At 44.0% G+C, this 288,358-nt stretch overlaps 1 protein-coding gene across 4 annotated transcripts; it reads right to left on the reverse strand.

Annotated features, from left to right (window-relative positions):
• Positions 1–29,162: 29,162 nt before the first annotated feature.
• FAR2 (fatty acyl-CoA reductase 2) lies at positions 29,163–234,294 on the reverse strand. 4 transcript variants are annotated; one of them, XM_075003113.1, is made up of 12 exons: positions 233,984–234,294; positions 138,226–138,460; positions 86,711–86,886; positions 83,828–84,007; positions 78,175–78,352; positions 76,650–76,694; positions 64,928–65,046; positions 56,102–56,169; positions 43,840–44,011; positions 39,440–39,569; positions 38,233–38,360; positions 29,163–36,275 (listed from the first exon to the last, which is right to left on the reverse strand). In XM_075003113.1, exons 2-12 carry the CDS (start codon positions 138,412–138,414, stop codon positions 36,113–36,115), a joined length of 1,548 nt encoding a protein of 515 aa, XP_074859214.1. In that variant the 5' UTR covers positions 138,415–138,460; positions 233,984–234,294; the 3' UTR covers positions 29,163–36,112. The 4 variants fall into 4 exon arrangements, with proteins under 4 accessions (XP_074859214.1, XP_074859221.1, XP_074859231.1 ...); XM_075003120.1 differs by lacking the exon at positions 233,984–234,294 and adding an exon at positions 233,489–233,779; XM_075003130.1 differs by lacking the exon at positions 233,984–234,294 and adding an exon at positions 228,727–228,827.
• Positions 234,295–288,358: the final 54,064 nt, after the last annotated feature.

Raw genomic sequence — 288,358 nt, forward strand, 5'->3', positions numbered from 1 at the left:
CCACCCACTGCTCCCATAGTGGTGGGAGGCAGTGCCTGGGAACGGCAGAAGGCATGGAGCTCCATTTTCCCCCAGAAGGGGGCACTAGGTAAGCACCCCACCTCCACCCAAACCCCTCCTCCTTCCCCCTCCGGACAATTCCATAATACAACATACCTTTTTTCCCAGGGTTGCTGGATAAAGGTGGTTCAAGTGTATTCAAATTAGGTAATACCTATAAACCTCAAACAATGAGCAGGGCTCCCTTATGCTAAGTGCTGTACAGGAAGATACAGAACAAAAGAGCCTTGGCCCCAGAGAACTTACACAATGAGGCTCCGACAGCCAGGTCACATAAGTTAGCTAAACACTGCTGGGGAAAGCAGGAGGAGAACACAATAGAAAGTAAAATTTACCAGAGAAACTGAACTGTCTGCAGGCATCTAAGTTGGATCATCTCTTCCTGCCCACAGACATCTTGGTAAATCTTCTTGGTAAACTAGCCTCTGCTGCGGCCACAGTAAGACTATCAGCTCTTTGCACGTATGTAGGAAGGCTCCAAGCACACACTGCCCTAGTAAACACTCCCACCATCTCCCCAGACCCCTCCACTTTCACAGCAGTCTCTCTTCTGGCCTCCTGCAGTGGGAGGAGCCATCCCCACTCTAGCCCTGCCAGTCAATCACTGCCCTCAGCACCTCCTCCAATGAAAGCTCACAGGGGGCGATAGAAAGGAGCCCTGGGAGGAAGGAGGGGAAAGCTGGAGCAAGTGCTGTAGCTTAAGCACTGGCACCAAGAGTCCCTCAGCTGAATGAATCTGGCTTGAATGAAGGTTACTGAGACTGGCTGGGTGTCTAGGTGCACAGAGGGGTAATTAAGTACTGGAGGAACCTGAAGGGAGGAGCTGCTAGCAGTGGAGTGGGTAGAATTTGAGGGAGTGGGAAGGGCACTAAGGCCAGGGAGCGGGTTAATGTAATGTAGCACTAGGGAAGAAGCTGAGAGTGGGCTGTGGAGCGTTACTACCCCGACCTTCTCCACTAGGCTCCTGTTCTTAGCTGTAACATCACCCAGCTGGGGCTCATTTAGCAGACTCTGAGCTCCTTGGGTAATTTCTGATTGCTCACCAGTGTGGGATTGGCAAAGTCTCCCTTGTTGTCCTACCCTAAACCTGTTAACTCTCCTGAGGTACATTGCATCCCTTTTCTTTTCCACTTAAAAAGGTTTGAAACTCTGATCCACGCTCTTTTTCTAGATGGAGCTGGGGGAAGAGCCACTGGGCTCTGGGCTCCAGGGCTCCAGAAGAAGTATGAGAAATGGAAATCCCTACACAGGTGAGGAGTAACTTACAGCAATCAGATCACACACTGCAAGAAAGCTGGGCTATTGGCAAAGATGGTGTGAGTTCTTAGGTCTGTCTTCTCTCACCTGTTTTCTCTGCAGAGCCCATGTTATAGACTGAGGTGAAGTCATGTGCTCACTGTGACACTGCATGCTCCTTTTTGCTCTGGGGTACTTCTAATTTTTTAAAATAAGGAAAACAAAATTCACTTGAACTCAGAGAAAACAAAAGCCAGAACTTTTTCTCTCTTGGCTTTATCTTCCTCTTTTACTTCTGTGAGTGGGAGGACCCCAGAAGTTAAGGGATCTGAGTGGGGGAACTGGAGCTCTCCCATCTGAATTATCTTTTACCCCTCAAGGCATTTTTGGGTGTGGTGAATGTTACCTGGGTCTTGCTGCACTGCTAAAGAGATGAAGGCAGTTGGTCACTGGGGGTTACGTGCAGTCTCTGCAAATTGCTGTGGCTTTTGGGGGAAGATGCCCCACTCCTGTTACAATTTGTCAAATTGCTTCTTCCACCTGTTGGAGGGCAAGATGCCAAAGGGACATTATGGTGCTTTTAGACCCATATGCCTGCAATCCCAAGGTAGGGAATGAGCTAGCTCTTCACTAATGGCATTGAATCATTCAGTGTCAGTCAGAAAGATTTATCTTAAGCATACATGGCTGTAAATCAGATACTTACACCTGTGGTGTGAGGGACAGGAGACCTCAATTTTAAAGCAGGCTGTAATAAATGGGCAGGGGTGGAGGGTGTAAGGTCTTAAAGAAGTGGTTACAATAAGATTACTGGGAGGGGTTGCTCATTTGAGCCAGTTTTTTCCCTTCCTGTTTTGCAGGAGGATTTGTGTGATCTAAGTACTTGGCTTGGTCTGCTCTGAGGGATGGACATTCCTCAAGAAAAGGGAGAGATGCTCACATTTATCTCCCTTGCTCACCTCCCTCCCACTCTTCCATCAACTATTTATTTCTGTCCTTTCAGCTCTTCTTTTCTCCTATATTTCCCTTTGGGAAAAGGGTTTGGTGGGCTTTGACTTCTGGATTAAAGGCCTCACAAACAGTCACTTAATAGAAATGCTTTGCAAGTACTACTCCAAGGCTTGCTTTCTCACCCCAGTGCCAGGAATCTACAATGTCAGAACTCCTGGCTTGTTTTTTTGTTTATTCCAGCAAGTGATAATGCCATGAGTGAAAATGAGGAGGAAAAACCACATCAAGATCATGTGTTTTTGCAAGTAGCCGAAGCCCAGAGTCCTAGCTATGGAAAAACCAGGCCAGAAAGGCAGCAGCAGAGAAAGAGATGCACTAAATCTGCTCATCATGCAAGAGGGTCTAAGAAACTAAATGCCACCCTGAATCAAAAGAAAGCTCCCAGGGAAGAGAGGCCCTACACATGTACAGAATGTGGGAAAAGTTTGAAGGGGAGCACCACCTTCTTCAACCATCTGAAAATCCACACAGGAGAAAAGCCCTTTGAATGCACCAAGTGTGGGAAAAGCTTCAGTAGGAAGGCAAACCTTGTGGTACATGAAAGAATCCATACAGGAGAGAGACCCTATAAATGTAAAGAATGTGAGAAAAGCTTTGGCCGGAGCTCAAATCTCATCGCACACTATAAAACCCACATGAAAAAGAAATCCTATGCTTGTGCTGCATGTAACAAAAGCTTCACTTGTGGCTCTGCCCTGGTTCGGCATCAGAAAATCCACACAGAAGAGAAACCTTATAAATGTACTGAATGCAGGAAGAGTTTCCGTCTGAGTTCAAACTTCGTTAAACATCAGAAAGTCCATGTGAAGGACACATCCAATGAATATGCAGCAGGTAACTGAATTGATTAGGTTAAATAGAGGACACAATCTGTATTGGCTTTATTGCCAACTCTCATGGGAAGACTAGTACGTAGTCTCATGTCCTCCATCTGATGCTAAAAACTTGCTCGGGGTTCTCCATACTCATGGCTTTTGTGACTACCTGTGAAATATCAGCAAAGACCCACTTAAGTAAATGCATCCAAAAGGTCATACTGACACTTTTATATGATTCAGGAAATCTAGTAGAGACTGCACTATTGATTTCGCATGGAAAAATGCTCCGATACTGTGATGATGCATAGCAATATTAAAACTTGCATGCACTTAACCTGAAAAAAGAAGGCATTTTTTTTCTCTTCTTTCGAAAGCATTCATTGCTCATTAGGCAATGAAGCATCTACAATTAAACCTGTCTACATCATCACTGAAGAGACTGGCTATTTAACAGACGTATCTTCTAATATATGTAGTACAGAACTGTACTTGTAGGAGTATTGCATAATAAAGTTAAGAAGTTTCTTACGAGTTGTGAACAAATTTCATAATCTTGCATAGTCTCTTATTAAATGGACCTTGAAAATATGCAGTAAGAAATTGGATATGTTCCTTACTCCTTTCTTGTGTGTATCATATTAAAAATATAACGCAGTCATTTTGATATGAGAAATTCAGGAGTTGTCTACCAGGGAAGATGCTATGGATGACTGTAGTTTTATGACCTTAGTGAAGTGAAACCTGACTTAAGGCCCTGATTTTTGAAGAGCAGTTAATCACAGACTAATTGATAGGGGAATTGACATTTATTTCAGTAGTCACATCTAATAAAAACACTTGAAATGCCTTGTCTAAAGATTTAACTTCCCTTAAACGATATATGGTAAATGATTAATCCATAGATAATGGAATTTATTTAGCCAGCTTTCCCAATGTAAACACTGAAGATTAAAAAGTTCATGTGCCTGAAACAGTGATTAAAATATTCAAGGTTGGTTTGTGGCTTTTTTTTTTTTTTTTTTCCCCCCCCTCTCACTAAGCCCTCCTCTCCAAAGAGGCACAACCTCACTGCCTTTACTACTTGTCATTAAGAAGAAATACATCTGACTTTAGAACAGTACACTTAAAATGCTAACCTATTATTTTCATTTCCCTTTTATAGTATGTCAAGTGGAACCACAAAGCAGTGGTTCAGAGCAAGTAAATATGGACCAGTCAAGATTTGTACTTGAAGAGTGTGAGTATAAACAAGTCTTAGGGGTAGCTCTGTTAGTATGTAGCTTTGCAAAACAACAAGCAGTTCTGTAGCACTTAGATAAATGTGTGTAGTCCTTTTGTTGGGTTTACTCACTAAAGCTTATTACCTACCTTTTCATATTGTAATTAATATTCTTTTCTCTTCCCATAGTGAGGAAAATGAGGGAGAACATGGACATGCTTCTTCTGAATCAGCAAAGCCAGCTACAGGTCCTGCAAGAGATTCAGAAACAGTTGAATGTTCTCCTCCCAGGCAATGATCTCATTAATTCCAATGTGTACAGTTTGGGGCTTCTGCTGGGCCAGCAGGCTGCTGCCATGGCATCTTTGCCTTTTCCCCTTCTTAATCCCAGTAACCTTCTCCCAGAAATCGCCCAGCCTTTTCCCACTCAGATTTCATCTCAGTCATCTTCTGAAACCCTCGCTGCTACACAACCTCAGTTTCCAACTGCTCTGACAACTACCTGATCCAGCCCCCAGGTACTGTAAACATGGCAAACAAACTGCTTCTGTATGTCCCTGTCCTTCTGATGTACCCCTTCTGAGGCAAATGTGGATTTTTAGATTGTGTGTGTCTCTCTCATCAAAAGGCTCAGAGCAGAGGTGTCTCTACATGGTTGACTTAACTAAGGCTTCCTTAGTTCAGGTGGGTTTGAATAAAGTGATCCGAACTGACTGTCGCTTAACTAAAGAGCTCTGTTCACTGGCCTCTCTAATGTAGCTTTAAATTGGGTACTGTAGCATAGTCTTCAAGACTTTTCTATGAGCAAATGTTCATAAACCTGCATTAGTTTTGATTGTGCACTACAGTCTGTGCACAAAGTGTTACCTTGGTTACAGTTAATCTGTTGTTCAAATAGGCCACGTTCTCCTATATGAAAATGTCAGGGTATTTTTAAAGCTCTTTAATCTAGTTAATTAGGGCCTAGATGGTAGCATTTAATCAGTGTCTTCTGAGGCTCCCCAGAGGCTGAGGCACACTGTCCCTTGGGATTCACTGAGAAAGGAGGTTTTGAAGTCAGCAGGAGTTGCCTCAGACCTTAAGAAAATGGAACTTCACGTTTTGATTTTTTTTTTTGTTTTTTCTTAGGGCTAGATTTCACTCCCTTACTCACGTTAAGGAGCATCTCAGTCCAGGAATGGTCCCACTGGTGCTACTCACAGTGAATAAGGCTATCAGAAGCTAGTCCATAGATTGTGGACTAGATTAAACATTATTTTATTAAACGTGAACAATTTGGGTTGTGACTGCATATGGTTTGTATGGACACTCAAATCAATTTCTTGAAAATAAGTGCATTCCTTACTGACTTATGTCAAATGTAAGCTACTTCTACATGAGTGCTGAACACAGGGATTTGTATCAGCTTAATTAAACCTCAAAGTTTGTATTAAGATCTTGTTTACACATCAATGGGACATTGTCTAACAGTCCACCTTTCATGAGTTACGCATATCCTGTTCAAAATGCATGAAGCTGAATTGTATGGCTCTTTAGGTGTTCCTCTGGTTGCAGAGTGAGTCTGATACATGGGCTTGTTTATTTTTTTTAATATGTAGTCTTTTTAATAGTACTACTTTTAGTGGCTTTTATATTCCTTCAAAAGTAAGAAATTAAAATATTGCATTTTCTTAATACATAATTCTACACGTGTCTGTTCAGTGCTTCCTCTGTCTTCCTTCTGTCCCACAGGGAGAAAGTGCTTGTATACTCAAAACTGACCATTTTTATGTGGGTTTGGGTATGTTGTTTATAGGTCATGCTAGCCTTAGGCATGGCATTCTCAGACATCCCTCAGCATATCTCTTGCTCCATTCTTAAATACTCTTCCCTAAACCATATTTTACCCATCTTCTTCCCTAAAATCATGCTTCAGTGGGTACCCAACCACCCTGTATTGTTCCCCACCCTGAGATGTGCATCCGTGCTCACATCAGACCCCTCTTAGTTGTAGGTGGTTTCTAAAACAGAGGTATTTACCTTTCCATTTCCCCATCCTACAGCAATCTCATTCATGATGGAAAGTGGCAGCTGCTCTAATGGCAAAATAAATCGCCACAGCTTTGTTCAATCACTGCTTCTTTTTTTTTTTTTTTTTAAATTCTCTCACTGATAACTTATGCCATCTCAAACTTTCTTACAGGTGCTAGCTTTTCTTGGTATTACCCTTTCCTGGGCATCCTGACAGGGAAAAGCTGAGAGGTCACATCAGGCTTTGGCATCTCCAATGCCGTGCGGGATAAAACAGTCCAGGCAATACTGTGTACCCCTCCTCCATGAAAGAGCAGGTTGGGATTATGGAATCCCAATAGAGGAGATGATGGCCAGAGAACACTGTCCCCTTCTCCCACCTGGGGAGTGGTTGGTCATTTTTGGAGACTCAGATAATCACTCATGATGGACAGGCTAAGTCCATGAAGAGGGCAAATATTAAACCAGGGACCTCCAGATCTGGCAGTAGTCCCAGGGCAGGTGAACAGGAAAATTCTTTGATTGTACTCCACAGCTAAGCTACAAGGAGGGTGCTGAGATGTGACTACACTAAATGCTCCCTTAACTGTCATTCTATCAGCTGGCACTCTCAAATAACTGGCATTTAAACCATAAGTAAACTTTAGTCATGTTTTCCATAAGTAATGTATGGTAAAAGTAAATGCAAATACAGTATAAGTTTAGTGTACAATGCTACTGCTGCTAAATAAAGTAATATGCATACATTTAAGATCCAATCTTGGTTTTTCTTTCGTGTCATGCCTGGCTAGGTATACCTCTTTATTACTAAGAATAGTTGAATATCTGGCGCCCTCCTAGTCTTGGAGCTGCCAGACATGAGTTTACTGTACAAAGCTCCTTCTTGGATTCAAGGGGCAATTCAGAAGAAAAGTCGTTTTATGCCAGTGACTGCCTCTCATGAAGCTTCTGGCAAAGGCAAAGATCAAGTTTTTAGAAATCAAAGAGGAAAAACTCCAAGTCACAGCTTAACAAGGTCTTAGGAGACCACAAAGCTGAACTAATGAGGGGAAATTAATCCTTAACTAGACGGAATAGTCTTCACATTCTCCCACGTGATGCCCCCCTCTCTCCAGGAGGGGAGAACTGCAACTTTTCCTGACCTCACTTCTGCTCCTTCCTCTGTCCATGACAGCTTCTGCTGTGTCTTTCTCCTGCCTCTCCCTCCACACCCCTCACATTCTTTTACTTCCTCTCAGTCCTCTATCCTACAGTCTCCCGTGTTCCCTTTCCCTCTCCCCACCACCCCTGTGCTTCTCCTGTCCCCACCTTCACCTGTCCTCTAGCACTCCCTTGATTCCCCACAGCACTCGAATCTGACGGGCATGTTGTCTCTCTCTGTGTGGCATCCAGATGCTCACCTGATCATCAGTGAGTGCTTCTGCCACCCACTGTGCTGTCATCTTATGTAAGGGTAGCTTGCCACTGTAAAGCAGTGGCAATAAGTGTTCCCTCTAATTTCTTAGAATAATAAGTTGTGTTTATATGCAAAAAGGCATGGCTGGAAGTGCACTACCAAGAGAAACATACAGTGTGCCTGTGAGCACTCCACTAATCAATGGGGTGGCATTTAAATTTCTCTTGGTCAGCTGTCCAAGAGCTCATCTTGCAGTGAATATGGGTGGCTGGCTGCCCTAGAGAGAGCCTGGGGTATGCCCTGCTGAGATCAGCAGGAGATGGTGGCTATGCTAAAAAAGGGCACGACCTCATTCTTCGTTCTTGATAGGTAACGGGTTTTTGTTACAAAGCCAAACTCCACAATGTACAAGTCCTTCTCTTCCAGAGATCTTTCCCCTTCAAGCAAAGGGGCAGGTGCCCTCCCTGTTCCCACTCCCAAATTCTCTGGGCACTGCTACAGGAGACCTCAGCCAAAAGGGGAAGCAGCACGGTAAAGTACTTGCAAATCCACAGATAAGGTGGGAGCCAGGCAGAACTTCTCTGCTCATCTGCTCAAATCCTTGCACCCAGGCAGAAATCTCTCATCCGCCTTTTACTTCCTGGACCACCAACTTCAGGATCCCCATCCGGTTCAAAAAAGTCCCTGACGTACCTCCCCTGCTACCAGCTGGCTCCCAGCTGGATTGTTGTCTTGCCTCTGCCAGCAGTGGCTTAGCCCTGCAGCCCCTTTCTGCACTGGCTGGATCTGCAGGCAGGGATTTCTTACCTCCATGCTGTTCCTTCCTACAACTCTCAGCTGTCACCCTTAACTCTGCACATGGGGCCAGGGAAATTTTGTTGTCCTTGTTTGGGGCCAATGCTTCCTGGAAAATGGATCTATTCATGCAGCTGTAATGCGCTAGGGAGGCTGAGTTATAAATGGGAAAAGCAGGGGGCTGGGACAGGAAATTGCTTTTATATCAGTTCTTTCCCCACCACCGCACCCCACCCATTGGAGTTCTTCCTTGTCGTCTTGACTTAAGTGTATGAGCTCTGGGGTGAGCAAACTTTTTACTTCAGGGCCCCTTTTTTGTACCCCATCTCACTTGGGGGCAATTGGGCAATCACATTGCCCCCTTGTGAAATTTCATGCCCCTACTTTGCACACCCCTGTTCTAGGCAGAGCAGAGAAGGCCAGCAGTCCCCACGGCCTACCAGTCTGCCAGGGCCTCCTCTTCAAGCCTTGGTGCCCAACCATTGGAGGGTTGATGCCCTTTCAGGTAATGCAAGTCAGTTTCACACTTGCAGGTTGCAGCGGAAAGCTCGAGAAAGTGGCCATCGGCTGATGTCGCCTGCTGTGTTTGTCACAGAGCCTGCTGGGGAGCGCTGGCCGAGCAGCTTGGGGTATAAGGGGCCTGAAGTCAATACACCCAGCCAAGCCTGCAGTTCAGGGACTCCAGGCAGTTGGTGGCAGGGTGTAAGCTGCACAGACGGGGCCACAGACTCTCTGTGAGGCAGGGGCTGGCCAGGATAGGGCGGATGAAACACCCCCCCCATCAGCTTGACCACAACAGCTGAGAGGAGGGAGCAGGAAGAGGCAGCAGCGCTGACCCCTCCCACCTTAACAGCAGGGGAGACATTGAAAAGCTCCTGCTGCTGCTGCCCTTTAAAGCAAGCAGGCAACACATGCAATAGACATATGACATCTTCTGCCTCCATGATTGGTTAAGTGATGGTTCTGCACCCCCCTGCCCTTACAAAATTTCACTTTGCCCCCCACTTTGTGCACCCCTGGATTAACCCACGCAGCCATGAGCAGTAGAATTGCAGCAGCCACAGAGTTGCCAGCGCTAGCAATTTTCTCCTCAGTCTTGCAAAATAGGCTGGGGTTTTTTTGCCCCCCCCCGCCCCAAAGGCTGGGCTCCAAGAGCCCTAAAAATCTCAGCTTTCATTTTCTTCAACAAGTATATTTCTAGGCCCTCTGTTGCAAATGAAAAACGGAAAACCTGAACCCAAAAGGCTCAGCGGCAAATAGTAAAATAATGTAACGTTGAGTGTTTTAAATTGTCCTACTTTTCAGACCAGTCTCATGCTTTTTGAATTATGGTAATTGGTGATACTAAGATTATGTCCTGGTCTAGTGTTCTGTCCCCTAAATGCTGCCTTGTCTTTAACCCTGAATTTATGGTGTCTTACTACACCCCGTTCTGAGAATCTTGGTCAATTTTTCAACAATGACGACCCAGCCTTCTTAATGATTATTTTAAGTGAACGTCCACTTGCCCCAAACACTCCTGATCCTTTATCTTATGGTGCTTTTTAGATGCAAAAAAATCTTCTCAAACACTAACCATTTAAACTGACAATAGAACATGGAGGACAACAATTATTTACAAATACATGGATTTCAGGGCAAGGATATTGGGAGAGAAGCTACTTCAAAGGCAGGCAGATCAAGCATATAGAGAATTCTGAATACCCATGACTTGTCTGTTATGGAGGGCCTCTGGGAAGGAGTGTGAAGGCTGGACAGCAGGGGCCTAAATGCCTCTCCCCAGTACAAGCAGGCAGCACTTGTCTATATTTCTCCTCCAGTATTGCTATAGCACTAAGGCTATGATTACTTGGCACACCTTACATCATTATAGATGTGCTGCTTCAGTATGCAGGGTAGCCATTCTTTGTCAGCAGGGGAGAGCTCTCCTGCTGCCAAAAAACCCGCCCCCGAGCAGGCGCTGTCATTTTCTGGCAGAGTGTGTCTCCCACCCATGGAGCACTGTCCGCACCAGCGCTCTTCATTGGTAAAATTTTGTTGGTTGGAAGATGTTTTTTCACACCTCTGTGCGACAAAAGCCTTAGCGACCAAAGAGCCAGTGCAGGTATAGCCATAGTGAAGTTGCTACCTATGCCAACAGGACAGCTTCTGTTGGCATAGGTACTTTCATTTCCCAAGAGGCAGTAGTTTTCCAACACCAGGCCCCCGGTGGCTCCGCTTGCAGCTAGTGAGGCTGCCTGCCAAACCGGCTGATCCCCCAGCCTCTAGCAATCTCTGTGGCTGGGGCTCCCTGGTTCAGCAACATCCATGGTCCTACCAGACCATGGATTCTTCTGGACCAGAGAATCTGGGATAAGAGAAGTTCAACCTGCAGTAAGATCCCAGACATTTTTAAGATATTTAGAAAAACAGGCCAGATGGAGATTTAAAGACCAAACTATCTTAATCTATGTATTAATGAAGCTGTTGTAAATAGGACTAGTGGTGACTTTAAAAAGTGTCACCAGCTCTTGGACTGTACCTAGAGGTCAATAGGTCAAATTTTGGCATTTCGCCTTGGAAAAGTTGCTGACCCTGATATAGATCTTCATCACTTGGTACTCTGAAATCCCAAAGGAATCCAAAAAGGGTACAAATTGGTTGCAATAACTCATATAAAACCACATTGGGAACTACTGAGGTAAATGGTCAGAACTTCAGAGTCTTAATGAGATGATGGTGTAGGGAGGTGAGGGTTATATTTGTTAGGAACTGTGGCAACTTTTATGGACCCTACCTAAACCAAAATGGAACCAGACTGCTGGCACTTAACATTAAAAAAGGTCAGAGAACAGTTTTTAAACTAAGGACTGGGGGAAGGCCAACGGGGATGGAGGAACACAGCATGAGATAGCGACATTTCTGAGGGGAAGTCTATTCTCCATGCTCTATTAAGAACAATAGGATGGAAGGTGATAAAATATGGGTAAGATCAGATGAAATACAGTCAAATGAAAAAGAATTCCATTCAAACACATCAGGAAATGTCAGACATTTTAATAGTGACACATTTTTAAAGTGCTCATACTCAAATGATAGAAGTCTAAATCTAGGCTTAGTGAACTAGAATGCCTCGTACTAAAGAACAATACTGATATAAACTTAGTAGAATGAGGACCACAGTCATACCAGCATACAAAATATATTGGAAGGGCTGAGCAGATCCTGCTGGTGGGGGAGTGACACTATCCATGAAAGAAAATGTAGAATCAAATGAAGTAAAAGTCTCAAATGCACCCAACTGTTCCGTAGACTCTCTAGGGATAGTTATTCCATGCTCTAATAAGAAGAATATAGCAGTTGGACACCACATCAGGACAGGATGCAGAGATAAAATTTCTTGACACCTTAAATGATGCCTTCCTAGAGCAGGTGGATCTAAAACCCACAAGAGGAGAGGCAATTCTTGATTTAGTCCTAAGTGGAGCTCCGGATCTGGTCCAAGAGGTAAATATAACGAAACCACTTGGAAACACTGAGCATAATGTAATAAAATTTAACAACCCTGTGGTGGGCAACACTCAACTCAACACTGTGGCATTTAAGTTCAGAAAGGGGAACTACACAACAATGAGGTTAGTTAAATAGAACTTACAAGGTACAATGCCAAATTAAAAATCCCTGCAAGTTCCATTGAAACTTCTCAAAGACACCAAAATAGATGCCCAACTTAAATGTCTATCCCAAATTAAAAAACATGGTTAAAGGCCCAAACATTGCCACCGTGGCTTAACAACCAAGTAAAAAAAGTGGTGAGAGATGGGAAGACATTGTTTAAAAAGTGTAGGTTAACTCCTAGTGAGAAATATAGAAAGGAGCATGAACTCTGTCCAATTGTGTAAAAATACAAGCAAAGTCAAAAATGGCATTTGAAGAACAGCTAGCCAAACATTTAAAAAGTAATAGTAAAATGTGTTTTTTAAGTACATCAGAAGCAGAAAGCCTGCTAAACAATCAGCAGGGTGCTGGACTATCAAGATGGTAAAGGAGCATTAAAGACAACAAGCTCGTTGCAGAGAAGCTAAATAAATTCTTTGCTTCTGTCTTCTTGGAAGAGGATGTTAGGGAAATTCCCAAAACTGAGCCATTCTTTTAGGTGACATATCTGAGGAACTGTCCCAGAGTGAGGTGTCATTAGAAGAAGTTTTGGAACAAATTGATAAACTTAACAGTTACAAGTCACCAGGACCAGATGAGATTCACCCAAGAGTTTGGAAGGAACTCAAATGTGAGACTGTGGTAGTGTTAACTGTGGCTTGTAACCTGTCCTTCAAATCATCTTCTGTGACTAATGACTGAACGATAGCTAATGTGACACCAATATTTTAAAAGGGCCCTAGAGGTGATCCTGGCAATTATAGCGTGGCAAATCTATACTAAACAATAGAATTATCAGACACCTAGATGAATGTAATTTGTTGGGGAAAAGTCAACACAATTTCTGTAAAGGGAAATCATGTCTTACTAATCTGCTAGTCTTCTTTGGCGGGGGGGGCGGTCACTAAGCATATGGACAAGGGGGATCCAGTGGCTATCATATATTTAGATTTCCAGAAATCCTTTGACAAGGTCCCTCATCAAAGGCTCTTATGTAAAGTAAGTTAAGATGGAAGGTCCTGTCATAGATTGATAACTGGCTGAAAAGCAGGAAACAAAGGGTAGGAATAAATGGTCAGTTTTCAAAATGGGCAAGGGGAGGCACACTGCAGCAACTTCACTGATGGACACATTACAGCTTTGCCTGACCATCCCCCCGCCCCCCGCCCCCCCGCCGCCTTGCACACCCATCACCATTGCCAGCCATGGGACTCCCTCTCCACCACTTACTATTTGCGGATGGGTAGCTGATGAGCAAGGATCTGGCCAGCAGTATGACCCACCAGCACTGATGGGAGGGGAGAGACAGAAAATACTGGACAATTTCCCCATTTTTAAGAGAAAGTCAGGACACCTGCAGGTGGTCTTCAATGTGGACCTATCCCTTTAAAAATAAATCATATGGTAACCCTAATAAGGTGCATGGTAATAAATTATAAACGCCAATAAAACCAATGTAGATGCACAAAACAAAAAGTTTTCCATGAACATTCATCTCACTGAATTCTATTCGGCTACAATTGTGCCCTGTGTTTCCTGTCAGTAAACATTTCAGCAATAAAATGTTATGAGAACAGATGTTTACAGCAAGGGAATTTTAAAGTTGCATGGTCATGTATTGTCTGAAATAGAATTTTTTAATTACACCTAAAGGTAGTCCCTTTGAAAACGCTTATCCTCCATTTGCTGGATTAGTAAAAATAACAGACTGTGACTTACCTGACCCAGGGGAGCTAAAGGCTACAGATAACATTTTAATTACAGAATACAGTAAACCATTGAAATGTGTGATTTTGAGCTGTGCTTAACTCTCATTAATGCGAGCTAAGTGCCACTCAGAACCCCGCTCCACTGGCCCTGGCTCAACCTCTGCAGCCTGCACGGCCCCAGTTCAACCTCCCCCCTCACCCCCGGTCACCCCAGTTCAAACCCCCTGGCATCGCACAGCTCAGTTCAACCCCCACCACCCCAGCCCTGCTCACCACCTGTGCACAGCTCTGGCTCACCACCCCTCATGCACAGCTATGGCTCAACCCCACTGCCGGCCCCAGTTCAACCCTCCTGCCCCAGGTTCAATCCCCCATTCCGTGGCTCAACTCCCCTGGTTCAACCCCCCCGCCACAACCCTGGTTGAAACTCCACGTGTGGCCTCAGTTCAAACCCCCTGCGGCCTGGCTCACCATCCCAGCAGGGCTCTGTCTCACCACCCCCCATGTGTGGCTCTAGCTCAACCCCCACCCCTGGTTCAACCACCCCCCGCACATGTCTCTGGCTCAGCTCCACCCCACCGCCACACAGCCCTAACCCACCAGGCTTAACCCTCCCCAACTGCCCCCCCCCACAACCCCCGGACTCACCTTTCAAAAGGAGCTTGAGGTGCTCCTGCTGCTTCCCGGCTGCAGAAAGTGTGTTTCACCAGGGGGGAAAAACACCCCCCCGCAACTTACGTGAAATTCGAGCTCTCCGAGGGTGAGTGTGAATGCAGCCCTCATGTAAATCGAGGCCCTACTGTATCCAATACTCATGGGCACATCACTGAATGAGAAAACAACAGATAAAGTGACTGAGGAACAATTGAGGGAAACATCCAGGGTAAATTCTGGAGCCAATGTAAGCATGGGGGTCTGATGTTAGGATGACCATATCCTCCTAGCCCGAATACGGGATGGAGGGAGGAGGAGGGTGGCTCTGTGGCTCCAGCTGCCCAGGGCTGCCACCCCAGGGGACCACCCGCGCTGCCCCCACACCTCGGAGTGCCAGGAACGGCTGGTAGTCAAGCCTGTGCACTGCCAGCTTCCCTGTGTCTTGCGGGGGGGGGGGCGGGAACTGGATGGCAGGTGGGTGGGTGTGCTCCTAGCTCCCTGTGCCTGGGGGAGCCAGGAAGGCGGCGGCAACCACATCAGTGCTCCTCCTGGCTTCCCTGAGGTGTGTGGGGAGCCAGGAACTGGGGTGGCAGCCACACTGTTGAGCTCCCAGCTCCTCCTGGGGGAGCCAGGTAGCAGATGTGCTGGTCCAGCTCTTGGCTCCTCTGAGGTGAGGGCAGCCAGAAGCCAGGTGGCAGACAGTCTGTGAGGTTTCCAGCTCCCCTGAGCTGTGAGGAGTCGGGTGGCAGCCATGCGGGCGTGCTCCCAGCTTCCCCAAATATGGGGCAATTAGCCCCTTTTAAATTGGGATGCCTTCCTGGCACCTGAAATGCGGCTGTCCTGGTGGAAGCAGGACGGCTGGTCTCCCTCGCCAATGATGATACTGCTTTTAAAACAAATTTTTAAAAAACACCTTTCCCTGGTAGCAATTCACTGTAAAATACTTCCTGCCCACATCAGACTTTGAACAGCATTGATTTCAAGCACTTTACCCCCAAGGTGATATTGTGGTGGGCTAAACGTTGTACTGGGTCAGGCATGGTTGCTGCCTTCCAGTCAGAGTAAATAAAATCAGTACAATTGGTTGGCTGAAACAAGCACCTGGAAACACGGATACATCTCGGGAAAAGTACTTGCCTCCTCTGCTTTATGGATAAGAAAGTGCATAGAAAAGTAAGTGAGGGTGGTGCAAGAAGGGAAACTGTGAGGGGAGACCTAAAAACAGCTGGGGGCAGGTGAACATGTCTGAAGTGGAGAGTGAGATGGGGAAAAATCCACAAAAAGGTCAGAGGTGTCCACAGAGGGGTGAGCTGATGGTCAGAGAGAGATGAGGTTTCATAAATGTATGTATGTTATAAAAGTATAATTAACTTCAAATGCTATAATCTTTTTGACTGAAGAGGTTCATTCTGAAGTTGGACAAGTCATAAAATTTGCCTTCCTAGTGAAGGTTTGACTCCTAGTCAACAGGCTCTTTTCAAAACAATAATGTTTCTTACTCTACAATGTTCAGCACCCTTGGGACACGGACAAGGGAATTTGCTGGAGGAAGAAAGAACCCCTTCTCCTGTGGGTCCAGCACTAACCCAGCCATCTGGAGCAGCCAGCTGCCAGTCTAGAGGCTGGCTCTGTACCAGCCAGGTTGCCAGAACAGCCCCCAACTTACAGATGCTTGGTGTAGCCCCATCCAGGCTGCCAGTGTTGTACGGCCCTGTAGGTGCCTGGTACAGTCCCAGCTGGGCTGCTGGCATGGTCCCGGCCCCATGAGTGTCTGTGCAGCCCCAGCCAGGCTGCCCACATGGTCCCAGCCCCATAAGCACCAGCTGCATTCCCGGCCCTGCAGAGGTGGGCTCTTGCTAGGTATCACCTCTGCCCAGAGATGCAAGCCCTGCTGGGCTCCCCTGCCCAAGGTGACTGGGCTCCCCTCACTAACCTCCCAACGCAGGGTCTCTGGTTCAGTAACATCCATGGTCCTGCCGAATGATGGATGTTGCTGGATGACAGAAGTCTGGTTTTGGGGGTTTAACCTGTATCCAAGCAGACGTCTCCATCCAGCTACCAAGAAGAAAATTCAGAAAAGGTATATTATAATTTCCAGCTAACTATCTCTCTCTCTCTCTCTCTCTCACACACACACACTATTTTAAAATTTTACAAGTTTTATTTGTCAATAAATAAATTCAGAGGCTCCAGAATGACAGTAGGGATCACAGGCCACTGGCTGCACAAATCCCCCACCGTTGGGCCACTGACTTAGCAGAAAGGTGGCACCTGACTCTAACACAGCACAAGGTCTGGATGTGGGGGCTTAGAGTGGTGCCAGGTGGGTGGTTCCATCAGGGTGGGAGTCTGCATGCAGAGAGTTCAGTGGGAGGTAGTCTGGGTGCAGGAGGGCTCCAGATGCAAGGGCTGAGGTTCAGTGGGATGGGGTTCATATATGGAGTTCTAGAGAGGCTCTAGATGTAACCAGGAGAGGCTTGGTAGGGGTGTGTGGGTTGAGAGGTCCAGGTACACAGAGTCTGGGTGGATGAGGGAGCAGCTCCCCATACAATGACCCCTCCACCCACAGCTGGGGAGTGATGGTGGCAGGAAGCAATGAAGAATGCTGAGTTTCCTGTAGCTGGGGGATGGTCTGACAAAGCCCCAGGCTCTCCTGGTAGGGGAAGAGGAAGTCTTGTCCTCTCCTGTCTGCTGGCCAGCTGGGACTAGCAGAGGATTCCAACTCAGGATAAGAGTCATTAGCTGGGGTCTCCGCAGCCCCATGGTGATTTATCTTTCCGCTAGCTGCCTGAAATGATGTACCTACACTGAATGGTGCATGACTGTTTTGGAGCTTCTCTGTCAGAAAGTCATTTTTCTTCAGGAAAGCAAAGAAATCTGCAGGGGACATGAATTCTGCTTATGTGCAGTGATGCAGAATTCCCCTCAGGAGTAACTCATAAGACGGTCCATTGGCAGGAAGGTGGTTAAAGAAATTCAATCGGGAAATGAGATACATTTTATTAATGACTGAAGTTAGCCACTGGGACAGCTTACCTAGGGAACTGGTAAATTCATCACCATTTGCAGTTTTTAAATTGTGATCAGATGTTTCATTTAGTAAGTTGCTCTGATTCATCCACAGATCCTTGCTTTGTAGAGTTTTCACTTGCATAGGGAGGAAGAAAAATGCCCTTGATTTCAGGAGGTACTGGAGGAAATTTCATGGCTTGTTTTATGATGGAAGTTAGATAGATGATTATAGCAGTTTCTTTTATCCTTAATTAGTGGGACATATTCTCTGCCACTGTATCTCCAAATTCAGTGGAGTTACTCCAGCAAAGAATGAGACCCCATTTCTACATATTAATTTTAGTCTGTCACTCCAAACTTCTATAATGCCCAAAGCTACTCTTGAAGTTCTGTATAAATTATGTAATTTATTGTATTGGATGAATCAATGAGATTTACAAATAGATTGATGTAAGTACATATTATTTCATCAAATTCCAAGGCTGCACTGTAAGTCTGAAGCATCAAATTAAAAGTACATTGGGGGTCTGCAAAAAAATCAATCACTTATCACAAACTAGCACTGTCCCAAGCAAATTCACTGTTCCCATATTTTTGAAGCAAGACTTAATTCTTACACCAGGTCCAGTGTTATTAGGATGTGATGACATTAAGTATTGACTCTTTTCACCCTTGCTCCTGGAGTGATAGTTGTTTATAATTTGAAATCTTCCACCATTATCCCAGCCCGTAGGTGGTTTGTTAAATCGTGGGATGCGGTCTATGACGACACTCAACAGAATTTTAAAAGCTACAGACCACTTACTTGAACCAGGAGAAAAAATTGAACAGCTTCCATCTTCACTGCCTCTGCAGAATTATGAATATCAACTGGCAAGATGAAGTTTCCAGTGCAGATGTCCTGTCAAGATCTGGCATACTCAGCCTCATAGCGATCCTCAGCAGCAGAAGACTATGTTGGCTGGGTCAGCTGAGAAGAATGAGTGGCGAACATCTTACGAAAGAAATCCTCTTTGGTGAACTGTCATGTGGATTGAGAACAAGAGAAAGATCAAAGCTAAGATTCAAGGATACATGTAAAAAAGCCATGAAAAAACTCAGCATCGATCCAATATCCTGGGAATCTGCATTATCGGATTGAAATACCTGGCCACACTTACTACGACGGGGTGCATCATCCTTTGATAGTATACGTGCAAGTCATGCAAAAGAACTTCATCTTAGAAGGAAAAACTCCCAGACTCAAGAACTCGGAAACAGACCGACATGCGGTTATTGCAGTTGACCACTCAAATCCAATATTGGACACACAAGTGACAACAGAAGCTGCAGACTCAAACACTGCCCATAGATCCTCACTGGCACTGCTAACCACCGTCTCTCGAGACAAAAAGGGGCCACATATATATATATGGTAGTTGTATCGAGAGAAGGTAACCTTGATTTAAATAGGTGCCAAGTATTCCAAGGATATATTAATTGATAAATCTGTATACTGCCCTTATTAGAATCTTTTTTCTGCAGTTAAATATGGTATTGATTTTTAATTCATCTATTTTAAATTTACATTCTGGACACCATTGATGTGGTGGATTAGGCAGACAGGCTTCTTGCTGGAGACCTCAGGTTTCTGTCACACCCTTCCTAAGACAGACGTGGTGGAAAGGTCCTCCAAGCAGGCTAGAGTGTCTGCAGAGGAAGCAGCCAATCAGGGCCCAGGAGGAGAACAGGCTGGAGGAGAAAGGCTGGCTGCCTGGAAGAGGAGCAGGTTATGGATCACTGAGGCTGTGGCCCCACTTGGCCAAAACTTCAAAATGGCCATGCTAATGGCCAAATCAAAGAATACTAATGAGGTGCTGAACTGAATATTCAGTGCCTCATTAGCATGCTGCCAGGCGCAGTGCTTCAAAAGTGCCACTTTCAAACGCACGCAGCTGGGCGCGGCTACACGGGGGCCCTTTTCGAAAGCACCCCACACATTTCAAAATCCCTTTATTCCTCTTAGCTGAGAGGAACAAGGGGCTTTCGAAATGTGCGGGGCCCTTTCAAAAAGAGCCCCCATGTAGCCACGCCAAGCCACACGCATGCAAAAGTGGTGCTTTCAAAGCACCATGGCTGGCAGCATGCTAATGAGGTGCTGAATATTCAGTTTAGTGCCTCATTAGTATTCTTCAATTTGGCCATTAGCATGGCCATTTCAAAGCTTTGGCCAAGTGTGGCCACAGCCTGAGTGTTAGCAAGGAGCAGGGAAATGAGCTAAAGCCAGCCTTACCTTAAAGCACAACTGCAAGGTCAGTAAGGACCAATCGTTGGGGAATATGTAAGTGAGCTTTAGGTATCACATCCCTGTAGAGCACATTAGCCCACTGTGTGTAGCCTGGAGGAACAAGATGCTCCTGGCTGGGGAATAGGAGCAAGGACTCAGCCTAGGGCAGGCTGCAGGAAAATAGTATCTCAAGGAGAAAAGTCCCAAGGTTACAGATCCATACCAGAGCCCAGGGAAGGGTAGAGAGAGAGACCCCTAGTGAACTGTATTCCCAGAAGGGGTCTGGTCTGATTAACATGCAAACAGTGCTACTTGTCTGGCACGTTGAGTCACTAAAAACCTGCATGAGAACCCCCAAAAGGGTTCTGCAGAACTAAAGAATGCCAACACCCCAAGCAGAGGGAGGCACTTGCAAGAGGTGAGTACTAACCCTGTTGTAATACCCTATGGAGTTGTCTTTGCAGACCAAGCACTTATTTCAGTGGTGAGGTAATGGTCTGTAAGAGGGTGTGATTTCTAAAATGTGGTACCATGTTGTTAAGTGGTTCATGTATCCCTTCATGTTGCTCACTAGAGGTTCCTGAATGCTCTTTGATACTGTTTCAAGCAGCACTACATTAAAGCACACCTGCAGGGTCAATACAGACCAACCATTTTGGAACATGTAAGTACTGTACACTTTATCTATCGCACCCCTGTAGACCACATTACCCCACTGTGAAGCCATCACCATGATATATAATTCTACCATCACGTAACACACACACTATACACTTGGAACCGTAGAGGCACTGAGACCACTTAGCAGGGAGAGTGAAGTCTCTGCTCCACAGCCCGGGCTTAGAGCCAGCTGCCCTTTAGCTCATGTGGTGGCAGGTTCAATCCCTTCTGCTGACAACCTGGGTCTGCCTGTGTTATACACTCATTGGAAAAAAATAGTAAGTCTCTTAGAAAGCCTGTAAGATATTGAATAGTTGTACAGTAAGGTCTCAGAATACACAAACCCAGAGTACGTGACCCTGCTCTTAGGCAGCTGACCCTGATTCGTACAGTAAACCCTGGAAATGCGAATTCCAGTTGTGCTTAACTCGCTTTCCCTCCGAGCCTAGCTCAACCATTCCAGCTCACCACCCCTCAGGCATGACTCTGGGTAACCTCACTGGCCCTGGTTCAATCCCGCTTGCCTGGCTCTGGCTCACCACCCCTCATGTGCAGCTCCAGCTCACCCCACCCCACCCTTTGCCCAGCTCTGGCTCCAGCTAACCCCCTCCTTGCGTGCAGCCCCGGTTCAAACCCCGCCACGGCCTGGCTCACCACCCCTGTGTACAGCTCTGGCTCAACTCCACCCCTTGCCCCCCTACAGACCTAACCCACCGCAGGCTTAGCCCTTCCCACAGCCCCAACCCACTGCCAAGCTTAACACTCCCCAGCCCAGGACTTACCTTTCTGCTGCTTCCCCGGCTGTCAAAGGTGTGTTCTGCCAGGGAAAAAGCCAGCCCCTCACTTGTGCAAAATTCAGCTTGGGTGAAGCGTCTCCCATGGCTCGGGGTGGCCCCACCTTTTCCTCAGGTTGTAGAATGGGGGGGGGGAAGAATATGAAGCCTTTTGTTGCTGGGCTATCTCTAGGTGTGGTGTAAGGTCCAAGGTAAAGAATCTCCTGCTGCTGGACCTCTCCCCTAGCAAAGCAGCTGGATCCATTGTCTTACCACGGGAGCACTGTCTGGCCCAGCTGGAAAGGCAGAGCTGCAAAAAGGCAGCAGAGAAAGTAGCAATGAAGTACAGTGGGCAGAAATTTGTATGTGGACACCACTGTGGTTGAGCGCTAGGGTGACCAGCGTCCCATATTAGGCGGGACGGCTCTGTATTTGGGATGCCAAAAAGGCATCCCTACCTATTTTTTAAAAGCGCCTAATTCTCCTGTATTTGGGCCCTCCCCCAGCCACCACTGACCTTTTCCTCCAGCAGCTGGACAGGTGCAGTGGCTGGCGGTCATCACTTCTCTGAGCCTCAGGGGAGAGTGGGTGGCTGTCACATCCATGCTGCTTTCCCAGAGTTCTTAGAGAGTGCTGGGGACTGCCGCTTTCTGGGAGCTCTGGGAGCAGCTCCCTGGGGCTCCCAGGGAGGGCCGGCAGCTGTTGCCTCCTTCCTGGCCCCCGGGTTTGGTGGAGTTGCCCCTTCCCCGCATATCTCCCTGTCCTGTATTTGGGACAGGGTGATATGGTTGCCCTACTGAGCTAAGAATTTTAACCTGGCAGAGGCTGTATCTGAAATATAAAGTGTGAGTGACCTAAAACGAGGGTCATGAGAACTTAAAGATTGGAGGGACAAAATCTGCAGAAAGGCAGTTCCCTTGTTTGGCCACACAGGGGCTACATGAGCTGCAGTGAGCTCTCCAGCCACTGTTGTTCTACTTGCCTGAAAGATAACACAGAGATAGCTGTACTAGACTATATACACAAGGAAAAGTTGACATCAAGGCCCGTTGCCAACTTTGTCCACATATCTATTCTGGAGATACCATCACTGGACCTAACCAGGTTATTCACAGAGTCACGGGCACATTCTCATGTTTTTCAAGTAACATCATATATGCCATCATGTGCCAACAATGCCCACATGCTTTGTATATTGGACAGACTTCAAAGCCTCTTAGACAAAGAATTAGCAGGCATTAAACAGACATAAAAACACTCCAGCTTCACAAACCTGTCAGCCAGCATTTTAATGGAGTGGGCCATTCTGTTAATTACCTGAAAGTCTGTGTTTTACCGAAGAGGAATTTTTCACAACAGTGTGGAAAGAAAGACTGCTGAACTTGCTTTTATACTCAAATTTGACACATTAACATGTGGTTTGAACCAAGATGGGAATTTTCTAGATCATTATAGGGGCTCTTTTGCATACTTGGCTTTAATCTAATTCTTGACTCCCTCTGCTCTCTGATTTGCTCACCTTGATAATATTTATCTGATTTGTCAACCTTGATTACTGTTTTTGGTTCTCTGTGCCTTAACTATTGAGTCTTTTCTGGTATGGCTATGGGCTGAAGAAGCGGGTCTGTCCCACAAAAGCTTGTCACCTAATAAATTATTTTGTTAGTCTTTAAAGTGCTCCTGGACTGCTTTTTTGCCTGAAAGAGTAGGAGAAAGCCCTGGCTCTGGAGCAGCAGTAGTTGCACCTTTATCAAGACTGTGTTGTTGAGTTCATGTTCACTTTTTTTTTAAAGTAGTTTCAATTCTTTGTTTTATAAAGTAAGCCTTGCTGAAATGGCAAAAGCCAAAATAGAAACTTTGAGCACTGTGTATTTTGCATGCTGGATTGATTAAAATCAGATAGGTACAGTAATACTGCAAGATTAAAAATCATATGGTTTGGAAATATGTCCCTGGAGCATCTCACTTTTGTGCGTGTGCGTGTGTTGTAAGCAAGCTAAAAACCACTAGGCTCTGCCCTTTGGCAACACTGTTGCTCTGCAAGTGCTGATTCCTAGATTATCAGTTATAATTTGCTGATATTTGTCCATAGGGCAGTTTACAATTTTTTTTTTCAGCTTCAGCTGAAATTGTGGTAAACTGACCAGACAGCCACCATGCCAACAGTTACTAGCTTATAGAATACTGGGCATCAAACAATCAGTCACCTGGCGCTCTCTAATATAAAATGTGACCTCATCATTATTTCCAAATGCACAGAATGTGAGACAGTCTGATCTGCTGATGTAAGAAGACATGAGATAAGTTTTTTGCAGTGGCATGTGATTTGATGAACCTGAGGGTTCCCATTTCTTTTTTTCATCTGTTGGGCTACATGTACACTTAGGAAAAACTTCGAAATGGCCATGCTAATAGCCAACTCTAAGAATACTAATGAGGCACTGAAATGAATATTCAGCACCTCATTAGCATGCTGCTGGCCGCAGCACTTCAAAAGTGCCACGTTTCACTCGCATGCAGCTCGTCTACGTGCAGGTCCTTTTCGAAAGAACCCTGCAACATCGAAATCCCCTTATTCCTATCAACTGGCATGCTGGCAGCATGCTAATGAAGCATGGAATATTCATTAGTATTCTTCGATTTGGCCATTAGCATTGCCATTTCCAAGTGTTTCCTACGTGTAAACACAGCCCTGGTGTTGAAAGTGAAAGGCTTCTGGTACATAGGAGTATGTTATCAGCATCTTGTAGGCTGCAGCGTGGTGGAAAGGCATACATAGCTCTTTTATATAGCTTCTTTTTTTTCATTGGTTAGTTGGAGAGGGTGTGTCCTACTGCAAGCTTGTACACTGAACATAATTTGTTTGCCAAAATTTATTCATTTTGCTAGAGAAGCTGTGTGTGGGTGTGGAAAATGTGTGAGTCTTAGCAATGCTTTTTTTTCCCCCCCTTGGGTTAAAGATACAGCCAGGACTTGCTGACGTATCCACGAAACTGCAAATCTTAATAGAGTCAATATCACTCCTTTGCTATGGCCATTCTAAGGCTGAGTGAGCACTTACTTGTGAAAGGACAGTTAATAACTTGGCTGTGTGATACAATTTATTTAATATACTAACAGTTCAGTCTTTAGATGTGTCATCAATCAGACATGCAAAGGATGGTGGGATTTTGCCAGTCTGAGTGTTCAAATGAGGCAATCCTGCTATGTGACACAGGAATCTGACCATTTGTAACTGTGATCTGTGTCATGTGAGCTAGCAAATAGACAGTAGGGACAAAAAATACAAATTAGTGTCTTACCACCACACCTGTGTGTCCCATCTTTATTTTACTAACCTGTGCTCCTACTCTGTAATGCTACTGGAAAAAACCAACATGTCACTGGAGGGTCTTTCCCTTCAGCTTACTATGGTTGGGAGCTTTATACCAGCCAGGGAGGAACTGGCTATCTCAAAAGCTTCCTCAGCTTTGCCTTTAATTACCCCCAGCCAGTATATTTGTTATATTCCTAGAGCCTAATTAAATCACTCCCTGCTGCTTGTTAATCTGAAAAAGCAAAAACTAGATATTTAGGTAAGTTCCCTCTATAGTCTTGTTTAGTGAAGGCAATAGTTAAGGAAAACCTTCAGTTTAGCTAGGATTATAACGGGTGCCAGAAACTGGCATCCTGTTAGCTTGGTTTAATAAGAAAGTAAAATGTAAATCATAAATAATCCAGTTGTGGGTGGCCACATTATTCCCTAGGGAAAGAGGCGTGATTTGTGTCCCCTTGCCTTTTCTTTTACAGGGGGTGCTGCATGGCTATTCTGTTTAAGAGGTGTGTATGGAACATTGTGACCTGGAGAGAAATCAGCTCACCTTTCCTTGCTTGTTCACCTCATTAGCCTATTCACAGGTGAATTTGTCTTCCCTGCACTTGGTGCTGCGTTGCATTGCCACAGCTAATTCTGAGAGATTTAGCACAAAAGGGGGCAAACTTTCTAAAGAAGCTTGTGACTGATGGGTGATTTCTATGGACACATGAATGGTTCTCTTTTATTATAGAAAGCATTGGAGCATTTGTTGCACTATTTTTTTTTTTAGTTTGCTAACCTGACAGAGAAGAGGCAGAGAAGTGAAGGGCCTAAACAAGCATGAGCTGCTAATTAGTGCAGATTGGTAGCACTTATGACCAAGAATTATGAAACGAGCACCTCACCCCGCACTGCAGTCTGATTCACATGTCTCTTCTTCCACAGCTTTACTGGCTGTTAGTTGGGATTGGTCCTGCTTTGAGGAGGGGGTTGGACTTGAACTCCTGAGGTCTCTTACAACACTATGATCCTATGATTTGTTCAGCAGCCTGTTTAATATAATTACTTCCCCCATTCATAAAGCACCTGGTTATACTCTTCTTGTCCCTATGAAAAACTGCAAAGGAACAACAACAAAAAATAGGAGAAGGAAAGTAACAGTGTAGTAGGCCTTATGAAAAGTAAGATAATAGCTATTAGTGGTGGCTGAGCCCTAGCAATGTAGAAGCACATTTTCTAGTCTAGGTTTAAATTTTCCAAGCAGTGGGGCTCTCTAGGTGTCTTTCCTACAATCTAGTGCAGCCGATCTTCTGAGGTGAAATTCTTCCTTGTTCAGTGGGCCAAGTGCAGTCCTAAGCACTTTTTTCAGGGTATATGTGGGCCTTAAGTAGTGTACAAACTTTTGTGGTGACCCCCTCCTCACAAGAATGAATTTCACCCACTGATAGGAATTTTTTCCCAAGTTGGACTTATTTTTTGGAAAGTGGGGCAGCAGAAGGAAGAGGCTGGAGAGGGAAAAATAGCCCCACATAATAATTTCAGTGTTAGTCCTACAGTTGACTTCCGCACAGATAGACTCTACTGCAAACCCAGTGCCTATACCTTAAATTGTAGTAAGTAGGGGTATTGGTTCAATGAGGGATGGTGACAGTGATGGATGACCACACACGCCCTCTTAATGTGGCTTCTGGGTTTTAGAGGAAGACTCATCTGCTGCCATGTAACTATAATTACAGCCACTCTTATACCCTGTCCCATAGATAGGACATCATAGTGCTACAGGCCAGACAGTCATTGGGTTCATAGGGCCTCACACCTCCTGTCAGCATTTCCATCAGAGCAAAATGAGCGTAAAATGTTGCCAAAGCAAAACAACTCAGGCCACCTACTGACTCTGGTTTTACGCTGATTTACAGACAGCTTTAAACCCCATTTGCTCACCTACTCCATCGTGGCTGAGGTCGCTGGTGAGGCCCTCAACCTAATATAGACACCCCTGCGTGCTTAAGTTACAGCAGTCGCCCCAGGCTGCCCTGAATTTCTGCAAGGCTGTGAGTTGCACAGCCCAATCCCTGACACACCTCTCACCCCTGCATGATACCTCCTTCTATTACGGCTTGGGAAGGGTTCCTCAAACCCTGGCTTCTCTTGGTGATAGGACTGGGTCTGATGATGACGCCCTCCTTTGCCCCACCTACTGGCTACAGGGCTTTTACACTGCACTGGCCCATTAGTATAGTATGGGACTGAGGCTGTCACCATGAGTTGCTGCTGTTTATGTAACTGCGGGGAAGACGAGTACAGGTTAATCAACATAAAGGCTTAAGATATTGAAACCTACACGCTGACCTTTCAAAGGTGTTTGTGATGAGGAAGTTTGAACTTTTTTGCTGATGGCTTTAATTCACTGGGGATGCTGTAAATGGCAAAATTGACTTTTCCCTCCTAAACTCACATTTACATTAAAAATTGAATGTGTTGATATTTGGAGAGAAGCACTTTATTAAGGTGATTAAATATGGATTTTATTTTTCAGTCCATGCACTGTTTCAGACTACTGGAATAGTTAGTTTATTGATGTGCCAGACACAGCATTAATATTGTGCTTTGAAGAATCATAGTTCATGTAGCTTTCATTTAACACACGTGTACTACAGATGTAGTAGGTGGCAATGGAAGATTCCTGCTGGACCAGTTTCCTGTTTTATACAAATCCAGCATTATGAAGAAGAGTATTTTGGTCTTAGGGACTGTTTTCAACATTCATGCAGGTTAAGCACCTTGCTGCCAGCTGTGCTTTTGAGAACCTCCTCCCTTATCATTACAGTCAGACATTATATCACTTGCAAATGCAGAACAAGCTTTAAAATGCAGCCGCTTTGACATAATACAAGTATAGGCACATATTAATATTTTTAAATAGTCTGGGGTACATGTGTCAGGGTCTGTTCACTTTCCAACAGCCACCTGAGGTGGCAGGAATGGCCAGATGGTGTAGGAAAATACATCTTTGCCCCTCCACATATTCTGATGTTTCCAGTGCAAGCTGAATTAGTTTCATGCAGTTGTTGTAATCTACATGTAGTGAGCATCTAGGGGATACCCTGGGGACTACAGCTACCAAAAAACAGCACGCACCATCATTGTTCTCCTTTCTAGGGCATGCCCTCTATGAGACAGTTTGCTAAGAGTCATTCCAACAGCTCTTCCATGCTGGGGACATTGGAGATACCTTACATTGGAGGAACTTGTTCTGTTATATGGTCTATTTCCACTGTTACAGCAATAGAGGGTGGTGAGGTCAGGGGGAGGTTCTCCCATGTTTGAAGATCATGGACTGAGAAGGGGCCAGGGAGTCCTCTGAGATCAATCACATCTTGAGTGCGCAGATGAATTAGTGGAGAGAGAATTCTCACAGTCAAGTTGAATGTCTTTGCAAAAACTGCCATTGAAAATTTAACGTGGGGATCTGGAATCAAACTGTGAAATGAGGCAGGTTCCCATGAAAGTGAACATTAATGCACAGTTGAGGGACACCACACAATACAGTTTCTAGCATATGGTACAGCGAGAAAGGTTGGGGAAGAGGGAAGCATTTGTAATAGCCATTTAGACTCTACCTTCTCTGTCATCTGAGAGACCCGCTTTAGAGACAATGCCTGAAAGAACTTAACCAAGTAATGGTGGTAAGGTAATGGAGAACTTGCATGATAGTTTGTTTACCTAATGCAAAGAAACCCTTCTGCCCCACAACTACTATGGTATGGGTCAGCCATCACCTGGACAGCTGAGTTTGTAGGCTATATTCAAAGCTGGCTAACATTTTTTCATTGAAGAATATTTTTAATGAATGAAATGACTTTTTAAATAAAATTTTCCACAGAAAAGTTTCATTTTTGTGCACGACTTTTGCAGTTTTCAAATAGAAAAAACAAATATCAAGTCACAGGCTATGGTAAAAGTTTCAGGTTTTTGGTAAAATATATATAAAAATTTCAGAAGAATCAAAATTTTACCAAAACGGAAATATTTTACATGAAAACAGTTATGGGGAAAATTGGATTTTTGGCTTTCTGGGGAAAATTTGAATTGTTGAGGGGAAAAAAGTGGGTTTTGTGTGTGTGCGCGCGCGCGCGTGCACGCGCTTTCATTTTTAGGTGGTCCTTGACCCTGCAGCTGGCTTCATATGGGCAGACCTCTGTAGGAAAATAAAGACCCGACAGGCACAGTAGGAGAGAAGGCTGTGAGGAATAAGATCACTATAAGTAATGGCACACCAGAATATAACAGTTGCGTCCCACCGTCCAACTAGCAAGAAAAAGAGATGATCCCTTCAAAGACCATATGCAATAGACCCCCAATGTACCCAGAGGTTGCGTTCTTGTGCAATCCCGCATAAGTCAAATTTCAGGTTACTTGGGGGAGCCAGGAAACTGACCAGCACCAGTCAGTTTCCCCATTCCCCTGAGTGGCGGGCAGCTCAGATCCAGGCGCCAGCTCCCCACCGAGATACACACAACTTGAGTGCGCTTATATTGGGGTTCTACTGCATAGTGGTCTGAAAGAATCCAAAAGACAGATTAAGATCACAAGACACAATGCAGGTTGGAAATCCATTTTTATTTTATCATTAAAATATTTTTCTGGTACAGTTTCCAGTCACTAACCACAGCTTTGTTAAAAAAAAAAAAAAACTGTAAAAATTTTGATAATTTTGTACTTAAAGATGCACTTGCTACATTTTCTCTGTGAGATTACTTTTAATTAATATGTCACCTCCCCCTCTGCATATTTCTTGTGTGCTGACAACGCATCGCCCTGCATATAGCCCCCTTGAAATTCATGGAAGCTTACAAAAAGTACAGCTTGCACTGTATTGAGAACTGCTCTACTACATTTGGTCAAACCCTCCCTCTTTGCCCACATCAGCAAATAGAACCAGGTAGTGGTATTTGTTTACACAGAAATCCCTGCACATTCCTCTCAGAATCCAGACTGTTTCAAGGTAGATGTCCAGAATTCACTAAAGTTAATTTTCAACCATTTAAATGACATAAGGAATGTCTCCATAGCCCAGATCCTCAAAGGTATTTATGCCTCTAACGCCCATTGAAATCTGTGTAAGTGAGGAGCTTAAACACCTTGAAGGCTCTGGGCCTTTGCTCACATCTTGGACACTGCAGACCTGTCTGGAAGTCAGCCTTTTCTTTAAATACAGCTGCCCTAAGAAATTGTTGATGAACGCAGGCCTTGCATTTAGGCACCTGGAGACCTAGAACACCCAAGTTCTAGGCCAAGCTGATTTTTCAGAATGAGGCTTTCAGTTCAGGACCCTCTGAAATCCATTTTGCATGTAAAATGGCCCTTGCCTGCTTGCACTTCTGTTACCCTAGTAGGGCACATTTCATAGTCCATCTCGTTACGTCACTATTTCTCACTGGCTACAATGGAGTCAGAATGTAAGCATGTACTCACTTTAAATTTTGTTCAAGCATTGCACTTGTCCTAGGTACTCTTTGGACTCCTTTTGGGAGCAGGCCATGCTCGTTGCTGAATTAAGAGTGATGCTTTTCTTAGTGCTCAGTGGGGAGAAGGCTGCCTGGCCTTTTGGACATATGTTTAGAGTCTTGAAAGCTTATAGCCTAATAAATTTGTTAGTCTTTAAGGTGCCATCCATCTCCTTGTTTTTATTTATAGTCTGATTCTCATTTTCATGAGGACCTCCTCCCCTTTAAGTAGGAGTATATTTATATTAATTTTAAGCTTCGGGAGTAATTTGAATAGGCTCTAGAGTAATTGAGACTCAAATCCTTAATTTCTAAAACTCACTCTGGGCAGCTCCTCAGCTGGTGGAAATTGTCTTAACTCCATTGAAGTCAGTGGCGTCAAGGCCATTTACCATTTGCTGAAGCTCTATCCTATGGCACCCATTTAGAAAAAATACCAGTAAGGATGTGTCCATGTCCAAGACCATGCTCTTTTCCAAGATTATTGATCATTTTCCCCCTTAAGCAAACCAGTACTGTTTAGCTGCCTTTTGTCTCCTGAATCTGAGAGAGAGAAAACTTGAGCTAACTTCCTGTAAAACCTAGCCTTTGCCATCCCAAGTTTTGGAATGGTGAAGAGGCTTACGGAAAAACACCACTGCTCCTAAGTAACTCTTCCTTAGCAACATCTGTATATTAATACATAGTGACAACTGTTTTAAAGTATTTTGTTTATTAAATGTTTAACATAAAATTAATATTAGCAATTTTATGGTTAAGAGTCTTCATAGGTAACATAACAGTAAATTGTCTCATAGGTAAAAGTGTACAGAAATACCAGTTATAACCATATAAACTTTGGAAAGTGGGACAAATATTGTTATAATTTGGGTTCATTTTATTGTCAAGATTATGTATAGCCATCAAGAAACACGACAGAAACAGTTTCATTTTCTATGGTACTCTGAAAAAACTATCACAATTTATTTCGTTATTAATGGAGAAACTTGGAATAGTACCTTTTAAAACCTACTAAATTATTCCTAGTATGCACGTTTTTATTTGTCCTTAAGTAACTTTTTGACCATGTTCTTAACAAGATTTAGCACCATTTAGCAAGATCATTACTGGTAAGTTTGCTGGGAATGTACAATACATTATCTCTTCCGTGCTGGACTACAAGGCTCAATTAAACAAAAAGGTCATCTTTGTTGTCTGGAGCACAACTTCAGTCCAAGAGCAGCAACAACTCACTTCAATCATGAAGCCACAGGTTATTACAAACTTAAAGTCCTTCCCCCACACTTTTCAAGTTTTGTTAGGATTCATGAATGATGATTGATTATGTTACAGTAATGACGATGGGTTTTTTAATGTGAAAAATTAAGGTGGGGTTTTGACATCATCTTAAATGGTTACAGCCTGGTATTTCAAAAATTCAGATGGCTGGAACGTTTCTGGATGTCATGTGAGATGACTGGTGCTGAAAATGTATAAATGTACATACAGCTATTTATACCCACCCACTCACCCCGGGTCTTTTAGAGACCAGCAAAAGGACTTGAAAACATTGTGAGGGCTGCCTAATGCAGCAGTGAAAGTGCCCCCAAGAAAATATCATCTGCTTGTCAAGTTTTCCTGCAAATGTACTGAAAAAACCTCATTTTGCAGCAAATACTTGGAAAATAAATGGACTTGTCAGTCAAATGACACGTTCAGATTAATTTGGGGGATTTTTAGAATGGGTATTTAAATGCATAGGGTTTATTTGCAAGCGAAGAGCTTACGTCAGGCTTCACATATATGGAAATCATTTGCCAAAGAGAAGATATTCACTGTTCCATAGCTTTCACCTATTACTCAGTTCACAGCTGTAGTCTCTGTGTACAATATCGACTAAAACAAAAGTCCACCAGGCATGGTGTGCCACAGGCTGGTTCCCCAAGTAACTATGACAACTCTGTGATATTCTGTCACAGTATGATGTGGTAATTGCAGGGTAAGTCCACTGGATACAAACAGTAATGCCTGTATCTAGTGGGGCAATGTGCCAAATAAACTCTCATGACTGTACAGTAGGCTGCCTGTTCACAAAGGGCAGGTGGGGAGCAGGGAAAAACTTAGCCTTGTTCTGGGATGTTGCTGAGTTCCACCCATGATGAGAATTTCCACCAGCTGGATGTAGCTCCCTGACTGGTTAACAGCATTTAGTCTGTCAACAAGATGATGACATAGGAAAGTGATGTAACTTGCTTTCTCACTTCTTCTTCCCCCAGGATTAAGAATGCTACTTCTGCAAAAATCTCTAGACCAGGTGGCCTCATATCACAAAGACACTATGGGTCCATTTCTGCAACCTTCACTTACGGCTGGTAACATGCTCATGACTCAGCACTGAATGGAACTGTTTTAAGTTTATTCCACCAAAAATGCAGCTTCAATCAACCCAAAACTATTCACAAATGTGACACACGTAATTTTGGCCATAAGAGGAAGTGGTGGAGTGGGTGGTGCTGTTATTTGCCATGCTCACCCTTATTCTCTTTAAGCCAGTGGCTGGGGGTCATACACAGGAGGTGGGAGACTATGGTTTAAATCCCTGCTCTGGAAGGGGCACACAGTGGACTTTTCTTTTCCATTTATCAAAAATTCCAAACAATTTCACTCCCCAGTGTTTTGCCACTAAATCAAAGTACTATTTTCCAAAAGGATCTTGCTAAAACTTCAGTTTTTGAAACTAAATAAAAAATAAACTGGATTTGGCTTCACTTTGTCAAAAGTAGGGGGTGGAAGGGAGATGATTTTTGTTTCTTGTTTTTTTTTAAAGCAGGCACTTCTCCAAGGCTTTCAATTCACTGAGCGAGAGAGTGGCTATGTGATGGCAACCAGTTTTTGGAAACCAGTGCAAAAATCCCAAAGACCACTGGTGCAAGCTTGTAAGAGCCCAAGGAGATGTCTCTAAGCCTGAGCTCAGTGAGAATTTCTAACATATCATCAAGGTAAGCAGCCAAACACCACGGCCAGAGTTGTCCTTGCTGAGCTTCTCTGAGGACTTTCTGTTCACCAGACAATCAGAAAACATCATGAACCATGTGAAGGAGTGGATTAAAAGTCAAAGTTTGTATCATACTTATGCTTGGGTTTAGGGGAATTAGTAACCTGGTTTTCTATACTAGAAAGGCAACATAGGTCAGAAGCTATTTGCTGGCAATGCTGGAGTTCCTCAGAGATGAGGATGAACATAGGAGGATGGCACAAATGGCAGTGAAAGCTCTCGAGAATAGTCTGCCACTTGCAAAGACAGGAAGTGGTCACTGTGATGCACATGCTGTATACCCAGCTAACTCTGCAGCTATTTAAGGGTGAAGGAAAAGGGACCTTTTGTGCTGTTAATTTTTGCTATTTGGCATAATACTGTGCTGCCTGGAAAAACTTCAAATTGGTATCACCAGCCTCCTGAATGACATATACTGCATCCTGCTTCTCAGGCAGGGACAAGCTCCTGACTTGAGCAAAGCCTATGTGACATAGATGGATTGACTGGGGTGGACCCAGCAGATGTGAATGACCAGTCACAGGTAGGTTGGGCCAAGGGACAGGATGGAAATGATTCAGACAACTTAGAATCTGTAAAAATAATGTGCTTGGCATCCATCTTTCACATCTGATATGCTCAGAGCCCAACAGCTTGCAATGGAGCTCCATGCGGGTGGAAAGTTTTGCTCTTGTGCATCTAACTGTGGGGCAGGGTTCTTTGTTAATGTGGCCAGTAGAAGGTTTGATTCCCACAGTTATTTGTTTTATTCTTTTTAAGTGTTTGGATTATGTAAATAATGAGCTAAATCATTTCACTGATGCTTATTTAACATCCTTAACTGGCCCCTTTGTCTAGCGAACTTGTGTGTTCAGAATGGCTCAGGTTTATTTTTAACCTTTTGTTTTGTTTTATATGCAGTTATATTAAAACAGTGTTTTAAATCAGCAGGATGAATGGATTGCATGATAAAATAAAGGACAGCCTGGTCTCATTCCATATGGACCTGACAATTTAGGAGCATTCACTCAGTAGCTATGTTAGTCATGCATACAAGTACAGCCCACCTGACCTTCATTCCCAACACAGCTAAAGAAAGAGTCATAGCACACGGCTTGCCAGATCTGAGGCTAGAAAAATTACACCTCAGGATTGCACAAACAGCTAATCCAGTAAGAGGCAGTGCCTGCCAGATACCTCACTGAACATCTGCATTTTATTTATCCCCCATGAGGAAAACCTGGTTAACAAAAAAGCTTTGCATTTACATCGCACTCTCTCACCAGGACCTCAACACACCTTACAAAGGTGGTTAAGCATTACTCTTGATTTAAGTACAGAAACTGGAAGCAATTTGTATGAGGCATTCTGTGGTCTAGTGGGAAAAGAACAGGCTTTACCATTCAAAGAGCTAGCAGGGGCGGGGGGTGTGTGTGTGTGTCTGTTCTGGGATGCCATCACAAGCTTCCTTTGGCAACTTGCTGAAACGCTGTTACTCTTATTTGGAAAATAGACCTGTCGAGTATGCAGAAGGGGAATAATTTTACTAGTTCTCTTCATGTTCGTGAAAGGAAAATATTGCCTGAGTCCATGATACAGTCCTACATTGCCTTCACGGACATAAAAGCAGACAGAATTTTGAAACAACAGCCACTTCATAGATACCTGACTATTCTCTGGCCTTGAAAACTCACTCTGGAATCAGACGCTATGATTAAATGCTACTTGCTCAGGCAGGCAGAAGGACACAAATTTAGACAGATTAGAATCTTGTGAACATTTTAAGATTAAAATTTTAAAATTACTCTTATTTAACAAGTGCTCATTCAAGTCATGCAAAATATAAAGAAAATGCTCATTGTCAATTTGACTTAATTAAAAATTGGAAGCTTAGGCTGATTTTTGTACCAAAAATAAGTTTTCATTGGGACCCTAGTTGTGGCTTCTATTATCTAGTATCTATTATCATCCATGAAAATAGGATTGGGCCCATAATTAACACTGACAGCAATGGGAGCAGGAGCAGGCTGCATGATTCACTACAAACACTTAACCACTTTGCTTAATTACACTTTCTTCATCAGAGCAGGTACATGAGTTTTCAAGGGAATTTAATCACATGGAAAGTTTGAAAGGACAGTAACAAGCTGCTTTGCCGCTAGACAAAGAAACTGTAGCCAAAATCAAAATTTCAAAGCATGGTGATTCTTTTAAATGACTCTGATTCAAAAATCACCTTTATTAATTTTCTCCAAGCTATGCACAAGCATTCTCTTTTGTGTTTTGATTAAATACAGCAACTCTCAGGCCACACAAATTTTCCAAGCAAGAGCTATAGAGGTGATAAAAGAGGGCTTTTTAAATGGAAGCCAAATTATAGAGAGACTAGTGCCTCTCCACAACAAAGTCACTTGTGTGTGTGTGTTCATGCTGACAAAAAAACCTACATGGCTTCTGTATATTACTTCAATCAGGGCTTGAAAGTATCAGGCCTTAGCAACATGAAAGAAATCTGAACCATGTTCATCAGTCTTCCAGAGTTTATTTTTCCTTATTTAGCTTTGAGTGACATAAAAAACATGGTTTCACTGAGCTAGAATTTGAAAATTGCATTTAACAAAACTCATTGATTTATTTCTTTGACATACTCTTTTTCTATCATTTCTTTCCTAATATCTGTGTCTTTAAAGTCTGGAAGTATTAAGGAGGGAGGTGGGGATGTCTAGGTCTTACACTTTGGATGGAAACATGGCAGCTTTGGTTAATCCATCCTCCTGCACACACGATCTAGACAAAAGACCCAGAATGACCAGTGACTAAAGCTTCAGTTATGGCTTTAAAATTAGCCTGGTCCTATGAAGGAAAGACCATCACACATTAAAGCATTAGTAAAAAGGTAATTTGATCATATTAACAAGGACACATGGACTGCAGGTTGCTCTTGGTGGTGGTGCATTCCCTGCTACTTTCAAGCCCAGATGCCCACAAATGCTGTTTAGAGGAGAGGAAGGTCCTTTTGGAAGAGGTTGAGTGCTGACTATTTCAATGTCTGAGGGTGCTTGATGCCCTGAAATAGGAAAGGAACTTATAGCAGAGGCTCACAACGAAGTACCAGATGTTGCGAGCCATCTGTGATCTTGCAATGAAAATGCGCCAGATGATCACAAGGAGGGTGGTGTTGAACGCATACTGGATGTTCCTTAGCCTGGCAAACAAAAGAGAAGTACATTAAGAAAAATTACTTAAAACAATACCTGAGCTGCGGGATCAAACAGAGGAATTTCTGCACTGTGGAACATGTTTCAAGTGATCTTATTTATAAAATGGAACAATATGACCCTCTTGCCTTTTCTGTTCATTAAGGATATTGGTAGCTAAACAGGTGCTGCCTTTGTGTCTCAAACCCACCTCCTACTATGTGACCTTGCACCGAAATTGTAATGTAATCCATGCAGTGACCTGAGAGATTCAGCTTCACCACATGCCCCAGATTTCTTTGATTCCATGCATTTGGATTTCAGAGCAGCACTGAGAGTGAATTAAGACTGACAGCTGATTTCCTAAGGACGGACTAAGAGATGTCTTATTGTCCATGTTTTAATCAGTTGCGACAGCAACTTCTAATAACGTTGATAATGAGGTTTTGGTGACTGGCTTGTGGGATATTTGCAGGGACTGACAAAGTAACTGGTTCGTGGGTTTGTTCCCATTCCCCATTGACACTTCTCAGATTGGTAACGTCAGGCAATTGTTCATCTGCCCCAGTGGTCCACTTTCAGTGTGTACACAGGTTCTGGTTTTTCTCCCCCCCTTACTCCCGTTCATTGCACACGTAAAGCCATTTGCAGGGATTGTGAGATGATTTAGGCTAAAATGTCATTACTACGCCGGTCATATTAATCTCTGTTTACACCTTTGTCAAACATACATTTTACAATTCTACACATTTCTGACTTTCCCAGGGTCTGACCAAGAGTAGGATCAGGACAAAAAGCAAACTAGATGTGATGCTTTCTGGTCAAGACTGCGTAGTCATGTGTGTGTGTGTGTGTGTGTGTGTGTGTGTGTGTGTGTGTGTGTGTGTGTGTGTGTGTGTGTGTGTGTGTGTGTGTGTGTGTGTGTGTGTGTGTGTGTGTGTGTGTGTGTGTGTGTGTGTGTGTGTGTGTGTGTGCGCGCACACACACTTCATTCTGCTACTTTGGCTTGCACTGGCGGTGAGGGAGTTTATACTAGCTCGTGGGAGTACTATGTTGTTTATATGTTCTTAATTTATTATAGAAGCACTTAACAACTAGGATTATAAATCTTTATTCAACAAACTAATGATTCCTTTGTGACTGCCCAGCAATGGCAACAGCCTGTCTTATCCTTGTAACTTCATAACAGCCAGCACTTTCCAGAGTGCAAAGTGCTGTTCCTTGAACAACACAGCATTGGTCCTCCAGCAGAAATTCTCTGTCCCCTTTTCCATGCTCTTTGGCACTTCTGAGTATTTGGCTTAGAGGAGACAAGCAGGGCTTATGTTCTTCTTAGCTGGAGAAAAGAAACTCAGGATCTTTAGTTTAGAACATTTTAGAACTTTAAAGGGTCTACTGCAAAAGTACCGAATCCAACTGCAAATGAGAAGCAGGGTGTGAGGGTAAAATAACCCCAATCTGCAGTTCAAGTGGATTTCTAAATTCTATTTCTTAGGGTTATGTAAAACTTGAAAATTGTCATAAACCTTTAGGAGTTTACAGAATTCCATGCTACCCTTACCTCTTGATTTTCTCTTGTACTCAGTGAACTTTGGAACTTCAGCAGCAACAGAATAGTAACTCCTTTCTACCACTTCAGGGTGGGTAACTAATAACTCACTTGCGAGCAAGATTAGTTACCTCTATGAGAATATAATAAGGTGCTGCTGGACCACGTGGCTTTCCCAAACCCATTTTTCGTCATAAGATGGACAAGGGAACTATTAAGACAGATCCTCAGCTGATGTAAATAGTGAGCTAAGCCATTTTTACCCCATGAGATCGCTCTCAATTTGACATAGATACGATTCACCTGTCCTTGTCCCAGGAATCGTATCTTTCAATTAAATATGTAAATCCTGGCTTTAAAAACCCTTCTATACAGCTGCCTAAGACAGACAGGGGCCATTGCCACATTTGGCTTACTTTCGTAAGTGCTGCTTTGCTGCAGGAATCCCAGACATGTCCTCATTCAGCAGATATTTCTTTGCACCAATGCAATAATTTTCAATATATTCCGACCAATGCAGCTGGCGCACATCAAAGTTGAATAACTGGAATTAAAGGAAAGGAAAGTTAAATTAAATACCAAAGTCCAATTTTCAGTAAAGCATAAAACTGCACAACTTTATCCTGTGATCCTGAACTGAGCTCCACTCAGAACAAAGCCTGTGCCCAAAGATTCATGAACCATGAAATTCAAATGAAGAAACGTGCAGTGAAAAAATGTTACTCCAACTCCATCATACTACTACTCTTCCTTACAATCCCCTGGCTCTGCTTTCAACTCTCAGTCCTCTGACCTGAAACTATAGGGATTTTCTGCCACTGGGCATGCATGTGGTTAGCTAGGTAAGTAGAGGCACTAAAGCAAATATAATCTTGCTGTAAAAGAGACTGAATATTGAGAATACATCAAAAATGTCCCTCTTCTCTGGCATCATACTGGGATTAGACTTTTAATGAAAATAAATGGACCAGACACTGAATCAATAGGTCACTCTGTGTCAGTAATTCAGCTGGGCAGAGCCACGTTCTTTCTCAGAATCAGTTGCTCCAGAAATCCAAGAAATTTAGTCAGTTTTTGACATCAACGTGTCTGATGACATTGCTAAGGAAGTTAGTTTTATCCATTGAGAATTTAAAGGGAAAGGGTGTCAGCAATGTTCTCAGGGAAACGTAGGTCTAAGAAACAGCTCAGTCAATAAAGAAGAAGAGCTCTCTTCGCAGACAGAACTGCTCATTATGAAGCAGCATTTTATGCATGCATAACAGAACATCTAACGTGACTCCACAGAAGATACTGAGAAGACTTTTCATGAAGTGAACAGTGGTGGGTGAGCGAACACTAAGCTGCCATTGTCAGTGATTGGTCCATCTTTTTTTGCAATGCAGCATGGAAGGGAACATCCTCCTAAACAAAACTGAAGGCTCATAGGAGACTAATTAACAAAATGAAGGGGGAGGATAAATTCTTTTTTTCCTTTCTTTCTTGGAAGGACTTTTAATGCTGACCATCCCTGGAATATGCCGTTTACAGGCTCACTCATAAATCAGATATGATAGGCTGGAAGACTGAAGGTAAACAGAGCTGTGGTTGAGAATACAAGCACTTAGCAATAGGTGTACTTACTCTCCTGTCCTCTGGATTTAGCTGGGCCATTAACATGTTCATATTTTCTGAAGACCACTCCCAGGACTGACAGGTGAAATATTCCAGAAGCAGCATAGACTTGTGCAGCCGATTGAAAATCTTCATCATCCTGAAACAGTGCGGAAGTGTCTGAACCACGCAGAGCCAAACAGCACGTATAATAAAACTCAGAGAATTTGCTCTTATCCAAACTGGCATTTCAGTCCCGGCTCTCCTTGTCTACAGACTATGTTGCTCCATGGAGCTTCATGCCTTGGTTGCTTTTTTCTAGCCATCATGCTTCTGAGCTTGGGACTCAGCCATCCAGCAGCTTCACATTCTGTTCAGCACACTGAGAACGGACTCAAGCTGTGTTTACACTAGCCCCTTCTTTTTGGAAGGGGCATGGTAATGAGCGAGGTCGGAAGATGCTAATGAGGCGCTGCCATGAATATGCAGCATCTCATTAGCATAATGGCTGCTGCAGAGATTCAAAAGTGCCGCTTTTGAATCACTTGCTGCTCGTGTGGACAGGGGCCTTTCGAAATGACCCCCCCAGTCTTTGAAAGCCCCTTCTTCCTTGCTGGTGTTAGGAAAAAGGGGCTTTTGAAGACTGGGGGGGTCCTTTCGAAAGGCCCCCATCTACACAGGTGGTGCATGATTCAAAAGTGGCACTTTCAAATCGCTGTGGTTGCCATTATGCTAATGAGGCACTGCATAGTCATAGCAGCGCCTCATTAGCATCTTCCGACCTCGCTCATTACCATGCCCCTTCTGAAAGGAAGGGGCTAGTGTAGACACAGCTTCAGTGAGTATCTCATAATTCCAACTGAGGCCCTGATCCTGCAGCTGTCTTCCTAGGGACAGACCCTGGCACCTCAGAAGATCACTACTGACTTCAGTGAGACTCAGCATGAGCATGAGGGTGTACCTACCCAGTGGCAGTTGTAGGACTGTGACCTAATTTACTAGCTTGAACCAAATCACAGGAACAAACTAATTCCTGGGCAGGTCTGCAGACCGCGAAGTCCATGACACAGTTTCAGATATCAGTCCTGGGTGAATTCTGCAATGTTTCTATGGGTCCAAAGGCAATAGATGCAGAATTACCCCCCCGGCCCTGACCACAATATGCACATTTCTTTAGTTTCTCAGTGCTTCCTCACAGTGGATAGAAGACCACATATAACCCGTGTTCCCTCTAACTTTTTATGTCCATGTACGATCATCTCCGTACTTGCATACGTAACAAAATTCATCCTGCACATGGACAAGCTGTGATGGGAGTGTAGCTGAAGGGCATGGGGTGTGGAAGCGGGGCTCAGGCTGGGACAGAGATTGAGGAGTGGAGGTGATGGCTACGGCTGGGGGTACAGTATGAGGAGTTCTGGGCACAAGCTCCCTTGGGAGAGAGTTGCCTCTCCCTTGCTGTAGCAGCTCTGTGAATGGCAGCCTGCAGTCAGCTGTGCAGCCATGCAGCTTAGAGGGAACTTGACACGTAACATAGGTCCTGGCTATCTTATAGACCCACATTTTTCTTGTGTGCAACTGTGGCTGTTTTGAACAGCTCAGGTGCTCTAAACATTGTCCCTTTCTTAAATGGAAAGGGCCTGGTGGCAGAGCACTGAGTGAAGGATCTTTGATATCAGTGAAAATCATATAACCATAGCTACTGACAGCCTGGTAGCTATTTCTCTGAGAGCCTTTTCTGCGGCAAGGACTCTCAGAATCTTAGGCTAGAAGGGACCACTGTATTCCTCTAGTCTGACTTCCTCCCTAAGAAACAGGCACTAGCACATCTCCAGCATAATTCCTATCGCATATCTTTCAGAAAAAACATCCAAACTTGATTTAAAGATGGTCAACAAGTGAGAACCTATCAGAGTCCTTGAAGTTGTTCCAATGGTTACATACTCTCACTGTTAAAAACGTACATGTTATTTCCAATGTAACCTTGCCTGGATTCAGCTTCCAACCACTCGATTGCGTTATACCTTCTCTGCTAGACTGAACTGGGAGCTCATGTTCCACTGACTACTCATCACTACCCTCAAATCTTTTTCAGAGTCCCTTTTTCCCAGGACAGAGTGCCCACCTTGTAAACATGGCCTACAGTATTTGTTCTTCCCTCTCTTGAAGGTGCTAACAAGGGTTCTTATTTTGAGGCTGGGCTTTGGAGACACCTGTCCACAGGGAGCTGAACAGAGACCTCAACGTCATTTCCCCCCCTAAGATCTGACAAAAGGCAATAATTCAACATAGGTTAATTCTGGCTGGCACCTGTAAACAATGCATTTTGATAACTGAGAAAGTAGGACTGTTTGTGGGTGAAGGCCACAGGTGTCAGAGCTTGTATGGGGAAGTCTGAATCAGCTGGGCACTTGTTGGGGAGCAGGAGAACAGTAGATGAGGTAGTATCAGGGATGGAGGAGAAGGCAACATGATTTTGTGTGCAAGAAAGGAACTCCTTGAAGGAGTGAATGCTGGAAAAGGCATTGATGTGATGGAGGAAGATTTGGATTTAAGCAATTCAGTGGGTGGGGGAAAGAAGTCAGGGCTATGCACTTATCTGAGGCGGAGAAGAAGAGTCAGGCAGCTGGGACAGGCTCAGTGGAATACTCAATTCTTTAATGCAAGGCTGTGCCTGTTTTGCTGAGAGTTCAGAAGGTAAGAGACATTGTTCAGCATCTATTCCAAACTGCATTTGAAACTGAAAGTTAGGATTATAGCTGGCATCTCTGTGACTATTCCAGGAATTATTTCTAGGATGCCATAGGGCCTGTGTTAAGGATGGTGTCAAACTAGATTACTACAGTGGTCCCTTCTAGCCTTATAATTATTGAACTTAGGTGGCAACAATCATCTAGAAAGGGGCCATCCTTTGTAACATCAGCAATAACTTATATTTAGCACCTATTTCTGTCATTTATTTAGGTTACAATAGTGCCTAGAGGCTCTCGGTTGGCTCTAATTTATGTCCAGTTTACTGTGATTCCTGAAGTTGGAGATAACTGGCGCTCTATGCATATGCTCCATGTTCTTCAACCATGTCATTTGGGGGTGGGGGCAGTTAAAATCATAGCAGCGCCATGCCATCCAGAGATTTCTCTACGGTTAGCAGATTAAACCAAGTATGGGCTGCCTGAGTGGGCCGAAGAGTCTGGCCTGACCTACTGTTCAAGCTTTCTTTTGTGATTATTAAACAAGTAATAAAACAGGAAAGAAACCAAATTATGTTATTTACACAAAGGTCCGAGGCAAAAAGAGTGTTTTCATTTGCTTAGCTACATTATTGCCACAGCTAAGAAATCAACGAAGTGTAAATGTTCCTTTTAAATGCAGTTCAAAGCTTATGAACACTGAGAAACACTCATCACACCTTTCCAACTGTCAGACCATTGTACGCAGTTTGTCCCCTGCTGCATGTGCACAGACCAAAATAACTGTGAACAATGCCAAGCCTGAGTCTTTGTGCAGTGATATAGTTTCATGGTAGACTGAAGCAAAACGAGGATAGGGCAGTGATCAAAAGCTTGCAGTGTGAATGGCTACAGGACAAGGTTTAAGCACAGACAAGAAAAGTAAAGACCTGAGGCACCACCCTTTTGTCTACCCACACTTGCTGATCAGTGCTTGCCCTCATTGCTCTTTGTGGGCTCTGGTAGTGGGACCAGAGAGGGGCAACTCCTGACTTTCAGGCGGCTTGGGAAACCACATAGGCCGTGTCTACACTAGCCCAAAACTTTGAAATGGCCATGCAAATGGCCATGTCAAAGTTTACTAATGAAGCGCTGAAATACATATTCAGCGCCTCATTAGAATGCCGGCAGCTGCGGGACTTTGAAATTGATGCAGCTCGCAGCCGCACGGCTCGTCCCGACGGGGCTCCTTTTTGAAAGGACCCTGGCAACTTCGAAATCCCCTTATTCCTATCTGCTGTTAGGAGTAAGGGGATTTCGAAGTTGCTGAGGTCTTTTCGAAAAGGAGCCCCATCTGGACGAACCGTGGCAATTTCGAAGTGCTGCGGCTGCCGGCATTCTAATGAGGTGCTGAATATGTATTTCAGTGCTTCATTAGTAAACTTCGAAATGGCCATTTTGAAGTTTTGGGCTAGTGTAGACATAGCCATAGTGTGAGACCAACTCCATGGAGCTGAATCTGACTGAAAATCTAAGGCTCTCCCATGAAAGCTGGGAACCATCTGATGAGATGAGCAAATGGGGTTTAGTTCATTCTTCCTGAGAAAATGGCTCAAGATGAATACCGGAGACAGGAAAGTGACCGAGAACGTTGAGTGAGTGCAGATACTGCAGGGCTGGTTTTTGCAGGACATAGTAGCACCCTTCTCCCTCACTGAAATTTTTAGGTATGACGATATGTGGAGTAATGCAACTTCTCACCTGGGTTTTCTTCCTGTTAACCGCAAGTATAAGTCGTAGAGCATGGCTGGTGCCTTATGACTGACAGCTATCCAGTACTGGTTTATCAGGTAGTTTGAGGTTGTCTGGGCCCTGGGTATTCTGAAAGCCTGCTCAAGGGGGTTCCTCTTGAATGTGGATATGACATGGTACCCTGTAAGGTAACAGATGTTTTGAATTAGACATGCCTCACTTTTAGAACAGGTTGTCATGGGCATATCAACATGCTCAAATCTATGTAACGCTGCCAGGTAACAAGAGCGTAGGAAAATAGCAGGATTAAATGATTTATATTTTGTCGGAGGAGAAAGATGGCTGTTTCATGCCGATTAACTCGTACTGTATACATATGTAAAAAGAAGTGTTGTTGTTACAGATATAAAAATCAATAATGACAGCTCTCTGATCAGTATTTTATATATTTGCCAATTAATGCATGGCCTTTTTCATATTTGTCACAAATGTGGATTGCCTATAGCCTGTCTCTGCCTTTTTCACTGGCCTTCTTGAAGCTGAGAAGCTGAGCGTGGCCCAAAATTTTATCAGCTTTATATTTATAATTGTCCAACAATAAATCTCTTTGCAATAATTCCTATCTTTCTTTATGGTTTGCAGGAGAAGACCTACTCCTTGGCAGTCATGTCATTAAAGTAAAAGGATACAGGCCTATATGCAGTCTTCTGGGATACATGCTTTAGTCAATTACAACTTATTATTTCCAAGCAGTCCAGTTGTATTTACTTCTTGGACCAGATCCTGAGCACCGCTTAGGAATAAACTTAGACTGAAAATTAAGAATATAAACTAATCGAGACCAGAAGGATTTCACAGAAGTATTTGGATGTCACAATGCACATACACTGAAGACAGTCTTCATAATGTTGGTACTCAGCAAATAATCATAAGAGATGCCTAGACCCATGAAAGAATCTGTGTACCAGGTGAGAAATCCCAAGAATGCTATTCCTTTTCCTCTAGTGCGAGTTTTTTTTGTTTTTTTTTTAAACAAGGGCCTTTAAGTCCTCAGTAGTGTTTAAATTCTAGAGGTTATTTAGTTTCTCCTTTTCCTAATGGAAACCCACAAATTTTATTTGCTGCTGCCAGTGAAACTCTGGAGCTGTAATAGTGTTTTGGTACAATCAGCACGAAGTGTTTAGATCTGATTTTATTCAAACCCAAACAGTTGCAAATCCATTTTTCAATTATAAACCAATTGAGGAGATTGTGGTTTCTGTTTGCTTTTTATTTAAAAAAAAAAAAATCACTACCTAATCTCCCTCTTCCCCCATACTACTGTTGCTATCTTTGGCTGTGACAAAACCCACAAATCATTACAAATCACATACCATACACTGAATTTGGGCAAATCAGCAATGCTTTCCCTGTGCTAGCTAATTAAAGCTTCTAGCAAAACAGCTGCAGCACAGTACAGTGTTTTCTTCTTTATGCGGAAATCATGTTTAACAAGTGGCAGAGGAGAGACAAGGGGAAATGCTGAAAAACAGGAGGTAAACCTCATCCTTGTGTTGTTTTAACATCTCAGATGGCTGTGAAACTTACTGGAAAATCTCAGTGAAGGGAATTCTGGTGCCTGATGGAAAATTCAAAACCATTCTGCACAACTGGCATTAACTGCTGCTGTGGTCAATTTCTGATTAAAAACACCTAATTCTATCTAGTAGCTAAATTCCTGACTTTAAACTTCTTTCGCTCGAGACTTACACTGAGACACCACAGGCCTTATTTCACTGAATTGCCTGCCTGTGGTGTGTGTACTAGCCTCTGTGTGCCTGTGCATATTGGACCAGACTTTCAGAAGTATTTTGAACTCAACTGGGGTCAAATTCAGTGGCTAGATTTTCAAACCAGGTCTGCATAGTGACCACTTCTGAGAATCTGACCCTTATTTACACGCATATATGGGAGGGAGTTGAGCTGTGTTGAAAATGTGGCCCCAGTTGAATGTGACCATCTGATCATGAACTCTTCTGAAAATCAGCCTCAACAGATCAGCATGAAAGTACCACAGCTCTCAGTGCAAGGCCAGTATGTACACAAGTACATGTCATGGATGTAAGATGAGGAACACATGAGGACAATGGAATAGGAAGCATCAAAAGACAGAGTTTTTAGACTCTCTTCTCTAACCTTGTGTACCAATTCTATTATAAACAATGTCTAACAATGGCTGTGTCTACACGTGCCCCCAAACTTCGAAATGGCCATGCAAATGGCCATTTTGAAGTTTACTAATGAAGCGCTGAAATGCATATTCAGCGCTTCATTAGCATGCGGGCGGCAGCCGCGCTTCGAAATTGACGCTCCTTGCCGCCGCGTGGCGCGTCCAGACGGGGCTCCTTTTCGAAAGGACGCTGCCTACTTCGAAGTCCCCTTAGTCCCATGAGCTCATGGGAATAAGGGGACTTCGAAGTAGGCGGCATCCTTTCGAAAAGGAGCCCCGTCTGGACGCGCCGCACGGCGGCAAGGAGCGTCAATTTCGAAGCGCGGCTGCCGCCCGCATGCTAATGAAACGCTGAATATGCATTTCAGCGCTTCATTAGTAAACTTCGACGAAGTTTGGGGCACGTGTAGACACAGCCAATATGTGTCAAAGCACTAGATTTGGGGAGGAAAGAGGTAAATCTGGGCCAAATGTGAAATACTCATATTCAAGTAAATTTCAAAATGAAAAGCTGGTTTAAACTAAATGGCCAAAATATTAAAATTTGAAAATATAAAATTGAAATATTTAGACTTTAGATTGTTTTTGAGTCTTCTCAATTGAAATAATTCAATGTAGATTCATAAAAGTTTCAGATGACCCAAATCTGTAGTTTTCAGCAAAACAAACAAACCAACCAAAAATAAAACCCACCACATGCATGCTTCAGTCATAAAATTTCATCCGGCGTTAATCATAATGCATGTGTACAAGAGGGCTATATTAAAAGTTGCTCATGACAGGTAAAGAACCTTAGCACAAAAAACCCCAACAGATTTGCTGAAATAGTACCAGGACAGACTTCCCCATCCTCCCTTGCCTTAAAAAATAAGAAAAAGAGCAAGTTCTAGAAGTCCATTTTGGAATTAATATTCCCACAGTGAAACCCATACTGCAGCCTGTTTTGAATACCTGCTTTTGATTAGACATTTCAGAACATACCCAGTATGCTGCATACAGCAAGATTAACCCACTTGGATTTTATTGGCTGGACCTAAATTGCAGTAAAGCAGAACAAATTGCTTTGAGATTACTTCAGGTTAATGTTTAGCTGTCAGGCACAGACTTCGTAACAATAATAATAAACAATAATAGAAAAGAGATACAAACGTACTTTTCCAGGCATGTTGTTTTTTAGAAAAGGAATAAAATAATTTAAATAATTGGCTCACCTGACATTTAGGGTTGGAAATTCAGTAAAATAGCTATTCCACAATAAATATGACCATATTTCAGTATAAGTCCCCACTTATGAACACTAAGATTTCAGAAAAATATGTCCACATGGGGGCTCATACTGAGATAACTACTCTGAAACGGCTATTTCATTACATTTCTCAAGTGTAGACAAGTCTTTAGAATCATCCAGGGACTCCTGGTTCCCTATAAGTTCTGTTCCCTGTAATCTGAACACTTGGGTAGCCACCGAGGAGACAGCCAGGTGCCACCGAGTTGATTAGTAGTGTGCCCACAGGTGGCAGCAGGTATTCCTACTTATGGTGTACATCTGCACATGCCTTGGTGCACGTAACAGAATTTTTTCTGCCCACGGATGGAAACAATTAGAGGGAACCCTGGGGACTATGGGAAGTAGCAGAGAACTGAAGAAAGATTAACATTTTAGAGAAAGCACATTTTAGCTTACATTCTTCCACCTGCAACTCCACTGAAAACCCAGTGTAACTCCATTAATTTCGGTATAGTTGCATTTGTGTAGAATAGAATTTGCAGAGGGAAAACCTTTAGAAATAATTTCTTGGTGTAAATCAGCACAGATCCAATGGAGTCACCAGAGTTATGTCAGTTTGTATGTCATGAGGGGCTGGCCATTTTTTTTTCCAGAGTCCTGCCGAAGGGGACAAATCAGCCTTGATTTCAGAGTTCTTCCAAGAATGAATGGGCCCTGGAGGCTTTTTTTTTGCAGTTTGTGCAGCTCATGAATTCTTATGGTTACATGAGCTATTTCAACTGCTCGGTGAAAAGAAAATATAACTCATAAAAGAAATATGCAACAGGTCTCAGGAAAGAAATCCCAACGGAGTCACATACTTTATAGTCATTCCCATTTAAAACTTAAATGAGAGACTCCCTATTTTCACAGCAAAATGACTGCCACATCAGAGACAGTGAAATTAATTATGGCACTATTCCTATTATAGGCTAATCTCTTAACAGGGTCTGGCTCCTTGCAAAGAGCCAAATTTTGCTTCTATGCGACTCCACTGACTTTATACTGACACTTTATATCAAGGAAGGTTTTATGTCAGGGGAAGTGCTAAATTAAAGATGAAACGGCGAAATTGAAAGATAAAAGACTACACTAGGTAAGGATGTTACACTAAAACCTACTGGAATCAGCCACTCAGAATATTGCTTGACTGGTTCAAATTTTTCTGACTGAGTTGATCAAAATTATACTGGATATCAACAGAGCATATTTAAAAAAAATCCTTCAAAAAGGGGATGTTAATGACAGCTGTCCCTGGGCACAAATTTCACTTTGAATTTAATAATTCACAGTCTAATTTTATGAGTAATTTGTTTCCCTAGCATAGGATGCAATATGTAGAATGTATGTTTTAGGTGCTGGGATATATGAAAAGGTGCCTGCTTGTCTGGCACAGAAAAGGACCACCCAGGTAAAAAGCTGAGCAGGTAAACAACTGGTTAGCAGTCCAGTCTGCTGAACAACTGAATTAGCAAACTAATCTTAGTGCTCAGCAGAAAAAAGCTCTGTACAATACATAAAAAATAGCTTTGTAACAATGTATTTAAGCATACCTGGATATAGATGTGCACTTGCATTTAACCGTGTCCTGTTTCAGTGGACTGAGCACGCACTGAAATAGCAAATAAATGACACACTTTTTCAATTCAGGAGTCTGGCTGTGAACCCAAGTGTTATGGGCAGTGCAAAAAAGAACTAGTCAACAGTTTTGTGCTGTGCCTGGGCGTGGAGCCTGCTATGTTCGGCGAGGATATAATCCTGTGGGGAATTCCAAAGGACGATAGTGGAGACTGTTGGTTTAAAGTAAGGGTCATAACCTAATCTAGTCTGAGAGGAAGCATTTTGTGTAACCCTGAGCTTTCCTATGCTGAGTTGGTTACCTTTGTGGAAGTTTGGGCCATCGATATTAATCCCCAAAAAACAGGGATCTGGAAGGAGGGTCAGGAGTCCCTTAAGGTAATCATGCTAGATCAGCAAGTGAAGGACAGAAGAAAGCCTGTATGATATAGAGACTGATGAAAGGAATCAATATGCTATGGGACCTGTATATACTAAGGAGACCAAATATAGGGTACTGCCCTTTGAGCTCCAGGGGGATGGAGATAAAAGAGAAGCTTTTACAATACATGCAGTAATGACTAAAGAGAAGTTACTCACCTGTAGTAATGATGGTTCTTCGAGATGTGTCCCCGTGGGTGCTCCACAATAGGTGTCGGGCTCGCCCAGCACCGCAGATCGGAATTCTTCTAGCAGTTTCTATTGGATCGCGCATGCACCGATGCGCGCTGCTCCCTTGCGCGATCCTGTCCCCGCCAGTTCCTTGACCAACTGCCTCGGATGCTCCTGAAAAACACCAGACAGAGATCCGAAGCGGGGAGGATGGGCGGGTGGTGGCGCACCCACGGGAACACATCTCGAAGAACCATCGTTACTACAGGTGAGTAACTTCTCTTTCTTCTTTGAGTGATCCCAGTGGGTGCTCCACAATAGGTGGCTACCCAGCAGTAACCCAAGTAAGGAGGTGGGTAATCGATTCATGTGCAGCTTGCCCCCGAGAGGACTGCTGTCGACAGACGGGTATCGTCATCGAACACATGATGCAGGGCGTAATGTTTGGCGAAGGTGTCGTAGGATGACCAGGTCGCCGCTCTACAGATGTCTTTTAACGGGATTCCCTTGAAGAAGGCTGTTGATGCCGCCACCGCCCTGGTGGAGTGAGCCCTAGGCAGGGCCAGCAAAGGGGTCTTTCGAAGCTTGTAGCACATTTTTATACAGGACACAATGTGCTTTGAAATTCTCTGGGAAGAGAGGCCTTCCCCTTTTCACCTGGGAGCGAGACACACCAGAAGCCTGTCTGTTTTCCGGAAGGACTTAGTTCTGCCTATGTAAAAGGCCAACGCCCTTTTCACATCTAGGAGATGTAGGCGCACCTCCTTGCTGGAGCTGTGAGGCTTCGGGTAAAACGAGGGTAAAACTACTGGTTCGTTAAGATGGAACCCCGAGGAAACTTCTGGAACGAAGGCTGGGTGCAACCGTAAGATTACTGCCTCCTTTGAGAATACTGTGCAGGCTGGCGTTGCCATCACTGCTGCGAGCTTGCCGTGCAGGTATTCCCGAAAATGTCTGCACGCGTTGAACTGCTCTGAGCTCCAGTATGTTTATGTGCAGTGTCTGTTCCACAGGGGACCATAGCCCTTGCATCACCTTGCTGCCAATGTGCGCTCCTCATCCTATGTGGGAGGTGTCGGTTGTAAGAAAAATAGAAATTTGTGGTTGGTGGAAGGGCACCCCCACTAGCAGGTTCTTGGGATTTTCCCACCACGCTAGCGATCTGTGCACCTCTGTCGTGGGCGACACTACCCTGTGGACAGTGTGGGATGCCGGGTTGTAAACACTCGCCAGCCAATGCTACAGGCTTTGCATGTGTAACCTGGCATTCTGTACCACAAACGTTGCTGCCGCCATGTGCCCCAACAGTTGCAGGCACGTTAGGACCAGCACCGTGGGGCTGTACATCTTGAGTTGCACCAGGGAGTTGATGGCGTGGAAGCGGGCGTTGGGCAGGTATACTCTTGATGTGATAGAGTTTATGCGTGCCCCTATGAACTCTACATCTTGCGTGGGTTCGGTCTTTGACTTTGCGAGGTTGATAACTAGGCCCAGCGAAGTAAACGTGTTCGCGGTGATGCGTATCATGCGTAGGACCTCTGCCTTTGAGGCCCCTTTCAGTAGGCAGTCGTCCAGATATGGAAAAATAAACACCCCCTGTCTGTGCAGGTAGGCTGATACCACTGCCAGGGTTTAGGCCGAGGATAGGCCGAACGGAAGAACCCTGTACTGGAAATGTTCCTTGCCGACCATGAAGCGGAGGAAGCATCTGTGTGCCAGGTGGATTGTTATGTGAAAGTAAGCGTCTTGTAAGTCGAGGGCTGCAAACCAGTCTCCATCGTCCAGTGCCGTAAATATGGAGGCAACTGTAATCATACGAAAGCGCTGCTTGCGCAAGTAACGGCTGAGGCCCCGTAGATCCAAAATCGGCCTCCAGCCTCCTGTTTTTTTCTCTGTTAGGAAGTAGCGTGAGTAAAAACCTTTCCCTTGGAATTGTGTCGGCACTCTTTCCACCGCCCCTACAAACATGAGGTGATCTACCTCCTGCTTCAGCCTCGCCTCGTGGACAGCGTCCCTGAGATGAGGCCGGGTGGGAGGTTTCGTCGGTGGAAGTGACTGGAAGGGGATCGTGTAACTCGTGGCTATAATTTCTAGCACCCATTTGTCTGTTGTGATCTTTTGCCATTGGGAGAGGAACGGTTTGAGGCGGTGATGGACCATGAGATGAGAATGGCATTGAGCAATGTTGATAGTGCAGTCCTTGACATACCCATCAAACTTGCTGTTTCTGGGCTTGCCCCGAGGGTGTACGGCTTTGTTGAGAACGTCGCCTGGGGGGCCCTGTACTGCTGCTGCTGTTGATGGCGTCCTTGGTCATAGCCTCGCTGATATCGTGCGTGCTGTGGTTGGTAAGTGTAGCACTTTGCTGAGGATAGAATTTCTTTTTCTTGTATGGGGGAGTATAAATACCCAAGGTCTTAAGTGTGGCCCTTGAGTCTTTGCTGGAGTGCAGGACAGAGTCGGTTGAGTCCGCAAACAGCTTTTGCTTGTCAAAAGGAAGATTCACGATCTTCACCTGTAGGTCTCTGGGGATACCGGACGTCTGGAGCCAGGATTCCCTACGCATTACCACTGCTGCGGCTGTTGAACGTGCCGCTGTGTCTGCCACGTTCAGGGCAATCTGGACTCCCGTCTGCGATGCCGCGTAGCCCTCTTGGACAATTGCCTTTAACACCGGCTTCTTGTTTTCTGGGAGTGAATCCATGAGGGGAGTAAGTCTAGAGTAATTGTCAAAAGTTATGGTTTGATAGATGTGCCGTGTAATTTGCCATTCCCAATAATAGGGTAGAGGAGGAGTAGACCTTCCTGCCGAACAGCTCTAATTTCTTAGCATCTTTATCCGACCCCCCTGATTTGTACTGAGACGTCTTCGACCTCTGCTGGGATGATTTGACCACCAAAGAATTGGGTTGTGGGTGGCTAAAGAGGAACTCCATGCCCTTGGCTGGGACGAAGTACTTCTTATCTGCTCTCTTGTTCGTAGGCGGAATAGAGGCCAGAGTCTGCCATATGTTAGTGGCTGACTCCATAATGGCTTTGTCCAGCGGGATAGCGATTTTAGATGAAGCTGGGGGTCTCAAATTTTTCAGGAGTTTATGGTGGTTCTCCTGCACTTCTGCTATTTGAATGTCCTGCGTGAATGATACTCTTTTGAACAGCTCCTGGAATTGTTTAAGGTCATCCGGAGGGGAGACATCCCCAGGGGCAATGGCCTCATCTGGGGAGGATGAGGAGGAACCGCTGGGTTAAGCCTCCCCCAAATCCTCTGGCTCCCGAGTTCGGTGGTATACTTGCTCCCTGGTGGGCTGTGAAGGGAAGTCTCGGGACTCTGGACCTAATTCCCCCTGGGATAACTGCGTTCCCGTCCCAGAGCGAGAGTGTACACGGGAGTATTGACGAGTAGTAGGAGAGGACCTGCCCCTGGATCGAGACCTGCGGTATCTGTGTTCAGCATGATGAGGATGACCATAGCAACATGGGCAAGGGCCCGGTGATGGAGATCCGGACCACGATCGGGGAGTGTACCCATGATGTCTGGGAGAACAGGATCTCCGCGACGACACTGACAGTGGTGAAGCTGGTTTGTGATAGTACTCAAGGGGATCCATGCCCAAAAATGGTGAAGGTGGCCTGAGCAATGGCGAAATTGGTTGGAGGAACGGAGACGAAGGCCCAAAATAAGCCAGTGGAGTTGCCGCCCAGCAGTGCGGCGTATATATCTCAGGAGGGGGGTTGGGTGATAAGGGCATCGCAGTCCTGCCTGGAGATGGACTAAGGTGCCGGGTTTTAGCTCTAGCCTTGCCCCTCCCGTGCCGGGGATCTCGGCCCCGTTGTCGGCACCGCACTCGGCACCGTCAACAGTGGTGCCGCACAGGTAGCTTCCTCCGGCGCCGGTAGGCCCTGTGCTGGGTGCCCCTGCGCCGTCAGCGCCGTGGAAGCTGGTGCTGCTTGCGGTGGCACTGCCGATTCCGGCGCTTGCCGCGCTGGCGCTCGCGGCACCTTCCATGCCACCTTCTGTATAGTCAGAGGCCCGGCCTCGGCCACGTGCGCTGCTGCTTTCATCAGGTCGCGGCTGGGGGCTCTGCGTTCCACCCGTCCTGCTCGCTGGAACCGCCGGCAATGATTGAGCTGGGGAGAGTTTCCTCCTCTTCTGCACAGAGGGGGTCAAAGAGGCTGCCTTCCTTTTATGCGACCCAGAGGGCCCTTCTGTATGAGGCTTCTCCGGCGGCTCAGGCTGGAGGGCCTTATCAAACAAGATCATTTTGAGCCTCATTTCTCTGTCCTTCCTGGCCCTGGCTGTAAGCTTAGCGCAGTGGGAACACTTCTGGGTAACATGAGACTCCCCCAGGCAACGAATGCACTCACTATGCCCATCTGAGGCCAGCACAGCCTCGCGGCATGACTCACACTTCTTAAACCCCGAGGAAGCCATGGCGGTGAGTCTTTACTGTTAATAGGGTACTTAGCCACTAATCAGTGCTTTCTAACCGAAAATAACATTCACGGCCTTCAGGGCAGCGGACGGCTTAACAGCCTATTGTCCGCCCCTCTCTCCTTCGTTCCTCTTCTCTCTGCTATTTAAAATGCTCTTCTCTTTTTTTTGTATAATAGTGACAAACAACGAACTAACACATAAAAACAACTATCTTATCTGTCTCAGGCTTTAGCTGGAGCAGATTCCGTCTGAAGCCGATGGCAGTTGAGAAGGAACTGGCGGGGACAGGATCGCGCACGTGACTGAGGGAGCGCAAGGGAGCGGTGCGCATCTGCGCATGCGCGATCCAATAGAAACTGCTAGAAGAATTCTGATCTGCGGTGCCGGGTGAGCCTGACACCTATTGTGGAGCACCCACGAGGATCACTTGAAGAAGAAGTGAGGCTTCCTCCAACCATCTGATGATTGTGACAGAATACAACAGGCCAGCCTTTATGCACCTTTCAGGCCAGTAAAGAAGTCTAGTGGCCAATGGAGGCCAGCTGTAGATTATAGAACCTGGAATGACTGTGCAATAGGGGGAGCAGGGGCACTGGGTACCACAAGCAAGGGAAGGCATTGCTTTCTCAAAACTGTCTACCTTACCTGCCGCGTCGATAAAAACCTGCCTTCTCTTCCCCGGGGTACAGTATAAGTGTACGGTTTTATCACAGGTACATAATGATTCACCAGCCATCTTTTCACTTTTAATTTTAATTTCACAGCAGGCAGGGCTGGAGGTAGGATCCAGAGACCACTTTGCTATAGCACGAGGCTCTCTATTGTGAAGAGTCTTATAACTAGGCTCTACTGTATATAAATGAATAGCTTTGTAACAAAGTATTTAAGGTGAGCAACTGAATGTGGTTGTGTGCTTGCATTTAACACTGGGCTGTGCCCTGTCGTAGTGGACTGATTGCTCCCTGTTGCAGTGTATAAATAACTTACTTCAGCTCGAGAATCTGCTGTGTAGACATAGCCTCACTGACTTCAATGGGAGCTCTGGGCAGAATATGGAATACAGCTATGCAGTTTAGATCAGAGAAAATTTTGCCCTCAGTCCATTAAACAAAGCTGAACTGCTTGTGCACAAGCTTGCCTCAGGCTGTGAGTGGATGAGCCAGACCATCAGAAATGCAAGCTTCTGTTACACAGGTTGATAAATTCAAGTCCCTAACTAGGGTAATGAGCACTGGAACTGGGAAAATTAGAGGTACAATCCGTTATCAGCATTTTCACCAATGAAATAACATGCTGAAAATAAAACAGAAAAAGCAACACATGGGCGAGTTATGAAGGCTTTGACTAGCTGTGTGAAGACAGTTTGTGCAAGGCAGTGGAGACGTATGCCCAGTGCGTCTGCTACAGAATACTGACTGATTTGTAATACTGTAGCTGAAGATACCTCTGCAGCGTGGGCCAAATTCTGCTGTTGATTTCTGCGGCACTTTTTTCCGAGTAATGACCTCAGGACTTATCCTTTCCATCACCGCTGCCTCAGCATTATGCCACAGTTAAAAGATTTCACTCAGTATTTCCAACGACCACATTTTTGTCATGAAAGGCAAACTCTGCTAAATTATGTTTGTTATATCCAGCGTAATCTTTTCAAATAAATCAAAGATATGTACCCTGAAGGTGTGCTGGAGGAATGTGAGGAAACAGCTATTTTATTTCTCTTTATATACTGTTTCTACTCTGGTAATCAGTGTGGCCTTTGGGAATAGTATCATTCATTTCAAGGGTTCTTTAATTGGATTTAAACACAAAGCAAGGAAGAGGACAGTTGAGTGTGGATACTTAGAGTCTTCATGGCTACTTTCTTTGTGACACTAAAAACTCAACAAAGCACTTAAGCATGTGTTTTGATGAATGTGGGCAGGATTGGTCAAACACTTAAAATTCAGCAGGCATTTAAATGCTTTCATGAATTGGAATAAGATTATTCAGCTGTTTAAAGAGAAACTGATGCTGAAGTACTTTTCTGAAACTGGACTCAGGTCTGATCTCAGGAAGTTTGGTATGTTGAGCACTTGCAAGATCAGACTCTTGCTGCTGAGGCTGGCAGCTAAAACCAGGGCCATTGTTTTCCTGTGGGGAACTCAGGAACCTAACTGATGGTTTATGTTGTTGTGCTTTAGTTAGAACTTACCTATCTCTCCCCAGCAGAAAGGATTGATTCCCCCTGTTGTACAGTTGTATATCATCATTGTTTTTGGTCTGGAAAACAGATGAAAAATGTAGCAAATTTAAATATGTGGAAAGAAAATAGAAAACAGTTATCCTGTTGTCTTGAGGTAGAAGTTAAAGTCGTGGGCAAGGGAATGGGAACAAGTATTTTAACTAAACTATGCCAACTACATCTCACTGTACTACTTTAGTCTATGGGACAGGTGTAACTTCACTAACTTCAGTGAAGATAATTAGGCACAAATGAGAGCAGACTTTATGTAATTTAATCCAGGCTAACGAGACAACAACACATGCGCTCTAAAAATAAAACTATCTTACTTTTTTACATAGGGTCTTTCATCCCCAAATACTTTAAGCATATATTCAACATGCAGTGCTAATGAAATGAACCTACACTGATACTTGAGCATGACAAACAGCACAGTAGTGAACTGAGGGCAAACGTTAGCTGTGGACACTAGGGCCTCTTATTGATTTCCGTCGTGCTTTTGAAAATCCCAAGAGATGCCTACCTGCATCTTTACATACCTAAATACTTTTGAAACTTTTATGCTTGGACTAGCAAGCCTTCCCACCAGCCTTAATGAGAAATTATAATGAAATAGATCCTATTCTATGATTCTCATATGAAACTTCACCCTTTATTTTAAAATAGAGTCTATAACGAGCCCCATACATAAACACAGCAAGTGCACGTATAACAATTAAACAACAGACCTTAATTTAACATACACATGAAAGCCATGATGTAAGAATATGCAAAGCCACACAAAGCGTTAGTAATGGTGCATGAAAGTCAACAGCTCATGAAACAATGCACTAAGTTCATCGTGTATATAAATGAGAAACACTAGTAAAAATGAAGATTAACCCAATCCATCCAGTGCATCTAGGTAGTGTTTGCAGTCAATCAATAAATAAATAACAGATGTGGATTGAGATAGATAACTGATATATAGGTTATCAAGCTATGAAAACAAAGGAAACTATTAATAAAAGCAGTTTGATTTATTGAAGAGTTTCTCTTGATGTACTGTAGATCTTTTGTCCATGCCAAAAATCAGGAAGAAACTATGCGTTTTATGAATTATTTACTTCAATGATGCCACTTAGAACAGATCCAGAAATTAGTGGTAACTTGGGGTAATTTTTGCATCTTGCCCAGATTCCCCAAAATAACATGTACCTGTGGATTTTTCATGTCTCATTTACCCAGATAGGAAAGAAAATCATATCCTGGAATGAGTTAAGTGCTGCGTTAAAGGCAAGGTTTCTCTGATGCAATTACTGAGGGCAGATATAAGGCTCTCTCTTCAGCAGTCTTTTCTCCAGCTACCTACAGTCCTAAACTTTGCAAATTCTACCACTTTTTCACCTTTCCTGCCATGTATGGTCGCTGCCATTAAATAATATTGAGTTCTTCTAAAAGGTAGTCCTTGTCAGAGAAGCAGTCAAGTAGCACTTTAAAGACTAGCAAAATAGTTTATTAGGTGAGCTTTTGTGGGACGGATCCACTTCTTCCGACCAATGGTCTGAAGAAGTGGGTCTGTCCCACGAAAGCTCACCTAATAAACTATTTTGCTAGTCTTTAAAGTGCTACTTGACTGCTTTTTGTTTTGATAGTGTATAGACTAGCACGGCTTCCTCTCTGTTACTTGTCAGAGAAATGGAAGTTTAAAGACTCCACAAGTGTAATCGTATGGTAGTACTTCTATTAAGGTGTCAAATTAAATTTAATTGGCCTCTTTCCCAAGTAGGGCACTGAATCAACTATTCAAATGGGTATTTTCAAAACAGGTCCTGCTGTTTCATTGATGGAGAATACCAGAATATATTGTGTAGAAAAAACAGCATGATAAGTAAGTATGTTATGGGTCCACGTGATGGAGGAAGACAATATTAAAACCACCATTCTTTGCTTGGTAAAGGCACATGTATAAGCTACATTACTGATTTAATATTTCCTGCTCTGACAATATTTATGTAGTGGGAACAATGGCGCAAACTTCATGGATTATTATAGAGGCCCATGTAAATGTCTGAAATCAATACCCGCCCCAACACACAGAGAAAACACAAAAGCCAGTCTTATCCTTAGCCCCCTGAGCCCAGAGTGAAGCAAACCCACAAACAGAAGCCAGAATTTGTGGGTGGGGGGGGGTGAGAAGAAGTGAGCCTTCAAGGCAGCTCAGACTTTGCAGTTTCTTCTTTCCCCTTCTCCATTCCACCCAACAGCAAGTGGCCAACGAGAGGCATGACCAGCACAAGTAACTGAACACAATTTTGCCAATGTCAAAAAACAAAGGTCCCTCCCTTCCTTCCACCAGGGAGAAGTACATGGGCAGGCGATATAAGAAGCAAGGGGAGCGTCTTAGTGCTCAACCTCTCCCCTCTTCCTATTCCTGTTTTGACCATTCCTGCAGGCTCCCACAGCAAGCTACTGCAGACTGATGACGCTTCCCCCTAAAAGGATCTGTTAACCTCCAGCTTGCCAGGTCTATTAGCATAACATTGGACCTAGCAAAAACACCTGCACATTATTATGTGTCCAGGACCAAAGTTTAAAGTATGCTTTAAATACTTTATTAGATTCTTGCCAAAGATTATCAAATAACATCTCCAAACCAGTCCTTGCATAGATATTTAGATGCACAATCTGAGTATTCAGTTTTAGCTTTAAACGCTTGGCTCTTCAGACACATAGGTTTTTAATATTTTTTTCAAAAGACCACCCTTATCTAAAGCACACATTTAATAACTGTAGTACAAAAGCTTGCTTCCAAAGTCGTCTTGTCCTTTCCATCCATCCCTACTCTCCTTTAGCCTCGCTCCCCCACTGATGAGAGCACTTAAAGAGACAACATTCCTTGTCTTCCAGAGAGCGGGGAAAAAGGAGTTTCCCTTTTTCTTCTAAACTATTTGATGGACTAAGTTTAAGAGAACCCTCAACCAAAGGCGGTACCTTACTAAGATGTCGAATACTTTGGTATGCCTAAAATCTTTGGAAACATATTTTAACACACACAATAGTGAAATTTCATAAACCTGGCTCATCATGAAAATCCCATGAAATAAATTAGTGCTCCCATTTTCTAAAAGTTACAAACTTTGTTCTTAACACACTAAAATGCTCTGACTTTTAAAAATGTTTTTATTTCAGTTAGTTTAAATATGTACTAAACTGGAATGATTACTTTATAGAGGCTTAAGAGTATATTTGAAATATAAAATCAGCTTAGAAATATTGATGAAGAATATATAAAACAGAGAAGGGCTGCAACATGTATTCAGCAGGACAGGTGACTCGCGATTACTATAAAGTTTTTTCAAATCTCTGATGAACTTTTTTTTATAGTTCAGGATATATAAACCGACTTTCTAATGTCCAAATTTACTGCTTTTAATTTGGTACTCTCTTCACATCCAGTCTTCACAATCTGGCATGAACTGGAAAACATTCTCTATTGTCTTTAGAAATAAATTTTAGAAGAGTATTTTTTTCCAGATGACATTTGCTATAATCAGGATCAGGGATTTGGCTGGAATGGATGAGCACAGAGAAGAGGAAGACAGTGGGAAGGGGTCAGGGTCTGGACAAAGCAGAGGTGGAATACGGGCAGGGACATAGGCTGGATAGCTTGCCTCTCGAAGCAGCAGCTTCCCCTACTGCCCATGGAGAAGTGCCCACCTTAGGTTGAGGAATGCTGCCTGACCAGCTAAGCAGGAAGCAGACACAGGGCAGGAATCAGCCCCAAAGCTGAACTTTCTGGGTTTGGAAACTTTCAAGCCACAACTCAGGAAATGCTATCTCCCCTCCTCCTCCAAGAGAAAGAAGGGCCTGTCCTATCACAGGGACCAGGAAAATCACAAGTCTTAGGCTCACATTTTCCATAACTCCCGAAGAGGTAGAAATGGCTTTTACTTGCAAATCCCTCCCCCACCCCCTTCTGCTACTTTGGGGTGAAGTTTGAATGCATTAGTTCGTCTCACAGCAACAGCTCAACACCCAAGTTACTGAGAACCTTTCACAATTAGTTCACTCCCAGGTCTGGGCCCAAACCAGCCACAACTAATACCCCATATACCAGGCCTAGATCTGTAGAAAGCAAAGGTGTAGGGGTACCAGACATCCTATTTCAAATTTAAGAGAACCACCATGCAAAACGGAAGATCCTTTCCGCAAATCTAGAGACAAGTTATACACGTGCAGTACGCTAATCTATAGATTGCAAAGAGCAAAGACTTCCTATCTAGAGGGACTGAGTTGCTGTCTTATGTTAATGAAATCTCCAAGACTCATTGTTTTGAGACATTTCATATCCATGTTGACAACAAGTCACATACAATAGCCTCAAAGTTTTTCTGTACATTTTCCACCCTCTGTTTTTGGCAGGCCATCTTGGGATCTGCTGCCAGTCATACCTAAGCGTGATTTTAGCATGGCTGCAGGGGACACAAGAAACTGCCCTTATGCTGGATCGATCACATCTTCCTCTGGGCTGAGATAAAAAGTGACCTAGTGTCCAGGAAAGGAGAAACAGTAACAACTGGCCTCAGGCTCAAGGACTGAATCAATTTCCACAACACGATTGCAGATTAATGCCTCACCACCAAAAAGATCAGGGAATAGAAAATCTAACCAGTCACTACGACAACTCATTAGCCACCTCTGTCGCTGAAGTGCCCTTCCCTGGTACAGATCTGCTTTCTCAGTATCCACGAGGGTGGATTCTCACAGAATATCTACAGACCCCAGCAATGGTCTAGACTTTGGTTCTGTCTTTGACCAATAGGTGGAAGGACTAGTCAAACCAGAGGTACGGCTGTATGGCCAAAAGTATGAATGGACACAGAGCAGAGATTAGGAATCCGAATACACATTAGCCTATCAGTAAGCATTTCAATGGAGCAGGCCATAGCATTCAAAACCTGAAAAGCTGCATCCTAAAACAAAGAGACTTTAACACTAGATAACAAAGGGAGATATCTGAACTGGAGTTCATTCTCAAGTCAATACTTTACACCTTGGGCTCAAAGATAGTAATTGCCTTACACATTACTAGAACAGCTTCCCCATTTTGATATTCGTAGTGATCTCCAGTAACTCACTTAATAGATCACTGCAGAAAGTGATTTTTCGCCCCCCACCTGTTCACCCCTCTCCTTCTTTCCTATGTAGCTGATTCGTCGGTTTTAATTTCATTTTTTTCAGTCTTTCAGTTAAATTCTCGTTGTGTCAGTGTACTTTTATCAGAATTTCCAGAGCTGAAGAAGTGGGTCTGTCCCATGAAAGCTCATCTCCCAAAAAATGATTTTGTTGGTCTTTGAAGTGCTACAGGACTGCCTTTTTATGATCTTACTTGATGTGCTTTTTATTTTACAGAATAAGGAACATACTTCAAATAATCAATGTAAGTACAGAATGTACTTTAACAGTGGCTGATGCTAGTTGGGCAGCTTTGAAAATCATTCACTAAATTCTCTTTTTATATGCATGGAGATAGAGGTAAAACCTCACCCTAACTACTCAAAAATTGGTAAGTTTTTAAAAGAACCTAAGTAAGGTAGGAAATGGGTTGAAATGGGTAACCCTAGGCATGGGGCAAGGTGGTGTAAGAAGTATAGAAGCAGATCATATCTTCAAGGCAGCAGGAAGGTGCAAAGATGCACTGCCCACAGAGAGCATTTAGTATGATGCCATCTACCTTATAGATGAGAAAACTGACGCACATAAAAGTTAAGTGATATATCCACAGCTACACAATCGTCTGATTCTTGGTGACAGCAGGGCCCCTTTGCCTTAATTGGACAGTGTAAGTTGCCCCAAAGCAAGCATAAATTGTACTTACACCCATTTTAAGGCCTTTTTACATTGCCAATATGGTTACAAAAGAGCCTGAATGTAACAGAATCAGGCCCAGAGAGTGTGTGGCAGAGCTCAGGTCAGTTCCCTTGCTTACCTTGCTCACTGCTCACAAGGAGAGTGCTTATCTAGATGTCCTTTTGTTTGCTACACATTACAAAGGAGTTGAAGGGAGGACGCACTGCACCTTTTTCATCTTTTGTGGACCTATGCATACCTAATCACAATAGGCTCATGGCAAATATAATATGGAATAGCATAGACCTCACTAGTGTAATTTCTCCTCAATAATGTTGCTACATGCAATAATCTACAGCAGACAATGTGTGGTAGGATGCAATTTATTAAACTATTCCCTAGCCTGGGATTTAACTATGTTTTTTTCTGTGGTTCTGTATTTAATACCTGTGGGACTCAAAAGCAAATATGGATTTTCATTATACACTTCTTTGGCTGGTAAAATAAACTCTGTGTTGAAACGAGGTATTTTATGGTATGTAAATCTAAAGGGATAGTTGAGCTTTCTTAAATTACATCATTATCTACCTAATAGACTTTGCATATGACTTTTACAACTATATGGCTTAATTAAAAAAAAATCAGAGATCAAGACATTCGTTGTCTGTTCTGGTCAGGTGGCATTCTGCAGGAACAGCTTGTAGAGGAATAGCCCTTCACCATGGCTTGGCAGTAAGGATCCTATCTGAACAATGACTATGGGGCCCGTTCTCTACCTGCAGAGATGAAGTGAGAGAAAGTAAATCCTTAGCCCGTCCATCCAGAAGTCATACTGAGGATAAAATGTTGCTGGTATTCTTCCACTCCCTGCCCACAGAAAAGGCTGTGCCATGTGAATTACCAAAACAAGACACCACTAGCAGTAGATATTCAAAATCTGGGCTACTTCAGCTTGGTCTCTTCCTCTTGAATATGCAGGTGGATTTGCAGTCAGTCATCCTTACGCCTGGCTCCTTCTTGTTTAGGAAGTGGAGAGAAGTTGTGCTAGGTCCCAAATGCCACCCACTTATGGCACTATGAGGAGATGCCCTTATAGGACATCATGGAAATCTGTAAATTCTCTTTACTTTTTAAATTAAGCTTTGATGTTTGAATTATCGTCACAAGAACATAACAATGGCCATACTGGGTCAGACCAAAGGTCCATCCAGCCCAGTATCCTGTCTGCCGACAGTGGTCAATACCAAGTGCCCCAGAGGGAGTGAACCAAACAGATAACACTCTCTCTCCTGCCATCCATCTCCAGCTTCTGACATAGAGACACAGGTCGACGTAACTATGGAAAAATCTCAAGTCCTGTGTGTAGTTAAGCTGACTTCAGTCCTCATGTAGACAGCACTAGATCAAAGGAAGAATTCTTCATTTGAACTAGCCACTGCTTATCAGGGAGGTGAATTATTATGCTTATGGGAGAATCCCTCCTGTTATTATACATAGCCTCTACATTGAAACAACTCAAAATGCAGATGTTCCGTTGTAGCATTTTATGTTAAGATCAGAGAATTATACAGGCATAAATATAACACTTCAAAGTCTCTCCCTACCTTAACTTTCTCATGTAGACAATTACAGTCACTTCAAAATTTTAGGTTTTCTCTGCAACCATGACAGATCAGTGCTTTTTTGAAGATGAGATCTCTTATTCTGCAGTGCAACATAGCTGATTCAGAGAAGTGATGATGTAGCTTATTGGTATGTATTGTTATTTTAAAAAGTTGCTCATATCCAGAGGTCTGCAACCTGAGGCTCTGGAGCCACCTGCGGCTCTTTAAGGACTTCTCTGTGGCCCCCGATGCTGTAATTGCCAAGTAAAAACACAACCACAAAACCCTTCCTGATTACTTCTGATATTTCAGTGAACATCTAAAAGCACAAAAGTGAACAACACATATTTGTTATTTTGATATGAGTTGTTCACTTTTGTGCTTTTAGATGTTCACTGAAATATCATATCTAAATAGCAAATGATATGTGATCTTGAAACGTTGGATAACTTCCTCTTTAATATGTGCAGTGCATTGTGGGACATGTGTATGTGCTGTTCTTAAAATGGGGGTTACAGAATGTATGATTTGACTTTATTAAGGACCATCTCGTATTCACATGCATTGTGGCTTTTGAATTACTGGAGTTTTCTATAGAATTTGAAAAAAAAATGGCTCCCCCTGCTCTTTTGGTTGCCGACCCCTGCTCACGTCATATTCATTACTGTCCTGGCTGGAGGAAATTGTGCACAGTTGTAAACTGGCTAATAAAGATAGTTTGATTAATGAGTGTAACTGGAGGTGAGCTCTGACTTATGAGCCTAGAATACTAGGCAGGAAAGAACTAGTTAAACATTCAGGACACATTCTGAATACTCATGTGTTTACTTTGGCAAAAGTCCCAATAAAATCCATGAAGATTTTCATGACTAAGGATATAGCCCATACAGAATTCAGAGGACACTGCTCACCAGGTTTGAACATTTTTCCCAGTTTGCCACCCTTGACCCTCCTGTACATATTTCTTTGAAGTCCTGTTTACACACAGTCACCTCTGAAACTGGCGTTCCCTCAAATTTTCCTCTGAGGGTCTATCAGGCTGTACAGGCTTCTCAACTCCTGAACACCATTCCCACAATGATTAGCAAATATTTTTATGGTTCTGTGTACTTGATAAATGCTGTATAATCAACTTACTGATCAAAGGGATTTCTGCAGAATCACACCACCAGGATCTGTCTTTGTGGTTTCTGTAGAACTTTTAGCCCCTGCCGCACCCAGGGAACAATATACTGAACCTGGGAATCAAGTGCTGCTTTTTCATAAAGTTTAAGTTGGATGACATTTGGTATCCCTTTAAAATCCACATGGTATCATAATGCCTTAGCAATCCATCTGACAAACAAGTGCTCGCCCCTACCTGTGAACTGCAGTGTACCACCCGGCTGCTAGGGTGAGGTTGATGACAACATCTACTGGAATCAGATCAGCTACAGCATCGTGACTGACTTTGACCGTTTGCAGAATCCCTTTACCAGCCTGTGGGACAGAGGAAAACAGTTAATGACAATATGTAGTAACAGGACTTCCTTGGATGATGAAAGATGCAGCACCACTTAGTCAATTTCATGTTCAGTTTGTGACACAGAAGATTGGAGTGCCTCTATGGAGAGCCAGGGCTTCACATACTTATGTGGATCCAACTGGTTAGCATTCTCAGGAAGTTGGAAACACGACAAGAGAATGTCAGTAGAAGTGCTCAAAAAAACCAGTGGTCGCCTTTAACCAGTGATGGTAACAGCAAGAAAGAAATATTTTTATGTTTTTGGGTGAAATTTTACAAAGTGTCTAAGTGACTTGGGACTGTACCTGCCATTTTCAAAAGTCACATGGGACCTTTAGTCCTATTGACTTTCAGTGAGATTTAGGCTCCCAAGTGTAACACTTTCAAAAGTGCTCAAATGACAGGAGACTAAGTTCCACTCTCAAAACCCACATAGGGCACTTAGAAGTGTACATCTTTTGAAAGTCAATGAGCTCTCTAGAAATGTGACTGGCTTTCAAGGCACTTGAAATTTTACTCTGATTTTTTGACTTTGTCTGTACATTTGTCCTACGGTTCATCTTCCATGTTATGAGTTGTTATTAAAGCATCATCAGTGTGTGTGGTACTTAACAAACAAGACATGGTCCTTTCCTTGAAGGTTTTCAGCTATTGCCTATGTCCATACTGCAGTGATGGAGTGTAACTGCAGCTCAGAGCTGAGCTCTCTTTGATCTCACTAGCTTGAGTCCTCAAACAGTAAAAGCACAGCAGTGTGAGCTTCAGCACTGGCTAGTAGTAGTAGTAGTAGTAGTAGTAGTAATAGCAGCATCCTTCAGTCTACGTAGACTATGGATTGTGCCCTTCGTAGTTCCATTTGGAATCATCATTTGCAGCGTCGACTGACTGTGAAGGCCCACACGAGAGTGACAGTCCTTGCTGCATCTGTTGCATGTGTAGAGCACTGGCTATCCTCATGGATAAGTACCCAGGGATCTAAGTGGCTTTGAACAGTCTGCACCAAAGGGTGGAGTGCCATGGTATCCCTGTTTTGGAATCCATGATAGCTAGATAAAGTTAGATTGTATGCATCTAAGCAAGGTGCAATCACACAGTGTGATTGAAGTCTAGCATGGTCTAAATTAAGATGTAACGTTGAATGCCAATTAGAAATGCTGTGAAGAAGAGAGGAGGAAGACAGAAATAAAATAATGGGTTTTCTTTAGTTGGTAATGTGCTTATTGGAGGGTGGGTGGAGGTTCCATAATGATTTCTTTTTAACTGAACGTTTGTGATGATGTTTCTGTGCCAGGGAGGTTAGGGTTTGGAGGCTTTATGGAAGAAGTCTTTTGGAAGAGGGTCTAACAGAGCAAGAGTTGTAGCATGGCAGACTGGATCAGTCAGGGTGTCTCAGGAAAGGGACACAGACCTGAAGGAGAAAGTGGGGGAAAGAAACTGGGGGACCACGTTTACATGAGGCTTAAGGAAAACAGCTGAGTGAAAAATCATGAGGGGAAAAGAGAAAGGCAGGAACTAAGCTGTGCAATGCCTGGATAGCAAGAAAAAGGAGCCTGAAAGCAACATAGAAGGCAACAGACGAATGAAGGGACTTGGGGAGCACAAGACGCAATAACATCAGCAGAAAGAACCAGAGTTTCTGCACCTACATTTTGGGCAGATGGAAGGGACTAGGAAGGATCAGGACAAACTGAAGACAGCATATGTAAGACAGTTAAGTTCAAAGTGGCCTGTGAAAAGTTACAGAGGTATCTGACAGGATGGGACGACTGGGATACAAAAATGGCAGATGCAATTCTACACTGAAAAGTACAAAGTAATTCACACTGAAAAAAAATAATCCCCAACACACACACACACACACGAGTTCTAGCTCAGTGGTTTGAGCATTGGCCTGCTAAATCCAGGGTTGTGAGCTCATTGGCCTGCTAAATCCAGGGTTGTGAGCTCAGTCCTTGAGGCGACCATCTAGGGATCTGGGCCAAATGGGGGTGGGAGACAGGATAGCGCATGGTCCTGCAAAGAAGGCAGGGAACTGGACCTGATGGCCTTCTGAGGTCCCTTCCAATTCTATGAGATGTGTAAGGTAGATCTTGGTGCCACCGAAAAATTTCAGCTCAATGCGCAGCAGTGGTTAGAAATGCTAACTGAATACTAGGAATGATTGGAAAAGAGACAGAAAGTAAGACAGAAAATATATTGCCACCATGTGTGTATCCAGGATGCATCTACACCTTGAATATGGCATCCAGTTCTGGACTCAGCATATAGGGGTATTGGAACAGGTTCAGAGAACAACGAAGATGATCAGAGATATGGAATGGCTTATATATGATACAACACTAAAATGACTAGGGCTTTCCAGCTTTGAAAAAAAGAGATGCACAAGGCGGATATGATAATGGTTTTCCAGTGATGAATTGTGTGGGAAAAGGGACTACGTAAGTGTTGTTTGCCTTTCTTACAATACAGAAGCCAGGGGCCGTTCCATGACATTACTAGACAGCAGGATTAACACAAAGAAGAGGAAATACATTTTTATACAAATGTCCGTAAATTGTTGCATTTGTTGCCATGGCACATAGTGATGGCCAAAATAGATTTGCATTAAAAAAGAATTACATAAATTCATGAAGGGTAAGTCCATCAGTGCCTATTAGCCAAGAGGGTCACGCATACAATCCCATCCTTCGGGCCACCCTAAACCCTTGCCTGTCATAAGCTAGGAAGGGAAGATAGGGCTACATTATTCCAGCTGCCTTGTTCTGTACATTGCTCCAGAAGCTCTGGTACTGGCCATTTTCAGACACAGGATACTGGGTTATAGGGAACAGGGGTCTGGCCCAGTGTGGCCGCTCTTCTCTTCACCTGCCACTTCTGATCCACAAATGGCTATCGGTGACCATGTGTGGTGAAGTGCATACACTGCCAGGATCCAAAGGGGAGAGCTGAGTGTTGGTGAACAGTGAGCTGTGGTGGAAGGGAGAGCGATGAGCAAAAGGACACTATGACAAGCCTTTCTCCAACCTCTCCTTCATCCTATGGCAGGAGTAGAGCTTGCACAGGAAGTGGGGGAGAATGCAGCAGCCACAAGAGAAGGAGAGATGACGAGGATTCTGCCACATCACCTATTCATAAACAACGTTCCAATGTGCTCACCACATCAGACTACCATAATACTCTTCTTTTTTGGTCATTCTGTACCTCCCTGGGATAATGAAGTATCTTACTAGCTGTGAATGATTGGGGACACTGCTGCAAACGAATGGGAAATGTCTTGCCCTGCATAACCACCTCTCTGAAAACTGGGCCGAAAACTCCTGTCTAGAAAATACAGGTTTTAAAGTATGTTTTTAGCACATAAACAATGCACAGGTTTTACTAATTTTATTTTATGTCATTGTGATACTTATCAGACTCACAAGAAAGTTGCAGATGAGGAATAATCACGTAAGCTCTGACAATCTCAATCATATCCTGCAGCAACCTTCTGTTGTTCTGGCCTTGGGCTACAAAACAGCTGTGCCAAAATATTTCAGTTGTGACTTACTACAATAACCTTCTGCTCTCCTAGGCTACAGGGCTCTGGCAGCTGCATGGCAAGCATGCACGTCTACACACTCACGTGAAAAGCCCACCATGTCCACAGTGCGGTGTGTAGTTACACGTGTCAGTGAAAGGTTCTGGAGGAGGGAAGGCAGTGGGGAAAGGCTTCAGCCTTTCCCTGCTACCAGAGCCTTTCACTGCAGCAAGGAAAGGCTCAGCACTTCTCCACTGCCTCCCATATGCTAGAACCTTCCACCATTGCCAGAGTATTTCACTGCGGTCAAGAGACGGAAGAGGTGGTCAAGGAGACTGAAGAGATGCTCCATGCCTGGGGGTCTTTTTCTGCAGCAGAGAGGCAGCAAGGCATGAAACTACTAAAAAGAGGAGACAGAGACATATGGCTTGGGTGAGTAGCAAGCCATGTAGGGTATGCATTCAGCTACTTACCCACACCCTTCAGGCATGCCCTTACTTTACTTCCCTAAGCCTGGCTTCTCCAGCTACCCTGCTACCAATACCTGTTCTGGGGTGCTACCCAGGTATGTACACTACAGTCCTCCCAAAGAAGCATGCAGAATAGATACAACCACACCGCTCTCTTCAGAAGAAACATGCCACAGTGTTGTATTCTGAACTCTGTGATGTGATGTGAGCAACTATTGATCATAAACTCACAACTGTGTCCCAATTTACTACAGGCTGAACATCTCTAATCTGGAGCTCTCTCATCTGGCAAACTCTGTAATCCAGCATGATTTTAGTTAGCTGGATAACCAATTATCATAGATGTGTCCAAGCTGCCCATAGTCCCATAAAGTTTGTTTACAAACACCAGGTCTGGTTCTCAGTGCTCTGTTATTTAGCTGTAAATTTACCCCTAAATGTCTTCTAAGAACCCAGCAAGCCATGAAAGTGTGGTAATCCAGCTAGAAAATATTGACTTTCTGTGGTCTGGCAAATTCTCTCGTCCAGCACCAGTCAGGTCCTGAGGGTGCTGGAAGAGAGACAGATTGAGGTTCAACCTGTACTTGAACTCACTAGAAGAAAAGGGCTGATGATGACTACATGTTCTGTACTGTATTCATATTGATTGTCATATACATTTGAAGTACATCCTTAATATATAAATATTAAGACATAAAGAATTCAAACCAATCGAATACAGCATACTATTTGGTTCATTATATAAGTCACTCTATTTCCGTATGAGGCATGGCCTATTTTTTGTTTCAGATTTTTGACATTTTCCCTTTGGGATAATAAAAGCCACTTCAGCTGAGGTCTCTGAGATCATTTGCCTGTTTGAGTCTGACATTTTTAGGCAGTATCCCAGCTGAAGAGCTTGGGGGCCAATCGCTATTCAGGGCACATACCAAAAGCAGTTATTCCCCCCAGCAGCTAATCATAGCTTTTCAAGGGAGGCAGCATTAAAACTAAGCCAGAATTCTCCAGTTAGAATCTAGCAGAAATAGGATTCACTTCACAGAACTTGTAAAATCAACAGTTAAACAAAACTGCTATTCACAACAGAAGCAATTCTAGGCAAAGGAAAATTAATCATGCTATACAGGGAAACAGAGATCTGCATTCCCCATGTTTATGAACATTTAAGAGAAACATACCTATTTGTGCAGAAGGGAATTATTAGACTGATATCTCTCTCTATATATTTTAACAACGGGAAAAATTTCAAAAGATGTGCAGTTCAGGTTCAGTTTGGATAAAGCTGCCAAAAGATCTGAACTATCTTGGGTCTGCAACATTGATCTTGAGAAAAACAATATCATCTATTTTTAGGATGCAAATAACTGCAAAATCTAAGAACAAAATTCGCTTTGCCTGATGAGTGCAGAAAATCACCCAAATGGAAATTTGTTTCTGTCATCATAGGTTTCAACCACTCAACTTCACTAATTCTTCCATCCTTCACCACAGCAAATAGGATCAACTGAGTGGAAAAACAGGTGGACTGAGATCCATGCCTCAGCTAGGGCAGTCTAGCACCCAATATTGAGGACATCCTGCTACCCTCTCCTGAAAGTTTCATCCTGAACACTCCTAATTTCTATGTCCCAGATTAATTCAGTTGTTTTGAGTCATCACTGATGGAGATTCAGTCTCTGATGCAGCTGTCCCAAGACCACTGAAGGATTTCAAGATAAATAAGGACCAGGACTTTGAATTAGGCAGAGAAGGAATTGGTTAAGCAGAGAAGGCATGATTTTTTTTTTCTCCACTCACTGCCTGGTCCTGCATGCAGCAGACTCAAAGGGAAAATTTCAATGGTGCAGGCACAGAGAACAGATAGATACTTTCCCTGGAGGGCCTGGAAAGATGCTAGTCCCTTGAAGTGTTTTGCTCTCCCTACCAGCAAATCTTCTGTTTGCCCTGGATTGAAAACTCCTGAAAATCAGTTTTATCACAACATTTTTGTACTTGTTGCTTGCAGTTCATCCAGACAGTTTGAGAACAATCCTTTTCTTACAGCATTTCAGCCACAATCCGGAAAGTCAAATACAGGCTAACTCTCATTCTTCTCCAAACCTGGTTTTGTTCTCAGGTGGGGGTAAATTTTTGCATGTGCGTGTGTGGTGGGGGAGGGTTTTATTTTTGTCAAACCAGTGGACCATCTAAATTAAGAACAAAAAAAGTGATTGGTGGAAAAATACATGTTTTTAAATTAAAACTAGCCCAAAACAGAGAGGGTTGCCCCAGTCAAAAATGGTTCAGCTACATGTAACTTACACCATTCAGGAATCAGTTTTGAAAGACTCCTCTAGGGATTATCACTCCATGATTTCCACTGATATTAGTCCAATTAAAACCAGTTTTCCTCCATTGTAGGAATGGGTGGCTCAAGAGGTTATTAAGTTGGAAAAGTCTCTTATTTCTATAACATCAGGATAAATCCAATAAAGATTAGCAGCTAGTGAAAGTTGTTGCCAGACAAAAGCAGTTTGGTAAGGTAGCAAAGAGGTCTGCCTATTCAAGGGCCTGCAGAGCCACTGAGCAGCAAGTCCTGGCCTCAGGAGAAGCCCAACTGGCAGGTGTTGGGAACCAGTGGATCCAGCCAAGCAGCAGTTAAAGAGTGACTCTGGTTCCCAGCTAGAAGACATGAAAGTGGAGGCCCAGCTCTGCAAGTGGGGCGGGGTTACGAAAGAGCCAAACAGCTCCTTGAGCAGCAGCAGGCTCCAACTGGGCAAGTATGCCCAGTGGCCCCCCATGGTGAAGGAAGGGTTTTGACCCTTGAGCTACTTGGGAGTACAGGATTTGCAGTCTCAGTTCAGACTAGGACTATCACTCCGCATGTATTACACTGCTATGCCAGAAAAATAATTGTCTGTATGTGTAGTGGGGTGATCACCATCCTCCAAGTGGAACAACGGCTAAACCCAGCTCTGGCAGAAATTGAGGTTGTGGAGCCAGCAGCTGAAGCAATCAGTTGCCATTTGGGGCTCAGCTGGGATTGTATAATAAAGCACATGGGAGGAGCAGACAAGAGGTCTCTTGCTCCAGCTGTGGAGCAGGAGGGACCAGGCTACCAGGGAAGCTACAGAAGCTTCCTGGAACAGAGTACTGCTGGAGAAAGGCAGGCAGAGCCGTGGAGCTCTGGCCTGATACCACTTCCAGGCTTCAGAGCCTGAGATAAAGCCTGAGGGGACTTTGGTCGCTAGGAGACAGCCAGGGTAGGAGAAAGGCAGCAAGTCCACAACCCCTTGCTAATGATCATTTCAGACTGCAGTTTGCCCCGAGGTAGGGGCTAGATGACCACTGGCAGGGGGGTACTGAAGCAAGGCGTTATAAGGCTTGGGGTTTCCTAGGAGGGGAGGACCCCAGAGTGTGGGGCACTGTCACGGGACAGTACCCTGAGAGAAGGGCTCCATGGTCAGGGAGGGACATGGCTCCTGTTATAAGGTGGCAGAGAACCAAAGACAGATAAGAGTGGGTGAGATGCCGGCCAACAGAGGGCAATCCCGAGGCTGGATTGAGCTAACTCCTGAGTGAGCAGCTGGAGGCATCATGGCGGTGAATCAACAGCAGGTTACAGTGTGGAAGGCAACATCACAGTTGGACATGGTTGACTGCTTTTCTGCAAGCTGGTGGACAGACCGACCAGGGGACAAACCGTCCACAGCACAGAATCTGGATCCATGCTGACGAAAAGTGACACTCTTTTGTAGTGTTAGCTGAGGTGGAGGCAATATCAGCATTCGGGCACTCTAGCAGGGCGGAGCGGGGAAACGTGCATTGCTGCTGCCTCTGCTTGTACTGCACTCTAGATAAGCTTCAGTCTCCAGGGCTGATGATCTAGCCCTTTCCATGAACACTAATGTCATGAGACATTTTAAGAATGCCAGTACTTTTCTCTACTCAGTTATGGCAGGGCTCTAGATCAGGGCAAGGGGCAACCTACGGCCCATGGTCTGCATCTGCCCTGCCAGTGATTTAATCCAACCCTTAAGCTCCTGCTGGGGAGTGAGGTTTGCCCTACTCCACACAGCTCCTATGGGCCAGGGTATTTCCCTCTCCCTCAGAATTTCCCCACACTGCTGGGCTTTCTGTTCACGTCTTGCCTGAGCAGGGTGCCTCCTAGCTTCCTTAACAGAGGAGGTGAAAGAGGAGCCCCTTAATCTCTGGTAGTGCCTCCATCCATGGTGGCAACAGATCAGCCACCCAGTCCTTCCTGTCTGACACAGTCTCTTCCCTCAGACCTCCCAGGCCTGGAAGGGCCAGACATCCCTTCCCTCAGACATCTCCCAGGCAGACTTCCTCCTGCCCTTTACCTGCGGTTTCCTCTTCTGTTGCTTGTCAGTAGCTTGCCTTCCTCCCACAGCTCCTCTTCCGTAAGCCTATCTCACTGGCAAGGAAACTCTTAACAGGTTTTGGCAGGCCCTTGATTGGCCTCAGGTGTCCTAATTAACCTAGAGTTACCCCTGTTCACTTACCATGGGTAAAGAGACCTGCTTATCCTGAGACTAACACACTCACTGCCTTCTACCACTCTCCCGTAACCAGAAAGAGAATGTTGGCTGAGAGGGTCTCCTGTGACTGTGGAGCTTATTTCCAGTCCTCACTTCACTCACACATCAGAGCGAGCTCCTCTGGGCGACATCCGCTTGCTCCCTTGAGATATTCAAGCAGCAGTAGGAAATGCTCAGGGTTCCTTTCAGGTTCCCTTCTTTTGACCTTCACACTTGTTCCTGTTATATTTTTGGTTGTCTCCCCATACTTATTTGAGTTCCTGAGCCTGGTGGATCACACCCCCTTCCCACTGCCCCCTGCACCCCTTCCACCAAAAAAAAAAAAAAACCTGGGAAGGGTCCTTTGGGAGTGAGCATTCTTGAGCCTGCCTGCTTCCCAGACCTCAACAGGACCACTCTCCTGCAGCCATTTGTCCTGATCCTGTCACATTAGTCAAACTACCAGTCACCGGGGTGCTTTCAAACTGAAACAAGCTGACAAGTTCAACAGATTCTACCCCTGTTCCAGCTCACCCTTCAATCAGAAAGGCTGTCTCAGGTGCCCAATCTGCATTTGTGTGTGTTTCTGTTCTTTTGAATTTGATGTCTTACATGTATCCAGCTAAGAGGAGAGCCAGCACTGCACATGGGCTGCATTTGTTTCAGAAACCCCCTTCCTGAGATGAAGGATTGCTCCTGGGGGCTGGTGGTCTGTGACGAGGCTGAACTGTCTCCCATATAAGTACTGGTTTAATTTCTTCACACTCACACCATACTAATAACAAGGCTCCTTGCCTATTGTGCAGAGTTACCTTCTGCCACGGCAAGTTATCTGGAGGCAAAATGGTACAGGTCTGTCACTGCCACTCAGGATGGTTTGGGAAATATATGCCCCAATTCCATCTGAGAATGAGTTCCATTAACTTGTTAGGAAAGGGTGGGTTGAAGTGAGTAAATATGCTATCTGATGTGACCAATCGTTTTGCTTCTAGAAAAGCTTTTGGACACTCATGTGATCATACCCACTTTTGTCTAGCCTGCAGTAAACAGTTCAATAGATTAAATACTGTTTCTGTGGTTGGTACAAATTGGCTGCAGCATCATTTGTTGCAGTTTCCATCGCTATTCCAATTTCTACTGCGCATTTAAAGATAAGTTTTCCTCAGTTAAGAGCCTCTTCTGTATGCTTTCATTAAGTAGTCCATGCACAAATGTGTCTTTCAGGCCCTTGTTAACACCATCCTTTTTCGGACAATCTGACAATCCTTTTAACTCCATCACAAAGGAGGAAATACATTCATCTTCAGATGGATTCTGCTTATGAAACCCAAAAGCTTCCTGCTGTAATCAGGGGCTTGGTCACCACATGCTTTAGAACAATATAAAAGTTTTGCTTGCTGGTTTTTGTGGGGTGATCAGACTGCATACCATGCTGAATGTTTTCTTTTCCTTGCACTCAGTCATGACACGTTTTTCTGAGGGAATCTTATTTACTTCAACATGCTGCTCCAGCCAGTCTACAGATGTAGATCAGACCTCCCTTGGAGGTCCAGTGTGTCCTGGAACCACTTGGGGAAGGCAGCTCTGGATTTACTTCTGAATAAGTCGAGAACAGCTGGTCCAAGAGGTGAGCATAGCTGAACAGGTCAGTAATAGCAACCACAGTGTAATTATGTCATCATTGGTGAGACTGAAGAATTAAAATTTGGTAGTTCTTTTGCACACTATTAGCATGCACTTGGCACATGTAAAAATTACTTGACAAGGAACAAAACAGTGGAGAATCAGACTCAATATTTTAGTGTGTAAATCAAGCACATCTTATCATGATGTGACATAACGAGAAATGACAGTACACTTGAATCTCTTGAATTTGGCAACCATGGGAAATAGGGTGTGCTGGATAAAGGAATGTTTTGAACCATGAAGGGCACTAGGGTGGGATCATGGCATGAAAGGGGTGGGGTATTTGCCAGGTGCCTCGCTTCTGAGGGCACGTGTGGCTCTGCGCTTACTGACTGCTCCCAGGCATACACCTCTCCACTACTGCTATAGGAGCACCTGGGAAAAGTATCTGAAGAAGTGCTTTGCTGAGCTGCCATCCCCCTCAGCTTCGGGGCAGAGGGTGGGGAACATCAGTATGCAGAATTGTTTCCTCCTTCTCCTGCCAGGGTCCGAACCAGGCATACATGGGTTATGGCAGTTCGGGTGTAGAAGAACCACCACACTGCACTTGTTTCTTGGGAATAAGTGAACGTAAGTCTTGGTGCAGATCTTACCTAGAACTGAGCACTACCAACTGAAGCACATACGGGTGGTCCTGGAAATGATCGGTGCTACTAAGGTTTATATTTTACAACACAGTTTTCAGTAACAGACTGACATTTTCCAAGCCAGGTATCTATCCCAGACTGCACTTTCTTGGAAACTTTCTGCAGAAATGATTTGGTTACTTCCAAGTACAAGAATAGGGAAAAATACATTGTTTTGCCTCCATTAAAAAATTGTAACTACCATTTCATTGAAAAGCTCTAGCACCCATGTGCTTTGGAACAGGGACTTGCACAGGAGGTAGCTTAACTATCCGGAATGCGCCCCATGAAAATTTGCCTGAATTTTGACCAGTTCATAAGCCTCTGAAAATCACAGTTCACACATGCTCAGTACAGGTTTGGTAGAAGCTGGAAACTAGATTCTCCCAATATTCATCCACAGTGAATACATTCCAGACCTGTACCAGGATGAGCATTTGATACTCCCCACCCCGCATCTCTCTCTCTCACACACACTGTGAAAAACTAGTATGTGATTATGTAATTAAAGACATGATACATGACACATATGCATGAGAAGGGGACAAAATAAGCTTGCACAGGTAGCCTTAATTCTTTTATTTCTTAACTTTTCAGCATGTGACTATGCAGCCTTAATGTTTTCTTGGCTGCAGTATTGCTGTAAACATCTGGCCCATAAAGCCATATGGTATCTATTACAATTTAGGAAATTTTGTGGCATTTTCTGTACAAACCATTTTTGAACAAAGGACTTTTATTGGCAGTAGTAATGATACGTACCGCAATAATCATTCCGCTGGCTCCATTGAAGTTGTCAATCCAACCCTACAAAAAAGAAACACCTCTTTTTTAATATTTCTTTCAACAATATTTTGTTCATACAGGCCTCAAAAAGGGTTACTGTGCTATGGTATAGATGAAGTGATCAGAGCATTGTTAAAAAAGATGCCAATTTAACTGGGGCAACTGCCAGGGAGCAACAGCGTAAAGTACTGATTTTAAATAAAGGAAATTTTTAAATGAAAAAATATGTCAAATAGCTGGATCTGTCAGCAGCATACGATACAGACAAATTTTGTTTTAAATTTTGTTCTAATTTTGTTTTCGAGTAATATTTTGACTGTGTCACCCAGATCTGACTTTCTAAATGCCATGCAACCTTAGCGTTTATGCAATCACATCTTACTTATAATTAGAGACCAGTGCAGGTGCAAAGTTGGTATTCACATCCACATATGCAAAAACCATCCATGGATAGCCACAGCCACATCCATGGGGACAGATATCCATAGATTTGTATAGCTCTGCTTATAATGATCAGTGTGGCGTGCCTGTGTGAGGGTCAGACTGGTGGCAATTTATCTGATTTTTTTTCCTGAGGTTTTCAAATCCAAGTAAGAACATCAGTACTCTTCAACAGCGCAGTACTGCAGTAAGGAAAGTCACATGTTAGAACTTATAACATTCTGGCATTATTATGCCCCACTCTGTTCTTCCAAGATGGATATTTTGGCCCTGATACAAGGTGTTGTCTGAACTTTACCTGATGCCATTCAGGTAGCAGAAGACTAAATCATCTTTATGACTCGAGTGCAAGCCTAGAATATGTTGCACTCACTAATGTTAATGCCAGATTTGGCCTAGAATACTTATTCCAGTCTATAAATGTAGCTGCATTCAAGTTCCATGTGTGATATGCCTGATATTTGCAACAGTCCCTGTAAATGTGCATCTGGAGCATCTCATCTTGGTGATTTGTTGAATGTCATGTCAAAGGTAGCCAAAGCCTATTGCAAAACACCCTCACAACTGGCCCCACCTGGCACGTCTAGCAGACTGCCTCAGCATAAAGGACAGGGTTTGAATGTGCAGGAAGCCTAATTTATCCTGTGAGCCTGAGAAGTGGTCCCCTGCCTCCTTTCTGGGGTACATTGGCATGGCATTGTGGAGAAGCCCTCTCGTCACGGGACTTCACTCTCCAGTATTGCAAGTCCAGCATTTCCCACCAATATTAAACTCAATTCATTATTTTTTTAATCTTTAAGCATTTTTTTAATTTTTTTTTTCAGATTGCAAGTATGTCCCCTTCCGGGAGACGCTGAGCAAATCTTGCAGTTCTGCACCAGATGCTGCCTGCTCCCATCTCCCATTGCCCTGCCTGAAGACTTTGAAGATGACTAGCAGGCATCTTTGTAACAAGGGTTGTCCCCAGGCAGTAAGGCTGGATGTAGAGCAGGAACCTCAGCTGAATCTGGAGAGAACTCAGTGGGGAAACCGTTAAAAGAAGGAAGGTAATCAGGCTTACTGGAAAAGGCTCATGCCAGCTGGCTCCCACAATGGATGGCCTGATGATGGCAATGTTGAAGTGCTCTCTCTCTTGCTGGACCAAGTGCTCGGCCAAGGCTTTGGTGTAGGTATATGTATTGGGCCAGTCCCCAATCAGCTTGGGTGTAATCTCCTGAATGATCGATTCATCCATCCACCTTGAAGGAGAAAGAAAAGAATTATATTGACAAACTACACAAAACAGATTGATTGAAAAGCAGAAGATGATAAACTGATTTGCCAATATAGCCTGCCTCTTGTAGTTCTAAGACTCTTACCTGCATTAAGAAAGTCAGCAACTAAAATACTTTTAGACTAAAGAAGGAATAACTGGTAAGCACCATAGAAGAAACATCCAGAGAGACCCTTGGGATCTGGCACATAGAGAATTAATATCCCTTGTAATAATAGATTTTTAAAGCCAAAAGAGGCCATCAGGTCAGTTAAATTGACCTGTATTTCACAGGTGGAGCCAGGTACACATTTTCAACTAGATGTTTTTTCTCCTCCATGAAATGAAGAAGTTCTGCCCAGCCAAATATAACCAAAGACGCAAGATTCTCAGCCTGTTTTATGAAGGGTTTCATATTCTAAAAGTCTGAAACTATCACCTTGGGCACAGCAAAATCCAGGATATTACACGGAGGACAGAGTTAACCAGCTTGCATACATTTCCCCAAAGGAATGAGAAAACTGAAACCCTGGTGAGATTTTTCTCACTGGTAAAGCCACACTGATTTGGCTACACCAGTGCAAGCCGCTAGGGTAAAATCCTGGCTCCACTGATACAGGATTTCAGCCATAGATATAGATATGCTGCACCAGCATTGTTTACTGATGCAAATTTTCCTGCTCTAGACATGCTATTAGGGATTTTCATAACCTGGCCCTGTAGTTTCCTCTTCATGTGCTTGGTCTGCTCCAGTCAAAGCACAAAGGTTTGGCCCCTTTTAAGTGAGGGGTAGAGCGGTTCAGTAAATAAGCTGAGGCTACTATTTGAGAGACGTGAATGTTAGCCCTGACTGTACCAGAGGTGGCTTTGTAGAACTTTTCTTTAGTCTCAGTTTCCCTATCTGTTAAAGGAGGTGAATGATATTTGCTTTCCCCTCTGCCAAAAGGTATTTCTATGGAGATGAATGAATGCCAGTGGCTGGCTCAATAAGTGTTGTGCATTTCCACCTAATCTAATAATTTTGAAATCGCGGTTGCCTTATTTCAAAATAGATAAACCTCATTCTAAAAAGAATAGCACGTATTTCAAAACAGCCATTTCAAAATATTGCGAAATAAACCACGGTGTGTCCAATGGCTCTATTTTGAAATAAGCTCTAGGGTCACATCTAGACTGCCCATTAGCACTGTGCTGCTGATGTCAGCGCTGTACTAATTACAGGTCGCGAAACTGCACATGGAGGACCTTTCAGGCATAAGGAATTGGTGACAGAGGGGGGGCTTTGCCGGCAGAGGCATGTCCACATAGCCTCCGTACTGCCACGCCCTCCCCCGCTCCCCGCATCACACAGCTATGCTAATTACCGCATGAGTTTGCAAATGGTCCTCCATTTGCAATTTTGTGACCTGTCATTAACATAGGGCTGCCAGCAGCAGTGCTGTGCTAACGGGCCATCTAGATGTTACCTTGAATTTTCTGACAAAACATTTTTTTCCCCAATTGAAAACAACAGATGGACCAAAGCAAATGAGTGTTTGCAGGAAAGGATAGGTTTTATGAATCCTGATTGTGGAAAGAGTTTTCAGCATTTTTGAAACAAAAAGTTTCCTTTTCTGATACAAAACAACTTTTCAGTCTATAAAAGGTCAAAATTAAAACAACATTTCTACCATCCCCCCAACAATTTCAGATCAGATTATAGGTTCATGAAAAATTTCAAGATTTTCAATGTCTCATCATAAGCAGGGAAATTTTCATACCAGCCTGTGTTGCAGAGGCAAGTGCCCTGGGCAGTGCTTATGCACAGCTGAACACAAGGGCATTCAGCAATGCACATGCAGAAGCAATGGCAGTCAGGGAGACTTTGGAAAATATCTTTATGAATGAGCAGATAGCCACATGAATCTGCTGCATTTTAACTATTGTGATCCCTCCCCCAATGATGTGTGCTTGATCTTTATGAAAACACCCCCAACTGCAACCCACCCCACGTGAACCACTAAATGACACTGTGGTTTTCATAACAAAAAACATTCTTTTTACTTAGGCAGGGTGAGGGTGAAGTGTTAAGAAAAAGAAGGGAACCTCAGCATCACGAATGGTGGAATGTGAGACTTCTGTAGTGTGGAGAGGTCCTGGAGATGGACCGTGAGACTATCCCTTGCCCTCCCCACCTTTTTTGGGGTCCCTGATGAGGGGGAGCTGGAAAATATCAAGAGGAGACCAGGCAAAAGGATGAGGAGGTTGTATAAATGAGTCCTTGGGTGGGTGTCCTCCTGCAGTTCCAGCATGGACCACAGGAGGTTGGTCTGCTCCTTAACAGCTCTGCAGCATATTGGAGTATGCTTTCTTGCCACTGCTGGGGTCACTTTCTGTCAGTAGTGGCTTTGGCTCACTCTGTCACAGCCTTTTCAAGTTGCTGCAAGATAAGGTCCTGTTTCGATCTTTTCCTGGGGCACATCACAGCAACCTTGTCTCCCGGTTGCCTGTTGAAGACAGTCAAGGTCAAAATTTAGATACAATTTTTAAACATGACACAATGTGCTGATCCATACAATGTTTGAAAATCACTGCAACTTTTTTCTCCCAAGGCCACTTTTGGCTTCTTAAGGATGACAATGAATCGACCACTACAGCACAGAAACTATTAGTTATCCAGACCATTTTACTGTAAACATGGCAAGATCCTGGCAACTTAAGGATGGGGATGTGGTTTGAAACAAAGTCCTGTAAAACGTAAAGCATGGAAGAAAATCTCATGGTGACTCATGGTGGGCTGGGAGAGGTGTCAGTCCTATAAAATATAAAGCAGGGAAAAAACTTCCTTGGCAAATCCTCATATGTCCTTTGCAGATGTGTGGTTACAGAGGGAGGGGAGAGAGCTGGGGAGACCTCCAGCAGCATGGTGGGAAGGGAGTGGGGCAGGAGAGCCTGCCATCCACATGGAACAGGGAGACAGAGCGCCCATCAGCCAGGTGGTACGACAGGGAAATTCTGGGAAATTTAAATGGCTTGGGAGCAGTGTGATAATGTTAAGGGGACAAACTTTAATGAAACTTCCTTTGCTTCTTCTAGATTGCCAAAAGAGACATCAGCTTCCCAAGAATAACAGAGAGTAAAAAAGAAAATATGGCCATATTGTGTGAGCACAGGGCTGAAAATTTGCCAAAATGCAGTGGGGTGCCATGATGCCAGATTAGTTGCTGGCTGCCTGGCGTGGCAAGGTGTACTAGCATGGCACCTGGACTAAACCAGGCCTCCCCAAAAACCTTATGTGAAAAACAAACAAGTACCTGACTGACACCTTTATGGAGATCTCCAAAAAGGATAAGCACTCCATACCCAGAAATATTAGCAGCTGCTCTAACGGGCATAGATCTACTGCACCTAACCTGCAACCCACTTCTAGAAGTTCAAAAAACATGCTCAACAAAAGTAAACCTATAGCCCAACCCAGCTGCAGCCTGCTTGTGACAGTTTAAAAATGTATACTCACCAGAAGAGCTCTCTCCAGCGTTGATGGACTTCAGAGCATCCAGTGCTGATGAGGGAACTGGTTCCAGGATGACAAAGAGTTCCGGGTTGGCAGGATCAGCTTCCTTGAGCATCTGCTGACTGGCGGGGATCTCCTCCTCATCAGCCTGCACCTCCTCCTTGCCCTCTTGGCTCTCACTGGAGACCTGGGAACAGTCTCCTGAGGAGTCCATACTACCCTCAGGGAGCGCGGCTGGGTTTCTTCCCAGGAATGGTGCCAAGTAGCTTGTAATAGAGGCATGTTTTGGGAGATGTCCCAGACCACCTGTTGGCCTCTCTTACCTTCCGATAATTCTGCCTGAGCTCCTTGATCTTGACCCGGCATTGCTGAGTGCCCCGGTGCACCCTTTCTCCATCATGCCCTAGGAAATCTTCCCATAAATGTCCGCATGTCATCTGCTGATTCGCAGTCTGCTCAGTACAGACTCGCCACCCCACATAGAAATGAGATTGAGGCTCTTCTTACGGCTCCATGCTGGGTCTCTTTTGCAATCCTGAGAACTCAGATCAGAACTAAGACCCTGAGAAATCATGATGGCTAGAGGCAAATAAAACAAGTTTCTTGGACTCTCCTACTAAATCCCGTGCAGGGAAAAAGCCTTCTTAAGCTTTGAAACTCTGCGCAGGGCAAGGCATGCTTCTGTCTGGAAGCAGGGTCTGCACAGCCTGGCAGCCATGTGGTGGGGGTTAGGGGGATAGCCATGTGGTGGTGTCTGTGTCAGGGGGTGGGGGACTTGATTTTCACCCGGCACTGCTGAGCATCCCTGGTGTAACCTAACCTTTCTCCAACATGCCCTGGGAAATCTTCCTATGAATGTCGCATTTCTTTTGCTGGCTTGCACAGAAATGAGATCCTGGCTCTCTTGATGGCTCCATGCTGGGGCTTTTTTGTGATCCTGTGAAATTATGGCTAGTAGATGTACTGCTGAGATGCGATCCTGAGGCCTGCTCACCATGTTGGCCAGAAAGGAAAAGAAATGAATTCCAAGTCAAGGGCTGGTGACCACTGCTTCTGTCACCTACTTCCTGCTCACCTGGAGAGCAGAGAGGTGAAGTCATGACCAGAGACGACACATTGGGGGTAGTGTTGGATATTTTTGGAGGCTAATAAAATCGATTTTAATAACACTGCTGTCCGCACTAGCACTGAAAAACAGATTTTGGTGTTGCTCCCAGTGAAATCAGGTTTACCAAAGCCAACATTAGAGCCTCTTAAAATCGATCTATTGAGACCTATGGTGAAGACTGATGCTTTATAAAACTGACCTAATACACCCGAATTCAATTTTTAACCCCTAGTGTAGACAAGGCCTGAATTCTCCAGCTGAGCTGTGATTTTCTCACTACCACAAACAAGCACCATCAACTGACTCCATGCTGCACCATGAAGTCTCACATGCCACTACAGCTAAAGACTGTGAGAGAACAGCTGAAATAATTGGCTTGATACAGCTGGATCATTTTATTTGCTAATTCTTCCCTATTGAAATGAAAACTACTATTGGAAGGTTGATCCAAATGACAATCTAATGGGACTTCAACAGACCTCCAAATACTCAGAGGTTATGTCTATACTGCTAGTATTTACAGAAAATATGAATACAAATGATTTATAGGGAAGACCAAAATACTAACGTTATTGCATACAAGCACACCAGAATGACTTCACCAAACAATGTTTTGAAAGTTGATCTCCTGGAGATATTTGCAATTCAAATTGTCACTTCAGGTTGTGTCCTTCTGCTATTACCCACCTATGTCCCAGAACTCTTAGCAGATGTGAAAGAGTGAAGGGCATTGCAATGATAGCTGGTCTGGGAGAATACTCCATAGCATGGGTGCATGAACAATCCAGTCACAATTTTTCTGTGGAGGTGAAACGTTGCACTGGCATTAGAAAGGAAAGCTATGTCTGTTATCTACTTACTCCACTAAGTCGCAGAGCTTCTTGGTCTCAACAGGTGGTGGGTAGATGACTTCATCTATATTTCTTCTATTACAATTTGCATAGGCAGTGGAGATGTGGATAAAGGCCTCAAGTTTCTGCATCTGCCGGGCCAGCAACAGGAGCTGTTGTGTGCCCATGACATTTAGCAGCAGGGCATGTCTGGATAAGGGGGGAGAAAAAACAAACAAAAGGAGTCCAGATGGGATGAATATGTTAAAACTACACATATGGCAAACCTCTCCTTGGAGGCAAATCTCCACTGTGGAGGAAATGGGTCACAGCAGAAGAGGAAAGTTAAATGAGATGTAAAATTAGTTTTCAAACTTATATTGTTGGGAGTCTTCTACTATAGATCTGCTACTCTGGTCAAAAGCTATAACACGGGGATATTTCTGCACAATCCAATGGACTGGAGGCAAAGTTCCTCTCTAATTTATTATGGAAACTAAAACTGGCAGCAACTCCTTGATGGCATGTTTGCTGAACAACCATTCCACCACAAGAAAAATAGACCTATGTAAACAAGGAAATGAAGTGTTATCCCTACTGACTTTTCAGCCCCATTCAGATTGTCTATCTGGTCTTGAAGGACACAAGCTGTACTGACACACAAGGGATTCCAGATAAATAACAAAGGTCTTGTCCAGAGCAATGGAACAATAGTGAAAGAAACTAAAATTACAGGTAATAAAATGAGGGATTCCCAAGGGCTGGGGTAAACAGTTACTAAAGAAATAAGGGCAAAGGTTACCAGTGTGAATGTCTTTCTTGAAACACTCAGGATATGTGCAAGATGCTCTGGTGGTTGTCTGCAGGGGGTCTGACTAATATGTGGTCTCCTCTTTCTTGAGCTTGCTTGTTGGCTTCACATTAAAGGAAGCTGCTCTCCTCCATGGAGGCAGAGACACCGGGGAAGATGGGGACAGTTTCAGCAAACCTGTCAGCAGGAAGAGCTTTCAGTTTGGGGGGCAGGGAAGAGGAACTCGATCTCAAGTCAGCTGGACTGGAGAGAAATACCCCTGGGTTATTTCTGGCCAAAAAAATTGATTTACATTGATTTATTTTGCATATACTGCACCATCTCACTTAGTTTAAATTGTAGCAGAGTGAATAACAGGTTTTGTAGCTCACTGACAATACTTGGGGGAAAAGTGTTGGAGAAATTAAAGTGATTCAAAAATGTTCAGCAAATAAAATTGAAAAACAAAATGTTTCAGGGCAAACAAAATGATTTGTTCCACTCAAAATGCAACATAGCATTTTGATTTAAAGCTTTTTAAAACACAAGTAAAGAAATTCTGAATAAAAAGTGATTATAAATTGAAAAATCAAAATGCTGGATTTAGAAAATGTTGAAATGTTTTACTTTTACACTTTCTTACCTTGATATGAAAAATCTGGAGAAACAAACATGAAGTTGCAAAACATGAAAAAGTGTTCCTGAATATCTATTTGTTTTTTAATGGGAAAAAATTTGTCTGAAAAATTTCAGCCAGTTCTCCCTATAATCTCATTTCAAGGACTGTGTTTTTGGAATACAAGAAAATTCAATCATGAAATCCACTACAATGCTCTGGGAGAAATTTCCGCCTGGCCCTTGTGATGATTAACTAAATATAGTTACAAGTTACAATTATAAGTATATCTATATTAACAAGTCCTCATGTTGATCAATACAGAAACACATTCAATATAATGTCTCAGAGAGGAATAGTTTAACTGTCATTAATAAAGCTCTTTTAGGGCCTGTATCTATGTCCATGATCATATCTTTATAATTTTTAACATGGGGCTCAAAGGCACTAATCACAATTCAGACCCCATTATGCTAGGGCATCGTTTGTTAATATGCAACAATATACAAACCATGTGTTTCTCAAGGAAACCCCTGAAGTGACTGGCCATCTTTTTAAAGTGCTTCATTACAATGAAGGCAACATTTCTAAAGTTGGGGGAATATTTTAAAGTGTTAAGCATCTGGTGATTTGCTATTTAAAATATTCTACTTCAAAAATATATCATTTCCTTCCTCGAGTTACTTCTATTGAAAAAGTGAGATCAACAACCCTAGGGGCCGTGTCTACACTAGCCAAAAACTTCGAAATGGCCATGCTAATGGTCATTTCGAAGTTTACTAATGAAGCGCCGAAATACATATTCAGCGCCTCATTAGCATAAGGGAGGCCGCGGCACTTCGAAATTGATGGGGCTCGCCACTGCGCGGCTCGTCCAAACGGGGCTCCTTTTCGAAAGGACCCTGGCTACTTCGAAGTCCCCTTATTCCCATGAGCCACGGCCTCCCGCATGCTAATAAGGTGCTGAATATGTATTTCAGCGCTTCATTAGTAAACTTTGAAATGGTCATTTGCATGGCAATTTCGAAGTTTTTGGCTAGTGTAGACGTAGCCTAGCTGTATTGTCACAGAGTTAAAGGCAGTGTAGACTTATTTCAAACTCCTTCCACATAGCCCTGCCAAAATATCTCTGTGCAGCCCCTAACTCTCTCCTGCTATTCCAGTTCTGGGGCCGTGCCTAACTATGTCACTGCACTACAATCCTAATTTGCAGCATTTCATCTCAGTTCTGAGCTTCATGTCACAATGCCAAAGTACCTCAATCTTTATATATGTGTGTGTTTTTATTAAGGTTTGGAGCACATGATATTTTAGGCAGTCACTAATTTGACCCCTTTAAATTGTTTATCTAATCCACAATCTATATGGAGTTTGAAAAACTTACTTGGAAATTTAATATAGTAACTGTACAAGAAAAACACTGAATAGTCTCTGCTACTCTGTGTGCCCCAGTAAAATGCTCTGCTCTGCTTAATAAATGGAAAACAGCAGAGAAGAAGGGACATACTTCAGTGGCTCATCAAAGCGAACAGTTGCTGCACAGTGGAAGACAACATTGACATGGGACACGAGCTCCTGTGAGTCCTTGGCGCTGATGGCTAGATTTGGTTGGGTGAGTTCTGCATTAATAGGCTTAATCTTCTCCTGGAAGTTAGGGCAATCTTCCCGGACTCTGTCAAAGACCTAGAAGCAGAAACACAATGATCAGCTGCTAACTCATGGACTAATCTTATCATTCCCACTCACGACAATGCTACCCTGATTAATAGCCCGTTTGCATTTGTATTGCAACAGCTGATGAAACTAACTGTGAGTGACAGAGGCAAGAGATGCTTTATTGGGGCATGTGGGCAGATAAATAATAATGGACCTGATTTAAAAAAACAAAACAAAACAAAACAAAAAACAAAACCAAAAACATCACCTAAAAGTTTGAGTAGAGGATGAGTTAGTTCCCTAGCTGCATAATGAACAAAAGGGCTCAGAATTCCATGTCTTCCAGGGAATCCACAAGAGGTTCCATGCACCCACAATGGCTCTGCAACCCCCTATACACAATCTGGCTAGCATGCACCAATGGAGCTGTGTTGCCAGGACCTCTTCAACTGGCGACTGCCCCTCTAGAAACTTACATGAACAGGTGAAAGATGAGGGAACCATCTGGAGTGGGACATACAGGAAAAGTAAAGCCACATAAGGCTTTGCTGACTTTCTGCTGATTGTACAGAGGCCACGAGGGGAGGAGGAAGATAATGAGCACCATCATGCTTCTAGCTCTCCCCCGTCACCAACTGCTGATTTCTTCTCATGGTTATGTAGTTGGAGTCCCACAGCTGGAGAAGAGTGATCAGAACTGGGAAGATTATACGGCTGTGTATCTTTCCATTACTATGCTCTCTGTTGTCAAAGATACTGTCCTACCTGTGACTTGTTCTGTTTATGGAAGGGTGTGAAGTACTTATTTTACAATAAACATACACTAAATAAAAGATATAGAAATAGATTAAATTGCAACTAAAGCAAATATTCTCTCATCTGACTAAGGAACTATCATCCTTCTGTTTATTTGGTCAAGAAATCCAGAAAATCCCCCAGGTTTGCAACAATATAGAAGTGACCAGGATCTGATAAGCCACCTCCCTAAAACAGCATGTTGTCTGGTTGGTCTCTTTTCTTCAACATATTGCCAAGTGGTTCTTAATAAACAAGAAATCTTCAAGTGAGCAAGTTAACAGGAGTCTGGACATAAAGATGTTTCATCTTTTACAAAATTCCCAGGTGTGTATTGGGAGCAGTATCTTAGCGATGGTAACTGGATTTACAGCTGTAAATCATTCCCAAAGTATCATACATGGAATCACTGGTTTTACAGTTAAAAAAAATCCTATACAAAGTCTCTGAAATAGGCTAGATTTTCAAAGGCACCAATGTAAGGTTGGTGCTCAATTCTCATTTAGTTTTAATAGGAACTGGGTGCCTAATGCACTTGGGTGTATAGAGAAAGTACCCTAATCTGCATCATTTCAATGTCAACATATGAAGGGATTAGAAGGTAAGGTCTGGTGAGACCAAAACTGATCTGTATTTTAGCTTAGAAGTATTGTAATACTAGAGTCCTGGGGCCTCAAGATATCAGGCCTGATTCTCCATTGCTGTGCCTCTTGTGTAGTCATTTACACCAGTGCAAAAGGAGAGTAAAACCCTGAACCACACTGTTTTAAACTCCAGTTTGGGCAATTACGTTCTGCCTACATCTAAATTCCAACTGTTTTCCCCATTACGTAGAATATTCTTTAATTTCTCTCGTAACTATTGTGCAACATTGCTTCAGGCTGCTGGGTTTCACTTCAAAAGATTCATTGCATTTCAGTGAAGGGCAAGGCAATTTCTAAATGGAAGACTGTAACTCAGTGTAATGCTTTTGAATTCAGCTGGGTGATAAGACCTCCGTAAATCAGATTCACGTCAATGGAGCAGTTGTTTCATCAAAATCCATTGAAACATTTAAAGAATCTGAAGGTCTGACAATGAGACTCAACCTATGAAGATTTAAAAAGACAAAAAAAAACGCAGCCAACTTGATGATGATGCTTTTAGCTGAATAAATGACTAACATGTACAGTCCAGAGTTTCCTAGGGCTAGGCAATAATTATTTTTAAATGGTGATTATCAGTTGAAATTACTGAGTTTATCTGATTAATCTTCATCAGTGATATGAGAATTTATGACTGTGCAGGCTCTTCCCCTTCTTAAGGGATCTTCAAAGGTAAGCAAGTATTTAAAAACAGATGTGTTAGTGGGCTCGCCAGCTGGAAATGCTAAATTTCATGCGCAGAGAAGGTACAGAGTCAGAGGAACTCCCAAAATGACTAACATTGCATCGAATAGTAGAAAGGAAAAAGTGTTGTTTTTTCCACCCATGTACTTAACAATTGCCATGGTTAAGAAAACCCAGGAAAACCGATGCTGGCATGCTGTGGTTTCAGTGTAAGCTATTTCTTCTCTGTCATACTGGATATTATCATGTCTGCATAACAGGCCGTCATAAACCCACCAATCACTTATGTCGCATTCAATCCTCAAACTAAAACTTAAAGTGCTTCTGCTGCCTCTCTGCATATGGGTGAGATGCATTCCAGAATCTCCAGAGTTGTTTTTATTCCATACTGCCATATTTCCTTGTCCCAGGAATAGTCAGATTTCTGGGATTAAAATTTACTTCATTTTTCATGCTTTGCAGAGATGGTTCGGGGACCATCCCAAATGCAATGCATCGTCCGAAAACATCTGCTGGGTGCGTGTTCCAAACCTTTACTCTCCCTTTCTATTGTCTACCCAGGGCTTGATCTCACTTTCCCAGAGAGCGAGAGAGGTGAAAAAACAATGCTTTGTACCCAACACCCACCCCAAAAGGTGAAGATAATTCATAACTGCTCCTGCCAGTGAGTCTTAATTAGAACGACTTCTGCATAAAAGTCCCAGTTAAACAGTTCATCTCAGGCCACCTGCAAAATTGAAAAAGGAATTCATCAGATGGTTTGATAGGTCAAACATTTACACCTTCCCTTTTTACTCAGAGAAAATTCTCAGCAAAATAATATTTTGTAGCAGAGACAAAAAAACAGGGACTAAAATTTCTCCTGCTTTACAGGTACATTGCCAAGTCTGGCAGTTTAACCAGTTCTGTTTTCTGATAGCTGTTTGCAGATGGGTGCAGTTTCTTTACTTTTTTTTTCCCCCCCAGATGTGGGCCTCACTCATAATCTATACCTTTACCACTAGTAAATGAGATCAGTGACATACGCTCCAAACAGAGCAGTAGGCCACTCAGAAGCTTTAGCTGGACCAGAAAACAGGGCCCATTGTACTTAGCACTGACTCCCACAGCAAACCCATCACACCCTTGTGCACCTGTGATCTGCACTGGATAAGTCTATTTCTAACTGCCATGCAGACTGCCATTTTTAATCCGTAAGGGAGTGATCTCACAAAGTGCTGAATACACAGGCCTGACCCAGCACACTGCAATCCACGGAGGAGTGTGTTTTCTAAGTGCTAGTCACAGAAGGTATGAGTTGTTATAGCCCCTCCTTTGGAGCCTTGGTTCTTTCACTTTAAACAGTGGCAGGTCACACTTTTGGCCTACACAGCAGAAACCTCAACAGCACTTTACATGTGCTTAACTTGAATCATACGGACAGGTGAGCATGTGCTTATATGACTTGCTGGACGAGGGCCAGAGTGCTTGGCACATTACAGGTTTCAGCACTAAGTCCCGATGTGGTCCAGGGCCTGGCTCTCAGAGGACTGCCTCTCTGCTACGGTGGTATCAAAGCACTTAAGTCTGAGCTACCAATCTCCTGCTTTCATTGGGAGGTGCTGCGGAAATCTGCTATGTATCTCCTGCTTGGTATAAGAGGCCCTGTGTCTGCAGACCTTGAAAACGTGCTTTTATTAGGCTTTTGTGAAGGGAGCAGGGAGGAGATAAACTTGGAAAACAGCAATAGTAGAAAGCTGTTAAATTGAAAGAAATTCCAAGAACACCAACAGAAATGATCTTGAGCCTGAAATTTATGGTTTATAAGGAAAATTTAATAGGATCAAATACAAAGAGTTTGACTAAACAGATAAAATGAATAAGTAATCTGTCCACAGGTATTTAAAAGTAAACAATAAGGAAGGGTAAGAATTGTTTATCAGAATCTAAGGGAACATAAGGAATAATTAAGTAAAGAAAAACTATGTAATTAAGCAGAGGAAAATTAGGGTTGACTGTCAAAGCAAAACCTTAAACAAAATGCCTTCATAAAAGTGAGCTCCATTAGCCCACAAATCATCTCAGACAGCAAGTGGTGGAAAGCCCCATTGTTTACAACATTTAAAAGTAGTCTAGACAACAATCACTAGTATATGCACTGTAAGGGAAAGTCTTATGATCATTTTATATATATATATATATATATATATATATAGAGAGAGAGAGAGAGAGAGAGAGAGAGTGTGTGTCTATTGATGGTGTGCTTGTTGAAGAATTCCTCTTAAACAGCAGAGTTACGACCACAGAATTTGGTGTGCAGCATTCTCTTACCCTACCTTAAACCAAGGTCAGGGTTTGGTTGTGCCTGGGATGTGGGAAATGCCTGAAATCCCAGAACATGGAAAGGGAGGGGCAGCTGGAGGACTGAGGTGAAAGGAAGGGGCACAGACAGGAGGGACATGATACTGAACGTGGCCCCTGGAGGAAGTTGCAACACCAAGAGAGAGGCCAGCAGGGCCGGGGCTCCACCATCCTGCCTGCCACGAAGACCAGATAAACAGCTCCCCTGCCGCAAACTCAGAGCCTGACACCCCCAGTCTGCAGGCCACAGGAAGCAGCAGGAGAGGAAACAGCCTGCCCCCCACAACAGCTTGCAGACTGCGGAAGAGCAGTTGGAGAGGGGGTAGCTCCCCAGAGCCTGGTTCGCCTCCCAGATAGCCTGCAGGCCATGGGAGATGAGGGGCAGCCTGCAGAGCCTGGCCCTTCCCGGACAGCCTGAAGGTCAAGGGAAGGCTGCTGAAGGGTGTCATCGCTCCAAAGCCTGCATCCTAAACAGCCCACAGACTGTGTGGGGCTTCTCAAAGGGGTATCCCCCGGAGCCTTTGCCCTCCCCAGACAGCCCGCAGGCCATGGAGGGCTAACTGGAGGTGGAAGCACCCCAGAGCCTACCCTGGGGGACAGGAAGCCCAATGGAGGCTGAGGCAGCTTCAAGAGCCTCCCCCTCCCACAGTCTGTAAGCCAAATGGTGGCCACTGGAGGCTAGGAGCACCCCCCCATAAGCTTGCCCACACTTCAAAAGCCTATGGGCCACGGGGAGGTGTCTGCAGGAGGGAAGGGCAGCCCACAGAGCCTGCTTTCCCCCATCTCCCTGACAGCCTGTAGGCCCAAGGGGCTTTGGAGATGGAAGGCAAGCTCCCAAAGCCTGGCCAGCCCTTGGGGTGCTCACCAAACAGGCGCCAGTATGGAGGGCGCTGCTAGAGGCTTGGGGTAGCCCCCAAAGCAATGGCCTCCCAGATCAAAGCAGGGCTGGTGGGACCAGGCAACTGGAGGCAAGGGTCAGCCCACAGGGTGCTCTCCTGCCTTTAACTACCAGCCACTGGTAGGCCAGCCACTACCCCAAGCAAAGACCCCCTGGAGAACCTACAGCCCGGGAGATGGGGGATAAGATGGAAGAGCTGGAGGCTGGGGCCAGCCCACAGAGCCCCAGCCCCAACCCGACAAGCAGGCAGCCCCAGAGCCGTCCCTCCCAGGAGGAGCCACTGGATGGGGTGTGTAGCCCTGGACTGCTGGGAGGAGCTGCCACCATAGCAGTGTCACCCTCATCAACGTCAGAGGCCCCAGTAAGCCTGCCCCTTCTTCACAGCCCTCTGTCTTGAGACCCCTGTCCTAACTTCTGCACTTCTCAGCCCCTAGCCTGGGCCACCTGCACCTCGCAACCCTCTGCCCTAACTAACCCATCCACTCCCCGCCTCTCCTCACCCCAATCCCTCTCTCCAGCCTTCACTTTTCTTCAGTTTTGAAAAATACTGTCACTGAAAAAAAGGCATGCACATTTTTCATTTATTTTCAAAATATTACATTGATTAGAAAGCTGAGAAAGCAGGGGTACATCTGCTAGTGGTAACATATTTATACCAATCCTCCTTGGTCTTTTGGTCTATATCTAATTTTTATGGAAATGTGACACCATTATAAATGGACAAAAGTAGCCAGCATGTCAAAAATTTAGAAAGATTCACTCAAGTTATAAAAAAAGCTCAGTAAGAGCCAGAACGATCACTGTTCTCTATTTCTGATTAAAGGAGCTTACCTAACACATCCCGGTTGTGTTTACTGCTGACAAACCCATCCCGAGAGTCTGTAAAAACTGCATGTGCCTGAGGTCTACTTTTAGAATTTGCATTATATCAACATTTTCAAGTAATTAGTCAGCTTCCCATCCTCAGATAATTAGTCCACCATTAATTGTTAACATGGCGTGTTCTGAATGCAGTGCATCGCTTAGCCAGACAATGTGTGCAAACCATTGCTTGAGCAATGTTAATCAGGGATATGCTGTTGCCCTTCTCCTTCACCCCTTTTTGCTTCCTCTTCTCTCCAGAGATTTAGTTTGAGCCATGATTTTTCTCAGTGTAAACGAGGCTTAATTCATCTCATCAGTTTAAAAATGCACTAGGGATTATGAGACAACAAATCACGTCTAATCGGATTCACAGTTACAGCCTTTTCTTAAGTAGAAGCAGTGCAGTGAAAATATAGTACCCGTGACCAACAAAAGAGCTGATTACTCCAAGGCAAATCATGAAAATAGAGATACAGAGATGACAGAACATGAATTCTATTCTGGGTCCGCACAAGCTAATGTACCCAGCTAGCTACTTAGGCTGTGCTTTTAAATGCATGTTCTTGGACTGACATTGCATTTAAGCCAATTCCCATGAATTCTGCTGCTGCCAATGCTTAGCTGAATAGGCGCTAGAGAGAGCTCTGAATTACACACCATTTAAGTGGGATCACTGGAAGAGCCCTTGCAAATGTAACCTTATAAAGAGAAACAGGAAAGCATTCCATGGTGTGTGGCACTATCATGCTGTAAGACAAGCATGGCACAACGTATCATGCTTTCATGAGTTCACTTCTCTGGTCATACACAAACCCTTGTAATCTCTATGCTCCATACTGGAATGCACAGCCATCAGAACTGACTGTGTGATTATGTTAATGATACTTTCAAAGCAGAGGAGAAATCAGGATGCAGAGACTGGCTCTGTGTTCTCCAGAAGATAATTAAAATGCTGTGTACACAAAGAAAGTGGAATCTGTACACACATATGCATACAACACAAATAAATATGGATATGGACACAATGAACAGAACAGAAGGATTCAGAGAAACAAGAAGTAGGTGCTTTCTGTACCCAGAACTTTTTCTAGTGATTTGTCCAGATCAATTGTATACAATGCCCAAAATGATCACATTTTTCCCACTTCCCATAAGGAACCATTCCAAAATCTAAACAGATCTTTCACCTTTTAATCAGCTTTTCTGAAACGTTCTCAGATTAAAATTTCCTTCATTTAATTTCTGTCCATTAACCCAGTTGTCCCCCAAGGTTTAAATGAACAAGGGAAAAAGTAAAAAGGGAGCCAGCAGCTACCAGAGAGCTGGCACCGGAATCGACAATGACCAAAGCTCTACACTTCCTTTCTCCTTCCTTTCAACTTCAATCTCTTCTTTGAAGGAAAGATATTGGTAACTCCCCACAGCCTTAATGTGACTAATTACAAATGTTATGGTCCTAAAGTTATCCACACTCCCTTAAAATCCAGCCACACTATTTAACCTGGTTCTCTGCTCCTTTTGACAGTATCCATGCATCTTATGAAGTAGGTCTTTGCCCATGAAACCTTATGCTCCAATAAATCTATTAGGTACCACAGGACTTCTCATTTTTGCAGCTTCAGTAACAGACCTTGCTTGGATGCCAAGAAAGCTAAGCAGGAGCTGATGGACTCTGAAAACCTAAACAGACTGGCACATAAGCCATGCCAAAAACAGACACCTGCTTCTTTGAAATAGTTAAATTAAGACTGTGTCTGCTTTTAATTTTCAAGTGGCCATTTTGAATTCCTTTCCAGGTACTTTTGATAGGTGGAAAAACAAACAAAAAAATCTGATCTGTTTAGTGTACCATTTTCTTCTGCACACAACTCTGAGCTCAAAAGTGCCTGAAGACTGGCTCTCTGCTCTCAGGAACTCATAGAATCCTAGGGCTGGAAGGGACCTCAGGAGGTCATTGAGTCCAGCCCCCTGCCCAAAACAGGATCAACCCGAACTAAATCACCCCAGCCAGGACTTAAAATTTTCTAGGGATGGAGATTCCACCACCTCTCTAGGTAAAGCATTCCAGTGCTTCACTACTCTCCTGGTGAAATAGTTTTTCCTAACATCCAACCTGCACCTTGCCCTCTGTAACTTTAGACCATTGCTCCTTGTTCTGCCAGCAGTCACTACTGAGAACAGTCTCCATCCTCTTTAAAGACCCCCTTCAAGAAGTTGAAAGTTGCTATCAAAAAATTGCCCCCTACTCTTTTCTTCTGCAAACTAAATAAACCCAGCTCCCACAGCCTCCCCTCATAGGTCATGTTCTCCAGCCCCTAACCATTTTTTTTTTGCTCTCCACTGGACCTGTTCCAATGCATCCACATACTTTCTATACTGGGGGGCCCAGAGCTGGATGCAATGCTCAAGATGTGGCCTCACCAGTGCCGAACAGAGGGGAATAAATACTTCTCTAGTTCTGCTAGAAATGTTCCTCCCAATGCATCCCCAATATGCCATTAGCCTGCTTGACTACAGGGCACACTGTTGACTCATATCCTGCCTCTCATCCCTGTAAGCCCCAGGTCCTTTTCTGCTGCAAGGCTGCTTAACCAGTTGGCCCCCACCCTGTAACAATGCCTGGGATTCTTCTGTCCCAAGTGTAGGACTCTGCACTTGCCCTTGTTGAACTTCATCAGGTTTCTTTTGGCCCCATCCTCTGATTTATTTAGGCCACACTGGACCCCATCTCTACCCTCCAATGTCTACCTGTCTCCCTATCTTAGTGACATCTGCAAATTCATTGAGGGTGCAATCCATCCCCCTCATCCAGGTGATTAATAAAGATGTTGAACAACACCGGCCCCAGAACTGATCGCTGGGGCACTCCACTTGAAACCGACTGCCAACCAGACATAGAGCCATTGACCTCTCCCCTTTCTGACCTACTGTGACTTCCACCTTCAATGCAGACGCACAAGGGTGCTCCCTTTGGGAGCACTGTTTGCTACTTAATTGGCTGGGAAAGGGAGGTCACTACAGATCACAGCAGTCCAGTACAAGAGACAAAGAGTGCAGTTTTGTTTTTCACACCTTTTAAAAACAGTTCTTCAAGGACAGAGTGCATGGCCACAGAATGCTCTTCAGATATAGGAATCTTAAACCTTCAAGGATTTTGGATTCAACCCAAAATCAACCATTTCTATTAACTCCCATGTAAAATCTGGTAGTTCAGGTCAGGTTATCTAAGGCACAGAGCTATGTTGCTCAACTTCTGCCAGATAAAATACAGTGCATTTGGTTTCTGGGATATTTTTACCCTTCTCCAATTACATGCATTTGCTCCTACACTTAAAGCTCATTTGATGAGGATGGTAGGAAGGGCAACGGAGCATAGAGCCAAAAGTGTTGACTTAATCTGCAATGATAATTTAGTGCATGCTTTGTTGATGACACCAGCCTGATATGATGGATCCTATGCATGAGGCAAGTGTCTTAACTCAGAGCAGAAAGAATTTCTTGGACACAAATACTTCTGACCTACTTCATTGTCAGAACTGCTGTTTCACGGACTGCTGATACTAATGCCATCTCTGGGCTTGACTACATCTGGAAAGTTTATTGTGTTAATGTGAAGGCTGTCATCTTGGCAAGGACACCAGGGAGCGAATTGGGGACCTTAATCTGTAAAAGCAAAACATGCTTCATCTTGAGTTAACGAGTCAAGAATTAGCAAAGTGAGGGACCAACATTGGAAGCCATGTTAAGTATAATGATGTGAAACATAACTTAGCAATAAAGGACTATGTTTAAAAACATGTCACTGTAGGGTTAGACACAGCCATCTGACAGTGTTAAGACACAACAGCCCTTCTCTGTAGAATCACAGAAACTATGGTTGGAAGAAACATCACAAGGAGGTCACCTAGTCCAGCATCTGTCAAAGAATGGTCTATGGACCGGTGCTGGGCCCCAAAAATCTACTGACACAGTTTAAGAAGGTAGCAAGCTGGTCCCTGGCATCAAAAAGATTGAGAAATGATCTAGTTCATCTCTTTGTGATGAGACAAGAACACGTATATCTAGAGGATCCTTCATAGGTGTTTGTTGAACTCTAACTTGTCTTAGAAACCTCCAGTGATGGTCATACCACAACTTCTTACATCAGGCTTTCTAAATCTTATCATTTTTGTCGCTCTCCACTGGACTCTCTTTAGTTTGTCCACATCTTTCTTAGAATGTGACATCCCAAAATGGAGACAGTACTCCAGTTAAGACTTTGCCAATGGTGAGTACAGAGAGACAGTTACCTCCTCTGTCTTATGCATGACATACCTGCAAATATACCACTGATTGACAGCATTTTTTTTTTTTTACTGCTTCAGCTTCTCGGCTCATGTTCAGTTTGTGAGCCACAGTAACTCCCATATCCTTTTCAGAAGTACTAATACTTGTCCAGATAGTCCCAATTTTGTAATCATGCATTTGATTTTTCCTTCCCAAGTGTAATATTTTGCATTTGTCTTTCTTGAATTTCACCTTGTTCATTTCAGAGCAATCCTATGTTTTGTTGATGTCTTTCTGAATTTTAATCCTATCCTCCAAAGTGCATGTAACCCCACCCAGTTTGGGGTCATCTGCAAGTCTTCTGAATGTATTCTGCACTCTATTAGCCTAGACGTTCATGAAAACACTGATATTACCAGACCCAGGACTGATCATATGACACTTCACAGGAGTCACATTTTGCTTTTCTTCCTCACCCCGCCCCCCCCCCCCCCCGATCAAGTTTGATAGCAAACAATAGGGTCTTTCAACCAGTTGTGCACACACCTTATAGTAATTTAATGTAGACCACATTTCCCCAGCTTGCTTCCGAGAATGCCATATAAAAAGTTTACTAAAATCAAGATAGAGCACATCTACTATTTTCTCCCCAGTAATGCTCACACCAGGAGCTCAGTGGTGGGATAAAATTTGGGCTTTTATTTCAAGCACCCGTTCTGGAAAGCATTCTGCGCTGGCTTCTCTCAGGGATGGCTCTCAGAGGGTCTTCAGACACTCCCAAACTTAATGGGCCTCGTTGACATCTTCATGGAATTCTTTCGAATATGGAAGTCAGTGGGTATGCTCATGTGGTATCTTGCATACACACTTCTTGAACCCACTGGGCTTCCTTCCTCCTCTTAAAGCCTCAAGGGAGAAGATGACATCCTCATAAAGAACATAGCTGATATAGCCCTGAGCACCAGACCTCAGCTAATGCAACAAAGCACAAAGGAGCAATGGCTCAAGTGCTGAGGCCATTACAGAAGGAGAAATATTGACAAATGCATAAAAGATTGTCTACTATAACCCAGATTAAAAAAAAAACAATATCTTGGCCAACTGCCAATCAATGTCAGTGCAAGAGCAGTGAGATTTTTTTTTCATTCACAATAATGATAAAAGTAGAAAAACATGTTTGAAATACTTTGCAAAACGCTCTTCTGACCAGCTCCAACGCTATCATCTTCGAGAAAACAACCATTATGAATCTGAATTTCTGAAGAATCTCTCTCAACATCTTGAGTCCATGGTTGCTGGAGGGGCGATACTGAGAATATTCAATCAGGGCAAACTCTGAAGAATGAGACATATGATCTCCTAAATTAGTAGTTTATTCTAATCAGAGTCACCAAGTCAGTAACAAAACAGCTTCTGTAATGCTTTCAATGCTTACCAAGAAGCCAAGATACAGGTCTCTTTAAGCAACCCAGAATTATTTACAACCTCATTCACGTATAAAAGTTCAATCAAACCCAAGAGATTAAACACATTACCCACCATCTCAATGAATATTTCAACTTCAGAATCAATTCTTTTCAAGGAAATACAAGCTTAGAACCAATTCTTATTTACTAATCTAAGATTTACTTTAAAAAAAGAAAAAGAGTTATTGTGGTTAAAATATCATTATACATATCGAGATGAATCAAGTTCTTAGTTCAGTTTCATAGCAGAGAGGGTGAGACTGATGGTCCTTCCAGAATTGTTTCAATAGGTTACAATCCAATAGACAGTACATGTGGAGAGACTGTTTAAATTATTCTGGGAAAATTTTCAGGGAATGTCCCTGACAAAGTTTGAGCACATCTGAGATGGTAATCAGGCCCCCAAGACCCTTTATAGCAGCGTTCTTGAACTTTTTGAGACCACGGAACACCAAACAATATTTTTTTTTAATGTGGAACACCAACGAAAATAGATCATCACACACCACACTGACTGACATCAAGCAACTGACAGTGTAGCCACCACGCTGGCATAGCGCATGTAACACATGTCATTTCTAGTTGCTATGCTGCCATGTAGATAGGAGAAGAAGGTTAGAGGAGAGGGGAGGCTAACACATTGTTAGTCAACCTTGCTGTGTTGGCAGACTACTATCGCTCTGACGAGATGTAGAAATAAAATTAAGTGTCCGTATTTTTTGTTACTGTTATAATTGTAAAAGGGTTATTTATTTTAAAATTTTGAATTATTTTTCCTAACGCTCATGATACACCTGTGAGCTGTTCATGGACAAACAGTGTTCTGTGGAACACGGTTTAAGAAACACAGCTTTATAGCCAATGCTCAGTTGATTTGCCTCTTGTCAGCAAATGACCACAGCAGGCATTCCTTGGATGGAGAACAGCTAATATACATTGTTGCTTTGAAGTAAATTTCTATTTCTGAGGCCTAAAACAATAACTAGATGCACTGATTAGCATTAAGACAATTGACCAAATGGTTCATAAGTAGTTTACTACAAGTTTAAAAGAATAAAATGCAATAATTCAACCGCTAGTTTCATCTAAATGGTAATATCCTCTTTAGATCCATGAATTAATAGAATATAGTAATGAAACATTATAGATAGGAACCAAAGTTTAGGGTCTACATATTAATTAGATCAGATTATTAAAATTCTAATAAGATACAAGTAAACACAGACAAATACAATTAGTGGCTACTTTTGATTTTCTGACAATACAGACTTTGCTTTTAAGAACTCTATTCTTTCAGCATGGCTTTGCTGTCTACAACACAAGACCCCGTGTATCATTTCTGTACTTGTCTAAGGTGTCTTTAAAGGTTGACTGTAGTTAACCCTTCCTGGCTCGGCATCACATATGCACCTACATTTTCATGTCACCAAGGTACTGGATAGTGTCATGCATGGCTACGGCAAGGGAAGGGTGGAATCATTATTGGAAAGGAAGGCATTCATGAGAAGAGCTTTTTCTTAGGAAGCTGACAATAATATCAGAAGATCTGAGAACCAATGGCACAACTAGAAGAAACTCCTTATTTTGTGACTACTTACTAAACAAGCCAGAAAGTACAGAATTACAATTAATCCTTTATTCACATCCAATAAGCTGGCATCTTAGAGAATTTATATGTTCTTTAAGAAGAAAGAACCATCTGTCAAAATGATGCTAGCTACTTTCAATATGGGGTAGTTCTATGCATAGGTTTACTAGGGACCAAGTGCTATTACTAGCAAAGATTACGGGCCAATCCTTGGAAGCGTCTACAGACATACTTCAGAAATTGTCATGAACCAACTCTCAGAGTAATCCAACACCCATAGTCATAGCCAAAAATTCTCCCCCCCAACTCCAAACTCCTGAACGCTGGGAAAGTTTGAGTGTGTTCTGAATACAAAGCCCCATTTTTGTGAGTACTGAGCTCCTTCGGTTTTGCCCATATCAGATGCACTCAGTGGACACAGTTCACTTCTCACTTGCACTGGTGTAAATAAGGAATAACCCCAGTGAAATCAATGGACTTGCACTGATGAAATGAAAGGAGAATTTAGCCCCTGAAGCTCTGATTCAGATCTTGAGTTTTGGTTTAAGGCCCCCGTCTCTGAGGTATGAATTGCAGCATGCACTTCAGTGTTATACCATAAACTGCCCAGTGTAGACCCTGCTAGTGTAAGCTAAAAGGCACCTAGCTTATGTTAATTTGGTTCACAAGACTGATATGTATAGCCAATTACTGGTAAGATGGGGTTGTCTTTTCTGTAAACGAGCCTACATATTTTGATAAGTGAACTGTACATTTTTAATGAATATCAAAAGAGCCTTATCAAGTGTCCTGCACCTGGGATCAATTTTTAAGGTGGGTCTTAAAGATCTCATTTCAGCGACACAGGCAACTGCTGTGTATTTCAGACGTACATTTGCAAGCCTCACTTATCTTTGGAGCTCTTCATTCTTTTTAATTGTCAAAACTACACCATACAATCAAATGCACTGCTGATCAAGGAAGCTGACATCCAAGACAATTTTCAATTTGCTATACAGCCTCCATGTTAGTCACAGAACTTCATGAACTTCAGAACTCCGTTTAGTCATAGAACTTTAGTCATGAGCTTCAGAAAAGTAGATATAGGAACAGAAAAGTTAGTTCTATCTGCAATTAATTTTAAGCCCACATCCCCATGAAGAAAACCACAAACAAGAAAGCACTGGCAACTAAAATGGCATTAATGGATTTTATGTGCCTCCCACAGATGGACTTCACTGATTTATACCCTACTTATCCAGTTTATGCAGGGTGTAAGAGTTAGCATGTGTTGTGGGGGAGGGGGAATTCGCTAATTAAGCTTTGAGTGTAATAAGTCACTTGCCAATGATTCCGCAAAGAAGCAACATTTTTGAATAAATGGTGTAACACAAAAATGTTGCTTGTACCCAGAGGTCAGCTGAACCCATCTGTGAGTGGGGCTATTGATAATGAGCCTTAACATATACCACTAGATCTGTCGTGTTACAAATGACTTAAATGCATTAATCTAACACTGCAAAAAACCTCCAAGGGGAAAAACGGAGGAATTGCCTATAATGAAAATCTTGGACAAAAGAAGTAAAATTAGAAGGTGGTTATAATGACTGAATCATTATGTTTTCCAAAGATCCACTCACAACAAAAGTTAAATATAGATTGTGGGTTAAATTATGGCACTTAACACTCAGTTGTACGTAACACAAATGCTTGTGCTACCAAATATCAATAGAGCCAACCCAGAGGTGATGATGAGTTTTCCACATACCCAGAATATTTACTATTTGTAATCAATAGATAACAAAGCATTCTGCACAGGCTGATAAATGTGTCTTATGTCCTTAGATGGTCAGCCTTTCAAGGCAGGGACTGTCTTTTTTCTGTGTTTGTACAGCCCCCAGTACAACAGAATCCCAATTCCAAATAGAGATTTTGGGCACCAGCTGTATACAAATATTTACTACCAACAACAGATACTGAATATAAAGCACCCATTGGTTAGTTTAGTTGCCCAAGATGACACAGTCAGTCTCTGAGAGAGGCTCCTGACAGGATCCAAATTTCCAGAGCGGTGCCTCCTCTACTTTTAAGAGGAGGCTACATTACTGGCAGATGCAATTGATCACCATTGACTGAGCCACCAGCAACATGGTATTTGGGTTGTTTCTGAAACTGCAGCACAATGGGCAGTTAGGCCACCCAATCAAATCGGGAAAGTGAACAGGTGTGACCCAATGTCTAGTATACTGTGATGGAGGCCACAAAACAGAGCTAACTTTGCAGGAAAAAGTCTCACATAAACGCAGCTTTTAAGAGAGAAGTGGATTGGAAATCTGTAAAATAAAATATCAAAACAAACTCCATTAATACTTTCCTTTCAGGTAGCATCCTTCATCTTCAAAGTACAATACAATATTTATCCTTTCACACTAGGCTTCAGTAAGGTAGCTAAGCATCATCACCATTTAAACAGAGAGAGCCTAAGTGTTTTGCGCAAAAGAAATCGGTGCCAGAGCAGTATACTCAGGAAATGTTTGGTTCTTATTTGTGAGCTCTGATCACTGCACCATGTCTGTCTGCTCTTCTTTTGTGCAACCATACCAGCAAAGTCCAAGGTTACAAAAGCTCCTCAGTAGTGAGGAAATCCCCAGCATATTCCAAATGAGAGGGCTAGGTGGTCACCACTCAAGTAATGTGATTTACTGAACATCATTTAGTGCGCTGTTAGTGCTAAGAGAACCTGTGAATGCTTGCCTAATACATTCCCTTAGCTTCTTTGCTGTGCAGAGCAAGATGCAATATAGGTCTAAAAGCAAAGGAGTCTGAATCAGAGATGAAAGTAAGCAGGTGCGCCCTGCTGTGCAGCTCCAAGAGCAGGCTGAGCTGCAGCAAAACCCAGCAGGGAGCTATTTAAAGAGCTGGCATGGACCTGTGTTGCCACAGTACAGTACCTGTAAAAAATTTTGACTTCCATCCCTCTCTGAATTATCATTGACCAGGCCAGTGTTTCAAAGGGGAACAGAGCTCTGGGCCCCTCTGAAATGTTGTGGCAGTGCTGCTTTGGCTGTCCAAGAGTGAGGGCCCCAGTGTGGCAGTCCAGGCAGCGCTGAGGGTTATCTGCCCTTGTCCCCACCCCTTTTGCTCTTGGCCCCATCTCTCCTGGGGCACAGAACCAGGACCCCTCCCCACCCTGTCCTGAGGCCTGCAGCTGCTATTGGCATTGCAGTCATTGATTGTAGGTGCCCATCATCTGCTGTTTTCTATTCTTGCCTGATTACATGTCTGCAACTACTGTGAGTGTATGTGTGGGTGTTGCATACACACAGTCAGCCTGGTGAATGTCAGATTGAAATGATGCAAGAAAAACTATTCTGTGGTATTTCCTATTCTTACACCCAAACACTTAGTGATGCCACTGCCTTTATTCTTCACAGAAATAGTTATAAAATTAATACAGCATAATTACAATGGGTCATTTGAGACATCATTGGAAAGGTTATGATTCACCAAATACGATTATTCTATCTGCATGCATGGATCATTTTTGCATCTAAAGTTAGGAATATAAACTATGTAACAATTTCAGCTTGGGAATGCCCACCAGAAGAAATGCAATCAGACTGGATGGGCCATTAACACGGATGGGAAGACACTCAAAATGCTCATTTTTCACCTTCCTGAGAAGCTTCCTGATATGATGATTTAACACTGCTGGAATCATGCTACCTGTTACTGAACACCATCTTTAACTGCTGATATTTTTCCACTAGGAAGAGGTGGGGATTGAACTGGGAAACAAAGGTTCCTAGTTGCGTTATATAAATCCTTTCTTAAGGCTGGGTAGTGAAATAAACAGTGTCTGTCCTATTCTGCAAGAAATCCCTGCCCAAGAGGATTGCTGTCCACACCTAAGACTGAACTGGGGAAGAAAGGGACTGCACCTAGCCCGACCAGTGTCTGGACAGTGCAGGAGATGCCTAAGAACTATATTTAGGGAGAGGAAATTATTACTTTTACCCAGCCTCTGTCGTGCATTAAGTAGAGTGTGCATGTGTGTTTTATTTGCTCAGTAAACTACTTTGACATGTTTGCTATCCCTTACAATCATTTGGATCCATTCTTTGTGGTTAACAAACCTGCTATGTTTTTTAAAACCCAATTTACACAATTCAAAACAGTGGGGAGGGACAAAATGCTGTGAATATCCTCCTCCACATTGAGGGAGGGAGCAAATTTCAGGAGTGTACCCTATGCAGCTTTTCTGTGCAGCAAAACCAATACTATTTGGAGTGTGCACCCACAAAGGAGGTGTGCACTTGAGTTGGGGTTACCCCTGAGCTGAGTCTTGGCACACAAAACGGATCTCAGTGTCTGTGTCCTTTTGCAGCTGGATGTGGCCCTATCTATTTGTGTGCTAGAGAAGGCTTGAGGGCCTGGTGCTGTAAAAGGCAAGGGTGAGGGAGTCCAGGCAGGTGGAATGGGCAGGCTCAGTGGGACCCCAGTGCACTGGGTGGCATCCCGGAAGGGGGAAGCAAACCATCATATATGTATTTTCATTTGGGATCAAATACAAGTGGGCTCAGATATTTGTTTCCTTCAATATAAATATAGACGGCTAAGTCTGGACTGAGTGTATAGGAACATTAATGCTGAAAAATAGCCATTATTGATTTTCAGCGACAGTGTTTGTACCCTGAAATTGTAAGAAGAACATGAGGGTTCAGTGGAGTGACCCCAATTTCACTTCCACTCTGGGCTAATTTCCTCCTAACAATGACCACTATATGGTGGTTTATTCCCTGGGAAACAGTGGCATTCAGGTTTGGAGACTCCACTCAAATGTCAGCCCATTATATTGCTGTTCTGTCAGTTTGCCTATCCTCTGCAACAAGGGAGAAGAGGTGTATGTGGTGCAAAAAGATCAGAGGAAGCTAATTAGAAGAAGGACCTGTTGTCTTTTTGCCTGACAAAGATAGCCCTGCAAATCCTTCTGGGTCTATGTCCTTCACGACATGTTCAGAAAGAGGGAGGGCTAGGACAGGTGAAAATCCCTAACAGCATGCATGTTGCTAACCTACCAGCCAAGAAGAGCAGTAGCTCAATTTATTCATTCTGGTTTGTGTTGTGGCAGCATGTAGGAGTCCCAGCTGTACAAACGCAGAACAAAAAAAAAAAAAAAACAAAAACGCAGAGAGTTTATAGTTTGAGTGACAGCGGCCTAAGTTTGAGAATGAGGGATCCTCTCATGTATTAATTTCTTTATATTCAATCACATTGCTCAGGACCCATGACCAGGAGATCATCTGATTTTTCCAAGGCAGTTCATCATGATATGCTACCGCATTCATTTATGCAGTCTTCAGCTATACCATGTTGTGGCAGCTGAGAATTCTGCTAGCTACTTCCATTTGGTTGCTAGGAGATTTTTGGTTTAGGATATAAATGCCTGCAAAAAGTACTGACATGCCAGCCATGGTAATGGAACCCTACTGATAACACTATTCACACAACAGGTAGATCCAGGCCAGCAGCAGTGCAAGCCCTGGCTTACCCTGGGGCCTTGGCCCTGCTTTGGAGGAACAAACTTAGAGGATGATAGATTAGTTCAACTTTTGTGCCCTTTGAATCCTTGGCCTTGCTGCTCGAGATAATCGGGGGAGGGCGGTTTGTGAAGTGGTTTTGAACACATCAAAACAGGAACAGGGCTGAGACTAATCCAGGTTAAGGTGCCAGAGAAAAAGCTGAGGTCAGCGCATCCCAGATGATGGCAGAGCTACCTACAAATCCTTCCTTACTGCTGGTGTGGAGCATCTGCTTGTTCAGCAAAGGTGTCAAAGAGCTTATGAAATATACGTCTTGCACTAAGCCCAGAAGGATGTGAAGCGAATGCTTCTGTGTGTGTGCGCCATACTTATCAACACAATCACAAATTTAGTTTTGAAGAATAAAATTTTTGTTAGAAAGAATGAAAAAAACAGCATGAGGAGGAGGAAGAAATGGACACAGATGCAAATATTTGTGCTGAGCAGAAAATGTCATTCAAAAGCTGAGAAGGCAGAGGGAACATTGTTCACCCCACGTAAATGGGCTTGCCTGTGTCAGGCACTCGCTTTCAGAGCGCTGACGTGGGACTGTTTTTTAGCTGCAGTGGCCCAGTTTTAAACAATATATTACAGTATTTGGAGAGACAGAAAGGATTGGTATGAAGAAAAGTGATTCAGCAGGAATGCCGGATCATTTAAAAAGAAATCAAAAGTAAGCAGAAATCGAGGAAGCTGAGGATTTTCGTGCGTCCAGATGAAATTCGTTTTGACTGTACCATTATTGTGATCACTCCGTAAGTCCCAGCATGGAGTTCACTAATGTACTCAATATAGAAGAAGAGATCCCTGCTCTTTACTCTATCTCATGCTATTCTGGCAGCAAGAAGTGTTTGATTAGCCAGCTGAACTGGCTGCCTGAGGATTCCCCTTCCCCTCTCTGGAGAAAGAGTCTGCTAACAGAGCTTGGGTAAAAATTCTCCTGCACCAGAATAGGCTCTTGATCATTATCCCAAAGCTGTGTTGGCTGCACAGGGTTAAGAGGAATAAAAATGCACTTTATGGAGTAAAATAAGCAAGTGAGGAGTGCCATCCTTAGGCATATGCTGCTGCATAGGACACCACTAAATTTGGGGCCCCCTTGCATTTCAAACTGAGTAGTGTTCTCTACTGCATATGCTTACGTCCACCACCAACTGCGAGCAGCAGCAGCTCTGGTACTTCAAATCTCCTAGCTCCTGTTCTAGCTCCTGGCCCTGTCAGGCTCAATCCCTCAACCCCCGGCCTCCCAGCCCTAATCCTCCACCCTACCCTCCACCTGCTGGCTCATAGCTCCAGCCAACTGTGCCACTCAATCTGCCTGCTCCTCCATGAGCCTCCCTGACCTTCTGCCCATCCCCATTTAGCTTCTGCCCCAGCAAGTGGCTGCCCCTCCACCCCTGCCCCCCCAGAGAATGGAGGGCACACATACTTAGGCTGCCCAGGGCACCAAAAGTCTTAAGGACGGTCCTGTAATCGAGAGTTGGAAAATACAGAGAAAACAGCAGATCTGTTGAGTAAGGTGATGCCATTTTTGTACAGTAACGTTAATCTTTCCCCACTGTAAAATGGAGACATTTCCCTATTTCCCTTCAAGTGTGTGTGTGTGCGTGTGTGTGTGTAAAACCCTATTCCCCTGAGAGAGAGAGAGAGAAAGCGTGTGTGTGTGTAAAAGAGAGAGAGGTCTAACTAGTGTTTGTTAAATATGTTGAAGATTCAGGACAATGTTTATAACCCACAATATCAGGTGGTTCTTAACTGGGGAAAGATTTAAAGGCACCACTTACCATGGGTGAGGCCAAGTTTCCCGAGGCCCCATAAAGTTTGTTTACAGCCACCAGTCCTGGCTCTCAATGTACTGTGCTGTTATTTAGCTGTAAATGTCTTCTAGTAAGCAGTAGAAGTGTTGTTAATTCTGCTAGAAAGACAATATCGGCCTCCCGTGGTCCAGCAAATTCTTTTGTTCATCACCGGTCAGGTCATGAGGGTGCCAGACAAGAGAGGTTCCACTTGTAGCTGTGTTCTGTACCACCAATGGCGTTTAGTGAGCTTAGATCAGGCACTCGCCAGTACAGGTATTTATGTATCCCTTGTCATCTCTGTAGTACAGGGGTAGCAACATTTTCAAGGCAGAGTACAGAAATTTGACCTTTTGACTGCTATGTGTGGTCCAAATGCCAGGGGTATTTTATAGTCACTAATAGTCCTACTTACAAGAACTTCATTAATAAATAAATAAAGATGCAGAGCTTTACTGTTTAGGTGGTGGTTGGAAGCATTAGCTGGTTCATGCACAGGCAGCATGGCTTTGAGCAAGCTCCCCACTGCACAGGAGAGAAGCTGAGATCCTGCCTCACATGCTCATGAAAATTGCCTTGTGTGCCACTCTTGGCATTCACGCTGGTGGTTGCCAACCCCTGCTGTAGCACTTTTTGAACTATTCAATGCCTCTAAGGTGGTCTTGTGAGAGCCAGGTGCTGGCTTTCATTGGATAATCCTAAGAATTTCCTGAGGCATTTCTGCATTAGTACAGAAGATGCTATATAGGTAAGAAAGTCATCATGGGAGTCTGCTATGACATTAGACTTCCCAGTAGTCATCCTGAATTTTAATTTCTGTGTTTGGTGTCTTTTGATCTAGTCTAGCACTCTCCTGCAGACCATAATAAAAGAATTAACATCCCAAACCAATCTAATTTGAGGACCCTTTTTATGACAGAATTTAAGAAGTTGTTTCTCCTTCATAGCATAGGTTATCCCTAGGAGCTTTCACAAATGGTGTCAAATCTATAATTTGAACCTTCGCTTCATTATTAATTTTTGCCTTGCTTGAATTTCTATAGCAGAAGAGAGCTACTACTTGGTTTATATCTTGCCTGAACTACGTTATATGCAAACATAACATACATATCTAGGCATACATCAGCATCTGCAGTTGGGAAAGTTACTCATCCAAGCTCACTAAAAGCCACTGATGGCACAAAATACAACTACAATTTTTCCTCTCTTTAACCCTTGGTTTCATGACCTGGTTGTCATTCATATTTTCATTTTTTGATAAATTTGCAAAACATATTTCCCCCCCATGAGAATGTGTCTCACTAGACTTTATTTAGCCAGAACCACCTGTTTCCCAGTCTACACACAATGATCAAACTAAATCCTCAGTGCAATCTCCTCTGTTACGAAGGAAATGACTACTACTACTACTACTAAGTCTTCAAGGGGGCCACACGCAGTATTTGTACCATAGCTCTCACCTATTATGAAGAAAACATCTCTTCTTATGAGGCTCTACTGAAGTGGCCATTCAAAGAACTGTAGTTAATATACAAAAAGGTTTGTGGTGGCTCTCCTTGCTTGAACTTCTATAGCGGAAGAGAACATGTGCTTGGCTTTACACCCTATCTGAACTATGTTACATGTAAACATAACACATCCTAACAGTTTAGAGCTAAAGGCCGATGGAAAGTTTTACATGTTAATTTGCCAGAAGTATTACTCCAAGACGGCCTCTAGCAGATTAGCACGTCTGTAAATTCCACTATAATGGAGTTAGACCCTAATTGTAGGAATGATACTGCAATCCACAGAGATGAAAGGATGAATATAAAAAGGATACAGATGCCAGAACAGCCCCAGCTCAAGAAAGAAGTATATAATAATGTGAGATCTCCTTCCTCATTGTCATTTCCCTATTCCATCACACCTCTACTTCATGCATAACATTTTAGAGGCTTTATGACCATTCACTCTGTAAAACTGGTATGGCGCCATTGATTTCAGTAGAGCTATTCAATTTATTTGAGGTGAGGACATGGCTGTATATTTATAAGTAAAAGACTATAAAAATTTTTTCCCTGTTTAACAGAACTTTGTAATGATCCCCACTGTACAATAAGAAAAGATACTATCCACTGATCATATATGCTAGCCTGAGATTCAAAACACCTGAAGTAAATTCCCTGCTATGCAACAAACCGCCTGTATCATTTTGAGAAAGTTCCTTAGTCTCACTGTGCCTCAACTCCCCATCTGTAAAATGGGGTAATAGCTTTGCCCAACCTCATGAGGAGCTGAGAAGACTGAGGCTCAGACATTAAAGTGCTGGGGCCACATGGCCCTTAGGGGACTACCTCAGACAGCGAGATTCATTAATAAGATCAAATCAAAAGTTCTAGTAGATCTGCTATAACCAGAACCCACTCTTCAACAAAATCCTCTATTCCTGCCAAACAATAATTAAAAACAAAACCAAAAACATTTAACTTGATGTTGGAGACCTCATATGAACTACAGAGCACAGACCATAGACCAGAAGCTAAACTGCAGCCTGTACTGTGTCTTCATGCTTCACCAAGTATTAGGCCCAAATGTATCATGGGTAGCTGTCACCTTCAGTTATGCTATTCAAGCAAAAATAAAATGAAATAAAATTAAAAAAGCAGACGTGTACAAAAACATGCCATGCCTGCAACAGACAACAACCTGGGAAGCAGTGAGAGAGTCAACTGCTGTATTCGGGTCAGGAGGGGATGCTGTTAAATAAATGGCATTTCTCTACATTTTACCTATAAGGCATTTTTCACTTAGTTTTACAGTGACCTGCTAAAATAAATCCCTGGGGCACTGTTGCTGGCACCAGAGAGGTTAATGAAGTACCCAGAATGGAAAACTTTATTTCTAGGCTTACTTTCTTTTCAGAGTTACAGTTTCAGAGCTCTGACAGGGAACTGCTACTGCATAGGGACTATCCACTCCTTGGGAGGATAGCTAGGTTAACACTGCAGCTAGAGTGAAAGCTAAGGGGAAGACTGGAAAAAGGAGTTGGCAAGCCAGATGTAGAAGTTGTTAGAATTAAAAAAAGAGAGTGGCTAAAGAGATTACTCAAAAAGGAAGAGATGCACCAGAACTCATCTAGTTGAATGTCCTAGCTCTGACAATGATTAGCCCCAGAGGCTACAGAAAAAGGTACAAGAACTCCGCCTTAAGCACCTGTGGGATAATTTATTCTTCATACCACAGTGTGTTCAGTTTCTTCCTGGTCTCTAATAGTTATTGATGAGCTTAACTCTGAAACACAAGGTTAATCTCCCTTCCAACATTTTCGTCATTATTAAGTATTTAAATTATCCAATATCCTTTAAAAAATGCTAAGTTTTTGCTCTCAACAACATCCTGGGGCAGTGAGTACCACAGTCTAATTACATGTTGCCCAAAGAAGTACTTTTACAATTGAATGTGCCACTGAGGGAGGGAGAGATTTTAGCATACCAAACATTTTTTGGCCCTCTGGTAAATCCTGAAAAAATACTTAAGAGGCTTATGAAGATACAACATTAGTATCCACATCTTCAAAAATTATCTGAAGATAACTTTATCCACATCTGCAGATGCAGATACCTGTGGATATAAATTGCAGAGTTCTAGATATAAAATTTGTATCTGCAGTCATATTTTCAGAAATGAGCCATAGACAATGGTGAATACAAGGCCTATATCCATGTATTTGCAGGCCTCTAATAATACTCTCTCACTAAAACAGATTCTGATTTCCATCACTGCCTACATGCTCTGTTGTAAAGCACACGTTGATTGCACAGCGTTTCTAGAAGCCACAGCATTATGCGTAATTCATTTTTCATAAAGCCCTTGAGCTAGGCGATGCATAGCACAGAAGAAGTTCTATGCATGGATTCATGGAGAATGAATGACCTTCTCTCCATTAGAAGTGGGTCAACCCTTCTGGATCAAAGTTCTGACAAAATGATAGAAGAAATGAATGCATCTATACTCTGACCTTTCTCTGCTATAACTGTTTCGTGAATAAAATATTGGAATCGTAGACTCCTAGGGCTGGAAGAGACCTCCGGAGGTCATTGAGTCCACCCCTCCACCCCCCAGAAATGATTATATTACAATAATGCATAATAATACCAAGTGCTCTTATATATATAACTTTTCATTAATAGATCGCAAAGCACTATACAAAGGAAATCATTACAATTTCATCTCATTTGGTTAAATATAGACCCACAGGCCTTGCTAAAGGAGGACTGTGACAGTACAACCAGTATTCATCAAAAACATGATTTTGATTATAAAAGCAGTACAACAAAATAAGAGCAATTCTGGTATCACATATTTTCTCTAAATTAAAGGGGAGCATGTACTTAGACTAGGATACATGTGTGCATCTGATATAAACAGCACCTGGGCACCAAAATCTTTTCATAAATGGAATACTGAGGACAGTTAGAGCTGTTCTTTCAAGCCTTGCTTAGCTTAGCAGGACGTTAATTTTTGCACGTTGCATATGACAACCATCCAAGGCACTTATTTAGCCAACACTCTGAGCCTTTTGTCATGAAAAATGTTGACTTATTCTTCCAGCAGTTTCTCAGTCTCATTACTCTTACATTACATCATGAATGAAACTTATTTTCCAAAATATGTTTCTTACATTCTCCCAAGGAAACAAGTCACAAAATTTTACTTTGACAAGTCTACTTGTGAGTGCAACTCTTTTTAAGAAAAAATTTAATTCATTCCAAATAAGGAAACATACTTGTGATATCTATTTGCAATAAAAACTCTTGACTTGTTAAATGTAATTGCTTTTCACTGAAGTTCGCATGGTGAAAGTACAGCTTTCAGTCAAGTGCAGAGCACACAGATCTATGTGTATACATCTCCCCATTTTTGCACTGCCTTTATATTTAATTATGTGCTGCTGCCACTTAAAATACACACTTGTCCAGACCAGAAGAAACACCTGAGAAACAACATTTAACAAGGACTTTTCAATTAATTCGAATATGATGGCTCTTGATTTTCAGCATAATTGCCCAGGAAACAGTTACGAACCTCTGTGCTTGAGGTTAAAGGTTGGCTGTCAAAAACATTGTCTCTTTTTCTGGCTTTCCAGATTGACAAAAGAAAACATTCAACCTACTATGTTGGAGTTTATTCTAATATTGAGTAATGGGTTTCTAATGCAAGCACCATCACCAATACTGGCCAAACAAGCTTCCAAAAGTGACATTAAAAGAAAAAAAAAAAAGGCAGAGGTGATACATGTTAAATACATCAGACATTAAAGAAAATGAATACAATTACATTCAAGCTTATTTCAAAAGTGGATATTTATGTGTGAACATACACAAATCTAACGGAATATAAACACCTACCGTAGATAACCTACAGATTGGCTATTTATTTTAATAAACAAAGGGGCCCCTGCAGTATGCTCTTAAGAAAAGGAAACGCATTATAGAAATAAAGCCACCACCTCACACTGCCTCCCACTGGGAACTCAAAGGAACTATTCGTGTACTTGAAGAGAACTGTGGGACGCAAGTAAGAGCAGGACTGGGTACTCAGGCTTTGTCTATCCTGGCAATTGAGCGAGAAAAATTTTCTTTCACAGGTATGAAAACCCCACTCACCGCACCCCCCAACAACTAAAGCTTTGCTGCAGTGAGTACTAATGCAAACAGTGCTTCGTCAGCAGGAGAGCACTCCTGCAGACAAAGCAAATGCTGCACACTGGTAGTGGGTGGAAGATTTTAGTCAGCAAAATTGCCAACAAACAGTGTTTACATGGCCTGCCTTTTGGCGACAGAGCTGTGTCCGCACAGCCATGCCACTAAAAGCTGTGTAGTGTAGACATACCCCGAGTGTGTGATACAACAGAGAAAGCACAAATTCTAATTGCGTCCCACGGGCACACATTCTCTACTGCGGGCCAGATCTGATCATGGATGGGGCAAGGGGGGAGCAGCTCTGGAGCTCTGTATGCAGCCACTCCACTCGCCCCTGGCTAGTAGAAAGGCAGTGCAGGAAAACACTCGCCAAAGGCTCTACCCACTGCTCCACTGGCCCGCATCAGGCCAACCGAAACAGCAAAGTATGCAGAGCCAAGTAAGCACTCCCCATCTACCTCGGGGTCGGGGCATGAACATCCTCACATGGCCCCACACCCAACCCTCCACCCCACTCATGCCCAGACCCCTCACCTCATTGCACTCCCTGGCAGCCCCTCCCACATGCTGAAACCCTCATTTTTGGCCCCACCACAGAACCTCAGTGGTCTCACAAAATATACTACCCCCAGGACCACAGAAGTGTTAACCTGGTTTGTGGGAAGTCCTGAACCTTGGTCCTCCCTCCCTACCCCCCCTGCTTTGTGGGGCACATGTGGGGAGTGAGGTGCATCAGTCAGTGGTCACATCAATGGCGAGTGTGTCTGGGTTTTTTTTTACTTTTCACTTTTGTGTGCCCCCCCAACCCCGACCCAAAAGAGATTCCCCATCCCTGCTGTAAATAAAGACAATGTTGAAATCTGTGGCTTTGGGCATGAATTAATGTTTGACTTTATTTAAAACAAAGTTTGGTAAACTAACATAATATATGGAATAAGATATAAATACACATCCCCCTGTATTATAGCTGTGTATTTATGTTTTTACAATCCAGTAGCCTAACATGAATAATTTAGTATTTAAGGTATTTAGAAATAAGTGAATGCATTTTTTGTCATCATAGGTGGTTGGCTTGTGGTCCATTTGTGCTGAATGGGGTGGGCCATGGGCCAAAGAGTTTGAGAACCGATGCGGCTATGAAAGGGCTGCTGGGCAGTTTCATACACAGAGAAATAAAATATATGACCTGAGTCTTTGTGCTCATTGAAAACACAATATGTAGTCATGTGTACTCACTCACGCCATGGCTGAGGAGATGTGACTGCTGTTGTTTCTATTTTTGTCTTGCATCCCTTTATTTTTTCTCTTTGTATCACAAACTAATGTGGGGAATTCTGGTGTTGGTAGGTAGGGGCCTTTATAACAGTTTTCTTTTAATCCGCTTTTCTTCCCAGGCATGATAGTTGTGCTATTTTTGCTTCTCCCCTTCACCCTTTCTAAGAACTCTCTCAAGTAGTCCCAAGCCAGCTACGGCTCCCTCTCTGAGATCAGTGAAAGCAGTAACTTCCATCAGCCAGGCTGTGTGTAGATCGCTGGAAAACCATTGGCAAAAGATACACAACGCATTTGTGTATCTTTTGTCGACAGTTCTGGCAGGGGAGGCTTTTCAGACATTTGGCCTGTCCAAACAGAGCCAAAATGTCAGGAAACACCCCGTGTTGGGACACCCCTTCTTCCTTATGGAATGAGGTATACAGAGGTGTCGTCAGAACGCTTCTGAGCAACAGATCTCTTCCAACAGATGTGCAGTCTGGACACACGGTCTATTGCCAAAACATCCAGAAACCAATCAGGTGCTCCCTCCTCACTCCACTGGGAAGGGCAAAGCACAGTCCCTCTACAGTGCTCCCACACCACCAAAGCCTCGGAGAAGGTAACTTTAAGCTACCTTCTGACTCCCTGATCCTGGGCTGGATCTGTGTTGGGCGGGTTGCTGCCTCTGATTAGAGCAACTTGAATACTGCTCTAAATCCCTCTGGCTACTAACAACCCCTTATAGCCCATTCTGCCAGCTGCAGACCACTGAAGTGCAAGGATGACCTGGTTATCATCTTCTTCCCCCTGCCACAATGTTACACTACCAGCTGGGAAAAGCATACTACAAAAGCAACTATGCTGATTCTATGCCAGACAACCTTTATATTGGGAGAATATGACCAAGTGATTTTACATCAGCATTGTACCAGTTTAAGACCCAAGAGAAAGTAGCCTACAATTACTTTTTCCACAGCTTATTCTGTTTACACAGACTTCTTTCCTCACATGCTGTACTGCCAGAAAATTGGTCTTGACATCTGTCGTTCAATCATAATCAATTGTTGGACGATAGAAGCCAAGATGAAGAAAGTGATTGCTTTTAGGGGGATTGAAAAGCTTTCTTTAATAGTGAGAAAGAACCACCTGGTACAGAATGAAATAAAGCCTGAGACACAAGGGATGAAAAAGGAGCTAGTTAGTGTACTTTGTTTAATAGCATAGAAACAAATTTTGTTTTAAGGGCCCTGAATGCCAGTTTCACTGCAGGGAGTGGGAAAGCGTGACTGACTGTCTCAATTCTTAAATATGCCATAAGCCAAGATTTTTATAAAAATGGGTGCCTAAAATTAGGCTTCTCTACATAGTCCCAAATCAGCAAAGTGCTTGGTCAAATGCTTAACTTTGGGAACATGAAGAGCCCCATTCATTTTCAGTAGTGGCTCATGACCCCAGTAACACGATGCGCATTTGGCCCATAGACCTAAATAAAGAGTCAGAAATCATATTTCAAATACGATACTAGAAAAGCTCGGCTTTGGGCACAAATTACTGGTGTCACAAAATTTCAAAAATGCAATATGCGGCACAAGTGCAAAATGCTTAGGGCTCCCTCCTCGACTGTACCAGAATGAAGTTTCAGTGCAGAGGAAAGGGGAGAGGCAGTGAAGACAGGAAGTCAATGTAGGTCCGTAATTTTCAGTTCCCTGGCTCTGGTTCAAGTTAATGGCGCTGAGAGTCAGGTTTAATTGAAGCTGCTAGCACAAGCTTTTTTGCCATCTGAGGATCAGGCAAAATGGAGCTTTGTTGGGCTACATCCCATGATTGTTCCACTCTTCTCTGGCCATTCCCCACCCCTCAAGGTTCAACTTCCCACTTCCATTCCCTTTACACAGCCCTGGCAGAGGAGGCAGCAGATGATGGAGCTGAGGCAGGAAACTTGTGGAGTCACCTCTTCTGGCTTTACGTTAGAAGGTGCTTCGTCCTTGCAGGGTGAATTCTCTAGGGAAAGTCTCTGGGCCGTGTGCACTAGCACAACATAAATTCAGTAAATCACGGAATTCAGCCTGTTTCCTTTATTTATCTGAAAAGATCTGATACCAGGATTCTGCTCTTCCCTCAAAGGGTTGAAATCAAAAGCACTTAAAGTTCAGTTTCATGCTCTGCTTTAGGTGTTCATCATATCATCCTTGGAGAAAGGATCCCTGGAGTCAGATCCCGACACACAAGCAATAGCTGGATTTTCAAATACATACTGGGAAATGTATTACCAACCTCTAGGATCAGATTCAGGCTACCCATATTTCACTTGTGCATACATGAGAAAGAAGCAATGAGAGGTGGCATGGTACAGTGCTAGAGTTATCATTTGCTTCTGGCTGCCTAAAAACATGCTGACTTCACATCCTGATAGTGCCCCAAAACCATGGGGCTGATGTTAGAGCCTATGGCTGTCAGTTCATTTCAGGACTTATCCCATTGATTTTAAACAGACTGGGGTATCACTCCATTGACTTCACCTGGTACTGGATTCCAGGCATCAATAGAGCCTGATTCAGCCAAGCACATACACAGTTATGCACATGCCTAAGTGCTCAGCTGAGCTGCAGTCTTAAGTTTGTAAATCCTTTGTATAGTTCTCTATTTTTTTCCTGCGGATTTCTCTTGTACTTCATGGCAATTATCATAGAATCATAGACTACTAGAACTGGAAAAGATGTTGAGAGGTCATCTGGTCCAAATCCTTAAGGAATGCATTCTCAAACACTTGGAGGGCAGGAAGGTGATCAGCAACTATCAACAAGGATTCACCAAGGACAAGTCATGCCTCCCCAATCTAAGTGCCTTCAATGATGAGATAAGTGGCTGTATGGATATAGGAAAAGAGATGGCCATGACTTTAGCGTGGCTTGAATTTGGCAAAGCTTTTGATACAGTCTTCCACAGTATTCCACCCGGCAAAAGTCAACATGGCTTCTGTAAAGGGAAATCATGTCTTACTAACCTAGCAGAGTTCACTGAAGGGTCAAACAAACATGTGGAGAAGGGAGATCCAGCAGATATAGTGTATTTAGATTTCCAGAAAGCCTTTGACAAGGTCCCTCACCAAAGACTCTTATATAAATTAAGTTGCCATGGGAGAAGAGGGAGGATTCTTTCATGGATTCAGAATTGGTTAAAAGACCGGAAACAAATGGTGGGAATAAATGGCAGATTTTCAGAATGGAGAGGGGTAACTAGTGGCGTTCCCCAAGGGTCAATCCTAGGACCAATCCTATTCAACTTAATTTATAAATGATCTGAAGAAAGGGATAAACTGTGTTGTAGCAAAGTTTGCAGACTACACTAAACTGCTCAGGATAGTTAAGACCAAAGCAGACTGTGAAGAACTTCAAAAGGATCTCACAAAACTGAGTGATTGGGCAACAAAATGTCCAATAAATTTAATATGGATAAATGTAAAGCAATGCACATTTTGGGGAAAAAAATACCCAACTACACATACAATATGATGGTGGCTAACTTAACTACAACTCATCAGGAAAGAGATCCTGGAGTCATATTGGATAGTTCTCTGAAAATATCCACACAGTGTGCAGTGGTAGTCAAAAAAGCCAACAGGATATTAGGAATAATTAAAAAAGGGATAGAGAATAAAACAGAGAATATCTTATTGCCCCTACATAAAACTATGGTACGTCCACATCTTGAATACTGCATACAGTTGTGCTCACCTCATCTCAAAAAAGATATATCGGCATTAGAAAAGGTTCAGAAAAGGGCAACTAAAACCATTAGGGGTTTGGACCGGGTCTCATATGACGAGAGATTAAAGAGACTAGGACTTTTCATCTTAGAAAGGAGGAGACTGAGGTGGGATATGATAGAGGTATATAAAATTAAGAGTGGTGTGGAGAAGGGAACAAGTAAAAATTATTTACTTGTTCCCATAATATAAAAACTAGGAAACATCAAATGAAATTAATGGGCAGCAGGTTTAAAACAAATGAAAAGACATGCTTCTTCACACAGTGCACAGTTAAAATGTGTAAGTCGTTGCCAGAGGAGGCACTGAAAGCTAGTACTATAACAGGGTTTAAAAAAGAGCTAGATAAATTCATGGAGGTTAGATCCCTCAATGGCTATTAGCCAGCATGGGTAAGGAATGGAGTCCCTAGCCTCTGTTTGTCAGAAGCTGGAGATGGATTGCAGAAGAGAGATTACCTGTTGGCTTCATTCCCTCTAGGGCACCTGGTATTAGTCACTGTCAGCAGGCATGATACTTGGTTACATGGACCTTTGGTCTGATCCTGTATGGCTGTTCTTATTCTTGCCAGGAAGTTAAAGAAGTATGGCTTGAATTAATGGGTTATAAAATGGATAGAAAGCTGACTAAACTGTCAGGTTCAAGGGGTTGCGATCAACAGCTTGATGTCTAGCTGGCAATCAGCATCAAGCAGCATGCCCTCAGAGGTGGGGGGTTAGTCCTGGGATTGGTTTTGTTAATAATTAATTTATTAATAATCTAGATAATGGGATGGGTTGCACCCTCAGCAAATTTGCAGATGACACTAAGCTAGGGAGAGCTACGTATGCTGTATCATAGGGATGGGGCCCAGAGTGACTGAGGTAAACTGGAGGATTGGGCCAAAAGAAATACAATGAGGTTCAGCAAGGACAAGTGTAGAGTCCTGTCCTTGGGATCTCACGCACTGATACAGGGTGGAGACCAGCTATCCAAAGAGCAATTGTGTAGAAAAGGACCTGTGGATCAGAGTGGATGAGAAGTTGGATATGAGTAAACAGTGTGCCCTTGCTGCCAAGACTAAGAGCATATTGGGCTGCATTAGTAGGAGCACTGCCAGCAGATCTAAGGAAGTGACTATTCCCTTCTATTCACTACTAGAGAGGTCACATTTGGGGTATTGCATTCAATTTTGGGCCCGCCGCTACAGAAAGGATGTGAACAAGTTTCATAGAGCCCTGCAGAGGCCAATGAAAATCACTAGTATGCTGTGCATATGATGTATAAGGACCTAATGAGGGCACTGTTCTTATTTAGTCTGCAGAAGAGAAGAGTGAGGGAGGATTAAAAACAGCCTTTTAAGGAGGGCTCCAAAGAGGGTGGAGCCAAGGCTATTCTCAGTGGTGGCAGGTGACAGAACAAGCATCAATGGGCTCAAGTCACAGTGGGGGAGGTATACATTGGATGTTAGGGAAAAAAAAACTTTTTCACTGGGGATGTAGTGAAGTACTGAAATGGGTTACCTAGAGAGGTGGCAGAATCTCCATCATTAGCAGTTTTTAAGGCCTGGCTTAGCATCGCCCTGGCTGGGATGATTTAGTTGGGTTGGTCCTGCTTTCAGCAGTGGGGGTTGACTAGATGAGGTCCCTGCTAACTCTAATCTTGTATGATTCTAGATGTTTACCCCTATTGGATATGTACAAGTAGCTATAACCTGGACGGCTGACAACAATGGCTCAAAATAACACTGCTTACATATCATTGCAGTGCATTCCATGTCAGTGAAACTGGCACAAAGCTTGAATTTGCTCTCCATACCATCACTGATGTCAGAACCTCTTACATTTTAATTTATAACACTTTTTGCTCAATTTTTTTTAAGGGAGAATGTTAAACTTAACTTACAATTGATTGATTCTGATTTGCATTGCCTGCTTATTTGCTTCAGGCGCTGAACCCTTCATTACTTTGTCATGTGCCTACTAGCTGAGTTTTCCCCTCCGTATATCACAGTCTACTATACAGCTGCATCTAACCCACTAATATGTAGGACAATTAACAAACGAGAAATTCAGCCAAAATAAGCACAATACAAGAAAAAAGAGTACACAGGAATTTATATAAAATGCGACAGTGATGCTTACACTGTGTAAACAAGAGCCAGCGGTAGCGTTCTCTCAATAAAGTACATTTGTACCCCGATCCAAAGTATTCAAACATATATATGAGTTTACATTTATGATCATTCCCACAGATTTTAATGCATGTTTGCAGTTACACATGCAGTTAAGTGCTTCATTGGATCAGGGTCTGATGCAGAACCAAGAGATTTTTCTTTTTCTTTCTTTCTTTCCTCTTCCCATCCAGACATGGAAAGGTTCAGGATGATTTTCAAAATACGTTACATTTGCAGTTTATTTTTGGATTTACTTTGGCACTGTTCACTCATAGACCACATTTTACTTTGACAGCACTTTTCTTAGAGGCAATAAAATACCATATTTTATCATTCTGTGAATCTTGATAGTTTTTACTATTTCTATTATGATTGCAACATTTACAATTATTGCAATAATGCATTTGATAGCTGGTGAGTGACATGGGGAAGATAAAGGGTAGCCAAAATGAGCGGCATGTTGTTCTATGCTCCTTTTTAAATGCTGGATGTTTCTGCACAGTATTAGCATGTGAGAAAGAATTTTTTTTTACTTTTCTAACTGAGCTCTAGGTTACATTGTTCATTGCTTGGGGAACTGAACTCTGGCACGGAAAGATATTGAAGTGATCTTTTTAAGGAGCTGATTGACCCCAGGCATCCCAGCCACGGTATTTTCCATTCACTTGCCATTTGCTGCACAGCATACATTCAGGGCTTGACAAATGTCTCAGACACCCACTAGCCAGAGCTGATATGAAAGATGGAATTTCCTGACATGGAGTCCTAACGTGGTGGTCTGTTGAAACTGCTGCTAGAAATAGCACAAATGAGCTGCTTGCACCAGACGAGACTTACAGGATTCTTCTTTCACATTGTTTTTTGCTTGTAGGTGTCTGGTGAATTTCGAGCATACAGAAAGTTACCAGAGCCACACTGCTGCTCTCAGCATTCACCCACTTACCAGGGAAAGTTGACTACTCAGGAGTAGCATGTGGGCAAGCATTTTTTTCAAGCCTTGCTCACACCACACATATTTTGAAAAAAAATGAAGCATAGCTACAATACAGTACAGGGTTGGTTGATCTGTTGATGTATTTTGTGGTCATTTTGTGGTCATACCAATGAGGGACTAATAGCCACACGTAGTGCATTACTTTGTACTCCATACAAATTTAATATTGTATGAAAATTTAAAAAACTTTACAAAACCACGTGTAACTCAAACCCCTGGCTGGGTGATCCCCCTGGGCCTAGCCATTAAGGAGAAAAAGAACCATACCCAGTAAGCATGGAGTACATACGCAAAAGATCTCCTAGAGCTAGTCGGTCAGTGCCCTTTTCCATCGAGGCACTTGAGAACAGAGTAGGAGCCGGTTATTAATCAGTACTTCTTAGCATGGGATCTAAGTGAGCTGTACATTAATTAAACCAAACTTTTGAGGATGAGAGCGGTAGTGTCAACTTCAAATAGTGCACACAATGCAGATCATGCATTTAAGCACACAAAAGGGTCCTTGAGCATGCACACACCAATGGATAACTCAGCAGCATAATTTTTTGTATGCGCTCATAGATGTTCATTGGGCACAACTTAAGCGTTAAGAATTGCTACATCAGATCTGACCAATTAGCAATGGCATGGCTCAAGGGAAAAATGGGGCTAGTGCATGCTTATTTGTAAGATATTTTAAAGTTACAAATATGTTTACATGTATGCTAAAAGTGATGCATACTTCATTCTCCTCTACACTTTGTGTCTTTGCCTCTGATCCTGTCTTTGGCATTGGAAACCCATTGATGTCAATAGGACTTCATGTGGGTCAAGCAATCAGTTCTCATGCTACCCTTTCCAAGAAGGTCCCAATCCTGCAAACACTTATGCACTGTGAGTATGTAGGTACATCTCTGTTTTAATTATCTTCTCACTGAAGTCTTTAAATACAGTCAAGTCATTTTATGTATCATTGTATTAAGCCGTTATACAGAAATTTAGTTATATTTTGTAGAACAGTTCCTAGAAGTAGGTAAGGTAAAGAGAAAACACTCTGTATCCTTTCTTTTTAGACTGCTTAATTGATTGCCCTGTTGAGTGAATGAGGTGTGAATGGAAATACGTGGGAGACAAGCAATTCCAGGTATGGAGAAGGTAAATCCAAGACCAGTGAGAAGAACAATGGAACCTGTGAAGTGGGCCCATTGAAAGAAGACTGGACACATGGACACCTTGGGAGTCACCAGCAAGTGCCTGCCTTCGGAAGCACCACCCAGAAGAAGGTGCTAAATGCATATTCTTAAAACTGCTCTCCCAGATGATGCATATACATGAGACGGCAAACTTGTGGCAACCGGCCTGAGAGAAAGGACTGTATAAATGAAAGCATCTTGCACAGGGACCCCGCGTCTTGTCTTGTCATCACTGGAACACCAATCCAGATTGGTAGAAGCCCGGCTCTACCCCTCCCTCATCTAACTCACCTGGCCAGTGCAGTTATGGGGAGCAACTATTTGTAACAGCAACAAGACAGGAGTTTGCATGTGTGTGTGAATGAATGAGAATGGGATATATCATATGCATATGATAGTGTTGATTGCTATATATGTATTACCAATAAATGTGGCATTTTGCCTTTTCCCCTGAAAAGATCCCATGCAGTACTTTTCAGTACAAGTAGTCCCCCTAATTGAAGTTACGCATATAAGTGAGAGCAACACTGAAACCAGCATCTGATGAAGTGAGTCTGTGCTCACGAAAGCTCATGCTCAAAACTTTTCTGTTAGTCTATAAGGTGCCACAGGACCCTTCGTTGCTGTTACAGATCCAGACTAACACGGCTACCCCTCCGATAATTGAAACCTTAGAGACTGTAAATTTTGGGGAGGCAGTGATCAAATTGAACTTTGCGTCTGTACGGTGCCTAGTACCATGAGGCCACAATAATTACTGTGGTTTCTGAGTGCTATTCCTATGCAAGTGTAATGTAGTAACAACAAAACACAGTTATACTAATCCTACCAGTAAACCATCTTATGTAAAATACCAAAAATGTATGTTCCAGAGTAAGACTGAGGAAATTCCTTCATATATAAGAAAAGAATAATTTGTCCAAAAGAGACATCACTTCCTGGCCCCCGTCACTTAGGTGTTAGTTTATGCTCTTAAGTATGAAGGTTCACAACCCTTATAAAATTAAAATATCTCACATGTGGCTGATAATATACACGATATATCTTGAGCGTGACCGACCATCCATCCCATATTAGGCGGGACTGTGCCATATTTGGGACACCAAAAAGGCACCCCTACTTATTTTTTAAAAGGGACGAACTGTCCTATATTTGGGCCCTCCCCCGCAGCTGACTTCTTCCGCCAGCAGCTGGGGAGGCGCAGCTACTGGCAGGAGTCACTTCCCTGGGCCTCAGAGATGCCGGGGGAGCGTGGATGGCTGCCACGTCCCTGCCCAGTATTTGGGACAGGGAGATATGGTTGCCCTATGTATCTTGGGTATTGGTTGCATTTTACACATATTGCTACAGTTAAGAAAACCTGGTAAACTTCCTTTGGAAATCAACTTTAATAACTTTCTGAAATTAATAGTTCAGTGCTCTTCTGCCTTCTGAAAACAAAAGGAAGAATTGCCAGAATACATATAACAAATGATACAACAAAGTATTGTGTACAGACAATAGCAAGGAAATAGCTCAGGAATGACAGAGAGATGCATTTTCAAGTTTCTAAAGGATTAGCAGAAACCACAGTGAATAGAAAAAATATTCTACAAAAATGAAAAACAGCTGGAGTGTTATTTTTAAGATTCCCCACTGATTAAAAATAGGACACAAAGACTTGTTGAGAATGTATCTATAGAATATCCCAGAGTGTTCTACATTAAAAAGACAAAATAGACATTTTTGACTGGCTGTGCTTAACAGTGCCTCTTTTTACCTTTATTGGTACTGATTAAATGCAATGTATAACTAGTCAACCATAGGCACATCCATACATGTTTATGGGGTTGGGGGGAGAAGAGGGCAGGGGGGACAGAGAGAATTTAACTGCCCAAAGAGTTTTGAAAAGAATTTGTTCCGTAAAATAAATAAAAAACAGCCCTGAGTAATCTGTAAAGATTGCAATGAACAGTGGGGGACAGAACAGATAAATTACACACTTAACCTCTTCCTGTTATGCAATGTAACTAAAATTTGGGAATGGTTAAGTGACCTCAATTCAGTTCAAAGGGGTGTTGATTTCAAATTACTTTGTCTGTTTAAGTTTCAGAGAGGAACTGTAAAGGGGAACCTGTCAAAGATAAAGACCATTTTCTCTAAACTGAATGTCCCGAATGAGCCCACATGCTCCTCTCTCTCTCTCTCTCTCTCCATAAAGTCTCACTGAAGGAGAATTTTTAGTAAATCTTGACTGCTTAACAGTAAGCTTTGGAGCTGGGGAAATGGATCCATTCATTATGGCAGATGGTCTTCAGTCTTAAATCAGGCATGGCTCCTTGTGTAATTTCAATCGTTGTTGATAATTCAGTCCCTTTGACTTCCTTCTAACACTCTGACCCAAACCCATTCCCTCTGCCATAATAATATGAATACTGCCTACTGTGTCACTCAGACTGGAAAGGGGCCATCTCACTGGTCAGTGTTTGTACAGCACTTCGCATAAAGAGGTGACCACAAGATAGATACATATTTTATTCACATGACATGGCAAAGAGCCTCTCTCCTTGCTGATTCCTCTCCTCTTCTTTTCATCTCTCATCCCTGCAAGCACCCTCTTGTCTCTCTCCCCTGTTCCCAGGATTGTGGCTTCTCACATACTTCCTGACTTCAGTCCCCTCCATTGCCCCCTCAAACCCACATAGCATCACTTCCTCTGCCTCCTTCCTCTTCAAAAGAGAAGTTACTCACCGTAGTAACGATAGTTCTTCGAGATGTGTCCCCGTGGGTGCTCCACGATAGGTGTCGGGCTCGCCCTGGTGCCGCAGATCGGATCTTTCCAGCAGTTTCTGCCGGACCGTGCATGCGCCGGCGCACGCCGCTCCCTTGCGCGCTCCCAGCCATGTGCGCGATCCAGTCCCCGCCAGTTCCTTGACCAACCGCCTTGGATGCTCCTGAAAAACACTAAACAGAGATGCGAAGTGGGGAGGATGGGCGGGTGGTGGAGCACCCACGGGGACACATCTCGAAGAACCGTCGTTACTACGGTGAGTAACTTCTCTTTCTTCCTCGAGTATCCCCGTGGGTGCTCCACGATAGGTGACTACCCAGCAGTAACCCAAGAAAGGAGGTGGGTAATCGGGTTATGTGCAGCTTGCCCCCGAAAGGACCGCTGTCGGAGAGACGGGTATCCTCTTGGAATACCCTGTGAAGGGCATAATGCTTGGCGAAGGTGTCATAGGATGACCATGTCGCCGCTCTGCAGATGTCTTTTAGCGCAATGCCCTTGAAAAAGGCTGTTGATGCCGCCACCGCCCTGGTGGAGTGAGCCCTAGGCGGGGCCAGTAAAGGAGTATAAGTTCGTAGCACATTTTTATACAGGATACGATGTGCTTCGAGATTCTCTGCGAAGAGAGACCTTCTCCTTTTGATCTGGGAGCGAGAGAGACTAGGAGTCTATCCGTTTTTCGGAAGGACTTAGTCCTGTCTATATAAAAAGCCAGCGCCCTCCTCACGTCCAGGAGGTGTAGGCGCACCTCTTTGTTGGAGTTATGAGGCTTTGGATAAAACGAGGGTAAGACTATAGGTTCGTTGATATGAAACTCTGAAGAAACTTTCGGAACAAAGGCTGGCTGCAGCCGTAAGGTTACCGCCTCCTTCGAAAATACTGTGCAGGGTGGCATTGCCATAACTGCTGCGAGCTCGCTCACCCTGCAAGCTGACGTGATTGCAAGAATGAAGGTCGTCTTTATCGTAAGGAGACAGAGGGACTGTGGCTAAGGGTTCAAACGGTGGTCCCATTAGCGCATTAAGCACCAGGTCCAAGCTCCACGAAGGTGGAAGCAGTTTCCGAGGGGGGTACAGGTTTACCAGCCCCTTCAGGAACCTGGTAACCATGGGGTGGGCGAACACCGTGGGCCCTTCCTCTTCGTGTCGGAAAGCCGATATAGCGGCGAGGTGGACCTTCAACGAGGATAGGGAGAGGCCGCCTCTCTTGAGGTCCAGTAAGTATTCTAATATTACAGGTATAGGCACAGCAAGGGGAGCTAATTGCTTGGTAGAACACCATGCAGTGAATCGAGTCCATTTCTGCTTGTAGGTCTTCCTGGTGGAAGTCCTTCTGCTACTTTCTAGGACTTGTTGCACTCCCTCCGTACATGTGCTCTCTAGGGAGCTGAGCCATGGATTAACCATGCTTGCAGTCGCAGGCCTCGGGGGTGTGGGTGCACTATAGACCCCTGGGCTTGCGTGAGCAGGTCCGGCGCCACCGGAAGGGGCATCGGTGGGCGGTCCGACATGTGCAGGAGTAAGGGGAACCATTGCTGTCGATCTCAAAGTTGGGACTACTAGGATCATGCGGGCTCTCTCTCTCCTGGCTTTCTGCAAGAACTTGTGGATGAGCACTGTGGGAGGAAATGCATAGAGCAGGGGGCCCTTCCATGAGATCGCGTATGGAGCAGTATTGTGGGCACTTCTTGTTGTGATGAGCGGCAAACAGGTCTATCTGGGGAAACCCCCATGCATGAAAAATTGGTCGTAGCAGATAAGAACGGATCTGCCACTCGTGTGTGAGTGCGAAGTGCCTGCTCAACTGATCTGCCTGCACGTTGTGAGCGCCTGGTAAATACAAGGCTTTCAAAGTTATATTGTTGGTGATGCACCAGTTCCACAGGCGGACTGCTTCCGCACATAAGGCATGGGACCGAGCTCCTCCTTCTCGATTTATATAAAACATGGTGGAGGTATTGTCTGTATTGATCCCGACTACTTTGCCTTCTATATGGTCTCGAAAGTGCTTGCAGGCGTTGAACACTGCTCTGAGCTCCAGTATATTTATGTGCAGCGACTGTTCCGTAGGGGACCACAGTCCCTGCGTCACCTTTTCGCCCATGTGTGCTCCCCACCCTATGTGGGAGGCGTTGGTGGTGAGAAAGATAGATATTTGTGGTTGATGAAAGGGTACCCCTGTTAGCATGTTCTTGGGGTTCACCCACCATTGCAGGGATCTGCGCACCTCTGTCGTGGGCGACACCACCCTGCGGACGGCGTGTGCTGCCGGCTTGTAGATGGCTCGCCAGCCAGTGCTGCATGCTGCGCATATGCAATCTGGCGATCTGTACTACGAACGTTGCTGCTGCCATATGGCCTAGCAGCTGTAAGCACGTTAGAACAGGCACTGTGGGGCTGAAGGTGATGACTTGTACGAGGGAACCAATGGCGCGAAAGCAGGCATCTGGTAGATAAACCCTTGCTGTGATGGAGTTTATGCGTGCCCCTATGAACTCTACGTCCTGTGTGGGGTCGATCGTTGACTTCGCCAGGTTGATGACCAGGCCCAGCGAAAAGAACATGCCTGCTGTAACGCGTATCATGCGTAGTACTTCTTCCTTCGAGGCCCCTTTCAGTAGGCAGTTGTCCAGATATGGGAATATAAACACCCCCGTCTGTGCAGGTAGGCTGACACCACTGCCAGGGTCTTGGTAAAGACTCTGGGGGCCGAGGAGAGGCCGAAAGGCAGAACCTTGTATTGGAAATGTTCTTTGCCGACCATAAACCGGAGAAAACGTCTGTGAGCTGGGTGGATTGTTATATGGAAATACACGTCTGGTAAGTCGAGGGCTGCCAACCAATTTCCATCGTCCAGTGCCGTAAGTATAGAGGCGACTGTGATCATCCGAAAGCGTTGTTTGCGCAAGTAGCGATTGAGGCCTCGAAGATCTAGGATGGGCCTCCAGCCTCCTGTTTTTTTCTCCGTAAGGAAGTATCTTGAATAGAACCCTTTCCCTTGGAGTTGCTCCGGCACTCTTTCCACTGCCCCTATAAGCATAAGACGGTCCACCTCCTGCTTGAGTCTCGCTTCGTGGGAGGCGTCCTTTAGAAGGGGCCTGGGTGGAGGTCGTGGCGGTGGGAGCGACTGGAAGGGGATCGCGTAACCCGTGGCTATGATCTCCAGTACCCATTTGTCTGTGGTGATCTTTTGCCCCTGGGTGTAGAATGGTCAGAGGCGATGATAGAACATTAGCTTTGGATGACATTGCGCGATGGTAGTGATAGTGCAGCCCTCGATCCGTCCGTCAAACTTGTTGCCTTTGGCCCTGCCCCGAGGAGGCACGGCTCTGTTGGGAACGTCGCCTGGGAGTTCTGTACTGTTGGTGCTGTTGATGCCGCCCTTGCTCGTAGCCCCTTTGGTAGTGAGCATGCTGGGGTTGATACGGGTATCGTCTTTGCTGAGGGTAATACTTTTTCTTCCTGTATGGAGGGGTATAAATCCCCAAGGTTCTGAGAGTAGCCCTTGAGTCCTTACTGGAATGAAGGACCGAATCAGTTGATTCGGCAAACAACTTCTGTGTGTCAAAGGGGAGATCAACGATCTTCGCCTGCAGATCCCTCGGGATACCCGATGTCTGAAGCCAGGATTCCCTGCGCATGACCACTGCCGTAGCCATTGAGCGTGCCGCCGTATCTGCTACGTCCAGGGTGATCTGAACTCCTGTCCTCAAGGCTGCGTAGCCTTCCTGCACGATGGCCTTCAGCACCGGCTTCTTGTCCTCTGGAAGCAAGTCCATGAGGGAAGTCAGCCTGGAGTAATTGTCAAAGTTATGGTTCGCTAGGTGTGCTGCATAATTTGCCACTCTCAACAGTAGGGTAGAGGAGGAGTAGACCTTTCTGCCGAATAACTCTAGCTTCTTGGCATCTTTGTCCATTCTCCCTGTCTTGTACTGAGAAGTTTTCGACCTCTGTTGAGACGATTCCACCACCAGAGAATTTGGTTGTGGGTGACTGAACAGGAACTCCATGCCCTTCGCCAGGACGAAGTATTTCTTATCCACTCTCTTGCTTATAGGCAGAGCGGACGCAGGGGTCTGCCATATTGTGGTAGCGGACTCCATAATTGCTTCGTCAAGCGGAATAGCTATTTTGGAAGAGGCTGGAGGTCTCAGGTTTTTGAGGAGCTTATGGTGCTTCTCCTGCACCTCTGCTGTTTGGATGCCTTGCGTAAAGGCCACCCTTTTAAACAGCTCTTGGAACTGTTTGAGATCGTCTGGGGGGTGGACGTCCTCTGGGGCCGTAGCCTCGTCGGGGGAGGATAGAGAGGAACCACTGGAGTAAGCCTCTCTGGATCCCTCTGGGTCCTGTTGACGGTGATACATCTTCTCGCTGGAGGCTTGCGAGGGGAAATCTCGGGGTTCCAGAATCAACTCCCCCTGAGATATTTGCGTTTCCGTCCCCGTCCGCGATTGCCCTCGGGGATAGTGAACCGTCTGAGGGGACCTGATAGGGGTGACCATGGCAACACGGGCACGGTTCCTGGGATGGAGACCTGGACCACTCTCGAGGCACATACCCCTGGCGTCTGGGGGAGCGAGATTGTCTGGGTGATTGAGACAATGGTGAGACTGATTTGTGATAGTACTCCAGGGGGTCAAGTCCCAGAAAAGGCGAGGGTGGCCCGAGCCATGGTGATGCTGGCTGGAGGAATGGAGAGGGAGGCTCAGGGTAGACTGGGGGAGACCCCTGCCTCCTTGTTGGAGTTCGCAGCATAAGGGGAGGGCTTAGAGAGAGCAGCCCTGCAGCCCTGTCTGGAGAAGGGCTGCAGTGCTGGGTTTTCTCTGCTGCCTTTCCCCTCCCCTGTGGGGCTGACTCCGCCCCTTTCCGCGCCGGGGATCTCGGCCCCGCTGTCGGTGCCGCACGGGTGGTCTCCCTCGGCGCCTGCAGGCCGCGTGCCTGCGAGCTCTGCACCGTCGGCGCCCCGGGGGTCTGTGCCACTAGCTGCGGTGCCGCTGGTTCCAGCGCTTGCCTGGCCGCCGCTCTGCCCGCAGTGCGGGCCGGCTGTTTGATTATCGGAGGCTCAGCCTCTGCCACGTGCGCTTCCGCACCGCCGCCGCTCGTCTGTGATTGCAGCTGGGGGCTATGTGCTGCACCCGTCCTGCTCACTGTGGCTGCCGGCAGGGATCGGGTTGGCGAGAGCTTCCTCCGTTTTTGCACTGATGGGGTGAGGGAAGCCGCCTTCCTTTTATGGGCCCCTGCGGGTCCCTCTTGTTGGGGCCGCTCCGGCACGTCTGGCTGGAGGGCCTTGTCAAAGAGCAGCATTTTTAGCCGCATTTCTCTGCCCTTCCTTGCTCTAGCCACGAGCTTTGCGCAGAAGGAGCATTTTTGGGTGACATGAGATTCCCCCAGGCACCTAATACACTGACTGTGCCCATCGGAGGTTGACATAGCTTCGCGGCATGACTCACACTTCTTGAATCCTGAAGAGGACATTGCGATGAGTCTGAGTTGTTAATAGGGTACTTAGCACCTTCTCTGTGCTTGTTCCCGTCTCGGACCCAGCCTGCTGCGGCAGGAGGCCTAATGGCCTTACGTACCTGGGCCTCCACTGCTCCTCTTGTTACTAAGGCTTTTATATACTTTTTTTTTTTTTTTTTTCACAATAAGAAAAACAACAAGCTAACAAAGACTGAAAGACTGAAAAGAAACTCTAAAAACACTTAAAACATTAAATACGCTGACTCTGGCCGCAGTCTGAGCGGATTCCGTCTGCAGCCGATGGCGGTTAAGGAACTGGCGGGGACCAGATCGCGCACGTGGCTGGGAGCACGCAAGGGAGCGGCGCGCGCCGGCGCATGCGCGGTCCGGCAGAAACTGCTGGAAAGATCCGATCTGCGGCGCCGGGGCGAGCCCGACACCTATCGTGGAGCACCCACGGGGACACTCGAGGAAGAACTCTTGCTCCTAGCTAGCTTGTTGTCTTGCAAGTAAAAGCACATCCTGCTTGGTACTGTCTGTAATGCCAGCACACTAGGGCTAAGCCCCACTTGTATCAAACTGGTCTTTAAAATGTGGTACAACTGTAAAAAGAGACTGCTTAAAAGAGGAACTTTCTTACCCAATAGATCTATTCCTTTTGTGCAGTACCCTTTTTTTTTTAAGCAAAATAGAGGAGCCAGTGCTCAGCCAGCTCCCTGCCCCTCTCCCCCCGAAACACTGCAGCTGAGACTGCCAAGGTGCCAGTACTGAGTGCTGGCAAGTACTGGCACAAAAAAGCACTGCTTTTGTGTATTCAGAGTCCTATCTATTGACTTTAGAAAAGTCAATCTATCAATCAGTCACTAGCTCTTAACACAGTTTACCCCTGCTAGCACAGCAGAAACACTGCAGCTAACACTGACTATACTAGACTATATTCTATCCTGTGCATAATCAATGGAATTAAAGTTTAACACTTCAAAGTTGCCACGGGGGAATTTGTTTAACGAAGTGCTGCATATGCAGCGCAGCACTTCATTAATAAACTCCCAACACCCTACTTACCATCCTCCCTCGAAGTACGGAGCTAGTGTAGACAAGCCCTCAGATCCCAAGCTGACTTAATTGTAAACTGAACACACTTGAATAGGAAATAATTAAGAGAAAATAAACATAGGCCTCTCACAATGCCTTTAAAAGAACACTTTCTGGTGTACAGTTCTACTTTAAAAGTGGACCCTTACTGAATTCCAGTTCAAATCAACAAAGTGACCCATGTTGTTGGAATTAGCTGTAACACTGTATATACTGCAGGAACAGGTGGCATTTGGATGACAGTAGAATAGGGTTGCCAGCTTTGACTGAAGCTACTCCAGGAGCTTTCCCCCCCACTCCATTAGGACATATTATTTTCTTGAAATATCCAATAAAATCTCCTGGATTGCTTTCAATAGTCACCTGGTGACTGATGCAGCTTCCGTGAGATTCCAGGCCAATCCTGGATGGTTGACAACCCCACAGTAGAAAGCGGTACGTTTTCACCTTACTTCAGAAAGCACTCTGTAAAATCTCCCAGGCTTCTCATAGCCTTCTTTCTTACATATCAGAGCTCTTTACAAGAGTTGTTCCAAATCCTTGTGCTCTCTGAGCTCTCACATTAAAACTGATACAAAAACTGGTCTGAAGAACTTCAGAGCAGCAGCTAGCAGCCCTTTTCCTACTAGCAGCTCTACCTTTCTTGGATGGCAGAGCATGAGCTACAACCAGTGACTCAGCATTATCCTAGTGACTACTTGCAAAAGGACGCGAACTACATTTCTCCCAGGGCGTTCCGCTTTTTCCACACACAAAGGAACACAGATTTGTCTCTCTCCCTCTCTCTCTCCAGCAGCAATACATTTTTTTACAACCTTCATCTCCATTTTCCTACCCATGGTAAAAAAAATCCAAAAATCAACCCTATATGGTACAGAATAAACGGATATTAATAAATCTTCCTTGCAACCCACAGGTATGTCTAGATTTGGAGAGTTATTGTACTTGGTCTTTTGTGAAACAGCTCCACTTTGCATTATCTAGAAGTTGGGTATTATATTTAAACATGAGGTTATGGTCTCCTCTGAGGCACTCTGCTGAAGGAAGCACTTTCCCATTCATAAGTAAGCAAGGTCACTGTATTCTAGAGATGTAGGATTTGTGCAATAATCTTGTTGGGACCAACGAGTACAAAGAATGAGTGACTGAGAAAATCATATTCCTAACCACCGCACATGAAATTAACATCAAGATCCAAAGAAAGTCACAGTTAGCTTAAACACCAAATGATCAGTTGCCATAATCAGTGTTGCTCCACGGACGTCAGCAGAACTACTCTGATTTACACCACATGAAAACCTGGCCTGTAGCATTTTACTCTTGGCTTTGAAAGGTGTGGGGTATGAAACATTACATTGTAGCTTGAGAGCAGGCAATACCAACAACCCACATCCAGCTAACAAAGGGAAGAGTCAAGTCCTGTGTTTGTCACTTTAACCTGGGATATGTAGCTGTGACAACATGGGGGTCTTACAGAAAGGGCACAATTGCAATCACCATGGCAACACTCTTTAAGGGGGAAAAAGGGGTATAGGACAGAAGGGTATGTGCCAGAACAATTAAAATATAGATCTAGCCCAGTGTGCTGCCAATTACACTGACCAGAACCAGGCAGAAATATAGAAATGTTTCAGAGGAAGGAATCAGAATTCCACAGTAGGCAGATTTCTGTGTTAAACCTAGCATAGACACCAAACTGTCACACTTAGGAGCAGCAACATAGGGAGACAACCAAACTTACTGCTTCTGTTGCCCTGGACAGTTCAGTTATAGCAGCCCTGCACACAGAAGAAAAAATACGAACAAGGAGACTAGAACACACCTCTTCCTGGAAGATGCACCAGCTCTTTGTGCATTTTAGTAATTTTAAAATGAAATCCCCTCGCCCCAACACCCTAACACTCATTCACAATTTAGAGTCCCAGGGTAGCCGTGTTCATCTGTAGTTTCACACAAAAACAAGCCATCCCGTAGTACCTTAAAGACTAACAAATGTATTAGGTAATGAGCTTTAATGGGTGAGACCCATTTCTTATCTGTAATCTTAAAAAGTGGGTCTTGTTCAGAATTTATAGCTCACTCTTGGAAACATAAATCCTTTTAATCGCATTTGTCTTCCATCATGTCCATAGGCAAACACTGTCAGTGCAGGTTTGTCCAGGAATGTGATTCTGCCCAAAGATATTGTAGGGAGGCAGAGATCTGGAAGAAGGAAGCCATGCTTGGTCAGCCTTCAAAGGCATGTCTTGCTAAATACCATCAGTCTTCATACGGCCTTCTTGGAAAGAGTAAGATGCAGCTATTTCCTAACTTATTTACTCTGTTTAATTAAATAGGGCCCAAGGTGACATCCCATCTACCTTTGCCCTCCAGTCAAGTGATTTTTGTCAAAGGAATATTTGGGTTTGGGAATATTTTTTTTTCTCTTTCTTTCTTTCTACTGACTCCTGGATGCAGCCACTTTCTGCCTCTCAAGGTGAAACAGAAACACTGTGGCTATGACTGCATTACAAGCATCTAAGACAACAAGAAGTCGTGTAACAGCAACGAAGGGTCCTGTGGCACCTTATAGACTAACAGATATTTTGGAGCATAAGCTTTCGTGGGCAAAGACCCACTTCATCAGATGCATGAGTGGTGGGGGGGCATGGTTTCAGAGGGGTATTTAAAGAGTGGGGTCCCAGTAAGAGGGAGGGCCAGAGCTGACAAGATCTGTTCAGCAAGGTGGAAATGGCCCAGTATCAACAGTACTTATCAAAAGAGGAAAAACAAGTCAAATCAGACAGGGGGATGTGAGCCTTTGTCAGAGTCTAATGGGGAGCTATTAGCACCCAAAGCAGAGAAACTGCCTTTGTAAGCTGTGAGCCACTCCCAGTCTCTGTTTAATCCATGGTTAATAGAGTCAAATACCTCTCTGATACAAGCACCTGCTGACAGACTTTCTGTTGGAAGAGATTTTCCAACAAAACATCTGTTGACAGAGTGCGGCCATACACTAAAGTGGATCGAAAGAGCGATCTGCTCTGTGGACAGAGCAGCTCGACTACCCGGCCACTCTCTGGACAGAATGGCCAACTGGACGCACAGCAGACAGGGCTGCTCAGTATCCTGAAAGCCCTGTCTGTCAACAGAAGACCCTGTAGAGCATCCATGCAGCTTTTTTGTTGACAGAATCTGTTTTGTTGACAGAATCTGTTTTGTTGACAAACATGCTCTCTCTCATCTGAGGGAGGCAGAAGGTTGTGGGTGGAAATGTCAGGTTGTTGTCGTCAGACTGTCAACAAAACACATTTTGTGTGTGGACGTGCAGCGAGTTTTGTCAACAAAACTCTGGTTTTGTCAAAAAAAAACAAAAAAAACAAAAAAAACCACTTGCTAGCGTAGCCGTAACCTGTGAAGAAAAACAACAGACAAAAGGAACAGGAATAGTGTGACAGGAAGAATAGACTATATCATCAAAGCAAACGTATGATACACAAACAGAAATTTAATGAAATAAATTATGAAGTGGAAATAAGCAAAAATGAAGAAATATTTCCCATTAAAAATAGGCTGGTACTTCACAGCTCTAACACTGTAGCAAGCCATGGGATACAGTACAAAATATGTAGGGCAGATATTCACTACGAAAACCTGATATGAATCAGCATGCAATATAATTGAATACATGAATGAAATGCCTATTCTAAGTGTTTATTTTAAGATGTCTCCTTTGTCACTCATTGCTTAGACAAAAGTATAGTATTCTGCCTGCCTATTACAATCAAGAATTCCAAAATGACAGTGAAACAAATTTGTTTCTATGTCTGGATATAACTTATTTATTAAATTTAGCTACCTGAACAAGTATGGCTAAGCTTACCAGAAACAGTAATGGAAGAGACAAGTTTGTATACTGGGAGCTAAATAATATTTAAACTGCCTCTTTCCCTAGTCACATTGTGGGTGAGGGAAACAATATTTTCTAATAGTAACAACAACTCCCCCACTGGATAATAAAGAATACGGGATATTAACTAAAACCCCATGCAGTGTTTTTAGGCTACAGGGTTGGTGGAGCTGAAGTAGGGCTGCCAGAGAGGGAAGCGTTTGTCTGAGCAGCAAGCCGCCTGGTATTTAGTCCAGATCCTGTTGTGCCACCTCACTTGACCCTTTCTTACCATTTCATTCAATCCCGCTGCCTTGCTGTCTCACCAAGCCCCACCAGCAGCCTTGCCATACCTTTCCTTTGGATTGGATCTCCTGACTATCAGACCTCTTCTGTGATATCTGACTACTGCTTTGGAGCACCCTTCAATCTGCCTGATCCCCCAGCATTACACCAAATCCAGAAACTTATCTGCTGGTTTTCTTTAACATTTACTCCTTTGGAGACCATTGAAGTGTCTTGTTAAAGTTCAAGGAGAGGTTATCAAGTCCTCTGTGCTCTTGGTGTGTGTCTAAAACTGCTGACACACATTACAAAAGGAGGGTAATATCTAATAACTGATAGCTGCAGCTACAAGGGAACCTTACCAAGAGCTAACAACAATGTATGCTCTGCTGAGCTACTGAGTCAACAGGTCATTAATATTAATCACAGTAAATACAAACAAAGCACTCAGAAGTCTTGTAAAAATAATATCCTTCACTTTATTTTGTGGGAAAAAGACTGCATTTGGATTTTAATCTTTCATGATGAAAAATCTAGCTACAGTTATCAATAAAGAAAGCCATAGAAATATGTGGAAAACAACATTAACTAAGGCAAAATCATTGAGAATTTGTGCATTTGTCAGATTTACAAATAAACAAAAAGTGGGATACTTCTCTCGAACAGTTGGATGAGCAAAAATTCTCTGCCTCAGATATAGGTTACCTCTGAAAGTAATTCTAATAAGGAAATGGGGAAAAAAAAACAAGAAAAGAAAATTACAGCATCCCTTCCTCCTTCTAGGCCTGTTGTTAAGTCCTTATGACTCCTTGGGCACTCCCAGTGAAATATCGAATAGCATTCTTTTGGATAGTTTTGTCCACAACAGAGTTGTAGATATTCTAAACCAGCGGTTCCCAACCATTTTGAGACGGTGACCCATTTTGAGACTTCAGTAAGATTTTGTGACCCAAAGCAATTCAAAATGGAGGGGTTTCTCCCCTGAGAAAAATGCACCCCTCAGCCCCCTGGCTTAAACCCCTCTCAGCCGCGAAACGCCTCCCCCACCTACCACACATGAGCTCTGCACATTGTCACTGCTGCTCTTTCACCAGGCCGTCGCTGTCTCCTCTGCGTGGCTCCCCCCAGTCCTATTACTCCCTTCCTCCACCCACAGCGTGGGCAGTTCCCTGCCCTGCGACGCTGAAATGGGACTCAGTTTAATTGGTTTAATGGCTGGATCCCTCCTGCCGGCTGTTAAACCAATTAAATTGAGTTCCATTTCAGTGTGGCAAGGTAGGGCAGGGACTGAGAGCTGGAGGAGGAGTCAGGCAGTAGCAGTGAGAGTCACAAGTGACTCCTTAAAGACCCACATGTGGCTTGGAGCCACCCAGCTGGCAATCCTTACAAAATGTAATGGCGACCCAAGTTTGGGTCCCAACCCATAGGCTGGGAAAGCCTGCTCTATATTTTCCTCTCATTGTTACTTGTAGCTTTGATACATCTTCTGTAAATGAATGCTTCACAGTATGTTTAATGTTTCACAAGTAAGACTGATGCTGTAATTGGAACTGATCGTCAGCGGGATTTGAATGAACTATAAGCCCTCACAACAGGTTATCACCCTTCTTGTTGTGCCTCAGGAGTGAAAACAAGCATCATGATTGTTGTTAGTACCTGTTGCTGTTATGGTGGTTCAGCATCCCTGAGCAGGGCAGGGAGATCCCATGAGGACTTACTTACGTCACATGCTTTTTTCCTTGGAAATTTTTTTTTTTAAATATGGAAAATAATAAAGGAAAAACTGAATGGCTTTCAAATACCATATACCATTAAAGTGTTCTGTGCACAGCTTATTTCTTCCATACTAAACCTATGTGAGCTTTATTGTCTTCAGCAGATGAAATGTATGTAGTCGTCTAGTATACATGTTTAATTGCCCTCTGGATTTCAGTTTAAATTCCTCAATAAAATGCAACAACCTACCTTGGATTTCACCATATTTGCTACTCTTTCCTGCATTGATTGTCCTGCCTTTGGCCTCACAAGGATATAAACAGCTTCCACATCAGGGCTGGAGCGCAGTAACTTTTCCATCAGTACTTTGCCCATGAAGCCCGTGGCTCCTGTGATGAGTACGGTTTTTCCATTGTAATAAGCTGCAATTGAAGACATGGTGTTCTTTCTCACTATCTTCCGTCTGGCTTCCTGCAGGAGGTACCTGTGGGGAAGCAGTAACAGAGCAAGTGATTAGATGCTGGGAAGTCTGAATCAGAAACAGTGCAGCCTTGAGGAGCTATTAGTAGAACCCATCAGGCCATGGTAGCTGACATCCGTAATAGCCTCTTCAATCTATTAGCTGAGACAGCTCCTACAGCAGGCCAATCAGCAACAACTGTAAAGGTTATTTATTTATTTTAAATGGAGATTTGAACATGGACTATGCAAACTCACGAAATTGCACAACCTAAATTTAATAATATTAATACAGAGGCTAAGGTTACATGGAAGTATAGTACCTACAGCAGCAATGGGAAACAAAGAATAGCAAATGGGCTGCATGAGCAGCCATCCTTCATCTCAGTGAGCTGCAGCTGTGCCTCTTACTGTGTGTATGGACAGTGCCTAGCTTGCTCCACGTTGCAGCCTTGAGGTCAGTGTGGGGCAGCCTGCAGGCCACTGGTGCTGCACCTGTGGCCCTGTCTGCCTCCCCTTCCTCCATGTGCCTCTCATGCTCCAGGGCGCTAAAGTCCACACTTCTTACACCTTCCCCGTGCTTCCTACCACTTTTGGAGTGCCATCAACCGTCTGACTGGTGCTCCATTCCCACTTCTTTCCCTTCTCTCTCCCAGAGCTTGAACCGCTGTGAACGGCTGTTTGCAGCACCCAGCTCTGGGAGTGAGGGGTGGGACCACAAGCATGAATCAGGCAATTCGTGGCACTCGGAAAGTGAAGAGAGGGAGGGAAAGAGTAGGAAGTGTTGGGCTCTAGTGCCCCAGTGGATGAGAGGCACATGGGAGAGGGGGACAGCCAGGTGGTCCGGAGGCTGAAGACAGTTACTGCCTTGAAGAGTTTACAGCCAAGAGATGAGACAATACAGTAACTGGAGGGGACACAGATGCGCAGAGAGGCAGAGTGACTTTTTGGAAGTTTGCACAATAAGTCAGCTGTCAGGCCAGGAGCAGAACTCAGGCCTCCTAATGAGTATCTTATCCACCAGGCCACACTCTCTATCAAATCAGCTGAGAATATGCCCCAGCATGCAGAGTTCTTAGACATCCAACTTCTTATGGGGCCAACCTTCTACCACCTGTGATTTAGAAAAGGATTCATCTGGGCAAACTGGGGGAGGTCAGTGGGTCTCAGAGCCCAGGACTCCAGCTTGAGAATAAACATCTACACTACAACTTTTAGCTCCATAGCTCAAGCCCCAAAAGTCTGAGTCATTTGACTCAGGTTCTGAGACTCCTTACACCAAGGAGCATTCGATTTCAGATGTATCCTGTGTAAGAGCTCTGACTCAGGTTTCAGCCCAAACTCCCTCTTCTATCCATTAACAAATCAGGTTGACTTAGGTTAGAAAGCACTCAGGACCAAGGACCTTGCACACTGCTAGGGACACCACTTAGAATCAGAGTCATGCTATGACACGGGTCCAAGCCCTGTCATTTTGCAGCGTAAACGCAGTTCAAGCCACTGTCTCAAGTCAAATCTGGGTCCAACAATTGCAAACCCAGGTTTATACTAATGTAGATGCTCAAGCACACACTTAAAAACACAAAGCCCAGGACCCAAAGACTGGGGCTAAGCATGCTATATAGATGCACCCAAAGAGGTTAAGTTGTTTACCCCAAAGACCCACAGTAAATCAGAGTGTTCAGAGCTTCCAATCCTGTGGGCTAAGCATCAGATCACTATATCTGTGTTTAGTTACACAACAGGTACACAATATGGGCATCTCTGATCTGTAGAGAATGGGATCCAAAGAGCATGTAAATGTGAGACCTTTTATAACCTGCTTTTCATTTCTAGTAACCATGCCTGCTCCTCCCCTCCCTTACTTGTAGGAGAATTTTTAGTGTCAAAATAAGCAGCTCAAAGCAAAGCACTCAAAGCACTGATTTAAGCCATGTATGTACGCTGTGCAAATTTCCTTAGAACTTCCAATCAACGTCCTCTGTCCTCACCTACAGGAAACACTGCTCTGTCTGGCTTCTAACACACATGCGGGCCCCCAGCCCCTTTACGTGCATACACAAAACTTTACAAACACCCCTCTGGTTTCTCTCACCCGGCTTTCTCCTGAGCAGAGATTTCTTATCTATTTCATCTATTACTGGTTATCTGTTAATCTAAATCTATATACCTATCTAGGGCTATATATGGCCCATCATCTGACAGTTCTGTGGCACAGGCATGGTAGCGGACTTCTGCAATAGCCTTTTCAGTCTGTTAGCTCAGGCAACTCCCACCGTGAGCCAATCAACAGCAACTGCTTAATAGGTGCTACTTGAGGCGCTCTGCTCAACTCATTTAATTGTGACCTAGGCCAGATTTGAAAGTAGGCTAGTGCTTTCAATTACTGAGCCACAGCCCCACAATTATTAATTTGTACAATAACCTCCTTTGAAAGTGAAGTTTCTGTTTGACCCACTTTATAAATTGGATATGGCACACCTGATAATTGGTTTTGGATCTCTTCTAAATCTGGTATTTTCCTTTGTTTCATATGATACAGTACAGAGTCTCAAAGTGTGGGAAAATAATTCAAATAGAGTTGATTCACTAACTTAAAGCATCTGGGCTTCTGTATGGTTAGACATGGATATATTTTTCCCTCTTATTGTGAATTTAGTTCAACTAACAGAGTGTGAACCAGTGAAGACTTAAAATTTCAAGTAGATCCAATTGGTATGCAATGAATGTAACAGAATAAAATTTTCTAGCCTTACCTACCTTACCTACTCATTATGTCATCACACTCCCGCCCGGTGCTGGCTACCCTCTGCTGGCTGGAGCCAGGAAACTCGCCAGGGCTGGTGCCCTTGTCACTTTCCTGGCTCTACCATGTTGTGCAGGAAATGTGACTTACGCAGGGCTTGTGAGAATGCAACCCCCATGTAAGTCGTGGGTCTACTGTATTATGTTTTTATTCATCCTCTAAAATGATCCTTACAGATTGTCATCAAGCCAGCCCTTAACCTCTCTTTGTTAAGCTAAATAGACTGAGCTTCTTGAGTCTATCACTAAAAGCCATATTGTTTAATCCTTTATTCATTCTCTTGGTGCTCTTCTAAACCCTCTCCAGTTTATCAGCATCCTTCCTGAACTGTGAGCCAGGGTGAATTTAAAAAAAGATTAAAAAAATTAAAAATCATCATTTTTTTTAAAATCTAATTTGGAATTGTTTAGTTTTTTTAAAAAATCATCAATAAAGTCTTTACAATTAACTCTCATCACAAACACACTATACATACGTGTTACAGCCTCAGAGAACAGTGAATGGCTCTAGTCTGTCTAGCATAATAGCTCTTGCATTCTAAAAGTTATGGGCTCTCCAATTTTTGTTTCTCAGAAAACTAAAAAGTAACATAGGCAAAGAACAACACAAGCAGGGTAGGATGGTTTTTTGTTCTGCACTTCTGTGGTGGTAGACCTGGCCCTGGCACAGCAGAGGAGTTAAGGCATTGTCTTAAAGACAATTAGAAAATAGATAGGAAAGGATGGAGGAAGCACAGAAAGGAATTGTGAAATGCACTGGAAAGAAGACGACAGACATTACTGAGCACAGAAAAAGCTTTGTATATCCCCCCACACTTTTGCCGCAGAAAAACCACCAGGGTTTCTGGACATGAGATAGTCTCTCTGGGAATATTTTAAATAATTTGTTTTTCCCTGAACGAAAAAGAAAAAACATGTCAAGTATATGCATTGCCAGAAGTGGATGCAGGGCCTAGTTGCAAGACCGAAACATCATAAAGCAAACTGCTTATTTGGAGAAAATGATGTGGTTCAAGATGTGGATATGGCTCAATGGAGGAAATGGTTAATAATTTAAATAATTCCCTTTGCAGTGCATCTTACTTCAAGATGCTCTCTCTCTCTCCACCTTTCAGTTTCAGTGTGATCTGACCAATTCCCTAGTTGTTTGCTGTTTCTTTCCTACTGACAACTGGCATATTGGCAACACAAGTTAAATACCTGCGTGAGTGAGTTTCATGCCACAGAAGTATTTCCTCCAATTATGGAGCATAGCTTATTAAATTGCAGTTCAAATCAAATTTAACAACAGGTTTGTTTGTTTTTTTATATGAAAAGGACATCTGTGTGCTGGTATGAGTGTCCACATAAGATGTCAAGGACATTTGATCATCTGCAAATACAGAACAGAGCCACATAAACAAACATATATTCTTTGCAAAGAATATTTAGCTGTCCAGGCAGCTTCTCTCCCTGCAGTCTTGCTGAGTTCAATTTGGTTTAAGCACTGTAGTCTTTTTACAGTGTCAGACTATCATGTCATTACATCAGACTGCTTGCATATAAATCCCGTACATGTTCCACTAACAAAGAAGCACATTATGAGTGCTTTGTGCTACACACTAGACCATGTAACATTCTCCTGTGCACCCACGTACAAAGTTTCAGTATGAGGGATGTAAAATTCCGTTCAGTTATGTTAAATCTAACCGGTTAACTGATTAAATGTCGGGGGGAGGGCAGTGCTCCAGCATGGCTAGGCTGGAAAAGCCACCTTCCCTCCCCACTGCTCTAAGGGGCTGCTCTGGCCAGGCTGGAGTGTCCCTGCCCAGGGCGTGCCCGAGGGTTGGAATGCCCCTTGCCCGCAGCAGGTCCTGTGCTCCAGCTGCCAGCCATTAATCATACCCAGTAAACTTTATCCATTTAGGGTTCACATCCCTATGCAGCATCATAAAAATTTTCAGAAATTGACACTGTGGAACCAAACCAAAAATCTGTTATTCCTCCAGCTCTGATCTGAAATATTTAATTTTTATGCAGGAAAACCCAATTGCTTTTTGACGGGAAATAATACAATAGTCTGAACTCAGGCATCAGAAATGCAACCACTTAACAATATCAAGACACTAATTGGGCAAGACCTCTAAAACAGAAAGAGCCCAGAAAGAAAGAAACAAGATACGCTGCCTGTCGTATTAAGCTCACCTCTGCTGGCATGTCCCTTTCTAGCTTCATTAACTAGTGTGGACTGTCACCACAATGCTCTTTTATGCTGTGGATTCATGTTACTTATTATCAGCATTAGTATATGTACATGCAGTGGTCAATAAGTTAGAGAGCTCGTGGAATAATAAAGGCAGGCCCTGGTACTGTAAGACAGCCCCTATATTCAGATTCCTGAACCTCTGGAGCCTTATTGGCTTCAATGGGTCCCTGAGTTAGCACAAGACTTCATAGATTGATACAGTGTGCAGTGTTTTGGCCTACAATATTCAAAATACGCCACTAAAAAAAAATCATTGCAAAGGTATTTTCCTTCCATTCAACACAATAAATGCTGGCACAACTTCTGTTCTGTAGAATGTCCTTGTTTTTTACTGATTGATTTTAAGGGTAGATGACACTTGATCATTGTCTTCTGTTCTCCTTCTCTGGGGCACCTGGCATTGGCCACCGTCGGCAGATGGGATGCTGGGCTCGATGGACCTTTGGTCTGACCCAGTATGGCCATTCTTATGTTCTTATGACAGTTTTACAAAGGGAATTTATCTTCTTGGATTACAGTGATTTTGTTTGACCTTGTAAAAAGAGAAAGTATAAAAATAGTGGATGCTATTACTAATCATGATATATACATTAAGGCAATGGTTTGAGTAATGCTTATTGTAGTTCTGCGTCAGAAACGTATGGCTCCATCACTATTTTAGTTGTTAGAAAAATGACATAGAAGCTTAAACTGCATAAGCAATATTGCACGGCTCATGTGGCTCTTTTCTAAGACTCAACAGTCTAGTGCCCATGAAAACATTACAATTCTAGGCATTAATCGCTTGCTAGCTGGCTCTTAGGAACTAACTCACACAGAGCCGTAGATAGATGGGTATTTCAGAGTCTACAGGTTCCAACATGAATCATTCACAAACCAGCTGAACAGGAGGTAAAACCACTGAAATGTGGAGCAAAGCCCATCTGATTGTAGTAAAACCTATAAACAATTAACTGCAGGCAACGCAACAGACAGCTTTAACATCTGATTGGACCAGGAAAGTAATCTCTGGTGCAGATGAATTATAAAACGTTGTATCTCTGCAATATTAGATTTTTTTAATGCTTTTCTATTTCAGATTCAAAGGCACAAAACCATACTCATGTGTCATACCAAGGAATTTACCCAACAGGACAAACAAAACCTCATGGCAACTCTATCAAGTTGGAAAATATAACTCCAAGTTCTCAGCTAAAACACTAGGCAGAGTCAAGTGTTCTACTCTCTGGATCAGAACAAAAAACAGTCAAGTAGCACTTTAAAGACTAGCAAAATGGTTTATTAGGTGAGCTTTCATGGGACAGACCCACTTCTTCAGCCCATAGCCAGACCAGAACAGACTCAATATTGAAAGGCATAGAAAACCAAAACAGTAATCAAAGTTGACAAAGTTGATTACTGTTTTGGTTCTCTATGCCTTAAATATTGAATCTGTTCTGGTCTGGCTATGGACTGAAAAAGCGGGTCTGTACCACAACAGCTCATCACCTAATAAATTATTTTGTTAGTTTTTAAAGTGCTACTTGACTGCTTTTTTGTTTTGATACTATATACACTAACACGGATCCTTCTCTGTTACTTCTCTAAAAGAGGTTATTTTTCAACTCATGTACTTCACACATTAATTTGTTTGCTAGTAACCCTAAGCTTAAATCACTTTAAAATGTCTCTTTCAATGATCATTACATTTCTGATCCTAGTTTGCCCATAAAGCTGTTTTATTTAATTAATGGCTCAATCATAAAAAGTAATCCTGATTGTTCCTTGCAAATCTCTTCCTGCTTTTAAATTTATACAGCTTTGCAAACCACTGCAGATTTCAACAGTTAAATCCAAAGAGCTACTGCATAGTGACAGTGTAATTAAGAGGTACTGCGTATAAGCACGAGAGAGACAGATCCTGCAGCTGCTCAGCATCTCTTGGCACCCAAAAGTGTCCTCCAATAGTTTTTTTAAACCAATAGGACCTGATGCTTCTCAGACATTCAGAGACAGAACTCTGCACACGACAGAATGTAACCCAAAATGAATGAGTAGTTTCAGGTTTCATGCTTCTGTCTTTGCTTAAACATCATCTCTACAGCTACACAGATCATCCCCTTCATACAGGCTGTCACAGTCTATTAATTACTTCCAGAATGATGGAGCAGAACAAGTGAAACTGAAACACTGCTGGTATGATAAAAAGCGGGCGCACCCTCTCAGTTCTTGAGAAAAATCTTCTAGTGTCTCTTCACTCCATTACTCTCTCTGTAAGATTTGTGAAAATCAGCCATTGGCCACGGCATTTCAGCAGTTACCTCTTAGGAATAAAGGGCTTCTGCACCCATGGAGTTATTCAAGAACAGTGACGCCCCTCCTTGTGCAGAAAAAGCCCCAGTTCTCACTTACCACTAAAAGCAGCAGTAGCCACCCCATGGAGAACTCAGCACGGCAGCTTACGGAATACTTGATGCAACACTCAGATTCATGAGTGTCTGCACTCAGCACTGCTCTCCTCTTATCAGTGCTGAGCAGCTCATAAGACCAGGACCTCCAGCACTGCACACAGAACAGCACCATGGCCACACTGCTCTGAACCGGAGGGGACTCTTGCTTCCCGTGCTTCAATATAGCTCAATGTGCTGACATTAATATGACTGCAGTGGCTTTAAGCCCCAGCTGTGGAACAGAAATTCATTGCGAGAGATGCGGTGGCCTTTTAATGCCAGCATAGTCCTTCAAAACACCCCCTCTCTCTTCCCCTCCTGGTCTCTGACCCCCCGAGAAGTATGTCACTGTGTTAATTATGACATAATTGAGATGTCCATAACAACTGCCCCCCCAAAAAAATCATAAAATTCACTTGTTATTCACTGGGTTTCTTTTCCCTTTACACTGGTCAGCTTTCTGAGACAGAAGCTCCTGCACATAATTACTATACACCAAAGCCTACATACAAAAGACCCTCTTGAACACCAAACACATATCCACACTAGACATTCCACATTGATCAACAATCTCACTGTAAGCTGGTGTACAACACAGTTCCCTCTCATTAAAATGATATCAGAAGACTGTAATTCACATCTGAGATATAAAATAATGACACCAAGCTCCTCTATATGCTTTCTTCCCATAGAGCTTAGAAGAAGCTTTACAAAAAGTATCAGAGAGGTAGCCATGTTAGTCTGTATCTTCAAGAGCAGGAGGTCCTGTGGCACCTTATAGACTAACAGATATTTTGGAGCATAAGGTTTCGTGGGCAAAGACCTGCTTCATCAGATGCATGGAGGGGGAGGGTTCCAGAGGGGTATTTAAAGAGTGTCAGCTCTGGCCCTCCCTTTTACTGGGACCCCACTCTTTAAATACCCCTCTGGAACCACCCCCCCGGAAACATCCCCCCCCCCGCACACACACATTCATGCATCTGATGAAGCGGGTCTTTGCCCACAAAAGCTTATGCTCCAAAATATCTGTTAGTCTATAAGGTGCCACAGGACTTCTTGTTGTTCTTTACAAAAAGGAGACCATGATCATTAACCCCATTTTACTGATGAGGCAACTGATGAACACAGAATGAAAGGGTCACCCAGCAGGCCAGTGGCACATATAGGAATAGAAACCAGGTGTTCCGAGTCCAAGCCCAGTCCTCTAGCTACTAAGCCACATTGCCTCCCAGTTTTGCAGCAACCCCACCACTGATCCTGCAATGAAAAAAACAACTGTTTGAAGGGCTACTTTAGCACCACTTTCACCACTCCACTGCCCAACAAATAACTGCCCTCTGCATTCCTAAATAAAACGCAATGTTTAAAACAAATATGCAAAGCAGTTGCTCATATTTATCTAAAAATAAAAAGCAGGGTGGTTGGCAATTATTATTTATACTGTAGAAGTACCCAGAATATGCACTGTACCGAAATACAGTAAAGCGTTGTTTAAAAAGTTAGTGGGTATTGATCCTGCAAAGACTTGTGCATTTCCTTAATTTTAAGAATGTGCGTAGTCCGGTCAAAATTCAAGGGATTACTCACGGACCTAAATTTAAACATGTGCATGAGAGTTTGCAGAACTGGAGACTAAAAGGACAAGCAAGCAGCGAAAGGGGACAGGAGGCTGACATAGGAGGAAAACGGTCACAGTGCTGACTTTAGGATGTCTTGTTTTAAAAAACACTAGAAGATTTACCCAGCATTGCTTGGATCCTTAACTCAATCAGAGAGGTTTGTAACAGCAAAAACAAGAAGTCCTGTGGTCTTTGCCCAAGAAAGCTTATGCTCCAAAAATCTGTTAGTCTGTAAGGTGCCAGAGGACTTCTCGTTATTTTAACTCAATTAATTGTTTTTGTTCTTCATCTATAGCATTGCTCAGGAGTGGAGCTGCTGCTGAGGCATTCAGTATGCAGGCTGCCCCACGGATAAAGGACTACTCCAGCCCTCTCTCAACACAGCAGGTTGTGGCCAGGCGAGAAGCGCCTCTCCATGGCTGCTGCAGCTACAGTATGCACAGCCAGGGAAAGGGTGAACACCCCCAGACAGCCCCTTCTTCTGCCTGGTGAGTCTCTCTCTTTTCTGTACACTATGTGTGAAAATCAATCCCATTCCAGACACACCCCATTTTCCTGGCACAACCAAACCCATGCCTTGCTCAAAGTTACAAGAAGACAAAGCTGTACACTGAATTTGGTGGTTCTAGCTCATACTGTTTAGGAGGTGTTCTTGAACAGACAGACAAATTCTCCTAAATATAGTAAATTAATTAATTAAGATATATAGAAATTAGTCTCAAAGGCTGCCCTATCTAGCTACAATTCGATAGTTAGTTTTTCTAGATATCATGGTACAAAGGAGGCTTGAATGCAGAGGTCAGGGGCTCGGTGCACTCAATTTTACCCCAATTTCTCTTGTTAAACATTTATGCTAAAATCCATATACTGCCTTTGGAATATGAAAAATTCTGAATTACACTGTCTGAAGAAAAAAACTTATACACTTGAACATACATTCCCTTGGGTTCTGATGAATGACTCAATATTCCCTGTCACCACTAGCATAAATGAAGGATTTCCCAAATTTTGTTGTATTATTCCTTCTCACCCACTCACAAAATACTAAGTTGTTACTAATGATCATCTGTCTACAAGGTTTTTTTTCCCACTGGACTACACAGGCCTGTCTGTATGTGCACAAGAGGGGCAGAGAAAGGGCACTTGCTAGTTTAATTTCATCTTTTTTTCTTATTGACTCATGTCTATGTTGTTATTTCGGGCACATCAAAACCAGATATGTTGCTCCTTTGCACATTTAATCTGAAACATTCACAATGCGGTTCTGCCAGGTCTCAGCTAAAGAAATATTCCTTCCCCTTCCCCACATTGACATTCCCTGAACTTGCTTGCAGCCTGTCTGGCATCAACCTCAGAGCTGGAGAAATAGTCACCGGGTCATCAAAACCTCTTGAGGATTGTGTATAAAAACCACACAGGTCCTTTTATCATGTCATCAAATATCAAGTACAGCTTCTATCCCAAGGAGCCCAACAGCCTTCTGACAGTAGGCTAAATTGCAATTTCACATTGCACTAGATGGTCTATGACTGGAAAATTTGCATTGTGTCTTGCCTTGGACTTTTAGGGCCAATGAAAAGCTGAGCTCAAGTAGCTTTTGCATTTATCTGAAGGCTTCTTTGAAAGGCCACTTATATCCCTCCTCAGGGCACAGCCTCTGGATTATATGGGTAGGGAGGAGAAAGAAAGGCATTCTGTTAAAAGATAAAAATATTTCAGAAAGTTTTTCAGAGAGAGAGGTCTCCTTTAAAGGGAACCAGGATGATATCGGAACCTCAAACACCATATTCAATGCCAACAACAAATATATGTCCTTTTCAATACATGCTTTTAAGATCCAATCAAATCTTATTTTCCTATTCTGCTTAAAGGGCACATCATCCCCATAAATCACTCCCCTGCCTGCAAACCTTTCCTTTACCACTGTAACAATAAATAGCCCAAAACAATTCAGGTGAAAATATTCATTTTCCAAATTCCTTTTTCTTTGTTCATTTTGAACATTCCACAGCACTTCAAGATCCACTAATGGAGAGAACCTGTCTACTTTGCACTGCCCTCATGTCTCCCTACTGCAGACCCTTCCCACTGAGGTGGGTGTCTCCCTCCATTCTACCTCACAACACGGGCAGATGGGAGCAATATGGTGACTACCCAAATCTCAGACCCCTGCAACTCGCTTGGAAAAGGAAGCAAGGAGCACTAGTGCCTGGCAGGTTTTCTTCTCACCTAGGTCACTCCACAGATCTGGGTTAGAGATGGAGGCAGCAGGTGCATGCACAAGGCCATTGGGAGCCTATCCACACAGAAAGGAAGCAGTGGTGACTAGAAGCAACCCCCTTCAAACTGCAAGTGTGGGATGTGCAGATCACAACAAGGGCATCTGCATTCCATTGGCATGTATATGCATGTTAGAGGTAGCAGCACCATGTTCAAGGGTAATACAATGTACAGTATTAAAGGAATATGCATGTAAATATTGAGGTAATATTGTGTGAAGCTGAAGTCAGTTTTGGTATTAAAATAGGAAGCTTGTCACATGCAAGATAGAGGATAGGTAAGTCATCTTCATACAGGTTGAGAAAGTGATTTGGACTGAGGTATCCAAAACAGAGGTAAGAAAAGTATGGAACAAAACAGCCAGTTCAAGGACTGTTATGAACAAGTATGTAGATTTTAGTATTTGCACAAGGTGTTTGGTAACTTTTAGACTCAACTAGTTGAAATGCTTAAGTCTGAAGCAAATCTGTTTAAGGTAAACATACGAGATAAGAATTGCTTCCCAGAAGGAAGGTAGGAATGTCTTTTCTTTGTGTTGTACTGCTTTGAATAGACAATACATTTGGCAAAACTGAGTTATGTGGACTCCTCACTATTTTTAAGAATGAATCACAAGTGTAGTCAAACAATTGGCTTCACCTTTTATTCTGTAATTCCCTGGGATTCCAGCCGACAGAGAGACAAGCAGAGTCATTTTCAGGCCTAATGCTGAAAGCTTCATTAAATGTGTGCAAGCAGGTGGACTGTGTAATAAGGATCTAATAGAGCCAGAAAATCCTTCCAATTGGAGGAAGGGAGTTGAAAGATTGTATATTTTTAAATAGGTGATAAAGCGAATCAGACACTCTGAGTTCAGGACCAAAGGGCACTCCCCATCTCCACCCTCCACCACCCTCTCAGAACAAGGAATCAGACAAATTGTAGTTGTGTCCAGGAGATGTACGAGGGCTTGCTTTGGAGGGAAGCACCAGAAGATATAATTACACTATAGAAAGGGAGACTGAGTAGATGATATAGTAGATTGGTGCAGAACTAGTCTACGGAAACGAAGTCACTCTGCACAGGACAGGGAAAGATGGAAGGAAATAGTGAGGGAGGCATCGGATACCAATTGGCACTGAGCTTGTTGTTGAAGATGATGATATAGGAAAGGTGGAATTACATTAAATATATCCAAACAACTGTGAAAAAAGGTCGACTTGTGTGGGCCAAAAAAGTCAAGACCAGACCAGAAAAAAACTGAACAAGAGAATGTGGGGATGAAGGGAGGGGACTGGATACAAAATTCTGCTTCTGCACAGGAGAAACATCTGGGGAGATTAGTGAAAGAGAGCAGAGCCCAGATCAATGACATGCTCCACAACTATGCTGTGCCACTGACTGCTACCCATCTGTCCCGCACCCATGAAAATGCTTCCCAGAATGGGCCATGAAGGTGAATCTGGGACAGCACGTCTGCATTGTGCTTAGATCTATCCAGTACCACTCAGTCCCTCGCAATAATTTGAGACCCCCCTCCTGGGTCTAATTCACGTGTGTAATTGCAGAGAGTTACTCCAAGCATAAGTTTAGTTCACTGTTTGCAACTTATTTAAGGTTAGTGCAAGGTCACAAGATGAAAGCAACAGAAAATGCCTGAATTAGCATGATTTAACCCAACTGGGAAGAAGTACCTTTACGGATGAGGAGGTCAGGAGCAATGGACTCTGTTAGCAAAGGTTCCATGGCCATTTGGTACTTGAGTCAGTGAAAAGAATGCAATTAGCATTCATAATGTTAGCAGAATTTTGGACACCTTCCTATTAGGAAATGGGCTGCTCACTTCAAACAGGCTTCTAAACAGCTGTTAGATGAAAACCTGATCATTACCATTCCCTAATCCACCCACTGTTCCAATATTGCAGGAAATGGCCAATTCTACAACATTCTAAAATATATTTTAAAGATACAGGCAATGTAGTTCATAAACTATATTCAACCTTATAAAGGAAATATTAGCATTTTCATATAGACATACACAGCAGGGTTTCCCTACCAGCCATTCCCTTGCCCTGAAAACTCTGTTATTGCTGTTTTTACTGAAAGAAAATGGTTTGGAGAAATCATCTCCCACAAAATACTCCTAAATGGCTTCTCACTTTAGAAGTGAAATAACCTGTTATTTCACTTTTAGCTCTCAGTTCAGCTACTGCCCTGCTGGCAGACAAATGTCCTTGAGTAATATGGGGTAAATGGCCAAAATGAAAAATCAAATTAATTTAACACTAATGCAAAAAATAGCCATTTTAGAATCTTGATTTCATAATTTAAGTCACCTGATTCTAGTCTCTGCTACTAAATTGACAACTGCACTAGAGAGAAATGAGGAGACTTGAATTAATGTACATTGTATGCTGCTCAGACAATATTTTTAGTGTTTTATTAACAAAAACAGGTTTAATTAGCTGAATACATTTCCTGTCACATTACACCATGTGTGGAGCATTACTGTGTGGTATATGAGTGCTATTGTGTGATATTATGTGCTTCTTTTAGCTCTCTTTCTCTCCATTCCTCATCAAATCTTACAAGATGTTGGCATTACAGCTAGGCGGGAAACAGTTTTTTTTTGTCCAGCAAGAACTATGAAATTAAAAAAGTAAAAAAAGAAAAAAAAAAGAAAAGAAAAAAGTTGTCCCTGTTGTGAATAGGGATGAAAATGTTTGCAAACCTCAAAAACAAAACAAATTCAGATTAGGCCAAATTACTTTGTTTAAATAATTTTGAAACTTTTCATTTTTATTTCACCCTTTTAAAATTCTAATATAATATTAAGTTAAAGTTTGAAATTAAATGCTGTTTAGAGCTGAAGAACAAATTTTTGATTTAGAAAACGTCAAAACAAGAACATAAGAATGGCCATACTGGGTCAGACCAGAGGTCCATCTAGCCCAGTATCCTGTCCGCTGACAGTAGCCAATGCCAGGTGCCCCAAAGGAGGTGAACTGAAGACAATGATCAAGGGATCTGTGTCCTGCCATCCATCTCCCGCCTTCGACAAAAGGCTAGGCACCATACCTTACCCCTTGCTAATAGCCATCTATGGACCTAACCTCCAAATATTTATCGAGCTCTTTTTTAAACTCTGTTAGAGTCCTGGCCTTCACAGAGTCCTCTGGTAAGGAGTTCCACAGGTTGAGTGTGCGCTGTGTGAAGAAAAGCTTTCTTTTATTAGTTTTGAACCTGTTACCCATTAATTTCATTTGGTGTCCTCTAGTTCTTATATTATGGGAACAAGCAAATAACTTTTCTGTATTCACTTTCTCCACACCATTCATGATTTTATATACCTCTATCATATCGCCCCTCAGTCTCCTCTTTTCTAGACTGAATAGTCCCAGTCCCTCTAGCCTCTCCTCATATGGGACCCGTTCCAAACCCTTAATCATTTTAGTTGCCCTTTTCTGAACCTTTTCTAAGGCCAATATATCTTTTCTGAGGTGAGGAGACCACATCTGCATGCAGTACTCAAGATGTGGGCATACCATAGTTTTATATAGGGAAAGTAAGATATTCTTTGTCTTATTTCCTATCCCTTTTTTAATTATTCCAAACATCCTATTTGCTTTACTGACTGCTGCTGCACACTGCGTGGATGTTTTCAGAGAACTATCCACTACAATTCCAAGATCCCTTTCCTGATCTGTTGTAGCTAAATTTGCCCCCATCATATCATATTATATGTATAATTGGGGTTATTTTTCCCAATGTGCATTACCTTACACTTACCCACATTAAATTTCATTTGCCATTTTGCTGCCCAATCACTCAGTTTGCTGAGATCTTTTTGCAGTTCTTCACAGTCTGCTTTGGTTTTGACTATCTTGAACAGTTTGGTGTCATCTGCAAACTTTGCCACCTGACTGCTTACCCCTTTCTCTAGATCTTTGATGAATAAGTTGAACAAGATTGGTCCCAGGACTGACCCTTGGGGAATGCCACTAGTTACCCCCTTCCATTACGAAAATTCACCATTTATTCCTACCCTTTGTTTCCTGTCTTTTAACCAGTTCCCAATCCATGAAAGGATCTTTCCTCCTATCCCATGACCACCTAATTTACATAAGAGCCTTTGGTGAGGGACCATGTCAAAGTCTTTCTGGAAATCTAAGTATACTATGTCTATTGGATCCCCCCGTCCACATGCTTGTTAACCCCTTCAAAGAACTCTAATAGATTAATAATTTGCCTAAACTGATCATTTTGTATGAAAACTTGGTTTTGAAAAATCAGTGTTTAAAAAAAAATCCTAACCTATTCTATTCATCTTATTTTAAAAGTCTCCTAAACTCACACTTCAATCTACTGTGAGGAAATGCAAAGAAATACTGAAAGTACCTATACCTAAATCCACAGCCCATGATACATGATCTAAGTGTGACCTTGACACTTTCTGTGGATTATACAGATTTGCTAAGTGCATAGATAACAATCAAATTAGTATCAGCATTTTAATCATCTATTCTCTCACTGTTTTTCACCAAGGTGTTCAGAGTTAACTGTACCTCTTTTCTCTAGTCTCACCACTTAAGAGTGCACCTAGAAATTTATTTTAATTTGTGCTACACAGCTGAATTAGCTCTATCCATAGACACAAATAATATGCACAGCATAAAGCTATATAATAGAGGCTCTCAGTCTCTTCTTAAGTCCATGATAGATAGTCACTATATGGTAAATTAAATTGCATCTAATCACACATTAAGCAGAAAAAGCCTGAAGGAATTCCCACACCCCCCACCCCACCAAAATGGGAAGACATTTCTCACACTCTTATATTATGAGCCCAGGAACTACGTTTTCATTATCCTGACAATGAGAAATTATGCATAATAAATAATGTATAAAACCCTTCACAAGAGAAATGCAAATATGGTTCATGAGGACATTTATTCAGTATTGCTATGTGCAGACACTCACCCATCAAGAGTCAGGCCTGAGAAACAAAAACAGGAAAAAAAAAAGGAGAACTATAAAGTTCAGTATAATATATTAATACATCTCCAGCAAAACATTCTTTGCAAAGCTATGGCCTGATAGGCGTAGTATGCAAATATATTATTGTAAATGTGAAAGTCTACAAAATATGGCCTATTTACAGTCACAAAACCAGTTGCATATTACACATCTTATTCACAAAAATTTGTGCTATGCACTTACACCAGTAGTGGAAACAAAAACATTCTGTACCATTCATTTCAAAGTGCTGGATTCAAACTTCGTACAAAGAGCCATGTGGCAGCGGGGATGCTTGGGTGACAGTCTATAGATCAGCACTGGGCAACTTAAGAGTGAGCCAAAGGACTGGTCCTCTGTCTCAGTGGGCCACAAGATTGTCATAACCAAGATGGTCTCCTGGAATAGGGTTGTTTTGCTAACTGCACTTGCATACCTAGAATTTGTGAGGTGTGCTGGTTGAACAGAAGCAGCAGTTTGATTGGATGCAGAGGGAACACACGGCTCTTACAGGCAGTGTTGTGTGCAGTCAGCATGCACCTTACTTCATGTGGATGTCATTCTGGTAATTCTGGGAGGAAAAAAATTACATAGATGGAAACCAACTGAATCTGGTGTCCCTGTGCATGGGCAATGAAAAACAAAATGTCTTTGGGCCACATTCAGAATCCCAATGGGCCGCATCACCACTGGTACAAATGGAAGAAGTCTGACTAGATGGCCAAAGTAGCCCCTTCTAGTATTAAAAATATAACTTTTTTTTTTGGAACTAGCGGTTACTTTGTGTTTGACTCATCCTATCTTCAAGCAAAGATAAAAATAAATCTTTGCATTCCTCAGCTAAGATCTTCTTCAGTTTCTCTAAGGTGGGGAGAACAGTGAGATGATGGCATTTTCCCTCCAAAATTTTCCAACATGACAGCAATTGAACCCCTAAAGAGGTAGGAAGAGGAAGGCAAAAAGAATTCCCTCAGGGTAGCAAAGAATGCCGTAAGGACCTTTGCTCCACACATCAACAATTCCCAAAGAATTAAAGATGCCCTGGAGCACTGGAAGCCTCTGAAAATCCTCAGCAATGAAAAATCAAAAGTGTCAAGAGCACAAATGTCTTTGGCAGGCATATATCACTGCAGAAAAAGATTGTTTCTTCAGAATATGATTAGGGTGTTCCCCCACCCCATCCTTTTCCCCAAATATTTGGACAAGAATATGATGAAAGATGACATTTTAAATTTCACACATTTTCAAACAGGCACACTGAAAAAAACAGCAGTTTGAGAAAAAAACAAAAAAACACTGCCAGCCTGTACTATTGTCTTCTAATACCGAGCTGTGCACCAAAATGCAGTGAGGAAATTAAAATGAAGTGGTGAGAGACAGAATAAAATGACATCTAGCTGAATCTTCATTAATGGACTAATAAAAAAAAAGTCTACTGTACTTGAGATTCCAATTAAACTTGGTTTAAAGGACAGCTGGGAGACTCTGACCAATTAGACAAAAAATGAAGAACAGTCAGTTAAAGAACAATAAATCCCACCTCACCCTATTTTTCCAAGTTCCTGGCCTGCCTAAACAAGCACTGGTATAATCCATCAAAGTTTACATGATCACTAAAATTATGATACATAGGAGCACGTCATATACAAAATTAGTCCTATCAAGATGTTTAAGTTAAAGAGATGAATAAATCACAGGTTTAAATAGCTCTATTCCTTATGGTGTTACAGGTTTAGTATGTGAACTTGGGCAGGTCATTTAAGCTTTTTATGCCTCAGATTCTCATATGACAAAATAGGGGTGAGGTCACTTATTCTGCACTGTAAAGTACTTTGAAAACTATGGAAGAGACTATTTCTAAAGATACACAGTAGCCTAGTGGAGTGGTTTGCAACCTGTAGGTCATGACCCCTTGGGGGGTGGGGCTCCAGAGCCACATGCAGCTCTTTAAAGAGCCACTTGTGGCTCCGAGTGCTGCTACCGCTGACTCCTCGAGGATTTGGAGGCTGACACCATTTAAACAGAATTGAGGTTTTTTGTTTGAGTGGCAGCAGCCTCCAGCTCCACTGAGCAGCCAGCTGCAGCAGGGAGCCCCGCAAAAGTCATCTGGCAGGGTAGGGGACCCCAGAGGAGAAAGCTGGCAGAGTAGGGAGCCGCCCATCCTGCATGTGAGTTGAGGAGAGGGGAGGCTGAGCCTGCTGGAGCCATGCACAGAAGGAGGCAGCAGGGGAAGCACTGTGGAGGAGGCAGCGACCATGAAGGAAAGCTATGCTGGTGCTCTGAGGCAGGTTAAATCTGGAGTTGGGGGCGGGAAAAGAGGTTTGGGGCTGATAAGGCTTAACTCAGGGGTCACGATACAAGTGAAATAATATATGGGGGTTGTGGTTGAAAAAAAGGCTGTGCACCACTGGCCTAGTGAATAAATCTCTCGGTTGGAACTTAAGAAACTAGGGCTATATCTACACAACCGCAGAAGACTGACCTGCTCAGGGTCAATCTTCCAGGGTTCAATTTCATACGTCTACGTTTGGATGCACAAAATTGTAGTCTCAGGGATCTCAGCCAACCCTTGCACTCCTCGTGAGATGTGAGGAGTAAGGGAGGTCAAAGGGAGAAACTCTCTCATCAACCTTCCGCTGTTAAGACACACAAGTTAACTGAATGCAAATACGTCGATTTTAGCTACACAATTGGCATAGCTAAAATTTCATATCTGCAGTCGACTTTCTACGTCTAGTATAGACATGCCCTAGGCTTCTGCTCTTGATTCTGCCACTGACCTGCTGAATGACCTAATACAAGCAATTCCCCTTTGTGCCTCATTTTCCTATCTGTTTAATGGCGACAACAATACTGACCTTCTTTGTGAAGTGCTTTTAGATCTACTGAATGTCAGAACCAGTATTACAGAATAACTAAGTATTATTAAATATAAATAATTAATAAAATAGTTTGGTGGCATTCAAGAGAACTACTCAGGGAATCATCTCAACTACATATGGAAAAAAATATAATTTACACTACACCACTTTGATAAACTGATTCCCCAAACATTCAGGGGTGAAACTGATTCCCAATTCAACTTTTATGGAATCAAACGGACTCTTGCTCATAAGTATTATTAGAATACTAGCTTTTGTTGATAATCACAGCAGCACCATTCAGAGTTGTGGTGGTACAAGAGAGACCGAATGTTCATGTGCCTTCCTTACGCTGTCTTTCCCGATCACTGGTGATAATTAAATTTTAAAATTGTAAGGAATATATATGTGTTTATTTATATAAATAAAAATAAAGGATGAAACTGCTCCTCTTATCAGCACCTTCAGTCCTCTCACAAATGTGCAAGAGAACATCAGTGAATTTGTCAGACAGAAGAAATGTGTTGATTATGAAGACTTCTCTCAAAAATCAGTAATTACACGAAAGGCTTTATTGAATGAAGACAAAGCCATTTAACCAGGATTTTGGTGGAATATTTGTTTTAAATTCCCCAGATTTCACCTATAAATTTGTAATTACAGTTTTTAAGATGAACCCATATAATGGTCTATCTCCAGAGGAATTTACACCAAATTACAAAATACATCTTGCTCTCAAATGACAGGAAAATGTGGGCCTAATCCAACAAAACACTTAAATGTGCTAATTAAAAGCACACAGTATACCGTCGAGTTATGCAGTGGTTGTGTTCCTCGCAACCAGAGCGTAACTCAAGTCGGGGGAGATGGGAACCAGGCAGCAGCCAGGTTCCCAGCTCCCCTGGGCTTGCGGGAGCCAGGAAACTGACCACGGCTGGTCAGTTTCCTGGCTCCCAGAGTGGCCGCCTGGTACCCTTCTGCCACCTGGTTCCCTGCTCCCTGCCACTCTGGGAGCCAGGCAGTGCTTCCGCCTGGTTTCCGCCCCCCCCCCCACCCCGCAACAGTGGCAGCTGTCTTCCCACCTTGCTTCCATCAGCTGGGGGAGCCTGGAAGGCAGACAGCTGCAGAGCAGCTTTGAGTTGTGCTTAACTTGCATTAATGTGAGTTAAGCGCAACTCAAAGTCGCACATTTTGAAGGTCTACTATATACATAATCCTACTGAGTCACTACTAGATCAAAACATGCTTATGTGGATCAAGCTCTCTTTTCAACCCTTTGAAATAGAATACTCAACCATGTCATAAAACCTTACAAAATTTAAAACAGCCTACTTACTGTACACCATTTATTCAGAACATTTTCTATGATGACTGATAATTTCTTACTCCTCCATAAAAAAAAACAAAACCAAAAAAAACAAAACCAGAACACTAAATCAAATCACTGTTCATCAGCAAAGTAGAATTTAGCAGTGAAAATCCCTTTTTTCCATCTCTCTACCATGATCCTAGAAGACAAAGAATAAACTGTTCTTAGTCATAGGGAACTCCACAGAGCCCTGTTTAAGTTGATCGATAGCTGAATTTCTAGATGACTGACTAGGTTAGTCATGTGCCAGAAAATATACCTTGAAGTACAATTAGCTATAGAAAATGCTGAAGCCATCCTACCTAAGGAGGACAACAATAACCACATCACCCCAGCTAGCCAGAAATAACACTTTCTTCTCTTCCTGCCTTGCCTTAAGGTATACACATAGGCTACGTCTACACTAGCCCAAAACTTCAAAATGGCCACACTAATATATACCATGAGTGGGTATATGCTGACAAATATATACTCCTGCTTCAGGAGTTCTCTTTTTATATGATAATCCTAATAAAATCATGTGCACACTGCCAGCCAAAACATATTTTACCTGCCAAAATTGGGGTCTGAGATAGGGTATACACTGTATTACAAAAGACACTTATCAGAATAAGCAGACAGAGCAGCCTGAAGCTCAAATTACACCTTGGCCGTGTCTATATGTACCACAAACTTCGAAATGGCCACGCAAATGGCCATTTTGAAGTTTACTAATGAAGCGCTGAAATGCATATTCAGTGCTTCATTAGCATGCGGGCGGCCGCGGCACTTCGAAATTGACGTGCCTCACCGCCGCGCGACTCATCCAGATGGGGCTCCTTTTCGAAAGGACCCCGCCTATGTCGAAGTCCCCTTATTCCCATCAGCTCATTTGCGTGGCCATTTCGAAGTTTGGGGCATGTGTAGACATAGCCCTTGTGGGAGAAAAATTGGTGGGAACACTCTCTACAGAATGCAACAATCATTTTTTCCCTCGCCAGCTTGAGAAGACTGTTTCCTGTTGAAATGCATAGGGGGAAGAACTGGTTCAGTATTAAAAGTCATCTAGTCTCACGAGCATATCTACAGCCCTGTTTTGGGGGTTCACTTTAGCACTCATGATACAAAACAGCCAGAAAGCTGGCATACTTGGCCTGCTGAGAATTTTTCCTGGATGGGGCATGCAGGGTTGGCAGACACTCATTGTAGTTTACACCAACTTCTTTTCTTGCCCCCAGCAAAAAGGGAAGACCAGCACACCTGTGGCTAGATAACTCTATGGCCCACATATCCCTGACAGTCGGAAAGACTCCTGAGAGTGAAAGTGTGCACAAGGCAGTTTTAAGGCTGCTCTAACTTACACTGGAAGCTAGAGGAGCCCTTAAGCAGCTTGAGGTTTTACGCCTCTCCCCATAACTTCTAATGAGCACAATTCAGGCAAACCATAGGCTCTGAGATCAAGGCTCTGAAGGACAGAGATGTGGGTGCAAGAGAATGGAAAAAAACATATGACCTTAGTGTGACTCATTTAGCAGAGAGAAAAAGTCAACCAGACACTTTACTGTGATGCAACCAGGATACAATAATTCAAATTATAAGGAAAATTAAGGGCCTTTAGATTATTCTTTATTACAAAGAGTAATTTCAATTGATTTAACTGAACCCTAAAATTATGACCTAAATTAATAAGGCTGATAATTATAAATTCACACTGGTAAAGCACAAAGCAAAATGTGTGTGATTTTAAGGATTTTGAAAAAGTGGCTGATGATTTGGGGTGCCCAAATTGAGACAAGGTTACAACAGTCTGACTTTCGCCAGGGCATACAACATATCCTAAAAATCAAGCCTCTTTAAGGTGTTTAAAATTGGACACCTAAAAACTGATGCATCCAAAAATCACTAGTCACATTAGAAAGACTTTAGAATTTTAAACAAGGAACTTGATAAAGGATTTACTTCACACAAAAGAAACTAGTGGTCATGTAGCAACTTTAAAGACTAACACACATTTATTAAGTGACAAGCTTTCATGGGGCAGACCCGCTTCTTTATCTCTAGATCTGAAGAAGGAGTCTGCCCCAAAAAAGCTCATCACCTAATAAACTGTTAGTCTTTAAAGTGAGACATGACTGCTGGCATGTTTTGTTAGAATACAGAGTAACACAGCTCCCCCTGTGTTACTATTCACACAAAAGATAACCAATGGATGGAATAACTGGCTGGAAAAAGCAACTGAAGTAAGGACTATAAATGTATGTAAGACCCCTCATGCATGGTAAGATGGGACAGACAGACAGACAGACAGACAGACAGACAGAAAGGCACCTATGTGTTCCCTTGTGCCTGGGCTGTCAGTCTTCTTTGCGAGGAGACCATTGCTGGCCCCACTATCCACCGGTTTCTCTCTTCTGTAACAACCTCTCCCAACATCCAGGTAGCCTGATTTTCCCCAGGCCATCCAATCAGGCATCATCTACTTATGGCAACACAGGGTATGTCTATACTCATGGGGAGTGGGGGAGGGGGATCGACACACCATGATCAGTCTTCCAGGGATCAGTCTTACTGCATGTATGAAGATGTGACAAAAAATTGATGTCTCTGGGCTAGGCCATCGACACTGGTACTCCATGCTAAGGCATGGAGTAAGGGACACCAATGCAAGTTGGGAGATCCCCAATCTATACCTAATCCCACACAGCCCAGGATTTCACAACACCACCGCACTCTGTGGAACATGATATATTGCTTTTTACATTTACAGCTGGCAGGGCAGAGTGCCCATTGGGGGGTGAATACCATTACACAAATGCGAACAGTAGCTGAAACCAGAGTGGGAGGCCACCAATCTGCCCACAAAAGCCTGCAGCAACTGGAGTGATAGCAGCAATAAGCAGGAGGAGAATACCAAGTGTGTAAAAAACATAGGATGAGCATAGGTCTGCATGAAATGAAAACCAATTGTTATTACGAGCAACTTGCAAGTCTGCTAACCCTTCCGCTCTTACCTATGGTTCAGTGAATGTTTGCTGCAGAAGCAGACACTTGGATGGCATGGAATGTTATAAGAGCTGGAAGTATTACTACAGCTAAGGCACTGAAAGGGTTAACATGCTTGCCAATGACAGTACTGACAGGGTTTCCCCCCGCCTTACTAATCTTTCTGCAAGATTTATTTCCTGTTTATTCCGAATGCTTCTGCTTTTTTGTCATCAGCAGTTCAGCCCTGTGAAAAAGGTGAGAGAGTCACTATATTCACACAATAACTTCACTATAAACTGAGCACACTACACAGAGGCAGTGGCCAACAGGCACAGAGCAGTCCAGTGAAACAATGTGGGATTCTCATTCCACATCCTAGAAAGATTCTTTAAAGTTCGCTGCCATTGAATCACTCTATGTACCCCAAACCAGGAGTCAGGAGCCAAATACATCTGGTCTCTCCAATAATACAACAAACTGGAGCTGTGGGTGCCTGGTTCTGGAGGAAGGGCGGGGATTGGGTTAGAGTGAGGGGCTGGGGATGCCTGGCTCTTGGGGAAGGGATTAGAGTATACATACATTGTGTGCGCCATGAAATTATAATGAGTGCTGAAGTGTGCCACAAGGTGATGAGCACTGGTGTAGCTTATCTGTTTCCTTTCCACTAACTGAAAGTCAGAGAAGAGAAGCATCATATACTGCATGTGTGAACCTAATTCATGAGCCACTCCTGGTGTCTCTCTCTATCACAAGTGTACAAAAGACCGCCCTCTTTAAACGCCATCCCAAGAAAGAAAAAAAAAGAAACGAGCAAGTATCACTTTTTAATGGAAATAATCATGGCAAAGCTATAGACAGTGACTGTGTGGAATGCAGAGGCTGAACTGGAGGATTGTCTTATCTTTAGATTGTACAGGGTGGGTTGCAGCCTCATCCTTTTCTTCGTAGTACAAAAGTACCCAGAGGCTTCAGTCAGGGCACCATTAATGTGAGGTGCAGTACAAGCACATAGTGAGAGGGGCAGGCCCTGCCCTGAAGTGTCCTAAATTAACTGGTAAGCAAACCACAGCAAGACGGTATCAGAAGCAATTATGAAATAGGGGAAGGGAGGACAAAGGTGTCACTCAGTGTGAGAAACAGAACAGATAGTAGATTCTCAGTTATGTGAAGGTTTTTATTGTTTGTTTCTTTCTAGCTGGAAGATATAAATAAAGAGGCAGATATTAATAAGCCTCCAACTTATGAAGTATTAGTATTTGACTAACAGCCTGTCATTTATCGTTCCTACAGGCCAGCAGCCTATTATGGCCTCTGTCTTGAAGAGCTTCCAGTCTATTCGAAAGAGGGGCTTTTCAAATTGCACGCCACCAGTGGAGATGGGACCTTCCGAAAGGACCATATAGGTGACAGGAAGAAGGGCTTTCAAAAACTTGGGGGAGTCCTTTTGGAAGGTCCTGTCTGCACGAGCGGCGCGCAACTCGAAAAGCCACTCTTTCAAATCGCCATGGCCACTATTATCCTAATGAGGTGCTGCGAATTCATTGCAGCGCCTCATTAGCATCTTTAGAACCTGCTCATTAACATGCCCCTTTCAAAAGGAAGGGGCACGTGTAGACACAGGGCTAGGGCTGTGTTTACACTTGCATTCCTCTTTCAAAAGAGGTATGCAAATGAGGGAAATTGAAAATGCACATGAGGTGCAGATTTGTGTATCTGGTGCCTCATTTGCATATTCTGATTTCAAAACAGCTTCTGTTGAAAGAAAAACCAGTGTAGACACTGCTTTTTTGAAAGTAAACCCCATCTTCGAAAGAATCCTTCCCTTTTTCTTTCGAAGATGGGGTTTACTTTCAAAAGAGCAGTGTCTACACTGGTTTTCTTCTTTTGAAAGAAGCTGTTCTGAAATAGGATCATGCAAATGAGGCATCAGATATGCAAATCTGCATCTCATTTGCATACCTCTTTTGAAAGAGGAATGCAAGTGTAGAGACAGCCCAGGCGTACGCAACAAATAGACAGTGGGTGCATAAGGTTACTTGCCAGTATGATAAGCAGTGGGCACAGCACAGTATCTGCTTAACCACTGGTTTCACTACTCTTTCAAGCTTTGTTACATTCTCATTTCAGGATTACAGTCTCTGCTCCGACCTTACTGTGCTCTGCTGGAGTCTCATACACGGAGATGTTCCCACTTGGAGATGCTCTAGAATGCATGTTTTCCTCTAAGTTCCAAACGCAGCACATATATACTGGATCACACCAAGGCCCTCAACAGTCTGCATCATTTTGGCAAGCACACGCCAGTACTGCTCTTTGCACATCTCACAAGCACGTCTGGATCTGCCTCTGCATCTAGAGATATTTCATTAGTTGTATCATGCAGTTGCATAACACCAGTATAATCTTCCAGGAAAGTGGGAAAACATGCTTCAGAGGAGTCAACTGGAGACGGAAAATCTGTTTGCTCATGTCCATCAACCTGCTACTGCAAGTTTGTTTCTTACAGAAGCTTCTCCAAGGATTTTCCATTCCTGTCTTAAATGACTAGAGTATGGGGGACTCCTACCACATCCTTTCACAAGCTATCCCATCCTCATAGTTCTCTCTATTTAGGATCACTGCCTGAAATCCCAGCTCCATGAGAGTCAATTATAAACTCCTGCTGACTTCAGAGAGGTCAAGATTTCAGTCTAATTTGTTCTGTGTTTATTTTTACCGTTACTCCTGGTTATACTCAAGTCTGGACCATCTAACATATGAATAATTCTTTTGCTGTAGACTTTAAAAAGTGCAATTTGTTGTTAGAGCTGACTTGGAATTTTCACTCAGAACGTTTGCTTGATGGAAAATGTTAAATTTGCTAATTTTTTAAAAAAAATTTCTGTGTATTTTGGGGTCAAGTCATCCTGAACCTAGCCCGAACCTACTTAACATATTTGCTTTGGCTCAATTTCACACATCTGCCTACCTGAGCTCCTGTGATTACAGTCATACCCCGAGATACGCCCATTTGGGTCACGAGAATTCGACTTTACAAGGAGTTTCATTTAATACCCCTACTTCGGCTTATGAGGCATTTATGAGGACTGATTTGGATTTCGCGCACCTCAGTGGGATGCGGCCACCCTGCAGCGGGAGAAAGGCCACGACTCCAGGCAACGGCTGCTGGCAACGGCTGCCCGCAGCTGCTGCCCCCCCAGCGCATCTCTCTGCAGCACCCCGCAGCAGTTTCCCAGAGCCCCTGGCCAGCTTCAGCAGGTGCTCACCTCTGGAGAGGAGGGGACAGTGCCCATCCGTGGAGCCACTGCCCCAGGCACCTCGGCCCGCCCCGCCTTTACCTTGACACTGCTGTGGCTGGTCTGGGTCTCCGCCTTGGTGCTGCAGCAGAGGCGCGCCCTGGCCCAGCTGGCGGCCTTGGGCTCCCTGCACTCCTGGAGGCGCGGGCCGGGGCTGGGAAGAGGCTGGCAGCTCTGGTAGGTGAGCACTGAGGGGATGGAGTTGGCCGTGTTGGTCTGGATGAAGAGGCCGTGCAGGGGGGCGACAGCCCTGCAAGAGGGCGGCAGTCTGGTGCGGGGAGGTAGACTCGTCCGAGTCCTGGCAGTAGATCACACCGCTCTGTGAGACATGGATGTTGGGCACACAGCCCATCCCAGCCCCACTGCTGCCACTCACCCCCTGGGCGGCTAGGAGACCACCACCGCCCACCCTGAGCAGCTGTGTCTCAGGTGCCGCTCGATGCCTGTGGCGTTCGGTCCCATTTAGCACCTGGGTCACCCGCTGCTGCTGCCTTGGCCGCCGCTGGCAGGGCCTCTCTGCCATGCAGCCCCACATGAGCGAGGCATCACCCCTTGCCAGCCACAGGACGCCTGTGCCTGCTTAGCTCCCCGAGTGGCCAGCCCCTGGTAGTGCCCCCTCCCTGCTTAACCTAAGCTGAGCTCAGGCCAGGCTGCCTCTCCGTGCCCTGCTCTGCCCTGCCTGCCCCCTTGCACTGGCCCTGCTTCTGCAGCCATGGGCAGCTACCTGGCTTTCTGCCCCCCTCCCAGGCACTCTTCTATTTCCATTCTCCTCGCAGCCCTGTCTGTGCACCTGGGACAGCCCCCCGAAAGCAGGTAAACGGCCATATTATAGAGTGATTAATGAAGGGGAAATGCCTTGTTAGGTTGTGTTATGATAACTAATGTTAATTATTGCAGTAATTGTGTTCATTTTAATGGAATTTGGTGGTGTTTTAGCATAAATGAGGGTAAATTTTGGGGCTCAGGAACGCATACAATTTTTTCACATTGAAATTAATGGTAATTATGTTTTCAACTTACGAGAATTCACCCTAAGAGGGGTTTTTCAGGAACGAATTACCCTCGTAAGGCGGGGAAACACTGTACTCATGGGAGTTCTGTTTGGATGACTCATGTCTCCATTGTCTCAAACGGGCTGGGCTTCCTGGATAAGCCTCATCTCAGTCTTGGGAATCCCACGATGCACCATGATTTTCTCACTAGAATTGCTGCATTGCAGCATAAGATTACCATGAGCATGGTGCTTCATGAGAGAAGTAGCCAGGGAGCACACACAGGTGAACGGGGAAAGAGGCATCTGAAGTACAGCTCCCACATGACACCATTGAGCAGACCAATGGACTTAGTTTAATGACAAAATGACTCAAAGTAATATGCAGCAGCATCCCCCTGCTCCCCAAACTGATTTGAAATCTTGTTTTCAAAGAAACTTCCACAGTTTGACTCCTCATCCTAATTTGGGACAGAAATAAATACTGAAATAATCAGACTTTCTACAGAATGGAAATTCCAATTTTCAATTAGCTTCATCTTTCCTTGCTTAGTAGTACTGCATACATTCAGTTATTTTCATCCTTCCTCATAGATCTATCCCTCCAAAATAACCATATTGGTTTTTGACACACTGGCTAATAATTTTCTCAGCCTAACAGCGGCTCATCCCTTAAATCCTGGAGGGCTGCAGCTAGCCAGCCTTAAGTACTAATCAGGCACACCTGGGTTGGATTTGGGGCTTCCTAATATAGACTAGCAGAAAGATGAAGGGTGTGGCTGACAGAACGAAGAAGCTGGGGCCAGCAGGCTGAGCTCCAACCACAAAGGGCTGGGCCTGCCAGCTTCACATAGAGCAGACTGGAACACAGGAAGAGCTCTGGGTGTGGCAGAAGAACCCAAGCTGAGTACAAATTTTGTGTTACGGTGTTAGACTTCTCTGGGTTGCTCCCTGAGGGTAGTCTGAACCATGCTTTTTTTCTAGTTTCAACCAGTCCTGTGTAGAAGTGCTGTTAGCTACAAGAATGATTGTGTGGAATAAGTATGGGACCTGCCAAAGAGGGTTAATACTAGCAGAGTGCTTCCAAAATAGCCCCTGGTCATGAGAGGGCATTCAGTGGGTACCCTACCACACATATGCTAAGATACCCAGGTGTGGACATGCTAGCTAGACAATAAATATTCACATAAAGAAAGGGACCGTTGCCTTCCAGACTGGAACATAAAGGCTATGTCTACACTAGCCCCAGAACTTTGAAAGGGGCATGATAATGATTCTAATCAAAAGATGCTAATGAGGTGCTGCCATGAATATGTAGTGCCTCATTAGCATAATGGCGGCCGCAGCACTTTGAAAATGCTGCTTTCGATTGCACGCAGCTCATCTACACACAGTCCTTTTTGAAAGGACCCTGCACACTTCAAAATCCCCTTTTTCCTATAACCAAGTAGGACACCAATCATATAACCAAATAGGAATACGGGGATTTCAAAACACGAAGGATCCTTTTGAAAGGACTCCATGTAGACAAGCTGCGGGCGATTGAAAGTGGCCCTTCCGAAGTGCTGCGGCTGCCACTATGCTAATGAGGCACTCCATATGCATGTCAGTGCCTCATTAGCATCTTTCAATTAGGTTCATTATCATGCCCCTTTTGAAGTTCTGGCGTTAGCGTAGACATCGCCAAAATGAGAATGTAACTGGCTTTCTAGCTATCACACAACGTAGAAGTTTCTTCATTACAGTCTTTGCTGTCATACACAGGACTCTGAGTACTACTTGTTTCCAGTTTTTAACTCCCTAATGCTGAATGTGTATGTTCTGGGTTGACTTGATGTCTGATACGCCTTATCTTGTTCCTTCCTTAGAAGAAGTTTGGCAGATAAAATAAAAAAAGAACAAGTTAAAAATTACTTAGAAAAGTTAGGTGTCTGCAAGTCACCAGGGCCTGATGAAATGCATCCTAGAATACTCAAGGAGCTGATAGAGGAGGTATCTGAATCTTTAGCTATCATCTTTGAAAAGTCCTGGAAGTCCAGGGAGATTCCAGAAGACTGGAAAAGGGCAAATACAGTGCCTATCTATAAAAAGGGGAATAAGAGAAATCCAGGGAATTACAGTTCAACTTCTGTGCCAGGAAAGATAATGGATAAGGTAATTACGGAATTCATCTGCAAACATCTGGAAGAAGATAGGTAACAGCCAGCATAGATTTGTAAAGAACAAATCATGCTAAACCAATTTGACAACTTACTTTGATAGGACAGCAAGCCTTATGGATAAGGGAGAAGTGATAGATCTGGTATACGGTAAACCTTCGCAATGCACGATTTTGAGTTGCACTTAAGCATTATCGTAAATTAAGCACAACTCAAAAATCCCATTCCCCTGGCCCTGGCTCAACACCCCAGCCCTGCACAGTCCCAGTTCAACCCACCCACTGCCCCAGTTCAAACTCACCACCTGAGCACAATTCTGGCTGACTTCTCCTGTGCATGACCCCAGTTCAATCCCCTATGCCCTAGTTCAAACCCCTCGCCAGCTCACTGCCTAAGCGTGGCTTTGGCTCACCACTCCCGTGCATGGCTCTGGCTCCACTCCCCGCCCCAAGGCCCCAATTCAAACACCTCCCCCCGCCCCGACACACGGCTCCAGCTCAAATCCACCCCCACTACACCTACTGCAGCCTTAACCCACCCCAGGCTTAACCCCCCTGACCCACTCCCATGGTTCCAACCCACTGCCAGGCTTAACCCTCCCTAGATGCGCCCCCACCAGCCCCAGGACTTACCTTCCTGCTGCTTCCCCAGCTGCAGAACATGCATTCCACTGGGGAAAAAAGCCATCCCCCCACATACAGGAAATTCAAGTTATACTAGGGTGAGTGGGAATACAACCCTCGTGTAACTTGAGGGACTGCTGTACCTAGATTTTAGTAAGGCATTTGATATGTTCTCGCATGATCTTATCAATAAACTGAGCAAATACAACTTAGTGGGGCTACTAGAAGGCGGGTGCAAAAGTGGCTGAATAACTACTCTCAGTTATTAACGGTTCACAATCATGCTCGAAGAACACAACAAGTGTTGGTCTGCAGGAGTCTCTTTTGGGACCAGTTCTGTTCAATATCTTCATTAATGATTTAGATATTGGCATAGAGAGTATGCGTAGTAAATCTGCAAATGATACAAAGCTGGGAGGGACTACATTTGCTTTGGAGGACAGGGTCAGAATCAAAATGATCTGGACAAATTGAAGAAATGGCCTGTGGTAAATAAGATGAAGTTTAATAGGGGCAAAATGCAAAGTACTCCACTTAAGAAGGATCAATCAGCTTCATTCATACAAATAGGAAGCAACTGTCTAGGAAGGAGTACTACAGAAAGGGATTTAGGGATCATAGTGGACCACAGGCTAAATGCGAGTCAAAAGTGTGATGCTGTTGCAAAAAAAGCAAACATGATTCTGAGATGCATTAACAGAACTGTTGTGAGTAAGACCCATGAAGTCATCCTCCTGATCCACTACTCTGTGCTGATTAGGCTTCAAATGTGGATCCCACATTTCACAAGGGATGAGGAGAAGGTCCAGAGAGCAACAAGAATGTTTAAAGGTCTGGAGAACACGAGCTATAAGGGAAGACTGGAAGAACTGGGCTTGTTTAGTTTAGAAAAGAGAAGACTGAGAGGGGACATGATAGCGGTTCACAAGAACCTAAAAGAGAGTGTTACAAGGAAGAGGGAGAAAAATTGTTCTTCTTAGCCCCTGAGGGCAGAACAAGGATCAAAGGGCTGAAACTGCAGCAAGGGAGGTTTAGGTTGGACATTTGGAAAAACTTGCTAACTGTTAGGGTGGTTAAACACTGGAATGAATTGCCTAGGGAGGTTGTGGAATCTCCAATCACTGGAGATATTTAAGAGCAAGTTAGACAGATATCTATCAAGGATGGTAGATGGTACTTGAGACCCCATGAGGGCAGGGGATTGGACTTGATTACCTTTTGAGGTCCCTCTCAGTTCTCGTGTTCTGATTCTATGATTTCCAGTCTTAACATCAGTTCCTTACCTGCCCATATGCCTAAACTCTTCTGGGTAACTTTATGGAAAGTAGACATATTTTAGGTTAGTCATAAAATCCACATCTTGGTATTTCTCTCTGGGTGCACTGATGCTGCAGAAGATACGCCTAAAGAAAATGATATGAAACAGTGAAGTATAGGACTGTATATATTTCAAGGGGGAGAGGGATTCTGCTGACACATCTTTAACTCACAAAAGCAAAACGAACCAGTTACCAAAACCCCAAAATGAAACTTTGCTGAAATCCACAGAGCTTTTCATTTTGAATAAGCAACCCAAATTTTCAGCAGCCATCTCAAAACATTCCAGTGCTTCCTATATACATTTATTTTAATTTTAATTAGTGTTCATCTCTCCATTACATTTTTTCTGGTCCCTTAATAAAGATAGTTAGATAAACCCCTGAGTTAAAATGTTGAGTTCTCATTTAATGCACAATAGCCAGAAGTACACAAATAAAGTCTCCCTTGTCCTTTTTTGTCCCCTTTTTCTTGTTTCCCAGACCCCTTCTGTCTTTCGGTTTCTACCACCTTCCTTCAAACGTACATCATAACTACTCATGTGTTAGGCCCCAATAAATATTTTACTCTGCAAACAAACATGACAAGAAAAATATTGGCAAATAATGTCCAACAAAATGATTAGCTCAGGTTTTCTACATTCTGAATTTGAGTAAGGACAAAACAAAAATGTAACTTATCAAAAAGTGTCATTTTTTCAGTTTGGTTGCAACTACTTGATAAACTTGAGCTGAGTTTGTGAATCATTTCAGTCAACCCAAACTGCATTTACATGTGAATAAACTATTTGCCAGAAACATTTTGCCCATCTCCAGGTGGTATAGGATTGGGTAGACTGATGCTAAAAGAAATGGAATTTGTATCAAGTCTCTGACAAACACTTGGGCTGGTTCTCTAACATTTTTTACCTTGTGTAGCCACTTACACAAGTTCAAAGCAAAGATGAGGCAGATGCCAAATTAGAATGGTAACCCAATGGCACACTCTGATTGGCAGTTCCATCCAGCTTCTGCCTGAGGTGAGAATGAGAAAAACTCATCTCATCAGACTCAGATAACTCCTTCCCTCATCCCACAGACTCTGCCAGTTGATGGACAAAGGAGACACAATCATGGCTCCTCCTGCTCCCTGCCTATTTGGTCACGGGACGGGAACTTGTAACCTTTTGGCGCTAGCTCTTTTCCCCATTGCTGACATTCTGGGAGTAGGGATATTCCACAACAACTAAGAGGAACCAGACAGTAAATTTGAAACAGAAAGAGGCTGAATGTAGACCAAAGTGCACAGCAAGTACACGTGTCCGAGTGCCCTATGCTTTCCACCTGTGCACTCTCCTTGAGCAGGAGTCGTGAATTCGTGACTAGATCTTCTACCTACTGTCATGTCCACCACACAAGTGCTGAAAGCAGATCATGCCAGACTGGGAAACAGAGTATCATACGTCAGCTTGAGCAACCCTGCTTGGGCACCTACCAGATTCAAGTAAGGGAATCCAGCAGTTGCATCTCTACATGCCTTAAGTCCCAAAAGTCTGAATGGATTCTAAATACTGTCTCTCTCAGAACCTCCAAACACAATGGCAGAAAAGCTGCATTTCACCCAGGAGCTAAGAACCACACAATCCCCTGCCCAGCCCCTAGAACTAATGACAACCCTCTCTTGCCTCATATCTTAAACACACCTTCTCCCTGAACAGCATCTGAAGGTGAGATTTTTCTAGCACGCTTTTCAAAGGGACATGCGAGAGTCATAGTATAACTCAAAACACACATACAGTCAATTATTGCACAAGATTCTAGATCAGGCGCGTCCAACCAGCGGCCCACGGGCCACATGTGGCCCTGGACAGCTAGTAATGCGGCCCCACAAGATCGTAAACTTTTAACATTATTATGTGATTTATATACATTAACTATATTATATATTTTATATGCGGCCTAAGACAATTCCTCTTCACTCAATGCGGCCCAGGCAAGCCAAAAGGTTGGACACCCATGTTCTAGATCATTGCTCTTTACAGACAAAGCACAGATTATAATGAAAACAAGAAACATCCTGATGGCAATGACCTTCACTCTGCCTCACCCTTCTGTTGTAAGTTCTTATGTTCAGGAGACTCATAAGCCCTGCCTACCCATCCATTGCCTGCAGTAGCTTTGTTTTGCCTGAGAGGGTGAAAATAGCCAAGGATCCTGAAGAAATGCATGTTTGTCTTCTGGATTTGCTGCCTCCAGGTGACCCCAGACCCCGAAAGTTGCCTTTTTGACCAGGCAACTACTCAAGTGACAAACCAGTTCTCCTAGCTGGGAGCTAGCATATGGTCTAGGATGTTTTTATCTGAACAGAGGATCATCCTGATTTAATGACCCTCTACGACCAGGGTCACTGACCTACATAATAACCCTGAAAATTCTGGTCCAACATAGAGGTAAAAGCAGAACAAAAGACTGTTGTACCATGGTGCATGTTTTTAATAACTATTTGAGATAGTCTGATGACAGGTTCAAATGTGATTATTTAATCAAAGAGTATTAATCAAACATTAATACATCTCCACACAGAATACAGAGTGAACCTATGCACCCACTGATGAAGAGAGTCATTTTCTCCCTTCCTCAGCAGCTGACTGAAAGCTGATCATGTTCATTATCAATCTAATTGTCCAACCCTCTTTTTATTTATAGTTTCTGAAATAAAACCTCCTTTTCTGTAGGGAAAAATGGTTTTCCCCAATTAATTTCACAGTGTTCTGTTCTGACATTTTCATTTTACCCAATTACTTACAACATTCCATGGTACATTTGGGTTATATGATCACCAAACTGAAAGGAATGTTAATCCTTCGTTAATGTTGGTTTAACAAAAATCACCCTGAAAATATTTTGGTTTTCATTGGTTTTCAGCAACTTGAAAGTTTGTTTGTTCGTTTGCTTTAAAGAAAAGAAAAATAAATTTGTCCAGTTGAAAAAGATGTTTCTCGGCCCTATGAAAGATAGAAAGAGGTACCTGCTAACCAATCCCAGGAATGTGGAAATGTCTGTGGTTTTTTTTTTTTTTTAATATACATTTGGCCCTATCTTCCTGCTGACTGTCACGATATTCAGCACTCTTCATTACTCTTCACTTTCAAGTTGCCTGCAGATTTACTTCCCTCCTGCCTAACATTCTTTCCCCTTGCTCTGTAATATTACCCTTTTAAAAGAGAATAAAGCAGCAGCTTTCCCTTTACAGGCTACTGATGGCAGCTGCAAAGTGCTTCAAACAAATGCTGCTTCCTCAGCCATTAGCTTGACCTCAGGACTTTTTTTTTTTTAAGCAGAAAGAAGGGATGCCACTTTAACAGCCCAGTAACATAGGAAACCTAACTGATGGGAGAAAATCCCAACTTTAAGATCTTTAGCAAGATAAAAGTTTGCTGAAACTAGTACTATTGTAAAACCTGTAATAAACTCTGGAAGCTAAGTTCCAGGGCTGCAGGAAAGCTATCATCACCACTGAATATTAGTCAAGCCAACTTTTCAATTAATTCACTCTGAAGCTCAGAAATGGATCTTAGTTGTGCCCTCAACACAGTGTGCAATAAGACTGAGTTAAGAAGTGGTTCTACATAATTCTACACCTTCATTTTCCTCTGCCCTCTCGCTTCTTTTTCACATATGCTCAATACTTTAACCTTTCCCCACTTATCTACCTGTCTCCAGTATCTACAAAGATACCTGTAATCAAGGTTATTGATGACACCTCTTATAATATGGTCTGAAGTCCTAGGACATATCACAACAGTTAGCTATCCCTAGTTATCTTCTAATCATGTTCCTTGTTACATAGATGCATACTGAGAAATATACTATAATAATAAATTTACACATTTCTGATTGTTTTTGCCTAAGGTCATCCCTGTAGAGAACTAAAGATTCTTCACTGCACAGTTCTGTTCTGAACTTGGGCTCTACTATCTCTTCCCAGACGCCCATTATGGATGTCTGCATGCAGCTTACTCTGGAATACACCGTCAGCCAACGTAGTTGTTTTTGGACATGGCAATTACCTTCTTCAATGTTATGAAAACACCCCACTTGTCAATGACTCAGTTAAATTCAGGGCTGCAACAGGGAGGCTGACACCACTTCAGAAGATTCTAGATTCCCTGTCTGAAGCTGTTAGGCAGCTACATAAGAGAAATAAGTTGCTAAAACCAAGGGAAAAACAGGAAGATTAGTTTATGGAAACAAAATTGGACTTTAGCCCATTTGGCTTGATCAGACCCACACCTCGTGCTGATGCTAACACTTAAATATATTAAGCCAAGAATCATTTGCATTACAATATTTGTGAATAAATTTTATCTGGACCAAGGCAGGCAAATAGAAGCTCTACCCACTCCCAATTTATATCCTTCCAGGTGAAGATGGTTTGTTTATACATGGAGGAAAGAACCATATGTAACACACACCTACGAAGTGTGGTTCACTAACCCAAGTAATGGCAATAGGACCACTCAGACAGCCTGAGCTGACAGCCAGCTAGCTTTCAAGCTCAAACTGTAGGGATTCATGCACTAAACTCCAGAGGTCCCAGGTTGGAGTCCGCCTGTTGATCCTTACACAAAAACACAGGATCAAATCAGTGTTTCTTCAATCAAACCTCTCACATGAGGATGAATGTGCATTTAGGGCCAGGGAACTTAGGTTCTTCTGCTTTACCTTAAATGTTAGATATTGTTATGTTGGGAGATTATTTAAAAAAGATTTCACAATAGTTATTTGTCTTGAAATATTGAAGGACAATATAGATTAACCTGAGGCCAGTTCTGACAAGAAATGTGAATTCCCCGAGCTCCCCTGTAAACTGAATGACTGCACAGAAGTGCTTGAGACAGTCCAAGTTGTAAGCATGAAAATATGAAGTATTTATGACACAATCTTGCCTGTTTCCAGGTGCATTATGATGGGTGAGGAGCTAACAAAATGTGCATTGTAATTAGCCAACTAAATACATTGCTCAATATTATTGATAATTAAAATATATTAATATTTTATACATTTCATCCTCTTATTACAGAAACTTAAAGCAGCTTAAAATTCTCAAAATCCCCATAAATATAATGCCTAAATTTATAATCCTGCATGAAGATAATGTATGATTTTGGTGAGGTTACACAGTTTCCAGAAGTATTGCAATAAATATAATTCAGGTGTCCCAAAACCCAGTCACCTCCTCTGGGTGTTTCGGGGGCAGAACAGGTGCTGACTAAGAAAGGTGTTTGGGGATATGCCATTCTTTGTGCTCCCCCTCCTTGTTCCTTCACAGAGAGAAGACATGTTTGGACTTTGTATCCAATCATTGTGGTGAAATACCTTTTCCAGTGTAACAGCACTGTTACTTCATGACTGGAAAAGGTGCCTTCCTCACTCTTCACCAGGGTGGATGAAAATCAATTATTTAAAAAATAAATAAGTAAAAATCAGACTTATTTAAATCGGATTTTTTTTATTTTTTTATCAAAATATTTATAAAATATTACATTTTTCATTTTAAAATAAGTTACAATTAAACCTCATCACAAACATGCTACACCTACACTTACAGTCTCATTAAAATGAATTAATGGCTCTAGTCTGTACAGCCTAACTGCCAACTCTAGCTTCTTGAAAGTTCTGGGCTTTCAGTATCGGTTCCTCAGCAAACTGGATAGGACTGTTATTTAGGTGGTGGTGAAGTTTGGCCAAGCACAGCAAAAGAGTTTGTTGAGACATTGTCTTAAGACTGAGAAACAATAGATAGGAAAGGAGAGAGGCAGCACAGAATGAACAGTAATAGACTGGAAAGAAAGAGAAAATATTCAGCAGATACCCACAGCTTCCTATACTCCTCCTACGCTTTTGCCAGAGAAAAACCGCCATACCTCTGGGCATTAGATAGCCTATATGGGAATAATATGAATAAATTCATTGCCTCAGTAAAAACAGAAAATATGTGAAGCAGTGCAAGAAGCAGATGCAGGGCCTAGTTGCAAGAATAAGGAAAACTGCTTATTGGGAAAAATTATGTAGATGAAGATGTGAACATGTCTGAAGAACAATGTGGATCAACTGCTTAGTAATGTAAACATTGAATTTGCAATACATCATTGTTCAAGACTCCCTATGCCTTTTACTATAAGTGTGATTTAACAAGTAAATTCCCAAGTTGTTTGCTGCATTGGACGTAGCTATAAAGAGTTTATTTTATCTATTCCTTACGGCTTCTTTAAATAGGTCACTAAGTTTAGAATCTATCCAATGGAGAAAACTGCAGTAAGAGAAATCTAGAGTTGCCAGTTGCACTAAGTGTCATGTACTTATTTTGTATGGCATAATACAATCTCCTCATTTTGGAGCGTCATGGTCATAGACCATAATGCTGATGCCATAACTCTAGTCCCGATTTTACTTCGGCATAACTCAGCTTTCCCAAGGAAACCCCATTATATACTTGTTTTCTCAAAAAAAAAAAAAAAAAGTGCCAGTGAGTTCAATGGGGTTTACTCTAAAATTAATTGCACAGTAAGTACAATACGTCTTAGCTTTTTTGGTAACTTGGAATCAAATCTACATCCTTGCTGGGGGGGATGATTAACTGAATAATAAATTGAGAAGAACAACTATTCAAAATCAATTTTGAATTTTTTTCCAGATATCACTGAAGTGTAAGAGACAGACTGTCTATTTGCAATAACCTCAGAGCCACTTGTTGGGACTTTCGGCCACAGTCCTGCAGCCAAACATATTTCAGACAACAAAGTATCAGTAGCAAGCAAAAGGTTTTAATCTTCCAGCAAAGCCACCATCATAGGTGGGGTTTGTATTCAGAACCACTAAATCCCAGCAAGACACCACGGATGAAGAGATTCACTGGTTGATTTATGCCAAAAATTCTCCTTTTCACAGTAACAATAAATACCTTCATTGACATGGTTCACTCCTTATGACCGGGCTACTCTCTACCTGGTATAGCACAAACACTGGAGGAAAAAGTTGTTAGCTACAGTGTATGAGAAGGATCTTGATAATGGGCAAGACATATTGAGGGTAAATTTGTCAATTTAAGCCTTAATGCACCAAGATCCAATAATATGTGCCTGCATAAGATTGGATTGCATATATTTCAGAAATAAATACACCATGAAATGCCCACAGCAGAGAAGTTTTAAAAGAAATGGCAGTGAAAGCTGTGCAAAACTATGAACAAAAATTCAACTGTCACCTATGCAGTTTTTTTCACAGACAATGCGGCAAACATGGAAAAGATGAGAAGATACACAGAAGATAAAAACAGAAGGCTGTTCTCAGTAGCGACTGATGGCAGAACAAGGAGCAATAGTCTGCAGTTACAGAGGGAGAGGTGTAGTATGGATATTATGAAAAACTATTTCACCAGGAGGGTGGTGAAGCATTGGAATGCTTTACCTACACAGGTGGTGGAATCTCCATCCCTAGAGATCTTTAAGTCCTGGCTTGACAAAGTCCTAGCTGGGATGATTTAGTCAGGGTTGATCCTGCTTTAGACAGGGGCTGGACTAGATGACCTCCTAATGTCCCTTCCAGCCCTAGGATTCTATGATTCTAAGCATGCACCTTAGTAAGTGCCCACTTAATGCGTCTTTTAGCCAAAGACTTAAGTACATCTTCTCCAGAAATAAGAAAATGTTGTTCAAGTCACAAAATACATCTTTAACACCCATTTTGCTTCAGCTTCACTGAAGAGAGCAGGAGGATCCAAATGAATTCTCCCTTATAACGCTTGATGGAGTTCTGTGATTGGTTCTTTTGAATAATTTATTAAGAATTGGCCTATTCTCAGGAAACATTGTGAAGAAAACCATGATTAAACAGATGGAAGTATCTTATTCTAAGTATCTAACATTGGATTAAAGAGGACTATAGAGGATGTGCTCAATATACCGAAGCCCATTATCCAAAGTCTTAAGCTTCAGGGTAATTGCTGCAGCATTGCTGATGCTATCAAAATTTGGAAGGCAGTGAAAGACATCGACAAAAGAAATACCGCACCAGAAAGTTGGACTGCCGGCAACAAACATGCAAATGGGTCCAACACTGATCCCACCTCATTTGCTTGCAAACGCTCTTAACTCCACATATAAAGGTAGATGCTTAGTTTCTGAATATGGTGCTACAGTCATGACATGGGCATATTGAAACCACTCTTCAGTTATGCCAGTCATAATAAATTTCAGGGCTTGAGCGAAACCATTTAACCAGTACACATTTACTGATCTTTTTGAACATATGAACTCCCCTGAATTGGTGAAAATCATTAGTGAGGCACCTCGAAACAGAGTTCCTATAGCTGCTAAGCTGGCTTTTCACAGCAGTAGCTTCTGCTGCCGGCGCAGAGAGAAGATTTTTATCCTTTGGTTTTATTCACTCAAAGCTAAGAAATCAAATGGTAGTTGAAAAAGCAGGAAAACTTGTATTTCTGTATCAGTCTGTGAATCAAGATAACGAATGTATGGTGGGGAAGATGAGATCTAGTTGTAGAAGTTTCAAGGACACTGTCCATTTAGTGTTGTGAGGACTAGTCAGTTAATACAATCTGAAAATTGAAAAAAAGAAAAAGTTTAAAGGCAGCTGCCGGCTAGCAACACAGGAGACTGTTGCAATTGCAAATATGAAACATTTATGTAAGATTTAGCTTAATAAAACATTACTGCTATTGTGCTTGTGATTTAGTTCTGACAATTTTAATGTACTGTTGCTGTGTATGCAGCTTGAGACAGATAATGAGGGTTGTGTATTACTTCCCAAATTAATAAAAATCAAGTTATTTTAAAAAACCACAAAGTTATTTAAAAAAAAAACCACATATATATCTCATAGAGCTGGAAGGGGCCTTGAGACGTCAACAAGTCCAGTCCTCTGCCCTCACAGCAGGAACTATCACCATCCCTGAGAAATTTTTTTTAAAATCTATTTGCCCCAGACCCCTAAATGGCCCTGTCAAGAATTGAGCTCACAACCCTGAGTTTACAAGGCCAATGTTCCAACCACTGAGGCTGTGTCTACACTAGCACAAGTCTTTGACCATGCAAATGGCCATTTCGAAGATTACTAATGAGATGATGAAATGCATATTCAGGACCTCATTAGCATGCCACCTGCCACAGCTTTTCGAAATTGCCACGTTTCACTCCTGCGCAGCTCGTCCAGGCGGGGGTCCATTTTGGAAGGACCCTGCCAACTTCAAAATCCCCTATCTGCTGAATTCCTTCCAGCTCTATGAGATATGTAGGTATATCTATGAGGGTATACTTTGTGACTTTTTAAAATAAATTCATTTTTATTAATTTAGGAAGTAATAATAGGAATAAGGGGATTTTGAAGTCGGCAGGGTCCTTTCAAAAAGGACCCCCATCTGGATGAGCCATGCAGGAGCAAAACGCAGCAATTTCGAAGAGCCATGGCTGGCGGCATGCTAATGAGACACTGAATATGCATTTCAGTGCCTCATTAGTAATCTTCAAAATGGCCACTTGCATGGCTATTTCGAAAATTTGTGCTAGTGTAGATGTAGCCTGTGTGTTGTAAAATGCTGTATTATTTAAGAAATACATGAAGTAGTATCAGTGGGAAACTTATATAAATAATTTTTCTTGGGGAATTAAACTGATTTAAATCTATTCCTTCAACTGCCTTGATTTAAAAGTAATTCAGGCTGCAGAGAGCATGTGCCTCTTAGAGCATCCCACTGCAGAAAAATAGTTCCATCAGGGAGAAGCAGTATATAAAAATCTGCAAAACACATGCAAAGTCAATTCCTTTGTTGTTGCCAACCTGCAACAGATAATTTGAAATGAAAATCTCTCCTTATGTTCTTAGAGAAAACAAATGGGAGAGTGTGAGCATGTGATGGAGCTGTTAAAGACCAAAGAAGTGTTGGATTGCAGCCCAAAGGCAATTAATCACAGACAAGATCCTCTCTAGAACAGAAATGAATGGAAATGAAAGAACAGGTGAAATGTTTGCAAAGTCATATATAGATAGCCTGAATCCCTAATGTAAAATGACAGCTGTATATGGGTGCACAGGAGACAAAGGTGGCTGTAGAATGAGCTCTCAGACAACAAAGAAGCTGCAAATTAGTCAGCTTTAATTTAATATTAATGTAAGTCTCACAGTTTTAGGGGTTTGCTGCTGTTACTCCTGTTATCAGTAAAAACAGCTTAGTCAGGATGGGCTTCCATCCTGACTTGCAATACTCTGGATTGCTGGTTGGACCAGACCTCATTTCTTCAGGTCTAAGTGTGTCTACCTGAGCCAGTCAACTCTGACTTTCCTACTCTTTAAACTTGTTCAGACTTCCAGGGTAAGAATATGAGATTGTGGCCAGAACCTGATCAAGGCTGCTTCCCACAGCAGTGCTGAACGTCTGCTTTCTTATTGGACTACATATACCGCAACTGTTTAATCCGTAAAAAGTCATCCACTAGAAATGAATATGGGCTAGCCTGAAGAATCACAGCTCTACCTAGCTTACAACTACTCTGGGTTGCCATCTCTGGGCAATCACAAGTACAGCCCCTACACAGAACCTGCTACCTGTATCTGTGACCTGTCTCTCTGGTCCTGGCATTAGTTAAATAATCTTAAGGATGAACTCCTCTGAAGATATGGCTTCCAGACAAGAACTTTACATATGGATTTGCTGAAGTTACATGTGGAAAAGTAGTGGGCTGTATATTCCTGTTACTCTTGCTGTGGAAGAGGAGTAGTTGAAGTTTCCACAGCTACCAGGTACACAACTAGAACTCAAAGAGCATATTCCCCGCCCCCACACCCCACCAGAAAAAAAAAAAATCCTCAATTCCTGGATACAAACTGGATAGCAAGTGCAGGGTGCACAGCACATGGGATGCTCTGAATGTACAGTGTATAGCTAGGTTCTGGAATGCCATTTTTGCAGCTGTTCTATTGGCCCATGTACCACAGCCAGAGAGCACTATCCACCTAAACTCATGCATCAAAAATATTATTTCTTCAACTGTCTGTATGCTGGCAGACTACCGGGTACTCTTCAGCATTTCATAAGCAAAGGCTAAGTAGGTTTGACTGAGCTTAGCAACGGCACAAAAAGATTATCCACATATCCAATTACATCTTGTCAGTATCAATTGAGAAATAATGCATTTTAGCTCTCCTTACGCAAAAGAATATAGGGCATGGTAAACAGCTATAGGAGGTATTTTCTTCAAATGATTTATATTGTCATTCATGTCTGTTGATTACCAGGAGGCAGGCTATTTCAGTAAAATGTGAGCAGTGTTTCTAAGTGACAGCAAGAAAAGAGGTTCACACAGAAGTAAAGTGTCATACCATCAAGTACTTTACGCAGATGCAGAGGAGTTTATCATGTTAGAGAACAAACTTGATACTCACGAGTGATACTCAACTTTTAATTTTTCTTGTTGTGATGTGGCAGGCAAATACCACACTGGATTAGGGTAAGAGGAATTAACACTCTGTGACATCTACCCTATGAACTAGGGGTGTGAAATCCCAGCTCAGAATAGCATATTTGTATTAAATCTTGTCAAGAAGATGGGCTAAAAATAGCAGCATAGCCACAGTAACACAGGCAGCAGTGCACAGAGGTATGGGATAGCTGCGCCCAGCACAAACCTACCTTAAACCTGTGTGTATGTTCTCATGTCCTTGCTACTGAATGTGCTATCACAACTATACTAGTAGTTTTAGAGCTTTCATTGAGCTAGGGCTCATGTGGGTAGTCTCTATGAGCTCAGAATCACATCTCAGTCACAGTGTAGATGTAACCTATGTCTGTGTTGCTGGCCCCACTGCACAACCAAGAGGGCAGGAAGTAAAAGGGAGAAAAGCAGGTTTCAGAAGCTGGATATCCTTAGAAGGTGGACTCAGCAGCACTTCACTGGAAATTCTAGAATCAATAAAGCCTGCGGCGAAGGCTTGGACTGGACTTGATTTGATGTTGTCTACTGTCCATAAAGACAGCCTATTGGTCCTGATCCCACAAACAGATCCTGGTGGGCAGATACCACATTCACATGGGTTTCAGCAGGGATCCTGGTGGATGTAGAGGTCTTCCCAGATGAATCAGTTAGTAAAGTCAAGACCTACTATTTCATGGTTTCTAGTGTGGAAACACTTCTATTTGGAAATACACATTTTTCATGCAAGCAGATCTGAAAAACCTGACAAAAATTTCAATTCTACAAAAGATGTAATTAACATTTTTTACTTTGAAATCATATTTAGTAGCAGTATTCAATAACTGAGTTATTTTTATTGATGAAGCATTTATATAAACTGATATCCCTTCCTTTCTCACCTGGATTTGAAACTGTTCCCAACAAATATGTATTATAGACCCACCCGCCCCATTACCAGCTGAAGCTGGGAAGTATAATGCCAGATTTTTAAAAATGCTCCACATGCTACAGCTCCCATTAATCCGGCCACTTATTTTGGTGTTTAAATGGGAATTGTTAAGTGCTCAGCTCTTTAGGAAATCTGGCACAATATTAATAAAAGCAGCTCCAAGAAAGAAAAATATTTCTACCTATTCCTTGTATTTTAAAACCTGGAGATCTGTATTTCAGGCTGTTACAACTTCAGCAATATAAACTATGCAATATCATGTTCCATTTATATGTTGACATAAGTAAAAAGATACAAATTGAACCTCTTTACTTTGGCACCCTCAGGACCTGGCCGGTGATGAATGACAGAATTTGCCAAACCACTGGAGGTCAATATGGGCTAGCACCATTACCAGCTCTCCCACTGCTTACTGGGCTCACAGAAGACATTTAGGAATAAAATAAAACTAAAGCACAGAACAGAGAGAGCCAGGAGTGGTGGCTGTGAACAAACTTCACAGGGAGAGCAAAAAGTTGGAGGCAAGATATCCTTTGTAGACTTGACAGAAATTTTTTACCTTAATGTAGCAACTTTAGGTAGGTTAGATTTTTCCCTTTTTTTTTTTTTTTTAATTTGGCATAAGAGGGAATCAATACTTTCAGAAGTGATTGGACTATGGCTACTCATAAAGGAACACCCTACTTAAAATTTTTCCTAACTTAATATTTGCACACAGCCTGACTTTATGGGTGATCCAGGGTTAGAGCTCAAAGAGAAAAATTAGTGGGTGCTCAGAAAAACCATCATCCAGCACAGTCCCTCAAGCTCTCACATGGAAGCCACAAGGAAAACGCAAAAAAGAGGAAGACCTTGGGATAACATGGAGAAGATCCACTGAGACTGAAGGACAACAACTGGGGTGCACCTGGAGCCAGCTAGAAGTTCTGTCCCAAGACAGAGTGAAGTGGAGGAGACTTGCAATATGACCTATGCTCCATACGGAGTACAAGGGTTAAGTAGCAGTAGTTGAGCAACAGCCATGCTCCACCTTCTGCCTCCCAAGCCTCTCACCCACTGGTGGCCCCATTGACCAATCCTACCCCAACCTCACAGCACTTCCGGAGTGCTGCAAATAGCAGTTTCATGGCTTCTAGAAAGCTGCAGGAGGGCATGTGAGGAGCAGGGCTATACCACACTCAGGGGAGGAGGCAGGACAGGAGCTTGGGGTAAGGGCTGGAGTGGTGGTGGAGAGTGGACAGAGCAAGGGTGGGAAAAGGCAGAGCAGTCTTGCAGGAGGGGGTGGAGTAGGGGGTATGCCCTTAGGTGGGGGGATCCAGCCCCTCCCAGCTAAAGGTAAAGTCAACTCCTATGTCGGCATCCATTTTATTTTATTTGGTTCCTCATGGACTTCACAAGATTCAGTTTGGTTCTGACAGGCACACAGATGTTCCAGCTGACTTGACCTTACAAGGTCAGGTTCCCTTGTAAGATTCCCACATTTGCATTTCTTGTCCTAGCCAAATCCAAGTAGTACAACAGGCCCAAAACATTTTAAAATGATTAAAATTATTGATATTGTTCCACTTCTGAAAAAAATGGCTTAGTATGAGCTGAGTTCTGAACAATTGTTCTGCTCAGAATAGATTTCAATCTAAATGGTTCTCTCACCTCTAATTTGCACTCTCAATTCCACTAAGTCTTAAATCCTTCCCCTTGAAGCAGTCCCATGGTATCATGGTTGGCAATAGCGCCTCCTCCTCCAGAGATTTCATGTGTAGAGTTAAAGAGGATTATTCTTCCTGGCATGCTCAGTGAACAAAGATGTAAACCAACTACAGAAGATCATGACACATCTTAACTGCCAACCACACACAGACAACACTCAGTCAGATAGAACCTTCACTGCAAATGCTAATAGAGACTTTCCGGTCTCCAAGATTCATAAATATACAGAAAAAGGAAATATAGAATGGATGCAGGGGAGGGATAGCTCTGTGGTTTGAGCTCTGGTCTCCTAAAGCTGGGGTTGCGAGTTCAATCCTTAAGGAGGCCATTTAGGGATTGGGGCAAATGGATGTAAGGAATGATGCTTGGCCCTGACAAGAGGGCAGGGGACTGGACTAAATGACCTCCAGAGGTCCCTTCCAGTTCTAGGAGATGTGTATCTCCATTTGTATAAATCCTGGATGCATTGGACTATGGTATTGTTGACTCCAGTGGAGCCACGATTACACCCCTCATACATCCTTGTGACCAAAAAAAACACACACGTGAAATTTTTCATCAGTCTAAACTTCGCCGAGGTCTTTTCTAATGCTTTAGAAAAAGGCTTGATTTCTCCATTTTCCATCAAAACTCCCATCTCCAATTAGTGACCTTTGTTCTGCAAGGCAGTTCAATCCTTCCAATGTTGTTTCATTTCCCTCTCATCAGGTAAAATCTACTGACTCCAGGATGGGAGAGGTATTTTACCACATTTTAATGGAACCAAATAGCCAATTGAAAACTATTTTCCAATCAATGCCTTTCATTGATTATTCTTGTATAGTTGACATTCATTTTGCTGAGCTTCAGCTGCATCCTTCACTAAACTGATGTCATCATGAGTGGCTGAATTGTTTTCATTCCCTCAGAGTGAATCTGCTGCTGTGCCAAGCAGAGTGAGATTTGAAAGAAATTACTCACAACCTAGCATGGCATTTAACCCTTACACAGCTGGCTAACACTGGAGTGTTTCATCTGATCAGGACATGCCTATCCTAATTGAATCCCCTGCCAGACATGGGGAAGCAGCAGGAAATGGCATTCAAACCAATAAACCGCAGCCAGCAGATATAGTTTCACACCTATAGTCCTGAACCAATGTTCTTTAGTTTGTTAAGCAGAAAAGATCTCTATTCCCTTTAGGCAAATTTGCATACCAAAGAAAAACGGTAACTATTACATTTTTGCTTATTATTAGCACATTAAGTTGGTCATGGTAACATATTCACAATTTCAATCAGTTAGATTTTTGTGGACTTGCATTTTCTGAACTCCTTTCTTTGTAAACATTAAAATATTCAGTCTTGTAAGTAAGTGTTTTCTGTACCAGCTGTTTTCTGTTGAGACTTCCCCCTCAGTTTCCCTGTGCCCAGATAACACACGTATTCAGCAAGAAATACCAATCTCCCTACTGCCGGCCAACAACATATATCAGAGAAGGCAGAGTTCTTTTAGGACTAACGAAATATGGCAAATTCCAGTGATTCAAGCAAAAGGTCTAGCTCCGTGATTCTCTACCACCATATAACACACAGTGCACGTCCTGACTATGCCTCAGTCTATCCAAATGTAAAATGGGTAAAATGTCTACCTAAACGTGCTGTTCAGAGAACATTTTCTTACGATCCTCAGATTAGAGGCACCGGGGAAAGGTACATGATGAAAAAAAGTTGTCAGACCCAAGTCTTGGGGGTTATGCCACCATTTTACGGGTACATAGCATATGTGCAACTCACAGTAAAAACAATTGTGTTTTCACCTTTTCACTTGTAAACATAATACCAGCAGTTTTAATGGCACTGGAGTTTCCTTAGACACCCTCATAGCCGTTTATAACCTCCAGGCTTTGCTACTGCAATTTCAGTACCTAGGAATGAAACCTCACATCCTGAGGAAACTACAACTGACCCAGAATGCAGCAATGTGCCTGCTCAGTAATCCGAGTTCCTGGTAACCATAATTTGCCCCTTCACTGAGCACAGCATCAGTTCCAGGTCTCTGTACTAGCTTACAAGACCTGCATGACAACAGCTGTCTAACCAGAGACTGTCTCTTGTTTTGGAATAGCAGCTTCACACAAAATTTGCATTCCATCAGTAGAAAGAAGCTGTCAGCAAAGATGAAAGATATAGAAGATATGGCTTAGTATCCCCAGGAGATGGAATTTTCGCAGGACCCAAACCATGATTTTTGAATTCTTTGTCAGATGAAATTAGAAGGCTCCTGTTTATAGCTTGTACTTAGTTTCTCTTGACATCCCAGCAGGTCTTGGAATCCTGCACGGAAATATTGTTTGACTCACTACATCCAGCAAGGCTCATTAACCCACCCTGAATGAAAGGAGGTGTGACTACTTCCCCAGATAGAAAAAAATCTGTGACCTGGAGCAGAGCAATACTGGAGGCAAATACAAGGAGCAGCCCAGCAGGGGGTAGAAAATGGAGGCTAAGCACAAACTGTTATTTGATTTGTAGATAAAAGAAAGTGTGCAAGAATAAGGGTTATTTTGGGAACTAAGCAGGACTGTGAGTGTCCTGCATTAGAGTGGGGATATGGTCCACTCTGTTTACAGTTATCTAGAAACATTCCTGAACCAAGAAGGCCCATAGTGAGCTACTTATGATACCCTGCAGTATACAGCAGGAATCCTCCAACTTGCCCACACAAGGTCTACACTATGAACTTGTCAGATGCACTTATCAATATAGAACAATAAAGTTTAACCACCTTAACTTTAAAGTCAGGAGAAACTTATCTTATTAGCTGTACACTATTATTACTTTCAGGAAGGCTTGCACCTAATTTTTACATTACATCACATATCTTTAACGTAGAAGACTGGCTCTTAGCACAGATAGTGGCAAAAAACTAGGGTAGAAATTTCAGCACAAAAATGCAGCACCAGATAATGGAATCCACTCTCTCTACAGACTGCACATCCCAGTTAAAGATTAAAGCTACCATGGCACCCAAAGAGAAACTCGCGAGCCATAATTCGGCTATCTTTAGTAGAAATGCTGAGAATCAGATTTAGAAGGAATATCAGTGGTAGACCAAAGGGACTGAGTGAAAAACCCATTACAATCAACGTACTACACTGACTACAGTGAGCATCTATGCAACATGAAACTGAGGAACCACTTGATCAAAATCCTTTACAACAAACAAATGATGATTAAAAATGAACTCTCTGAACTTGAAATTATTAACAACAATCAGGCATCCACACAAGACCCCACAGAACGAGGCTTTACTGGTACTAGACAAGAAATTTATGAAACACACTTCCACTTCCTATGAAAAAGAGAATAAATTTTCTAAATTACTTCATACCTCAGGATACTTCAACTACAATAACGACAGCTCAACTAACGATATTGTTAAACTTTCCAGCTACCAACTCAGCCCAGCAGAAGAGTCTCTCTTATCCCAAGGCCTTTCCTTCTGCCCCACTTCCTCCATGAACTTAATACAATTCTGTGGTGACCTTGAAGCCTTCTTTCGTCACCTCCATCTAAAAGAATTCTTCCAACACACCTATGAACAACAATCTGACTCTCCTGACCCCCGACCCCAGCCCCCACCAACACCAAAAGAAGAACTCTATGTGGATACCCCTGACGGTCGTAGTGAAAGTCTGGATATCTACGTACAATGCTTCTGAAACTGTGCTCAGACTGACATCATACACAAACAATCCCGAATGAGACACAATCTCAACTATGCTGAATGCTATGCTGTCCATCGTCTCAAAAATAACCCAGATGTTAAGATCAAACCAGCTGACAAAGGGGGTGCTGTTGCCATCGTGAATAAGTCAGACTAAGAACAGAGGCAGCCAGACAACTCTCCAACACCACGTTTTACAGACCTCTCTCCTCTGATCCCAATTTGGAATTCCAAAGGAAATTACAACCACCATTTAAGGAACTCCCTGATGCTACCTGGGACCTTATTCACTCAGACACACCATCTGAGCCCCAGCCTAGATTATTCTATTTACTTCCCAAAATCCACAAACCTGGGAACCCTGGACACCCTATCATTTCAGGTATTGGCACCCTTACCACCGGACTATCCAGTTATGTGGACTCCTTCCTCAAACTCTATGCCACCAGCACTCCCAGCTATCTCTGAGATATCACTGACTTCCTGAGGAAATTACAAAACATCGGAAAAGTTTCCTGACAACACCATCCTTGCCACAATGGATGTAGAGTCTCTGTACACTAATATTCCACACCAGTATGGATTACAAGCGATCCGAAATACCATCCCTGATGTCACCACAGCCAGTCTGGTGTCTGACCTCTGTAACTTTGTTCTCACTCACAATTATTTCTGATTTGGGGACAATTTATACCTCCAGATTAGTGGAACTGCTATGGGCCCCTGCATGGCCCCACAATGTGCTAGTGTATTTATGGCTGACCTGGATCTAAGATTCCTCAGCTTTTGTCCCCTACTACCCTTTCTTTACTTAAGATACACTGATGACATCTTTATGATTTGGACCCATAGTACAGAGACTTTAACAATCTGCACCACACCATCAGTTTATGCCTTGATTACGCCACGTGAGAGATACATTTCCCAGACACTACAGTACAAATCAAGGATGGCCTGATCGGTACCACACTCTACCAGAAACCCACTGATCGCTATACTTACCTACATGCTTCTAGCTTCCATCCTGCACACATAACTAGATCCTTTGTTAACAGTCAAGCTCTTAGGTACAAACACATTTGCTCTGATCCTACTGACAGAGACCAAAAACTACAAGATCTTTACCGAATATTCATAAACCTGACTTACCCACCAGGAGAAATTAAAAAAAAAAAAAAATTGACAGGGCCAGACAAATACCCAGAGACCAGCTACTCCAAGATTTGCCCAAATAAGCCATGAACAGAACAACACTGGTCATTACCTACAGCCCCCAACTCAAACCACTGCAATGCATTATTAAAGACCTACAACCTAATCCTTAATCAGGATGCCACACTCCAGAAGGCCTTAGGTGACAGGCCTGTTCTCTCCTACAGACAACCTGCCAACCTTATGAGGATTCTCACCAACAGCCACAATCCATACTGCAGGAACCCCAGTCCTGGAACTTTTCCTTGCAACAAAGCCCGCTGCCAGCTTTGTCGACTATCTATTCTGGAGATACCATCACTGGACCTAGCCAGGTTATTCACAGAATCACAGGCACATTCTCATGTTCCTCACCTAACACCAAATATGCCATCGTGTGCAAACAATGCCCAGATGCTTTGTATATTGGACAGACTTCAAACTCTCTTAGACAAAGAGTTAATGGGCACAAAACAGACATAAAAACACTCCTGACCCACAAACCAGTCAGCCATCATTTTAATGGAGTGGGCCATTCTGTTAATGACTTAAAAGTCTGCATCTTACTGAACGGTAATTTTCACAACACTTTTGAAAGCGAGGCTGCTGAACTCTCTTTTATATTGAAATTCAACACAGTAACACGTGGTTTGAACCAGAATGGGAGTTTTCTGGGTCACTATAGAGGCTCGTTTGCATACTTGGCTTAATCTAATTCTTGACTGCCCCACCCCCTCTTCTGCCCCTCTACTCTCTGATTTGCTCACCTTGATCATTTTTTTCCCCTGATTTGTCAACCTTGATTACTATCTTTGGTTTTCTACGCCTTAAATATTGAGTCTGTTCTGGTAAGGCTATGATCTGACGAAGTGGGTCTGTCCCACGAAAGCTCATCACCTAATAAATTATTTTACTAGTCTTTAAAGTGCTCCGTGACTGCTTTTTGTTTGGATAGGGAGTTTATTGTTCATCTTTATGGGTTGAGAACTGGGTTTGAAACTATTTTGCCTTTCAAAACACTAACTAAATCTCTCCACCCAGCAATTATAATCTGTGATGATACACACCCATTCATTTCGTATGACTGCAAATGTGTCTTTTTTTTGTTTACAACGTTTCTGTTTTTTGCAATGTTTCTTTGTTAAACACTGTTGTAATCCATGTGTTTTTGGAGAGAGATCTCAAGCCTGCAGGCTTACCTCAGCCAACTGGCTCTCAGAGATCATTGTTTCTTTGCTTATCCACTGTCTGGGGAAAAGGGTCAGGGCACCCTCACGAAAGAGATTCCCAAGTGACTTCTTTTCTGGAAAGGGTTTTTTTGTACTTGGATGATGGCAGCTACTGAATGACTCCAGGGAAACTGGAATCAGGGAGAATTTTTTGTTTCTATGGGAGGTTTAGAGGCAGGGTTTGGCCGTTTTGTTAGGCTAGTAGGCCCCATTAACGCCACTCAGTCTGCCAGGGGAAATCTGCCATGATAATGTCCCATGCAGATTTTTTTTTTTTAAACTTTTCCACAAAACACTTACTTTCTGACAGGGAAGCCATAGAAGCCATTCTGCAACCCTCCCTAGCAGTATGTTTTGGGTGCCCAGGGTGGCTGGCAGAGAGGTGCGTCGCTGTGGGGCAGGAAGAAACACTCAGGAAGACCAGTTGGTGGCTCCTACCCTATGCTAGACTCAGCTGCTATCTCATTGAGACAGGGAGGATGGGACATCCTGTTTGTGGGATCCAACAGACGCTTTCCACTGCAACCCAGATTTGTGCGGTGGCTGCAGGAAGCTCTGCAAACTCTACACACACGCACCCTACATCCATTGCTTCTCAGATGTGCTGGGATGGAGCCCTGTGCAGTGAGCTACTTCCCCATCTGCCCAACCCCCATGCTTCCAGACCTCCTCAGACCTGTACCCTTCCACTCAGCCTCACCACCCCTGCACTCAGAACCCCCTTGATGAGCCCCCAGCACCCACTGCACCAGTACCCCCTCGAGAAGCCACATACACCCAGATCCCCACCCTAAACAGCCCCAACTAGCTGCATCTGCATCCCCACTCCACTGAACCCGACTCCCCTCCCAGCACCTGGACATCCCACTGAGCCCCCATGCCCACATCCGCCTGACAAGCTGTATTCCCTCTGCACCCAGGCCCCTCAGCTGAGCCCCAACCATCTTCATCTGGAGCCCCCTGCAAAGTCCCATTGCTACCGAACCTCAAATCTGTACACATCCAGATCCCGCCACTGAGCTGCCCACAACCAGACTGCTCTACACAGAACCCTCTTAATCCACACTGTGCCCCTCCACACTTGGATCCTGCCTGTCCACACCTGGTGCAACTGACATGGAGGGACAGCGCCCTGGGGCACTTCTGGGGCAAGCCTAGTCCTGCTGCTCTTTTAGGGCTGGATGCAGCCTCACGGCTGAATCTGTGTCTGAGGGTGGGGGTCAAGGAAGCTGCAAATTGATCTCCCACCTCTGTGCAGCCACTGGCGTGTGCTCCCCGGTGCCAAGCTACAGCTGCCACACATGTATTCTGAAAATATCATGCAGAGATTTTTGTCCGTCTGTGTGTTTGCAGAATGCCCTCCAGAACAACAGTTGGCTTTGTTCTGCTCGTGGAAGAGCTAACGTTTGCATTCAAAGGGTGTGGAGGCAAGAGAGAATTTTGCAACACTCATGAATAGCAGGGGCAATAATTTATACAACATGCTAACACTATGACATAGGGGTCACGAGCTGCTGGCTAGCTCTACCAGGCAGTGAGGGACAGCACAGTTTCTGTCAAGAGGTAACTGGAGGAAGATCTCTTGCATCACTTTAGTTTATTCCATTTGACTTTGTTCTCCACCCTCCAGAGCCTGCGCTAAAATTTTAAATGTTACAAGGAAAAGCATCTTGGGAGATCTCAAATGTCTAGCATGTTTTTTAAAACCATCACACAAGCCTATCGCTTTTTGTATGATTCCACAAAGAACAGCCACAGAATCCTCTTTAAAACACCCAAGGAATTTAAAGCACAAACAACATGTATTTCAGTGGAAGGAAAGAGGGGCACTTCCCCCCCACTAAAACAATGAAAACTGCCTAAAGAACTTATTTTTGTATGCTGTAGAGCAGCATGATTTACTGAGCTGGCCAAGGGAGTGAGAGCCAGGAAATTTTGCACCGTTTGTCCTCAAACAAATTACTTAACCTCCCTGCCTCCAATGAATCCTCACCCCAAAAACGTATTTGTCCCCAGAAATTGTTGCATTATTTGTCTTCAAACAAATTACTTAACCTCTCTGCCTCCATTTTCCCCATCTGCAAAATGAGACTCTGCTATACCCCTCCAAGAACAGTGATCATGAATCATTTCATACATGCAAAGAAATTTGAAGATGAAAAACATTAAGTGTATGGCACTATATGCGAAGCAAAATAAAAAACATACTTAAGCTACAAATGGATGTGTCTTAGCCAGTAATTTGGTTACTATGACAAACTAAGTGTGGGATCCATTCTTTCAAGCAGGTAAAGTCATTAAAAATCCCAGAGCATCTGATGTTCTAAATGCTCATAATGCAGAGGCTTTGTTGGCTTCTCAGCAAGAATTGTGTAAAGTAGCAACAGAGGTCTTACCAGAAAAATCTAATACTATGTCCTTCCTGTCTCAATGAGGAAACTGGTTGAGGGCTATGGGGTGGAGCTTATCTTTCCACTCCCTGCAAACATTCTGCACCAGAGCGGGCAATAACTTTTGATGGGGAGGCCACTCCCAAGATTTTGGAAAGTGGCCAAGGGCTGCACTTTTCTATGGAACAGCTGTGGCGTCCGGGATAGAGGTTGGGTGCAAAAGGGAGTTAGGGGTAAGGGACTGGGGTGCATGAGAGGGTGTGGGGTCTGAAGAGGAGTTTGGGTGAAAGAGGGTGTTGAACTGGGGTGGGGTATTGGGGTACAGGAATGGGAGTGGGGACAGGTGTAGGAGAGGATTCTGGCCTGGGGGAGGAATGGAGGCAGGGTGCAGAATCTGTGCAGGATGGGGTGGAGAGTCAGAGGCAGGCTCTGGCCAGAGGCACTAATCTAAAAATCACAGAATCATAGGGCTGGAAGGGACCTCAGGAGGTCGAGTCCAGCCCCCTGCCCAAAACAGGATCAACCCCAACTAAATCATCCCAGGCAGGACTTTGTCAAGCCAGGACTTAAAAAACCTCTAGGGCTGGAGATTTCACCACCTCTCTAGGTAACACATCCCAGTGCGTCACCACCCTCCTGGTGAAAAAGTTTTTTCTAATATCCAAACTACACCTCTCCCTCTGTAACATCAGACCACTGCTCCTTGTTCTGCCAGCAGTCACTACTGAGAACAGCTTCTCTCCATCCTTGTTAGAGTCCCCACTTCAGGCAGTTAAAGGTGGCTATCAAAGCACCCCTCACTTTTCTCTTCTGCAAACTAAATAACCCCAAATCCCTCAGCTTCTCCTCATAGGTCACATGCTCCAGCCCCCTAATCATTTTTGTTGCTCTCCACTGGACCTGCTTCTGTGTATATGCATCCTTTCTTTCCAGGGAGAGGACCCAGAACAGGACACAATACTCCAGATGTGGCCTCACCAGCGCTGTATAGAAGAGAACAACAACTTATCTAGAAAGCAGTCAAGTAGCACTTTAAAGACTAGCAAAATAGTTTATTAGGTGAGCTTTCGTGGGACAGACCCACTTCTTCAGACCATAGCCAGACCAGAACAGACTCAATATTTAAGACACAGAGAACCAAAAACAGTAAGCAAGGAGGACAAATCAGAAAAAGATAATCAAGGTGATTTGTCCTCCTTGCTTACTGTTTTTGGTTCTCTGTGTCTTAAATATTGAGTCTGTTCTGGTCTGGCTATGGTCTGAAGAAGTGGGTCTGTCCCACGAAAGCTCACCTAATAAACTATTTTGCTAGTCTTTAAAGTGCTACTTGACTGCTTTTTGTTTTGATAGTGTATAGACTAGCACGGCTTCCTCTCTGTTACTATTCAACTTATCTAGAGCTGCTGGAAAAGCTCCTCCTACTGCACCCCAATATACCATTACCCTTCTTGGCTACAAGGGCCCACTGTTGACTGCTATCCAGCCTCCCATCCACTGTCATACCCAGGTCCTTTTCCATGGCATTGTTGCTCAGCCAGTCAGTCTCCAGGCTATAACAGTGCTTGGGTTTCTTCCAGCCCAAGTGCAGGACTCTGCACTTGTCCTTGTTGAACTGCATCAGATTTCTTTTGGCCTAGTCCTCCAATTTATCTAGGTCACTCTGGACCCTATCCCTACCCTCCAACACATTTATCTGTCCCCCTAGCTTAGTGTCACCCACAAATTTGCTGAGGGTGCAATTCATCCCCTCATCCAGGGCGTTAATAAAGATGTTGAACAATACCAGCCCTAGAACCAATCCTTGGGGCACGCCCCTTGAAACCAACCACCAACCAGACAGAGCTATTGATCACTACCAGTTGGACCCAACCATCTAGCCAGCTTTCTATCTACCTTACAGTCCATGCATCCAATCCTACTTCCTTAACTTATGGGCACGAATACTGTGGGAGACTGTACCAAAAGCAGCTCTCAGCCAGCAGCACACTCACGCAGGCTTCCCTGCATACCAGACGTCCCAGACTGCTCAAAGCAACTGACTGTTCACTGTGGCTTTCTGTGCTGCGGCCGGGGGGGGGGGGGGGGGGGGGCTATCCATGCTGTCCACACCCCCAGCAAAATCTCTCAGTTCTCATTGGCCAGCCTCCAGCCAACAACAGCAGAGAGATTTTGCTGGGTGCGCGAGCAGTGTACAAATCACTCCCCCACTCAAAGAGCCACAGGGAACAACCAGCTGCTTTGAGTTGCATTGCGCCATGCTTCAGAGGCAGGCTGCGAGCCACCTGAAAAGGTTTGGCAGGCCACATCTGGCCTGCCCCAGTTCTACACCCACCCAGATAACAGGCCTTCCACAGCAGCAAGAAAAACAGAATCGTGAGAGAGGCTGTCTGAAGATGGCAAACCTGCAATAATGTCTATTGCTGTGGCCAAATTAAGATAGGGCCTTTAGGGATTGCAGCTCAGAATCCTGGGGTAAGGAAGCCTCGCAAATAAAATCTATGGGCCACCAAAAGTACAGGTCTGTTTGTAGGGTCCCCTTGGCTCAGGGCCTTGGGCTGAACCCACTAAAGCTTCTATATTCTAGCCCTGCCTGGAGGGGGAGGAAGGATACAACAGCGCACACTGCCATCCCCCTTCCCCACTGGGCTGAAGCTGCAAGTGCCGGGAAACTCTACCCATGTGCTTCCCCACCTGCAGGCTCTGCCCCTCCACAGCTCCTCCACTGATCACCTGCTGGCAAGCTCAAGGGCAGCATGAAAAGCCCCTTTCCGCCTCAGTTCACCAGGGCCTCTGCCACCACAAGGGAGCTGGCCCAGCAAGAGCCCTACACCCCAAACTCCTGCCCCAGCTCTGATCACCCTCCTGCACCCTAAATCCTACCCACACCCCATGCTCACCTCCTGCCCTGAGCCCCCTCCCACATTTCAAGCCTCTTGGCCCTGCCCTGGGGTCCCCTTTTGCATTCCAAACACCTCATTCCAAGCCCAAACCTCTCAGTCAAAGCCTTCACTCCCTGCCTCAATCCACAGCCTGCTCCCACCCTCTGAACCCCTCATTTTTGGCTCAGTCCCAGATCTTAGGGGCCTCACAAAATCTAACAGCCCAGGAGCTCCAGATGACTTAACCCATTGTTAACCCTGCCCATTGTTCAAGTGCCATATTACGGGAACATGGTAGTATCCTGTCTGTAGTGTTACAAAAAAGACCCCAGACCTTTGCATTTTGCTGTCCCCACCAGTTGGAAGGAAGCACATAAGATCGATTGCTCAGCATGATGCAGAAGGATGTTACAGAACAATGCTTCATGGTTAAACTTGACAAAAATGTGCCTTTTAGCAGGATTTGCCAGAAGTGTGGTGAAAAAGTTACTAGTTCTCTGTGGCATTTGTATGTTTTTTCTGCCATTTCAGCATGTTTCATTAATTAGCCAACCATAACTGTACCTCATGGCAGTTAAAAGGAGAAGAGAGACAAAAAACGGGTATGGGTCAAAGGCTAAATTCTTGTACAGAGAGACAAGTTTTTCCATGTCATCAACACCATTTATAGATTTATAATGGGAAGACCAAAGAGTGAACAGGAATTGCACAGGGGAAAAAATGAGCTCACACATCTATTTGAAGACTGAGTGAAACACATGGAGCTAAAGAAAATTAAATGGATTAAATCAGGTAACTTATACTGGGAGGAATTTTTAAACATTTAAAGGGAGCTTTGGAACGAACTCCCATTTTGCTATTCAGATTCTTAAGCGCTTTGGAAAAGACCACTTTTTGTATATTTGAAATTCCCTGTAAAGTGGCCAGACTTATTGCAGTTTTTCCACACAGTGAAATCTAGTTATTTCATTTAATTCCCTAGTCCCATAAACTGCAGTTACACAGAGTGCACACACATTTACAAAACGCACTTATCTGGGCAAAAATTCTGGCCTTTGTCTCCTGGAGCTGTACTATGGACACAACATAATTTCAGGGGAAGGTACTTCTACCACAAAAACTTGTCTCTCTGGAAGACAAGCCAAAAGATGAAAGGGTTAAACCAGGGGCCAGCAACCCCCACCACAGGTGCCAAGACTGGCATTTGAGCCAATTTTCACTGGCACACAAGGTGGGAGCTCAGTTCTCAGTTGTAGAAGCAGAAAAGAAGGGGAATTCTAGAGAGAATCCAATGCCTATGCTGTAGCTTAAATATTGCAGGTTGCCACACAGTACTTCATGAAAGACAGGGAACAAGGACGGTCCTCCAGAGAACTCATATTAAACTTCCGCATCAGGCGTAGTCGTGGTGAGGCACTAAGGATGCAGGTATGCGTGGATGGGAAAATATACTACCTGTTGTCGAAACCACAGCTCCCAGCCTTTGAGCCCCACCATCCTCATCTGAAAACACACTCCTCTAGGTACCAAGCCACACAAGGCAGACTTTGCTACATTAACCAATTGTCAGAGTTGGTACACTGTGGACTGCACTATAAATACAGAGCCTCGTAGGAACCTTCACTGTATTAACCACGAGCAGCTTAAAACTTAAGAGCAAATGGACATCAAACTCAGATTTTCAAACTCCTTCCCTCAGCACTTCCCCATGACACATTAATCAGATACAGTCACTCAATTGCACTCTCACTTTTTCTGCCTGTGGTATATAGACATGACATGCTTGGCAAGTAGTCATTACAAAGAGGATGGGGAAAAAGGAAAGCAAAATGCAGTGGCTTCAGGAAAGCCGCCAATATGGTAACTGAATCCAGTAGCAGGTTATTTCCTTACTAGAAATCAAACATCTTGTGCTCTGGAAAGTCTCAGAGGGGTAGTCGGCATCTGCAAAAACAGTGAGGACTCCTGCAGCACTTTACAGGCTGACAGATTTAGTTCAGCATAAAAGCTTTCATAGGTAAAACACACTTGTTAGATGCATGTTACTCTATAAAGTGCTACAGGACTAATCGTTTTTGTTCTCTGAAACAATTATTTCCGATTCTTACCTGCTCACAAGAACAGAAAAATCAGGCAGCATGCAGAAGTGTAACAACATGCATCCACAAACCAAAACCACTGCAGGCAGTTCTAATTTTAGAGCTAGCAGCCTGGATCGCGTCCCTCTAAATAGGTAGCATGACATTAAAGGGGGAGAAACCTTTTGGTTTATTTATTTATTTATTTGGAATTCAATTTAAAAAAGAAAAGCAACTAAATGAAAATAAAAGGTTTAATGTAGTTTCTAACTAGCTGTGGCTCAAGCGATATAGTGAGCCAAATTATGCCCTCCATTATTGCTATGAAACTCTACTGGTGCCAGCAAATGCAACAGTGTACACACCCATTTAAGGTATTGCTCCCTTTTTAGAGCATTCTCTGTGGTCACATGTCATGGCTTCCAATTCAACACATCAGCAATAGACAAATTCTACCTTCACCCGTCTTTGGAGCGTGTCATGAGGTGACAGGACCCTTAAAGTCAGGCAGGGCCTTCCCTCCCATTATGAATTAGTTGCCTCTGAGCAGGAGTGGAAAGGACTGAGGAAGCACATGTAACTAAAAGGCCAGCCAGGCCCGCCCAGTGGTAAGGAAAGTGGACAACTGCCACAGTGCCCGGTGATTCAAGAGGGACCCAAGCTCCCAGCTGCTGCTATTGTGACAGCTCTGAGGGGTCTGGTGGGTAGAGGTGCCGCTGTCTGGGTGGCACTGAGAGCTGGCTGCCCCATCCCTGACCCCTTCTGGAGCACAGAGCCACCCCTGCCCACCAACACAAGCACAAGCACAAGCACACACACCCTTACCCAGTGGCCAGCAGAGGCCATTGGCTCCCCCGAGGCCAGCAAGGTTAAAGTGAAATGGGGAACGGCAAGGAGGCTGCTGCAAAAGCCCTTGGGCTACATGAACCAAGAGGGAGCCCTGCAAGAGCAGTGCGGCGTGTCAGCATGTCACAGCAGGGGCACAGAGATTTTCGCAAAGAGCAGAGCCACTGCCACAGAAGCCCCAGGCTAGGGAACGACTGCAGAACCCAGGAGGGTTGGACACCTGTCTGAAGAAAGGATGGGCAGAGGGCTGGGAAAGAACTGCGACTGGCAGTAGCGAATTATTTTTGGTTTTGTGGTTTGTTTGCACCTTTAGACCCTGGAAGGAATTGACTCAAGTGACCTAATTGGACAGCCAAGTCCCCTCAGCCACTGAAAAAGCTGAACACTGTGCAGATCACTCAAGACCTGAGAGAAAACTGGCAGCCTGCAAGACCAACGCTGTGACACAAGTGGACATCTCAAGAGACTGCACTCTGCTATAGACTCTTGTTATAATCCTGCGATCCTCCCAACGTGCGCGCTTACAAATGACTAGCTAGAGACTATCCTCTAGGCCATTCAGGGGAGGGCTTCCAAGAGGTATTGACTCTGAGCGCCCACAACTCCAGCTGAAGTCGATGGAAGCTACAACTGCTTGGTACCTCCGAAAAGCAGGCCCTGAGTCTCACACTCAGGCAATGCCCAATGCCTCTCAGCGTTTTCAGACGATATTTTTATCTAACGTGATCTAACAGAAACAGTTGTTAACTTCCCTCTTCCCCCCAGTGTATGACCCCACCAGTCACCCACAAGCTTACACCATCATGAAGATTAAGAAACAGAAGTTGCCCATGTAATCCTAATAGAGTCAGTACTGTCGTAACCCTCATGCTCAGTTACAACTTCAAATGCCAGAGTTCCCTACATAGACTGACTCAGTCACATTCAGCTGACTGAAAGCATTGCTAACCGTGAGCATGGGGCACCTCCGCATTCACTGTGGTAAAGATGTTATCCAAAAACACACTTCGTTGTGTCATGCCTATGGCACAGGCTTTCTATTTGGGTGACAAATCGCACGAGCTAATACATTTTAGTGTATCAACTACTGTTGGTGAGAGACAAGCTTTCAAGTTTACACAGAGCTTTTTTTCCAGGTGACCAACTTTTACCTCATTGACTCTCTCTCTCCAAAATCTTTGAGCCATCATGGTGACGGCACCATACACACTTCCAGTGACATCAGCCACCTTAGTATCACACATAGGAACACAAACTACTACAGTGATGGGAGCCATAAATACATAGACAGAGACAGCGTATCACTATCATTTCTGTGCAGCTTACTGAGAATCATGCCAACACTGAACTACATCACGTACGTCATTCATACACCAGCAATTAGCTCATCTAAAACCCTGCCGAAAAAATCTTAATTCGTCTTCACTGACTCCCAAGAGCAGTTGCTCCACTTTCAGCAGATCTCACGTTCTAGTCTGGCATTGGACTGCACGTCTCCTGAGAGGAGAAGTATGCTGGGGGGCTAGACTGGTAATGGGCAGAGGGCACAGGAAATGGCACAGATGAGAAAACACACACAAAGAAGCACTAATGAGATTACTGGGCATGGGTGGAACACTTGAGGCACGTTCCAGTCCCATAGCTGCATTAGCCTATGCGGGGATGGGAGTGCACAGTACTCAGCTTTTGAGAGGTACCAGGGATGCACTAGAAACTGCAGATTACAGATGACTATGAAACAAGATGTGAAAGAGCAGCCGCTATAAGCTAGCTCTCAAAGCTATATCTCAGTGTTCAATTAATTCTAGCTGGAACTCATTGTTCAATCAAAAATATATATTTTCTCCACAAGATGCAGTATATGCCACCACTACAGAACTCCCACCCCACAACCACCCTTTTGATTCCTTTCTTCCGCAGTATAATGTGGATTCAGGGGACTGCACACATCCATCTAATTTACATCCTGTGATCCGTGTGTGTTCAGATTCAGGTCACCACTGGCTGTGCCAGGGACTATACAGCGAGCTCTGTCAAACAATGATATTTCATGCAGCTTTTCTTACTTTACGCATGTTTTGGACTAAACCCATGCCCTCCCTGACACCGCAGAAAAGGAAAAAAAAAAAAAAAAAAAAAAACACACCACACTGTGCTTTGTGCATCCTTTTTTACCACCCAGGGCACAATACCTCAGGGTGACCCTAAAAAGCATGCTCAGGAGCTTGTTTTGCCATTCCTTTCAACAGATGACAAGTGTGTCAGCAGCAGCTGCTAGCCAAGACAACACCCTACACATCTTAACTCAGGGAAGGGGAAGCTGGATCGCCCCCTAAACCATAAGTTATGCTTCAAAGAAGCAGAGAGGTATAGGCCAATAGATAAGCCTCTTTCCTAATGCTCTCAGGAGCTACAGAAAAAATTTACCCAGCTATTTGCCAAGAAAAAGTGAAGGGACACTGGGGTGGAATAAGTAGCTACCTGTCACTCAAACACGAACACAAAATGGAATGTAACTAGAGCTGTGCAAAAAAATCAGTTTGGGGGCTGAACCAAAAAAAAAAAAAAAAAAAAATCTTTGGGGTGAAGGAAATGATGCAGATCAACCTGAATTAATTTTTTAAGAAAAACAAAATTGAAAAAAAAAAAATAATTTCAAGTCAGGCCAAATGTTTTGTTTAGCTCAAATTTCAGTATTTCAGAATTTACATATTTTTGCCACACTTTTTAAAAAAAAAAAAAAAAAAAAAAAAAAAGCAAATGAAAATTCAAAATGAAGTCATTCTGAATAGGAAAAAATGTCATTTGAAGTGTCTAGAGAGACAGTACTCTGAATTAAATACTTCCCCTCTCATGTTGAGTGTATATTATATTTATATATACTAATAGCAAAATGACTGGCCAAATATTATGTTATCAGTTATAACTCGTTAATAAAAAAGCATTCTGATTGGTAAACAACAGAGTGGCTAATAACTAAATCACACAGCATTTTTAATATTACGTGCTGCAAAGACACATTAACGATCCTCTGTGGCAGCCTAGAAGATGATGATAGTGATCCTAATGGCTGATAAGGAATTTTTAAGGTGCAAGCAAAGGCATGATAGTGAAACAGTAATAGCGTGTAAGCTGTCAGGAGTGTCCGTGAGGTTTTTGTTTTGCTTTGTTGTTTTTTGTTAAGTTTTGGTTTTGTTTTTAAACTTGTCTCATCTTTGCCCCTTAGGATGAGAAAAGAGGCAAATTCAATTGCAGATTTGATCCAAGACTCTCTCTTATTCCACTCCAGTTTGCCTACTGCATTCCTAATTACGACTGGACTTCTACTTTGAGAAAGGAGGAAACAGCTAAAAGACAAAGTTCTCATATAGCTTATTATTAGGTAGCTGTATCATCATAGCACCTCAGACCCCCAGTTATGTACCAGCACCCCAGTGTTGCCAATCTCTCTGATAAGAAAGGGAATAAGGAAAACAAAAGGAAAAAGGTTTTACAGATGAAAGGATGTATTGTTTAAGTATAACATTAATGGAGTTCCTCCCCAGTATGAAAACCCTTTAAAAGGAACCTTTTGTTGATAATATAAAGCTTGAAACTCCAGTTTTGGCCCTAATGACTTTTTCCATGACATTCATTGCCAAATTTTCAGTGGTTTATCTTGTCTGTAATTGGGCAAAATCTTACAAGTTACGTATCTCCTTATTGCAAGTATAAAATCAGATGATTAGACATGAAGTTAAGCTTTATGCCCGCAATTGGTTTGTAGGCACATTTGTAGCAGTTGCACATTACGTCTGCAAATGCAGCCTGAGCCTGCCTAAAAATTCATTTCTAAATCTCCACTTTCCAGAAAACCCCTGAACAATATTCTCTATTAAACCAAATTTCATTTACCCTTGTCTCCCTTTCCTGAGCAGCCATGTTAATTGCCCAAATTGGAAATCGTTTGAGTAATACCACCTAGAACCAATATAAAGACTCTGCCTCAAACAAGAATGGACAAGAGGTTCTCCATACTACCACACTTCCTGCTATCCTCCTAGGAAGAGACAGGCCCAAGTCAGCTCCATCTGCCCCACTTGCCTAAAGTATTTAGAGAGGTAAACGAGTCAGCTCAGTAGGCTACAGACCCAATAGCTGCCTAGGTGCTCATCATTCCTCCCTTTGGCCCCAAGGTTTGATATTGTAACTTAAGTTGCTATCATCTGTACTTCCTTGCAACATCTAACTCCTGTTCTCCCAGGGAAGGTTATTTTGCTCCAAGCTGCATATCCGCCAGAGCAACAGAATGAGGAACTTGGAGGAAAAAAGCATGAAGCAACCACCACTACCAGTAGCTTTGTTTGCATCCCCACTGCTCCTAACCACAAATGGGACTGCAAGCCTTGGTCCAAACAGTGAAAAACAGAAGGTATGGACAAAGGAGAGGGGAAGGTGACCCCACAGCTGCCTGAATGTGGAAACTAAATAAGCCAAAGGCTTTCTTCCAGCTAATGACTTCCTGGTTTCTCTGTCATTTGTGGGAAAAATTACCATTTTTAAAGCAGTGAAATAATGCAGGCCCTCCAACAACAGTGGAGTAGAAGAATGGAGATGGCTATTTTTGCAGCTTACCTGAACAGCACCCAACACTCTCACCCTCCTCAGTCCTGTTCAAAGTTATTCAGTATTGCCAGCCCCCTAAATGTTCATGTGAACCTCATGAGTAAGTGACTCTGAAATCATGAGATTGTCTTAAAAATTGTGAGATTTAAAAATAAAATAAATCTTGGTCCCTTCCTTTTCAGTCTTGTGGGGTTTGAGCTGTTAGAGTACACTCAAGTCACTATTTCTAGTTTTTCTCTGCAATCATGAGGGTTGGGAACTTTAGGGTTTTTTGTTTTTTTTTTTGTTTAAAGTGAAGATTCTCATGTTATCACAGAGCCCAAGGCAGGGGCTCTAGGAAAAAAGAATATTGCAACTCTTGTGATAAAAATGTGTATTAGCTAATATGGTTATTTACATGAATGCCATCTTGGTCTGGGAAAACAGGTGATCTAACAACTGCATCAATTTTGAGACACAGGGGGTTGTGTTACTCTTACAGTAATAGCCAAAGTTCACCACAAAGCAAATACAAGAAATGCAATCTCTCAAGCTCTCTGTTCATTTGACAAATCTTGCCAGGAAATATTTGAACATTAGTAACAGTTACATAGTAAGGAAGAATATTTAATTTTAATATTTTATTCAAAAATAGTCTTTACTAAACTCTCCCACCGAGGATGAAGAGGAGACATCAACTGCTGTCTTGATCATTAAGCAGGGGCAAAGGAATGTTAGGTTAGAGTCTCTGGTTTGCACTAGGGCTGGATGGCTGTGCACCAGATGGCTTTGACTTACTCCTTGAGAGCATCTCCTCTTCAACATAACCTGAACGCTACTTGTGCTGAGCAGAAAACAAAGCGTAACTTTAATGGGCTAATGTTTAAGGCATAATAAAAGGATTTCATATGTTACTAACGTACCTATTTTGATGGATGGTTCTCTTAAAACTAGTTCATCCAATAGGCATAAGTAAAAAAATATATTTGGTGTACAAAATGTTTTGGGATGAAAGTTAGAGTTAATAGTTTTTATCTTATGGTACCATTCATGATCTCCTCACCTGAGTTTGATGAAGAGACAATATTCATCTACAGCACAAATTTGAAGTCCTTATGCAGGAGAGCGGACATAGAAGACAATGGGAAGAAAAGTTGGAAATCTAAGACTATACCATAAGCTTACTAAACCTGATAGTTACAGCTCATAAAACGGAACAGCTCAGGAAACACAAAGCAACTGAAGCCCAAATGCAAATACTTCCTTCTGCAAACACCCTGGCTGGTATGTTCAGCTTTTAGAATTTAACATCAAATACCTGATTTCATGGATGGGAAAAGTAGAGAGACACTCAGATGCAGAAGAGCAGGCAAGGGATAAACAATTAGGGCTTGTCTACACTAGCCCCCTTCTTCAACAGGGGCTTGGTCATCAGCCCAAGCAGGGAATAGCAATGAAGTGCTGTGATGAATATGCAGCACCTCATTAGGTTAATTCTCACCATAGGAACTTCAAAGCGCTGGCATGCTGTGCAGCAGCCCCGGGCACCTCTAAGTACCTGCTCAACTTTGAAGTGCCCTTACTCCCAAAACTTTTGGAAAACTTTGAGAAGTGAGTATTGCTGTTTCTTCTAGTCCTGCCTTTAATTCCAGTGGTATTTAATCAGGAAGAGTATTTGTTCCATAATCAAGTTTTAAGATGGGCTTACAATGGAATGCTAAGTTTCAACACACACTTCCACCAAAAGAAAGAACGCCTCTGATTTTCAGATGCTAACATTTATCCCAGGCTTGAGTAGCCTTCATAGCCCATGTGAGTTTCTTTCTGTTAGCCTTATCAATGAAAAGTCCTTTTAAGGGTTTTAGGGTGGATGAGTTGGTAGGGAAACAACAAGAACAAAACACACACCAACTAAGGTAGAAGAAGAATGGGTGGGAAGAGTTCATTAGGACTCAGATTCTGCAAAGCATCCCTATTCAGGACAGCATTAACACACATTCCCAACTTTGAATAAATTCTTAAGTCTCAAACATCTTTAATTTTTATAAGGGAAAAATCATGTTACTCAGTGGGGCTTGAGTAAGGGTCAAAGGCATAGTTCAGTTATACAGATAGATGACAAAAGGACAAACTAACACCAGAGTCTTTTTTTTTTTTTAAATGTAGATACAGTTTCTAAAAAGGGTAATATTATTTTATACTCTGACACAATTTCAACCATATTTTAAACAAAGGTTTTGTTTGTAAATATAGATGACATCAGCAAATCTCAATGAGTGTTAATCTATGTAAGTACTATAAAAGAACAATGGTATACTCCCAAATTTATTAAATAAAGTGACCAACTTCATGATGTTCCCACTGAGGATACTTCCTGCTGCTTCACCGGAGCAGTTGCAGATAATTATAAAAAAGATTAAATTAGTATATAAACACTAAATTAAAATTGGCCAATAAAAACAGTTACAGACATTTAGCATGTTTGAAAAACAATGTGTCTTAGGTCAAACTGAAATACATCTAAAAGCCAAACTGCTCAGGATAGATTCATAAGACCACTGCCAAGGGAAAATTGCTCACCATAGTATCACATGATAATTACTCATGACGGAATCACAAGACAATTCCGTGAAAAAATAATGTAGCACTTTCAGACAAATAATTAAAATTATATAATGCTTTGTCTCTGAAATAATTTTAAAATTTAACCCATACAGGTGTCACAACACACATGAGAATTAAATAATTGAGTATTTGCAGATGGGGAAACTGAGGCCGGTAGGTTAAGGGACCTGCCTAAAGTCATAAGGCAAGCTACTGTCTGCTGCAGAATTAGAACTTAAAAATTCCTGCTTTACAGTCCAATGGACAGAACAATATAAGATATCTTCCTCAAAAAAGACAATTCTCAAACTGTACATAAAATGCTGAAGATGTTACTATAAATCTGCTGGAAATAAAGATGGTTGAAAATGTTCTCGCTCTTTATCTCATTATAATTATTTTTTAAAAAGTGATATTTTCCATGTTTACAAAACACAGTCTCATAGGGGTTGAGCATTACTTCAGGGGAAAAATACTTCAGTGTTTTGCAGATCCAAAATGCTACAGGTTAGACAAGCAAACTTTTGGCACTTTTTTTTTTTATTTCACCAGGATGTGATGTGGTTAGATGCATGAGTTGCAAGCTCTGCCACTTAAAAATAGATTGTAGAAAGATCAAATCGTGTAACCCAAGGAACAGTCACATGTCAAAAATAGCATTAATTTTAACCTAAAAATCAAATGGATGCACAAAACCTACAATCTGAACCCAAAAGTATGTGCAACTCAACTGGGTGTGGAGAAGAGAGAAAAAGAGTTCCAGATCTGTAAAATGACTAAAAGTTCACAGTATAAACATTCATCAGGCTAGTATTGTTATAAATTATTATTACAGTAGCAATAACATTACGTACATTGTAAGCATTTGCTATATAGAAAGGCAGAAATATCACTTACCCAACTCACTGCTGATAGGCCAGGACTCCATTCAATTTTTCTGTCTCTCCTTAACTAAAATTTGTTAGCTAAGCTGTCATGAGGCACTCCAGCATAGACTCCAGCAAGGTTCCTGATTTACAGGAAAGCAGAGGCCTTAGTTTCCCTAATAGACTCAACTGTTGTAGCCATATCAATAGCTCAGGGACCCATTACAAGACCTCAAACAGGTTGCGCTGGGCCATTTTTCACCCAATGGACAAAAAAATCACATTCCACTTCTCCTAAAAGAAACATTTCTCCTTCCTCTTTGCCTAGGTTTAAGGGAGTAAGAGCTCCCAGTGTGAAAATGTTTGTGTTAATCCTTGTATTGACAAGTCTCACAAGGGTTCTTCCCCAGAATGAACAATATATATATTTTTAACCCAGACTCATCAACCAACAGGTTATGCTAGAAAACATTCATATGGAGTTTAAGATGCACTGGAATCATATATTACTTTCCATATCTACATCATTTTTTCAGGCGTAGTCAAATAACCATTGCAAACCTTGCTGCTACACAGTGCTCTTAACTTGTATTATTTTCTAATGAGCTTTGTGATATTAGCTGTTTTTTCTTAAACCATCAACTCCTGGAGCACCACAATTACACAAGGATCCCACTTCCACTAAGTTTCTAGCCTTCATGATTCTAGAGAAAGCCTGAAAATGTGATCACTACCACGAAGGATTAAGAACCATAAGCCAAATGAGGAAAACACAACCTTTATTACTGTTAACAGTCTCATGATTTTGGTGGCCCCATTCATAAGCACTTCAAAATGGACAAGAGTGGGATTATTGGGCAATGAATATTCAAGATGGGTTCCCCCCTGAAACTTTTATTCAAAATGATCAGGAGGTTTTGGTTTTGCGGGAGGGGAGAAGGTGTGTGGGTGTGGGTGTGTGTGTGTGTCTCTCTCTCTCTCTCTAAACATTTGGAGGCATTTCATACTTCAAAAGAGATTTAAAAAACACCAAAAAACCAACCTAACTAATACAGGTGATCCATTAAAATATTAAATGTATCCCACTGAATGAATCACCGAATAAAAATACAATCACAGACTTCATGCTGCCATATTTCTCAGGTCTACATAAACTACATTTTGTTTCGCAATAAAAGATATTCTTGGGAAGTAAACCAAGCAATTTTACCAACAGTCAAGATTGTGCACTTCCTTAACTGGGCATTTTAAATTAATCTGTCAGCATCACTGTTACATTATTCAACCGCCATAATTTCCAGGTTTAATAACCCAACAGAATCCAATAAGAAACAACAGAAGCCGTCTCTGAGCTTCAATAAATTACTTTTCTGCACTACAGTTTCTTAGCAGCCTGGAGAGTTCTCTGTTCAGCACTTCATCTAGTCTCAGTGCTGACATACCAAATACCCCTTTCTTCAGTAGTTCTGAAAATAATTCACTTTACAAGAACAACTCATAACACAGCACTATAAAAACACACCAACTTCTACCTACAGTCATAGCATTTGAAGGACTAGCTGTATTAATCTTCATCAAGTTCACGAATTTACAAAAGACACTGTCACTTAACTTTAACGGGACTTTTCACTCATTAGCAGACAAAGAAAGTCATATGTACGAACAGACATGTGTTTCCTTCCCAAAATGAATTTCTTCCTCTGAAAGCAAGTTTGATTTTTGTAAAGTTGCACACAGATGCTGTGTCACTGCCACGTTTTTATTTTTAAACCACATTGTGACACACCTGAATAGAGCGTGAGGCTATTTATATCCATGGGTATTCACATCCAAAAGGGATAGCTGCAAATATCTATGGCTCATTTTTGCAGATGTAAACACAAAACTTTGTATCTGCGCTGAGCGCTAAAGCCTGAGACCCTTACACGACAAAAATCTGTGTACCTCCTATGCACCAGTTTACACCATCTGACGGTCTAATCTGTTATTTATAAAATAAAACAAATATTAGATTATCCTTGAAAAGTGAAAAGGGTTATGAAGTGTGTGACAAGGAGAGCAGGGAGGGTCCCCTGTGGGGGCCTCACAATCTCCAGAACCCATATTAATCATGATTCTGCATATATGAGCAGTATGTACTAACAAAGAACTTTGCAACACCTAATGGCCATGTTCTGGTGTTTTTCTAGATTTCCAGTAAGACCATGTGATAGAGAGAGAAATTCTGGATCACTTTCCCATTTTTCCTCCTTTTTCTATTACCTTCTACTTTTGCAGTAACCTTCTACAGTGGCCTAATACATACTGATGTCTACCATTATTTTCTAATGAGCTTCATGATATTGGTTGTTTTTTCTTAAAACATCAACTCCTGGAGCACCACAATTACACGAGGATCCCACTTCCATTAAGTTTTTAGCCTTCTAACTCATAGTTTCCATCACTAAATGCACTGTAATCAGCTTTGTTACAAGCATGCAGGCTAGAAAATTCATCACTGTGATATGACACCCATATGTTGTGATCACTCTGCTCCCTCAGAGACCAGTGATTTCATTTCTAATCTACACATTATTAAGACAGTGATTTTTATTCTTTAGGAAACCAAACACATAAGTCTAATTTCTCTCTTGCTCTCTCTCCCAGAACCATCATACATAGTACACTTCAGTGGTGATCAAGCAAGCTTCATTTCCACTGAAGTTCCTTGACACCTTCCTCAATGGGAACACAATCATATTCCCTCTCTCTAGCACTGCCTCCCTCGAGGCATTTGCACAAGAGACGCTCAGGAGTTCTGGTTAACCACTCTCCTTATACAGAAAGCAACTTGAATTAACCACCCAGACCCCCCACCTGCAAACCCAAGCAGCTCTCATGTAAAAAGCCATTCCCAAACCAGATCCCAGAGCAAACTGTGTTGCTAGCCAAGTCAAGAGGGAAGCCATTGTGATGCAATTTGAAACAATTTAGAGACAAAGCAGGATAGAATTTCCATTGGTTTTGAAGCTACAGATCAGAGTCTTCACTGTTCATCTGGGCAAACTCTTCTAGGCCTTGGAGGCTGGACCATCCAGAGATGTTTCAAAGATCAATCCAGAAAATAATTAGTACCAAATAAACTTACACATTTGACCCCATTACACAGATTCTGGATTTGTGATCATACCTTGACTATCACCCTTGCAGGGTCTGTTACCTCCTGTGCTGTTACAGCAATTACTCAGGCATTACACATTGCATTCTGTGGAATCAATAACAGGCTATATTGAAGATAAACATTTATTTTTAGTCAAGGCTTAGATTCTAATATCCCTGCTCATGTTAAGTAATATCTTCCTCTACCAGTAATCCCTCTGCAATAAATATGTATATCAACATTAACGACAGTTCAACTATATGTGAAGCAAGGTGCTATGCAGCTTGAGCAAAGCAAGCAAAGTTTGCCTCTTGATAATAATACATCTTCAAGTCCCAAACAGGGTCATTAGAACATTTTTATTCTCCAGTGCTAATCTGCTTCTGGTATTTATCCAGCCAACTATGGTACATTCAATTACAATCCAAAATTGGCTTTCTTCAATAGTTACAGTACATTTGGGAAAGGATGCTTTTTTCAGAAGAATTACAAGTGAAATGGTCCCTAGCAGATTATTTTCTCTAGGAGGTCTACATAAATGCTCTCCAACATATCAAGCTACTTTTATTTCTGTCCCCTAAGTAACATGGAGCAGTCCATAATTCTTCCCTTACGAAACTATCCAACTGTTGCGGCAGAGAGAGAGAGACATAGGCACCAACAGTCAAACCATTCTAACAGCCTAATATCTTTACATCTAAGGTGACAAGCTATAACTAATATAAAAAATGTTGAGAAGCAACAATGATGAATACATTTCTTTCCTGGTGACAATTTCCCAGACCATCATTAGAAAAAGTTCTCAGGATATAAATAATTATGATCAACTGAAATCTACTTTATGGTGTATTTTTTCCCAGATTTAGCTAATTATCCTTGACAATTTGGCTGTTTAGTTCCTCAGTCAGTAGTTCTAAAGACAGATATATTTATATTTTGTATTTTTACGGGTAACAGCAGCTTTCAACAGTTCTTTGTCTCCAAACCATGGAAATGTCACTGTGGTGATGTATACCATAGGAAATCCACATTGACTCAAAAAGGTTGTTTTTACATACTATAGCTTCATCACTAGCACAGTTTACCTTCAGAAGAAATTGTAGCAAAACCAACAGCAAAGTCCAAATGCATGACCTAACTAAATGGGTGTAGTCTAGGAAAAGTTAATAGCTTTTATTGTACTCACTGAATAAACAGCCTGAACTAGAAAATCAAAGAGCACATGTCAAGTAAAGCTAAATGTTGACAGATATGGAATGATCACCAAAGCATGCAATGCCAGCTAAACCTAAGAGAGAAACCAGGGTCTTCTAGTCCCAAAACACTTCACTGTCAGATCCAGAAGGACTGACCTGCAGCACCAGACCTGAGAGTTTTTTGTGTCCCACACCATACAAGTACCATTAGCAACAGAGAGGGAGTCTTTGCAGCCACCACCACCACCATCATCCACCAAAGTGTTACACCTGTACTTTGGTCAATATCCTAGTTTTTCCTCCTCCTACAATACAGCACTGGTTGTTATCCTACGTCCCCCTGTGCCTCTTATACCACTTTCACTGAATACCCTGTCTGTATATGGTGCATTTCACTGTCCCTATCTCTGCACCCTCCCCTTTTTCTTACACTCTCTTTCAATTACTCCTCTTCCTCACTTCAACCCCTTATCAAAAAGCCATTAAGACCCACATTGTCAAAAGGTATTTAAGTGCTTAATGCCTACTGAAATCATTTGACACTGAGCATTATCTTTGAGAATATGTGCCCAAGTTTTTTATAGCATAGATAAAATACAGAATGGACTACCAACTCTTGGTATCTGTTTCCCCACCTCCTTTTTGTCCTTAAAAATTACAAAATAATTAGAATGAGAACTATGTCTGCCTGTTCTTTTGTACAGCACAGGGGTCGACAACCAAAACAGCAAGAAGGGCCGTTTTTTCCAATTCGGTACAAAAAAATCCTCAGTAATTCAAAAGCCACAATGTACATGAATACGAGACAGTCTTTAGTAAATAACATCAAAAGAAAGGTTACTCACCGTAGTAACGGTGGTTCTTTGAGATGTGTCCCTGTGGGTGCTCCACAGTAGGTGTCGGGCTCGCCCGGCGCCACAGATCGGATCTTCAAAGCAGTTTCTGCTGGACTGCGCATGCGCCGGCGTGCGCCGCTCCCTTGCGCGCTCCTGGCCACGTGCGCGATCCGGTCCCCGCCAGTTCCTTGACCAACCGCCTCGGATGCTCCTGCAAAACACTAACAGAGATCCGAAGCGGGGAGGATGGGCGGGTAGTGGAGCACCCACGGGGACACATCTTGAAGAACCACCGTTACTACAGTGAGTAACCTTTCTTTCTTCTTCGAGTGTCCCCGTGGGTGCTCCACAATAGGTGACTACCCAGCAGTAACCCAAGATAGGAGGTGGGTAATCGGATTATGTGCAGCTTGTCCCCGAGAGGACCGGTGTCGAGAGACGGGTATCCTCTTGGAATACCCTGTGAAGGGCGTAATGTTTGGCGAAGGTGTCATAGGATGACCAGGTCACCGCTCTGCAAATGTCTTTTAGCGCAACGCCCTTGAAAAAGGCTGTTGATGCCACCACCGCCCTAGTGGAATGAGCCCTGGGAGTGGCCAATAAAGGAGTCTTTTTGAGTTCGTAGCACATTTTTATGCAGGATACGACATGCTTCGAGATTCTCTGCGAAGAGAGACCTTCTCCTTTCGATTTGGGAGCGAGAGAGACTAGGAGTCTATCCGTTTTCCGGAAGGACTTGGTCCTGTCTACATAGAAGGCTAGCGCCCTCCTCACGTCCAGGAGGTGTAGGCGCGCCTCTTTGTTAGAGTTATGAGGCTTTGGATGAAACGAGGGTAAAACAATAGGTTCGTTAATGTAAAACTCAGAAGAAACCTTGGGAACAAAGGCTGGATGCAGCCGTATGGTTACCGCCTCCTTGGAAAAAACAGTGCAGGGTGGCGTTGCCATAACTGCCGCAAGCTCGCTCACCCTGCGAGCTGACGTAATTGCGAGAAGAAAGGTCATCTTTATCGTAAGGAGGCGGAGGGAAACCGTGGCCAAGGGCTCAAACGGTGGTCCCGTTAGCGCGTTATGCACCAGGTCCAAGTTCCACGAAGGTGGAAGCGGTTTCCGAGGGGGGTATAGGTTTACCAACCCTTTGAGGAACCTGGTAACCATGGGATGGGCGAACACCGTGTGCCCTTCCTCCTCGTGTCTGAACGCCGAAATGGTGGCAAGGTGGACCTTTAACGAGGATAGTGAGAGTCCTCCTCTCTTGAGGTCCAGTAAATACTCTAATATTACAGGTATAGGCACCGAAAGGGGGGCCAGCTGTTTGGTAGCACACCAAGCCGTGAAGCGAGTCCATTTCTGCTTGTAGGTCTTCCTGGTGGAAGTCCTCCTGCTACTTTCTAGGACTTGCTGCACTTCCTCTGTGCATGCGCTCTCTAGGGAGCTGAGCCATGGATTAACCATGCTTGTAGTCGCAGGCGTTGGGGGTGCGGCTGCACTATGGACCCCTGGGCTTGCGTGAGCAGATCCGGCGCCACCGGAAGAGGCATCGGTGGACGGTCCGACATGCGCAGGAGAAGGGGGAACCATTGCTGTCGATCCCACGCTGGGACTATCAGGATCATTCGGGCTCCTTCCCTCCTGGCTTTCTGCAAGACTTTGTGGATCAGCATTGTGGGAGGAAAAGCGTAAAGCGGGGGGCCCCTCCACGAGATCACGAACGCGTCCCCCAGGGACCCCCATCCCAGTCCTGCCCTGGAGCAGAATCGTGGGCACTTCTTGTTGTGTTGAGTGGCAAACAGGTCTATCTGGGGAAAACCCCATGCATGGAAAATTGGTCATAGCAGATCGGGACGGATCTGCCACTCGTGCGTGAGTGCAAAACGCCTGCTTAGCTGGTCTGCCTTCACAACCGATCTGCCACTCGTGCGTGAGTGCAAAACGCCTGCTTAGCTGGTCTGCCTTCACATTGTGAGCGCCTGGTAAGTACGAGGCTTTCAAGATTATATTGTTGGCGATGCACCAGTTCCATAACCGGACTGCTTCCGCACATAAGGCACGGGAACGAGCTCCTCCTTGCCGATTTATATAAAACATGGTGGAGGTATTGTCTGTACTGATTCCCGATGACTTTGCCTTGTATATGGTCTCGAAAGTGTCTGCAGGCGTTGAACACTGCTCTGAGCTCAAGTATATTTATGTGCAGTGACTGCCCCGTGGAGGACCACAGCCCTTGAGTCACCTCTTCGCCCATGTGTGCTCCCCACCCTATGAGGGAGGCATCTGTAGTAAGAAAAACCGATATTTGTGGTTGGTGGAAGGGTACCCCTGTTAGCAAGTTCTTGGGGTTTACCCACCATTGCAGGGATTTGCACACCTCTGCTGTGGGTGACACCACCCTGTGAACGGTGTGTGCTGCCGGTTTGTATACGCTCGCCAGCCAGTGCTGCATGCTGCGCATGTGTAACCTGGCATTCTGTACTACGAACGTCGCCGCTGCCATGTGGCCCAGCGGCTGTAAGCACGTCAGGACCGGCACCGTAGGGCGGAAGGTGATGACCTGCACGAGGGAGCCGATGGCCCGAAAGCGAGTCTCTGGTAGATATACTCTCGCTGTAATAGAATTTATGCGTGCCCCTATGAACTCTATGTCCTGTGTGGGGTCTATCTTTGATTTTGCCAGATTGATAACCAAGCCGAGCGAAGAGAACGTGCCTGCTGTGACGCGTATCATGCGTAGTACCTCCTCCTTCGAGGCCCCTTTGAGTAGGCAGTTGTCCAGATACGGGAATATAAATACCCCCTGTCTGTGCAGGTAGGCTGACACCACTGCCAAGGTCTTGGTGAAGACTCTGGGGGCCGAGGAGAGGCCAAACGGTAGGACCTTGTACTGGAAGTGTTCGTTGCCTACCATGAACCGGAGGAATCACCGGTGAGCCGGATGGATAGTTATGTGAAAATACGCGTCTTGTAAGTCGAGGGCTGCGAACCAATCTCCATCGTCCAGTGCCGTAAGGATGGAGGCGATTGTGATCATCCGAAAGCGTTGCTTGCGCAGGTACAGGCTGAGGCCTCGAAGATCTAAGATGGGCCTCCAGCCTCCTGTCTTTTTCTCCGTGAGGAAGTACCTCGAGTAGAACCCTTTTCCTTGCAGTTGCTCCAGCACTCTTTCCACTGCCCCTATGAGCATGAGATGGCCTACCTCCTGCTTGAGCCTCGCTACATGGGAGGCCTCCTGGAGGTGGGGCCTGGGTGGAGGTCGTGGCGGTGGGAGCGACTGGAAGGGGATGGCGTACCCCATGGCTATGATCTCCAGAACCCATTTGTCTGTGGTGATCCTTTGCCACTGGTCGTAGAATGGTCGGAGGCGATGGTGGAATAGCCGCTTCGGATGACCTAGTGCGATGGTAGCGATGGCGCAGCCCTGGATCTGCGTGTCAAACTTGTGGCCTTTGGCCCTGCCCCGAGGACGCATGGCTCTGTTGTGAACGTCACCTGGGAGTTCTGTACTGCTGGTGCTGTTGATGTAGCCCTTGCTCGTAACCCCTGTGGTACTGGGGACGCTGTTGCTGGTACCGGTACCGTCTTTGTTGAGGGTAGTACTTTTTCTTTCTGTATGGAGGGGTGTAAATCCCCAGGGTCCTAAGTGTGGCTCTTGAATCTCTACTGGAATGAAGGACCGAGTCAGTTGATTCAGCAAACAGCTTCTGCGAGTCGAAGGGAAGATCGACTATCTTTGCCTGCAGATCCCTCGGTATACCCGAAGTCTGGAGCTAGGACTCCCTTCACATCACCACTGCCGTAGCTGTGGAACGTGCTGCTGTGTCCGCAACATCCAGGGTGATCTGAACTCCCGTCCTCGAGGCCGCGTAGCCTTCTTGCACAATGGCCTTGAGCACCGGTTTCTTGTCCTCTGGAAGCGAGTCCATGAGGGAGGTTAACCTAGTGTAGTTGTCGAAATTATGGTTCGCTAAATGCGCTGTGTAATTTGCCATTCACAACAGTAGAGTGGAGGAGGAGTAGACCTTTCTGCCGAACAGCTCTAGCTTCTTGGCATCTTTGTCTGTTCCCCCTGTCCTGAATTGAGATGTCTTTGATCTTTGTTGCGACGACTCCACCACCAAGGAATTTGGTTGTGGGTGGCTGAACAGGAACTCCATGCCCTTCGCCGGCACGAAGTATTTCTTATCCGCTCTCTTGTGGACAGGCGGAATAGTCGCAGGGGTCTGCCATATCATAGTGGCGGACTCCAAGATTGCTTCATCAAGCGGTATTGCTATTTTGGAGGAGGCCGGAGGTCTCAGATTTTTGAGGAGCTTATGGTGTTTCTCTTGCACCTCTGCTGTCTGGATGCTTTGCGTGAAGGCCACCCTCTTAAACAGCTCTTGAAACTGTTTGAGATCGTCCGGAGGATGGACGTCCCCCGGGGCCGTAGCCTCGTCCGGGGAGGAGAGCGAGGAACCACTGGGGTACGCCTCTCTGGACCCTTCCGGTTCCTGTTGGTGATGGTACACCCTCTCGCTAGAGGCTTGCGAGGGAAAATCTCGGGGTTCCATAACCAGTCCCCCCTGAGATACTTGAGTCTCTGTCCCCGTTTGCGATTGCCCTCGGGGATATGAGATCATCTGTGGGGATCTTTCCCTGGTAGATTGCCGGTGGTGTCTATGCCCCGCGTGATAGGGGCGACCATGGCAGTATAGGCACTGTTCTTGGGAAGGTGACCTAGACCGCTCCCTTGGTGCATACCCTCTGCGTCTGGGGGAGCGAGATCGTTGAGAGATCTGGGACACTGGAGAGAGCGATTGTGGATAGTATTCCAGCGGCTCAAACCCCAGGAAGGGCGAAGGTGGTCCCAGCCAGGGCGAGGCTGGTTGTAAAAATGGAGACGGGGACTCCGGGTAGGCTAGGGGGGACCCCTGCCTTCTGGTTGGAGTCTGCAGCATAAGCGGAGGGCTGAAAGAAAGCAACTCCGCAGCCCTGTCTGGAGAGGGGCTGCGGTGCCTCGTTTTGTGTGCAGCCTTCCCCCTCCCTTGAGGAGGTAACTCCGCCCCCTGGCGTGTAGGGGGATCTCGGCCCCATCCGCGCCGTGCTTGGCACGCTCATGGGCGGTGCTGCATGGGCGGTGTCCTCCGGTGCCTGCAGGCTGCGTGCCTGCGCACTCTGCACCGCCGGTTCCCCGGGGGTCGGTGCCGCTGCTTGCGGTGCCGCCGGTACCGGCGCTTGTTTAGCCGCTGCCCTGCCTGCGGTGCGGGGCGGCTGTTTGATTATCGGAGGCTGAGCCGCTTCCACGTGGCTCTCCATGCCGCCGCCGATCAGCTGTTGCTGCGGCTGGGGGCTGCGCGCTCCTCCCGTCCCGCTCGCTGTTGCTGCTGGCAGGGATCGGGCTGGGGAGGCTTTCCTCCGTTTTTGCGTTGATGGGGTGAGGGAGGCGGCTTTCCTTTTATGGGTCCCGGAGGGTCCCTCCTGCTGCGGCCGCTCCGGCACGTCTGGCTGGAGGGCCTTGTCGAAGAGCAGCATTTTAAGCCGCATCTCCCTGTCCTTCCTTGCTCTGGCTGTTAGTTTTGCACAGAAGGAGCATTTCTGCGTGACATGGGACTCCCCCAGGCACCTTATGCGTAGACTGTGCCCATCAGATGCTGGCATTGCCTCTCGGCAGGACTCACATTTCTTAAATCCTGAAGAGGACATTGTTGGTGAGTCTTTCAGTTGTTAACGGGTACTTAGCACCTTCTCTGTGCTGTTTTTCCCCTTCTCCGATGGCCTGCCACGGCAGGAGGGCTGATGGCCCTAGGCTCCTGGCCTCCAGTGTTCCGCTTGTTACTGGGACTGGACTGAATGCCGTCCCGCTTGTTGGGTTTTTTTTTTTTTTTTTTTTTTTAAAAAAAAACAACTGGCTAACTTGCAGTAGCCTAAGAACTTGAAAACTTTAAAGAAAAAACAGTTAAAACCATTGAATACACTAACTTGGCCTTAGCCTAGTTCGGATTCCATCTGCAGCCGACAGCGGTTAAGAGGAACTGGCGGGGACCGGATTGCACACGTGGCCAGGAGCGCGCAAGGGAGCGGCGCGCGCCGGCGCATGCGTGGTCCAGCAGAAACTGCTTGGAAGATCCGATCTGCGGCGCCGGGCAAGCCCGACACCTATTGTGGAGCACCCACGGGGACACTCGAAGAAGAACCGTATTTTCTGTAACTCTTATTTTAGGAACAGTGAACACAAAATGATTTGTAATATGATACATGCTTACTGCCAAGATGTTCACAAGCTTCTTACCTATTCTATTCCTTCACTCTTTGTGTGTGTTTGTACCGCTGTCTTCCTGACTGTCACTCCCAAACCTTCTCTTTCTGGAGGCCACTAAGAGGAGCTATAAAACTTTTCAAGATCACATTTTGTTTGCTATTTAGATATGCGCTGTTCATTTTTGTGCTTTTAGCTGTTCACCATTTATTGAAAATAATCAGGATTTAAAACAAACACTTTGCAATTATAGTTTCAGGAGCCACAAAGAAGTCCTTTAAGAGCTGCACGCTGCTTCAGAGCTGCAGGTTGCAGACCCCTGGTAGCAAACAGCAGAGATGAGGTGCTACCACAAGAACTACCAATAAAGACTGTTGTTTAGCTTCGGGAAACATGATTCAGATACTCATTTTTCTCACTGTATTTTAAACATGCCTTCAAAGACATTACTTGGGCTACCCTAAGCTCAGATGCCTTTAAAATTTAATTGACGTTAACATACAAACTTTGGCAGCCAAAGGAGTAACAAGGTCTTACTTAGGCAAACATTCAAGAGAATACTAAGAAGCACTACACTTCCTGAAATGGCATGTTTTCCAGGAGATGGAAAAATTGATGCTCTGACTGTTTAGTTGTTAAAAAATCACATGGCCAGTGACCATTATGCACGGTAGGCATGTTACAACCCAGCTACTCTGGCCAAAATCCATATCAGATAATCACATTCTGCCTACCAAAAAAGATTCCTCTGTAGTTTTAAAGAGACAAAGGAATTTCCTCTCTGAGTGCCTAAGCGCTGCCATTCTAGGTACTTTTTGGCTTTCTCTAAGAAATACCTGGAACAGGAATTCTCTCTCATGCTGCAGACCACTACACAAGAGAAGAATTGTCTTGCCTCCAGACAACGCATCTCAAAATATTTTATCCGGAAGCCCACCAGCACTGACCCTGGCCACTTTGTGGGCTGAAGACCAGTGTGAGCTCTATCTTGTGGAAAGATTGCAGGAAGAAAACCCAGTTCTCTATCCGCAAGGCACAAACTATCATCAACTGGGGACCTATCTTAGGTAATTATATGGTACCTAGTAATATAGTATGAGAGCGACTCACAATCCTTAATGCATTTAGCCTCCAAACACCTTTAAGGTAAGGAAGCAATAAAATTGTATTGCATTTTACAGGTGGAGAACTGAGGAAATCAGATGTCAATTGACCTGCCCAAAGTCACAGATGTAGAGTTTGTCTAGACATACGGCACTACAGCTTTACCATTGTAGCTCATTCATGAAAATGCCACTGTGTCAGTGGGAGAACTTTACCCACTGGCATTGCTAATCCACCTCCACAGGAGGTGAGGTAATAGTTACGATAGTGGGAGAAGCTTTCCCATCCATACAGCATCGTCTAGTTCAGCTGATACAACTATGCCCATGGGGAGTGGATTTTCACATGCTGAGTGATGTCAAAACAAAAAAGCAGTCAAGTAGCACTTTAAAGGCTAACAAAATAATTTATTAGGTGAGCTTTCGTGGGACAGACCCACTTCTTCAGACCACAGCCATACCAGAACATCAGTTTGTAATGTAGATCTGGCCATACCCTGTGACACAGCAGAGAAGAGAATCCAAATATTCCAAGTTCTAGCCTAAAATTCTAAAAACTGAACCAAGAGCTAAGGAGAAAACATATAGGATTCTTCAAATAAACATGACACTAACAACTTTCTGACAATTCTTAGGTTTTCCAAACAACTGGAAGGAAGACAAGGAAGAAGCATAGTACACCAACTTTCTGTAGTTCAGGAATGAACAGCTGCAAAATAAAAAAGAAACAAAAATTGAAAGTTTTCACACTGGCTTTGTTAGGAAAGCCTAAAAATGAAAAAATTAACTAACTGCAGAAATATCATATAGTGCTGTATTTAGAGCCCCAGCAATACATATCTGCTGGCATATAATATATATCCACATATTTAGCATTTCTCCTTAGTGTATTTGTTAACTTTCTGAATCCCTGCATTCAACCTCTTTAGAGATCAATATTAAATTGTCTATTCTGTGTGACAAGGCAAGGCTGGGAGGGGTAAGAACGAGGGAAAAGCAGGGCAGGCAAACAAGCAGAGTGTGAGCTGCTGGGGAGGAAGCCACCCTGGGTCAATTGGGGCCAGTTGGTCCCACTTAGGCCTGCATTCAAAAGAACCCTTGCCCAGTAGGTGGGGGTTGGGCGGGGAAGGGAGGAAAAGAAAAGAAAACAGAACAGAGAAGCAAAGCACAGCAAAGGGAGTCTTCTAGAGGCAACAAAAGGAGGAGAGGAGTGCGCAGCCACAAGGAGCTAAAGCCCCTGCCCAGGAGGCCCTGAGATTTGGTATAAGGCCAAGCAGGCTGAACTCACAGGAGGAGCCAAGCCAGCAGTGGGGTGTGGGGGGGGGACAGGCTGCTGCTGCTACTGCCACTGCCACGACCACTACCTAGAGGAGGTACGGGGGGGGGGGGGAGAGGAACCGTCTGAGGAAGTGGCCCAGGGAAGAGCTGCGGTGCTCATAACGAGGGGAGTCCTCCCCCATCACCAGCAGCCACACAGGGTCCCTGGGTCGGAACCCAGAACAAGTGGGTGGGGCCCAGGTTCCCCCAAGAACACCATCTCCCCTACTTCCCCCGTCTCTAGGGCACCGGTCTCCTGGCTGTAGGAGAGTGGACTAAACAGGGGCCTGGAGCCTGGGAGCCAGGCCAGCCTTGCCACATCTGATACTGAGGACACATTTGCTAAGTGGAAGCAGTTGTATAACTGTTTGCATCCTCTGTAGGTTGCCTTCTGTATCTTCACAGCAGTTGGATGTCTACCCTGCTTTCAGTAAAGCCCACCTTCCTACAGGTGTACACATGACTATCATTTTTCTCCTCTGTTTTGCTACCTCCTCTACAGAGGGCCAATAATGCTGGTACTCTCATGTGGAAGGGAACCCAAAGAATTCACAATACAGGAGTATCCAAGTAGGATCACATAAGCCAGAAATATAAGAAACCTATAAGATGATTGAATTTTTTAACCTGTTGAGTGCAGGATATAAATACTGACAAAGGACACAATGCATCCATCCATAAGATCATGCAGGACACCTCTGGCCAACACATATGCAGAGAAGCTTGAATTTTGTTCACATATTCCTGTCTCAAAGTAAATCACCTAAGGGAATTTTGTTGCCTTTACACAAAATTGCATGTTCCATTGTAAACTCTACTCTGAAGGTGTAGTTGCAGTGTATGCTAAAGACCTGCAATGAACAGTGATGGAGGAGGGTGTAAATTTCGAAAAGCAAAGGGACTCTAGCCAAAAAAATCATCATCTTACATCTGACCACCTGTTCAGAGCAGACTTGTTAACAGGCAGACAGACGAAATAAACAGGAAAATACAATTTGTAGCGCTTATTCTCAAGTCAGGTTCTTTCTAATTCTGCTTTTGAGAAAGAAGGAAAGAGTAGGTCACCTAAATACAATCTCTGTGATGATCTACATTTTATCATTTGCCATAAACTGGGAACAACAAAGATATCTTTGTCTAACCCTGACAGAGGGAAGGTTTGATGTTGACAAGCTTGTCTCTCTCTGGTCTGGTAAAATACCTTTAGACAACTATTCAGATGGAACCAGAGAAGTGAATTCAATTGGCAAACTAAATCTTTCAGTGACGGTGATGCTCAGAGAGGAGACACTATAAAACAGGCATCAATTTTTGTTATTGCTAGTTTTCTTAAAAGATTTCCTATTTGGAAGGTAAGTTACCAGGTTTAGTCCTCTGAGTAGAGAATTTTGATTGGTCACATATTTGCACCTGTGCAGAACTGGTGCAAAAAAGACTACACAAGATACACAAAGGACCTGATTTTTTCCATTGCATTGTATCAGTTTTCAAAGAATTCAGAGCACCTTGGATAGAAGACACAATGTAAGAGGCATTAGTATTGTGGAGATGTGGGTAGGATGGCAGAAGGTTGCATTTTGCAGATATAATATTTCACAGAAAGGCGTTCATGGAAGCATCCTATTAACCTGCAAATGCAGGGAATTAAAACACCACGAAGTAACGGAATTTATACAGAGCCTTTTAATGCAGCCAACATCCACCCTTTGAGATCACCCCACAGTTGTGAAGACATGTATAAAGAACTGGAAAAAACGCATTAAAATGTTTAAACAAAAGCATGTTGAAACGTGTAGTGCAGTCATGATGCTTAGAGGAATCCTATTTTCTATTAGCTTGGTACAATTGAGAGGCAAAATTTACTCTCCATCCATCCAAACTACAAACCTACAGCTAGATAACCTGGGAGTGCTGAGCACTGGGACCAATTTTATTATTAAAATTATTAATGTATATAAATGCTGTTCACATAAGCACCTGTCCAACATGAAAAAATAAACATGTAAAGAGTGGCAAGCCCTATCAAAAGGCTTAACATCTAAAGTCACAGGAGTACACAAAGGCTGTGTCTACCCTAGCAAGTTCTTTCGAAAGAAGGGGACTCTTTTGAAAAATCCCACAGAGCATCTACACAAAAAGCGTTTTTTCTAAAGTAAAAATCAAAAGAATGTGACATTCCTTTTGAAACCGCTTTTCCTTTCCCGCATCAGGAAGAGCGCCCCCACCCCCGCCAAAAGAGCAGTCCTCATGGCGCCTGATTTTTCAATCCCTGGCCTGTTCTTTCAAAAGAGCAGGGGCTGCAGGTACTCTCTCTTTCTAAAGAGCAGATCACTCTTTTGATCTACTTTTCTGCGCATGGATGCACTCTTTTGAAACAAGTGCTTTTGGAAAGATCTTCTGAAAGATCTTTGTAGAGTAGACATGGCCAAAGAGGCATGGAACTGATTCAAAGTGAAGAGCAGTCCTTATAGCATGATTTCTTCACAGAGCAGCTTAATTCTCAGAAGTGACTGGGAGAAGAGGGATGAGAAAACATTAATTAGCAGTGTGACAGGCAGCAACGTTGCCATAAAAATGCCTGACTGAATAGGAGAGAACAATAAGCACAGTCAAGAGAGCCTGGCTGGAGTGTAGCGAATGGGAGGAGATGAAGGTGCAGGGGTGGATCTGTTCAATACTCTGCCATGCCCACCCATATCTCCTAAGGTCTAGACAGGGAACTGGAAGTGGCTATGAAGAGAAAGATATGGTCAGGCTCAAATCTGAAAGTGAAGAATAACCTGGTTTCCTCAGGAATGGCACTAAAAAGTAGAGGAGGAATATTTGCCCACCATTAAAAGCAACTACTTTGCTCATACTCCTCCTCTAGCTCTTAGCCAGTTACACTCCTTCTGTGTTTCAAAAACATACCTATGGCTTAACTGCAAATATGCTCAACTTCAAGTGCCTTTTTCGGAATACACTTGCTGTTCATTGGCATTTACAAGCGATTTTATGCTGACAGCTAATTTTCATTTTCAGCTGTAGCTTGTTTGTCCACACTGAACGCTCCATCAGGCCAAGATTTTTAAGTACTGGTTAAATCAGATCAGCAGATTGTCTATAAAACCAGTAAGTCACACAACATCTAGGAGTCTTCCACATGCCTGAACTTAAGCACTGAGAAGCAGCCAGGTAGCCCATGCTCCTCATACCCAGCCACAACTTTTGTTGCAGTGTAGGTTCTCCAGTGCTATCTCCCTTTTCTGCTCTGGATCCAAACAAAACACCAGCTCTGCCATGTAGAACACATTGTGGCCATGTCTCCCTACCGATAACATATTTAAAAAAAAAAAAAAAAGCCAGAAAAACAAATGAAGGGGAAGTCTCACTTGGCACATGCCACATTCCCATCAAGTGAACTGACAATCCTAATCCACAAAGACTAAGGTCAGCCTCCCCTCCCCTCAGAGCACATCCATCAAGAGAGCAAGTCAGGGAGACACTTGCATTGAACTGAGGAACACTAACTAGTAGGCTTCATGGCCAATTCCAAAAAAAGAACTCAACAAAAAGAAACATACCACAGGGTCCATATGCCCAAGAAACATCCAAGCCAGTCTTAGATATAGTACAGTAGGGTCTTCAGATTCTTGAACTTAATGTTCGCAAATTCAATTATTCACAAGCAGCCAAGTGGCCGCTTCCCCTGAGGCCCCAGGGCGTGGAGCACCAGCAGCTGCTGCTTCCCCCAGGCACCAAAGCTTGGACAGCCAGCAGCTGCTGCTTCCCTAGGACCCCGGGGCAGGCTGTCGTATTCGCAAAATTCAACATTCATGAGGATTCTCAATATAGAACCCTTGAGAAGGTTGAGACCCTACTGTATAAATGTGTGAAAGAGGGAAAAAAAAAAAAAAAAAAAATAGAAGGAGCCGTGCTAGTCTACACACTATCAAAACAAAAAGCAGTCAAGTAGCACTTTAAAGACGAGCAAAATAATTTATTAGGTGAGCTTTCGTGGGACAGACCCACTTCTTCAGACCATAGCCAGACCAGAAGAGACTCAATATTGAGTCTGTCAATATTGAGTCTGTTCTGGTATGGCTACGGTCTGAAGAAGTGGGTCTGTCCCACGAAAGCTCACCTAATAAATTATTTTGTTCGTCTTTAAAATGCTACTTGACTGCTTTTTGTTTTGATAGGAAAAAAAATGTGTTTTGGCTACAGAACAGATGCAAGCAAGTTTCTTGCTGACGACCAAAGCTGAAATTCAGACTGACCTTGGACAAGTCGTTTATGTAAAGATTTTTTTTTCCTTATAAACTATTTTGGAGATATAAACACTGGATAAAACAGTGAGAAGATAAGGGCCTGCATCTCACAGCCTTCAGCAGCACAGGATGCATAAATTGCCATGGAAATTAAATATTATTGAACAGCAGAATATTTGTTTTGAAAAAGACAGTGGGTACTGTTGCATATAAAGGCTGGATTCTTTTATATTTAAATAGTGGGCTATTATCAGGGATGAGAGACTGATGTTTCAGAATACTTTTGTGATGTTACACACTTGTGAGGTGAATTTAAGGATAATTAAAATAACACCCTAGATACTCAAGTTCTCTATTCAGTCTCTTTCAACGGTACAATGTAGACAGTAACAATGTTTTCCATGCCCATATACCTTAATCCTGACTTTGGGAACTGTTGCACTGAGAAATTGATGGCCACTAAACTACACTATAGTTTAAATGTTTGCTAGTTACTAAAATAAAGGTGGTTGTTGAAACTTCCTCATCTTGTTCATACAAGCTCTGCACTGCTTGAGAATTAAAAGGAATGCTAGACAGTCAGTCGCAAACATAAACAATTCTATTGCTATTGGTAGAGTCCAATGGCCTGGTTTCAGATGTATGCTGTGATCATTACATAGTCCTGAAATACAGCTAATCTTGTCTGAGCCCAAGGAGCATAAAGTCCTCTGTAGTAAATTAGGACTTCCGTCTGTGGGAATGTATGGTACACCTCATAAAACTAACAGATCATGTCCTGAGACTATGACTAAAACTGAAATAACTCTAGGGTATTTTAAAATGTGGAGGGAAATAGATCAGTCAATGACTAGATATTTCAGGGGATGTGGAGAAATTCTCCACGACTTGAATCAGGTGTGCTGTCAATTTGGTGGTATCTGGAGTCCCACAGATTTGCAACTAAGTTGACAGGCTCTGCAGAATTTGACTAAGTTTTCTATCTCAGGACAGTGCATAAATTATCTGGAATCTCTGGTTTAAACAAAAAAAGGATGTGCTCATTCTGAATAAAAACAAAGACACGAGCATAGACTGCAACAGGTTCTGTGAAAGGCAATCATCTCAGAGGAGTTGCCCCAGAGTAACCAGTACAGTAAACCCTTGAAATGCGTGATTACGAGTTGTGCTTAACTTGCAGTAATGTGAGTTAAGTGCAACTCAGAATCTTGCTCCCCCAGCCCTGGGCAACCCCCACCGGCCCCACACAGCCCCCAGATCAACCCTCCTGGCCCTGGTCTCCCCCACCAGCACGTGGCTCCAGCGCACGCACACGCACGCATGCACCCTCTAGCTCATCACCTGAGCAGAGCTCCAGCTCACCACCCGCTGCATGTGGCTCCGGCTCAACCCCCGCACTCCATGTCAAACCCACTGAGCATGGCTCTGGCTCAACTCCACCACCCCACACCCATCCTGCAGCCCTAACCCATCCTAGGCTTAACCCCCCACCTCCCCTCACAACCCCAACCCACCGCAAGACTTAACCCTCTCCAACAGCCCCACCCAACCCCAGGACTTACATTGTTTGCCGCTTCCCCAGCTGCGGAGCATGCATTCCACTGGAGAAAAAAGCCACCCCGACTCACACAAAATTCGAGTTATGCAAGGATGTGTGGGAAAGCAATCCTCAGGTAACCAGAAGGACTACTGTACAGAAAAGGTGATATGTATTTACAGTCAATGACCTGGAATAGGCAGTCTCTTCTTACACCTGTAACTCAGAGTCCTGACTAGACCAGAGGCTTGTTTTAATTTCTTCCTGAAGACACAAGCTGATGAAGTCTTTGGAGACGTACAAGCAGATCCACAGAGACAGAAAAATAAATGCAAGAAGAGGTGTGACATGCCAAGCAGCCAGAATTAGAGATTTCCGCTGAAGAGAATCAAAGCTAGTAATTAAATGGTTTTGTCCAAAGGGGAATATATTGGCTCCAGTGCCAGACTGCAGAGCTACCAGTGTCTGTGGTTCCATGTGAATACCACATCTGCTAGAAAAGCAGACATCCCATTTCTTTGCTGCCCACAAGCCCACAGGTAAAAGCAGTCAGGTTGCAACTTTTCTCAGCAAGAGAAAACCAAAGCATTCTCTTAGTTCCACTTACAAAATTGGGCAGAAATAATCAATCCAGGAGTCAAGTTTCCTGTGGTAGACAAAACATTCAGGATGATGGTCACATTCACTGTCTGGAGATCAGGACAACCCCAATCACTTCCTGGACATGTTAGATAAAGCACCTGGGCACTACACATCAATTACATTAAAAAATGGTTCAACAATGAATTAAGAGCTTTGCAGAGACTGGCTTATGAAATGCCACTGGAACCCAACAAATCAATGTGTTTCGCTGGCCATGCACTGAACCGTGCTTATGTTACATGGCTAAAAGCAGAAATTCCACAGATGTATAAACAAATCCAGAGGTGAAATCCTGGCCTCCGTAAAATCAGTGAGAGTTCTGGCAATGACTTCAACCAAGGCAAGATTTCAACACAAGGGAAGTCAGCCTGTAAGAAGAACGAGAATGCCTCCATTTCACATCCAGCCTTGGCAGCTATAAAGAAGTCAGTCAACAATATTAGTCCTGTTGTAGTTTCTTTAAGCCGTAGTTTCATTTTTGCCATAAATTGTATAAGTGCCTGAAGTGAGATGCCTCTGAATATTTAAACAACAAAACACATACATCCCTCACATTTAAAAGAACACCTTGGAGCAAAGCTCAGGGTGCACAGTTACTGAAGGGCCATCCCAAAACAGGTGGAAAAGGTGACTCATTTCCTCTTTTCTGACACTGCTGGAATGCCAGACAGGAAGAGAAAATTAGAAACTGAGCTCTGCTTTCTGTAAGACACATGGAGATGCTGGTACTTCCAAGAAACACGTGACGGTAGGGAATTATATAGCTGGAATCAAACATGCTGGAGTAACATTTGTGACTACAGAGTCTGAGAAGAGCTGTGTGTTTTAATTTAACATTCTCTATACCTGTGAAAAGTACAGACTATTCTATCTGAATATGTATACTGCATCCACTGCTGTGGTATCTGCACCTCAATGTCATCTTATAGCATTAGTACAGACAGCCACCATATATGGTGAAATGGTATAATATTAAACTGACTCTAGATCACTAAAACAAAGCTGGCTATTGAAGCTTCCATCTCTTGCCAGATTGCCCTTGGAGTGCTTGGAAATTAAGGCAAAGCTATTAATAAGATGTGTTATATTTTAAACTAGCAACTAATACAACAGACAAAGATTGGCATCTGCTGTCAGTACTGTCATTCAACCCTTGGCATCTTCACTAAAGACGTTAACGATGGTACCAGTTACAGTCAATTGTACACTGGTGGTAACGGTGCACTAGATGAACTGAGACCAATTCACTTCACATATACCACCAAGGAGCTATTAAATGGAACCAAACATAGGCTACCACCAACTCAGACTGTCTCCCTTTCTTAACCCTCTGAAATGCTCAACTCTACAGCACACTGATATTCTTCCGCTAATAGAGAAAGGAAAGAGTCACCCAAGAATCCGCTTTTAGCATAGTGATCGCGCTCTCTCTCTCTCCCCCTCCCCCCCACAGCAGGAATATTGTGGGAATGAACCAAACAGCATTTCAGCAGAGGATACAGCATTCCTTTACAGATGCTACAAGTGAAAGTAACAAAACAAGACATTGAGGTACAATAACCCAGCTTGTGGAGAAGTAAGTTTTACTCACTGCGAGTAAGGATGGAAGAATCTAGCCTTTTGTGATTATTCACCCTCTTGCATTCCAGATTCTATGCATGTGTATGCAGATGATTGTATGTACCATTAAATCTTGTGAACAAGAGAAAAAACAGTATCACCATAAGCCTGCACATGCTTGTCGACAGTTGTCAGAAATTCTTGCCAAATCTTCAATAGTGCCCAAATGTTTTATTAAAACAAATTTAGTCAAAAAGAAAAGGATTCGCAGCACTCCCAAAATTACTCAACAGTAAATTAATTACATGGTCTAACCATGATTTGTCCTAGCTGCAAGGATGTACTGTTGATTATTTACTGTGCAGGGACCCTCTTAAACATGATTTTTGATACTATGTTCTGCATAAAGATAAAGCCCAAGAACTATTATCTTTTCTGAAGGACCATTAGCAATTTGGAAGCACTAATTTAAAATAATGCATTGAAAAAAGTCAAAACAGGAGAAAATGTGAACTCAGATGGTGTCAGAAAAAAAAAAAAAAAAAAAAGGAAGCGCCATGCTTTGCAAAACAAAAAACTGAATGGGGAGCTATAATACAGAGCAGAAGCCTCTGCTACCAATACTGTCTGTAGCAGCAAAATGAAAATGAATCTGTGCCAGCTGTTGCTGAGGACCAGAGCTAGCACTGCAGTGCCTACTGTGTATTTTAAGCCAGGCTGGAATTATGTTAGTACCTCCAGGAACTATGTGACAATAATCCAAACAGGAGTTCAGGTTCCTTCACACAGACAGATCAGGACAGGCAAGAGTAAAGACATCAGAATGATTGGTGTAGCTAATTTCTAAGACAATGAACTTTCATTCTTATGGGATAAGCGACTATTCATTACAAGGCTGGCAACACTGGGCCAAAATCTGAGCTCCTACAGCAAAGATTCCAAAAGCCCCGATTCAGCATGTGCTTAAGTCCCATTGAAGACACGCACATTTAGCATTTTTCTGAACTGGGGGTAGGGGGAATCTATAGAACCAGATGGTAATACCCTTACTTACAGGGTGGGGTGGTGAGACTTACAGTAACCAGACAGCGACCACAATGACTCTACTGCCTGGCAGGGGGAGTTACATTGTATGATGTTAATTATGGCACATGGGTTCCAGGCCCTACTCCATATCAGGCAGAGGGATATGAATCCAGGTGTCCCACATATTGGGCCACAATCTAACTACTGGGAAAGTGGCAGTGACATGCATAAATCCCTTTTTGGATCTCATTCTCAAGTCTAAGTGATTTGGTGCTGTTAACAATTTTATCCACTCTGCTTTATGCTTAACTCTTTGGCTAATCAAAAACACTTGCCCAAATTCAGACACAGAGCACAATGAAAAGCATAAGGACTATGCAACTGTCTCCCTGCCATTTTCCCCTAAGCTCAGAGCCAAGTAACACATTCACTAAGAGGCATCATATCAAGCAGCTATCAATCAGCAGAACTCTAGTCTGAGTCCCTGATCCCCACTGCCCTCCACTTCCCAGCCCTGCCCAGCTCCTTCATCACAACTGGCTCACTGGTTGCCTCTCTCTCCTTCCCAGTAGAAAATTGTCTCCTTTATTTACATAAGTATTTCCTTCTAATGGATCAAAATAAAAAGTCTTCAAAGCAAGTATACAAATAAAGGGGACACAAAGTTTTCTGTATGGAATGCAGGTGGCAGCCTCCTGTGCCTAGGGAGACCAGGCTGCCCAACAGAAACAGGGAACTGCACTTTGTAGCAGGTGTGGAGATTAGTAGTCAGGGAGACAACGAGGAGCTCTGCTGCTCACTTCTGCTCCCCAGTTTTGCTGCAGTGGCTATCTCTGTGCCTCCACCTCATGTTATCCATGCCCCTTGCCTGTTTCCCCCATATCCACAGTTACCCCTTCCTTCCCCAAAACATGTAAGCTTCCTCTTATTCATTACACCCTGCAGCTGAGTTCCAGCCCATAAGGCTACCACAGGCCTATCAGACCAAGGCTGAGTTCTGAGAAATCAAGGAAGTTTATCAGACCCATCTGTCTCCGTACCAAAGCTGCAAGTTGAAAGCCTTGTTAGAGAGCCCCTACTTTCTGGCCCTTTCTGCAATCTTAATATCCTCTCTACAGCAGCGTTTCTTAAACTATGTTCTGCAGAACACTGGTGCGTGCAGCGAGCATTTGGAAAATATACTGATGGTCTATATTCTCTGTTCTTAAAACCAGACACAATGTTACTTCTTCATTGCTAGGACAGCTGATTAAATGACTTCATTTTGGTTTTGCAGTATGTGTTGCTGTTTGTTTCTTTGGTCTGACAGTTTTTCTGAAGAAAAATTTCATGGGTGTTCCACATAAAATATTATTATTGTCTGTGGTGTTCCATGGTCTCAAAAAGTTTTAAGAAAGATGGTTCTAGAGATTCACCTTGACCAACTTATATATTGTCCTGTCAACATAAAGGTTTTCTTTGTTAAGTGTTCACTACATTAGTTTAGCCATCAGATTTTAAAAATAAACCATCCCACCACCCTGCAGTCCAGACAAGCCATAAACAGGGGTCAGAGGGAGGCAGAAAGCTGCAATCCAAGTTGTGAGAGACCAACAGCTTGCCATTCCATTACGGAAGTAAATACCCCTTCAAGCATTAGCAAAGAGTAGCAGTTAATCTTATGTAACCTCAGGTTTTCCTGAATGAGTGGAATATACAATATTTAAAAAAAAAAAAAAAAAAAAAAAAGGACAGCCCCAAGAGAAAGTGTATATCTGTATAATTATCTCCCAACTGACTTTGTATTAATGTGTTACAGTACATACAGCACATTATAATGCATGAATTGGGAGATACTGATACAGATACACTCTCCCATGCAGTGGAGTCCTCTTTTTTGAAAGGTCAAATATGTTAAACCCTAATTGTAGCTATTTTTGCAATATGCCCTGGATGCACTGTCATCTGAATGTGCATGTGTTAAGTGTGGAATTAGCAGGACATGTGATTAAAGGACCCTTTCCCTCCAAAAAAACATATAAAGGGAACTGGACAAAAATATCATAAAAAAGAGGCATTTTCAAATGTTGATGATTCACAAAATTGGCAACTGTCTTACCAAAACCTATTACACAGAAAATGCAACATTGGAGGAGAGTTACTCTGTCAATTTTGGAGACTGAACTCGATCATCAAATTATACGAGAGAAGATTTACACCCCAGTTTTAAGCGTAAATCTCAATGCAAACTTGCCCAAGAAGTGACTATAATTACTCCTCTGATACTCAGTCCTCTCTCTTAACATAGACTTATACACACATGCACACACAAAGTAGCAATTTCCCTGTGTAGTAAAACCATAGCTTTAGCACCCTAGTGATAAACACAATGTATACTGACTGCTGACTGCATTTCAGACACTGTAACCTCAGATCAAGAGGCATGATGATATGTGCCTGTATCATAAATGACGCGCTCAGGCACTTGGGCGTAGCCCAGGAATCCAGAGTGGAGAGAACTGCAGTAAATTAACTAGTGTGCAAGGGGGTGTCATAACTTATGTGTTCTGATTGAAAAACTCCTAAAAACCCATGACTTTTGTCACACCTTTGGGCCTGTGTATACTTCAGTTCTTTTTTGTTTTAATACTAATTCAACTATCAGAAGAGCACATGGGGGGTTTAGGGGTACACAGAAAGCCTTTTCCGCTCTCACAAAATTAGTTTCATCTGACAAAGCGGGTCTTTGTCCACCAAAGCTTATGTTCCAAAATATCTGTTAGTCTATAAGGTGCCACAGGACTTCTTGTTGCTTTTGAAGATAGACTAATTCAGCTACTTGTCACAAAATTATACTTCGTTATCAACATATGTGCCCCATCTGCTCAGCAAATTTCTGGGATTCTGAAACAATGGGGTGGAACAATACCTGTTCATTACTGGAACAGCAATTTTACCAAGATGTAGCTGTAGCACATAATTTCCCGCCCCGCCTTTCTATGTCCTTTTAACACCCAGGGCAAATTCATTATTACAATACACACACACACACACACAAAGTTAGCGCTTTAATAGTAATTGATCATCACGTAGCTGCAGAGTGTGGCACAGCAAGAAGCTGAGATCAGACTGAGGAAGAGTTAGGAGGACCATAATTTAAAATTAATGGGGTGCTTTTGTGTTGAAAGGCCTATTGCTTCCAGGAACTGGTATAAACTGTAAGAAAAGGTCAGCAAAAGTAGTGACTGTGGGGATCATAATCACACTGCCTCCCTTGCGTTATAAAGCCCAGTAGCTATACTCAAGCTTTGTATTACCGTACTCCTCTTTAGACGGACAGGCAGGAAAAAAGGATGGGGGTGGGGAAGCAACCTCCTGTTTAAAAGCACTTTGGGTCTTCTCACTGGCCCCCAAGAAAGCCTCCCGGCTGCGGCACAGAGAAGACGGGACGCGCCTGTCCCGATTCATAGGTCTGCACTTCGTGCTCGGCTCGCCCGAGGAGACGCCAAAGTCAACACGTGCGGGCGCCGGAGCCGGGGGCGAGCCCTCCCGCGCGAGGGAGAGGCAAGCACCGCCCCAGCCCCCGGCCTCCCGCGCGCCTCTCCCCGAGCCCCGCCACTTGCCCATGCGCGTCCTTGAGCTGCGGGGAGGGGCGGCAAGGGTGGGGTCCTCCCAGCCCTGCCTCCCACACCGACCCCCAACACTGAGCCCCAGCTCCGCTCCCACCCCCCCGCTCAGCACACCGGCCCCCGCCCGGAGCCGGGATCTCCTCTCCCAGCGGCTCTCACCTTCCGCCGCCGGAGCCGCGTAATGCCGAGCGCTGCACGCTGCTCCCGCCGCCCCGCTCCCAGGCGCCTCTGGCCACGCGGGAAAGCGCGCGGCCCTCCTCCTCCTCCGCCCGGCGCGGGGACTAGATATCCGGCTGTCGGGCGGGGGCGCCCGGCCCGGCCCGGCTACTTGCCGGAGAGCCGCTGCCACCTTTGCGCGCGCAGGCGGCGGGGACATGTGGGCTGCGGGCTAGCCCATCCCGCCAGTCCGCCGCGCAGGCAGCAGCAGCAGCAGCAGCAGCCGCTTCCCCGGGGGAAGGAAGCGCTCCAGGGGCAGCCGGGCGGCTCCTCGCCGGGCACCAGCTCTGGGCAGGGCCGCCACCAATGCAAAGCGGCGCGAGCGCTGCCCCTCTCCCCCCCAGGCCCCCGCGCCCCCTAGCCGAGCCCGGGCAGGCGCCGACGCGTTAAGGAAACCGCAGGCCTCGTGGGTTGGGTTGGTGCAAGGTCTTCCCTTACCGGGATCATGGGTCTCCTCAGCCGGGCTCCACGGGCGGCGCTGCCTGGCGTCAGGATCCCCCTGCAACTTACGAAGTGAACAGAGAAGCCAGGCAGGAGAGCTAGCGCTGCAGCTGCGCTGGCCTCGCCTTGCTGGCGTAGCAGCGCCTCCTTGGCGCTTGTATAATTATCATCATCATCGCTGTCTCCCTTCTTACTCTTACATTCCGGCTTCAGAAGCACGGGGCGGCGAGCCGCCAAGCTTGACAGAAAGGGAGCGGTCAGGGCTCCAGGCCGCACCCCAACCAAAGGGAAAGCATCGCGGCTGGATGGAATTTGAACAGGCTCTACGTTCATCCTGAACAGGCACAGAAAGTGCTACGCCTTGTGGCGCCTGCCAAGGGGTGTTGCTAGGCCTTAAGTGTGCAGCTTTCTTGTCAAGGGCACCATTTCCGGGATACCCCCCCCCCCACCGCTCCACACACACACACAGAGGGGCTCATTCTAGGGTATTGTACAGATAATTTAGGCATGAGCTAATTCCTATAAAGATTAAATATGAGACCCACTCAGCTCTAATACAAACACGTGAGGGTAGCTTGTCCTTTAAAGGTTTAAAAATGGGATGTATCGTCCTAACGTTGCTACTGCCTCTTGCATACAAGGACTGAAATAATTGTAGAAAAATCAAGAAAAAATGCTGTTTATCAAGCTTGGAAAAGGTCATTTCACTTTTAGAAACATCCAGTGAGGGTTCTTGGCTACCAATAATGGACTACAAAATTACCTTAAGTGGGAGTGAAACTGACACTTTTTATGTCACTTTCACCTAACATTATGAGGTTTTCTGCAATCCTGTTCCCAAGGTTTCTTGGCAGAGCTGCTTTGCTCCGCCCCCAATGCTTCCCCAGGAAACTTTCCCAAGCCATTTGGCACTTGTGTGGAGGGACCAAAGACCACAGGAAAGCAGTCAAAAATTAATTGAAAAAACAAAACAAAAACAGTTAGTTCCAGCCATTTTGAAATAGGGTCATAAAATCCAGGGCCGGCAGGGGCTATTATGATTAGTCTGATCTGTATAGCTCAGGCTATAGCATTTATCCAACCAGAGCCCCACTTGCTCCCAACCCCAGCTTGGTTCCGGTGCTGGTCACTGCCGTTGCTCAAGCCCTAGCAACAACTCCAGCCCCAATCTCAGGGCTTTGCTATCACCATGACTACTATCTCAAATCAGGTCAGGGCTCTGCTCCCAGCCCCAGCTCTGTCTCCCAGCTGCTGGTGGGAAGGTGGGAGAGGGGAAAAACAGATTCTATTAGCTCTCAAACCTACCTCATTTTGGGAAACATCACTCACACGAGTTCCCAAATTTCTCATGTTCTATCAAATATGGGAATTTGCTTGTGTAATTCAGGAGTGGGAGGCTATAGCATTCATACAATATAACTAGGTGTAATTTATATGCTAGAGTCTGTGTGTGAGCAGACCAGGAGTGATATCTCCCACTACAAAGTAGAGTAAAAGGCAAGCAAATTGGAGAACAGAAAGAAATACAGCTATTTATCAGTCCAGAGTGTAACTGGGATAGTGTCACAGAAGCACAAGGGGAAAGGGACCAAGAAGGCAAGTGAAAACAGACCAAGCTAAGCAAAAAGAGAGCAAAACATTATGGCCCCTTCTCAGTCTTCTGTTTTCCAGACTCATTGGCTATGGCTGCACTGACCCAAACTGCTGGCAGAAGTATGCAAATTGGCAGTCTTAAAATGCAAATGAATACTCATTTGCATATTCACTCACCAGCAGACACTGCTGCTGGCACAAAAAGAGCTGTGTAAACACTGTTCCACTGGCAAACCCTGTGTCCCCCCACCCCCTTCCATCCCGCCTTTGTTGGCAGCATCTGATGCCTGATTTTGAAACCATTTTATATACCAGTACAAACAACTCACACCTCACTGTTGACATATCAGGTTGCCACCCTCTGATGTTGTCAGGTTACCATCCATCATCTTGTACCTGGTGGTTTGATTAGATCAACTCTTATTCATCATGCTGTCATTTTAGACCCTTTCCTGAGCCTTGGTCTGTATCTGTGAAGAGTTGGTACCAAGGTCTTTTTAATGAGCTGGTGGTACCATGTGGTTTCAACTTATGACCTGTACCAATTATTGTTCTGCAGCTGGGCTGATTACCAATTAGTGATTTGCACTCTCAGCCTTGTTTGTGCCAAGTTATGTTATGGGGGGCTGTCTCTTAGCTTTGTTTTATGTTAGCCATGATTTTTGTCCATTGTTAGCTAGAATTTGGACCAGGCCTGTGCTGCATGGGCTTAGGACTTCAACTTGCTACAATTTACATAATGCAGCTTATAAGGTTTAACAGCAGTATCAAAGCTTTATCCCAAGGCAATTTTTTAATCACAGATGGATGTTTGTAAGTCCTCCATCATACCTTCTGTTTAGACAGTTTGGCTTTCAGGTTGGTCTTTTCATTAACTATGGTACAATTTAACTTCTTCCTGAACCTTTGCAAGTAGTTGATCACTGGTTTTGCTTTCCTTCCAGAGCTGCCTTCTGCCTGGATTCTTATTTTAATCACGTTTCTGGGACTTTGGCACCTCAGAGGTCTAGAGAGATTTGTGGGTCGGGGGGATCCTGCACTGGCCTTTTTGCGAGCTATCCGCCAAGCCCAGGACTGTACATATCAAAATAATTCAGCTCCCTTTTGGGGTTTACCTTGTGTTCCTCCATCCCATCCCTGAGTCTTGCCCCACCGTCATTTCTTAGAAAGCCGTGATCTGCGCTTTGTGAGCTAAGTGTATTTACCCTTTCATTATACGTATCTTTTCCTAGTAGCCTTTTCATAACTGCTTTCTGTGTCTCAGAAACCTGTCAGTTGGGTTATTAGTGTTCTTACTCATCACCGCCTGATAGCAGCCTGGTTGCAACTCCTCCATTTTCTGAGGCACAGAAGCTGCATCTTGATTTAAAGCAACACAGAGTCTCAAGCACCTTCAATCGGCATTCCACTGAATACATATAGAGCTCTACCAGTTAGTTATTCAATAATGTATCTGTTTTGCCAGTCTGGCTTCCCTATCTTGTGTGGTATCAGCACTGTTTGCCCTATATCAGTATTGGACAAGGAAAAATAATCCCTAACTTTTCCTCAGAAAGTGTTCTAAACTTCCCTCCAGTTCTACTTGTAAATGTACTGCACTGCAACTGTTCCAGGAGGAATTCTAAGAACATTGCTGCATTCGCTGTCTCTGCTGAATGCTTCTCTGCATCGGAAATTATCAAACTCATCAGCTCAGAGTGTGCTATTGCAGTGCCCCTTTACGTGATTTGAGAATTATGCGACATACAGGAAAGGCCTTGCTATTCACCAAAGCAATGGCAGTGACAGATACCGCAGGCTGCAGGGCAAGGTGGGAGAGGGGCTCTTCTTATGCTGTTGACCACTGGCTTCATCGCTCACTTTCTGATGCAATGTCTGGGTGTTCCTTTTGTTGCCTCCTTCTTAAGGTGGCACAGTGGCAGTTCGTGCCCGGTATGCAACGCTGGCCCAATAACACACCGAAAGTGGAAGAAGAATCTTTATTTGGCATGCCAAGTAAGGTGCAGGGGGATCTCTCCTCAAAGCCTGCACACCTTGCAACAAGCAGTGTGCAATACTTATACCTCTCTCCTCCTTTGTTCACCCCCTCCCAACAAACCAGGGGAGAGTTTCTCATAATTCCCTTATCCACTCCCCCAGCTCAAACTGAATTCTTACTGGTCTTATGCCATTCCGCTCTGGTAATTCCCTATTGAGCAGGAGGTCAAGTACCAATAGATTATTAACAAAAAGTAAATTACAGGAAGGTAGAGTTATTCGGTCGTATAGAACATGAACAGGATCTCATTAACAAAACAATACTGAAAATTAAGGAGGATTCACCAGCAATGCTAAATTCAATATTGAACCTTATGAGAACATCAATAAGCATTCATTTACAAAACAATGTCTCTATGAGATCAGAATATAATAACGTTTCCCGTGCCAACATTTCCCCCCTTTGAGAACACTCAAGATGTCCCATATTGAGTCTTCTCATATTCCTTACTTAAAACCTGATTCATGGGTAGCATTTCCACTTTCTTATCTTTTAATACTTAAACAATAATTTCAGTCCTAAGTCCTCTTCAGCTTCTGGGGTGACACAGCTCACAGTCCACTCCTTTTCCTCAGCCGGTTCGACCTTCTTTAATCGAGTGAAATGGACCCACGGTTTGACTCCTTCTAGTTTAGCAGCAGTTTTTGTGGTCAATAAAACGAGGTGGGGTCCTTTCCACTTCTCTTGAAGGGGCTCCTCTTTCCACGTCTGAAGCAACACGCTGTCTCCTGGCTGAATATCGTGAAGGGATTGGTCCAGCGGAATGGGCTGATTGTCACGAACAAACCTGTGGATTGAAGACATAACAGACGACAGCGACAGCAAATATTTCCTTAAAAGCCCCTCCCCTATTCCCCATTCTATACCTGTACCAGGCACCCCATTCATTGGCCATGATCGCCCAAACAAGATTTCGAATGGGCTTAATCCTAACCTCCCTTTGGGTAATATTCGGGTCCTTAAGAGGGCTAAGGGGAGGGCCTCTGGCCACTTAAGCTGGGCTTCCTGGCACAATTTTGACAAATGTCTTTTCAAAGTCTGATTCCCTCTTTTCACCACTCTGCTGGCCTGCGGTCTATATGGAGTGTGGTATTTCCATGGAATATTGAGTCCATCTGCTACTTTCTCCACACATCGGGCCGCGAAATGGGTTCCTCGGTCTGATTCAATCCATTCTGGTACTCCGAACCGGGGGACTATCTCCTTTAAGATGTTAGCGCCTGTGTTGGCCGTACAATTTTTACATGGAAATGCCTCTATCCATCCTGTAAAACGATCCACAAGTACCAGTAGGTACCGAAACCCACTGGCACGAGGTAGTTCAGTAAAGTCAATTTGCCACACGAGTCCCGGTCCCGGGGCTGATGGTAGTGGGGAGGGTACCACGGGTCTTCCTGCTCAGGGATTATTTTTCTGACATACCATACAGTCTCTAACCACCCATCTGGCTTCATTTCTCATTCCATTTCCTATAAAGTACTTCTCTAATAATTGGATCAGGGCCTCCTGACCTGCATGTGTCCCTTGATGAAAACTCATAACCATCGGCCTTATCAAGGGTCCAGGAAGCAACACTTGTCCTTTTTCACTTACATACCATCCTTCTCGCGGGTTCAGCTGTAACTGCTCAGCTAACTGCTGTTCTTGGGCAGAGTATTCTGGCTTTTCATGGGGATCTGGGAGGGTGGGGGTCAGAGGCAAAAGAGCAATAGCCTCTTTTTTTTTTTTTTTAAAACAGAACAAGTCTCTGTTACTTTCTTTAACACACTCGTACAGAGGCTTAACCAGTACCCCAAAATCAGGTATCCATAATCTGCAAAATCCTGCTGTTCCCAAAAAGGCACGCAGTTGTTTCCTATTGCTGGGCTTAGGGATTTGACAAATTGCTTTTTTTTCGCTCCTGCCAAGTTCATGCCTTTTTCTTGCTTTCTCCCTGGCTTTTGTTACAACCTGGTTACGCTTCACTTCAGACAACAGGGTTCTCATTAGGACCTGACAGTCATTCCAATCAGGCTTGTGACTGGCTAAACACCCTTTGAAAATTGAAATAAAGCGGCTAGGATCCGTGGAAAACTCCCCGGCTTGGGGTTTAAAAGTTGCCAAATCAATCGGATTAAAGGGCACATGGGTCTACACCTGCATAGTAGTAGCCTGTCGATCCGCAGCTCCCAGTCAGTCAACCACTGTTTCAGTCACTAATAGATACAGTTTAACTGAGGGGGCTATTCCCAAATCATGGGAAACCCTTTCCCTGTATGGAGGGGGTGTGGGTGCAGAAGCCGAAGGGGGTCCTAGTGACAGTTTACATTAGGCTTATTTACAGCTGGTTGTACTACACATGATAATCTTAGATCAGGCTTATTTACAGCTGGTTGCCCTGTACATGGTAATCCACACATTTCCTGCAAGTCTTGTCTATTTCTAAGATATTCAAAATATTGGCCATACATATGTTCTTCCCATTTACCGGTATGTTGTAAAAACAAAAGCAGCTGCAATATGGTGTTATAATTTAGGGATCCCTCTGGTGGCCACCGCTCCTGCCCTTCTAGGTTATACTGTGGCCACTCTGTTGTGCACAGTTTTCTTAATCTATATTTGGTCGTGGGGTCCCCCCCTATAATTTTCCAATGTTTCAAAACACAACCCAAGGGAGTATTATCCTTGGGGCTACTTTAACCTAGTCCCATTCTTATCACAACCTATTGCCCCAACCCTATATTGGCCGTCCGGCGTCCCGGAAGTCCCTTTCACAAAAAGGGACTGGGTCTTACCTGTCCAGAGGTCCGGCTCTCGCCGCTCCACCCTCTGTTTCCTCTCTCTCTTCCACGTTGCTGCGTTGCACTGTTGTGTAGTCCCCAGCAGGGGCTGCGGAACCCGGACGCCGAGTTCCCCGGTAAAATTACCGGTGCGCACTGGAAGTCCGACGCCGTCTCCCGCTACCCCCGCCAAGAGGCGAGCCGGGCAAGGCTTTGATTTAGAGTGCCCACCCAGGGACGCCAAAACTGTTGCCTCCTTCTTAAGGTGGCACAGTGGCAGTTCATGCCCGGTATGCAACGCTGGCCCAATAACACACCGAGAGTGGAAGAAGAATCTTTATTTGGCATGCCAAGTAAGGTGCAGGGGGATCTCTCCTCAAAGCCTGCACACCTTGCAACAAGCAGTGTGCAATACTTATACCTCTCTCCTCCTTTGTTCACCCCCTCCCAACAAACCAGGGGAGAGTTTCTCATAATTCCCTTATCCACTCCCCCAGCTCAAACTGAATTCTTACTGGTCTTATGCCATTCCGCTCTGGTAATTCCCTATTGAGCAGGAGGTCAAGTACCAATAGATTATTAACAAAAAGTAAATTACAGGAAGGTAGAGTTATTCGGTCGTATAGAACATGAACAGGATCTCATTAACAAAACAATACTGAAAATTAAGGAGGATTCACTAGCAATGCTAAATTCAATATTGAACCTTATGAGAACATCAATAAGCATTCATTTACAAAACAATGTCTCTATGAGATCAGAATATAATAACGTTTCCCGTGCCAACACTTTAGTGGTATTAATGTGGCTGTGAGGGAGCTCTGAGAAATCATGAGGGTGCTAAATCACATGCTCTGGATGGTGCCTGGTGGTACAGCCTATCACAGCTCAGCCCATCACAGCCCCTGGTGCTCCGGCCACCACTGCTGCTTTCGCAGCAGCAGTAGCCGCAGCTCTGGACACCAGTGGTGGGCCTGTGCAGAGGCTGTGTTCCAGAGAAAGCCACAAATGTTGAAAACTGCAAATACTGAGAAACAGTGGGGAGGGAGGTGGTTGCAATACAGAAACAACACCTTGAGTTCAAAGAATGTCTTATTGCCTGCTGTTTAACAGCCAACAAGCATGTTTAATGTAGAAGCAGTACATTAACAGCCAAACTAGAATGCAAAGATAAACTTCAATCTCAACATTGATCACCCACAAGAGTTTCTTTTAAAACTTGCTGCCTGGGAATCTTAATGTTCCTCTGGGACAGGAGAGTTAACAGGGGTGGGTTCACAAAGAAACAAGCTGTTTTGTCTTGTCATATAGTCTAGATGCTGAGGCCACAATGTGACCACTTAGCAGCTTATCCAGTAATTTGATTTTCTGACACCAATTTTTTACCTTCTTATGCTGTTGACCACTGGCTGCATCACTCGCTTTCTGGTGTTCCTTTAGTGCCGTTAATGTGGCTGTGAGGGAGCTCTGAGAAATCGTGAGGATGCTAAATCATGTGCTCTGGATGGTGCCTGGTGGAATGAACCACAAATAAATGGAACTGGAAATAACGAGGCCTTTTTGAATTCAGTATTCTGACAGTGAAAAAAAAATCCTGATTCAGATCAGCTAGAGGTTTATCACTGAGAAACCCTCTCTGACTTTCTTTGCTTAAGTCATAAGTCCACGTCTTACCAGTAAGAGCCTTCTACACATTTAGCTGGCAAGAGAATTTCAATGTTGGCGTTAAGAAAACTTGTTTACAATGCTCCAACCTCCTGCAAGGCATTGGCATTGTCTGAGTTAGATCTTCAAAGGGAATTTCCAATGTTCATATCTACAGAACACTCTATTGGATAGCATTATAACTGGAAATTTAGTATAATCATTTAAATATTTGAAGTTTAGTATGAGGTGCTGCACAGAGAGATTTCCCCCACAAATGACAGGCTTATAGGCACCTCCAGCACAACAAGGGAAAGAATCTGCTTTTGTTGGCTTATTGTTTTCTATGTATAATAGAGGGCAATTCAAGAGCACTTATTTTTCTGGAAAACCCTATTCAATAACCACACGATCTCAGTGACCTTTCTCCTGAGAAGTTATTAGACACCCACTATTTTTTCTTCATTAATTAGTACCTTTGTTTTTGTTTGTTTGTTTTTTAATTTCAGATATCCACCTTACTTGCAGTCCATGTACTATTAGCTGTCCAGAGAGCACATACTGCATGTAGTTGATTGGTCATGTTGCAATGACTGCCCATGTTAGCAGCTGCTTGTACTATCCTCCAGAATCTCATTTCAGAGAAGAAGCCTATTAAAAGTTTGAAAACAGGACAGAGGAGCTAGCCTTGGTGCCTCTACTAATGGCACTGGTATATCACAGGGGGAAGGAAACGAGAGCTCGCCTTGGAAAAACAGAGGAAGGAATCAAAACAAAAAGCAGCCAAGTAGCACTTTAAAGACTAGCAAAATAGTTTATTAGGTGAGCTTTCGTGGGACAGACCCACTTCTTCAGACCATAGCCAGACCAGAACAGACTCAATATTTAAGGCACAGAGAACCAAAACCAGTAAGCAAGGAGGACAAATCAGAAAAAGATAATCAAGGTGAGCAAATCAGAGACTGGAGGGGTGGGGGGGAAGGTCAAGAATTAGACTGAGCCAAGTATGCAGACGAGCCCCTATAGTGACTCAGAAAGTTCCCATCACGATTTAAACCATGTGTTAATGTGCCGAATTTGAATATAAAAGCCAGCTCGGCTGCTTCCCTTTCCAGAACGGTGCGATAATTCTTCTTCAGTAACACACATACCTTTAGGTCATTGACAGAATGCCCCATTCCATTAAAATGTTGACTAACTGGTTTGTGGATCTGGAGTGTTTTGATGTCTGTTTTGTGCCCATTGACCCTTTGTCTAAGGGAGTTAGAAGTCTGTCCAATATACAAAGCATCTGGGCATTGTTGGCACATGATGGCATATATGATGTTAGTAAAGGAGCAAGAGAAAGTGCCCATGATTCTGTGAGTAACCTGGTTAGGTCCAGTGATGGCATTTCCAGAGAAGATATGTGGACAAAGCTGGCAGCGGGCTTTGTTGCAGGGAAAGGTTCCAGGACTGGTGTTCCTGGGGTATGGACGGTGGCTGCTAGTGAGGGTCCTCATGAGGTTGGGAGGTTGTCTGTAGGAGAGAACAGGCATGTCACCCAGGGCCTTCTGGAGTGTAGCATCCTGATTAAGGATAAGTTGTAGGTCTTTAATAATTCATTGCAGTGGTCTGAGTTGGGGGCTGTAGGTGATGTTCTTGGCTTTTTTGGGCCGCTCTTGGAGTAGCTGGTCTCTGGGTATTCGTCTGGCCCTGTCGATTTGTGTTTTTTATGTCTCCGGGTGGGTAATTCAGATTTATGAATATTTGGTAAAATTCTTGTAGTTTTTGGTCTCCGTCAGTTTGTCCACATATCTTCTCTGCAACCCCTCCCAGCAACTTCTTTGGAGGATAGGGTCATAATTCGAAAGGATCTGGATAAACTGGAGAAATGGGCTGAGGCAAACAGGATGAAGTTTAATAAGGACAAATGCAAAGTGCTCACTTAGGAAGGAACAATCAGTGTCACACATACAGAATGGGAAAGGACTGCCTAGGAATGAGTACAGCAGAAAGGGATCTAGGGGTTACAGTGGACCACAAGCTAAATATGAGTCAACAGTGTGATGCTGTTGCAAAAAAAGCAAACATGATTCTAGGATGCATTAACAGGTGTGTCGTGAACAAGACACGAGAAGTCATTCTCCCACTCTACGCTGTGCTGGTTAGGCCTCAGCTGGAGTATTGTGTCCAGTTCTGGGCACCGCAGTTCAGGAAGGATGTGGAGAAACTGGAGAGGGTCCAGAGGAGAGCAATGAGAATGATCAAAGGTCTAGAGAACATGACCTATGAAGAAAGGCTGAAAGAATTGGGCTTGTTTAGTTTGGGAAAGAGAAGATGGAGGGGGGGACATGATAATAGTCTTCAGGTATCTAAAAGGGTGTCATAAGGCAGAGGGAGGGAACTTGTTCTTCCTTGCCTCTGAGGATAGAACAAGAGGCAATGGACTTAAATTGCAGCAGGGGAGATTCAGGTTGGACATTAGGAAAAAGTTCCTAACTGTCAGGGTGATCAAACACTGGAATGAATTGCCAAGGGAGGTGGTAGAATCTCCATCACTGGAGATATTTAAGAAGAGGTTAGATAGATGGCTTTCAGGGATGGTCTAGAAAGTGCTTGGTCCTGCCATGAGGGCAGGGGGCTGGACTCGATGGCCTCTCGAGGTCCCTTCCAGTCCTACTCTTCTATGATTCTGTGATTCTATTTATAAGTATTAAATACAGTAAACACTCCTGACATATCAAAGGAAGTTAAATTACAGAATGTGGTCAGATTCACCTATACTTTCTGGCTAAATCCAGATCTATGAGCGATTTACATTGTAAGCCTGGTGCTAAACAGCCAGTGTTAATATCTTCACATTCTTTTAGGGATCAACACATGGTCATTGAATAATAATTCACGTGCACTCTTGTCTGAGCCAAAGGACAATCACAATCTGCTATTCAGAAATGAACTAACCAATAGCAACATAATCAGTTTGCACAGTTTCATGATATTTTATTGGAAACACAATAAAGCAATATGTTGCTGACAAAGGGAAGTTAATGTAATCTGTAACTATGTATGATGTCCCCAATGGGAAACAGCCTAGTTCCAGCAGCAAATGGTCAAAAAAGACACCCTTAGAGAAGAAGACTGTGGACATGTACGAAGAATAATTAGTGATTCCTCAGGCAGGTAGAAAACAATCAATCATTAAATATAAGCAGCCAACCACAACACTGAGGGGCTCTTCCTTCAACCATATTGGAGCCCATTTCCATTCTATGTCAGGCTTTTTATGTCATTGCAGTTGAACTGGAGAACCATAAACCTCGTGGAAGCAGAAGGAGGGGATGTGTCAGGGGTATGAGGCATTCCATGCTCTGGTTCTTCTCAAACTTTTGGATGACTCCTAGAGGGCTGCTGCCACTGCCAAGTGTAAATTAGAGCAGCCTTAGGTGTGTCCTAACTTATAGGAGAGACTGAATGCATGAACATGGCTTTAAGCCACCTTTCTCTCCCCCACCCCCAACTCATTCATGTGCTTGGCTATAAGTGAGAATAGCCTCCCCCCCGCCCCATGTGATGAGAAAAGCTCCTTGCAGTCCTCTGTGCTGTCTAGTAACGTTCAAACTTGCTCCCTTGTTTACAAATATACATTATGTATCCTGAGCTAACAGCACAATGAACATAAGGCACTTTATTTTTACTGCCAAGTTAACAGTGATGATGATGGGTTAAAATTATAACTAGATTTCTAATCAAAACAAAAAGCAGTCAAGTAGCACTTTAAAGACTAGCACTTTAAAGTGCTACTTGACTGCTTTTTGTTTTGATAGTGTATAGACTAGCACGGCTTCCTCTTAGATTTCTAATCTATAGAAAAAGGAGACCTTAACATTGGTAAGGGTAGGAAATACAAAAAAGGAAGAAGGGAAAAGTCCTAACTGGATCTGCTTTAGACATGGTAACATCAGCATAACATGTTGTAAAAGTGGCAGCGGAGGGAGGGATTTAGACCATGGGAGGGGCCAGAATGATAGCCACTGGTGAAGATGAGGAAGGTGACGGTGATGAGGAAGATAATGGCAAATATTTTGGGTGGTTCTGAAAGGGACTCTGTGTGTGTGTGTGTGTGTGTGTGTGTGTGTGTTTTGAGGTTCAGAGGTACTTTCCATATTATCCCTATCTGCCTTGCTGAGTTACTGTGTGTGAGACTTTGCTAAATGTAATAAGTTATTTCTAAATAGAAGAGTTCCTATAGTGTGAGTGTTGCACCGGTGGACATCAGCATTCCCAAAAGTAGACTGTCAACTGGTAACAGGGAATCTTTAGATCAGTCTTCAGATTTGGTTCCTGAACAAGGATCCCAAGGCATCCAAGGGGGGTAATCTCTGCACCCAGAATGGGTAAACTCACCTTTGGTAAAATATAAATTAAAATCCAGATAACCTCTTAGTTAGAATTTGGTGCCTGTCAGAAACACTCATGTAACTCACCAAGGACTTCCTCTTTTTCCTTTCTTCCCTTTTCCCCCTTCCTCTCTGCTGATTCTCTACTATGTCTGCTTTTCTTGGCAAGAAAGGGAGAGGTATGCCCTCGTGGGGGAGAACAGTAACACAGACACCAATCAAAGAGAGGAGTGCTCAAGTTCTTAGGCATCAGATCTTCTTGGCATACCAGTGACAGGATGTAAGTGGGGAGATGCAGGACATCAGCCTGATTACACTCCTCATTGGGTATTATTAACCAATCACTGGGGTTTATACACATGTTAAAGGGGCTTCTAGTTGCAGCTTTGATGAACAAATAATAGCTACAAATTAGTCACATAAGGGCCCAGTGACCCATACCTGGAGGTAGCAGGGAAGCAGATTTTATATTTTAATTGCCACCAAGAGGCTGCAGTAACTTGTACAGTGCAAGCTGCCTTAATGTCTTTTGCCTCAACTGTCCTGAGCTATGCCTAGATCTGTCTGCACACAGCTTCCCCCTTGCTGCTTGGTAGGTCCCAAATGGGGCCTTAGCTTTCAGTCAACTAAGAGCGCGTCAGACATTGATGGAAAAGATAGGGAGCAGAACTCCCCTCTATTTTTCTTGAGACTTGTTTAAGTAATTGTAGAAGTCATTTAAGAGGTTAATTAGTTAAGGAGGGATGACTTTACGTATGGGTAGTGTTAAGTGCTTTTACTGTAGACTTAGAATGTAGCTAGCTAATATGATTTAACTGAGCTCAGATGAGTAAGAGTTGGAGGAACCAGGGTAGTCAACTAAGAAATTTGTTTGAGAATAACCAAAAAAATAACATACAAATAAATCTCATGGAGAAGGGTTTCATACAAATGCAACATAGCCAAGTGATTTTGAAGTCTCTCTAAAGGGGGCTTAATCATATGTCTACTCTGTCTTGGGAGGCAGGCCTGTCCTCGCCTACAGACAGCCTGCCAACCTTAAACAAATTCTCACCAGCAACTATAGACCACAACACAGTAACTCTAAACCTGGAACCAATCCCTGCAACAAACCTCTCTGCCAGCTCTGCAGACATATCTACACCAGCGATATCATCACAGGATCTGATCACATAAACCGCACCATCAGGGTCTCTTTCACCGGCACATCTACTGATATAATATATGCCATCATGTGCCAGTAAAGCCTCCACTGCAATGTACGTTGGCCAAAATGGACAGTCTCTACATAAAAGGATAAAGGGACACAAGTCAGACATCAGGAACAGTAACATACAAATACCTGCAGGAGAACACTTCAATCTCCCTGGACATTCAGTAGCAGGTTTAAAAGTAGTAGTTGTACAACAAGTTAAAAAATAAACTTCAAAGAGAAATTTCAGAGCTGCAATTCATTTGCAAATTTGACTCCATCAACCAAGAATTGAACAGAGACTGGGAGTGGTTAGCCCATCACACAAGCAGTGTCTCCACTCTTGAGGTTCACACCTCCACATTAGCTTCTGATAATGGCTCCCTGACTGAATAGAACTTGTCAGCTCTGGCCCTCCCTTTGACTGAGACTACCTCTTTAAATCCTCCTCTGAAACCCCACTACTCATGCATCTGATGAAGCAGGTCTTTGCCCACAAAAGCTTATGCTCCAGAATATGTTAGTCTATAAGGTGCCACAGGCCTTCTTGTTGTTTTTGAAGACACAGACTAACTCTGCTGCCTCTCTGATATATAAGTCTAAAGGTAATGTACCAATATTGTCAGTGGGTAATGACTCAAATGAAAAAAATGGAAAGCAACTGGACTGTCTAAGCTCAGCTGTAAGTATAAGCCCAAATTCCACTGAAGCAGGGTGTTTAAATTAAATGATAATATGAAAATATGAAAAGAAAATGGTTGACTAAGAGATATCAAAGGAACAAGGGTCCTTACCTACCAGAAAGTACCAAAAGCTTGGCCCCTTTCTGCCAGGTCTTAAACTATGCCTTTATCCCATACCATCTAATCCACCAAGCCACAGCCTCTGTGTCTTTAACTTGTAATTTCAAAGTAATCCTCCTAAGCAAACATCACTGAGGCTTTGACCAGCAGCCAATATGTTGCTGGAAAGGGGGAAGTGCTTTTGCACTTCGTGCTTGGGAGGAATTTTGATGTCCTGACAATTTGTTCAGGGAGACAGACTCACAAGCATCAGTACTTGTACCATCTGTGGAAGGGAACAAACAAAACAGACTTTGTTGTAAGCCTCCAGCGATGAACGTTGGAGTAACTGTTGTCTGGAGTCAATGGATGTCCTTAGGTGATTTGGTGCATGGACACTTTCTGGATGCACTGGTGCCTTCTTTGAAGCCATATGATCTTGTCTCCAAATGGTAGTATACAAAATTTGGGGGAAGACTAATAATCGACACATGGACAGTATTGAATGATATTGCCTGAACAAATGGTATCAATGTGTTTGAAGATGTACACATACACACTGCATCCTAATTAAGACACCTGTTAAGATTACATATAATGGCACCTCCCTGACTGGGTTCACTCCAAATAAGGATGTATTTTGTCACTTGGGAGCTATCCACTCACCAGGTCATCTCGAAAACCATCTGTACAAATACATCAGTGTACCTCCTCTGGTAGTATATGACCCAAGAGTTGCACTGGTGGGTGTTGCTTTGAAAAGGGGTATCAGTATATTGCTGAAAGAGATGTTTGAGGTAGACACATACTGAACACAGTATGCCTCTAAAGTTGACATATGGTAAAGGACATACCATGTGAAAATGCAACCCTCGGTTACAAGCTAATGAATACAACCACATCACCTTTAGAAAACCTGGGAAAATGTCTACCCTCTCATCAAAAACTCCAGGGTGGAAGGAGTCTACACTGCATACAATATACACATATAGCACAGGTTAAAGTTAGAAAAGTCCAACATTTAAAATAAAGATTTAGCAGCTGCAAATTGAGAGTGTTACACTGTTTAAATTATGGAACAGGAAGAGCCATTTGTTCTAATTCTTATAAAAAAATGCCACAGCTCTCCACTGAGGACAATTCAGACATGGCATCTGTGACACTGCACCCTAATTAAGACTCCTATTTAATTAAGATTGCATCATGGCACCTCCTCAACTGAGTTTACTCCAAATAAGCATGTATTGTATCACTTGGCAGCTATCCATGAGCTAGGTCATCTCAAAGACAATCTCTACAACAACTAGGCTGGGGGCAGGTGACAGAGGGGCTTTTTGCCAGCAGGGGCACGTCCACACAGCCTCTTTACTTCCAACACCCTGCACTGCTGAGAGCGAGTTTTCATGTGGCTACGCTAATCAGCCGTGGAACCATGCTAATGACCAGCCATTTGCAATTGCTAGGCTGCTCATTAGCATGGAGCTGCCAGGAGAGCAGCTCTGTGCAGACCCAGCCATACATCAATGTACCTCCTTAGGTAGTATATGACCCAACAATTCCACTAGTGGCCTGTTGCTTTGAAAAGCAGTATTAACATATTGGTGAAAAAGAGACATTTGAGGAAGACACACTGCAGCATGACCAGAGGAAGGCACCAATCAAATCTGTCATCATTCATAGCCAACCAGGTTAACTAGGTGGAGCACATAAAAGAAGGGCAAAGTATAGTGAAGATGCCCGGTATGGCAGTGACCAAATATCAAAGTATTTTTATGCTCAGTTGTGGGGTGAGGTCACAGATTTTTTTGTTAAACCCCACAGGAACTTTTACACACATTCTAACTAGGCAGGTGGCTCCCCTATCAGTCGTCTACTGGGGTATGTTAAGCACAGGTTTCAAACATACAGTAAGGCCCTGAATTTACATCATAACTTTATAGTCAGCCTAACAAGGTGTGGGGGCTCTGTAGCCCAGTGGGCTGACATACCTTTCCTATATTCACCACTCTGCGTTTTATTCTGCTTTATCATATTCAGCAGTAATGAAAGGAATCTATAGGTTGGCATCCAATTAGACATTGGCTTTAGCAGTTAGCATGAGGCCTACAAATGTTGACACAGATATTACTACCATTAAGGTAAGATACTACAAGCAACAAGTTTCTTAGTGTGTTTAAGCTTAGGTGGTGTGTTTTGTTTTATTTTGGAAAGTAACTTACTTTGTTCTGTGTGCTATTACTTATAACCTCTTAAATGTGTGTGTGTGTGTGAGGGGGAGGTGCTCAGGTTGCATAGGTCTATCAAACTGCTAGGGACTGCCCTGCCTAACCCTTCAATTAACTCTAATTTTATAATACTAAGAAGAGGGTTCTACTAACATCTCAACACCTAGGAGCATGATGCCGCATAAGGGTCCCACTCCTTGTTTTATGGAAAATGGATTATGAATATAAATATGCATAACTAAGAGATGCTTCGGACAATGTGTCTTGTCACCTATCATTTCCAATGGTATAATCTGCTGGATCTGTAAATCCTGTTCTTGTGCTTGTATAATTTTGTTGTTCAAGTTATAACTATTGTTTACATATATGCGTTCCAAACATTTGTCTCTGAAGCCCGGAGCAGGAGGCATGGCTGCCCTGTTGTAAAAGTCTGGCTCGAGAGGGGATAGCAGTACTTAGCTGACAAAAGGTATTAAATGGGGTCCAATCCACATCTGAAGAACTTTGCTGCCTATGTTCAGACCAGTGAGCAGTCAATAGTGGATTGCCTAAAAAGGACAGGAACAGATGATTTCACATGTGATAGTCTCCATCTTGGAATACACTTTTACATGAGGGAATTCCCTCCAGAGGGCAAAGGTATAAAGAGGACCATGGGCTTCAGTAGCATCCTCGGCCCACGGCAGGTGCCCTTTTCAGGCGGTGCAGGCCTCCACAGCTTGCCCCCTCACTGTCTGGCCAACCCTAGGGGGGCCTTGTCCCCTTTAACGTGCTGCTCAGGGCAGGCCTGCAGTTAGGAGGCCCAGCCCTCAGTTCAGGGCAGGGCAGCAGAAAAACAGTTTAGAAGTCCAGCTCTTAGTTCAGGGCGGGGTGGCAAGTAGGCAGTTTGGGAGCCGAGCCCAGCCCTTAGTTCAGGGCAGTGTGGGAGGTCAGCAGCTAACCACTACAATGGGGTGGCTCGAGAGAGGCATGGGGCTGCCTCTCCAGCAGTGGGGTAGGGGGACGCAGGCCCTTCCACTCCACTGCGTCCCAGGCCGGTGCCCTAGCGATTGCTCTTACCCTGAGCTTGGTAGTGGGGGATCCAGGCCGCAACACATCACCATGGGCTCAGGTGGAGCATCCCCCAGACCACTTCCTACCTCCACCGATGCTGATTCCCAGTTGAGTTGTTCAGCACATCCAGGCTGGTGGGTCTCCTTCATGTAGGCAGCATCCGGCAGGTCCCAGCAGTTGGGCATGTTGATGTTGTTCCGGTAGTTTACCGGAGGCAGGACCGTGGACTCTGGGCAGTCATAGGCTTCAGCATTGGGCATCAGGCAGGAATCCAGGACCATGTTCACCTGGGTCCCCGGGGTAACTAGCCACAGGCAGCCTCTCCAGCCCTGGCAGGGCCTCAGGGGATGGGGCCCATTGCAAGCCCAAGGCCTCCAGTAGATCAGGGAAGTTGGGGTACCAGGCCAATGGCAGGCTGGGCTGGGCTGGGCTGGGCTGGGCGCTCTTGTCAGTCAGGCCCTGGTCACTTGGCTCTGCCTCCCAGGAGCCGGTCAGAGTGTTGTACCCTGCTTGGAGGCCAGTCTTTTAATGGGCCTTGAGCCCCACCCCTGGTCCTTCTGGCCCCAGGTGCTGCTGTCTGAGGGGTGGGGCACAGGTGTTCTGGGCCACCCACTAGGTCTTGCAGCTGCCTCCTCTACCTCTGAGTCAGGGGGAGACCGCTGCACCTCACTTCAGCTTCCTCCATCTTTTGTTTTCAGACGGCCTTGGGAATTGCCCAACATACCCTAAGAGAGGGAGAGAGAACTTTGCTGTGAACTCATGACCCAAGTCAGGATAAGATCATCCTTGACTTGAAGCTTCCACCTGATATGAGAACAGTTATTTGAGGCAAGAACTCACAAGTAGCCAGGTTCCGAGAAGAAAAGAAATGACTGTGTTTTCTTTTAGTTTGGTAACTCATTTTGATCTGCCTGTTAACTTGGAAACATTTAAATCCTACTGTTTTGCTTAATAAAAAACTGTTTTGTTTATAATGAAGCCCAGTGTAAATTGTTATTACCTGGGGAAGGCTAACATTATGCCTATCTCCCTTTCATAGGTAAAGGGAGCTTCCCTACTGAGCTGTCCCTGTACAGACTTGTTGCAGAGAGGGATGGATTTATTTGGGGGTTTGACCCTTTCTGGGAGTGGATTTCCTAGGTGCTGTGCCCTAGAGCTATGTCCACCCAGAACTGTGGTTAAACAGTGTCTGCACTGCTCCACAGGGGGGAGGTAACCCCAGCTCTGTGCCTTTGCTGGGGAAGCCCAGAGGATCTGGCTCAGCAGGACAGGGAGGCGGGGAGACCCAGGCAGCAAGAAGGTGGGTGTCAAGACAATAATTGGCACAGCAGGGAATATCCCAAGGGGTCTTCTGTGAGCACGTCCTCTTCATCACAGTACCAGGCGCTGATTAAAACCCTAGCCCTTCAACAGAAAGCGAGCTGGACACTTCCGACAGGTTGAGTTTCTTGAGCAGCAGTAGCACTATTGTTTGCAGCTTCTATATTTGCTTATAATAAATAACAGCAGGCAGGGAAGATGGCAAGTTGAAAGTGTAAATAAAGAAGATAAACGTCACTCTCTTAAAGGAATATGGCTGGTGTAGCAATGACAGTGTGAAGTAATTTTAATGGTTTCAAGAAGGTCAGAGAAGTGTGAGAAGGTCAAATTAACATTCAGTGCTGCATTGCAATTAGCTGTTGTTTTGCACTGATTCAGTGCCAGCACTGAAAATCATCGTTATGTATAAAAAGCAATGATTAAACTCTTCTTACAGTTCCTGGTCAAATTAGTAATAAGTAGACATAATTAGCATTACTCTCCTCTTCTGGAATGATTTTCATCTGAGAATATCAAACTGATTTTCAAAAGTGAATAATGGACGCCTCAGAGACAACATGAGATTCCATTTTGTAGGAAAGTCATATTATTCCCATTTTACAGATGAGGAAAAAGAAGCCAAAAGACACTTTCTGACTGGCATAAAGTGAGCACGCGTGGAAAAGATACCCCAAAAATTACTGGAATAAAAGTACAGCTGCTCTGGGGGGACTGTACTGAAGTGCAAATCACTGGGATCCCTCTGGAAAGCTACTTGAATAAAAGCACACATCACATCTTGATTGTACTCAAGAATCCAGAAGTGAAAGCAGCTGCACTTTCAGTCAAGTAACTCTTGGGGTACTTTTTCCACCTCTGAAAGTGAGTCTATGCCAGAATCAGGAACAGACTCCAGATCTCATGACTGTGCTTTAACCATAGGACTATGCTTTTCTTCCTATTGAAGTATTTTTAATGTAAGTAGACCTTTTCCTTAAGGTCATTTCTACACAGGCCACTTCCTTCAGAAGTGTCATGCTAATACAGGGAGCAAAAGATGCTAATGAGGCGTGGATGCAAATTCCCCACACCTTATTAGCATATGATCACGTAATTTGGAGTCTGGAAGAAGCACGGCTGCCGGGGGGAGGGTGGTTCTGGAAGGAAGTCCTCCTTCTGGAGGCCCCTTCTTCCTGAAACTTTTTGGGAAGAAGGGGCCTCTAGACTTCCTTCCAGAAGCCCCTGCCGGGGCTGCACTTCTACATGGCATTTTGGAGTCCAAAAGAATGGTCTTCCAGACTCCAAATCACATGACGTTATGCTAATGAGGCATGGGGAATTTGCATTTGCGCCTCATCAGCATCTTTCGCTCCCTGTATTAGCATGCCACTTCCAAAGGAAGTGGCCGGTGTAGAAACAGCCTAAGTGTTTACTACTGAGGTCCTAACATGAGGTGGGTTATGTTATCTAATAGGTGACCTAAAGACCCATTTCTGATGATAGCCCAGGAGAAATGTAAGTCTCAGCCTTCCATTGATTTGTTACACAGCTCAGAACGTGCACATTTATCCAAGTGTCTACAGTTTAGAAATCACACACAAAATCTCACAAAAACAGCTGTTCACATCGTGCCAGTTAAACTCGGAGTTTCACATACGTCACTGAAAAACCCCAAAAATCTAAATTTCATTTGGTTTCTAAGGAAGATGCTCTGGCTGTTTTTCCCATTTAACCAGAACTAGCTCTCCCGTTGATAAACTGTGTAGAAAACTACACCGAGTATATAAGCGAGGTTACTAACAGAGGACACCTAGTGGTGTTTTGTAGGAAGTGATCTGTCTGCCTTTACCTTGCTTGGCTGTTGGAGGTATTCAATAATATTCATACCCCAGCTTAGCTGATGATTTCCTCCTCTATCCCTGACTAGGAGACAGAGACATATACATCTGTAGGAAATCTTAACATTTTCTACAGTTATAGCCCCAAGGGGTGCAGTGTCAGTACAGTAAGATGGAACATTTAAACCACCCGTGCACGGTAGTGTAGCCTTTTGAAAAATGAAGTTTAAATTTATATGTATGGAAACAGTAAACAGATTTAATGTTTTCTCACTTTATTTGGAATTGTACTAACTGTATATTTCCCTCAGGAAGTCTATTATACAGGTGTGCAAAGTCTTAATCACAGAATTAAGAAGTGTTAACATTTCCAGAGAGCTGGGACCATGTATTTTTCAAGAAATATTTGTGTTGCATTAGAAAATTACGTGTATTTAACAATCACACCATATCACAAATATTAGCGATACAGAGAAGAACAAACTTAAGATTAGCTACACTGAACAACTGTAAGACATACTACAGTCACCTTTCAGTGATAAACAAGAAAGTTTAAACATACAAACAGAAAGATACAGGGGAAGGTGAGAATAAGAAAAGAAACAATGGCCAAGAGAAGAAGAGGAAAAAAACCACAAGAGGATAAAGTAATGAAATATGTATTTATTCACTTTAATGCATCCAGAATAGATAAATACAAATTAAAAAAGATATTTTTCCAAAATGTCTTACTGTACCAAAAATTCACGTGTACAAATGATACCTGAAAGGGCTGGACAAAAGGCATCAGGGTGTGTGGAAATTTAGGAAAAAGAAAAAGGAAGACAGTAGGGCTGTGGCCACACTTGCATCTCATTTTGAAATAATTTTCAAAACGAGGAGCAATTTTGAAATGAGCAGGAGAGCGACTACACAGCAATTGCTCATTTCGAAATTAATTTCGAAATTAAAAGGCGTTCATTTCGAAATTGTTATTCCACTCCCGTTTTGGGAATAACGCCTCATTTCAATGTTACTTTAGAAATGAAATGTGTGTAGCCGCTCCCTGGCTGCCATTTCGAAATGAAAAGTCCTCCACAGAGCCAGCCCCTCCCACCAGCAACCAGAGCTCTATGGCTGTCAGCTGCGGGGGCCTTAAAGCTGCAGGGACACAGAAACCCTGTGTGGGAAGCTGAGAGTGTGCTGGCAGCCATAGGAGCACGAGAAAGCAACATAGGATGCTGGCATCCATAGGAGCACCCACAGAAAAGCAACACCCCACTGTGGCCGGACTGATGGCGAGCAGCCAGAACCCCCAAGATCCTCGTGGAGCTAAGGAGTCCAGGCGGCAGGGCTCCCAGGGCTCTGGGCAGCTCCCAAAGAGGAGGGGGCCCTCTGGCTGGAAGCTGAAGTCTGGGACCTGCTGGCTGTCTGGGGGGATGAGGACATCCTGCTGAAGATGGAGGGGCAGAAGCGAAACGCGGATGCCTTCACCCGCCTCGCCAGCAACCTCGCTGCGAGGGGCCACCCTGCTCCGGACCCTGATTACGTCCGCTCCAAAGTGAAGGAGCTGTGGCAGGGCTATGCCCAAGCAAGGGTCTCAGCCACACAGTCGGGGCAGCGCCAGCCACCTGCCCCTACTTCAGGGAGCTTCACCAGCTGCTGGGACCCAGAGAGGCTGCACCACTCGAAGAGACCCTGGACACAGCAGAGCCAGAGGGGCAGGGAGAGGAGCCCCAGCCAGGACCCTCGATGCCCCCCCCCCCCACTGCAGACACCGAAGTATCTGCTGGCACCGGGGACAGCGACAGCAGGAGCGAGGAACCACTGTGCATGGTCAAGCCCTCTGAGGGCCCTAGCCAGGCTACCTCCATCGGGGCCTCCCCTGAACCACCCGAGGAACCCTCAGGTAGGACCTGGCGTGGGGTGCACTGGTCATGTGGGGGAGGGGGCGGTCCCTGATACAGCCAGCACAGGCCTGTGCACACGGCTACGGGCCAGGGACCCAGGGATGGCCGTCATCGCTGCCAGGTGGGGCCCCCATGGGGCCATGGGCTGCCATAAGGGTCAGAAGCCTGGGACGGCTGGAGCAACCACTCTAACAGCCCCACATTGATGGACCCCACAGAAGACAGGGCACCCCAGAGCCCCTCACCACAAGCAGGGTGGGATGGTGGTGGGGACAAGGCCACTGGCCCACAGTACCCGGGCTCATGACTGATGGGGCACCACCCTCTCACCTTACGTCTTCACAGCCTCGGCATCTGCCAGCCACCCCAGCCCCCTGGGTGTGCCTGGGAGCCCCACAGCAGCAGAATCAGGTGAAGGGGCAACACCTCCCCAGACAGGGCACCATGGTGGGAGGAGCCACCATTGCAGCTGGGCAGATGATCTGGGAGCAGCCCACATGGCTGCCTGGCGGGAGCAGAGCCACTTGCTGCGGGAATGGCGCTCCATGGAGCAGGCGGCCTGGGACCGGGTATCTCGACACCGTGACCCAGGCCATCGCCAACTGCCTGGCCCAGCTGCCCGCCCCATGGATGGCCTTTCCCACAGCACCCCCCTCTGTCCCAGCCCCCGCTTCCTCCCTGGTACCCTCCTCCCCTCCACCTCCCTCTGCCCCAGCCTCTCCCTCTTCCTCACCCACCCCCCTTCCTCAACTCCTCCCTGTTCCCCAGCCCCCCCCCAACGCCCCTTCTGCCCCCGCCCCCCCGGCCCTTGCAGCTCTGCTCTCAGCCAACATGACCCTGGCCAAGCGGCGGGAGCTGGCACGCTGGCTGTGGCCAGGCGAGCCCTGGCCATCTGTGGCTCCCCCCCCCGGCTCCCCACGAGTCTGAGCCCCTAGATACCCCAGTCCAGCCCTACCTGCCTGTTTCACCTGCCCCGTCCTGGTCCCGCCATGTCCCTGGACCCGGGGTGGTCACGGCTCCAGGGGCAGTCATGGCTCCTGACCAGCCACTCTGACGGAGGATTGAGGTCCCCCACCTCCCCGTGTATATAGTTCACCCCCATGTAAATAGTTCACCCCCGTCCCCCATGGAAATAGTTCCCCTGCCCCATAAATAGTAACACGTTCTTTCTGTTCCAAACATAGCACTTGAATGTGTTTAACGGTGTATGTGTGCTGCCTCGGGTGGGGATGGCAAGGGCGGTGCTGGTGGGGCAGCTGTGAGAACTGGGAGGGGGGGCTGCATGGAGTGAGTGGGGCCAGGTCATGAGGGCCCCTGGGCAAAGGTCTCCCAGAGGGCCTCCTGCACATGCACCCCGTCCCAGTGCACCTGGAGACACAGGACTGCACCTGGCTGCTCACAGTGCGGCACGGCCTCGGCTGCCCAGTGTACCACAAAGAGCTCCTGCTTGCTCTCCACGAGGTTGTGCAGTGCACAGCAGGCACCCACGACTGCAGGCACGCTGGGCAGGCCTTCCTCCAGGCACATCAGGAGGCACCTGAAACGTGCCTTCAGACGGCTGAATGCTCACTCCACGGTGTTCCTGGCGTGGTTGAGGCGGGCATTGAAGAGGTCCTGGCTCTCATTGGTGTGTCCTGTGTAGGGGCACATTAGCCAGGGCTGGAGTGTGAAGGCAGCATCCGCGATGATGCACGGGGGCACGGTCATGTCCCCCACCAGCAGCTCCTGTGGGGGGATGTAGGTGCCCTCTGCCATCCTGTGGCCGAGCCACGAGTTCCGCAGGTCGCGGGCATCGTGGGCCCTGGCTGGCCAGCCCACACAGACGTTGGTGAAACGTCCTCGGGCATCCGCGAGGGACTGGAGGACGACAGAGTGGTAGCCCTTGCAGTTGATGTACAGTCCCCAGCTGTGTGGTGGGGCCCGGATGGCGATGCGGGTGCTGTCCAATGCGCAGATGCAGTTGGGGAATCCCAGCTGTTGGAAGCCGGCCACGGCAACGTCCATGTCCCCCAGGAGGATCAAGCAGCACAGGAGGATCCTGTTGATGGTGGCGACAACCTGTAGGGTAGAGGGCACAGACACCCATGAGTGTGTGGTAGCATATGGGCGCCCCACTCCCTGGGACCCCACTCCCAGGGACCCCATTCCCTGGGGCCCCACACCTTGGGACCCCCCTCCCCAGGAACCCACCGTGCGTTTGTGGCCCTGGGTGCCTTATCTCAAGGAGGACGACCCTGACAGTTGCCTTCCCCACCCCGAATTGGTGGCCAACCAAGCAGTTGCTGTCCTGGGTAGCCAGCTTCCACAGGGCGATGGCCACTCGTTTCTCCAGGGGAAGCGCAGGCCGTATGAGGGTGTCCTGGTGGCGAAGTGCTGGTGCCAGCCAATGGCACAGCTCCATGAAGGTGGCCCGAGTCATCTGGAAGTTGCGGACCCACTGGTTGTTGTCCCACTCTCTGAGGACGATGTCGTCCCACCATTCCCGCTGGTGCTCTGGATGCACCATGGGGGGGGCCTGCAGGAAGTTGGCCACATGTCAGGCAGCACGTAGCCTCACATGGCAGGCTGTCAAGATGTCCAAGGTGTCCCCGTCAGTGAAGTGCTGCGGGTCCATCGCAGACAGCGGTGTGGTGGCTAACCAAGGCTCTGCCGAGTGCTGTGCTGGAGGTCGCGTGCTGCAAGGAGCCAGGGTCCTCAGCATGTGCACGGGGGATGTGTTTGGGAGGAGCCCTTTAAGGGGCTGGCTCCCCCGTGCTCCAGGAAGAGCTTGTCGGCCATTTGACCCTGCCCTTGCCGTTTCCTGCCCTGTTATTTCGAAATGAAGCTGTGGTTGTGTAGCCGCTCCATTCCGAAATGACTGGGAGTCATTTCGAGCTGCATTTCGTGTGTAGTTGCTTCCACGCCACTTATTTCGAAATGGCTTATTTCGAAGTAACGGACAGGGATAAGCCATTTTGAAATCACTCTCTAGTGTGGCCACAGCCTAGTAGTAGTAAGTAGTTTTGATCATCACAATATACCAAATCAGGGGCTAGCCAGTAGCCCAAAACAATAACTGATGGATGGGCCAGAGAACAGGCTGTTTCCAGGAAGGGTAATCTGCTGCCGTGCAGTGGTAGGATAATAGAACAGAGAAGCAATGAAGAGAATCTCAAACCACGCAGACAGTCAGCCCTAAGAGCCAAGAATCTAAGGCCACTACACAGAGGTGACAGATCCAGGTCCAACCATCAAACAGCCATGTAGCACAGTGGCAAACGAAAAACTGCAGGGCAGTCCAGGTCATGCAGATGAAACTAAGCACAGTTGTGTAGCAGTGGCAGACAAACAACGCGAAGTCCAGGATTTAGAAAGAGATGCAGCTATTAACTGGCCTGATATAGAAGAAACATGATAAACGAGAAACACGGAGGACCAGCAGGATGCCACCAGCAAAATGAAAGAAAGACCTACACCAGAAGCAACACCGCAAACAAAGAAATGGAGGCACAACAGGCTGAAACAGGCTCATGATAAAGCCCATGTCTGTCCAATGGGTTATGTATTAGTAACCCTGGTCCCAGCAAATGGGCAAATGCTAGCAGAAGAGACACAAGTTCAAAATTATTAGAAGGAACCTTGGAGGAAAAAAGCACAAATGGCAGCTGTGAAGAGTTTGAAAGAGGCACCAGGAGGTCAGTCTGTGGCATTTCTGTAAACAGATAAGCTCTTTATTAACAGCCAATTTAATTTTACCCAGCACACCATATGGAACAGAATGTATCAGATTATCATAGTCCCTCAGAGTTTCTTGTATCTCCTATTCACCAGTGCTCTGGTGACCCTGTGAATTCCTGTCTGTGTCAATGTTTGCTCTTCTTGAGGAGGGATTGTCAGTGGTTAGAGCACTGGCCTCTTAAACCTTGGGTTATGAGCTCAGTCCTTGAGGGGGCCATCTGGGGCAGATACGTTAAAAAAAAATCTATCAGGGATGGTGATAGGTCTGGGTGTGAGTCCAGGGGACTGAACTTGATGACCTTATGAGGTCCCTTCTTGTTCTATATGATAGGATATGCTTGCATGTGGAAGTTCTTTCTTTTCCATTCTATTCTTTAGAATACCTGCTCTGGTGTAATTCTTGCCAGAAATTTTCTTGGCATGGTTGAGGAATTATACCATTTTTCTGAAGCAGATGAAAAGTGCCCTGATTTCTTCTGAGGAGATTCAGCGGCAGATAGAAGCAGGGTCAAGTCCCACTTTGTTATCCAGCTAATGTTCTGAATAAGAAAACCTATTGAGCTGCAAGAACAGAAAATTGTTGATCTGTGTTAGTGAAATAAAAGAAATTTCTCGCTTCTCCTTTCTTGACTTGAAAGTCTCAGGTCTGCTCTTTTAAGTAACTGTAGTAATGCTGACAAACCAAGGGCTAACAATGAAGCTTTCTGATAAGGATTCAATAGTCTGAATTTTATTTCACTCTGTTTTTCAAATAGCTTTCTTGAGAAACTTTGCATTGTGCTGTTAACACTACAACAAAACAGCAACAGCTTTTTACTCCCCATGTGTGAGCTCGCTAGCTGTCTTCAGTAATAAAGGCAGAGGCAAAAAACCTGTAATTTAGCTGAGCAGTTCTGTAAAGAAATTGAGGATGTGGTAATTGATACAGATTCAGCAGCATCTGCAAAACAGACATTTCTGAGTATCATCTACAAGCAATAGCAGCTTGAATAATTATCAACATGTTATGTCAATAAGCCCAGGTTGCCAGCACCAGGGACTGAACCTGCAATCAGGAGGTCTAAAGCCCTGTGCTCTGCTACACAAGCTAAAGGCCAACTGCTACTGAACCAAGCCTGTAGAGCAGAGACTTCATTCACCTGAGTATGAGGTCTCAGTGCCTCTGGGTACTGCAAGCAGCTCTAGTTAGTGAGTGCTATGTCCATCCCTACTGAAGTAAAATGCTTTATCTACACCCACTTCTAGAAGCTCTTGAAACTAGACTAATACGCTGTCGCAGCAAATAGATTAAATACATTGGGCCAGATCCATAGATGGTGCCTGAATTGGAGTACAGTCCACTTACACCCACCTGTCTACTGATCCCATGGAAATAAAATCTCCAATGTTTGTGCAATTAACAATAGTTACTACTGACTCACAAGACAGCCACCACCTAAGTGAAAAGAGCTATAAGCTACTTATGGGCTGTGTCTGCACTAGCCCCTTGCTTTGAAAAGGGCGTGGTAATCAGCCTGATCAGAGAATACTAATGAAGCACTGCAATGAATATGCAGCACCTTGTTAGGCTAATTCTCCCTGTGGCAACTTTGAAGCACCAGCATGCCATGTAGACATGGGCACTTCGAATTACCCGTGCAACTTCAAAGTGCCCTTATTCCCAAAAATTTTTGAAACCCTTTGAAAGTTTGACAGCCACCTGTTTGACCCCCTCCCCCACAAAAATCTATTTACTGAATATAATCCTAATTTGTACGTAGTTCTGGTTAACCTGAAACTACATTTTTCAGTAAGTGCACTTTAAAAAAATTGCCCATTTGTAGTTAGAAGGGTGTCTGAGAAGTAGTATAGAAAGGAACACGGTTCTCTTGATCTTAGACTATCCCTGTGTTAGTTTATGACCATTGAGGGGAATGGAAATTGTGCGGGAAGGATGTTCAGAAATATCCATGGCTCAAACAGCAATTTAGGTATGTTTCAGAAGTGTCATTGGCATGGTTTAGCTCTTCCCACTTGCCTATTTGTTTTCTTGCATGAGAAACATTTTGAATTGTTCAATGGGGTTCTCAAGGATTCAATGAAATGGATTAAGACATTCAACTAGCTTACTTTTGTTGAGAAAGAGTTCACTACAAAAACAGGCACACCTCTTTAAATGACCAACATTGAGCAACAAAAAACTGCATTTCGGAGAAAAAAAATGGTGTAATTTGATTAAATGTGATGGACTCATGGATTTAAGATACAAAGCCACAAAAATACCATTGTGATCATGTAGTGTGACCTCATGTAGACAGATGCCATAGATAAAGCTTCCTCAAAATAATTCTTAGAGCATAAATAGATCCAGTTTTGAATTTTAAAATAGGCAATCCAGAATCCATCACAACTGCACTGCTGGGGGAAGCGCAGGAGAAGCGACGCCTGGCTCCAGAGTGTTAGGGAGCAGGGAACTGGTGGAACTGGTGTGCTGGTCAGTTTCCCAGCTCCTGCAAGCCCAAGGGAGCCAGGAAGCAGGCTGCTGCCTGGTTCCCATCTCCCCCAAGACCTGCACGAAAATTTGAGTTACGCGGGGGTTGTAGGAATGCAACCTCCACATGAGGGACTCGTGTATAGCTGTGCCGAGCCGCGAGCGTTTGAAAGTGGCGCTTTTGAAGTGCTGCGGCCGGAAGTGTCCTGATGCTAATGAGGTGCTGAATATTCAATTCAGCACCTCATTAGTAATCTTTGAAATGGCCATTTGCATGGGCTTTTCGAAGTTTTGGCCAAGCATGGCCACAGCCTTGTTGTTTTACCGTATATTGTGAGATCTGTCAATTAGCCAGTTTTCAATTTATTTAATGTGTAACTTGTTAATTTTGCATTGTTCAATTTTAAAATCAAAATGTTGCATGCTACCAAGGCAATGTCTGAAAAGTCTATGTATATTACATTAACAATATTGCATTTATCCTACAGAATCTCAAAATCTTGGTATGACAGCATTTATTTTCCGTAACCCCATGTTGACCAACATTAATACTGCCCTCTATTAACTGAATCCCATATCAGCTGCTCCATTATGCTGCATAGGACTTACGTCAGATTTATATAGGCCTATAATTACTGGGATCTTCCCCCTTACACTTTCTAAATTGTGGCACAACAATGTTCTGCAATGTCCAATGTTCCAAGACTTATAGAGAATCAGCATTAATGGTGGACAAAGCCCCTTGGCCAATTTTTTTAAAACTTCTGAAGGCTAGTTATTTGGACCTCCTGATTTGGACAAGATGAACTGGTTAAAAACAAGAAACACCCAACAAAGAATATTCTGGGGCTGAGTAAATGGATTATTTAGGGCTATAAGTTCACAGGATACTTATCAGTTCAGGAGACATTGCCCAAGAAGACTGGGAATCTAGGGCCAAAGGCTCTACTCCCAATCTTACTGTGTGACCTGGTGCAAAGTATTTAATATCAGTTCCACCATCTGCAAATATAACTATACTTAGCCGTGCAAGCACTTTGTGATGCTCGGATGCCTTTTCTCCCCACTTAGATGACAATAAAGAGGGACTTGTGAGTATGGGCTTTGTGTTGTTTGTATGCCAGTGAAGAATCACATATGCACCAGTAGTAATCCTGTTATGCCATTAAGTAATCTTTTGCCCTAAATATTCTAGTGGGGACACAGTTCACATATCTGCAATGAACCTCATCCAAAACCATCTGAAGTCAAAGAACACTTTGCATCAATTTCTATTGGGTTGGATCCAGCCCTGTATTTGCAATCTTAAGCAAACAGTAATGCACTTAGATGACTAGGCTTTCATTTTAACCAGTAGGGATTTTGGAGTTCTATTTTATAAGTGAAAAAATTCAGATATGATGGCCACAGAAAATTCAAAGTGATTTCCTTAGTTCATATCCAGAACTGTGTGTATGGAATATTGTGTGTGCATGCACACACACAAGACAGTCCATGTAATTTTTTCCCCAATAAAAGTAGAAAAATTTTCCTGAATTCCAGTTGTTACTCCCTTCTGCCATCTGGCTAACACTAGGAATCCCAGGTTGTGGAGTGGACACCAACTGAGGGATGTTGCAGGTTTGATGTGTACCACAACCAGCTTATTACATGTAAATAAGGCATAGCCCACTAACGCTCTTCCCAGATGCTTCTCTGCCCTTACTTTCCTTCTTATGACTGAAGAGGAGACAATGGGCCACTTCACCTTGAAAAGTCCTTTATTGGTGTTAACTACTTATACTAAAGAATCTGTTCCACGTTGTCTTTAGCTGGGACCCTCTAAGTTTACAGAGCTTAAGAAGAGCATTGTATAGGAGTGAAAATTTGTCTCACTAACAGAAGTTGGTCAACTAAAAAAATATCTCATCCACCTTTCCTTGCTAATATCCTGGGACCAACACAACTACCAAAAAATTGTTCCCTCCAATGTTGTCCATGTGTATAATAAATGTTGTTATGTGCACCGGGGCATGTGCAGATGCGCACCATCATTAGAAACATGCTGCTGACTGTGGGCACTCTGCCAATGCATTGGGCAACATTTGAATCTCTCCTGGGCAGCTTCCCAAGGGCTCAGCTTACAGGGAACACAGTTGCCTACAAGTGATAAAATGCCTATTTCACTGGTCAGTCTTCCCCAGCATCTGTCTTATCTGAGATCACTGCACTTTTCCTTATATTGTTATGGGACCAGGAGAATTACCCATTTTTCCCTGCAGAAAGTATTTCAAACGTCCCTGCTGTTTTACCTTTAAATGTACTGCACCGCACCAGGAGAGTTCTGGGCACTCTATTTTACTCCCTGTCTTGGCAGACTCCTTTTCTGTACCAAAAGCTATCAAACTCATTGATTCAAACTGCGCTATTGTAGCACTCCTTTTAAAGGCCTGAGGTTCATATGAGACATTGGCCACAGTAACACTACAGTGATCAGTCACTGTTGCAAGAGATTTCCCTATAAAACGTCTGTCTACAGAGTGCAGCCACACACAAAAGCCAGTCGGGGAAACTAGCATTTTGTTGACAAAACCCTGTACTGTAGAGGTAGCCTGAGGGTTTCCACTCTGTGGCTACATCTACACTAGGACACTGCGTCAAATTAGCCTATTTTGAAGAAACAACATTGAAATAGGCTACTTAGATGTGTATTGTCCACACGTCCTCCAGGGCTGGTGCTGTTGATGTTTAACGTTGAAGTAGCAACGGGGGAACATTGAAAGGAGCTGCCCTGGAAGGAAAATCAGAGCATCCACACACACAAGTGCTCCCCATCAAAATAAGGGGCCAGAAAAGCCTGCAGACGGGGTCACAGGCTGGATTAGCTCTTCTGGGGCAACAGCAAGCTGCTCTTCTAAAGAGCCCCTCCCAGACACACCCGGCCTGCACAGCACGAGGTCCACAGAGTGCTAGCCACACTCTCGCAGGCCAATGCACAGCAGCCATGGACCCCCAGCAGCAGCAGCAGTACCTGGAAGCCTTCCAGGTTGTCACCCAGGGAGCAAGTGCCCTGCTAGGTGCTGCAAGGGAGGCCGCCCAGCAGCTCCTGGAAGGGGGGCCCTTCCCGGGGGCAGATGGGGACCCCCGCTGGGTGCTCTGTTATCTCTGGAGCTACCCCACCAGTTCTGAGTGGTGGGAGCAGCTGGTCATGGGGGAGTGGGACAACGACATGTGGCTGCAGAACTTCCGCATGCACCGGCAGACCTTCCTGGAGCTCTGCCAGTGGCTCACCCCTGCACTAAGGCACCAGGACACCCAGATGCGGTGCGCCCTCCCCATTGAGAAGAGGGTCACAATAGCTGTCTGGAAGCTGGCCACTCCAGACAGCTACCGCTCCGTGGGACACCAGTTTGGAGTGGGAAAGGCCACAGTCGGGGCCATCGTCATGGACGTAAGGAGGCCTGGGCCCACACCCACTGGGGGGGGTCAAAGAGGGGGGCTCAGGTGTGGGGCAAGGCAGGGCGGGGCCCGGGTGTGGGGCTGGGGAGATGCCCAGGGGGAGGGGCCTGGGTCACCCTGCACACCCTCATGGGCATTTGTGTCCCCTCCACACAGGTGGTCCATGCGCTCAATACCATGCTTCTCCAGAGGGTTGTCCGAGTCAGGGACCTGGACGCACCCATCGCTGGATTTGTCGCCATGGGGTTCCCGAACTGCTTCGGGGCCCTAGATGAGACCCACATCCCCATCTGCACCCTGGACCACAGTGGGGGAAGATACATCAACCACAGGGACTACCACTCCGTGGTCCTGCAGGCCATGGTGGACAGCCAGGGCCGCTTCCAGGATGTCTATGTGGGCTGGCTCGGCTGTACATACGACACCCACGTTTTTAGGAATTCAGGCCAGTGCCACTGGCTGGTGGTAGGGACCTACATCCCACAGAGGGATCTCCCTCTGGGGGACACCACTGTGCCCCTCTGCCTTGTGGAGGACGTGGCCTACCGCATCCAGCCCTGGCTCATGCACCTGTACACTGGCCACCTCACCACCAGCGAGGAGAACTACAACACCCAACTGAACCACACCCACCAGGTGGTGGAGAGGACCTTCAGATGCCTGAAGGGCCGGTAGCGATGCCTCCTTGCCCGCCTGGACGTCAGCCTCCAGAACGTTCCCCAGGTGCGGGCACGTGCTGCACACTCCACAAAATTGTTGAGAGCAAGGGGGAGGCCTTTGTCCAGGGGTGAGCAGTCGATGCCGGCATGAGCTTCCCATGCCAGACGTCACACCCAGTTGCCAGGCCCACCGCAAGGGGGTATGGGTCTGCGAGGCCCTGTGGGCCCATTTTGATCAGGGGGACCCCTGAGCACCTCCCTGGCCTTCCCCTGAGGGCTGCCCACACACTGCCAACACACTGCCCTCACCGCCCACATCTCAGGTTCTTTGGAAAATAAAACTGTGGGTTATTGAATACTAGTAAACTGTCTTATGTGCACAACAAAAACTGGAACCAATATACAAAGGAGGACAACTATATACAAGGGAAACAACAATATACAAATGAGGGGCCAGCGGATGGTTCGGCTGTCAGCCCATCAATCTGGGGTGGGGGTAGGGGGGTGTGACCCCTGGACGGTTCAGGTCATGGACCCCTGCCCTTGTCCATGGTCCCCGGCGTGGAAAGCGGGGGGCTGGGATGACCAGAAGGTACAGTCGGGATGCCTCCCCAGCCAGTTTTCAGCCCCAGTGGGCTCCAGTCCTGGTGGTCTGGCAGGCGGGGCAGCAGGCGGTGCAGCAGCAGGCGAGACATTGGGTGGAGTGGCGGGGAGGGCGGCGGCGGGGCAGCAGGGGGCGGGAGCCGGGTGACAGCCTCCCTGAGAGACCGGCTATGTCCTGGAAGATGCCCATGAACACCTTACCACCTTCCAAGTGTTTACAGATGATTTCCTTCATTACTTGTTCCATTATCTGTCCTGGCACAAAAGTTAAACTGACTGGTGTTGCTAATAAAGTCTTGATTTTGAAAAGGAAAAGGAAGCTTGCGGCATTCCAGCTGTAAAGGGCAACACACATTTTAAGAAAGAAAGCTGAAATTAAACCTGAAGTAAAATTGGCATCATTAAAGTGGTTTTGGGAATGAAAGTCAGGAAGGCAGTGATACAAACACACACATAAAGTGTGAGGAAATAGAATATATAAAAAGTTTGTGAATGTCGCATTAAACGTTTCACATTACAAATCATTGTGTGTGCACTGTTGTTAAAATAGGACTTATAAAAAGTACGGTTTGACTTTATTAAGGACCGGCTCATGTTCACATGTATTGTGGCTCTTGAACTACTGAATTTTTGGTTGCCAGCTGCTGCACCTCAGGGCACTAGGCAATGTAAAGGAGAGGTGGATAGTTTGGTAACTGTTACAACTGATCATTCACATCTGACAATATTGTGTTGCTTAAAGTACATGTGAAGCAATTAAAGTACAGTATGTATCCTATGCTTAGGACTATGATTTTGCCATGGATTTTTAAAATAAATGTCATGGCAGAGGTGCAGAAAAAACACATTAAAGTCATGTCAAAGCGGAGTGCGAGGGGCTTTGGGGACAGGTGTTGGAAAGTAAGAGCATGCTGCATTCAGCCCAGTGGCAGCTCCTACCTTGTGGGGCTGAGCCCAGCCTCCCAATGGTGACATAATAGCAACCCCACCCATGTCTGTTGTATCCACCAGACCATAGATGGAGATTGAAGAGCAAAGGGCAAAATTTGAGTGGCATTGTAACCTATTGCACAGGTTCACAGTGCTATTTAGATGTGACCTGTCTGACTCTCTGTAGATAGAGATGAAGCATCATATGGACCAAACTCGAGTGGTTCTGAGATCCTATGTACAAGGTCACAATACTATTCTGTTTGGGGGAATGTCACAGACTTTATTCAAATTCTTAGCTTCTGTGCCTACCATAACCAAATCATAGCCCTACTTATGAAGTATAATGGCTTCAGAAATCATAGGAAAATATCAAACGTAGAGCAGCTCAAAACGTCGAATTTCTGTTGCATGGAAAATTCTGAATTTTCAAAAAAGTTTTAATTTTATTTTGGAAAAAAAGTAACACTGCAAAATTTCCCATGGAAAAGAAAATATTGAAAATTTTGGGAACAGTGAGCACCTGCAATTCAGTTTTATTGAAATGAAATGGAGCAGTCAACTTCCATCAACTCTAGAAGACCCCATTATCCCAGAGTGAAGGGAGTTCTCTGCCTAGAAGCCATGAAAACAGCTGGTCCAGCCAGGGCTTTCAAGATCCCGGCAGTGGAGTGGGGAACTTAAAGGACCTGATAACTCCAGCTTGAGCATCATGGATTTGCCCTGGAGCCACAAACCCTGGAAGCCCTGGGGTCACCAGAAAACTGCCACATATACTGACAGGAAACCTGTGATTCACAGGACATTTGCTCGCAGAAAACATTTCACGTTCAATTAAGTGCTATTTTCTGATGAATCAGAGTATTCCAGAGTCCTTTGAAAATCTTGATCTTTAATGTTAGCAAAAAGTAACAATCATAGCAAGAGTAGCGTCTTGAAGCTAGGATTCTAAACACGTATGTAGTCATCCGCCTAGTTTACAGAAGTGTTGAGCACCTGCCAGCCCTGATGGGAGGTAGTTGGAAGGTTTTGTTAAAATACAAGAAAAAACTTAAGTGGGAGATTTCTTAAACATGCTGAATTCATAGGACTAGAATTCCTGCTGTTGAATGAAGGGGAGACTTTCAAAGGCACAAAGGGTAGTTTTTAAATTGTAGTTGAAAGTTGGTGGGAGCCAAGTAGCTACCTTCTCTTTGTGACTCCCCTAGTAATCTCAGCTCAAGTATTAAGTGCTGTTAATTCTCCTTCCTTAAAACTTCCCCCTCCCAAGGTTCATATGTGGCAAGTAGGGTTGGTCATAACTCAGCTTCCAGAAAAGTATGAGAAAATAATTGCCTGCAGCTGAGATGGAAAAAAAAATATTGCTGTGACTCACTTTTCCTGTTCAGATGCTGAAAGAAACCTGGGCCTACAGGCAAAGAAGCTGAACTATCTGGCAAAAATGAAGGGCTGTGGCGTCCCTTCTGAAATATCTGATGTGCCAGTGAACAACAGAAAGATTGAACTCTCTTGTCACTTCAAGTCAGGAAGAACATGGGGTATGGATCTTTGGTATATGTACAAACACATCTTGAATTTATTGGACTTCAGAAGTCCTAAAAGGCATTATTTGCATGCAAACCACATTGCAACAGAATGGAAAGGGATTCTTCCTGGAAACAAAATAGCTATTTTCCATTAACAAAAGAAAAGCTACTTGGTGACAGCATGTTGTCTTCCCAGCCTCCTTCCTGAGCCCTCTCTGCCATCTGGTTTAAAGCACCTGCAAGTCATTATTATTCACAGCTTGTGTTTTAGCAAGGCATTAAAGGGACTGTAAAAGTATTGGAGCTGGGGTGCGGGAGCATTTTCGTTTTTTAAGTTAAAGTTATAAAAGTTTTCTTAAGAGTGACCAGCAAAGGAAAACAAGGTGAGCTAGGTGAAATGTTTTTGTAAATCATTTTTGTAAATCAACATGGGAAATTCTGGTGTTGTCTACCTTAGAAGTTCTCAAACTTCATTGGACCCCAATCCCTATCCAACAACAAAAGTTAGTACAGGACCCCAAGAGGAGTAGCTGAAGCCTGAGCCTGGTGGAGGAGTATTGAAGCTCAAGCCCCACCATTCCAGGCCTGGGGCTTGTAACCTGACCCCCATTGCCCAGGGCTGAAGCCCTCTAGCTTCAACTTCAGCCACGAATACTGGGGCTCAGACTTCAGCCATAGGCCTCTGCAAGTTTAAGCCAGCTCTGGCAACCCCATTCAACTGAGATCATGACCCACTTTGGGGATCCAACCCACAGTTTGAGAACTGCTGGTCTGCCTTGAAACAGTGTACAGAAATACTATCACAACTGGAAAATTCACAAAAATGTTGACATCACAAGAGTCAAAGTGAGAGTAGAAGGAATTGTTAAAATGTTTAACACTGTTTGTTATCCTTATTACCTCATTAAATGCCGATGCCTAATCAATATTTGAGTGAAAGGATGTATTTGTTCAACCATGATCTTTCAATATACACATCTTAGAAGCCTAGGTCTTTTATCTAAGCTCTAAAAACAAGAAGGATACTTCCTGTCAATATCTTAAAAAACTGAAACCATTCAGGCCTTATATCCTTCTATAAACACGATAGGTATTAAAACCCAATTGTATATCGGGTGTGTGTATGGGGGGGGGGTTGTGCGTGCAAACCCAAATTTTTAAAAAATGCTCTGCTTGTCATCTTTAAAAGAAAAAGACAGCACTCCATAACAGAATATGGAAAAAAGTAAGGACAAGTCCATTAGTTGTTTCAAAACTCTACTACTGTTTTCAAAGTAGCAGTTCTTGCATTCCTACAGTGATGTGCTGCCAATGTTTTAACAAGAGGCTTACAAAATAATCATACTCTCTTTAGTATGTAATAAACTCTACATTCAAAGTGGGTGTGTTTACAAAACGAAGGAGTTAGTACACACCACAATGAGGCAGAATTTTTCTATATTAAAATATATATGTGATTTAACAATTTTCCTCTAGGAGGAGGAAGTGCAGCTTTTGATTAGAGCAGAAGGTTGGAAATCTAGACTGTGCCCTTATTTCACTTCAGTTATCTAAAGTCATTTCATTTTATTTATATCTCAGTTTCCATATCTGCACAATGGAGATATTAAAGCTTAGGGGCGAGATTCACAAGAGGTTAATGAATTCTACTGCCTGGCAGAGCACCTTTCTGAATGAGGAAATCAGACTCCCAGTACAATGTATGGAATGTTAGGTGCCTAAAAAATGGAATTCACAAAAGCCTGTACCCTGAGTGGGGAGCCATGTTTGCAAATAGCCTTAGCCTTACCCTTCAGAAGAAGTTAGGTATGTTCCTGTCCTGGGCAAGAGGGAGACACTTGTAGGATTCACAGCCATGAATCTTCTCTCCTGGGATCATGAGCCTAAGATAGTTCACCAGTTCAAAAACAAAACAAAACAAAACAAACAAACAAACAAAAAAGAGGTGGAGCTCTCCCTGACCTTTAGCCTAGTGGTTAGAGCCCTCACATGGAATGGGGGAGACCTGGCTTCAAACCCCTACCTGCCCCCCGCAGCTAATGCGGAGCTTAGATTTCCCATCCTCTCCCTGCAGCTCTATAAGCATTGCATTATGGGGTATTATGACTGATGGGGCACTCAGTCTCTTCTGATGAAGCTGTTCCACTTTGCTTAAATAGTAAAATATTTGCTAGATGTGGGGAACCAAACCCTGGTCCTCCCACAGTAGCACCCTAACCTCTCTCATTTTCATATGCTCTCTGGCACTCCAGTTCCCCCAAGAAATTTAGATGTGCGCAGAACACACCTACTGATTAGGCCCTGAAGGACAGCTATGCAGAAGAATGCCTACTTTGTGAAACCTATTGTGCGTTATGTGCTGAGCAGCTGGATGGTGTCAGGAATTAGACAGCTGAGCACTTGCCCTGCTCTGGAAATCTGGGAACCTAAGGATAGAAACTTAGGCACAAAGATTCTAGGCACTTACCAGGTTGCACAGCTGCGCAGAGATTTTATAACTGTCAATGAATTTAGGTACCTAACATGGAGATTTGGCATCTATGTGCTTGTGACTTTTACCTACCTGTCTCACAAGTGGGATCTGAGGATTAAAATAAAGACCCTCAAAGGAAATGTGCCGTATCAGTGGAAAGAATAAGAGGATTGTTAAAATTGTTTCACCCGCTTCTGTAAATAATTTTGGCATTTTTCTTGCGTCACCTGCCTGCCTGCCATTTTGAAACATTTTTCTCCTGCTTGAACAAACAGACCTTTACTTTTCTCATTTACAATAGAGAAAATTTCTAAAAATACTGCCAACTTACATGTGCAATATCTTGGTGTTTATTTTCCTAGCTGGCCATGCCAGTGTTACAGCTCTTTTGAGAATAGTCACAAAGAGGTAGCCGTGTTAGTCTACATCTTCAGAAAACAAGCAGTCCTGTAGCACTGTAAAGACTAACAAAATAATTTATTAGGTGATGAGCTTTTCAGATAGATCCACTTCTTTAGATCTGGAAAATTCTGTATAAACATATTTAAAGACTTCCAGACATTTTTCTTCTATGTGTTCTTTCTTCCACACACACAGAAGAATATTCAAAGCTTTGCAAGTACACTTGCCGCTAAGCACAACTGAGCAAGTGTCAAAGTCAGTAGAACTACTCATGACTAAATAAGTGCTTGTAAGCTCTGAGTTTAAAATTTTTTCATGGATAAAAGTTGTGATAAGATTATCACTGTTTTGTACAAAATAAAAGTTGTGATAAGATTATCACTGTTTTGTACAAAATAAAGTAAAATAAAATAAAAAAAATCCACATGAATTCCTCAAGGAAACAAATGTGGTATTTGCTCCATGACACATGCAAGTGCTACAACAGGAACATTGATGGGAGTAAAATTTTTGGCCCAGATTCTTATTTAGTCTTCCAACCCTTTACATTACTCTGACTGTGCAATTTACTCCCACTTTATGACCACTCTACACTACTAGAGGGATGTAAAGGTGTTGTGAATAATCCCTCTGAAATTAAAGGACTTGACCCCACATCAGTAAGGTTACTCATGTATATGTTTGCAGGGTCAGGATTAAACTAACCAGTGATTCATATAGACATAACACACAAATAGTTACCTCAACTATTACTAATAGCAGCCTTCTCAGAGGTGAGGCAAACTGCTTAAAAGCAAAATTAGCCAAAAGCCTCACATTAAGACAAAAGGCTATGCCTAGATTACAGGGATTTGTCGACAGAAGTTTTTGTTGGACGATATCTTCCAACAAAAAACTTCTTTCAACAGATTGTGGCCAAATTACCAACCAGATCACAAGGGCAATCCTCCCTGTCGACAGAGAGTGGCTGGACTGCCCAGCCACTCTCTCAACAAAATGGCCAACTGGAAACACAGCAGACAGGGCTGCCCAGTGTCCCTGAACTCCTGTCTGTTGTGAGAGGACTCCCTAAGAATGCCCAGACTGGCTTTCAGTTGACAGATCTCTGTCAACAGAGGCATTATTCCTCATGGGGAATGGCATACAGCTGTTGATTAAAGTGTTGTGTTCTGTTGATTTACTGTCAACAGAACTCCTTGGAAATCTGGACGCTCCATGGGTTTTGCCGACAAAACCCAGTTTTGCTGACAAAACCCTCTAGTTTAGACATAGCCAAAGTGAAGAATACTTTAATGTTTCCTCTTGAAACTCTACTGGGAACTTAGCTGCTCAGTTCCTCCATAGTGTTTCAACCCAAAACAAAGCTGGTGGTCATAACCCAGAGGAGTCACAGTCAGGTGTCAGGGGGTTGCAGTCAAAGATTAGATAAGATGAGGTGTAACATGGTGTCATGATATCAGACTACTGTCTCACAGCAATTAAATGAAGTACAAGTAGTACAGACCAAAGGGCTTTGCAAACAGGAAGAAAATTGCTTGGCTACAGCTGTTCACAGTGAGGCAGACTCAGTCTGTTGGGAACAGAGCTTAAATAGAATACTGTAGGCTATCCATTGAGCCAGCCATTTATCATGATTTGTGAGGGCATGGAAAAATCTTGGTGGAAGAAAGGACACACAAAATTGGCATTTGAGTTTTGACAACATAACAAAAGCTGCCGTGCTTGCTGTCAGTTTAAGAGCTCTAAATTTAATAAGCTCCAGTCCTCAGAGCACCCGTCTTAAAGTTCAAGGCTTGATTCTTATCTCATTTACTTTGGTATACTTATGCATAACACCAAAGTCTTAAATTTCTTTTTTGCCCCTGTTGTCTTTTAAGCCATGGTCAACGGCCCCATTGTGTAACACACACAAATATATAATCCTTGTGCCGAAGAGTTTTCGGTCCAAGGATTCATCTTGGAGGCACTAAAAATGCCCTCTCGACAGAAGGGCAATGGGTAGGTATGAGGCAGTAGCTAAAGAAATGAGTGCCAGCTCTGGGTGTGTATGCTATCATTTGTCTACCCTTTATTACAGTAATATGGTTTGAATGGATCATGCATTGCTGCCAAATAAGTGGCACTAGGAGGGATTGAACCCCAGACCTCTTCATCTAAAAGCATAAATCAACACTAAACTAGAACAGGCGTGAGCAGAGTGAGGGGTGATTTTGTCAACAGGAGGACACAGCACTACTAGCTGCTGAGTGTCAGGCTCACCCAGCTCATAAAAAATATTGACAGGTTGGGGTGGGGGCTTGCTAACTGCCAGGGTGACAGGTAGGGCCTGGCATAAAAAAGTTTGTTCACCCTGGAGCTAGAAGACTCAGCTTTGCTGGCTCCAAGTCTGTAGTGACTCAAAACTCACTAGAGGGTGTCGGAGAGCCATGCTGACCCCAGTTTGTGGAGGGATACCAGTGGCACATGTATAAGCGAAGCAGCCGAGTTAGTCTGTATCTTCAAAAACAACCAGAAGTCCTGTGGCACCTTATAGACTAAATTTCGGAGCATAAGCTTTCATGGGCCTTTTTCCATATATGGCTAGTGAGGCTCTGTGGCCACCGATGGAAACGTTGCAAGTGATCCAAGTCTTTACAAATCTCATGCTCAGAGTCCTACAACACGCTCCAGTGGGGTATGGCCACGCAGCAGGCAGAATCCTGACGCTCTGAATATCACAGCCCACTCTGCAGAACAGAGCTGAACAGAGCTAAAAATAGCTGGTGAATGTTCTGGCTTGGGCTATTTTAGCCCTGTAGGGCAAGCCCCAATCTGAAGCTCCAGACTCTGAGACTTGCGGTGGGGGTCTGGCTTGCTGTGTAGCTCTACCCTTTGAGACTCTCCTCTCAGGCTTAATTGGCATTAATCCTTTCATCCGAAATATCCCACCATCGTTGCCACAGTTACAGCCTACAACTGAGTAGCACCATTAAGGAGCTAATTCAACCACCATGTTACCCAGACCTTCTCTTGGCAAGGTTGGAAGACGGGGTAGTTAAAATGCTGCTGGCCAATCTATATCAGAGGTCCTACCAACCGAGCTGAACTGGTGATGCCAATGGAGGGAAAATTTAGGCTAATGCAGTTCCTGCCTGAAAAGGCTCCTACGCTCAAGCCAATGCAGAATTCAGCAGCTTGCTTCAAGTGCAATGAGCACAAAGCTAGTGCTCCAAGATGTGCAGCTCCAAGGCACTGGAATGAGAGCTATTATTTTGCTCTGCACGTGCTGCTACCTTAAAACAAAACCCCCTGCTGGGTTGCCCTGGCTGTCAGACTTTACACGTAAACAACTGTGGCAAGGTTCCAGCTTTTCCCTCGGGGTCCTGTGCATCGAAGCAGATAGGTAGCCTCTAAGGCTTGCTGTGCCCCTCAGCGTAACCTCTCCTCCTTTACTAGAGGCAGGGGTGTCAACCTACTGAGCCATCCTCATCATAGGCTAGTCAAACTGGTTGGGAGTGAACCAGGCCCATCCTAAACTCTGGGCTCCAGCTCAGGGACCCTAATGGCAGTGGCAGCAGCAGATAATTCCTCCACTCCCATCACTGCAATTTTTCCCTAGGCCACCTCCCCAACCAACTCCTCCAAGTACCTGTCTCCTGGTAGCTGGCCACAACTTCCCAAGGTCACAGATCCCCTGGACCTTGGGGGATATCGCTGCCACCCCCCAAAAACAAAAACCTCTTAACCCAAGAAGACACAGGGCCTTAATGGACTGCAGATGTTCTGATTAACTTACTGCTTCTGGTGAGTTCTTAATTGGCTTAATTGAGTTGCAGCAGCTCCTACCCTGGTCATTCAGGGAAGAGAAAGCTATTCACCCATTCTACAGCTACACAACAGCATAAATTCGAAATAAGCGACGCAATTTGCATTATGCAATTTGTGTCGCTTATTTCAAGTTTATTTTGAAATAGGCTATTTCGGCAATTGGTGCTTTCTAAAAAACACCAAATGTTGAAATAATATGCTATTTTGAAGCGTCCCTCACTCCTTCTGCAATGAGGACTACAGGGATTCCAAAATAGCACACCCATTATTTCAAAAACTATTTTGAAATGACGGGTGTATGTCAATGACACAAGGTAGCTATTTTGAGCATCCCTCTGGTATCCTGAAATAGCTCTGCTGTGTAGAAGTGCCCAATGGTCAGTAATCTACCTTCTACTAGACCAGAAGCCCACTGGTCTGGGTCTGTCATACCACTCAAGTCACTTGGCCATGGATCCCAGGACAAATGCTTAAACTAATTTTGCATTGAGCTGCTATTGAAAGTCAATGGGAGCAAAGTGGAATTTGTTTAAAACTTCATGGCCAGACATGGTGGTTAAACATACACACATAGCAAAGAGCTGTGCAAAAAACTACTTTTTGGTTTGCCAAATTGGAATAAAAAAACAGGTCAACTCACATCTAATATGTTTTCATGTAGCTGAAAAATTTGATTAAAAAGATTAATTTGAGGTTGACCAAAACATTTTGCTCAACCTGAAACTAAAGATTTTATTTTGATTTGAAGGTTTTTTAAAAACACACACCAGAAAAGAAACGGCAATTTTTTAAAATTAAAACTGTCTGGAATTCCAAGAAAAAACTTCTTTCTGAAATCAGCCAAAGTAATTTGTTTTGGAAATGGTAAAAAAACTCTTTTGACATTCCTGACATTTATATGTCTGTTTTCCCCTGATCAAAACAATTTACCAAAACTGACTCAGATTCTTGAATTGTTTCCTTGGACCCAAATCTACACTTTTTGGCAAAGAAAGGTTTAGCACAAATCTTAGCCCACCTCTAATAGGCTATGTCTACACTTGTCAGATCTTCCGGAAGAACACAGGCTTCTTGTGGAAAATCTGGGGAGCGTCCACACAAGCTAGGTGCTCTTCCGGATTCCTTCCAGTAGAACACAGCACTTCTTCTGGATCCCTACGGCCGGTTCCATAAGGGGAATAATGCCTTCTTCCACAAGATTGTTTCAGAAGAAAGCACGTGTGGACACTCGTGGACTGCTTCTTCCGGAACAAGCGGTCCGCCAGGACAGCTCCCCACTGGAGTTGGAAGACAGTCTAGCAAGCCCCTGGGGTCTCTGTGGTGCCTGCTTCCAACAGCAGTTAAAGCTGCAAGAACCTAGAAACCCTGGAGCAGGAAGCAGGGGCTGCAGCACCCAGCCTACTGCCACTCCAGAATTGATGGCCAGCAGCCAGACAGCCAACAGCCAGCTCCCTGCACCACCCAGGGCACCCCCGGGAAGTTGCATGATGGAAGCCTGGAGGGACAGCAGCCCATAAGAGGAGAGCCCCTGCCTGGACAGAGCCAGGGCTGCAAGACCTCCTCGCACTCTGGAATGAGGAAGATATCCTGAAGGACATGTTGGGGCACCGGTGAAATGCTCCTGCCTGCACCCAACTGGCCACAGCCCTAGCTGCCCATGGCCATCCTGCCCAGACCGCAGACCAGGTCCGTGCAAGATCAAAGAATTATGTCAAGGATGTGCATAGGCCAGGGAGAGCAGCTGTCACTCCAGGGCCAGCCCAGCCAGGTATCCCTATCATAGGGAGCTGTGGGACATCCTGGTGGGCCAACTTGCCACCTCGCCACCTCATGGACATGGCAGCCACAGACACCTCTGCTGCATCAGAGAGGGAGGACGGTGGCTCCTCTGAAGAGGCTGGGGAGGAGGGCAAGACCACCAGCCAGCCCCAGGGACCCTCAGGTGACTCCTCCCCCAAGGGGTCCCTGGTTATAACCCTGGCCTCGGGGCTGAGCAGCAGGGCTACATCCAGCTGGGCATCCCCAGACCTATATGAGGTCACACCAGGTAAGCATGCAGCATGGGGCATCCCCCTGTGGAGCACATGCAGACCCCCACACCACGCCTCCCCCAATGCTCCACACCAGAGTGCACCCCACAGCTGCAGGCAACCTGCAGGGCACCCCGCATGCCTCCCCATCTGGGAGCCCCTGCACATGCAGGTCCACACAGCGAGGAACTCAGGGTACACAGCCACCACTAGCCCACTGGTGCCCCAGGCACAGAGCCCTCTGTGCCCAAGCGCACCCCTCTCGCCAGGTGCCCTGTTCCCGGGTGGGGCCCTTCACATGTAGCAGCATGCCACAGGGTGAGGGGCTGCCCAGGCCACCATGCCAGCGCCATGGACCTGCGCTCACAAGGGCATCCTAGGTTGGGCCCATGGGGAGGTGCCTGGGGGACAAGGGACTGCCACATGGGGCTTGGTTGGGGCCCTAATGCCCTCTCCCCCACCTTGTCTTACAGCACTTCCATCCTGGGGGTGGGAGAGGTGACAGAGGAGCCCAGGGCCAGCTGGCAGTGTCCAGGTCAGAGAAGCAGGTGGTCCCCCAGGTGGGGCATGACCCCCACGAGCGGCTGTAGCCCAGCCAGGGCTGAGGGTCCACTGCCAGAGCCTGGTGCAGGAGGCAGCAGCATATGCAGCCGCCGTACACCACCAAAATGACGTGGCAGAGGGGTGCCTGGCCCAGGAGGTGGAGGACCTTCAGTGGCACCAGAACACAAGGTGTGCGGGGCCATTGTGGCACTTCCCACTGCCACCTCCTGCCCCCCTCCTCCCACTGCCCCCACTGCCCACTTCTCCCACTCTCCTGCTGCCTCCTGCCCCCACCCCACCCCCTGCTGTCCCCACGTTACCCTGAAACCTGAGCTATCCCCACTCCTGAGGTCCTAGCTGCCCTCCTTCCCCAGGGTTTTCCTGCGGCGGTGGCCCTTCAAGACCTGAGGGCCTGGCTACTGACCATGGTGGGGCCCCTGCCCTGGGAAGCTTCCCCCCACACCCCCTCCACTGAGGATGTGCTACTGGCTACCCATCACCACCTCCCTGTGCTCCCCGCCCCATTGGGGCCCTGACAGGGATCTCGCACCCGGGGCAGAAGAGGCAGCTGTGGGCGCCAGGGCTCATGGCCCTCTACCCCATTTCTTGAGTAGAGGTCCTGCCCCTCCCCTCCCCTTCCACACCCAGTTATTATGCCCCCCCCCGCCCGGAGGCCCCGCCCTTGTAAATAGTTGACCCCACTCCCTTGCGTTATGTCAAAGCAGTTTTATTGTTTATATATACACAGTTAGTTATTTACATAATACAGTTTACATTGACACCCCCGTGTCCCTGGTCATTAGGGGGGTGGAGGTTCCACGGATGTGTGGACATGATCTCCTGGAAGACCTGGCAGCAATTTCGGATGCCGCTTTGCGTGTAGACGCTCTGTTCTGGAAGATTGGACCCGTGTAGACGCAGCCATACAGTGTAACTTCACTCTTTTTGTTGTATCCCTCCTCACCCATATCAGCCGCAGGGATGACTGGCTTTAACTCTTTGGCCTTCCCTTTTTCCTCCTTGTGCACTGAGACCTATTTTTCCCTGCATCTGTCAGGAAAGCATTTTGCTGCTACAGATGGAACCTTTCAACATCTTTTTTGTTAATTCGACAGGGGTTTGGTTTTGTTTTTGATTCTTTTGTGTTTGTTTTGGGTGGTTGGGTGGGTTTGGTGCTCTGGCTGCTGTTGCTTTGCCTTGGCTAGGCTGCCGTGAGTCAGACTGCTTTGAAGCTGAGCCATCGTGAGTCATTCACTTGTCCATTCCAAGTGCAGGCAAGGGAAGGAAATATGTATAAACAAAATGAAAAGCACAATGCTTCATCTGCTCTACTTTAAATGTCAGATTAGTGTCTGCTGGAGTTTGTTCAATTCATGCACACAGCCTTTCAAATAGCTTCATGAGCTCTGCGAGACAACTGCTGAACAGTCTTTTCTGAACTATTAAGGTCAGGGAGTCTAACTGAGATCATGACAACCGTGACATGAGTTTTAAGTGCTCAGACACCACAATGACCTTTTTAGGAAAGGAACATTTCAAGTGTATCACATAAAACAAATCCATTTAACTCAGATATATCTGCCATACACTGGAATATGTCTTCTTGTTTTTGGCATCTGAACAAGAGCCCCTTCCTGCTCCATTTGTTCTTACTCTTCAGTTCAGTTAGGAAGTGATAACCATGCCTTTCATTGCACATGGTTACAGCATAGAACAAAGGAACAGCATAGAACTGGTAGAATTTGCACTTTGTGGGACAATCCCATGTTTTTAGTCTGATCAGAAGTTTCAAAATGTCCCAAAGTGAAGAAATTCAAAAACAAAACAAAAAATGGACAAACAAAACCCACCCAACTAGTTGTTGCAAAAAAATCAAATAAATGTGATTAGGTGTTTTGGTTAAAAAAATGGACTAGCCAAATGCCCCCTGCATTTCAGGGTGCCCCAAGCTGCTTCTTTTGGGGCTGGGAAGGCTAGAAGCTATGAGACCCCTACCTCAACCTAGGTTTCCCAGGACATGCAGGCTCTGAATCAGGGAACCTATAAACCCTGAGACAATCTGCACAGCAAGCTTCCTGGTACGCACTGGGTCCCCAGCTCTGGGACAGCGTATGTGATGGGGCTGCCTTGGAGTCCAAGGTGCTCTGGCAGTGAAATCAAGCAGGGTTCCAATGAACATCTGCCTGCTTTGCGTGAAAGTTCAGCAAAACAAATTTTTCTGCATCACAGTCCCGTGTTGTAGCTAGGGTAGAGATTGTGGCAGCCATGAATTCTAGAGACCTCCCAGACTTCCACCTGTGGTTCCTGGGAACTGTGAGTGGCTGGGAACTGTGAGTGTCCCAAGCTCCTAGCCACTGCAAGCACAGGGCTGACACCACAGCTCCCAACCACCATGGACCTCAGAACGGGAGACTTCTGTGGGGTTTTGCCTTGCATATTTTTAGTAAAAATTACAACAGCTCACTGGCAAGAAAGAAAGAAATTATGGAAGGCCATGACCTATATTGCCACTGACCTGTAGTGACTTTTACTAAACATATGGAAGACAAAATTTTAGCCTTAATTGGGGCACATCAATAGCAGTAGGGGATAATATGCTAATGATAGTATGAATTAATGTTGAAGTACTATAACAATGAAAAAACTTACAGTAAAATATTCTACACTAAATTTTGGAATTCCCACCCTGAAATTTTCAGAGCTTCGTTTTGAAAGAAATTTGGAAAAGTACTTTTTGTTCTGATTCGAAACTAGCACATTTCAAGATGTCAAAGTTTCTCATGGAATTTCTGAGACCCAAAAATGGCCCACCATTTTTTCAATATGTCTGAATTTAGATTGCAAGACCTCTGGGAAAGGGGGCCATGACTACTTGTTTGTATTGTGTGGCATCTAGCAAACTGCAGAGCAATTTAAAATAAAGTCATGCTTTGTATTATGGTCCTATTTATAGATAGTTTATTAGTATATGTTCTAATAAAGAGTTAATGAACTGTTAGCGAGTCCAACAGGTCCATAGCTGTGTACAACCATGGCTTATTAGTAGAGCTGCTCAAAATGTTCCCTCAAAACTGTTTGTTGAGAGAAAATTGCATTTTTATTTAATTGGTGTTTTTCATAAGTACTTTAATTTAATTTAATTTAATTTAATTTAATTTAATTTTTCCATCACAAGTGCTGAATGGCTGAAAACTGAAATAGTTTGATTCAGAAACACCCTTGATTAATATCTTTAGGATCATGGATGTCAAAGCAATATGCACAACAGCACTTCTACATCTTCCAAGGAGCATAGCGGTACCACTATCTAAAATCCTTTTCAGAGTCTGTGCTTTCTTGTGTGTCTCTTTTTATATCATTAAACAAAAAGTAATGACTTGCAAATGTTTACGTGTAGAACCGGTCCAAAATGGAAAGTGTTTGGCAGAATATTTCCAAAGCAATTTTTACTCCACTGGTTGTGAAAAGGAACTTTTGTGTATTTGGGGCTTTTTTTTTTTTGGTGAACTTTATCAATTCTCTAGTTTCTATGTGTTTTTATTTTATATTTGAGATTTGCAGTGTTGCTTCTCCCCTTTTCCCTTCCTTTTTCCACCTGGCCATTGAGGAAGGCAGTGAATAGAAAAGGGGAGAGAAATGAGAAGGAGTTAGACACTAGCTTGCTGTTTCATTTTTGTCCATAACAAGGACTATTGGGAAACAACCAACTCTGGGGGAGAAAATTTCTAATTTTGAAAAAAGCCATTTTCCCCATAATTAAAAATAGTTTTTGTAACATTTTGACCACTTCTGACTAAAAACATGGGCAAGATTTGATTTGGTTTCTCAGAAGTTCCATAGTCCTTTACCAATTGCTCATGCCTTCATCTATTTTTAATGGGTTTATATTTTCCTTTATTTACATAGAAACATCTTCAGTTTGGCTTTTGCCTACCATTTTCAGTCTTCCGGACCAGATTATTGGCTCACACAGTTGGAAATACAAGTTCAATATACATTGCTTTCTTGCCATTTCCGCTCCATTTCAGGCAAAAAATGCCTTGGGATTAGTGGGAGGTCTCAGGAAAATACTTGAGTCCAGTGTATATAGTTTTCTTCACAATTTCTTTGTCATTCACATGATTTTTTTTTGAATGGGAAGGAAACAAGCCAGCGAGTCAGTAATTTATTTTTAAATATCAGAACAGCAGTAGCTGTACTGTGTATTTTCTTTAACTTCTGTTCCCCCTCATAAAATGTGGTTCAGTGTAGGGACAGTAATGAGTGATCTGGTGTATAATAAAACTGCAGTATTACATTCTCAGATTTACGTTATGCTTGCAGATATAGACAGGGCTATGAGAAGACGGGTGTGGGTGTCAAATGGTTTCAGTAGAAGTAGGCCCAGGACTGTTGCGGCAGCAAGGCCAACAGTCTCCGTGGGCCCTGGGACAAGGTGGGATGGTGTCCAACTTCAAAGTGCTGGAAGGGGTGGAGCCAAGGACAGAAGGGGTGGGGCTTAAGGCAGTGAGCCCCCCCATCCTCCTACCTCAGAGCTCTGTGCAGTGGTGGAACAGTGCTACCACTGCATATCAAAGCCCCAGAGCTCTGGCCACCACTACAGCTGAGGTAGTGGCAGCAGTGGCTGGAGCCCTGGGCCCCTTTTGAAACACTGGACCATGGGGCAACTGCCTCCCTTTCCATCCTTCCCATCGGCAGGTCTGGTCAGGGACTTGCAAAGGGCCCTCTTTTTTAGAAAAATACTTCTTGTTTTTTTGTCATGGGGCTCTAGCCTTTTCTTTTGAGTTCCCTGAATGCACCCTTTCATTGGTTTGCTGGTTTCATTGATATCCCCATAAGCGAGGAGGGTGTTACAAAGATTATTTTTGAGTAACTTAAAAATATGGCCCATATTAGAGAATCGGTGACAAAGAACCTGACATGGCTGCAGCCAACAAAGTTGTTAAAAAATTGAATTCAGCAGATAACATTAGGAATATCCATTCAGAGAGGAATGATCTTGGAGGAAAGTGATGTGAGGTGAACTTGCAGAAGTTATCAGATCCCAGAATGGTTTTGGAATACCTGGTTTTGAACCCCATCTTAGACACAATATTAATTCAATTAGATGATAGGATTCAGAAATGTGATGGATTCAGAGAAGATTTTACTTTGACAGGTAAGAAATTGAAAGTCCTGTCAGAAAATACCCAAAGAGACATGGTCAAAGCTTGTTGAACAACTACCCTGAGGATTTAAACAAAGTTCTGAGAAAGAAATTGAGCTTTTCAGCAGCTATTGCAAGTGAATCTACAAGGATGACTTGGAAACGAACGTAGTCATGCATTTCCTTAGTTTCATTCACAGAACTTCTTTAGATATGATGTCCCCTAACACAGAAATAGCACAACATATTTTTTGCTGTCTTCCTCCAACTGGATGTGATGGACAAGTGGTCACTGATGGCCTCTTATCCCCTTGCCCGCACCTCCAGCCCAGACTACCTTCATGCCTGGTGTTCATCTTTCTTTTCCTTGTGGTTGATTTGGCCCTCTGGTCAGCATATCATTCAATGCTATCTCCGTCCAGTGTGGTGGGTGTTCTAGTGAGATATGAGCTTTGCTCAGCTCTGGGTGTTGAATTCCATTTTGGTGAGAACTGCTGTAGAGAAACTGGAATCCACACGGAGAGAGTGGGGTGAGCTAAGGAACAAGATTGTTTCAGAGAAGGAGAGAAAAGTAAAAGTAATTGGGGTAGGGGGTGATAGTTGGTAGTGGGGAGGACTACTCAGACAGGGCCTGGACCATCCTTAGCATGGCACTAAAGACAGGAGCCTGAAAATTAAATCACAAGTGGTGCTCACATTATATGTAGGCCAGTGTATTTTGAAATAGCCATGGCAGATGGAGATTGTCTGAATAGGGCTAAACATATTGAAAGGGAAAATAGGAATAACAAATTTTGACTTTGATCAAAGAGAAGCTTAAAAAAAATAAATGGCACATTGGCATCTATATTAAATATATGTACTGGGTTTTCTTTCAGAGGCATAAGATGAAAGAAGGGAGAGAGAAAACAAACAAAAAAGAAAATATATTTTGCCAAAGGTATTCTAAAAACTAAGAGAGACGGGGGGAATCTTATTTTTACCATTAGTTCAGAAATTTTTTATAGCAGTTCTCACCAAAATGTAGCAGAGACAATGCTTTAACCCTCCAACTCCAAAATAAACTAATAAAACTCTTCAGTGCTATTGAGAGCCTAAAACTGTGCTAAGTAATTGACCAGCCAAAAACAACCAACCAAAAGAAATCTCACCAGTCCTACTTCCAAAGAGCCTAACAGTTTGAATACAACATCAAGTAAGATTCAACTGCTAGACAAAACTGGAGAATGGTGAGAAATGCAGATGACCGTAACAGTCATGTAGCTATCTTGATATTTTCAAAGTTTTCATTGTTTTGTTATTGCCTTTCCTCCCCCTCACTTCTCACAGGCAAGAGGTCCAAGAGGAGGTTATAGGAGCACTTACAACAGTGACGGGTGGTGTGGCTCATTGAACAAATGATATTTACTAGTGACATAATTTTTTTCATCTTCAAAATGCTGTACATGTATGTGCTAGTAATTGGCAGAACCATCCTTAAGAAGTTCTGTTGTACAGAAAAATAGAGACTAATGTGAAGTATGCATTCCATGATGAAATTTTTGTAGTTATATGCAATGTTTTCTGTTATTGATATTCTCCCTTCTTGCTTTTATAACCCCATGATGCCAGCCTTCCTCTGAGTTCTCCTAAAAACCCATGTGCCCAGTTGTCCTCACAGTCATTTACACCGGTGCAAAGTTGGGGCAAAATGGTAGCCATCAGAATGGTACCAGTTTATCTCTTTTTCAAACCAATATAGAATGATGACATGAGGTAGTGGACAATGGAGAATCAGACACTTTAGCATGAGCTCTAATAAAAGGAACACCTTCTCTTCAGTGCTACCAGCAATGATTTTTAAAGAACACTCAGGGTGGCAGATTTTCCTTTTGGGTGACGCATTGCAGATCATGACAGCTTTTCTCTAGTGAGAAGGACGGGTGGTATAACAGAGAGGAGGCAGGATTCACCTGTGTATCAGCTCCTCCAGGATTCTGTCTTCTGCAGGTTAATTACTGTGAACTCACTTGTGCAGAGGTGACTCAGAGTCTATCCTGAACAAAAGGCAGGTGGTGGCAGGTGATAAGAAAAGGACCCATAGGAACAGAGAAGTCTAGGGAGGTTAAGCTGGGGCTCATAGGCCATGTCTGCACGGCCCTGGTCTTCAACCTCACTGCTGGCAGAGCTATGCTAAGCAGGTTTCTGGAAATTGCAAATGGCTTTTTCCAGGGATAAGGAACTGCTGACAAAGGGGGATTTAGCTGGCAGAGGCACATCCACATGGCATGTTTACTGCTGGCACCACCCTTTGCAGACAGCAAAATCTCATATGGCTACGCTAATTAGCCATGTTAGTATGCAAATGGGAAGCCATTTGCAGTTTCCAGAAACCTGGTTGGCGTAGCTCTGCCGGCAGTGGGGCTGAAGACTGGGGCCATGTAGATGTTGCCATATAGTTTACTATTTAGTAGCACAGGCAGAGTGATACAGTGAGTGCTCCAGGGCTGAAGCATCCACTAATATTTTTTCCCAGTGGGCACTCAGCACCCAACTGCAACCAGCTCCAGTGGTTTGAGCATTGGCCTTGCAAACCCAGGGTTGTGAGTTTCATACCAGAGGGGGACATTTAGGGGTCTGGGGCAAACAGATTAAAACAAAATCTGTCAGGGAGGGTACTTGGTCCTGCCAAGAGGATGGGGGACTGAGTACTCGATGGCTTCTCGAGGTCCCTTCCAGCTCTATGAGATATGTACAGGTATATCTTCTCTCCCACAGTTCCTCTCACCTGCCAGCGGCCATGCTGATCAACTCCTCCCCCTTCCTCCTAGCACCTCCCCCTGCTGCAAACAGGAAGTGCTGGGAGTGGGAGGGAGGAAAAAGAGTTGACAAGGGGTGTGCTCAGAGGTAGAATTGGGCTGAAAGAAGCAAGGAAATGGCAGGGAGGGAGGAGCAGGGGCCGGGCCTTGGGCTGAGCAGGGATTGAGCACCCATGGGGAAGTAGAAAGCAGGCACCGGTGTGTCAGAGTTACTTTTTGGCAATGAAACATATCTGGTAGGTAAGATTTGGCTTAAGTCTACATCAACTACACGATTCACATGTGTCTTTTGAGTTCCCTCCTGCAGATGTTATACGCTTCTCCTCCAAACCAACATCCTTCCTTGTTTGCAGAGCCTGTTGGGTAGTGGGGCAAAAGATTGTGAAATAACCATTGTCTAACTTACACAAAATTTACCAAATTCCACCTAATCATCAGTCCTATAATTCTAGTATCTGGCTATGGGAATCAGGAACTAGTTGTCAAGTTAAAGGAGAATGAGGACAAAACAGCCACCAACCACATCCTTTAATGAACCTAATATATTATGCAAAAGAAACTTGTGCTTTGACTTCTGAAGCTCTCAAAACTTATTTTATGAAGTATGGGATTAGGTTACTTAAATTGGCTAAAGAACTGTCGCTAAACATGTTTGCTCAATTTCTCTGGGATGTGTGTGTGTGATTTTTTCAACTTGTGTTCAATTCTTAATGTGCTTTCTCTGGATTTTTGTGTCAGTTTCTGATATGATATTGTTAGAACTGTTTGAACTATTGCAGAGTTGAAGTGGTAGTTAGATATTGGTTTGAAAAACTGAATTTGAGAAACTTTTCTTGGTTTAGCACGTTGAAATTTCAAATTTCAGGGAGAGATATCTGCAAAATATCTCCTTTTTTCTCCTGACAACCACCTCTAGTTACAGCTGTAATAGACCAAACCAGTAATGTGACTTTGATTTCCCACTGAGTATCCTGCTAGTGTGCAGCTGATCAAAAGCAGGTTTCAATAAAGGCTGCATAGGATTGGAATTAAAATTAAAATTTTCCATTGTGGAATGATGATTTTCACAGAATATTTTATCTTTAAGAACCAGGCAGGTTGAGGTGCATGTTAACTGTGAAATATTTTTTTAATATGGT

The sequence above is a fragment of the Carettochelys insculpta genome, chromosome 1 (genome assembly GCF_033958435.1).
Source record: "Carettochelys insculpta isolate YL-2023 chromosome 1, ASM3395843v1, whole genome shotgun sequence".
In the NCBI taxonomy this organism is placed as follows: Eukaryota; Metazoa; Chordata; order Testudines; family Carettochelyidae; genus Carettochelys; species Carettochelys insculpta.

What these genes read in the sequence shown, in the direction of transcription:
- FAR2 (XM_075003104.1), bottom strand. Translation starts at nt 198,063, where the DNA reads ATGTTGTTACACTTCTGCATGCTGCCTGATTTTTCTGTTCTTGTGAGC. An exon ending in CCAGCGGAATGATTATTGCG is followed by an intron (nt 65,047 to 76,649) that starts GTACGTATCATT and finishes TCTGTCCCACAG; the next exon opens with GCTGGTAAAGGGATTCTGCA. An exon ending in TGGTACACTGCAGTTCACAG is followed by an intron (nt 56,170 to 64,927) that starts GTAGGGGCGAGC and finishes TCTGTTTTCCAG; the next exon opens with ACCAAAAACAATGATGATAT.